Here is a 252,549-nt window from a genome sequence, read left to right on the forward strand (position 1 = left end):
ACCCGTCACTGGATCAGGGTGGCCTCATCACAAGTAATCCTGTCTGCACAGACCCCACTTCCAAATACCGCCCCTTCCCAAGGTTCCAGGTGGATATGAATCTGGGGGGCACCATTCAGCCCAGCACAGTGGGGGCACTTGCCAGATACCTACCATTATTTATTAAGTTACTTAATATCAGTTCAGGTATTTCAGTTTCTGCCCTACCTGAAAGTACAGGCATGTTACCAGCCGAGCACCAAAATGGTTTAACTTTACAATTGGCAGTTGCATGCCAGGGTCAGGGTCCTTGCAGTCACCCTGTGCCAGGGAACCCGGCTCCCGAGGGACAGGCTCTCAGGAAGAGTCGGGAGCAGGAATGTCTGTGGAGTCACAGGTTTGAACGTTGGCTCTGGGCTGCTGTGCTGTGAGCAAGCCCGGAGGCCTGGCACAACTGCAGGGGGCGCCATCCGCCCTCGGCTCTCAGGTGTCTGGCCCAAGGTCTCAGAGTCATCCTGTCCTGTGCACCCCTCGGACTTGTGGCCATGACTCTTCTCTGTGGCTCCTGAGGAGACGGGGCACCAGGGAGCCAGCAGGAAGCCAGCTGGGGTTCCCGTTGGGGTCAGTCGTTAAGAAGCAGTGATGGGGAGCTGACAACTGAGCCGTCACCGTGGCCTCACGGAGAGGACAGCGCGGCACCGTGGGTTCTTAGCAGCAGCCGGGCCTTTGAGCCTCAGCACAGAGACGAATCTTGACTTCTGGACGCCTCAGCAGGACTTGATTCTCGCAGCCTGTGCCTCACAGGCACCATGTCTCTGAAAGGACAGGACCGGCCATAAGCTGCCCACCCGAGGGCGTGCAGCCTCCATCCCCCAGCGCCCCTCCCTGTGGCGTCCCGGCACCCCCAGATCAGACCGGCTGTTCAGGTCTCATCCAGAGCCACGTTCTCTGGAAAGGGACGTTCCTGAGAATCTGGCCAGTGCCAGCAGTGACAATGCTGCCGACAAACTGAGCAGAAGCCACTGTGGGAAACAGCACGGCGGGTCCTCAGGAGATGTCTGCACCTCACGTTCCTGAGCAGCACTCACAGCAGCCACGGGTGGAGACAGCCAAGTACCCCTTTGTGTGGACACGAAGCCCACAGAGGGAGGGACCCTGACACCCTGCACCGCAGATGGCCCTGGAGGACATGGTGGTGAGATAAGCCGGCCACAACAGGACAGACACTGTGTGACTCCACCAACATGAGGTGCCTGGAGAAAAATCCATAGAGACAGGAAGTCGACAGCAGTGCCAGGGGCTGGGGGAGGGGTGGGGATCGGGTGTTCAATGGGAACAGTTCAGTTTGGGAAGACGAGAAAGTTCTGTGGGTGGGTGGTGGTGACAGCTGCACACACTGAGAATGTGCCTAAGGCCACTGAGCTGGCACTTACAAATCGCTAAGATGGTACATTTTTGTGAAGTGCATTTTACTTCAATTTCTAAAAGCACCACCATAATGGACTGTCACTGTCTGGGAAGCTGAGGCCCAGGTGGAGGGGAGCCGGTCCAGAGCCCACCGCCAGCATGTTTCTCAGAAGAAAAAAGGCTTCAGCGGGCTTGTAAAAGGCGGCCGTCTGCTCGGACATCAAACGGTTCTGACACAACCTCCTGGTGACTTAAGTGTAATGACTCAGAAGCGCATGGATTAAATTTCCCTTGAAATTCACTTGGGTTTAAAAATTAATGGAAAAAGTGCCTGGCCAAACTTGTTTAGAGCTTTATTGACCTAAACACACTTTGAAAATAGTTTGGGAAGCTGTGGAACCCAAGCCTGGGTCATTCCATCCTGTCCCCTGGTCCTGCGGGGAGGGGCCTCTCTAGGGCCCGCCCCTCCCGAAAACGGCGTCGTGGGTAAAAATGGAAGTCATTCAGGTCGAAAAAGGAAAAGGAGAAGCACAGCTTCCCTGTGTGAGGCTGGGGGTAAAGACAGCCCACCTTGGATTGCTGCTGAAACGCATTTAGGTGAAACCAGCTCGTCTAAGAAAAAGTTACAACGTTGCCATTAGAAAACTATCACTATTTTTATTTTGCAAAGGAAAACATTGTGACTTCACAGGTGCAAACCCCAAATCTTGCCAGAAACAAAAGATGTAATGTTTCCACCTGCCAGGGTGTGGGAGCAGAAGCCACAGCCTCAGGAAGCACTTCAGAGCCATGCCCACCTTGTCCCTGGACGTGGTGAGGCCGCTCTTGACCTGCGAGCTCGGGACTGAGATGGCGGAGACCCACTGAGCAAAGGGCCTTCCAGTGAACCAGCAGAGGGCCCAAGGTTGACCGGGCCCTTGGCGGCTGCATGACCCAAAGGGCACAGCACGGCCACTGCCTGCCCAGCCAGCCCTCACCTGCCACATCAGACCGGCTCAGCCTACTGGGTTTCCCTGGAGAATCCAGGTAAAGGTGGAGCCAGGCCCCACGGGCCAGCCTGCAGTGTGGCATTCCTCCTGCTCTTCCACCTCCCCCTTCCTCTCCGCCACATTGGGCATTTGTCATCTGCTCCCCAAGCTGGTCCCTCCCCATCCTCAGGGAGCAAAGGAGGGTCCTTTGGCCACATCTGTCTATGTGCTGTTTCTGTCTCTGCGCTTGTGGCTCTAGATTCCTGTAGTGGTGACAGAATCCCAAATCCGACCAATCCAAATGAAAAAGGGAAGTTGTCCCCTCCCAGGAGAAAAACTCAGAGGCGGGCTTTGCAGACCACTGGGTTCCGGTGCCCACGCAGCTGCGCCCCTGCCTCTGGGCCTGCGATCGTTCATGTGGGCTGGCCTCCACCCAAGAGGAGACACCCCTTCCCAGTAGCTGCAGGAAGCAGGCCTGCCCCACCAGCTGCCCCAGGGGGTTCACGTCCCTAGGGGAGTGAGGGCAGCTCCATGACCACATGAAGTGTGGCTGGGCCAGCGGGGGTCCAGTGCTGGACAGGACTGACCTGGGTGTGACACCCACGACGGTGGCTAGCCTGGACATAAGTGCCACGTGGGTGCAGACGGGCCTCGTGGGGCTGCCAGCCAGGCTCTCACGGGGCGTCCTTGGGAGGGACAGCTGGGAGGGGCAGTTCCTGAGCCACAAGCACTCCAGGGAGGGACACTGCATGGTGATACCAAGCATCCTGGGAGGAAAGAGAAGCACGGGTCATGTATGTATGTTCCCTGGGGCCCCTGGAACAAATCACCACAAACTAGGGAGCTCAGACCAACAGAAATGCACTCTCAGTGCCCGGCGCCAGTCGGGCTGTGCTCCCTGTGAAAGCAGCAGGGCATGGTCCTCCCTGCCTCTGCAGCTGCTGGTTGCAGGCGCTGCTCAGTGGTCCTGACCTGCAGGCGAGTCACTCCAGCCTCTGCCCTGTCACCACATGACCACCTCCTATGACTCTCCTCGTGAGGACACCGGTGACATTGTTCAGGGCCCACCCTAATGGCCGCCTCTTAATTAATCACATCTGCCAAGATCCCGTTTCCAAATGAGGCCACAGGGACTGGGGTCAGGGCCCCCACACATCTTTTTGGAGGACACGATTCAACCCACGACAGTATTGCTCTGAAATAATAATTAACATTTATTGAGCAATCAGTAGGGGGCAGCCACTCATTCAGGTGGTGTCACCTCATTTACCCTCCTGCAACCCTAAGAGATGAAGACCAGTACAACTGGCTCCCGTAGGTGCACGGTGGGACCAGGACTCATGTCAGGCTGTCAGAGACCACATTCGGAGGGAGCGCGTGTGGACTCCATGGCTGCACCATAGTGAAACTCATAAAAATTATTTAAAACAAAAACAGCCATTCAGAGCCTCTGGAAACAGTCCTGAGGGCAAGCAGCAAATGCAACATCAAGAGACTCTAAGAAAATTCCTGAAGGCCAGAGTCCACTCTTTGAACCAAGACCCCCCCACCCCAGCCCCAGCCCCTGCTCAGGGAGGAGACTCCGCTCCAGAGGCTGCAACTCCCTCCCAGCTGGGGCTTTGTCCCAGGAGGAGGGGGCTTCAATGTCTCTCCTCCGGCCCCCAGCTGAGTCCCAGGCGAGGGGGTTGAGAAGAGGGCCACCTCCTGCCCTGGCGCCACTCACGTGCCCGGAGAATACTGGGACCCCGGCACCTTGCCCTGGCTCAGGAGGGGGATTCATGCCAGGAGCGGCCAGCAGGGGGAACTCAGCCGCCCCCAGAGCACTAGTTCTGAGAATGGGGGTCACCAGAGAAAGCAGCTTGCCACTGTCCCCACCCAGGTCCAGAGCTCCCCATTTCTTCCCAAAGGATCTGACTTTGTTTGCAGCAGAGTGTGGAGAAGTTCAGGCCTAAAAGTGCCCTCGAGCAGTGGAGCTTGTGCTGAAGGAAAGTGGGTCCAGTGACAATGGGCCTGGGCTGCAGGGGAGAGCTGGGGTACAGGATGCAGAGGGGAGCCCGGCTGGGTCAGAACAAATGTCAAACATCAATAACAAGTCCCAGACAGGGGCAGGGGTACCAGTACCCAGAGTTGCTACAGTATATTTTCTAAAATGTACAGTTTCCAACAGAAAATTATGACGCATGCAAAAAAGCAGGAAAGCATGACCGATACATTCTTAAAAACAAAAACAAAGAACAGGCAACAGAAACTGCCTGTGAGAGGGAGCAGATATTGGATTTAACAGAAAAGTACTTCAAACTATCCACTACAAATGTGTTCACAAAACTAAAGGAAAGCTTGATTAAAGAAGTAAAGGGATGTATGATGATAATGTCACATCAAATAAGCGGTATTAATAAAGCTATATAAGCTATGAAAAAGAACCCAATGGAAACTCAGAGTTGGAAGGCACAACTGAAGTAAAATATTCACTGGAGGCATCAGCAATCAATGTGAACCAGCAAAAGAAAGACTGGTGAGCCTGAAGATGGTAAAGATCACGGAGGCAGAGTAGAGACTAGAATGAAGAAACATGAAGCTGGCCTCAGAGAAATGGGACACTGTCAAGTGCACAATGCATGATGGGACTACTAGAAGGAAATGGGAGAGAGAAAGGGGAAGGAGAAATGTTCAAAGAAACAATGCTTGAAAATGTCACAGATTTATTGAAAGCCAATAACCTGTAGGAAGCTCAATGAATCATAAATGCAGAGACCCACCAACCGACACCTCTTAGTAAAAATGCTGAAAATCAAAGATAAAGAGAATATCTTGAAAGCAGCAAAAGTAAAATGACGTGTCACTTACAAGGCAACCTCCAGAAGACTAGCAGTGACTTCCCAGCAGAGACAATGCAGGCCCAAAGGTGGTAGGTTATCAAGAGTGCTATACTCAGCAGAGCTCTTTCAAAAATGAGGGTGAAACAAAGACTTTCCCAGATCAACAAAAACTGGTAATTTGTTTCTAGCAGAACCATCTTGAAAGAAATACTAAGGAAGTTCTTTGGGCTGAAAGCAAGTGTCCCCAGACAAGTTGAAAACAGAGTTCCCAGTAAAGATAATTATATAATTTTATAAGACAGTACAAATGTATATTTTTTCTTCTCATAACTGGTTGAAAAACAATTATATTCAATAAAGTATATATAAAAACTATAATTAATAGTAATGTAATAGATGTGTAATATATTTGCCAATAACACAAAAGAAATGGGTGGAGCAAAGCTGTATTGGACTAAGGAAATGGCTACAGATGGCAAAGTAATAATTACTGTGTTTCCCCAAAAATAAGACCTACCCAGACAATTAGCTCTAATGCGTCTTTTGGAGCAAAAATTAACATAAGACCCCGTCTTATTTTACTACATTATAGTAAAATAAGACCAGGTCTTATAATACGATACGATACGATACCATACGATACTGGGTCTTATATTAATTTTTGCTCCAAAAGGCACAGTAGAGCTGATTGTCTGGCTAAGTCTTATTTTCAGGGAAACACAGTATTACAATGTATTACTGGGTTTGTAAGATTACTATTTGTAATATGTCTAACATAATAACATAAAAGGGGAGAAAGGGAATAGACCTATATAGGATTAATATTTATATATATCACTGGCATTAAGCTAGTACAGATCTGAAGCTGACTGTGATGTTAATGTACATGGTAAACCCTAGAACAACCACTAAGGAAATAACTAAAATGTAAAAAATCATTAAGAATTAAAATGCTACATTATAAAATATTCACTTAACATACGAGAAAGCAATAAAGTAGGAATAATGAAACAAAAGATATGAGAAAAATAGAAAACAAAAAAGTAAAATGGCAGATGTATAAGGTGTGATTACAAAATATGGTGAATGTTTAAATTAAAAAAATTATTACAGTAAAAGACACATTGCCATTAATGCCCCTCAAAATACTCCCCCTCACTTCAAACATACTTATCCCATCATTCTTGCCACTTTCTGAAGCAGCTCTGGAAGTCCTCTTTCCTGAGTGTCTTTAGTTGCACTGTCATGGCTGCCTCGATGTCCTGAATCATTTTGACTTTGGGGAAGAGCCAGAAGTCACACTGTGCCAGATCTAGTCAATAAGTTGGATGAGGACAGACCGTAATGTTTTTATTTGACAGAAATCACCGTACCAGAAGTGATATGTGACATGGAGCATTGTCATAATGGATGATGATTTACGGCACACTGTAAAACACACCTTCTCTCAACTGTAGCTTACACACCACTGAATGCACCAAGCAAGTTGAAACTTGTCACACACTGTTACTAAGGTTGGCTGTGCCACTTCCTATACTGAAGATCCCTGCCTTCCCGTTGGATGGCACTCGGCAGCAACATTTACTGTATTTTTTTAATCACACATCATATATACAACTATATCAAAAATAATAAGCCAAGCAAAGGCAGAGATTGTAAAATTGGACCCAGAAAAATCCAACTTTAAACTAGTTGCAGATGACACACTTTAGATTTAAAGGTACAAGTAAACTAAAAGGGTAGAAGAGATGTGCACAGAGAAACTGGGGGAAAGCTGAAGTGGCTGTACTGATGACTGACAAAATGGATTTTAACACAAAAAGTGTTATTAAAGACAAAGAGGGATATTTCATAATAAAAAGCGCAACCTTCAGGAAAACAACAATTATAAACATATGTGCACCTAACAACAGAGCTCTAAAATGTATAAAGCGAGAACTGATGGAATGAAGAGAGAAATAGGTCGCTGGAGACAATGATGGCTGGAGACTTCAATACCCCACTTTCAATAATGGACATTAACAACCAGACGGGAGATCGACAGGAAACAGAAAGCTTGAACAACACCTTAAACCCACTGGACCTGCCAGTTAGCCACAGGAAACTCGTCCCGTGCAGGATGCACGTTCTGTCCCAGTGTGCATGGAATATTGTCCACAGAGCCCCACACTAGGCTACAGAGGCCACCACACCAGGAGGCAGTGAGAGGGGACTAGGCAGGCAGGCAGACTTACCAGGAGGGGGGTGGATTGGAAGAGGCTCTGGTGACTGGCTACATGGAGGCACGGGGAGACTCCAGCCTCAGGTGGAGGGTAGTGGTTACTGGGACTGGTTTCCCAGTGAGGCGGTCCCTGCGTGACTGCTCCAGGCATGGAGGGTGCAGGCTGTCGGGCATCATGCTGAGCAGGGTGGCCTTCATTCTGGTGCCCTGGGCATGTGCCCAGGGAGGGACGTTGACTGGTCGGTTGATGACTGAGGTTTTGGATCTGCTGGTGAAGTTTGGAATGGCTGGTCGGCTGAGGTTAGGCAGGAGACAGATGAAGAAGGCCTCTGCATGGGTGGGGGTGCAGTAAAGAGATATTTCACAAGTAAAAGCACAGTGTAGACTCTCTGAACCCCAAATTCATGGATCTCTAAGAACGCCCAAATTTGAAAGTCTGAATGTGCTGGCACTGGACTGTCATCATAGGGGACCACTTCTTTCTCAACTCCAGCCACAGCTGTGAGGTTTACTTGCATTGGCTTTTTTAAAAAAACTCAGCAGGTTACTTCAAAGTAAACCTCTCCATAATTCTGATTTCTTAACTTAATGCCAATCTCCACACTCTGGCTAAATGCCGAGGTCCCCAAGCACACCTCCTAGCGCCTCTATTCAGACCGTGTGCTTCTTCCAGGCTGGGTAGCAGGTGCTGTCAGGCAGAAGAACTCAGCGCCTGCCTGAGAGGATGAGGAGCGCAAAGCGTTCCTAATGAGAAGCGGAGTAGTCGCTGCCCGGCTCGGAATGGGAACCAGCAAAGACGTTTAACTCCCAGACGTCTGCGGCGATTCTCCCGGGTGTGCCGACTGAGTTGAAGGAGGAAAGGGTGGGCCCTGGCTACCGCCCCTGCCCGGGAGCCCCTGCCAGTGCGGACGCCCGGGAGAGGGTGGGCAGCCGCTGGCCGGGTGCGCCTTGCCGTGGATCCCGCGGGGCTCCGAGGGCGGGAGGACAGAGCATGGCCCTGAAGGATGGGGTGTTCTCGGGTCCGCCTGACCCTGTCCCGACCGCCCACAGCACTGAGGACCGCGTCTCCATAGCAGTTGCGCTTAAACACAAAAAACCAAGCAACGTGACTGCCCGCGTCTCTAGAAAATACTGGGCAGGGTGGAATATCCCGAGCGCGCTCCAGGAGAAAAGATTTGGCACCCCAAGGGAGCTTGAAAATGGTAAGCTTCTCGGGTGTATTTGCCCCAATAATCCACAGAAACAACAGTAATCTAAAAATAGTCTTGTTTTCTGTCCTAAGCTCCTTTTAACTTCGTTAGTCATCACCAATTCTTAAAATAAAATCCGTGTAACGTCTCTCCTAGTAGCAGCTATAAACACACCTCGAGAGGAAGCCGGAGGACTGAGACAGGCGGAAGGGGAGCGCAGGGGCCTCGGCCGCGAGACGGAGGCCGGTGGCCCCGCGGTGGCCGCAGGGCCGGCCTGAGGTGGACACGGGGCGCGCTGGCCGCGGAGCTGCGCCACTGCCTCCGGAACTGCCTGCGCCCTGGCGCGCGGCCACCGTGGTCCCGGCAACGGCATTAAACAGAGGGAAACAGACGGGGATTCCGTCACCCAGGCGGGGGATAAGGCGGGCATTGAGAGCAGACAGGAAAAGAGCTTTTCTGGATGGAGTGAAAGTTATTTATTGAGGCAGAAGGAGCGCGACCGCGGCCAACAGCACCCCCAGTCCCGGCCTCTCCCCATCCAGGGGCGCCCCCGCCTCACGTGGGTCCCGTGGGCTCCAGTCCCGGAGGACCCACCGGCCTACGTGGAAGCGCGAGAGGGGCGGATGGGCGGGTGGGGGTCAGTCAGTCTTAATGCAACTTGTGGGACCTCCCTGCACGCCCCCGCAACGACTCAGCCCCCTCCCCCCTTAGCGTCCTGGGTAGGGGGAGGAAAGGGCCAGGAGGACGGCGGACGGTGGACGGAAACCCTCCAGGCAAAATCCTGGCACCCAGGTCTGGGGACACCATGACTTACTGCGGAAAGGTCTTGTGAAAGGGAGGGGTGAGGGCGGCGCGGCCCTGGCGCCCCCTGGCGGCCTCCGGCACTGGATGTGCGCCGCCTCCCTTCAGCATCCGGCATCCTTGCGCGGTCCCCCCCAACCTCAGTGGTCTCACGGGGAACCCCAGCTCCAGGGGCCTCGCGGGGACCCCACCCCCTACGGTATCCACGAGGGGTCCCTGCTCTCCATGCGCCTGGGGTACCGAGGCGTGCGTGCCAGGCCCTGCTGTCAGCGTGGGAGCAGAAGTACAGGTAGTGACACCTTAAAAGTGCTGTGACACCCACCAGGACACCCCAGGGGCGAGGCAACCTGGTGGGAGACCTGAGACAGAGAGGTTTCAGTTCTATCGCGTGGACGCCGCTGGGCACCTTCCTACTTAATATCACACTCGATTAGCTGGGGAGCCCCCCGTCTGGGTCACATGTTGTCCCCCCACGTCATTTCTCTGAGTCCCGACCCTGGAGTCATCTGGGGGACCCACTGGCGTCCCGCAGGCCTTCTGGGTCCTCGCGGCAGACACGGCTTTTGCTTTTGGGTTTATTTTAAACCACATAAGGGTGTCGTGCAATAGATTTATGATTTTATACACCAGACATTTTTACCGCCCTAACACTCCAATCCCTTCCATCCGAAGCCAACGAGAAAATATGGTCCGGCTTGGCAGCTGAGCTGCGCGGGAGGCCGAGGGTTTGAAAGAGGAAAGTGTAACGTGAACGGCGGCGTCGGAACTCTGGCTCTGGGAGCGGCCCCCGCCGGTCAGAATCCTGCCGTCGCGCCTAGGAAACGCCCGGGTCCTGCGGGGCGGCTGGGGGTTCGGCAAGGCTGCCCCGCTCCCCTCGCCCCCGCCCCAGCTCCTGCAACAGGCGATCGGGTGGCTCGGGTATTTGCAGAATAAAATGACAATAAGCCGAGGTCCCGGGACTGCCGTGCAATCTGTTAGTAATTTGGCGGGGTGGGAATTTCCTTTCTCGGGCCTGCCAGTGGGAGCGCTTTTCCAAATTTCCACAGCGGGGAAGCCTGCGATTTTACATAATGACTTCAGCATGCAGCGCTCTCTCGGCGCCCCCTCAGTCCTGCTCCCCCCGCCGCCCCTCATTAGGGCAGAATGTGACCCTCGGGACCCCCGCTGGACCCCCGCGTCCAGGCTGGCCCGTTCGTCCGCCGGGCCCCGCGTGCGCCCTGCCCGCCTCCCCCCTGCGCCCCGCGGGCCAAGCGAGGGGCAGCGGGGCGCGGGAAGGGGCGGGCGCTCGGCGACTAGTCCCCCGGGCCCCGCGCCGGCTCCGGCGGGCGGGCGGGCGGGGGCGTGATGTCACGGCAGGGAGGGGGCGCGGGAGCGGCCGGGCGGCGGGAGGCGGGGGAGGTGTTTTCCAGCTTTAAAAAGGCAGGAGGCAGAGCGCGGCCCTGCGTCAGAGCGAGACTTCGAGACTCCGGACTCGCCGGCACAGTCGCCGCGCGGGATCCGGCGGCCGGGCGCGGGCGCACACCTCCGAGCCCCGCCACGCGCCACCCCACTCAGGTCCCGGCCTCAGCCGGCCCCGCCACTCGCGCACACGCCCCTCGATGACATTTCTCCGGGGCGCGCGGCGCGGAGCCCGGGCAGCGCGCGTCCGCCGGGGATAGTCTGCTTTCCCCGGAGCCCGACCCGGGCGGCTGCGCCCGCTCGTCCCGCTCCTCCTCCTGCTCCGCGCCGCCGCCGCGTGGATGCCAAGTACCAGTTTTCCAGTCCCTTCCAAGTTTCCACTCGGCCCTCCGGCTGCAGTCTGCGGGAGCGGAGAAACTTTGGGGCCCGCGCCGCACGCCCGCGGCACCATGAAGTCGGCGGAGGAAGGTAAGCCCGCGCCACCACCTCCCCCCACGCGGCCCCCCGGGCCCCGGCGCCCCCCTGCCCCGAGCCCGCGCGCCTCCAGGGGTCCCGGCAGGGGGAGGGGAGAGCAGGCCAGCGTCTGCGTACCGGGAGGGGCGCCGGCGCGCGGCGGGCGCGCGGCACAGATTGGGCAGCGGTGTCCCCCTGGTGTTTCCCCGGAGCAGCCCAGATTTCGAGCGCGCCTTCTTGCCAATAGGTGTCTCCTCTTCTCTAGCGCTGAGTGCGCGCACTCGGCCTGGGCTGGTGCAGCCTCGCGACGGAGCCCGGTGGTAGGAACTCAGTTCAGATGCGGGCGGTATGGGGACGGGGCAAAGTTAGGGCCGTCAGAACGACGAACTTTGCGATGAAGTAAAGTTGTCGGGGTAACGAGGGATGGCCCGGTTTCTTCCCAGTGGGGCGGGGCCACCCTGTGGTTTCGAAGACCAGTCCGACTGCGCGAGGTGTGGGGGCCGCGCCCCTCCACCCGCGCGCTTTCGGAGCGCCTAGCTCCGCAAGCCGCCTCCAGGCTTCTGAGCCCGCTCCGCCGCGCGGCGCTGTCAGGTTGGAGGCTGGAGGCGCAGGACTGAAAGAGACCAAATGCGCTGTTCGCATACACCCTCTAATTCAAGCCATTTTGCAACCCTATAGACGTGAACGTCTGGGCCGTAGGAAACGTTTAGGACAATTTGAAAAGAGGGGCCGGCAAGTTTCCAGCCGCTTGTTTATAGTCACAGGATGGCATGAGTGTCTGCCCTGAAGCCTGGCGACGGCGAGTCCGCTGCTGACAGTGAGAGCGCGACCCTCCGCAGTGCAGTCTCACAGCGGGTCCTGCCCTTAAAAGAACCACCGCTGACCAAAAGCAGTGGGCCCTCCTACCGGGAGGCGCCCGCAGGTGTCTGGAAACAGGCTGGGAGGGGGTGACTAACACCCCAGTGAGGGATTACGATGGCAAGTGCAGAGAGCTGGCGACACCTTCCCAAACGCCTTCGTAGCAGTGAAGCAGTTTATTGAAATGACTCTAAGAAAGCTGGCAAGGCTGCGGATGGTAAGGAGTTCTCTTTTACAAGGGCAGGCCTTGTGAGGAGCACTGGGAAGGGCACGCGGCTGCTCGCGCCCCGGCCCGCTCAGCCAACGCGCGGCCGGCCGGCCTCGGAGCAGCAGTTTCCCGAGGCTGCCAGCTCCAGGGCCCCGCTTCACCTGCAACGTGGGCTCCAGCCCCCCGCCCAGGTCCAGGAGATCAGTGTTCTCCGTCCGATGCCTTGTTATTTCCTGCGCGTTTTGTGTCAAGGAAGGGAAAAGGGTCTTGTGTTCACCCTTTCACCCCAAGTTAGAAAATGTTTAAATGTAAACATCAGGTAATGCTTCCAGGACGAGCTATTTAAAAAGTTTAAACATTTTCTTTTGTTGAGGTTTTGATTGTAAAGCCTTAGACACTTGTTTCAAAGTTCACCCACGTATTTCTCATCACTGCTTTAGGGAAAAAACGCAGGCCTTTCAAAGTTTAGATTTTTTTACTTGAATAGTCAAGGGTCAGTCCTGCAGTAAAGACTCTTTTTTTTCTCTGACCTCAGGAAAAACCACCTATGGGGGCAGGGAGAGTTCCTGTTTCCTACCTGAGAAAATACATTTAGAATGCTTCTGCTAAAAGGCAGCACCAGATGCAATGTGCCCTTTGACTAAACAAATATTGGTGTATTTTATAAGGACAACAAAATGAGGCTCAGCAGAAAGTGTGATCTAATACGAGGTTTGAGGCAGGGTCGCTCCTGCCGACCAGCCTGGCCTGCTGAGGGCTGGGGGTGGTCGGGCCTCCCGCAGGCCCTACTGAGGCCTGAGAGCCCAGGTGAGAACCTGAGTGCTGCCGCCCCTGCCTCTAATGAGCATCTGGGTGGAAGCTCATTACCCACCTGAGGCCCCCTGCCTGCTTTCCCGGCAGAATGCAGAGCAGTGGAGGCCTGTAGGTAGCCACCTACCACCCATTCAGAGGTTGCTCCACACACAATGTCCCCAGGCTCCCAGAACAGAACAAAGCTTGCCCTGTTCTCCCAACACTTAACTTCCTAATCCAGATTAGAAAAGGTGCTGGCGCCCTGCTCTGTCACACCCAGGGCTGGACTGCTGCACCCGGGAACACCCACAGCCTCCCAGAGGAAGCGCCAAGCTAAACATTTCCATCAGGACAGGGGCGTCTGCTGAATTGGCAAATAGCTGGGCACCACTTACAAGATGGAAGTACTGGGGCGCTGGTAAGAGGAGCTTTAAAAAAACCTGCCATCCCATCTGGTCACCTGGGGGGGGGGGTTCTGAAACTGGGTGGGGACCAACTCTCTGCCTTAGGAAAGGCAGTCCTGGATCCTGCACCCGCAGGGCCAAGGGGGCACACCGAGGGTAAACCCACCCTCCCCAGGACAGTGGAACAAAAAGTTTTAGGCTAAACGGATGATAAGGGCTGTTACTTGTGTGTCAGTTTTTCACAGGGTTGAGAAGGTGGCTGAAGTTAAAAAAAAAAAAAAAAAACGGAAAAGAGAGAAAATGAGATGTTGTGGCTTCTCGACAGAAAACAGAACTTCCATTTGCCTGAAGGTCAGCAAAAAAAGCAAACTAAAACAAAACAACCCTCCAACATACATCTCAAAGTGAGAACTATTATTAGAAACTAAATCAGGCCAAAGTGAACTATAGTTTATCACTGGAGAAAGCCAGCCATTTGCAAAGGGTCATGGGAGAGAAGCGTCTGGGCTGGGGGTAGGGTCACGTGGTGAGCAGGGTCTCTGTTTCCGGAAAAAGCAATACCCGCAGGGCAAAGGGCCCGCAGGGCAGAAAGGAGGGCACAGCAGCAAACACAGACCTCGCGCCGCCTCACCCCCTTCCTGCTGCAGTCGCCTTGCCCCATCTTTCGCTGTTCCAGATGTTGGTTTTACGTGGTGCCAAGACCCTGAGGACAGTGGGCACAAACCGCTGGGGGAAAGAGAAAAGGGCGAGAGGTGTGCTCAGCGGGCCTAGCTTTTTATGTTACACTTGCTGCGGGCTCGCTGCCCCACGCCCTGGCCTTGGGCTTAAGCCCGGTGCACGCAACTCATCCATCTTTCCGAGCTTTGGAGCTGCTCTTGGCTGACTGCGAGGTCACTTATGCACGCACAGGAGTGTGTACGTGTGTTTTAGGAAGTTGGGGGCTAAAGGGAAGGTGTTACAGAAAAGCAAGGGTTGCCAGTGAGGCACCCGCCTGTGAGGAACGCAGGAGGCAAGGCAGGGCTGCAGTTGCCAGCGCGCGCAGACGTGGCGGGTGTGGGAGCAGCAGCCCCCGCTCCTCAAGCAGAGGGCGCGCTCGCAGCCCCACTGGAAGCCTCCCCCTTTCCTGGCACATTCGGTGGTGTCTTGAGCTGTGGGGCTGGCAGTGGCATTGCCTCAGCAGGCTGGAGAGAAGCTCCCTGCTCCGCCAGCTCCCCCGCCGTCCAGTGGGTTCCATCCGGAGGCTGGGGCCTCTGGCGGGACGTGCCCATCGTGGGTCGGACAGCGGCAGACACGCACTAAACCCTTTCTCCTAGGAGAGAGGACGAGCATTTTGGCAGCTTAAAAAGACATTAAGTTTCAGACAAATTCAGTCGGCCTGGGTGCAATGTCACCGTCGCTTTGGGAAGCAGTCACTAATTTTTGTGCCACTTGGTCTCGCGGAGACGTCGGCGGTGCGCGCTGCGCCCTCCTCCCACTGCGCCCGGTCGGGGAGAGTCTGAGGGGCAGCGGGCCCGCCCGGCTCGGGCAACAGGGGTGCTCGGCCGTTACCCCGCGCCCCCCCCCCACCGGCCCACGTGGACCCGGGCCTGGACCCCAGGGGGCACTTTGGGGGCTCGCCCGCGGGTGGGGCGCTGGGGGACACGCGCGAGAGGCGGGCTCACCGGGAGTTTATTTAAAACTCGGAAGCCGCGGCTGGCTAGCGCTTGTTTATGTAAACCCGGAAACGGCGGGGGGAGGGGCGCCGCGGGGGAGGGCGGGCGGGGGAGGGGCGGGCCGGAGTCACGTTACCCGGGGACGCGCCGCCGAGCGCAGGGCGCAGCCGAGCCGGGGCGGCGACCACAGGTGCCCGCGGCCGGGGATCTGACCCCGACCCGGACCCCGACCCCGGACCCTGACCCGGGACCCTAACCCAGGCCCGACGTGGCCCCAAACTCGACCCCAGTCCCCCACTTCAACCCCAACCCCGGACCCTGGCCTGACTCGGGACCTAGAACCGGGACCCGGGACCCGGGACCCCAGCTCTGGCCCAAACCCCGGCCCCTGACCCCGACCCCTGGCAGTGACCCCCGACCCCAACCCCTGGCAGTGACCCTCGACCCCGGCCTCTGACCCCGGCCCCCGGCCCGGCCCGGCCCGACATGACGGGGCTGGAGGAGGACCAGGAGTTCGACTTTGATTTTCTCTTCGAGTTTAACCAGAGCGACGAGGGCGCCGCTGCGGCCGCCCCAGGTGGGTCCGCGCGGGGCCGAGGAGAGGTCGGGGTGTAGGCGTCGAGGGTGGAGGGTCTGGGAATTCGCGCCAGGGGTACAGGGTTGGAGGTGCAGGGGGTGGGGGGGCCGGGTGAGGTCGGAAGGGACCCGCTGGGGGGCGCGCCGGGGCCAGCACCGCCCCTCCCCTCCTCTCCGCCCAGGGATGACCCCACCTCCAGCCCCCACCTCACCTCCTGCCCTACCCCCAGTCCCGCCCAGGTCAGGGGCAGCGCCCACGGTGTCCCCACTCCCCGCGTCTAGTGCCCGGGTCCACGGAGCGGTCAGAAAACAGGTCAAGTTTAATGGCGAGTGGGGGGTGGGCAGGGAGGCCCCGGTGAGGCCACTTGGATCCGGGTGCCCAGACGTGCTGAGCTCAGTGCCACCCTGCGGGTTTCTGGCGTCAGGGAGCATCAGGTCTGCTGCCGTGGGTCACACTTGTGCTGGTCTTCGTAGCTTTCCTGTGCAGGGGCCTCCTGCTCCTGGCGGCTGCTCACGCCAGGGGACACTAGCGTCCAAGGCCCCGACTTGGCCACTGTGCGGGGACAGGTGGTGAGTGGCCACTGCCAGAGAACCGGGGCCACAGAGCCCCCCGGTCTGTCCCTGACGCTCCCCTGCGCCTCAGGACTCCTAGCCCCTCCCAGAAGAAAGTTAAAGTGGAAGTCGCCCAACCGCCGGGGGAGGGGGGTTTTCTTTCTTTCATTTTCTCTCCTTTGTCGAAATAAAGGTTCCCTCAGCCCTCCAAAACGGGTGCTGTTGAATGAAAATAAGGCTATTGAAAAATCACAGTCAGCTTGGGTGCAACAGTGTGCCACTGGGTGGAGGGACCCAGGAGCCTCCCCATGCAGTGGCTCTCCCACCTGTCCCTTCTGTCCCATCTCTTCCTGTGGCGGCTTCAGGAGACTTCTGTTCCTGCCCACGTGGCAGTGGGGCAGTGAAGCTGCACGCTTGGCACAGACAGCCGCTCTTCTGCAATGATTGTATAACATTTTCCATACCATTCACCACCCCTCTCTTAAAACCTGTAACGCCCTGTTCATTTTTAAGCATAAATGTTCTGACCAGGCACAGGTTGCCTGACCCTAGTTACTGGCCCTCCCTGAGGGGCCCCTCATGTCATCTCCCTCAGCTGGGGGTTTCTAGGCCTTTGGGGTCCTGCGAGCCGAGCCAGCCAGCCAGCCGTTGTCTGGGAGAGATTTGGGGCTGGAAGCGAGTGTCCCAGAGGCCTTTCCTTTTCTGCTGTGTCTGGCTTTCTGGGTGCTCCTGCGTTCTCTCCATCAGAAAATGGTCTCCCTCGGTGTGCAACCCCTTTTCAGTTCATTTAGCAAATACCACAAACGAGGCCCAAGGTGCAGTGTGCACCCCCTCCTGACCTCTCTGTGGTGTGAAGGCCAGTCCTGGCTGGACAGCACTGCTCTCCTGGGCCATCTTGGGTCCCAGGGACAGACACATCCTGTGTCCTTAGGGGTCCATCCAGGGAGGTAGGAGGCCACAGCTGGCACAGGCTGTCATGGCGCCCTCCTCCTGGGCCTCTGCACGTCTGCCCTGCACTAGTAACTGACCAGGGCTGTGCAACCGTCTCAGGGCTGCTTTTAAGCACCTTTGCTGAGTAGGTGCCCCGCCCCCATCTCCCAAGGATTACAGTTAAGGACTGCTGAGGGAAGGCCTGCAGGTACAGGCACCTGGGGCCCAGCAGGCACCAGGCTTTGGGGGAGGGGAGGCCTCAGGCAGCTGGGCTAAGCTCTGGGCAGAGCAGGCCAGGAGGAGATGCAGAGAGCTCCCTTCCTGTGTCACCGTGTTGGAAACGAGTTACTGGAAAACATTCCTTTTTCAAATATTTTTGTGAGAGACACTCATGCTTTTCTCCTTTTTTATTAAGAGCAGCTTTTTTATATTTAGAGCAGTTTTAGGGTCATAACAAAATTGAGGGAAGGTACAGAGAGTTCCCATACACCCCCCTGCCCCACACACCACCGCCCCCCCCACCTACATTCCCCACCAGAGCTGGACATTTGTCACACTGTCACCCAGAGTCCATAGGCTCGCTCTTGGTGGTGTACAATCTGTGGGTTTGGACAAATGGATAATGACATGTATTTGCCATAATAGTGTCACACACAGGGGTTTCAGTACCCTAAAAATCTGTGCTCCCCCCGTCCACCCCTCCCTTTCCCCCAGCTCAGTGCAACCACTGATCCTGTTACTGTCTCCATAGTTTTGCCTTTTCTGGAATGTCATGTAGTTGGAATCAGACAGTATCTAACTTTTCAGTTTGGCTTCTCTCAGTGATGTGCATTTAAGTTTTCTCCTCATCTCTCTGTGTCTTGGAGCTCATTTCCTTTCAGTGCTGAATACGACCCCATTGTCTGGATGGCACAGTTTACCCATTTACCTACCGAAGGGCGTCTTGGGTGCTTGCAGGTTTGGGCGATTATGAACAAAGCCCTTTTTTCTTGTCCTTACTACTTTTTACATTGCATTATAATTATTACATTATTACATTAAGTTGTTACATTAAATTCTCCGACTCTTTAATGGGTGATAGAAGTGGCTTCACATGATTTCTGGACTGAGCGTGGATATAAATAAGAGAATGAATGACTAACACGGAGATCGGTTGTGAAGCTCAACACAGAGCTTCACAGATGGTGATGAACTCAAAAGCGGGCACTTTGTCCAAAGGACAGGCCAGCCCTGACGGCCGACAGCCCTGTCGCTCATCTCTGTCACGGTTCCTTCTGACTTGAGAGTGGTGGCCTACCGGGGTCAGTGGATGGGCTGGCCTTCTGTCCCCCTGTCGCTCAGGCCACCTCCTGCTAGGGCTCCTGTCATACCTGTTCCTTCAAGGGAGTGACTGGGTTTTGGGTTCTTTATTCTGAGTGCCCAGCAGGCGCAAGTTGACAGTCAGTGACCATTTGTTGGGAGAAAGAAAAGACAATTGTAAAAATAATTTGCCCTGGGCTGGGCAGGCATGTTATTTGCAATGGTCTTCATGTCTCCACTGCCCCCCACCCCCGGGACAGAAGGCTGGGTGCTGGGCTTCCCTCAGGGAGGGAGGCAGGGGAAGAGGCCTCCTACTCGCCTCAGGAAGTAGCTGCTGTGCTGTCAGCTGGGAGGCGGGCGTGGCCCTGCTTCCCGTGGGGCTCCTGTTTGCTCAGTTATTTTGGCCAGCCCCATGCTGCCAGGACTGTCACCCTGGCAACTCGGGAGGAACTTGGCCAGCCTCTGAGTCGGCTGGAGTCTCCCCAGCAGTCAGGCCACCTCACAGTCCCTCCACAGGCATCACTCTCGTCGAAAGGGACGTCTTTGGGGGCATTTTGAGTCTCAGGTTTAGTCTCAGCCTGGTGAGGGTGACATGAGGACGGGGCCCTGCCCTTCTGCCGGTCAGTCCTGCCCTGGGACTGTCGCCACCCAGCAGGGTTGCCTCTGGACTGCTGAACACAGCTGTGGAGCAGGATCTTTGGACATTTTAGGACAATCCCTGTATCTTTAATACACGGGCCCCCGCCGTCCTCTGTTTGCCCAAAGTTGCAGAGCTGTTTCCATCAAGGACAGTTAGGTGTGCAGAGGGTATTTGAACCCTGTGTCCGGCTTGTCAGAGGAAGACTGGGGCAAGTCACGACACCTCGCCTGCTTTCTGATCCCCTAAAAGCAGAGTGAGACATGGAGGCCTTAGAGGAGAGGTGTGCGGCCCAGGCAGGCGGGTCGGTGCCCGATTCCCTCGGCAGGGCTGCTGTGCTTGGTCACGGCCTGGTCCCCGTGTCAGCTGTGGTAACAAGGCCTCTTGGCATCAGCGTGCACCCTTCTCCCTGCAGGTTGTTGGGTGGACTGTGCCTTCGGAAGCTGTCTGTCACCCGGCTGCTCAGCACAGAGCTGCCAACAGTGGGGTGTAGGCGCTGAGCGTGTTTTGCTTTGCTTTGCTTTGCCATAGTTCCCACGACCTGCAAAATTATAATCTTGCCGTGTGGGTGCCGGCCCTGTTGTTCGGTGCACAGGGGTCTGGCCAGGCATTTGGAAGGACGAGACCTGGCTGTCAGATTCTTTCCAGCTCTATTTCTAGCTTCACGTCCTGCGTGCATTTCAACTCCAGCAAACGCTAAGGGGGATGTTCCTTAAAATGAAAACTCGAAGTCAGTGCATCTTGCAGAGTTTGTGAGAGATCAGAGGACGGACCGTGGGCAGAGGTGGTGGTTCTGTTCCAGACGGCCGCTTCGCGGACACAGGGCCTCCCTGCCGGCCGAACGCAAATGCTGCCAGTCTGGGCCGGCACCACACACAGCTGCCAAGGGCAGCGGCCCTGACATAGGAGCGCCCAGCCTGGGGGTCTGCAGGATGGCCAGATGCTCTGGGCCTAGCAGAAAGCACGTGGATGTACTTTTCTGGTGGTTCTTCAGAAATAATACAATTGCATGGTTTGAAACGAATTATGTCTCAGAATGAGACGAGGCAAGTCTGACAACGCTTACTTGCCGAATTTGCTGAGCACGGCGTTCGCAGTGGGCGCTGACCATTCTAGGAGCTGGGGGCACCCTGCTGGCTGCTGGGCTCCCGCCTGCGCCCAGAGCGCCCCACACGGCAGCGAGAATTAGAGAGGAAGGAGGGCAGTGCCATCTTCAGAGCCACTATTACCAGTGCTATTACAGTGCAGCTTTTGAATAGGCTCTCCATAATATTTGCTTAAACTCCTGCCGTTTCTTTGAGCTCACCTGCCCTGTCACAGTTTGTTAATGGGCCTCCTTGGCAGATGGCCAGGTGCCAAAAGCACCAGCAGAAAATGACTCTAATGGGTGATGAGCGAGCGCTTCAGTGGGTCCTGACGTGACAGGAATCGGCCTGAACATCTCAGGATTGTCAAGAAGGTTCCTGGGAATAGTTTCATTCCATGTAAATGTGATCCCTTTGAATAGTTAAATAATTCAGCTTTGAATACGGTTTAGGTTGGTAATAAAACCAAATGGCGGGAAGCGGTGGCAGGAGGGGACAGTACTTGCCGGGCCGCGGACTTGGCCCCGCCGGCTGGCACCGCTGCTTGTCATGCTTTTGTTCTAAAGAGAATCCATCCTCAGCTCCGCAGCACGTTCACAGTGAGGTTCGGGCTTCTGAGGCCTTCATTTCATAATTTGTCTACTTAGGGAGAAGCCGTGCTTAGGTGAGTCTTTTCTTGTTTCCTAACGAAGGCTTTGTGTTCTTTCTCTTCCTCATTGAATCATGGTTATTGACAGACTTTGGTTTAAATAAAGGCCTCTCCTTGGCTTGTTCTGGTTCTCGTCGGACGCTCTCCTCTTCGTCCCCTCCCGCGGCCAGGCCTTGTCCACAGGCCCCGTTTCTACTAGCTGCTCCAGGAAGACTCTTGTCAGACCCCTCCCCTGCCCACCCCTCCGCCACCTGGCATTTCCTCCAGAACCTTCCATGGGAGAGTCCTGTGGGCAGCAGGTGGGGGGCCCCAGACTTGCTCTGCTAATTGCTGGCATTTTTTTAAATTCTCAGAATTACCTTCCTGCCAACAAAGAGTGGTTCAACTGTGGGATGGGCTCTCTCTTCAAATGAGTCGTACCTACGCGTGGCGTTCTCACACCGTGTTTCCCCGAAAATAAGGCCTGGCCGGACCATCAGCTCTAATGTGTTGTTTGGAGCAAAAGTTAGTATAAGACCTGGTATTATATTATATTATATTATATTATATTATATTATATTATATTACATTACATTACATTACATTACATTACATTACATTATATTGTATTAGACTGGGTCTTACAGAAAAATAAGACCGGGTCTTGAATTAATTTTTGCTCCACAAGAGCTGATTGTCTGGCTAGGTCTTATTTTTGGGGAAACACGGTACCTGGGGCAGGAAGTGTGGGGATCCGTCCTCTCCAGGGCCCTGGGCTCTCGCGGGCAGGGAGGGCCGGAGGAGGAGGACACAGATCGCGCTTGGTGTCTGTCTGCTGCTCACACCCACCCCATGTTGGCATCAACCTCGTGCCTGGTGCTGCGTCTGCAGCAGTTGGTGATTTCTCTCTAAAGTGAAAATCCCCTTTTTATAGACTGAGATCATCCGTGCGCTCTGCACCGGCCACAGGGCTCTGGACACACAGTAGGCTCGCAGGTGGTGAGGGTGTGAGTGTGGGAGCCATTCACTCAGACTCGGGCGGCCAGGCCTGGGGGGGCTCTTCCATCTGGGGGTGTGGGGCACTTGTCCCTGTCGTGGGGACGGTGCCACCTTGAGGACAGACACTAGGGGACAGTTTGACCTGTGCAGGCTTTGTAGCAGCTGTCTGGAAAGCCCTGCCAGTGAGGGCAGGGCCCCCGTGCCCGCGGCTGGGGGTTCTGTGGGGGGGGCCCCCTGGGGTATTTCTTCCACCCCAGAAGCAGAAGGGGAGCAGAAGCGGCCCTGAGTGTGCCTCAGTGGGCCAGGAGTGCACATGTCAGCACTAGGGAAAGACCAGCGAGCTCCTGTGGGCGACCAGCCAATGCAACTGTGGCCGCAGGGCTGGCGGAGGCACCCCCAGGTGTGTGGGGCTGTGGAGGGGCCTGGGGGCGGGTCGCTGGGGCATCAGAAGAGCCACACTCAGGAGGAGCGGGACAGCCGGAAAGGGGGTGCGGCCGGGACAGTTGTGTGGAAGAAACGCACACTCCGGGCCGTTTCACGCATATGGGGGGCCAGGAGACAGTACTGGTCACTCGTGAAAACAACACCCGGGGAGAAGGTGGGCAAACACCGCTCTGACAGCACCTAGTTTCGGAAGAAGTCCCACGTAATGAAGCTATTGAAGTCTCATCGCTGAAATTCCTGCTCTGTAAACGTGTAATACGGTTTCACACTTGCTTTGTTACTGGTGTGTGTATTCACCTTGAATCGTCGTCAGAATCACACAATTCCACGGAGGTGCTTTGCACGCCCACCCGCCTCGGCCCTGCTCCTGTTCGGACTGGCTGGTGGCTGACTTACCTGCAGTCACGTGGGCCCTGCCGACACCTGCCAGCCTTGGGATCACTGGTGTTTCTTCTAACCAGTGGTTCTGGTCGGAAAGGTTTGGGAGGTGTTGGGCCAGCTTGGGGGGAGGACGTCTGCGTGGGACATAGGCAGATGGGTATATGTAACAATGCATAGTGGTACACACTACCTTGTATGTGGGTACAAAGAAACACTTTTTTGCCAAGGTGAATCTTTTAGAAGAAACACAAAGTAGCATTTAGTCTCACTGCTGCTGAGGGAATCGGAGATTCTGCGTTCACGTGGCCGCAGCCCCCTCGGTGGGCCTGCCGTGCTGGGTGACCCTCACAGGGCAGCGGTTTCCTGTCTGCAGGCCCTGGCCTGCCTTCTGTGGACCTCGCCCTGTCCCTCCCCGCTCCCTCTGGGCAGCGGCCCGGCCTCCTCCGTGTCCAGCTCAGGCGCCTGCTGTGGCGGTTTGTCACAGCCCGTGCTGTGGGAGGAGGGCCTGGCACCCACATGCCAGGCGGGGGGAGGGCTGAGGCATTGATGTCCACACTTGTCCCGAGAGGTCACTGCAGTGCTTGGGGCCTCCGCAGCCTGCTGTCCCCATGCCATCTCCTCCTCCAGGAAGTGCCTTTCCAGGGTTATTAGCTTCTGGTTAGATTTTTACAAAAATCGTAATCAAGTTTTTAATATCTGATTTCAGTTTTTGTGTCAAGTGTCAGTGAGGGTGTTGGTGTGAGCCGGCGTCCCAGTGAATGTTGGTGACACGGGCATGGCTGTCCCACCACCATGGACAGGTGTGGGAGGCCCAGCTGGACGTGAAGGCCTCTGCTTTCCTCACGTGTGTGTCCCCAGTGTCCTGCTGGTTTTCGGGGTGCATGCGGGCAGACCCAGAGATGGTGGGGCAGAGGTTGTCAGGACAGTGGGACCCTGGACGCTTGGCTGGAGGAGCCCGAGTGGGGCCATCCTGCCGCTGCTGCATCTGAACTTTCTCAGTCGCAGTTTCATTTCCTTGTCACGGCTCTGTGTCTCCCGGGGGCTTTTTGGAAGCTGGCACCGATTCTGAGCATCTGGAACGCTGTTGCTCTCTCTCGACAAGGCCTCCCGCGACAGCCGGCTTGGAGGGGGTTGTGCGCTGTCCCCAGGCTACCCGGAGGGGCCTGGCCTGCGTCTTGGGAACAGCAAACAGCAGTTTTATCAGGGGGATTTAGAGCCATAAAAGCGAGAGCAAGAGCTGCTTGAAAGCAAGGTTTATGAAAGGCTGGGTTACCGCACAGGGGGCTGATGGCTGCTCCTGGAAGTTACAGCAGAAGTAGGTCTCGCCTGCGTGGGGTGCTACACCGTTTCCGGCGATGAGTGCCGTGGGGTGTAAAACGTGTCTGGAGACCCTGGGTGTCCTGGTGTTGGCCCACGTGGGGTCCAAACCACAGCCCTGCCACCAAATGAGCGTCTCCCATCCAGCGCCCGTGCCTGGATCTGGGTCGAGTTTCCATGTGCACGTTTCCATTATTCAGAGGCCTGAGGTATCATCTCTACATGTGCCGCAGCGAGGAGCCGAGACGTTAGAAAAGTGCACAGTGGAGATCCAACGAGTGTGGCTTTCCTGACAAGAATTATTAAGTACACTAGTGATGAGTTTTAAAATTATTTCGTTTTATAATTAACGTATGATGATACTTAAACCTCGCTGTGCATCAGCACCACCGGCTTGTTTTTAAGGGCTTCCTAGGACGTGAGCCACCATCGCAGTTTGCGAGAGAGAAACCCCAGAATCTGTGTTTCCATTCAATCCTTGAGGTGGTTTCTTTGTAGCTGGTGATTTGGGCAGCGCAACAGTGATTAGCCTATTCAAGGCTGTTTAAATGTCCCGGTCTGTGTATCTAAAACTCACCTACTCACCTGTCCACTCACCCATCCATCCATCCATCCATCCTCCATCCATCTTTCATCCACCCACCCACCCATTCATCTGCTAAACAAACCGAGCACCTTTTCTGTGCCAGGCATAGTCCTAGGCTCTGAAGACAGCAGGAAACCAAAGTGGACTAAGGCAGGTGAAGGCTCTGTCCTCAGGGAACTTACTTTCTACTGGAGAAAAAGATGGTGCTGGCAATGGTGATAAATGTTAAGGAATAAAATGAACTGGGAGTGGCTGGCTGGCTCAGTTGGTTGGAGCGTGGTGCTGGTAGCACCAGGGTTGCTGGTTCGATGCCCACAGGGGCCACTGGGAGCTGCGCCCTCCTTAAAAAAAAAAAAAAAGACCTGGGTACAGTGACATAAGAATCGGGCTGGGGGTTGCCATTTTGACGGGTGTTTGGGAGGCAGCTTTTGAGGAGAGAGCAGACGAAAGCAAGGCAAGCAGCACACAGCTCTCGGAGGAGGGATGCTGGGCAGAGGGCAGCCAAAGGGGCAGCTGCAGGTGGGCACGCGAGTGGGCGCGTGAGGGGCAGTGTGCTGCAGTGGAGAGGGAGAGGGAGGGAGAGGCCACGGGGACCTCGCCGCCCGGCCGGGCTGCGCTGGTGCTCTGAGCCGTTTGGGAAGCGGGGGTGGCGGCCCCAGCTCCTGGGCACCTCGAGGCCGAGGGTCTGTCTGTCCGATGGCCACGCCTCACGCGTCCTCCTTTTTATTTTGCCTTGCAGAGCACTACAGCTATGGGGCCTCCAACGTCAGTGCTGGCCTGCCCCTCGCCACGGCGCACCCGTCCCTGCCCACTCCATGCCACGACCTGCAGACGTCGGCGCCGGCCGTGGTGGCAGCGGGCCACCCCTCGGGGTACGGAGCCGCTGTGGACGGTGGACCCTCGGGCTACTTTCTGTCTTCCGGCCACGTGAGGCCCAGCGCGGCCCCAGCCTTGGAGAGCCCACGCATCGAGATCACGTCATACCTGGGGCTGCAGCACGGCAGCAGCCAGTTTTTCCATGACGTGGAGGTGGAAGGCGTCCTTCCCAACTCCAAACGGTCCCCGTCCACAGCCACCTTGAGCCTGCCCAGCCTGGAGGCTTACCGCGACCCCTCCTGCCTGAGCCCGGCCAGCAGCCTGTCCTCGCGCAGCTGCAACTCCGAGGCCTCGTCCTACGAGTCCAACTACTCGTACCCGTACGCGTCCCCACAGACGTCCCCGTGGCAGTCCCCCTGCGTGTCCCCCAAGACCACGGACGCCGAGGAGGGCTTTCCCCGCGGCCTGGGGGCCTGCAGCCTGCTCGGCTCCCCGCGCCACTCGCCCTCCACCTCGCCCCGCACGAGCGTCACAGAGGAGACCTGGCTGGGGGCCCGCACCTCCAGGCCGTCATCCCCTTGCAACAAGCGGAAGTACGGCCTCAACGGCCGGCAGCTGTCCTGCTCCCCCCACCACTCGCCCACGCCGTCCCCGCACAGCTCGCCGCGGGTCAGCGTCACCGACGACACGTGGCTGGGCAACACCACGCAGTACACCAGCTCGGCCATCGTGGCCGCCATCAACGCCCTGAGCACCGACAGCAGCCTGGACCTGGGTGACGGCGTCCCCGTCAAAGCCCGCAAGACCGCCTTGGACCACTCACCCTCAGTGGCGCTCAAGGTGGAGCCGGTGGGCGAGGACCTGGGGACCACGCCGCCCTCGTCTGACTTCCCGCCAGAGGAGTTCCCCTCCTTCCAGCACATCCGGAAGGGCGGCTTCTGCGACCAGTACTTGGCGGTGCCACAGCACCCGTACCAGTGGGCCCGTCCCCGGTCCCCAACGTCCTACGCCAGGTGAGCCAGAAGCTGGGCGGGCAGGCAGGTCAGCTCCTTCCCCAGGCAGAGGGCAGGGCCCAGTGGCTCAGGGCTCCCGTCTGCGGCTCCCAGGCGGGTCCCCCGGCCTCTCCAGCTTCAGGGGTCTGCTGCCAGTGTTTGGCTCCCTTGTGTTTAGAAACGTCACCCCATCTCTGCCCTCGGGGTCATGTGGCGCTGCCGTGTGTGTCTCTGTGATACGCTTCCCTTTTTATGAGGGCACAGCCTTACTGCATGAGGCTCCGCCCTCAAGACCTCGTCCTCACTTAATTATGTCTTTAAAGAGCCCGTCTCTGAGTGAGGTCAGATTCTGAGGCGCTGGGGGTTAGGACCCCAGCCTGTGAGTCCTGGGGACACAAGTCCGTCCGGGACAAGCATTTGCAAACACATACACTCAGCATTCGTTGTGTCTTCATGAAACCGAACAGTCCCTCTCCTGTTTGTGTTTCGCCTCCCTGCTCACCCACGTCCCTTCTCTCGCCTAATTGCTGTCGCCGCGTTGGTGCAGATGGGACTCAGCTCAGCAGCTCCCTGGAGCAGCAGCCCCACTCCCACCGCAGCCCTGCCAGGGTTTGGAGAACAACACAGCCGTCTCCTCCCCGGAGACTCAGGTCCCTGCAGTCTGGTGACAGAGCGCTAGCCTGTTCCCTTCTCTGCGTCTCAGGTTGTTGGCTTTTCCTCTTCACGGTGTGTGGGGCTGCTGTGCTCCGTAGGGCCCAGTTACTCAGCCCCGTGTTTTTATTTTTAACTAAACAGCTTTCCCAACAGGTGGGCCACTAACGACCCCTGGCAGAGAGCTTCCTGCTGCAGGGCTCTGATCAGGTGTGGAGCGTCCACACGCCTCCAGTGTGTGGTGCCGTGTGGCCCAGGGCTGTGGCTGCCTCCCGGGCAGCGGTGCAGGCGTGTAGTTTTCTGGCCCTGGAGGCCGAGTGTTGGTTCCTCCTGGTCCTTCTTTTGTTAGGAGGCGAACCCACAGTTTCCAGCCAGTGAGATGGGAAGGGGGCCCGGGAGGTTGTTCTGCTCTGTCCCAGCCTCTCTCTGCCCACAGCTGACGCACAGCTGATGTTGTTCGAGCTGCAAGTGGGTAATTTAGTTCTAGGTGCTGAATGAAGCCAGCTACACCTCTGTACCCTTTGGAAAGTTTGTGGTGAAGAGACAGTAGAAGGGTGGACAGTTTTAAAGCCATCGGATGGTGACAGGCATCAATTAAGATTCAGAGAGAAAGCAAACAGGACCACGTGATTTTTCTTGACTTGCATCGGACGTGTCCACATTTCTGTCCCAACGTCTGCTTTCAATACGATAAAGTTGAAAAAGCCGGTATTTTCAAAGTTATCATGAAAACAAAGGTATCTCAGAGCCTGGATTTAATACATCAACATGGGAATTTTAAAAATCCATTTGGAGGCACTTAAAACATTTAAGCACTGTTTGTGCCTGCTGTACAATCTTTATAATTTTATGTAAATAAAGCAAGACTATTTAGAAACTCACCCCCTCAATCCCAGACTCACACACCTATGAGTTGATGACCTTCTGCGTTTCCGTGGACCGCGAAGGTCACAGTCACTCACAATGGGACTTCAGTCTCCACGTCGAGTGACGTCATCCGCATGGCACCGTCAGGAGCACGCAGACGACTGTAGTTCAGGGTTTTGGGTTTTTTTTTAATCTAAATACATGATGTCTTTCTACTTGTTCAAATTTTCCTTTAAGTCTTTGAGAAATTTTATATATATATATATTTTTTTTAATAGCTATTCTTTTTTTCTTTTTCTTTTTTTAAGAGGAACAGGACTTCATTGGGGAACAGTGTGTACTTCCAGGACTTTTTTTTTTCCTTTTTTTCCCCCAAGTCAAGTTGTCCTTTCAATCTTAGTTGTGGAGGGTGCCGTTCAGCTTCAAGTTGTCCTTTCAGTCTTAGTTGTGGAGGGCGCAGCTCAGCTCCAGGTCCAGTTGCCGTTGCTAGTTGCAGGGGGCACAGCTCACCATCCCTTGTGGGAGTCAAACCCGCAACCTTGTAGTTGAGAGCCCACTGGCCCATGTGGGAGTTGAACTGGCAGCCTTCGGAGTTAGGAGCATGGAGCTCTAACCACCTGAGCCACCGGGCCGGCCCAGTTCAGGGTTTTTAAAGAAGCTTTACATTTAGACAAAGCCTGTGTGTTTGTTTGCAAGGGGCTATTGTGACAAAACACCCTACGGGAGGACGTCTGAGCCCCGGGCCACTGTGAGTCTCCCCCAGTGTGTAGGTGGCTCCTGACTGTGTCTCCTCTGCTGTCTCCCTTCGGGGCCGTTCACAGCTGTTTGTGACAAGGACACGGTGCATTGACTCGCGGCCCAGCCAGCGACCTCATCTAACTCGATCACCCGGGGAGACCCTGTGTCCACACATGGTCACACACTGAGGTCCTGGGGTCAGGATGCCACCCTGTGAGTTTTGGAGGCACACAGTTCATCCCAAAACACCCAACCTCGCATCCTGGGGACAGTGGCAGGTGCCTGTGTCGGTGACCCCGTCGTCCCTCCCTACGAGGCTCACTTGGGTGTTTCTGGTGGGTGGTTGGTGGTCGTCTGTGTGACCAGTCCTGCGTTTGATATGTTGTCTTTGCGGGCAGTGGAGCAGCCATTTGGTGACACATGACTGCTCTTTATCTCTTGGTCACAGAGCCCGAGTGAGCTGTATGCTCCCGTGCGTTAATGCAAACAAACAAATCATGTGGACGGCACCAAACTGCTCCCCAAGGGTTTGGAGCTGACCTTTCCCACTGTCCTGGTTCCACAGCAAAATATGTTTCCTGGTCCTTGCCATGTGTTTCCATGTGATCCCGTCAGCTGGGCTCAGGGGCCGCTGGGGGCTGTGTGGGGGTCAGAGGTGAGGCTGTTTTGCCCGCAGGAGAGGGTGAGCAGACTTCCGGCCCGGGCAGCGCTGCCAGAGCAGGTGGACGTCAGCAGGTCCCAGCGACGCGGCCGACGCACACACTGTCTGCAGGGACCTCCAGAACCCGGGACAGAAAACTTGTCACAGCAAAGCCGCCCCGTCCCGGTGCTCAGTGCCTGTGTGCACTTCTAATTCTGTCCCACCAGGAAAAGGAACTTCAGCAAAAAGTGTGCCGTGCTGGTCTTTTCCCAAGGAATTTGCGTGCTGGGGCTCACTTCCCTTTGGGGGCTTTCTCATCTGCACAGCGTTCACGGACCCCCCCTCAGTGCAGGGTGTCTCGCAGGTCCAAGAGCAACGCTGATTTCTTGCTGCAACTAAGGAAGCTGTTTGTGAAGCTCACAACAGTGTCTGGATTTTGTTGCTCCAGAGTTCAGACTTCCTTTACAGTGTAACGGAATGATGCTTCTGTTCTTAAAGCTTGGAGATGTGCAGAAATCTAGGGGACTTGCCAGCCCCCGTGAACACTCCAGTTCTAGGTCCAGGTCAGGCCATGAGCCCCCCCAGGAGGGTGTGTTCCGGTGCTTCCTGGGTGGCATGCGGATGAGACAGCAGCTTCCAGAGGCCCGCCGGGCTGCAGGGCGGCGTGAACGGTCAGTGGGCACTGACAAGCATGTCTTCATTTCTAGATGGTAGTTTTGAGATGGTGGCTTTAAAGGGTTTCACCTGAACCCCCAGGAAGCGAGGTGTGCAGCTGAGTGTGTGTGTCACCTGGTCTTTCACGGGAGCGATGGCGCGGCGTCGTCCCGGGCGATGCAGTCGCTGCCCCCCACTCCCCGCACTGTTTCCCTTTCGCAATAGGCTCGTGGAAACTTCCAGCGTTTGACGCTTCACCGTCTTCAGCTGTCTGCGCCCAGTGTCATCTCTGAATTCGTGGAGACACATGAGGAGTATAGACTTAGAAACTGGGTTTAGATAGGCAGGGGCTTTTGATGTGAGCGTTTTCAATGACACGCTTAAAATCCCCGTGCACGCTAATGAAATTCCTGTACGTGAAGCTTGGCTTTGGATTTGCATCCTTACAAAGAAGTTGATTTTCTACGGGGCAAGATGAGTCTAATGAACAGTTTTTACTGAGGGACAATGGGTTCAGTGGCCCAAGCAACTAGCCACATGTCCATATCCGTGTATTTTAGGTTTTTGGCTATGAAGTTGATGATTTTAGTAATGTCCGTAACTTTTGTGCTATGCAGAAGTGTCAGCTTACAAAATCTGAAAAAACTCCTGCTGACCCCGACTGCATTTCATAAATGATCTGAATATTTCAGAGTTTATCCTAATTTGGAGTAAGATTAAACACCTACCTGCCACATGCCATTCCACAGGGGTCACCACCACTCCACTCTGCCGGGTGCCCTGGCTGGGGCCAGCTCACCTGGGGTCTTTTCTCGACTATGGGAGGGATGCCACCTGCACATCACGAGAGGACGTTTGCTCACAGTGAGCCTTACAACAGACAACAGTGCAGGGAGATGTCGTAGGGCCACAGTCGCTGTCTGCACAGCCCGAGCACTGACGGCTTGGCTCAGAGTTGGGGACGCTTGCTCAGGCCCCCGTTATTGACAGGCAGCTGGCACTCAAGCTTGTGAGTACCTGGCCCCAGAGCTGCCCCTTACTGGGTCCCTGCCACCGGGAGACCCGTCTAATTTTCTGAGGCTGTGGGATGGCATCAGGCAATGCCTGGAACCTGACAAAAGCACACATGTCCTGTTACCAGGACGCGAAGCACACTTCTGGGCAGGTGGGAACCCCACAGACACAGGTCCCCATGAAGCCCCGAGACTAACCTGAGCCACAGCCCCTTCTAGAGGCGTCTGCAGGTAAAGTCGGTGTTCAGGGGTCAGGAATGGCTGTTGTCTGTGGATGGCTCATTCACAAAGCGAGTGTCGCTTCTGCACGAGAACCTGCCATGGAGGGCTCGGCAGGTCGTCGTCTCCTGGGCTGTGTGTGGTACCAGCTGTGCAGAGCTCTGAACAGCCTTCCAGACCCAACGGCTCGCTTCTGGTTGTGCAGTTTCTTTCCGGCTCTAGAGTTCACAGCTGACGCTTGAAAAGTGTTTTGCCGACCTGACTTCTAACTGGCGAGCTTAGCCTGAGGTTTCCTGAGACGGTGACTGGGCAGCAGAGGCTGGGCTGGGTGCTCGCCTGCAGCCTCAGGCGTGTCCCAAGGTCAGTGTGCAGGGTGTGGGCCCCCCTTTCTCTCGCTGATGTGATTCTGTGAATGTCTGTTACTAGGGAAAGAGGAAGTACTGTTCCTGGACAGGACAGAAGAATTTGAATTTCTGTGGCTTTACACTCAGATTCTTAAATCGAGCCATCGAGGCCTGAAATGCTGGCTTATTTCCTAGAATAATGCAAATGCTAGAGCAGTCGCAGCCATGGGACTGAGCAGCCCCTGGTCTGGCCCTGCTTGTGTCCGTGCCCTGTGTGCTGGGGCGGTGACAGCACCACGGCCTCACGCCCCAGGAAGCCTCGTGTGTCTCCAATCCTGAGGTTTCCCAGGCTGCGGAGAGTGCTGACTGGGAGGGCGCGTCCAGTGACGATGTGTGTCAGTGACCGCAGACAAAGAGGCCATTTTTGCTGAGCCCTTTCTCTCGGGACAGCGCGTGGGAAGTGCCCCTGGAGCGGCGCCTGCGCCAGACCTGGGCTGGGCCACCTCGGGAACCAGATAGAGGGTCTGCCTGGGGGATAAAAATTTAATCAGGAGACCGCGGTTGTCCACATTAAAACTAGACCTTCCGTGCAATTAATGGGACTTATTTGCCAGTGTTCTTGGGTTCCTGAGCAAAAATGTTTTTATAGATCACGGTGGGGTTTGCTTTTTTCAATGTGCCCAAAGCGTTTTCTGGAGGCTGGGTGACACACAGCATTAAGTTGGTTGGTTTCCAATAAGGAAGCAACTTGTGAGATTTCCCATCCAGTACAGGCTGGTCTGTGCTTTGAGTGCCACCTACACGTGGGACAGACCTGTCCACAGTGAGGAAGCTGTGCAGACAGAGGAAGGTCCAACCGGCCATGTGGTTGCATTTGACTTAGTGCCACAAGGGCTCAGGTCAGGGCGCTCAAACCCTGAGGCCACCTTCAGACATGGCGGATGACAGCCAGGGACCTGCCAGTCTGGTGTAGGTACGGGCTCTGGGTTGTAGGGAGGAAGGGACGCTTGTCCCTGGGAACTGGGGACCGCAGGGGTTCAGAGGCAGCGCCCTGAGGGCAGCCGTCCAGGCCCTGGGCGTGGGCTCAGTGCCCCAGCCACATTGTCTGAAGCTGAGGTGGGCGGTCCAGCTGTTGCTGTGCGCGCAGGCTGCTTGTAGGTCTGAGTGGCTGTTTCAGATCTTCTGACTCACCCAGGCACCAGTGGCACGTGGTGTGGACCTGCGTTGGAAGGTCCTCAAGCTGTGTGCCTGATGCCCAGTTTCCCCTCGAGTCCGTGTCCATAGGTGAATACGGCACCTGTGGGGTAGGCACCCTGTGCCAGGGGCCGGTCCCGGTCCCCTGAACCCAGAGCTCTGCAGAGCTGTTGGGGACGAGCACGATGGCCTGAAAGCCTCGTGAATCCCTCCCCAGGGACCTGCACGCGGCTGAGCAGCTCATTGCTGTGGGAGGCAGTGCACGGACAAATCTCACTTCACAGAAGGGGAAACAGGCACACGGAAAGCGCTCCCCGCCCAATGAAAGGCCAAGAGCCGCACGGTCTCCAGGCCCCTGTCCTGGTCATGTGGGGTGTGTTCCCTGCAGGTCAGGGCCTGAGACCTGGCCTCTCGCTCCACTGGTGGCCTTGAGCTCCTGACCCACAGAAGGGCACGTGGTGCCACCCTGCAGGTGTGCAGGGACCAGAAGAGGAGGTGACGTGAGCTAGCACTGTTTTATTTAAGTTGGCATTGGCGCGAGTGGTGGGTCAGAGGCAGACGTGTGTGGAGTGTCACGGGGGCATGACGGTCACTCACTGGCCGTGTGGGAGACATGTGGTGAGGTGGCAGCGCCCAGTGGGGCCCTGCCTGTGGGGCACAGCATCTCCTGTCATCTGAGGTCCACTCCGAACACCAGGTGTCAGACGCACCCCTCTCTGTCAGCAGTGCCCACGGCCCTGAGGTGACCTGAGGACAGCTTATCATCACACCCTGAGCCACAGGGTTTGTTTAAACTTCGCATTTTAAAAAGAATGATGGCGTTTCCATGAATGTCTGGAACTAAGTGGACTCACCGTGACCTGGGGGCAGCGGTGACGTCCCAGCGTCACTGTACGGTGACGTCCCAGCAGCGGGCATGTCTGCTTCATGGTTTGTTCGTGCCTGTCCTCCACTCAGCGAGTGAGTCCGAGTGTAGTCTTTGTATGAGTGACCGCTGGAAGGCGCAGGCTGGACGCTGGTCCCAAAGCCTCACCTGTGTGCTGACTGGTTAGCGGCAGGCGTAGTGGAGAAACAGAGACGGCCAGAGTGCGGCTGCCTGTGGGGTTCTCGCCCAGGCAGAGCATCCCTCCCACCAGTCCGTCCGTCCGTCCGTCTGTCGGACGAGGATGGCCCCCTGAGCCTTTGCTGCTCTGTCTGAGCGTTAATACCGAGAGAATCAGCGTCCTCCCGGGGCTGGACAGTGTGGTCTGGAGGGACAGGACAGACGAGGAGGACGGAGGGCAGGCTCTGGGCACCTCCTTTTCCACGTGGGCGGGTTTCTGGACAAGAGCGCTTCCTGTCTCATGCAGCGCCCCGAGTTGCAGGGGTGTTCGAGGCGGCCGGACAGGCTTCTCCCGCCCGCGCAGCGGGAAGGCAGGGCTCCCCAGGGGGACGCTGAGCTGGGTGGTCCTGAGCACACCCGCTCACAGGCCGAGAGCTGTGCTGGTCACCTTTTAACCTTTTAAGTTAGAAAAAACAAAATAAGAAACAATTAGGAGGCCTCTGGCCGCAGAGCCTGAGAAACTGAGAAAGGTTTGGTTCCATCGTCCTTAAGCGGAGATTGTCTTTGCTTTGCCAGATTTGAGTCCTGCCAGGTGCACAGTCTGTAGCGTCAGCTACTTGAGGAGTATTGGCGTCCTAAAAAGCCTTTGCAGTTTTCTTCTGAGTGGTAGGTACACATGGGCTCTAACTCTTAGAAAACTCAGAATTGAAAAGGTTTCGCCCAAACCATTAGGAACTTACCCGAAACACTGATTCTGAGACTCCTGCACTCAGCGATGTGGGCGGTGGGTCCACAGTGAGAACGACCCTCGGATGATGAGCGGACACGGCCTTTAGGGGGCAGGCAGGTTTCTGAAGGGCCCTCACACGTGGGCGAAGCGGTGGCTTTTGTTCAGTGCTGTCCCCAGCGGGCGAGGGGCGAGGGAGGCTGGAACTTGAACAAAGTTATCAGCTGTGGTTCCACAAGGACGGCCTTGCACTGTCGAATTTTTTAAAATGCAGATAAACGAAAAGAGAAAGGGGTCGTTGAGAGCCCTCCCACCACCGGGGCCGTGGTGGTCGGTAAGCTCACGTCTCCTGTGGCCGTTTGCTCGGTGTTACAGAAAACGGCGCACGTGCGCATTGCAGACACAGCCCCGGGTCCTGTGGTTCCCCTGACGCTGGTGACAACTGGCTCACGGTGAGCTGGTCTCGCCCCCACCCCCCACCCAGCCAGTGTGCAGCATGTCCCAGACGTCACATTGGCTTGTCCTTCCAGGACAGGGACTCGTTTTTAGAACTGTGACCCGTCAGCTATCATAGTAGATGCTCATAAGCAATTTGGAATCACCAGCCTGCCATGTGCCGTCTTCAGGCGCCGTCCCTCAGTCGCTGACTGGCTGCCAGTTTTCCTTTCCTGCCGTCTCCCTCCCCAGCATTCAGCTTTCCCCAGCCCTGATGGCACAGACCTCCTCTGCGGTGTCACCTGGCGTGCTCATCTGTCCCCCGTATTCCTCGTGTTTTTCTCACATCAGAGCTGAATCTGGGGAAATTGCTGGGGTTGTGGCTTCGTGTTTTGGAAGTGGCGTGTGCACGTCCCTCGGGAGGCAGACGCCTGTGTCTCTCCCTGAGGTCACTGATGAAAGGGTCTAAAAGTGGTTTTCAGGTTCAAATGGAGAGACTAGGGTTGAAGGTCAGTCCTGCGCCTGTACTGCCCCCGTTAGTGCTGGGATCTCATGGGCGGTGGGGTCACCGCCTGCCTGTGGGCTGAGAGGAGATGGGACAGCCCTGTGAGCCTGAAGCACCATTGTCCACAGGGAACCACCGTCCAGAGAAGCCAGGGCTTGGATTGCGCTGTGGGCCGTCTGCCGGTCTCTGTGCTGCTTCCTGTGGTCAGCGGTGTGTCCACAGGGGGAGGGGGCATCGCAGGGAATGGTGGTGACGGTCGTCACCCACAGAGACCCTCAAGGCCGCACTTGGTCTGAGTCGAGGTGTCCAGTCACACAGAGGGGACAGCTGTGATGACAGGCACCTCACTGCGGACCTTCTGTGTGGCTGCAGGAAGGAAGCAGCTCTTTGTGAATCTTTTAAAAAGAGTCTCCGATTTTGGGTCACAGTGTGTAGGTGGCCCGAGGCTGTGAAATAAGCATTTAAAAAATTCCTTTGCACTTTTTCTCTGTGAAGGAAACAAAAACTCAATGAAAAATGAAAGGCTTTCTCGTGGGAAACGGGCGGCCACGGTGGCTCCGACAGTGGGGTGACTCAGACTGGGAATGCGGGGGTGCTCGTTGCCCACGGGGAGCCGCGTCCACACACAGCACAGCCAGCTGGGACAGCATGACTCGCCTCCCTGGTGGTGTCACCCGAGGTGTCCCCCAGCGAGGACGACATGGTTAGGGAGTCACCGGGAGACAGCCACGCCGGAGCCACACTGCTGTGTGACCACACCATCCGAGCTCCCAGCGGCTGGGGGGCTGGGGGCAGGGCACCATCCTTCTCCTAGTGCCACCTGTGCCTCGGGGGGTGGCAGTGACAGCAGTCACGTGATGGAAACACTCAGCAGTGAGGTGTGGAGCCACGTGTGACAGCAGCTTCCTGGCCTTTTCCAGGAGGTGACGATAATATTAATGGGTGACGTGACCTGGATTCTTACACACCAGGCACGGCAACAAGCATTTAAAAACTTTCTGTTTTGTAAGAATTCCGGATTCACAGAAGGTCACAGAGAGATCCGTGCCCGTCAGCCAGAGTCCCCAACAATGACACGTTCCGAGGGCCCAGGAGGAGAGCGAGCGTGTCGAGGCCTCAGGGAAGCGCGTGTCTGGGCCCCACACTCCTGGTGCCGACGCTGCCGTGTGGTCTGTGGGGAGGGCTGTGTCCCAGGCTCTTCAGACTAAAGGCAGCTTTCGCCAGCACTACACGCAAGACTGCTGGAGCGTGTCTCCCACGTGTGACTGTGTTGTGCTCTGTGAATTTACCCTTCACGTGACATTCGCAAGGCCACATCCCACGGTTTCTGATGGCCCTCACAGGCCCAGGGAGCTGTGAACGCAGTTGGCCATAGTTGGATGTTAATTAAGGACAGTGATTGTCCCTGCGTCTGTCCGCAGTGGCCTGTGCAGGCCCTGGAGAAGCAGGTTCTGTGTCGTGATGGGGGCCGGGGCCTGGGGGCCACACTGTGTTAGAAAAATGCGCGTAAGAAATTGGGACACATAGAGGCCTGGAGGGTCTCAGAGGTGTCACCACAATCAGTGTGGACGTGTTTATATTTGTCGTTAATGCATGATGGGTGGTTGTACTTCGTGTCACAGAATCACGTGACAACACAGCTCAGACCTCCTTGGTACACGGAGCATGACACGTGGTCCCCCCAGCAGCTGGGGGCGTCCGGAGGTGTGTCCCCACGTCAAACAGTCGCACTCTTTGCTGTGCCTGTGACTGTGCCAAGGAAACGAGCTCAAAGGAGCCCGGGTCTCACGCCTGGACGCTCACGTCTCTGGTATTCATAAAGCCGTGAGCCGTGCAGCTGTGATTGAACCACTTCTAAATATGCCAAAATGCTCAAAATGTGATCTTTAAATGTAAAAAAGCCAGCATATCACATATAATTTTTACTTTGTTAACACGTATCCCTTTTTATATAAAAAGACTGAACTCCACACCCAGCGGCCGGTGCTCGGGACAGGCAGGGCCGTCCGTCAGCACTTTGCTCCAGTCGTAGGTCTTTTTTCTGAATCAGACAAATTCTCACTTTTTGTGGAGCTGCCAAATCCATGCTGAAAATTTCCAACGAAAAACAATCATTTTAATTGTCTCTATTACAATGTTACGCAGTGAGCCAGTCTGACTCTTCAGTGTGTGGCTGAGGCTATCAGCGATTCAAGAGCAAATTATTTACACAGGTTATTTGTGACATTGAACTGCAAAGTGGTTTAGATGGTCCGTGTGGCCCTTAGCCCGGCTGTGAGGGGGGGACAGTCCTTCCTGCTCCCCCCCCCCCGCCTTCGCCCTCTCCCTCCCTCCCCCCCTCTCTGATTTCCTGGACATCAGGGGGACCTAACTTTTCATTTCTTTTTCTGTGTGTAGTGACAGGTAGCCTGTAGCTCAGGCCCACAGCTTGGGTAAGAGGACGTAGTGTAAGTGGCACACTGGGTTCTCTCCAGAGGGGCTGCCATGTGGGCCACGGTGCCCGGGGGTCTCGGGGGCACTGCCCGCACAGCGTCTGTCTGTCTGCGAGTGGGGGGGGCGGGGGACCCACTGTGAAATAGTCATTATGGATCCGGACCCTGTGGACCCGGCCGGCCAGACAGAGCAGGAAGCCTGCGCTCAGCGGCCTCCCCTTCTCCCGGCCGCGGCGCCGGAAACGGAGCGATGCTGCTGATAGGCTCGTCCAGGAAATGCCTCTGCCGGCCACAGCCCCTGAAACTGCCACGTGCACCGTGGCGCCTCCCCACCAGGAAAGCTGTCACTGGGCTGCTATGTAATGTCACTCAGAGGTGACACTGCGCTTGATGGCGGTTCCGCCGCGCCCAGCCCCGTGACTTCGCATTTTCTCATTCCTGTGCTCACGCGTGTTTATCCCATGCTTACTGGTCAAATTGGGGATGGCTCAGGTTGTGCTGGTGAGAAACATGGGCTGGCCCCCAGCGTCTTGTTGGATGCAGGAGCAGACAGGCGCAGAGGGCGGGCTCAAGCTGTGTCATCTCTGTCACCCTCACGTCCTCTGCAGAGTCCGGTTTGCAGGTGGCGGTGGCATAGGGGACTTTCAGAGGCCTGGTAGACATGCGGAGGGTCCCCCCCACACAGCCCTAAGAGCAAAGTGGCCGAGGGCCGAGGGCCAGCGTCCCCAGGGCTGCCCCCTGCCTGACTGCTGGGTGCTGCAGGCTGACATTCGCCCTGTTTGCGGAGATTCACTGAGGGCATCTGGCCGCATCTACACAGACTGGACACACATGGCTCCTCTCGTGCTGCACGAGTGGGATTTGCCAGGAGAAGGAGATGCCCAGCCAGCGTAGGCGCAGCCGGGCTGGGCTTCCCGTGGCCAGGATCCGACGCATGTTGTGTGGGAAGCACAGGGGCTTTGGCGTGAGCAGGTCTGGTAGCTCGTGGCAAATTGCCTCCCCCTGCAAAACCTCCGTCTCCTCGTCCGTGGAACGGGCCGTTCACGCCCATGTCCAGTGCCTTGGGCTGTGAAGACGTATGGCACACCTCCCCCTGCCCCAGCGCTGACTCCCCGCTGTCCCTGTTGGCTGCTGGGAGGGCTGTCCTGCTTGTTTGCATGAGTGACAGGCTGGGGTCACCAAGTCCCAGGGAGTGGTAGGAGGGAGTGGAGGCCAGGCCTGCAGGGTCTCAGTCCCAGGCGCACCCCTCTCGATTCTAGAAAGAGCTTCGATTAGTTCTGGAACCTGCCTGATTGGGGAGGTTAAATAAGTCACAGGGGCCTGTCGAGAAGGAAGGGAAACACCGTGAGGCCGTGGCAGCAAAGTGTGGCCGTCTTACTTAGGGACCGTGTGGGGAGCAGCGCATGGGCCCACCCCTCGCTGAGGTCACACGGGCAGACACTTAACTTCCTTGTGTCGGGACAGAGTCCTTTTCAATGGGAAGATGAAACGTCAGTCAGATGGTGAGGGACGCGGAGCCGCCCCCCCCCCACAGTGACACGCGGGACTCTGACCTCTGCTGTTCCCTTGCAGCCCGTCCCTGCCTGCCCTCGACTGGCAGCTGCCGTCACACTCGGGGCCCTACGAGCTGAGGATCGAGGTGCAGCCCAAGTCCCACCACAGAGCCCACTACGAGACGGAGGGCAGCCGGGGGGCCGTGAAGGCGTCGGCGGGAGGACACCCCAGCGTGCAGGTACCGCGTCTGCTCCCACACCGGGCACGCGCACCCGCTGCCCTGCGGTGACGCCTAACACTCTCCTGTGTCTCCCTTTTAAAACCCATTGTGACGTCCTGAGCAGGCGGGTGGCTTGTTTTCACACAGTTAGGTCCTGGTCTCCTGAGGACACGTCATGGCCAGTGTGGGACCCACACAGGCCCCGCTGCTGTGCTCAGAGATGCTTCCACTCCCACACACTGGGGCTCAGCGGCAGTGGCAGTCGTCGGGCCCATGTGGAAGTGGGAGCTTCTCTTCAGTGCGGTTCTGCTCTGGGGCACAGGTGGTAGGTACCCAGGAGCCTGGCTGTGGTTGGGGACTGAATGGCTGATGTCCCCACAGGTGGCTAAACGCCATGGCTTGCAGTTTGTAGGGGGAGGGTCACTTAGTGACTTCAGCCAACAGCCTCATTGTTCTCTGTCTAGATGGACACTGTCCACCCCCATGGTTTCCTGAGTGGGTGTATTTTGGTCAGAAAAGATAGGAAAGACAGAAACGAGAAGTCAGGGAGAGACATCTTGGCCAAGAAATCACCTGGGCCACCACAAGGACGTGACTCACTTCCTGGAGTCGCTGGTGGGCAGGGTGGGCTGGGTGTCTTCTGTGCTACGTGGGGGACTTGACCCTGGGTGCTATTTGATTTTCAAGGTTTCCTAGAATACAAAATTTAAAAGAAAATAAGAACAGTAATACCTCGGTTTTCGAAAGTCTTCGTTGACGAACATTTTGGTTTACGGACGCCATAAACCTGGAAGTAAATGCTTCGGTTTTCGAACACGTCTCAGAAGTTGAACATGTCACATGGTTTCTGCTGAGTGCAAGATCCAGAGGCCTAGCTGTCGGCTGTTTTCAAACTTTTCAGAACTCGAACAGTCTTCCGGAACAGATTACGTTAGAAAACCGAGGTACCACTGTATAACCTTGAAATAAGCATTTTTATTTCGAAGACCTTTTCTGTAACCAATCTGCAGAAAGATTTCTCAGAACCATGGGGAGAGCTTGTCCCATCGTTTCCTTTCCAGAAGTTGCAATGAGAAAGTTGGAGGCTCCCGACAGCCTTGCCTCCCATTTCAGTGCAGATGTAGGTATCACGTCCATGCCCGCCAAGCAGGTGGACGCAGGCCTGCTCATGTTGTCACCCCCACTCAGCGACAGACAGACGATGGGCACGCGAGTGTCCAATTCCGTGGTCAGGGCCACATAAAGAATTGAAACCAAGGGGTGGCCAGGCGCTGCGGGCCTGGGCTACGGGTGTCCTGGGGGAGGCCTCCCACCAGCCTCAGCTCACGGGCAGAGCCCAGCGGAGTGGGGCCCACGGCCGCTCTGCCCCACTGTGGCTCAGGTCCACCTCCAGTCCCGCCAGCTCCCAAGTTGGGTCAGCAGGGAGAGCCCTCGCTCTGTCTCTCTGTCCCTGGCCGTCTGCCCTTTAACCATTCATTTCCTGGCACTGTTTCCAGACCCTGCAGATGACTAACCTCCAGCTGTATCTGCTAATACAGCCTGCAGAGGTGTCCTTGGCCCAAAACAAGTTCCGTCGACACGGAGGCTGCCTTTGGTTTGGGCATTTTCAGTGGATGGTTTTAAAGATCTCATCTTTCGTCTCGAGGGCCTCATGTGCTTTAAGGCCATGGTTGTCAAAGGGTGGCCCGTGCCTGCCTCACCAGCCTCACTGGGAATATGTGAGAGATGCACTCTCTGGCCCATCCCAGAACACTGAGTGAGGCCCCAGCTCGGGGCGGGCGGGGGCCCTGCCATCCCCTCCACGTGGAGGACTGCCGTGAGGTGTCAGGCCGTGGGTGGCGGTGCTCTGGCTCCCAGTGGGGAGGCTGACACGCAGTGTGGCCACGCCACGAGTCCCTCTGCTAGTGGCGCCTGGGTGCCCGCCCCACCTCACAACACTGTGGGGTGAAATACGGTTTACTCGGCTTCAGACTTAGAGCGTTCGTCGGCTGGTGGCCAGGCGGTGTGTCTGTCATCAGGACAGGGACAGGTGTGGTCCACCATCCCACACTGGTCACCCTTCTCCACCCAGGATGTGAACTCCCACATGGGCTGTTTGGCGGGTGTCACTGTTTCCTTAGGTCACATGGTACCTAATCAGCTGGAATTCTCCCCAAGGAGACCTTGTGACAGTCACACACACTCCAGCCTCGCCCTGGAGCTCCACGCCGTGAGCGCTGACAAAGAACGTTTCTCCCCAGTCTATGCCCCACCAGACTGGGCGCCCCGACCCTGCTGTCTAGGGAAAGACGCGCGCTGGGAGGGGTGCTCAGCGGGAGCTTTACTTCTTTCAATTTAGATAAATAAAAAGCTTGCGAGGGAAAGCAGGCACAGAGACAAGTGGCTGTCTGCCAAGGCGACAATCAGCGCGGTGGGAAGGTGCTGCGGGGGCAGCGGCCAGCCAGACTCCGGGACGTTACTGGGGCCAGTTAATACCTGCTTAGTTAGCGGCTTGACTCTGTGCAGAGGCCGGCTGACATTTTAAGTTGCCACCTTCCCAGGTGGAGAAAAGTCAGCTAATGCCTGCGTTTAGCCGAGCTCCGTAACTACAGGCATTTAACTCCCTTTCTTGCTATGGTTTCCACGGAACGAAAGTGCGTGGTTGCTGAATGGGAGACGTATTACAGCAGCGAGGAAATAAAGAAGGAGAAATGAAAAGAAAGCAGCATAGAAATAATGGCCAAGGGCCCCCGTTGCTTATACATTACATCGGTAAGGGGCCCTGGTCCTGGAGGATGGAGAGTTTGTCCTTGAAATACAAAGTGCAGGGCTGGTGGTGGCTGTGCCTCCGCATGTGTGACTGAGAATTGTCCCAGGTGGAGGGTGAGTGGAAGGCGGGTGCAGAGCTGTGGGAGTCAGCGTGGCTGCTCCCAGCTCGGCTGTGGCCCCCAGTGAGGCACTGGCTGCTGCGTGCAGAGTGACACCCTCGCAGCCGTGCCCCACAGGACCGCACCGCGCTGGTGTCCATTCTGCCGGCCAAGTATCTTGGGCACTCGGTGGTGTTCACCAGTGTAGACAATGCTTAGAACACAGATCTTTTGGAGGAAGTAGGAAACTTAGAACAGTATTTAAAAATATCTTAAAACTGTATCCTCGGAAATTATTTCAAATTAAATGATGGCGAAATGGGAAAGGCTGGTTATGAGTTTAAACAGAATGAACGCCTGCCCTCCCCTCCCACCCACTGCCCCCTTACAACTGAAACCAAAAAGGAGAAGTGCCCTAAACACAAAATGTCAGGCTGCCTCTACTGGAAATCTTCATTTGTGAGAAATTACTAATTTAGGGTTTTCTCATCCATCTGTGGCAAAGTGACCTTATGTCTATGCAAGTGTGAGGTAAGCAGTTAAAAAGAGGGGATTTGGGGGGTTGTTTTCCTTTTGGGTTGGAGGACCACAAATTGGATACAAATAGAATTTGCACATAATTATAAAACAAATGAAAATAGAAAGCTCGCTTCGTCGCCGTGGAAGCTTGGTGACCACAAAGTCTTCCTCTGCGGTGAGTTATTTTAGGACAGCGGCTGACGCCAGCAGCCTGATGTCTGTACCCTCACCTCCCTCTTCACAAAAGGCTGTGGCCACAGTGCCTCAGGCAGGACACAGACTGACCGTCAGCTCCATCCCGAACCGCCTCTCCCGTGGAGCATTGAAGAGTCGCCGTGTCGGCGGAACCAAGGCACTTGCGCTGGATGGAAACGTGCTGTCCTCACATACGTCCAGCTCATCAGACTTCCTCTCCGTTTCCAAAGTTTGTCCGAGAAGCCAGAGCCCATGATCTTCTGCAGACAGCAAATGCCCATAGTGCCTGAGCGTGGGGACATGGCCATTCCCACAGCACCAATGACACAGGAGCTGCCACGAGCTCTGCATCTGAAGATGTTGATGAGCTGAAACGTGTAACCTTTTATACAGAATAGACAAACATTGGAGATTAGGGGAGACTGCAGCATCACGTGGTCTTGCTCCATTTTTATTTGGGGTCACGTGTGCATGTGGCATCGCCCGGCTACATCTAGGAACATTCAGGATGCCTCCTACCGCTTAGGGTCCTGCCTGAATTCCACGGCCCCGGGGGGTGTGTCCGGCAGTTTCTGTCTGGGACGCCCTCCGTGCCCTCCGCTCTGCTCCCCTGCTTGGCTGGGGTTGGGTGTCATGACGACCATCCTGAGCAAGTGCCTGCCCCCCGGGCAGCTAAGCGGCCAGGCCCCGGTCTGCCCAGAGCCCCGCCGCCGGCCTCTGCCGTCTTGTTATGTGAGACGAGCCAGGCAGAGAATGCTACAGCCTGCACTTCTCTCCTGTCGACGAATGACGTGGGCACGTGCACACGGGTGGCATCTGGCCGTGGGCACCACCAGTTCTCAGGGTGTCTGTCCATGTCTGTGGCCGCTGCTGCAGAGGCAAGAGAGGCCCAGGAATGTCACTTCCAAAGAAGACACAGCATCCTTTCTGTGCCCGTCGGTGCCCTTGACAGTGCTGCCAGCAGTGCTGGCAGAGCAGAGGGGACAGGAAGGACAGCAGGTGCTATTTTGCGTCCTGGTTCTGTTTCTCCTGAGCCCTGAGTTCACTCAGCCATCTTGGAAGACGGCAGCACCGAGCCCTCCTGGGCGTACTCAAGGTCGAGGGTCGCCAGGCTCAGGCAGCTTCTCTACCCCCGACGGCAAGTTCATGACCCAGTGACAGGCCAGCACCTCAGTGTGGGTTGGGCTGGGCATTCTGGGAGCCTGGGGGCTGCTTGCTGTCACCCAGTGTGGGACAGCAGGCTGGTACTGAGGTCCTGGCAGTGGCTCAGGGGAGGGACAGATTCTGTCACCTTCCCTGGGACAGGAACGCAGAGGGGCCATCAGCCTGCGTGGAAGATGCCTTTCCAGGGAGGTGTGTGAAGGCTGGTCCTCTTCTGACATTTTTACTGATAAACTAGAGAATTCTGTCTCTGAGCAGCCGCCCTTCTTCAGACAATAGTACAGCGGCTCCAGGAGGCTGAGGGACACCTGAGTCCCCACTGCTCATCTGGTCGCCTGTTCTCCGGGCGCCCGTCTCCCAGCATCCTTGTGGCCTCTGTCCAAGGCCACGCTCGTCCCTCTTCTCTGCTGTCGGCACGCATGCCATCCCCTCAGCCCACGTGAGCGTGTGATGGGTGAGTGTCCAGAGGCCCATCTGCAGTGTCCTGTGTCCCCACTCCCATGGGGGCGTGAGGAGCCACCTGGGGACGTTCGTCTCTGACCCAGGGGTCAAAGGCTTAAGCTCTGTTTACCAAGTCACGAAAATAAGTTTCTCGATAGTATCTAGCCCATCACACAGGAGGCCACCGGGTTTGTGTGAATAATTAATAGGTCCCTGAAACATGAAACACAGCAATGACTTTGTCAATTCCTAAACAGCATTTTAGGTTTGTAACTTGTTTTCTGGTTAGTTATGGCTGACCAGTGTAACCCCTGTCTGGCCGATAAAGGAGCTGAGTCCGGAGCTGAGGGCCAGGTGACCTGGCCCAGGACTCAGGGACCACCCTGGCCCAGGCAGTGGGAACGGGGGGAGGTTTCGGCTTCAGGCTCGGGCAGGGCAGGCAGGGCAGCTGGTGACCCGCTGGTTCCAAGGGATTCTCTTTAATTAGAGTGCTTGGCTTTCAGGCTTAACTTTGCCCCCCCTAGACCATGACAAATATTTTTCTGTCATTCAAGACATTTGAGAGCTGAAACCGTGAAATGCACACACAGGAAACAACTTGTTTTTTTCAGGTGGTTAAAACTGACATTCCAAGTCGAGCTGTTACAGCTCTCATTTTATGTGGGGCCTTCCCTCGGGCGTGGAGGGGCTGGCACAGGCCTCGGGTCTGCGAGCAGCGGGCTCTGGGAGGAGTTTGAACACTGTGGATAAATAGCGGCTCCCCGTTATCCGGTGCCCCCCATTATCCGGTGCCCCCTGTTATCCGATGTCCCCTGTTAGCCGATATCCCCTGTTATCCGGTGTCCACAGCATATTTTATTTTACATGAAGCTTCATTCCACTTTTTTTTGTTTCATTTCCCATCACTATCTCCTTCTACACTCAGGACAGGATTATTAACCTGGAAAGCCAGGGTTTTCACAAAAGCCAGAGAAAAAGGTGTCACTGAAACAAATCGTATTCGGTGCCAACCCTTAGGCCCGACTAGGAGCCGAGCATCCAGGGACCACAGAGCAGCAGCTGTGCCCAGGGCCCCACACGCAGAGCCGCACGCCGCCAGTGAGACGTAAAACGCAGGTCTGACCCCAGCCAGACCCCGCCTGCTGCGCACGGCCAACCTGCACGAGGCGCAGATTAATTTTTCATGGCGGCCTCAGCAGCAGACGTCTGCCCTCTGCTGTTTCCCGGGGTCCAGGCACTCCCTGGCCTCTCACGTCCGTGAGCTTGCGGGTGTCATGAGTGTGCCTTTACCGGTGTTCCCACCGACACAGGTGGCACCCACAGCAGTGCAAGGGCGCGTGCTCGGAGCCCTGAAATGTGTCGTCAGCTTTTCTGAGGAGCGAGGATTTGCCTGTTCTCCTCCCTCCAGCAAAGCCCCGGAGGCCGTGGGTGTGAGCAGGACGCCTCTGCACTGCACATTGTCGGTGGGGCGGTGGTGCTGGCCCGTAACGGCCGTGACTGTACCAGTAAGGAGTCAGGGCGACCAGTGCTGGGCAGCGACCATTACCCGGGTGCTCCTGGTTTTCTGCCTGTGTCTGTGGGGTGTTTTAAGACTGTTCTGCGTTTGAGAGAGAAGGCTCTGGATGGGTGGGACGTGACCTCCTGAATTGCTGTTACATAACTGTCTCCTGAACGGCCCTGCCCAGGCCCAGCTGTGGGCTGGGCGCCTCGAGCGCCCGTGGCCGCTCCCTCCCAGTCGGGGTGGGGGGGTGCGGTGTCCCTGTCCCGTGGGGCTGCTGCCGGACAACACTGGTCTCTTGTCTGTGGCCGGGGCACTTGGCTCTGTGTCAGCAGATGGCCTGCTCGGCCCTGCATGGGCCCAGCTGTGCCGAGGCGGGATACACAATCACCCCTTGACCAATTATGTGGTGGCCGTCCCTTCAGCAGCGCTTGTGCCAGGGAGGGGGCAGCTGGACAGCAGGCTACTGCCCGTCGTGTGGGCGTCTGGGCATCTGGCCGGCATTGCCCACGTGCCAATGCCGGGAGCTTTGTGAAGTCCCCAGGGCCAGGCCCTGCCCTCGGCTGTCCTTTGGGTGACTAACGGCAAACACCAAGGGCCGGGCATGGCTTCCAGAGGGTTTAGCTTTGTCCATCCCCTGTATACACTCAGGGAGTGGCCCACTAGCCCCTCGACCCACAGTAGGTAATTTACAGTTATTAATAAATTGGCCCAGTCCCACCCTACCAGGACTCGGGCCGTCTGAGGGGTTCAGGAGCACAGCGGGGCTGACCTCCAACCCTGGTGGTGGGGACGCAGGTGGAGATGACTGACACACAGCAACTCTTCCAGGGTTCCTTGGGCCACCTTCCTCCGAATGAGGGGACCGTGTGAGCGGGGCCCATGGGTGCCGTGAGCTCCAGCCTCCTACGCTGCCCCCTCAGGGCAGCGGCCTCGGCCCTTAGACAGACACGTAGTCTGCTGATGCCCGCAACACGCCTGCGGTTTGTAGGGCATGAGGATTTCCTCTCTTAGTTTATGTGTAAACCAACTCAAAATGGCTAGCTGTAAAGTAACTGGTTCTTTGTTCATACGTCACTACCTTCCCCTTTGTGTGCATGTGAGCCTGTATGAATGCATTTCAGCGTGTGTGTGAGCACATGCGGGCACATGTGAGTATGTGTGTGCACGTGTGTGCATGTATGAATGCATCTGAGCACACGTTTGGGCACTAGTGTGCATGTGTGAGTGCATGTGGGCACGTGTGTACATGTGAGCGTGAGTACGTGTGTGTGAGCGTGTGCATGCACGTGTGGGCACGTGAGTACTGCTTGAATTTCAGCGTTGAATAAATTTGGCTTCAGTCACTCCACTCACCTGTCATCCTGCCGTGTAAGTGCTGAGATAAGCACAGGAGCTAAAAACAAACTTTCTTAAGCGTAGAAAACTCGTAGTTCTTATACCTTGAAACGGAATAATGCATTTTGTTTAGCAAAGCGAGGTCACTGTTATGACAGGTATTTTTATAAGTATTATTTTGACAGATACTGTAATGTCCCAGAGGCAGGAAACCAGGCAGTGGAACATGTGAAGTATTTAAATTACTTTTCTTAAAATGAACTTCATGTTTTAAATAATAGATGTTTACCTCCCAGGTTAAACCTTAAATATTCCCATTTTCACTGAAATGGTGTGTTTTTAAAAGCATAAAGTTATACCCACAATCCGTTGCATTCTACTTACCACCAGATAAGTACCACAGCGTGAATCCTGGGGGAATTTTAAATTGACGTTTTCAAGTTGTCTGTCCGCAGCCCGGCTGCGTGGGGGCCGATGGGGCTGCTTCCGGACAGCGCGAGACGTGCCGCAGCCACACGTGGGATTCATGTATTCTCACACTGAATTTCACAAAAGGGAACACCGACTGGCAAAATGTGCCTCTTACTCTATGATTTTATTTTTTACATTTCCCGTTATAGAAATGTGCATTGAGTCCAGCCTGGAGTGAGGTCTCTTAGTAAAGGTCATTACATTGGCAGAAGACAAGAGTCTTGTTCCCCAGCAAGGAAAGGAGAGGCTGATGGGCAGGAGGGTCTGGGTCTGCGTCCTCACTGAACCCAGTTGGTGTGGAGACACTCAGTATTCATGAGGGAGAAACACGTTCAGTGCAAACAGCTCAGGCGTGTCCCCAGCAAGAACCCCCCCAGAGTGCCAGGTGCTGGCCGCTGGGAACTCAGGACATTCGTCTCGGGCTGGTCTTTGCCTCATCGTTTCTTGTGTCCGTGATGATGACGTCATAGACGGTGTTGGCTGGGGCCGATACTGAAAGATGCTGCTATCTCCATGGGTCCCGCCAGCTGCACAGCGGTGTGGGCTCTTCTGCTGGCCCGAGAGCGTGGCGGGCAGGCACTGGGCACGCTGACTGCGTGTGGACCTCTCGTGACGATGTCTGTGTGGGATTCTTTCCTGAGGACTCAAGGCTTACAAGTGACTTCATCTCTTAATTAAATGAAGCTGAAACAGTGAATGAGCTTTTGCCAGCACAGTCTGGTGGACGCTTGGCTGCTGTTTCAAGCTGCGTATTGTCAGACCGCAAGCGCTAGCTTCTCTGTGTGCGCGCCCCCATCTTTTCACTGTAAACATGACATTGTAAGTGTTTATGTTGGGGAGAAGATGTTACTGTACCGAGAACTGTCTCCCACTGCTCCAGATGGAGCTGGATGTGGAGGAAACAAACTCCTGAGCAAAATGCTCGTCTGCCGCCCTCAGCTGTCCCGCTCCTGGGATGAGCTGCTGGTCCCCCTCAGATGCCGACTCAGCCACAGTCTGGTCCAGGCCTCCTACCCCACAAGGGGGGGTTGCACGCACTTCCCCTCACATGGACACGGGAAGCCCCAGGACACCCTTTAGCTCACACCTCCCACCCACAGTCCCGGGAACAGCCCTTCTCAGCTTCTCAAGGCAGCAAGTGTGTAGCCTCCACTGGCTTGCCTCTGAGTGGTGCAGGGCACAATTTTCCCTCTGGGGTGGCCGGTAGTGATTGAGGGAGGACGCAGGCTGGTGCCTGTTTGAAGTGAGGGCTCGCTAGGCCTGCTGGGCCTTTTATCTTCTAATGTGTGAGCCGTGGGGCCCAGAGAGTTAATGCAAATCGGGTACTTTCGCCTCCTTATAATGAGGGACCCGCTTCATCCAACCGGCCCTAGGCCACGTCTGCACCTGGGACCGTGCGAGGGGCCAGCCAGCAGGAAGACCCACGTCCGCTGGCCACGTGGAGATCAGCTGCCACTGACGGCTGTGTCCCAGCGTCTGCTTCCCGTTTCTGAGGTTCATTTTTCTCAAATTGGCGTGTTAAAATGAAAGTTAAGATCTGTACACGCTCACTGGAATCGTGCTCAGAGGCTGCCTGTTCAGTGGCTGCAGAGACCTGGGCCCGGCCGGAGCCGGAAGCTTCCTCCTCCGTCATTTCCTACTGGAGAATTCACGGCTGGAGCCCCATTTCTCTCCAGGACACTCAGTTAACAGATTAGCAGTGGCATTCCCAGCGGTCTCCTGGAGTCTCACCGTCAGCTCCTGCTTCGTGTTCCTAAAACCAGCCTGCACCCGGTCCCCGCCTGCCCTGCTGGCTGTGTGTTGTGTTCCATCCCAGCTCCCTCCAGCCCCACCAGCACTGCCGGGAGGGTCTTTGTGACCTGGCTCCAGGCTCCTTCCAGGCAGGCTCAAGTGACTGTCAGGGCGGCCTTTTCACGGTCAGTGGGGACTGACCACCTCACGGGCACTCACCAAGCCATGGACCGTGGGACGTTCAGTGTCATGACTTTGTCAGTGGATGGACCCATGAGGTCTCCACTGCAGGGCGGATTCTTCCCACAGCTTCTGCTCATCGCTCCTCCACTCTGTTCTCTGAGAACCCTGCATGGTTCTGGGGCCCAGACCCACCTCAGAGCCCCGAGTGGTGTCAGGGTAGTGACGGGCTGACCGTGGGGCTCCTTGCTGCCCACCGGCCACCAGCCTGGCCAGGCGGTCCTGACTTCGCTGTGTATTTGAAGTCCTAGATAAGCGTTCTTACACAACTACCACTCGACTGCAAGAGGAAGTTTGGCTCATAGGATGGTCTCGTGTCAAAGCTGTTAAAATTAGTCCAGCAAGAAAAGAGCAGCGGTCTGAGTGGAGAGGGCGGGCAGGCTGCACTTGCTGAGCCTGTGGGCCGGTGCCACCGAGCCTTTCCAGGTTGGCTGTGGGACCCCCCGAACTCCGGGGGGCCGTTCCTCAGCAGGCGGGTGGGGCCTGTGTGCTCTTGAAGATGAACAGCTCCTGTTCCTGGTGCCGTTTGCCTCCTACACACGATCCAGACGTCATGTCACAGGGAAACCACTCTGTGGTTAAGCGTCACTTGTCTCTGCTGAGGCCCCGATGTGCGGTGCGGAGAAGGGGGTCCAGACGGAGCTGGGGCAGGTCCGTGGGCCCACTTTCCACCTCCTGACTCCACTTATGTGTCTGAGAGTGTCACGTGCACACCGGGCCGCGGTGTGTCCTGGAATGCAGGGGTGTGGCCAGGGCGCCCGGGGGAGGCAGCTGCCATGTCCCATGTCACTGGAGTTCCGTGAGGTTTGTGGCTGACACTGTCTTCTCACCAACATGGGCTTGGCTGCCCAGTGCACATTCCAGTGCCGTGTGACACAGACCTAACACCTGGAGCGTCCCCCATCGGGTGTGGGGCACGTGCCAGTGGGTACCGGGCAGCACTGAGCTGCCACCAGCCTCTGAAGAGGGCAGCCCGAGCCAGGCAGAAAAGGCCAATTTCATTCATGTCTGTTTGTGGATGAAGGTTGCACTGAATCCGAGAAGCGGATCCTGTCCTGTGGGGTGCACGTCCGAATCTACTGGGGGCAGGGGTTTCGGCAGATGGCTTTGTCTTCGCGTTGCCCTACCTTTCTGATGGGGTTGCCCAGCCGCACGTGGTCGTCACAGCAGTCCCTCGCCCAGGCGCATGCAGAGTGTCTTCACACACTGTGACACATGTGTGGGAGGGATGGGGCTGAACAACAGGCAGCCTCCGGCTGTGCCAGGACGGTCCATGCCGTCCTGTCCCAGCTGCTTGTCCTGCGGAAAAGAGCACAGCCTTGCATGTTGTCACTACTGTGGTCCTGGATGCTGGTCCCAGCGGAGGGCATGGCAGGCATGTATGTGCATGTACGCATGTGTGTGCGCGCCTGCACATGCATGCACATGTATGCCGGTGGGCACATGTGTGCATGCGCGTGTTGTGTGTGTGCACGTGTAGGCAGCCTGAGTTCAAAGCCAACACCTACCCAAGTGCCCCAGGACGCTGGGATAATGAGGCCTTTTGTAGGCTCGTTTGATTGTATTACAGAGAAACAGAGGGGCCGGGAGGGGACTAACACTTAGCACCTGTCACAGGCCTTCCTTTTGAATTAGCCTCTGCTTGTAAAAGTTTAATTGATTCCCAGCGGGCTGTGCGCAGGCGCTCAGGGCGTTTTGTTCTCCCGCCAGCTCCACGGCTACTTGGAGAACGAGCCGCTCACGCTGCAGCTGTTCATCGGGACGGCAGACGACCGCCTGCTGCGGCCACACGCCTTCTACCAGGTCCATCGCATCACGGGCAAGACCGTGTCCACCACCAGCCACGAGGCCGTCCTCTCCAACACCAAGGTCCTGGAAATTCCACTGCTGCCGGAGAACAACATGCGCGCAATGTAAGCCCCTGCCGGCCGCGTGGCCTCAGGGTGGCCGGGGCCTTGGCTGAGCGTTCTCCGCAGGCGTAGTCGCCCCCACAGTCCCTCAGCTCAGTGGCCCATCCTGCAAATAAACTTTACAAATGTTTGTGACAACACGTATTTTCTTCCTAGGGTTTTAGCCGCTGTGCATATTGCCACTTAAAGTAAACAGTTGCACAGCTGTCAGCACCTCCCCTGTGCCTGCATCCTAAACGTGACAGCATTTATTTCTGGATACAGTGGTGCAAATTAGAGGGACGGTTAAAATGCAGACACTGAACCATTAAAGAGAACAGTGTGTCTCTGCACGGCGTTCTCACGGGCCTCTGACAGTGTGGAATGAGGGCCTGTTGTGCAGGGTCGGCTCTGACTCAGTAGCGTGGAGGTGAACCCTCAATCAGCTGAGCCTTAATCTCATGTCCACATGGGGCCTGTACCCGCCTCTTCACTGAATCCTGCTAATGAGTGACTGTCGTGTGCCATGCACGTCACTCCCAAGCTGTGGAGGCTGCAGAGCAGGAGAGCAAGGTAGTCCCACGGGGTTAACATTCTGCTGGGGCCCTGGGGGCTGGGAGACAGTGTGGGGGCGTGTGTCAGGGCGCTCAGGGACCCGGGAGGTCAGAACTGTGTCTCTGGGGAGTTGTGCAGGTGGAGAGCTGAGTGTGCAGGGAGGGCCAGCCCTGCGGACGCGGAGGGAGGCCACAGGTGTGAAGGTCCTGGGGCAGCAGGGATTTGGGGTGTCTAGACGTAGGGAGAGATGGTGGGAGATGGGGTAAGTGGGATCTTGATAAGTTTTGTGACTGTTAAACCCTCTAAGTTGAAAACAAAGGCAAAGCTTTCTCTCCATGTTGGTGTTTCACGGATTTGGGGGAATCTGTGCACGTCAGAATCCTTTCTCGGTCCTTGGGTTAGCTGCAGGAGCTGTAATCACAATTTTCCAAGGACTGGGACAGTCAGGTGTTGGAGAGAACGCATGGGTTTTGTCAGCGGCAGCAGCTGTGGTTTCAGTGACCGCTGCATTTATGCCAATAAAAAACGCTTGAGTCTGAGAGCAGCTGGGATGCAGCAGGGGCCCACCAAGCACGGGGTGGGTGTCACAGCAGCTTCCCGAGAGGACAGTGTCGGTCTCCACCCGGCAACTTCCACATGGGCTGTTGTGCTGGAGTCTAGTGGCAGATGAAATAAGTGAAGTTAGACAAAATCACATGAAGGCGTAGAAAAGCTGGGATCTCAAGCTGAGTGATGGGGCTGCTGCCAGCGCCTTAAATAAATGGGGGGCCGGGCGCTGCACCGGGTGGGGGGGAGCGGGGAGCCACGGGGCCTGGCTCTGGGCTTCCTGCTCCAGTGCCCTTGCCTTGCAGAGGCCACCCTGGGCCTGCCGGCGTCTGGGTGGTGGACAAGGGACACCACGGCCACGGGCACGGGGTGGGTGGTCTGGTGGCTGCCCCTGCCCCACCCCACATTCCCATGCGGACGGTGGTGGGGCCGCCCTGGGTGCACGCCCCCGGTGGGACTGACGTGCGGGCCTTGCTTTGGGCAGCATTGACTGCGCCGGCATCCTGAAGCTGCGCAATTCGGACATAGAGCTGCGGAAGGGGGAGACGGACATCGGCAGGAAGAACACACGCGTCAGGCTGGTGTTCCGGGTGCACATTCCGCAGCCCAGCGGCCGCACACTGTCCCTGCAGGTCGCCTCCAATCCCATCGAGTGCTGTAAGTGGCCCCCGGGAATGCCAGCCGGCGTGTGCCAGGCACTTCCCTTGCTTTTTGTTTGTGTCGCCTGTGAGCTGTGCTTGCCTGTCAAACACTCACATTTGCCTTGGGACGCAGCCGCTGCTTCCGCAGGACAGTGGCTTCACTCAGTGGCTGCGAAGGACTCGGTTCAGTCAGCTGCCTCGGCGCAGCGCCTGGCCCTGCGTCCCAGCTCCTGGGGTGGGGTAATGAACAGGACAGAACGTTTGTCCCAGAACACAGAGCTCCACGTGGGCCACATCTGCGTCAGTCCCCTCCCACTTCAGAAAACTTGGGAAGGTGGCAGTGGCATCGCGGCCCACAGGGTGGGACGAGCCTGCTTGTCAGCTTTGTGGCCCGCCTTCCCCGGCAGCTGGCCTGATCCCTGCGCTCTGCAGCAGGGGCTTGATCGCCACAGTGTGGGGTCCACTCCATCTTGAAATGACTTTGCTAATTTTTGGTACCAAACTGGGTCACTGACGAAGCTCTGTGTGGAGCATTCTCCGGGATCCCAGGGAGGGTCTCTCGAGGAAGCATGGGCCAGCTTGGCCGTCCCCACTGGCCCCCTCAGAAGGGCCCCTTGTCCACTGCAGGCCTTCGCAGCTGCTCCTCCTCCACCCCTCCCCTCTGAATGAGCCCCAGGTGTGGGGGCTGTTTCAGGAAACTCACCTGGTCCACTTGTCTCAGTGGAAGCTGCTCTGTTTGGTTCCTTTGCTTCTTACCTGAATGGAGGTTGACCGGTGATGGGGGCTCCTCGTCCTGCAGACCCAGCCCTTTGTCTGCGATGGTGGCTGCCCTGCCTTGCTGTCCCCTCTGGCCCCTGCCCCTCCTGCTGGGCCCCCGGTTGTCTGGCAGATGCCTGCCCTGTGCCTGTGGTTCTGGGCAAGTTGCTCACCTTTCTGCACTGTGGCCTCCATGACATTGGGACCTCACTGGGGACTGAGAACCCCTGGCACGTGGCCCAGCCCAGCCTCTGCACAGACTCTGCCCTTCTGCCTTTTGGGACAGTGCACCCTCTCCCAGCATCGGGTGACGTGTGTGTACTTGGTCCACCGGAGGAGCCCTCTCGGGAGCGGTGTGGAGGCGTCTCACTCATACGCACTTTCCTGACCCCACGCAGCCCAGCGGTCGGCCCAGGAGCTGCCCCTCGTGGAGAAGCAGAGCGCAGCCAGCTGCCCGGTCCTTGGCGGGAAGAGGATGGTGCTGTCCGGCCATAACTTCCTGCAAGACTCCAAAGTCATTTTCGTGGAGAAAGCACCAGGTATGTTCCTTAGAAGCAGACGGGCGCAGTGTTTTCTGTTTGGGGCGCTGGTGGGGGTTGATCCTGGAGGCTGTCGCGCTCGTGTCCTGGGCACGGAGCTGGCTGTGACGGCGATGAGTGTGCCAACAGGAGGTTTATTTCTGGAGCCGTCGAGCACCCACCCTTGGACACATCACTGTTGGTGTTGCAGGGCTGCAGTGGGGCCGCCTCGAGGACCGGCACGCTGTCCCTCTAGGCCGTGTGGTGGCCTTTTGCCCGGACTGTGCGGGGTACCTCCAGTGTAGACAGGGGCCTCCCCGTTCTCAGACTCAGACTCTCAGAGGCAGGCGTCCAGGCAGTGAGTGGCCACAGGAGCCAGTGGGACCCGCACTTGGGCTCAGAGACCTTTCAGGCCCTGTCATCCTCTGTGTGGGTGCGCACCCGTGATGCCCACACAGTGTCTGTCCTTTCGTGACGGTAGCCGCTAGGGCTCCAGCCATTGTGTGAGGGGGTGTAGACCTCTGTTGGCGAGTGTAGACCTCATCTGTGTGGGTGAGTGTGGACCTCTGTGTGGATACTTGAAGAGGGAGCTGTGGGCAGAGCCTGCTGTGGGGTGAAGGGGAAGAGCCTCTTTCCTCTGGTATTTGGGGACCCGGGCAATGAGCCCCTGGATGCTGCAGGACAGGTGCCGGGGGTGGCACCGCTTCTGCCTGTGGAAAAGCCACTGGGCGCGTACGAGCGGGTGGGCCACCTCTCTGGCGCCCCCTGGCACTCTGGTCCGCGGAGCAGCCTGTGCCCTGCCGCCGGGCCACAGGCGTCTTCTGGGGGCCGTCGCTGGACCGCTTTTCTTCACATTTTCCAGTCGGAATTTTCTTGAGAGCTCAGGGCAGGACGCGTGCTAATCACTGAGAACTGCGGAGGCTTTCAGCCTCCATAATGGGCCTTGATTTTGTGCAGTTGGCAGGAAAGTGAAGTGCTTCAATCAGAGTGAGCTTAAAGGTGCTTCCCGGGTAACGTGGTCTGCCTATGTAATCACGCACATAATTGGAAAATATGTCTGAAATTATGGAGAAAACCCAACTAAGTGCGATGATAAGGAGAAGAATTTGCGTTACTGGAACGCCCTTCTTTGGAGGCCGTTAATTTTGAAATAATTGAAGCTTTGAGCTTTAAATGCGTGTATATGTGCGTGTTGGGGAGGAACATGGGACACGACTTTGCTCGCTTGCCGCGCGGTCAGACTCTGACCGGAGCTGTTTCACAAGGAGGGGTCCTGCAGCTTTCCTCACTGATTCCTTGACAATCATCGTCTTGCCACTAGGGTGGGCCTGGGGGGCATCAGCCTTTCGTGGGCACGAGAGGCTCCTGCTGTGGGAAGCTGCCCACGGCCTGGACTGTCCACTCAGTCACCGCGTCTTTGCTTTGTGGTCTCGTGGGCGCCATGTGGAGGTTGGCCGCCCGCCCACGGTGTGGGGTGTCCACCATCGTCCTCCCAGGGTCCCCGGGTGCAGGCAGGCCGAGTGCCAGGCTGTCCCTCGTGGTCGCAGAGAGGCTGTCCCCACCCCACTGTGTCCTGCAGCAGCTCAGCATCTGGTGCACAGAAGGCGAGACACAGATAAGCGACGTAGACACATCCTGCACCTGTGACAGTGACACATCTGACACTGCTGGTCGTTCCACGTTTGTGCTGCAGCTAGTTCGTCTGTGTGTGCACGTCGTGTGTTTCCAGGAGGGAGTACTGTCCACGCGCCCTCTTCCCGGGCGTTGCCTCCTTGGCAGAGGGCGCTCACCCTCCTGCAAGCTGACGTGCGCTGTGACAAACTGGGCTTTCCCCCGTTGGCTGTTTGGAGAAACTACTAAAGTCAGTTTAGATCAAGAACACGATTAGCCTCTGGGCTTCCAGTGAGGCCAAGGGTCTGCTGTCCAGTTCTGTGTAAGTGCTGCTGGTGGCACCCAGGCCGAGTGCCAGCGGGCAGATGTGGCTGCGGGACCTTGCCACAGGGTTCTTCCAGCGGTTGTGGGAGTGGCTGCCCTCCCCGCCCTGTGGGGAAGCCCTCAGGGCTCAGCCTTTTGTGCTGCAGGGAGTGACGGGCTGCCTGGCGCCTGGCCGCTCAGGAGTTCTGAGAAGGCTGTGCCTCTCACGGTGACGACACGGGCCCTGGTGGAGGACTGCAGTGATTGGCAAATGGGAGCAAGGCGTCCTCGACGGCCCCGCCAGTGGACACCAGCCAGGCCCTCCCGGTCAGTGAGGGGCCACAGGGACCGTGAGACAAGTGTCATGAAGGGGGTAGATGGCATGTGACACAGCTGCTGTCTGGAAGAGTTGTGTGATTTTTCTCAGGTCTTTTGCTGAGTTGTGCAAAAGGCCCCAGTGTGGAAACAGCCTTTCCTTCATGGACTCAGACAACATTTCCCAGGGTGAAAGTCCATGTGTGGAGACCAAAAGGGTCAGGTGCAGGACGCCCAGCATCCTGGGACCACCAGCTCAGACCCCGCAGACGTCCACTTGTGAGAAGTAGAATATTCACACACACCCCGCCCCCAGCCACTGAAGGTCACCACAGCTATCTTTTCAGATCTGTGAACTAAGGACATGTTTGCACATTTGCATGAAAATTTGAAACAGCCCAGGGGCACACGCAAGGCCAGTGTACCTGAAAACACCGGAAGACACCTCTGGAGACCATGAACTCACTCTTCTTTTAGAGATGGGCCTGAGAGAGAAGAGGAGGCAGAGATTTCGCAGGTTTAGCAGCAGTAAACATTGAGTTCTTGCTGCTCAAGCTAAAAATAGCTCCTTTTTGTAAAGTCACCTGTCTATTCTGTTGCAGTTATTGGGCACAATGAATGAAGCCTGTTTTGGCCTCTTTTGCTGCATAACGAACTTCACCAAAACAGAGGTGTTCAAGCAACAATCACATCGTGCGCTGGCAGTCGTGTGTGTGCTGGTCTCGGCCTGTGGGCATTTGTGTGGCCACCGCAAGCTGGCAGGTCAGCTAGGGGCCGGACAGTGGCCTTCTCTCTGAGTGCAGGCTCACGGCTGCCCTCAGGTCTCCTTGGCATCCTCGTGGCGCCACACCTTCTTACACCCAGAGCAGAATCAGTGCTGCCCACCAGGCCCGAGAGCAGCCAGGTCGCTGCCTGCCAGATTCGGGGTGAGGCTACCGACCTATAAGTATGGAGGCACAGTTCATCAGAGCCCCAGTGACCGCCCACCACAAAACCAGATCACGTCTTTTCCAAAAGCTCTTAAGTAGGTGCCCAAACTCCTTGCCAAAGTCCCAACCCCAACATGGCCAGACCCCCAACCCCAACACGGCCATACCCCAGCTCCAAACCTAACACAAGCAGATCCCAAGCCCAGCACAGCTGGACCGCAACTTTCCTGTGTCTCCCCTGTGGGGCCCTCCCCTCTCCTTTGCTCTGTCTTTGGGTCTGTACCAGCCCATCCCTTTCTGCCAGCCCTCCCCCGTGTCCTGGCATGGCGGGTTCCTTGCCTGCACTAATTCTGTGCCTCAGAGGCAGCCCCAGCCCACACTGTCCCCTGGACCCCGCATTCACCACACTGCGTTTACCTGTGTGGGTGGCACTCACCTGTCTCAGACCGTGACATCCGTGGGCAGTGCTCAGCAAATACTCCGTGAATGAAAGAAGGAATGCAGTCATTCCCGTGAAAGTGAAAACGTGAGGACATCTCCACGCAGGGAGTAAAGTGCATCCACAGTCCCCTAAATCCCTGAAAACGGAAGTAGGACTTGTTTCCTTCCGATGTGGCTTCCTACTCTGTCCAGAGAGCCGGTGTCCAGACGGAACCAAATGCAAGAGGGGTGGAGCTGTGGTCCCGGGTCCTGGCCCTGGGGGCCCAGCTGTCCTGCCAGCCTTTACCGGGGGTTTCGGCAGGTCCCCCCCAGCAGCCCCGCGCCGACCGGCTGCTGGGTGCGCAACTTTCCAAACCCTTGAAATGTAAGAAACTAAAGTGACCTGAAGCCCGCGTGTGCTCACCAAGCCCAGGGGAGAATGAGACGCTTTTGTTTTTGTTACGTGTGACCTTGTTCCCAGCGCAGACGTCACGTGTGGTGTCCCCACCGTGGAGGATGTGGTTCTGAGGCAGGCGAGGCCCTGAGGCCAGTGTAGTGTGTGTGTGTGTGTGTGTGTGTGTGTGTGTGTGTCAGGGTGTGTGTGTCAGGGTGTGTGTGTGTGTGTCAGGGTGTGTGTGTGGGGGTGTCAGGGTGTGAGCATGAGCAGGTATGTGTCAGTGTGTGAGCGTGACTAGGTGTGTATCTCGGTGTGAGCATGAGCAGGTGTGTGTCAGGGTGTATGTGTGAGCAGGTGTGTCACTGTGTGAGCAGGTATGTCAGGTGTGAGCGTGAGCAGGTGTGTGTTACCATGTGTGAGTGTGAGCAGGTGTGTGTGTCAGGGTGTGTGTGTGTGTGTGAGGGTGTGTGTGGGTGTGTGTCAGGGTGTGTGTGTCAGGGTGTGTGTGTGTCAGGGTGTGTGTGTGGGGGTGTCAGGGTGTGAGCATGAGCAGGTATGTGTCAGTGTGTGAGCGTGACTAGGTGTGTATCTCAGGGTGTGAGCGTGAGCAGGTGTGTGTGTCACAGTATGTGAGCATGAGCAGGTGTGTGTCAGGGTGTGTGAGTGTGAGCAGGTGTGTGTGTCACTGTGAGTGTGAGCAGGTGTATATGTCAGGTGTGAGCGTGAGCAGGTGTGTGTGTCACAGTATGTGAGCATGAGCAGGTGTGTGTCAGGGTGTGTGAGTGTGAGCAGGTGTGTGTGTCACTGTGAGTGTGAGCAGGTGTATATGTCAGGTGTGAGCGTGAGCAGGTGTGTGTGTCACAGTATGTGAGCATGAGCAGGTATGTGTCAGGGTGTGTGAGTGTGAGCAGGTGTGTGTCACTGTGAGTGTGAGCAGGTGTATGTCAGGTGTGAGCGTGAGCAGGTGTGTGTCACCATGTGTGAGTGTGAGCAGGTGTGTGTGTCACCATGTGTGAGTAGCTGTGTGTCAGGGTGTGTGAGTGTGAGCAGCTGTGTGTGAGGACCCCCACCCTCGCTGCCTTAGGGGCAGCAGCCCTGGCTGTGTTGTGTGTGGGCAGTGACACCTGGCAGCCTGGGTGCCCCACGCACTGACACGACAGCTGGCACAGGTCTCACATGGGCTGTATTTTGCTCACCAGGTCACCTACCTGGCGCTTATGCTGCAGAGACGCAGTGGCGGCACCAGCCAGTGGCCTGCACCTTCTCTCCTGGTCTGGTCCCAGGGCTGTGACCATGCGGGGACCTGGTTTGTGCCCTCGCGGTGCTGGTCTGTAGGGATTTCGGGAAATTGCCCAGAATCGGACACCACAGGCTTGTGGTGCAGCTCACACACCCGAAAGTCATGATTTGGCACAGAGGAAAAGGCCTCTCTGTTCAGATTTTCCTGGCACTGACATGGGCGAGGGGGTGTGACGACGGCGTCCATCCACATGGACTGCAATCGTCACCGCGCTCACCCACGTCACCCCGTGCAGTCGGCCGACCTCTGCTGCCAGCGCCCTGCAGACCTAGGGTGGCTCCCCGGGGGCAGCGTCCACAGCAGGAACAGCTGACCCCTCACATAGCTTCGCCCTGTGACCGCCCCAGAACGCGCTGTGCTGGAAGTCACACTGCTGTCCCGTGAGTGGAAGAGAAGCAGTGGGCCAGGCCACTGTGTCCTAGGAAGACTTTTTTGACCTCAGATTGAAAGGTGACCCCCCAGTTCTGAATTACACAACATTCTGAGTGGTCTCGGGGGGAGTGAGCTGCAAGAAGCCCCTGCAGTAGGAGGTGCCGCGGGGGGCTGGACCCTGGGGGCGCGTCTGCCCGGCCCGCGAGCCTGCAGGCTTCTGAGGCTGCAGTGGGGGGCTTCACCCCAAGTGCTGCCCTGTGGGGTCCCAGTCTGACCTCCGAGATCAGCATTCGAGGGACACAGGGGAAGCCGGGGCGGGAGAAAGGTGCGCCTCTGTGCCCTCCCGGGCCGGGCCCTTCATGGGGCCTGTGCCTCCCCCTGTGGGGTACAGTGTCGGGTGGGGAACGGGCACACGCGTGCTTGTGCTGCGGGCCCTGGTGTGGGCAGGAAACCTCTCCACAGGTGCCCGCAGGTCTCTGAGAGACCAGACACCCCGTCCCCTTCCTCACACGCCTGGCACCGAAACCCCCTCCCTGGGCAGAGTGGCCAGTCCCTGCTCTGATTTGTCCCCACCCACACAGCTCTCCAGGCCCCGCCCCAAGGCAGCTGCCAGAAGGTGGGCCCTGGGGCCTCCCAGCCCACATCCCGCTGTCCGTGTGCCTGGTGGGACGGGTGTGGGAGCCCAGCTCGGTGAGGGAGCACCCCGACCTTCGGCTCCCCCCTCCCTTGTGTTGTCACGACACGGTGACCCACACGCGGTTGTGTCGGGACGGTGTTTTCATGTCACCTTTGAGGTATAACTAAGTCACAGACCACACAGCTCCTGTGGAAGTTCAGTGGTTTGGTGTATTCAGAGCTGTGCAACCATCAGCTCTAATTCTAGAACGTTTTGTCACCCCCGGAAGACACTTCACCCGTCGGCCATCACCCTGTCCTCCCATGCCCCTCCCCCAGCCCAGCCCTCTGGAACCCGTGTCTGTGGGCCTGGATCGGCCTGTCCCGGGTGAGGCCGGACACGCAGTGTTTGTGCTTTCCCTCCACACAGCCTCTTCAGGGCTTGTCTGTGCAGGAACCTGTGTCACAGGTCCGTCCCTCTGAGGCGGTGATACTGTGGCTGGGCCACACGCTGCTTGCCCACTCGGGGGTGGACTGCGGGCTGTGCCCTCACTGTCTGCTGTGCAGATGCTCCGATGAGCGTTGCGTCCAGGGCTCTGTGTGGACGACCGTGTCCTTCCACGGGGCACGTACCTAAGAGTGGATCCCGTGCTGACCACCCGAGGACCCGCCAGGCTGTGACCCTCAGCAGGGAGTCACTTCCTTCCCACTCCAGTCTCTGCTGCGCCACGTGGCTCTGTGGGGCCACTGCCGTGTGCAGCCTGGGAGGGTTACCAGGACAAAGGCGGCAAATGAAGACTGGGGACAGCATCCGGATTCCCCTCCGTGACCTCCACTCGGCCAGGACCACACAAGGTGACTGGCGTGTCTCTGTGGGAAGTGGCCACCTGTTTACCACCACCTTCCCTGACAGCCAGCAGCCCGATGACAGGGCATTTTGCCCTCGGCCACCAGGCTTGGTGCTCGTGGGGTGTCCAGCCTGAGCAAGTGCACAGCCTGCTCCTACGGCCCAGCAGATGGAGGCCTGAGCACCTGGTCCCGGGAGCAGGCATCATGACACTTCACCTGCGGGCTTTCTGACCAGGTGTTTCGTTATTTCCTTGCTGGTTCTGCCCGTGGGCTGTGTGGCCGGCACAGCAGCGAGTCAACGCCCAGACGCTCCAGAGACCCAGTCACACCCGAGTCCCAGGACCCCGTGCGGGGGAGCCTCCCTGCTCGGGTGTGTCAGGAGCCTTTCTGATGACTCACGCTGCAGGGAATTCCCTAATGATTCGGAATGTTTTCACTTCTGGGCTTGAGCAGTTTCCTACTGAGCAGCCCGGCGAGGCCCTGATAAGGCAGGAACACAAAGGCCCATTCAGCCGACAGTTTCCCTTCCCAGTGGAGGCCGAGGGCCCGCAAAACACCCAGGCCGCCTCCACCCTCCCTCTGCCCGAAACAGGGCCCGGAGGCTGCACAGAGAGGCTGTGTGCTGGGAGCAGCAGTCAGTGGCCCTGCTGGTGCTGGCATAAGTGGGAGCCCAGCCCTGTTTGCAGTTTCCCACGAGTCTGCCATCGTCAGGCACCTTTACGCAGCCTCTGTCCCAGCTTGGCTGTACACAGGTGTTCCCACTGTACACACACACTGGCCTTTGCAAACTCGCTGAGTACCCCAGGCAGAAGCTGACGTGCTGAGCACCTGCCCCTGGGGCTGGGGCTGAGCCCGGGTGTAAAGACCTGGGGAAACGGGCGCAGGGGCCTGGCCTTTGAAAGGGCACGTGTGCCTTGGGGGTTCCAGAGCCCAATTCAGCCGGGGGCGGCTGCATGTGTAAGATGTGAACAGCGACTGTTAGCTTGTGTGGATGGGCAGAGACTGAGTAGCAGCGAGTTTTGTCCCCAGCAGTTCAGGTTATAAGACCTAACGCTGATTTTCTTGGGGGGCAAAATTGGGCTTTGTCATAGAAAATTTTAAAAGTTGTTTTTAAAAGGCATCAAGAGTGGGAGACCAGCTGGGTTATCTGAAGAGTGATTCTTATTTCCTTAAACAAGTAGGGTGGGTGGGATGGGGCCTCCACAGCGAGTCCAGACCCCGAGGTCTGGAGGACCCCGTGTTCCAAGTCCCCTTGCGGTCACCTGGAAGACCCGTCACATCTCAGCGTGTGTGGTTGGAGTTAAGGCTGCTGCTTACACCTGTGTCCTGAGCTTGCAGAACCCGGGAAAGTGTGCTGCTGTGACAGGCTCCCTAGGCCTGGAGTCTGTTTCTTGTCGTTTTTTCCCAGGAGGAGACGTGGCTGCTCCTTCCCGGGGGCTTCGGCGCCCCAGAGGCTGCTGGTGTGGCCTCCCCGTGACTCATCACATTTCCTCTCTGTCCCCACCCTCCACCCCTGCCCGGCAGGCACTTTGAGGGAAGAAAAGGAGAGTTTGTGTAATTTATTTATAATTTAGGATTTGTAACGCATACACATTTCTTCTGTGAAAATAGAGCATAAGCAAGAACTAAGTGTCTAGATCTACTTGTTCATTTGGGGAACAGACTTCGGAAAAGATCAGAGGAAAGAGGCTTCTGTGGGGGGCTGACGTCTGTTAACAAAATTACTACAAAGCCAGTCCCCAAACGGTGTGTCCTCCAGAGTGGGGCGTCCAGACAGCAGGGCTCTGGGTGAGTGGGGGCCTCAACCTCCCTCCCCAGGGCCTGGCCTGAGGGACAAGAGCCCTTTCATAGGCCCCTTCCGAGCCTTTTTTTTTTTTTTTAAACATGCAAATGGCCACGGGGGTAAGGTTAAAAATACCTTGTGTTTTGCATTTCTGGGTCCTGATGTGGAAGCAGTAGTCAAAGAAAGGACTTTCTTATTGCCCTGCAGCTCCTCTGAGCACAGCCCACCCGCTCCTGGGCCCTCACTCCCTAGGAGAACTCTGCCCAAACATACAAAGGGCTCCGGCCACCAGGTAGTCAGGCCGGTGCGTGCATCCACTGCTCGCGGCTGGAGCTGGCGGGCGTGAGAGCCGCCACCACTGAAGCCTGGTTCCAGGCCGAGGACGGCACACTTCCTGGGGTCACCTGAGCTCCTCCTGGGCCTCAGCTTCCTTGGGGACGGGCACACAGCATCCCTCCCCAGCTGATGGGGGGCTGGTGGCACTGGGAAGAGACAGTTTCTGTGGGCGCCCGCTGCCATGGCCGTCTCTAGAGCCAGGGGTCTGGGGCTCTGCCAGCTTCCCTGAGGCCGTTTGCGTACACCTCCCCTCCAGGCCCAGCGTCTGCTCCCCAGGCAGAAACACTTGTGATTTTGTGCCCTCACAAGTTAATAGCCAGGATGGCCAAGTCGGCAAGCGGTGGCACCTCTGCTTAGAGGACAACTGTTGCTGGGGCGCATTTGCCTGCACCAAGCTGCGTTTTCGGGGTGCACACTCAGGCACATGAGTAACAGCCATCTCGCTGCCTTTCTTCCAGATGGCCACCACATCTGGGAGATGGAGGCGAAAACTGACCGAGACCTGTGCAAGCCGGTAAGTGTCGCTCAGACATGCAGCCATGACTGTTCTGCGGGCTCGCCCGGCCAGAGTGGGGGTGCCAGCCAAAGGCACGTGGCTCCTGGTTTGTTAAGATGAACGACTTATCACGACAGAAAGAGTCAGGAATAGAAATGATTGAAAGCACTTTCGGGCGCTATGCTCTTAGGAGGCAGACAAGATGAGACGTTGGACAGCAGCATGCACACTGCAGGCTGGAGGCCTCACCCAGGAAAAGCCCCAGCGTGACAACTCCCAGCCACATGGGCCAGGACGTGGCTGCTTGCTCATGCTTGTGGCACAAGGCCTTTCTGTTGCCCTCCGGCTGTCATTGTCACCAGGGTGCCCACAGAGCCTGCTGCGCCGCAGGAAGACCGCTGCTCTGAGCCTGCTGGCTGGCACAGCCCCACCAGCGCCTCTGGCAGTGACTTATTACCCATCTTTCTCAGAGGACGCCCATCGTCAGCAGACGCTTGGTTTGAACGTGACCTAGGTGTGAGGTCAGGTCTGAGTGTGCCTCCCAGGCGCCCTCATTCCGTTTGCCAATCAGCTGGTGGACTGGTCGGGCCAGCATCTGGGGACACCCGCCCTGATGGTGTTTGCACCGTGCTGGGCCCACAGGTGGGCTGCATGCGTGCACCTCCCTTTCCCAGCTGGCTTGGTACCTAAGTAATAATTGCTGTTTCTTTGACGGGTGATTAAAGGAGAATGTCGCTTGTCTGAGATTCCCTAGCCTCCCCGCTTCTTTCAGTTAGCGTCAGCCTGCTGTACCCTTCTCCCCCCACTTGTGACTCGTGTCTTTGTGTTTAAAGTGACTTCTTGCAGACAGTAGCCAGGTCTTCACCCCTCTGATGGCCTCTGTCGTCCAGCTGATGTAACTGGACCACTGGTGCTCACAGAGGCCCCTGCAGTCAGATTATCTGCCAGTCAGCATGTGTTTTCTGCCTGGTCCTGGAACAGCCACGGGACGTGAAATACGCGTGGCGAGCCCGCGACCTTTGTGAGACAGCCACCGTTCTCCCCGCCCCATCGCTCACCCTGCTGAGGCCTGGAAGTGCAGAGACACACGGGGTGTCAGTCAGGCCAAGCACCTCATTTCGGGGGGGGTCCCGTGGGTCCAGAGGGTTGGGGGCGTGGGAGCAGGGCACCTTGGTGATGGGCTTGGCCGCAGCAACCTGGGTCACTCATCTCTGCCCTGTAGCTAGTAGGACCCCGTGTCGTGCCAGGGGCTCCCCGGCTGCCAGCCCAGGCCTGGCCTGCTCTTCACGCTGGCACCAGGAACAGCCTGTGACTGAAGCTCTGCTCCATTTAGCAGAAGCTATTCCAGATGGTGTCCCATGGCAAAGAGCCTGGCCTGGGTGACCCCATATTCAGGTGTGGTGCCCAGGCCCCTGCCGCTCGGAATGGCCATCCGATCCGCTCTTGGCCTCACTCCCTGAGAAGCCCCGCGGAAGTGTGGCAGCCTGGGCACTCCTGGCCCAGCAGGTCCACAAGGTGCAGAGGCATCAAAGCGCAAGGGCTCGTGATACACAAACCTGGCACCTGGCGGCAGCCGCCCAGCGCGTGCCCCTGTCCCAGTCCCGGCAGGCAGACCGCGTTTTCCCCTCTCCCCTCAGCATGCTCCCCCTGCTCCTTTCCCACACTGGCCACCGACACCTGGTTCCAGCAGCAGGTCCAGGGCAGGCCGGGCCTCCCCTGCTCTCGGCTGTGGCCGCGGCGTCTGCACCACCCCTGGGCAGGAGCAAGTGGCCTGCAGAAACAAGGCCTTTGTCTGTGTTGCAGTAGCTCCTGCCAAGTTCACTATTCAGGTTATTTTTTGTCATTGAGTTTTCTTTTTTACGTCAAATAGTTGCACGTTCTCAAGGAAGCGTAACAGTTATTGTATGTTTTAAAAGAAACGTAACAGTCATGTGAATACGGATCTACTTCACGTTTACAGCTTCGTCATTCTTATCTTTTAAGTGAGGTTTTCTTTTATATTTTGTCCTCATTACAAAAGGAATGTCACATTTGTTTTGGTCATTTGGAAATTGTAACACAGTATAAAAGAAAAACACCCAGTGTAATTTCGCCACTTAGATGTAGCCACTGTTAACATTTGGGCGCCTTTCCTTCCAGTCTTTTTCTGGTGTGGGTGTGGGGGCTAAAAAATGAATCCTTTGCCTTCCACCTTCTAAGTGCTTCCAGCTGGGCTAATGAGCAAATTAACAGAGACAGGTTTGCGGCAGAAAATCAGATTTTAATATGTGCACCCGGGGGGTTCACACAGGCTTGACAGTTCCCGGTGCTGAGGCAACATTGGTCTGTGACATTTTGGACAAAGGCAGGGAGTTGAGGCAGAGCAGACGGGACATGGTGGGAACATTCTTGCTGGCGGCTCACGGAGTGGGACACGGGGCGTCTCGCTAGCAGCCTGCAGTCTTCCTGGCTAACGCGGGTCGGACTGTTTGTAAGGTGGTGAAGCCCAGGCTCCCCTCCTGAAGCAATGTTTCTGTCTGAACCTCAGGCAGGAAAGGGGTGGGGCCAAGGTTCTTTCTGAGTCTTGTTTCTTAATAAACAGCTTAAATCCCAAAAAGCAGCTTGAGGGTAGCATTACATTGTATATGTTTTTTCAACAAAATGGGACTGTTCTGTACGTATAGTTTATTTACTTTCACGAGCAGTTTCGACAATGGGTTTTCTTGAAGCTTGTATCCTGCTCCGGTGACTGCATCTGCTATCTTACCTGTCCCTTGGCGCTGTAGTTCTGCACTCGTGCTTTCATGGGGCCAGCGTTGTGTCACATGATTTATCTGTTTAGGGAGTTGAAGCATTTCAGGCTGCACCCACATGAAAACATGCCCCTCGGTTACCTGGAACTTGCAGACGCTGACCCCCCAGAGCCGCCCCCCGGCCGCCTGGGCTCCGCCCACCTGCTGCGTGACGGGGCCTCCTGACGGTTCAGTGCGTCCCGTTTTTAGTTCTGATCTCAGCCTAAGCAGGACTTCTTGCTTTCTGTCCCTGCTCTGCATTTCTTCTGTAGAGATGACACTTCCTTAACTATTGAGTTAATGGCTTGCTGTCCTTGCATGTCAGCTGTGTACCAGGCCCCAGCGTCACCTGCAGCGTCTCCTTCCATATACGTGAACCCCTGAGGTAGCGTTTTTCTCTTTCTCTTCCCTGTACAAATGGGAAACTGAGACTTAGTGTCAGAGCCAGGGCGACACCCAGACCTGTGTGACCCCCTCGCTGCAGGGGACAGCACCGCACGGGGTGTGACGTGCTCAGGCCCACGCCACCCCCCCACCCCGGGGTTATTTTTGATAAGGAGACAACACACAGGCAGGAGGAGACATGTGTGCTTGTTGCTTCTCTTAAGTGAAATGAAGTTATTAAAATGAGAAACGTGTGGCCTGAAGCAAGTGTGGTCGCAGGGATGAGTCCCTGTGGCCCTGTCGTCCGTGTGCCTCAGTTTCTCCTGTAAAAGGAAGAGGTGTGGCCTCAGTTTTATGCTTTAACATTCTTAAGATTTCATTATTAACATGGTTCAATCAATTTTATTATTAATCTGGGTAACAATTACTTGAACGAAAAAAGTGATAAAATGGATTTTTCTTATACATTGTCCCTACTTGTTAAGTAAAATCATGACAGAAAAATTGAAGAAACCTTTTAGATGTAACCTTCTCCCCCCTCCGCCCCCCCACCCCCCCGCCGAAATCAAATGCTACTCTGCCTCCTCCTGAGGTCCTGGCTCAAGGGCAGACGTGTCACTGACATATTAGGACATCCACACAGCCCAGCGCTGGCCCCCTGAGCGGCCCCCTGAGATTCCGGAGTCCCACCCCACCCTGTTTGCTTCTCCCACGAAGCCTTGTTGCCCCACAGCAACTGCTTCCGTATCTGCTTGGGAGAACGTAATGTTGTAACACTGTCGCTGGTTTTTATTTTAAAGGATGCAAAGTAACAGCGACTACCTTAATCCATCCTGTTCTTTCTGAGCCTTCATGCTCGAGGTGCCCGTCACCTCCCGAATCCATTGCGGGTCTGGCTCTCCCAGCTTCTCCAATCTGGAAGTCCATGAGTTGGGCTTTGTCACAGAACCTGTCCCCAGAGACATGTTGTCATGCAGGGGTGTCATGCGGGGTCTCTGGTCCTGCTCCCCACATCAGAACACAGGACATGGTGAGGCCAAAAAGGAACACCCACGGAGCCATAGGTAGGGGAGTCATACCACTCTAGTCTCGCTGGCGGCTGGGTTGAAGACACAGGAGGCAGGAGCCACACGATCCGCAACCTGCCGTCCACTTCTCTGCCAACCAACCCCACTTGCTAACTGCAATCGCCTCTGTAATCCACAATCCACACATCGCACTTGCTAGCTCAGCCACAGCAGTTACATCAGTGGCTAATGGCTACTTGGTTACAGCTGATGGCCAACCAGCCACAGCGATGGCCATCTACTACCTGAGCCAGCACCTTTGCACGTGAGGCCGAGAGCCTGGAAACTGCTGTCTGGGGCTCTGTCCCCACACATGTCTCCAGGAAGTACCTGCCCTGGGTTTTCATGACAACTTACCTGAGCCGGTGCTCCCTGCACCATCCACAAGTCAGTGAATAGAGGGTCTTTTTTTCATTTTCAAAGCACACTGATGCTTTCTTTAGGGTAGACAGAAGCTTTGGGGTCTTCCGAAGGCCTCTCCTGCCCAGTAGCTGCTCTGCTCCCAGCATGTGCACTCGCAGCTTCTCTCTGAGCCGGTGGCATCTTAGCTGGAGTCCCCGTCCTGCGTCTCCCTCACACAGCACCTCAGACCACCTCTCAGCTCTGGGTGTGACCGGCATCAAGACCCTCTTCCCCGTTAGCCCAGCCGTGACTGGCACACCCGGCCCGCACACGCGTGTGTCCACGTCACGCGCAGGCTCTGGGGGCAGCTTTGGTGCAGCCTGGACAGTCGGGAGCTGTCGTCCTACAGGAACTTGGGGCCTGTGGGCAGCCGCTGTCGTGCAGGGTGCTCTGCTTGTGCCGGACACTAACTGTTTCTCCCACCTGCCACTTTCTCACCAGAATTCCTTGGTGGTCGAGATCCCCCCGTTTCGCAATCAGAGAATAACCAGCCCCGTCCAAGTGAGTTTCTACGTCTGCAACGGGAAGAGGAAGAGAAGCCAGTACCAGCACTTCACCTACCTTCCTGCCAATGGTAACGCTGTCTTTCTATCCTTAAGCGTTGCAAATGAACCAGTGGGGAGCTTTTTCTAAAAGATGCAGACACGATGGGCTGCTGTCGCTGTAAAGCACGGTTCCATTGCACCTTTAAGCTGTGTCGTGTTGTTATGCTGTTAGCAAGACATGTCAGCAGTTCCTTTAAAAAAAAAAAAAAGCAAAGCTTTGGGTGTATTTTCCTTCATTAATGTGGGGGGTGGGGCAGTGTATTGGGGTAATTACTGATCATGAGGCCAGCTGCTTGCAAATAGGTGACACCCCAGGGGGAGAAAAAGTGCGGCTGTTCTGTACTCAAAGCTGAGTGCGCTCGGTGTGGTTCCAATTCTATGGATGCGTAAGGCAGAAAGCAAACAGCTGTAATTATTTTGCAGGTGCCTTTAGAAGTAAACCCTTGCTACTAAGCCTAAAGGCCCCTGCCCGTTGTGGTCGTTAACGGACATTGGTGGTTTTCGCACTCGTGCGCGTATCCCACATGGCGTCCTAACTTGAATAATTGCATCTCCCTGTGACCATGTGGCCTTCAGGCCCAAGTACCGTTACTCAGCCAAGAAGTCTTCTGGTTTAGATTGCCTGTCTATACATTTGAAAGAAGACTTCTTATCACTTAAAAAACCCGTTTACGTTTGTGACTTTTTAGGGTGTTTTCTTAAAGGGAATACCGTGCCCCCCACCCCATGAGGGGTTTGGCACAGTGAGAGCTCACAGCCACTGAGTTTGCCGTGTGCCCACCCTCTCCTGGCAGCCAGGGTGTGTGCAGAGCACAGCAGGAGTTGTCCTAGACTTAACTGTCTCGCTGTGCCCTGCTACGCCAACCTTTTATACTGTAGTCTTTGTTCTAAACACGTGAAATTCCTGTAATGTAAGAGGTAGATTATACTCTAAAAACAATTGCAAAAGTAGCCATGTTGTTACCTTAGTGAAATGCAGATGTTTTTGAAGGCTTTTATTTTTCTGTAAATGTGAAATGTCATTTACAATAGACTAGGTAATAGAAAGCTCTAGAATATCTGTGCTGATATTAAACAGTTAGAATGAACTGTTTTTCAAGCAAATAGTAGCTATACCTTTGAAGATTTGAAAACTAAGGTTTTGTTGTCAAATTACCACATCGTGAGTGTGTACACGGAGCGGAGCGGTAGCGGCAGTGCGTGAGCCTGTCACCAGCTCACGGAGCAGCTCCAGGATACACGTGTTTGTAATCTGAGGCTCCTTCTGGGCTTCTGTGATCTGTATTGCACGTACTTCATGAATCCCGTCCGTTCTTGAAGAAGGTACAATGTATCATACAAAAGAAAATACTGAATCTCTTTTTGAAAATGTGATGATGATGTCCTAATTATACATCAAGCATGGTGGTTGACCAGATATTGAATGTTTTAAAGAAAACTTAGGTCTTATAAATTTCTTCCTAAAACAGTTTAGAAAGTTGCCCTAATATTGATGTCTCAGCAATCGTTCTCCAAGTTCACAGAGCGCCAAGTGTTAACACACTCACCCAGTGTCTGAGGGGGAAGAGGCCTGTGTGTCACCTGCACATACAGATGGGGTGACCGAGGCCTGCCAGGGCATGGACGATACCATGGGCTGCTGCAGGGTTGGCCATATGCCATTCCATGTCACCCACCCTGCAGCAGTCACTCGGTCTAGCAGTCACTCCCATGGGGATCGGGGCTGCCCTCTGCCGGACAATGACGACACCGTCTCTACATCTGCCCAGGTCCTCGTCACCACCTTGCACACCTGCCCAGGTCCTCCGTCACCACCTTGCACATCTGCCCGTGTTCTCCGTCACCACCTTGCACACCTGCCCAGGTCCTCCGTCACCACCTTGCACATCTGCCCGTGTTCTCCGTCACCACCTTGCACACCTGCCCGTGTTCTCCATCACCACCTTGCACACCTGCCCAGGTTCTCCGTCACCACCTTGCACACCTGCCCGTGTTCTCCGTCACCACCTTGCACACCTGCCCATGTTCTCCATCACCACCTTGCACACCTGCCCAGGTCCTCCATCACCACCTTGCACACCTGCCCGTGTTCTCCATCACCACCTTGCACATCTGCCCGTGTTCTCCGTCACCACCTTGCACACCTGCCCGTGTTCTCCATCACCACCTTGCACATCTGCCCGTGTTCTCCGTCACCATGCTTTATATGACCTCCTACCTGTACCCACTTGTTGAGCTGGCGCCTGAGCTTCACCCTTGTCCATCCCATCAGAACCCTGACTCCTCAGGCTCAGTATGGCCTGTACTTCCCATCTGTTTCAGGGTGTTTGAGGCCTGCTTTTTCAGGCCCTCGTCTCCCTCATCACTTGTGTCCTTGAAATTGGTCGAGTCCATGGAGCCCGAGGCGCCCAAACTGCCAGACCCTGGAGTGGCCGTGTCCTCCCTGCCCTCCCGGGTGACCTGCCAAGCCCTGTGACCCCTGAGCATGCCAGTAGTGTGTGAGCTCCCTGAGAGCAGGGACCTCGGCCGGCATCAACTCCGTGCCTGGATGTGGGCCTGTCCGTACGTGGTTTTCAAGATAAATAAATGAACGAACGTTGGAGAGCTCGAGCAGCCGTTTCGGTTTGGTGTTTTCCTCGCCGGTTGTGCCCGCCTCCTGGCTTTGGGCTGCGTCTGCTGATGGGACTACACAGGCATGAGCGGGCGCCAGGGCCTGTGTGCCCACAGCCGGTCGTTGCGTCTGTGAGGACTGCTAGCGCGTCTGCACCCGACTTCATAGGCCAGCACCCCCAGCGAGACACGACTCCAGCCCTGCGTTCCAGAGACACGTGTAGATGGGGTTGTGTGGATCGGGCAGCGCATGACGTGTTCATCAGAAACACTAGCCAGTTTTAAGTCACTTGGGTTTGCTTCCTTCTTCTGAGGCCTTAGTTGTGAAGTTGCTAAGGTCCCTCTAGGAACTGGGGCCATGTCCACTCACAGCGTGCTCGTGGCCACATGGTCACAGCTGAAACCTGCCTGGATGGTTGTTTTGCTTATGGAGACGGACAGATTCTTTTCAAGCTCATAAAATGTGCTGTTGAAATGTAAAGGACAATGGAAATAAATCCATTTAAATTCTGCCCGTGAAATTCATTTTCATGAGCACATATGTGAAGGCAAGTCTCGTTTTAGGTTTTCCTTCAAAATTAGGGGGAGCAGGATAATAGCATGGCGCCCGCTTTTCACTGGGGCAGGTGCCTCGTCTCGCAGAACATGACTCGGTGCCCTTGGGAAGGGCTGCACTCTCCCACAGAACTGCCCACACCCAGGCCGGGACCCTCACTGCCCTAGAGCAGGACGGGGAGGTGGTTTCAGGTGTCGGAAGTGACGGAAACATGCGTTCATTTCTCGGGAGAGGGCTGGGAACGGCCTGCACCTTTGTCATCTCTTGTCTCCTTCCCCACTTCCCATCTCAGCGTTACCTTCTGATGGATGGACAGCAGATAAACCCACAGACTGCAGCTCCCAGGGGGTGACACCCACCTCAGCCTCTACCCCCACAGCCCCTGTCGTCCGCAGCCGGCCTGGTCATGTGCCAAGTAGCGGTCAGACTGGAGGGTCACGGGGCAGACAGAAGCGGGCCTCTTGGTTCTGGTGAGGCTGTCGTCTTTGGCTCCTGGTCTGCATGGGCCCAGGGCAGCGTCTCCCTCACCCCTCGCTGAGGGCTGAGTGTTGCCTGGGGGAAGGCTTCCCACTGAACGGAGGGCTGTGAAAAGCGTGCACGGCCCATTGGAAACCCCTTGTGTCGCCCCTCAGCCATCGTGGGAACGCAGTCAAGGGCAGGACGGGAAGAGCATTTGCTGTGAGGCTGGAAGGGCTGCACACGCTCGTATCACAGCCAGAGAGGTGTTCTCAAGTGTCTTGTCTGTCACTGTTGTGTTTAACTGGCACAAACACAGTCTTCTAGAAGCAGTGTCCACTCTGGTTGTGCTGTGTGGGCGGAAGGTCCCTGGCACCCATCATGAGAGACGCTGCCAGAAGGGGTGACGGTTCTGCGAGTTCCAAAACGTTGGTTGAAATTAAAGGCAGCAAAGGGCCTGCCCTGTGGGGTGTGGGGGGAGGTGAAGGTCCAGCAGCTCATGTCCTCATTGGCTGCCCCCACCCTGGGGGCAAGCAGCAGCGGCGAGAGCTCAGTGACAAAAGAATTCCAAGTTGTGACCTCAAAATCACGTAAAATGAGAAAATCATGACAGATTATCAGGTCTTGGGGATTTTGTCTTTTCATGAGATGTTTTAGTTGGTTTCCTAGAAATGCCTGTGATGGCACCTGGACCCTCCGCCCCGTCACTCATGGCGGTGTGGGTGAGGGTCCCGGCAGTTTATCAGGAAGCCCAGACGCCCCTTCATTGGGGGTCCGCGGGCGGCCAGGACTCCCTGCTCGGGGATTTGCTTGTCCTTCACGTACAGTCCCAGAGGCCATGTGGTAACAACCGTTCAGCTTCAGGCACATCCCCGACAAAACTTGCTCAGGACTGTGGGAGAAACAGCTTGGACCCTGGGAAGGGCTGCCGACCAGGACAAAGGAGCCCCCGTGGCAGCCCCTGCCCGCCCGGGCTCTCACCCTACCTGGTGGGGAGGAGGGTCTGTGGGCCAGACGTCAGCAAGACGGAGATGGGACTCCAGCCAGAGGGGGACCTCACCTACTGCCCATCATTCGAGAGACAGGCCGGGGTGACCCTCAGAGGGTGAGGCCCTGAGTGGAAACGCTTTCCACCTCAAGAGGGAGAAAGGGGAAATAGATTACGTTTTCTCATTTGCATTGTCAAGAGCAGGTTCAGTACAGTGTGAGAGCAGCGTGAGAGGCCGGAAATGGCAGGAGCAGAGCCTGGGGGCCTGTGTGGCGGGCGGGGCCGGTCAGCCAGGAGGCGTCTTCAGCAGCCAGCCAGTCGGGGCTGTGGGGCTGTGTGGCCACACTAGCTCAGGTCTTTGCAGGTCCCAGAACTGTGGCTGCTCATGTGGGGGCCCCGCCCCACACATCCTGCAGACGTGGCCCCGAGGGCTCTGGGTCCCGATGCCCTTGGGCTGGACCCAGGCCTTGGGTGGCTGGAGTCTGTCTGCAGAACCTGGGAAAAGCAGCCCCCACCCACCAGCGTCCTCGTCCTCGTGCGAGCTCTGGGTCCGCCTTCTCCACCGAGCGTTTTGGCCCATCTTTTCCCAAATCCACTGCTTGAACGTTTAATCCTAGAGTGATTACCTTTGTGGATCAGCATACGTCTTAATAGTGGCATTTGGTGGCCGCGCGGCGTCATGGCTAGTTGGACGCAAGGCTGCGTGAACCTGGCCTTTGGGTCTCCCGCCCGCAGCCCCACACCTGGGGCCCCACCTGGGCCTCCACGCCTGAATGTCCCTTGTTTTATAGACAAAGAAATGAGGCTCCAGGAGCTTGAACCACTGGCCTGCAGTGGGGAGAGGTGTCTGACCACACGTCCTTTCCAGAACCGCTGGGGGCTGTTCCTCCAGGTTGCCCTGGCCCATCCTAGTCTTTGACATGAAGTCGTCCCTTCCCTGTCCCCTACGTGTGAGGGCTGCAGCTCTGTTCTCACAATAAATTAGCCCATCAATTTCCAGGAACGTCTGCCTCGTGTGCTCAGCATCTGCCAGGGGCAGGATTTCCGGACGCGATTGTCCCTGAGAGGCCCCAAAAGCCCATGGTCCTCACTTCCACCCCTGCGGGTGAGTGTCCTCACCTCCTCCATCTGACAGGAGCAGGGGACACAGGCAAAGGGGCCCCAGCTCCACCCACGGGATCTCCCAGGACCTGTGCCCCATCGCAGACTGCCTGCTTCCACATAAAGCAGGTTATGCGTACGCTTGTAACCTACACTGTTCTGGGAGCTCCCTTCTCAGCAAATGAAGCCGAGGAGGGACAGGGGGAAGCAGGAGGGCGTGGGGCGAGGAGGAGGAGAGCACGTCTGGCCGCCAGAGGGAGGCAGGGTCCCCGAGAACTCAGGACGCCCGCTGGCAGGCAGTTCAGTAGATAGCTGCTCCTGTGCACGTTCTGGAACCTTCTGAGTCAGCTCAGTTGTGTACTAACCAGTGGCCAAGGGAGGGAGTTGGTGTTGAGAGTGGGGCCAGTGGCCAGCTGTGAGTATGGGCACTGTGCACACCCTTTGATGTCCCGTCTCATTAGCGCTCACATAACCGAGGACGGCCGTTCTTATTGGAACCCCGTTTTACTGGCTCTCTTGCTACTCAAGCCAGAGAATGAGGGTCCAGTGTTTCAATTTCTCTTTCCAAATTTTAAACCCGCTGTGATGGAGGTGCAGTGAGTCAGCCGCCCACGTGTGGCAGGGTGCCGGCCCTCCCCAGCCCATGGACCAGATGCTGTCTTGGGAGGGCTGTGCGTCCCCCACGCCAGGCGCCCCAGGAGGAGTGAGGTGGCGTAATTGCTCAGGGTGTGACAGGAACGTGGGCGGGGCTTGGAGGCCGTTCCTGTGACAGGAAGCTGCTTTCTCGTGCACCCCTCCGTGCGTCTTAGCTTCGTGGGCCCGGCTGCCGGAGCATCGGTCTGGCCCGCACGTCGCTGACCTCCCGTCCGGTGGTCTGATTTGGGGGGCTCCCTGGATGTTAGAAGAGGGCTCCAGTTAGAGGAGACTTGAGATGCGTGTACCCTGAGGGCTAATTTGGGCCATACAGCCCAGCTTGGGGACCAGCACCCACCCTGACCCCTCTGACCTGCGTTCCAACCACAGGGAGCGCACTGGAAGTTGGGGTGGATTGCGCCTGAGGAGATGCGGGACAGATGGCGGATGGGAGGCGGGGCTCCGAACCTGCGGGAAGAACTTGACTTGCCTGTTCAGGAAGCATGTCAGGAGGCCCGTTCCCTCAGAGGGTGGGACTGGGTGAGGGCCTTTGGGGACCAGGGACTTGCAGGCAGCCACACCCACGGGCTCCTTCACAGAACCCAGGAGGGAGGGTGGTCTGCTTTAGAAACTCGAGAGCCACAGGCCACCAAAAACAAAGGGACGAGTGAGTCAGGAGGGAGGCTGGACACCCACTAAACGGGTACAGACACCGTGCAGAAGACCTGACGAGGCCCCGTGCAGCTCCAGACGGCAGCCTATGCCCAGGACACCTCTCCCAAGGGCCTCCCAGGCCTCCACTGTCTCCCTGGGCCTCAACACAGAATCTCGGCCCTGGATGCACAGCTGCTTGGAAGCTGCCCATTGCGGATGAATCATGTTTCTTTCCAGTGCAGTTCTGGCAATGATTGGGTGAAACCCGATCGATGTATTTTTTGGCTTGTGTGGTCTGTTTTGACCGTAGTCTGCCATCAGCCTAATTGGGTAGCAGGCAGGTCCCCACATCACTGAACCCGGAAAGACCAGATGGTGCACACCTGTAGCCACAGACCTGGCCCCATGGCCAGTGATGCGCTCACCACCTGTGAGCCTGGGCCAATCAGTGTCTCTGTGCCCGCTGCTTTACACTTCCACAAACGGGGTGAAGCCATTCCCCCCCGAGGCTGGATGTGAGGACCACGTGAGGTAGCGGCGGCCCCCGCCGTGAGCTGAGACCAGGCCTTCCTAGGAACCTGGGGCCACCCAGGCTGGGTAAGCTGCATGGGAACACTGAGCATGCTCCCGAAGAAAGAGGGTGCGTTCGAGCTGCAACACCTCGTCTCCTCCATCACACGGTCACGGGCCGGTGATCCACGCACCCAGTAACCCATCCATCCCCGGCCTGCCCAGCCCTCAGTGTTGGCTCTGGACCTGGGGAAATGGCGGGTCCTGCTCCTGGGAGCTGCGATTCAGGTGGTTCCAGGCACTGCTTTTCCTCTCTCGGTATTTAAAAAAGTCGTGCCCTGAAGTTACCATTGCTGGTGTTTATGTTGATGGTAAAACTGGGGCTTTAATGTCTTGCAACAAACAAAAGACAATGTGATCTTTGTTTTTTAGGGTTTAGAACAAAAGCTCTTTGTCCAGGCCTTAGACGGTACCTGGTAGAGTAATTCCAGCTGAAACAGTCGAGCTCACTTGAAAACGTGCTTCTGCAGTGAGGGGACATCATGGAGGAGGAACCGCTGCCTGTGTTCCTTCCTCATTCGGGTCATTTTAGCGAACGTCACGTCACTCGGTCCCGTTACTGCCTGGTGACCAGATGTTACTGCAGATGAAGAGAGGAATCTGTGACAGCATCGGGCCCCCATCACACAGACCGGGGCCTCACAGCACATTCACCGCGCTCTGTTCTGGAGGCTGGAAGTGCCGGCATGGCCAGGTCCTGGCGAAGACCCCTCCTGGTTGCAGAGCCACCTTCTCACTGTGCACGCACACTGGACAGAGCGAGATCTCCCTCTTCCTGTGGAGGCCACTCCCCATGGGCTCAGCGGCCCCCTTATGACCTTATTGAGCCCCAACCACCTTCCAAAGGCCCCGTCTCTAGATACCACGGCATCGGGGGTCAGGGCTCAACCCGTGAGGTTGAGGGACGTGCACCAGCCCACAGCAGCGTCCGGGCTTGTGCGAGCTCCAAGCGCTGCTCCCAGGCCCTGAGTCCTGGCCCCGCCGCCTAGAGCTGGCCAGAGCGGCTGTAGGACACAGGTGTGCAGGCGCCTCTGTGCCAGCTGCTTTGTTCCTGGGGGTGCAGTGTGTCCCTCTCGTCTTGTAGGTAGATGTTATCTCTGTGTTACAACTGGGAAACTCGGGCCCGAGGGAGTGACGTGACCAGCCCCAAGGCCACCAGCTGGCTGGTGACTGTAGGACTCACTCCAACCCAGGCTCATCCAGTGGGAAGCTGAGGGCACAGAGCTGGGCAGCCGATCCTGGGTCGGCCTCTGAGCAAGGTGTGGACACTGTGTGTCATTCCCTGATACGCTCAGTCAGTGCACGCGTGCGCGAGAAACAGCAGAGGCTGCTCAGAGGGACGGCTTGCAGAAAACACACAGCTCAAGTGTCTGCTCTGTCCTCGTGCAGGATCGGGTCGGGTCATTCACTCCTCCATTCACCAGGACCAGGTGCCGCCCTGGGGACGGGGCTGCAGAGGTCAGGAAAATCTGAACTCGGAGAACAAGACAGCAGGTTGCCATTCCACATTTATTTAAAGTCCCATCACACTATTCTGAATAAAACAGCTGGATTCACAAGGTGCTGGTACTTAGTGGGGCCCAGTCCCCAAACGACCCCTCACAAATGGAGAGAACACTGACCTTTCGTCATCTACCTCGGCCTCAGGCCGCCCCTGGGTTAGGCGATGGCCCAGCCGCAGTTTCACAACTGGGTTATTGGGGTTGCCTTTGAGTCGAGGGGACAGGGCTGCAGAGAAATTAAACAGCACACTAGTTCCTGCTTCCTGTGTGGGTCCCAGGCTGTGCACGAGCCCCAGACGGGCAGGTGTGACGGGCCGAGACCGCGTCACCTGCGTGTGCCACCTGCCGCCCAGCAAAGTGGTCGGTGCGTTCAGCATGTGACAGTGGAAGACAAATGAGGTCTCTGTAATGGCCCACAAGCTTTGGGATGGTCTGAACACCACTGCCTGGCAGGACTCATATCACATTGCCCCCAACCTGATCGTGGGGGCGAAGACTGCCCACTGTCTGTTCATCCAAGTGGAAGCCTGGGGTTCAAGGCCAATTGGGACCAAATTCGATTTTGACCTTTGATCTCGGCCGAGTCACCGTCAACTTAGCTTGCTGGCCGCTTCTGTTCTGTTCGCCAATTAAAACAGCCAGTGGTGGCCATTTGTAAATGCACCAAACCCCTGGGCGAAAGGCTGGGTGAAAATCAGCTCTTCACCTGCAGACCTGGACATCCTGGGGCGGGGGACCCAAGGCTTGTCTGGGTATGTGCTGCTCCACTGTAAGGGACAAGTTCCGAGGTTTCAGAAGGGCGTATGGCTGGGTGGGACGGGTGGCTGAGCCCCAGCAGCGACATGTGCACACTGAGCTCTGACCACCTGTGTGAGGCTCAGTGGCAGGGCCCTGTCTGTGGACCACAGGACGGGGCCAGAGCTCATGCAGACGAGGCACCGACCCAAGCAAAGCAGGAGGCAAAGAAAAAGTGTGGCCGGCATAGCCGGAGGGGCTGTGGGCAGCACACAGGCCTGTGCTCACAGAGTGGAAGGTGCCTCCCACCTGCCATGGCCATGTGGGGACCGCAGCCCATTTGCCACACTTGGGGCTTTCCAAATGAGTCCAAGAACATTCCGGAGTGCCCTTTGGCCACAGAGTGCCATTGCAGGGGCTGTAGGTGGGGTGGGGGTCCCAGGGGAGAGCCTGGCCCACTCTCATGGTCTGCGTTTACTCCAAAACCGTCGTGTGCATGTGCCAGGGTGGGAAGACGCCACAGTCTGGCTGTGGAGCCACGAGTCCCAGTGCTGGGATGGACCCTCCGCAGGCCTCGAGGACGTCCCTGATGTCACCATTCCCGGGCAGACACTGAGGCTCCTCAGTGAGACACTGGCAGGAGCTGAGGTGGTGGCTTCTCTGTCTCATCGGCGCCGGCTGTCTCCAGGCCAAGTGGGAGCCACTCGCGGCGGCCGCAGCCCCCTCCAGCACAGCACGCCTGTGAGCCACAGCCGACCCTCCACGCGGCGGCCAGCACAGATTGTAAACGCAGCATCAATAATGTGGCCCTGCTCGGCAGTTAGCGCCCCTGCCGCCCAGACCAGTGCGGTGGACACAGAGAAGGGAACCGGACGCTCACAGCGCATGTGAGGCCCCGAAGGAAACTGCTCTCTGCAGTGTGGCGACCGGGTGGCCCCAGTGCCATGTACCCTCTTCCCTCCCTCACTCGCGGAAGACAGCTCCTGGGTGGCTCAGATTTACAAAGGGGCTTGTTTCCGTAGAAACCCACACCAGAACTGTGTTTACATGCAAGCACAGTCGCAATGTGTTGGTACCTTTAAGCTTCTGTGGGTGCAATGGGAGCAACAGGTACTGTGGCTTCAGTCTCTGAAGCGTCACGTTTATTTTCCGTGCTGGCACATCCCCAGGACCGGGCTGGCAGAGAATGCATGTCTGTCTCTGAGCCTGCGGCCATGTGGTCCGGCTCTGACCTGGCGCTGCCCCCACCTGGCTCAGAACCGTCAGGGTGGCTCTGTCCCGGCCACTTCCCTGCTACTCTCTGTCCCTGGGCTTGCACGGAGCACCCCCAGCCGGCAGTTAAGTGCACACGTGTTTATGCCCAAAGGGAGTCTGTTGGGGTGGCTTCGTGTTGGGCGTGCAGACCCTGGCCATGTTGTAAGAAGGGGCAGCACGTTGCTGGTGAGGGTTAGGTGTGGAGCAGCTGCGGACGTAAGGGTGACGTCTGAGAGACAGGGCCCTGTCTGGCTGTGTCGCTGGAGAGACTGGCAGGGGTAGGGCCCAGTCCGATGGCTTTAGGCTGCGTCTACTGTCCACCCCCTTTTGGTGAGAATGTGGGTCCTGATGCTGCCATTAGGTGTCAGATATCGTGGTTCCTGTGTGCACCCCTGGTGCCCCCAGCACAGGTGGGGCTATGCAGACACTTTCCCAGAAGGAACCCTAGGGAGCAGACTCACGTGGGAGCTAATGCCAGTGCCAGGGGCTAGACAGGCCATCGATGGCAGACACCGATGGCCGAGCAGGCTGACAGCAGCTCTTCTTGCCCACCGATGGCGTCTGCTGGGCCTCTGGCCAGGGCCGCATGGCAGGTAGATGATGCTGCAGTGCTTCCCGGCAGCTTGTTTGGGCTGCGACACCTGTAGCGTCGCGAGGAGCAGACAGCGTAAGAGGACACGTTATGAAAGAGAGGAGTCGGGCCTTGTGCCTGGCTGAGACTCCAGCGCTACGCGTAGTCAGAACCCACGACGGCCTTAATTTAATCTGCCAATCACCAACTCTGAAAATGACCAAACTCATTTAGAATTTAACCTCTGCCGCTCTGGGCGCCTGCGTTTTACACGGGCGTCTCTCGGATGGGGAGGCTGTTGTTTCACCTGGGCCACCGTTGTTCGTTGGGTGGTTTAGTGACCGTTGTGCACCCCTCCCCTCAGGTCCAGGGTCTCAGGGGCTGACTTTGGCCATTTGCCATTTCTGGGTTTACACCGTGCTGGGAACAGGCGTCCGAGTCCGGCTGGGGCCGTGCCTGGGGCCCGCGAGCTGCCCCACAGAGCTAGCTGTGGGGACTGTCCTGAAGGCTGTCGCAGGCCACTCGGGACAGGCTGTCGTTCACGCTGCTGGAGTGGAGGCCGCCTCAGACGCTCGACTTGCCAGTGTGAAGTGAGAGGGCGGCAGCTCTGTTTTCTCTTAGACATGAGGACGTTGTCTGGGTCTTGGCAGCCCCAGGTCCAGAGTGTCACCTGCCGGTCTGTGGACCTAGAAACACGGGGTCGGGGGGGCTGCACCAGGGAGGTTGGACCCAGCAGGGCTGGCGACCCCGAGGCTGGGCTGCTCCCTGGCAGGGGTCCTGTCACTGGTGTGTCGATTGGGACGTCATGGAAAGATCCTGGGGCGGGGCCTTTCCCAGGTGCCACCTGACAAAGCCAAGTGCTTTTCCACACACTCTCAGACGTGGGGCCCACAGACACGCGGAGCCTTGGGCGCGCCCAGCAGTCCTGGGTGCCCGAGCCAAGTGTGTGCCACCCCCAGGGTCCTGGGCCTCTGCGACAAGGGACGAGCACGTGGAGAATCTACACACCCACCACGGGGGAGACAAGCTCTGCCAGACACAGTCGTACCCTCTAGAGCTGTGTGCTCCTCCCAGGGAAGCACAACCGCTGGGCTGGACCGCCATGTGACCGCCATGGGACAGAAAATCCACCCCTGGGAACAGCCAGCTCCTGACTCTTCTGCCCCCAGTGGCACTTGTCTCTGGACCACAGTTCCACCGGGACGCTAGCCCCTTGTCCTGCACCCTGACCAGCAGCGCTCACTCGAAACAGAGAGCGCCCTTCCCCAGCAGCGAGCGTGACCGTGGCACGGGGCAGGCCAGGCGCCCGGCCCCTCTTGGCAGCGAGCAGAGCCCTACAGGGTGTCAGGGTGGCTGATGAGAAGCTGCCCAGCTCCCCACGGCCAGCCGGTGGGAAGGCTGCCTCGGCTTGCTGCTCTCCCCTGGGCACTCCCACCCCCGCCAGCACTGCCAGGTCAGAGGCGCTGGACTCCGCCCGTCCCAGAACGCTGGGGACGCCGGGCCCCAGGGCAGAGGCCGTGTGTCCTCCTTGCAACCTGAAGACCTCACAGACCCACCATGGTTCTGCCTGCAGGTCAGGGTGGAGGCCTCTTAACTACTTCTGCGGTCAGCACCTCCCAGGATCCAGTCACCCTGAAACACGCACCCCCTACTTGGTGCACGAGAACACCTCAGAGATGGGCCAAGCCAGGAGAGTACTGGCTGGGAGCAACCAGCAAGCCAAGCCAGCCAAGAGAGCGCAGTCCCGCTGGGAATCCCCACAACGGAAAGCTCAGGCTGGAGATTCTGAGTTACACGCCTGGAACCGTTCTCACCATCGAGCCTGGTGTCGTCTTCAAGTGAGAGACGAGGCACTCGGCCCAGAGCAGTGGCCACGCAAAGCCGTCTTCACCCAGCCGCTGGGGGACCAGACACCTGCCATACTGGAGAGCCGGCGAGCACACTTGCTGCTCAAGACCTTCCTTAAATGTTTTCTCCCCAAACGTAGACAGGCTTTCGTTTACTTAAGGAGGAGGCTGGGCCTAGGCTGCGGTCTCGTGTCTGTGCTGGGGCCACACACAGGCCCAAAGGCCTTGACTGCAGGGGCGTCCCCGCCGCCAGCACCCTCCCCCCCAGCACACAGGATTAGCGGGCCTGATGACAGCTCGTCCACACTGCACTCACCAGAAGCAGAGTGGGCATCTGTGTGAATTTAAGTGTGCTGCTACTCCTGTCACTCTCAGCAGTGGCCACTGAGAGGTCTTGTCTGTCAATGGGCGCATGAGGCATGAAACCAGAGAGGAAACGGGGCCACAGGAAGTGAGCGAGGGCCGGTGGGCCCAGGGTCAAGATGGAGCCGGGCTGAGGCTGACAGCCGGCTGTCTTCCCCACGCGCCCTGCAGGCACGGAGGTGCCCGGTCCGTCCGCCTGCGCCCACAGCAGCGTTCTCCATCTGCCTGGCCTCCCGAGCCGGCCTGACTCCGCCTGCTCTGTCCGCGTCCCCGCGAGGACAGACGGGACATTCCAGAAGCTGGATCCCTGGCTGGCTGCTGTTTCCACACAACTCCTCCTTTGGGAGCGGAAACCAGGGGGCGGGACGGGGAGGTGGCATCTCGCCCGCGTGAAAGCGGTTTCCGTTCCTCGTGGTTAAAGGCTTCTCTCCGGCCGCGCAGCCACTTACGTTTCCATTGGATCTTTACCGACCCCTCAACGCCATCTTACTGTGTGTTCAACTGCACCGAATGTGCAGACGTTTGTCAGACGGGGTGTCAGTAGCAGCAGAAATGCACTAGTACATCCAAGTTAAAATTTTCGCTTTGATTACTACAAATCCATGGGCCCTTGGGTCCAGAGCTTCCACTGCAGTTTGCAAATGGATTTTTATAGCACATTAGTGCTGGGGGAGAGTCCAAGGAAAATAGTCTCTCAGTATTAGAACCAGCTGCAGTTTTCCGGAGCCCATGACTCACGCCCTTTTCTTTAATTGGGTGGGAGGACCAGGCTGGAGACAGACACAGGGACTCAGTCAGGACGCTGTTTGTTTTCGGAGGGTGTTCTGCCACAGCCCGCCCGTCGCACCCATGGGCAGCCTGTGTTTATTTAACTTTTTTTCCTTCTCACAGTTCCAATCATAAAAACAGAGCCCACTGATGACTACGAACCTGCCCTGACCTGTGGACCAATGAGCCAGGGCCTGAGCCCACTCCCCACGCCGTGCTACGGCCAGCAGCTCACCGTGCCGCCCGACCCGGGGTCCTGCCTCGTGGCTGGCTTCCCGCCCTGTCCGCAGACAAGCGTCATGATGTCGCCGCCACCCAGTGCCAGCCCGAAGCTCCACAGTCTTTCTTCCGCGCCCCACAGCAAGGGCATGGCCAGCCCCAGCCTCAGTCCCCTCGGACTTCAGCGGCCAGCCGGAGGGGTCCTCGCTGGTCAGGAGGCGCCAAGACCCGTGGGGGCGCACCCCGGCTCCCCCCAGCAGCCGCCCCCTGCTCTGCTGCAGCCACAGGTGAGTCCACAGCTGAGCAGTAGCTGTTCCCCGGGTCGCCAGCCAGCAGTCTGTCCCAACAGCCCCTCCTCTCCACTACCGTCCGGTACCCAAGAGCCGACCTGTTTGCAGTCCTGCAGCCCAACCCGCCCACCCGGGATGGGCCACCAGCAGCACCAACTGCCGAAAGTTCCGGAAAAAGAGTCTGCAGCCACCGGGCCTCTGCCGCTGCCCGAGGCGCGTGAGGACAGTAATCATAGTCTGGCCCCCATCCCCGTATCGGTCAAGCGAGAGCCTCAAGACTTGGACCAGCTGTACCTGGACGACGGTAAGTGCCCGCGGCCACAGGTGCGCTCAGCCTGGCGCCGTGTGGAGTGCGCGACGGAGGGGTGTGCGAGCTCCCGCCAGGCGGAGGAGAGCACCCTGTGGTGTCTGTAGGGGCGCCGCTGCTGCTGTTGGCGGCTCCTTCACGGTGGGCAGTGTCAGCCACACGCCGCGTGGCTCTCTCTGCTCCGTCACCTCAGCCACCGGTCCCGGCGGGTGCCTGTGACTGTAGACCTTCAGGGAACATTGTCCTGGCCACACCAGCCAAAACCTCAGGATGCCCAGGTGTGCGGGCCAGACCCCACTAAGCGCTGCCTAACGCGAGCGGAGACGTCCCCTTAGGAGACCAGCCGCCTGGGAGCCTGGCTTCAGGACCAGCGAGCTGAGAGCTCCCTTAGTTGAGTGAACAATTCTAAGCAAAATGGCTTAGCTGATAGTGGTGAACATTCTGCTTGTACCGCTGTGTGAAGTCCTTAAGTGCTGTAACGGTCTTGTCAGGAGCTCGATGAAAAGACAAGAACAGGGTGGCTTCTGCACCCCCATGTGTGGGGTCTTCTCCCCAGCACAGCACATGGTGCTCTCTGTGCAGAGACGTCACCGGACATGGTACGTTTAGTGTGATTGGGAAGGGACACCTGTCAGCGGCAGGCTAAGAGGTGTAAGGATTTGAATACCAAGGTCTTTCTGTAAAATGAGAACACAGATGCCTGTTGTTACTCTCAGCGTGTTTATGGTAACGAGTCGCCCTTTCCGTGGGGACGAGGCGCGGCTCCCCTGAGTGACAGCCGGCTGCTGCCTGCACCTGGATTACTGGACTCGGTGGCACCTGCTCACAGTGGGTGCTTCCTGGGCCACATGTGGACTGTTGGTGTGGGAGCCAGACCACCTTCCCCACGTGCGAGTTGTTTCCCAGACCGAGGTACAAACATGCCGGGAGCAGATGCCACCGGACTCAGGGGCCCTAGACCCTGGGCCTCCAGGTAGAGGCCTCGGAGCCTCTGTTAGCCGTTTTCCCCAAAAATAACAGCCGAAAGTCACAGGCCTTTTTCTGCCCACGACAGGTGTGTCAGTAAATGTCATGGTTTCTCCACCTTTGCGTCTGTGAGTTTCTCAGCGGCCCTTTTAGTCCCAGGGATCCTTTCAGAGAGCAGTCACTTCTGCAGCTGCTGTCCCACAGTGGGGGACATGACCCTGTGCACTCCAGGTGGGGGCAGGCCAGCCTGGAAACAGGTGCCTTTAGGGCTGAAATCCTGGCCGCAGCCACTAAACACCAGTGTCGCCCTAGGCTGGACAAACGTCCCAAGGTTCCGGGTTTCACAGATTCCCATCTGCTCGGGCAAGAACGGCCCCAAACGCTCCTGCTCATTCCTCGTGCCACCTTTGCGCTTTCAGATAACTCTGCTCCGTAGCTGTTGAGCCCTTCAGGCCCTTTGTAGTTTGGCTCTGGGCTTGCCTTCCTCCCACCCTCGGAGCACAGGCCCCAAGGCCACTTCCAGGATTCAGGGCCTCTTCCCTCAGGGCCACACTGCGTCCACAGCTGCCTTTGGCACCTGAGGAGGGTGTCACGACCCAGGAGGTGGTGCCACGTTCCTGTGGACATTCCATTCTAGGGTCAGGTTTCATCGAACCTGTCCCCCTGAGCTCACGTTAGGTCCACGGCCACGGTCAGGACGAGGAGGCCATGTTTCTGGGCGCCTGCTGGGCGCACGTGGAGCCAGTGGGCCATGCCTCCCTCCCAGCTTCCGGCCAAGGCTGGACGCTCCTGTTGTCTGCCCCTCACTTGTCTCAGAGATTCTGGTACAGTCCAGCTGGAGGCTGGGAGACAGGAGGCCACTCACCTCCTCCCTGTCCTGCACAAGCCTCCCTGCTTCCAGGCCAGGCTGGACGAGTGGGCAGTGTGTCCCGTGGCCAGTGTGGCCTGTTGGGGGTGGAGGGTGTGCAGGGAGTGTGCTCCCAGTGGACTCGAGTGCTGCTGTTGCCCCTCGAGAGGTGCCAGTGTGGGGGGTGTGGGGGCACTCGGTGCCTGGTTCCGTGCCAGCATCTGGGCCCCTGTGGACTTGGTTCACTTAGGTCAAAGCTGAGTAAGACGGTCCAGGCTGAAGCCTCTTGTGTAGGGGGCGGGAGGGGGATTGTCACATGTGCTGAGCTCATGGCCCAGCCCCCACGGTGCAGCCTCTGCCGGCTGTCCCTGCCCCGTCAGCCTGGCGGGCGCCCCGAACAGCCAAAGCTCAGGACTCTCTCCCTGCGAGACAGTGGCACCCGTCCTGCTTCTCTGGGTGCCACACCCTCCTGGCACCTCCGATAGGCGCGCGGCCCTGCCCCTCCCTGTCACGCTCCCCCGCTGACACCAGGCTCCAGTCCTGGAGGTCCTACCTGAAAGCACCTGTGTCCTCTACTTCGGGGTCCCCACGTCTCTCACCTACATTGTACGGTTGCTTTCTGACAGGACGTCACTTCTTCATGTTTCCCCCAGAATATTCTGCCTCGCTCTCCCTGTGACCAGAGTTTTCTCTCCTAAACACGGAAGTAATTGCGTCACTTCCTGTCCTAACCCCCTGCCCTGGCTTCGACATGCCCTCCCCTGGCAGCAGCCGTCGTCATTTGTCGCCAGGTCCTACCCGTGGTCCTGTGGCCCAGCCCAGGGGGCTCCATCCTAGGCCAAATTTAGGGGCCTTATTCCCACTAAGTCTCCACGGAGCCAGGCCAGTTATAAACACAGCTGTTCAGTTTCCACCATGAGAGCACAGCGATGTTCATTTTGGGGGTCAGGTAAGTGGGCCAGAGGCCTCCCTAGAAAGCATTCAGTGCGTTTGTATAAATATGCACATTTTTCGTGCACCCACCCCCATACGTGACACTTGGTTGCTGGTCCTCAGCTAAAACTACACTGGGAAAGCCTGGGGCTCCTTAAGAGCGTTGGACTTGGGCCCCTTCCAGACAAACCCTGATCTGCCCCCTTGGCCCTTCCAGAGCTGACCCCACCTGGGCGCCCGGCTGAGGGCTGGAGCGTGTCCCCACACACAGGCCTGTGACCTGTGGGAGGTCGCTGCTGACAGTGAGGCCGTGGGTTCTGTCCGGTCTGGGTGCCCATCTCTGTCAGGAAAGCCCGTGGAGTGTTTATTGCTCTGTCTGGAGGCTGATGTCTCCCAGAGTCCACAGGCGCTTGGAGTACGGGATGGACCTGCCTCTTCCCAGAAGTCTCGGGATGGTCTCGGCTGTGTGGTGGGCATGAGGGCAAATCACCCGTGTCTTGCGAGAGTGCAGGCGAACCGTCCGCCAGGAGTCAGGGCTGCTGGAAGGGTCTTTGTACCAAACTCGAGTCCTCAGAGCCTGAACCCACTCTCGTAAGAGCAGCCACGGCTGTGCTGCTCACACACCCCCACCCCTACTGCTGGTGCAGAATCCAGGCCGCGTCCCAAGCACAGAGCCCCCAGCCTCCATTCCAAGTCCTGAGGGTGTTTAGTGCACTGGTGCCTCCTTGGCGGGGAGGGTGGGAGAGAGTGAGGTGGGTGTGGGTCTCGGTCGGATGCTTCCGTATCGCTTGGAGGACCAGTCAGCACACGAAACCTGACACTTTGCTGCCCCCATTTTAATATCCGACATAACTGAAGTTTTGAAGAGGAATTTGTCCGACAGGGGCACCGTGAGAACTCCTTGTTGTGGGTAGAGGAAGGTTGTGGAGGATGCCCGTCCACTGTTGTGTGCCTGGTGTGTTGGAGCTCAGCCCCGGGCCAGGCGGGGTGCTGCCTCGGTGGGGCTGCGCTCGGGCGCTGAGGGGACTCGGACAGCGTGGCCGCCTTTGCCAGGACGGGGTCTGAAGCAGATCTCCTGCTGGTGCTACTGCTGAGGGCACCTCGGAGAACAGTGCTTACGTAACCTTTGGAGTTGTAACACCTTATTGTGCTCTGATTTCTCAACCCAGTTATATTCCGTCTTCCCTCACCCGCACCCGGCTTAGTTTTAATTAAGTGAGCTCAGAGGAGTTTCCTTTCAGTATGCATTTTGCTTCATGTCACCGTGTCTCTTGCCACAGTGCAAGGCAGTGCAGAATTCCCGGCCTCTGCAGGGTCACAAGTTTGGACCCGGGCCCTGGTGGCGTGGGGTGGTGGTCAGGACTCGCTCCAGGGCCTCCGGGCCCCTGCGTGTCTGGGTTGGAATGTACAGCCAAACCCAGGAAGGCGCATGGCAGAGAAAATGGAAACAACAGCAAGAAAACTAAGTCAGACAATTAAATGCCATTCATTGCAGGCGGCCTTGCATTAAGAGGCAGGCACTGAATCGTCACTGCTTCACAGACAGGGAGAGGTGGGCAGCTGAACCGACCGGCTCATCAAGGGGAGCGCGTTAGGCGGTGGGGTCGGTGGGGTCATGTTCCCTCCATCACATCCCGGGGTCGGCACCTCTGCTTCCTGAATGTCTGTGGCAGGGTCTGCACTCCAGGTGTCCCCCTGCTTTCTTCTCCTCGCGTGTTTCCCTCTCTTATGCCCATGGCCAGGCCCTCACTGTCCTCCAGGTGGGCCCAAGTGCTGCGATTTATAGCACTGAACCCAACCACATGTCACTTAGGGGAGTGCAGAGACAGTTGAGTGTGGGGTGGGCCGTTCCCAGGGTGACAGATAAGTCAGGAAGCCCAGTCATGTCCCCCTGGCCTGACCCTCCAACTGTGTTTCTCAACCACCAGGAAGCCAGCAGCTCGGTGTGGGGTCCTCACAGCCGCTCCTGACGCTCAGGGAGGAATTACAAGAAGCTCATCTCACATGCGAACCGGTGTTTTACCGTGTTTCCCCAAAAATAAGAGCAGGTCTTATATTAAGTTTTGCTCCAAAAGACGCATTAGGGTTTATGTTCAGGGGATGTCATCCTGAGAAATCATGCTAGGGCTTCTTTTCTACTAGGTCTTATTTTCGGGGAAACACAGTATTTGGGCTTTGTTTCCGTTTCTAGGAACGTGGAATTAAGAAGGCGATAATCGGATACTAGGGCACGTGCCAGTGATTTGGGGCATTGGGGGACATAAACGGTCATTACCTGCATTATTTAGAGACCAACAAGGGGGTTTCTGCCTGCTGGGTGACACTCCAGGACCTGAAAGGTTAATGCACTTTCCACATTTCCCCCTGTGAACTGGCCCCAAAGGGAATCCCAGCTTGTTTAGGATTTCTTTGTGTTTTGCTTGTTTCTCAGGTTTTGTTTCAAAGGTAATTGGCCCACAAGTAAATTTCAATTATAGTCTATTCTTGGTTCAACAATATTCATAAGATTTAGGCCATCGATTTAGACCTCAATCATGGTAGAACAACAAGAGTACCTTTTTCAAAGATTAGTTTTACGAACCTCATGTTATTTTAAATGTAGGTTTAATAAAACACTCACAAAGGCTTTTCATGAGCCATGTCTCTGATAGGCCTTCTGCGAACTGCCCTGTAGAGAGCTGTCTGTGCGGCCACACTTCTCTGGGAGGGGACTGTCCTTGGGCTGACGGACGTGTAAAAGTGGGCAGCTCGCCCGCCACACGCATGCACATGCATAACTGTTTATGTGTCAGGGGATGCGCTCCCATTTACATGCACTTGCCGGGAGCGTGTTTGCAATATCCCTGAACCCACAGCGTGTGCTCCAGCGTGTGTGAAGGGGACCTGCACCAACACAACTGTTCTGACACTGAGCGCCTCCTTCGAGCTTGCAGCTGAAGCCCTTGCCCCCAAGGCCTTGGCTTGTCTGCCGCTGTAGCCCCCTGTTGTCACCTCGCCCTCCCTGAGGCCTCCGCCACAATCGGCCCTTTCAGGTCCCCCCAGGAGGTCTCGGGTTTCCAGAGCTCTAGATGTCATTAAAACAACAAGCAGGTGGACCAGGCAGCCAGGACCCCGTCCGCCCCAGTCTGGGCCGAGCCCCCTCTCCCCTCCCCTTTTTTCCTGAGCTTAAGCTGCTTGGGGAGACAACAAAAGGCTTTCCTCATGGAAAGTTTTACGAACCTGGCACATGCCCAAGTCTGAGGCCTTCCCCAGCCCAACGCTGATTGAAAGGGTCTGTATGACGGCGATCAAACACGCGGCCTCGTTAATACTGCGGACTGAGGCTCCCATGTGACGCGTCGGGTGATGGAGTCCGCCATGAAATAGTCCATTAGGGTCTTTCCTTAATGCACGTGGACTCTGCATGGCAGTGTCGAGGCATGAAAATTACACCACGCCCCCCAGCATGGGGACTGCCGTGAGTGTCTGGACCAGCGGTTTACATGCAAGTTGCCCCACACTCTGCGGGGGGTCTGCTGGGGGCAGACGCGAGCGGTGCGGGTGCAGGCCAGGCCAGCAGCTGCTGCCCTCTAACCGCTGCCTCCCGCGCTGGGACCTCGAGGGGCTGCAGCAGCCTTTCCACAGGCTGTGCCCCACTGGAATGCCAGCATCGACACCGGACGCAGAGCCAAGCTTCTGGGGACTCTGAGCCTCCCACGGGTCAGACAGACGTGCGGACATCAGCCTTCAGTTCTTAGTCTTTGTCTCGATGAGGCTGACTGTCAGCTGGCAGCCACTGGGGCAGTTGATGGGTGTGAGCGGTGTCCTGTGAGTTGCTGGAGGCAGTGACAGGCAGCAGGCTTCTGTGTGTCTCGGACGGCCTCTGACGTCCAGGGTGGCAGCAGGTGCAGATCTGCCCCTGTGTGAAGGAGGAGGTGGGCGGCAGGATGGCTCTAGGTGCCTGCTGAGGCGGCTTCTCTGTAAATAGGGCACTGCAACACCATGGTGGACCCAGCGGGTGCTGGCCGGGCTCTGTAGCTTGTCATGCTGTGACATGAGAGGATCCCCTGTCCCTTCCTTTAGGTGGGGGCTGCTTCTGCTCATAGGACACTGCAGCTTGGGCGTCTGTGGGGTTCTGGCACTTTTCTCAGGTGCTTGGTGTGGGCATTAACTATAAGTGAGGAATGCTTTGAATTGCCCTGAGTTTCTAATCAAAGTCTCGTTCTACAGCACAATTATTTTCTGTGCACTTGAAAGGGAGTTTGCTGGTGTTGCTTTCAGCAAATATTAACCTTCTGCCTTTCTCCCTTAATCATGTGTCTTAATTTATTTCCTTCTTCAGATGGAGACTTGTTTGACATTATTCATTTGAGGGAAAGAAACGGGGGCGGAACAGAAAGAAAGCAAAAGGGGAGGGCAAGAGGTTTTGTGGAACTTGAACAGCCAGTGCCAGTTAGAGCTACTTAGTGCTGAGAAACACTTGTCACCGAGAGGCAAGAGGGAGTGAGAGCTGATGTTCAGATACGAGTGCACGTGTGGGCAACGTGGGGCATGTCTGTGACATGCCATCCCTCGTCACAGGCAAGCTCTGAACAGGAAGGTGCTGGTGTGCGAGCATTTCATGATTGCGACGCGGGGCTTTCTGTGCAGACTCACTGCTTTCCTCCTGCAAAGAGGAGAATGCCGTTCCAGAAGTTCCGAGCGGCTTTTCCTCGTTTCAGACCAGTACACAGTGCTGGCCCTCGCCCTGCGTGTTCTTTCTTTCTTTGACGCTTGTTCGTTTCACTTTTCTTACTCCAGAGTGAGTTCTCTTCACAGACACTTTCATATCTGTGAGCCAGCAAGTAGCATACCGCTGTGCTGTGTCACCAGAGCGTGAAGCCATAAAGCAGTATTTAGAAGCATAATAGCTGCCATCACAGAGCTCAACTGTTGATAGGCCATCAGGGCTTGGCGTCTCTTTGGGGAGAGTGGTGACCAGGGCATGGAGGGCTCTGTCTACATCTGTCAGACGACTGCGTTTGCCCAAGAGCAGCCAGGGCCCTGTAAGTCAAGCCAGGCCCTTGGCTCTGTGCCCCTGGAGCTCCAGGCAGAGAGCCAGCCAGGCACAGACACTTCTGAGTGGGTTCCCGACACATAGTGGATGCACGCACACGTGTGCCTGAGGAGCAGTGAGTGATGGGCCACCGAGGCCATCAGGTCCAGGCAGAGAAGAACATGGGCACCTGTATGTACATACACTGTCTTCCTGCCATCGGAGGTGAAGAAGTTCCCAGTCCAACATGACGCGTCGTTGCCCACAAACAGAAAACGCAGACGGCAGGAAGAGTTGTTGGTGCTGGATGCATGGCCGTCGGCTCTTCCCAAGGTGATCTTTCAAACATGTTCTCTCAGTTCACGTAGAACAGTGCTGTGGGGTAGACTGTCAGTGTGAACCCCACCTGCCAGAAAAGGAAACTGAGACTGAGAGCGATGTGCCCTGACTTGCTCAGAATCACAATTAATGAGTGACAGAAGCAGGAACACGACCTTGACCTCACAGTCTGTCTACTCGACTAGGTTCGGCTATTTTGAATGTTTTCCCCCCTAGAGATAAGATGAGCAAAGACGCCTCACAAGTCTAGCTTTCCAGCATGAGGTGACCTTATAAGCTCAGGAGGGATGTAGTATATATTTTTACTTTGTCAGAAGATGTCTGGTTACTAACTGAGGCACTTTCTGATAAGAAGGGCTAGAGGTAGGTGGGACTTCCAGAAAGCTGGCGAGAGAACCTTGGTGAATTACTTCCCCCAAAAGTAGTAAAGATACTGACAAAACTATCAAATCAATGATTTTACAATCTGGAAATTAACCAAAGAGGAGCAACAAGTGAAAAGCATTTATTCACGAAAAGTGGACCTTGGTAAGAACAGTGGGATCTGTGGTGTTTTAACCTGGGGCCCATCCTGTTGCTTCCCCCTCCCCCGCCCTCACCCCAACGGATCCATGGAGCATAGTGTGCAAAGCCAGCAGCTTCACAGACAGTGAAGGAGACTGGCCTCTCTGGGGCTCCGTTCAAACCCCCTCCCCACAGCACAGTCAGAATTTTGACTGGTCATGAAGCTCCCTGGAAAAGCCACATTCTGTGGCATCATCAAAAATGACAGATGCTGGAATCAGGCCCATTGGAGCTGCCAACACTGTGGTCTCCACTGAAGCAAACTGACCAGACAACTAGATGAGCACAGCAGAGTTTGAAAAGCACTGACATGTTCCTGGAGTTCTAGAAGATGTGCTCAGGAAAGACCTGTAGAAAAGGAGGGTCCCAGTGATTCACCTCTGGCTCCCTTGAGACCCTGCACAAGCAAAAGGGAGATCCAAGGCCGAGTTGTGAATTGCCTACGTACACAGGTCTCCTTGACAAAAGGCGGGAGACTTAACGGCTCAAGGCACTTACAGAAACCTCCCAACTGGCAATCGACTGACTGTTAAACTATGCTAACCTGAGGACAACCCCTAGGAAGCCACGTGGAAGAATATAAACATGAATTCTTTTTAAGGGGAGACAGAGAATTTAGTGGCCACACACCGCAGAGAATACAGAATCTTCAAAATTAGTACAGGAAAGTCGCTCATCAAATAAGCAGCAACAGGGAGGAAAAAAAGAGACCATAGTAACAGCAAATCATGGGGTGGGGGGGCTGATTCTGCTATAATGTATTATCTGTCATGTTCAGTTTCAACCAAAAAATCATCAGACATGCAGAGAAACATGAAAATATGCCCCGTACATCAGGATAAAAACCAACCCACAGGCAACAGACAATGTCCCAAGAGGGCTCAGGTATTAGACTTAGTAGCAAAAGCTTTACATCAGCTAGTATAGATACTTTCAAAGAACTAAAGGAAACCATGTTTAAAGAATTAAAGGAAAGTATGACAACTGTCTCACCAAATAGAGAATTTCAGTAATGAGATAGAAATATTTTTTTTTTTTTTTAAAGAGCCAAGTAGAAATTCTAGAGTTGAAAAGTACAGTAACTGAAATGAAAAATTCATTAGAGGGTGTGAACAACAAATTAAAAGAATCAACAGGAAAAAAAAAACAGTTTGAAGGAAGATCAATAGATTATCCAGTCTGAGAGTAGAAAGAAAAGAAAAGGGAAGATGAACATGGGGACATCACAAAGTACACAAACATACATGATGGGAATCCAGAAAGAGAGGCGAGAGAAAAGGGCAGGAAAAAATATTTGAAAAAGTAATGGCTGAAGTCTTCCCAATTAGATGAAAAACATTATTCTACACATCCAAAAAGTTAACAAATTCCAAGTAGGAAAGATTCACACCTAGACACACCATAACCAAACTGTCAAAAGTCAAAGAAAATGAGACAGTTCTGAAAGCAGCGAGAGAAAAACAAGTGACCAGGTACATGGATACCTCAGTAAGATTAACAGCTAACTTCCGAGCGATCTTGGAGGCCAGAAGGCAGTGGGATAAAGTTTTCAAAGTGCTGAAACAAAAAGACTGCTGACCAAGAAGTCCGCATGGAGCAAAACTGGCCTTAGGAATAAGGAGACATAAAGCCATTCCCAGAAAAGCAAAGATGCAGAGAACATGTTGCCAGCAGACCTGACCTACAATAAGAACTAAAGAGAGTCCTTCAGGCTGATGGTAACTCAGAGCCACATGAAGAAATAAAAAGCACTGGTAACAAGAATTACGTAGGTAAATAAAAAGAGAGCATAAGCATGTTTCTTCTTCTAATTGATGTAAAAGAAAATATATGACAATAATTACAAAACTGTGCTGATGGGCTTATGATATATAAATATGTCATTTGTATGACAATAATAGCACAAAAGAAGGGATAGGGAAGGAAGCTATAGCAGAACAAAGTTTCTATATATTATTAGAAATAAGTTAGTATTAATCTGAAATTGTTTTAAGTTAAAATGCATATTGTAATCTCTAGAGGAACCACTAAAAAAATAACTAGAATACATACAGTAAATAAAACAAGACCAAGAAGGCATATAAATGATAACGCCAGAAAAATATATATTTAACACAAAAGCAGGTGTTAATGAAAGCTCATAGGACCAACCACAACAGCAAAAAGTCAAAACAAATAGCAAAATGGCAAATGTAAATCCTGCCAGTCAAATTACATTAAATGTAAATGAACTAAACACTCCAATAAAAAGGTGGAGTTTGTGAGACTAGATTCGGGGGGGCAGGAACCCATAGGATCCAAGTCTATGCTGTCTACAAAAGACATACTTTAGATTTAAAAACACAAATAGGTTGAAAGTAAAAGTATGGAAAAGATATGTCACTGCAAATAGTGACCAAAAGAGATCTGGGGTAGCTATACTAATATCAGACAAAATAGTTTTAGGACCCCCCACCCCCTGAAAAAATGTTACTAGAGACAGATGACATTTTGTAATGAGTAGAACAAATTGAGCAGGAAGATATAACAATTATAAATATATTTGCACCTAACAACAAAGCCCCATAATACATGAAACAAAAACTGGCAGAATTAAAGTGATAAATTGAAAAACAATTAAAAAATAAGAGCTGGAGACTTCAATATCTCACTCTCAATAATGGTTAGGACAACTAACAGAATATCAGCAAGGATATGAAACAATTCAGCAACACCGTAAGCCAGCTTGACTTCAAAGGTGTCTGTAAAACACTCCACAAGTTGCGTGTGTATGGGACGCTCTCCAGGACAGATTTCCTGCCAGGCCATGAAATGAGCCTGGATAAATTTTGAAAGATTAATTCTGGTCACATTTGGAATTAACCTATAGAATCAGCACAAGCCCTACCAAAATTATTCTACACATCCAGAAAGTTCAGATTTTCTTTTTTCCCCAAAACTGACAAAATGATCCAAAAATTTATGTGGAATTTCAAAGATCCAGAAGAGCCAAAACAATTTTGAAAACAAAGAACAAAGTTGGGAGACTCCTACTTCTCGATTTCGAAACTTATGCAAAGCTGCCGTAACCAAGACAGCGTGGTACTGATGTAAGACATCCAGACCCATGGAACAGAATGGAGAGCCCAGAGATACATCCCTATGCTTATGGCCAAGTGATTGTCAACAAAAGTGACAAGTCATTTAATTGAGGCAAAGGATAGATAGCCTTTTAATAAATGGTACTGGAACGATTGGATATCCGCGTGCCAAAAAAAAATAAATGAACTTAGATCCTTACCTCACACCATACAAAAAAAATTAACTGAAATTTGATCATGGAGTTAAATGTAAGAGTTAAAACAGTAAAAGTTAGGAGATAATATATGAGAAAATCCTTAAAACCTTGGATTAGGCGAAGATTTTTTTTAGATGGGACACCAGAAACACAGTCCATAAAATTAAAAATTGGTAATTTAGACCACATCAAAATTCAATATTATTATGCTTCAGAAGATACCGTTAAGAAAAGAAAACAAGCAAGAGACCAGATGGATGTATTTGCAAAACTCATATCTGATAAAGGGTTTGTATCCAGAATATACAAAGAATGTTGTATATCAACAATAATGGCACAGCCTAGTCAGAAATTGGTAAAGGATTTAAATAGACCTTTCTCCAAAGAAGAAATATTAATGGCTGATAAGTACATGAAAAGATACTCAACATTGTTAGTCATAGGAAATGCAAATGAAACACCAATGCAAATGAGAACATTGTGTACCCATTATAGTGATTATGATAGTAAGAGTCAAGAACAGATTTTGGAGAGGATGTGGAGAAATTGGGACCCTTACACATTACTAGTGGGGATGTAAAAGGGTGCAGCCACTTTGGCAATGTCTCAAAAGTTGAACAAAAATTTACCGCAGGACCCGTCGTTCCACTCTTTAGGTGTCTACCCAAGAGAAATGAACACGTGTCCATACAAAAATGCACGCAGATGTGCTCAGCAGCGTTATTCACAACAGCCAAACATTCGAAACAACCTTAACATCCAGCAGCTGGTGATCAGATAGGAAAACTGTGACCTGTTTATGCCACAGGAAGGAATGAGTAAGTCACGCTACGACAGGGACAAACCTGGAAAACGTTACTCTAAGTCAAAAGAGCCAGACACAGGCCACACAGCATATGGTTCCATTTATATGAAAATGTCCAGAAAAAGCCAATCTGCAGAGGCAGTGACTGGCCTGGCATGGGGACATTTCCGAGGACGGCCTGGGCCTGCGTCTCCGGTGCAGCTGAGGGAACCCCCTCCCAGGAGTGCCGAGGGCTGTGCACTCTGTGAGCCTCTGCACGTGCTCCACGCCAGCGGGCAGATGGCGCCTGGAAGCTGGGGGCCGTGTGTGGCACGTACAGTGTCCTCTGCTTGTGGTCCTTGGGGTCCATTCTTAGGGAGTGTCAGGAGAAAATTCTAATTCTGTTTTTGTGTGACACAAGCACCGCACCAGTGATAGCCATTCTCTTAGGGAATGAAAACTGTGTCCTCTTTCCTTCTTGTTTAGCTAAATTCAGGCCATCTTTACGGCATGAGCAGCAGGGAGGTGAACGTGGTGGCCACTGTCTCCACCAGGCAGGGAGGGCACCGTCTGTTGTGACTGTGTCCGTGGGGGTTCTCTGTTACATTAATGCAGGTGGGGCACAAGGAATTTTGAGTCCCTTTACCTTTTTCAGTTTGAATTTTGAAATCAGGTTCTTCTTTCCTTGCAGATTATAAAGTAGACAGTTACACTTAGTAAAGAACAAAGCCAGCCTGCCTCCTTCTGAAACATCCGCCCTTATCAGGCCCTGGGACCCCAACTAATCAGAGCCTGATACTTGGGACAATAGGCCACGTGGGCCAGGCCACTCCCTCCAGCCTGCTCAGCACTGGCTCCCAGAGCCCAGGGGCTACTTTTCTTTTGTTCCAAACAGGGCAGACAGTGCAGGATGCGTCATGGGGCCTGGGGGCCATTATCAGCCCCCAGCCCATCCTCTCTCCCACCCAAGGCGAAGGCTTGCCCAGGACACGGCCCTATCAGGCCCTCACAGCTGCTGATTGTAGAATTTTAGATATGGCAGGAAGCAGGGCCTGGAGGGCAGGGAGCTCAGCCCTCAGCAACATCTCCAAGCGGCTGTGATTTACCCGAGGCCCTGGCTGCAGTCCAGCCCGGTGGGAGGGGGAAGGGAAAGAGCACAGCAGAGACAGTGTCTGGCCTCGCAGACGTAGGGGGGGTTTGCCATCACACCACCACCACCACCACCGTGTAAGCCAGCAGCCTCCTTGCCGCGCTGTGAGGCGGGACCCACAATGGTCAGCGAGCACCCCTTTAGTCTCTGTTTGGCGGCCTTCTCCATCCATCTCCCCATAAAGGGGTGGGTTTTCACTTTCATCCTATGGGTCCCTGCACATGATTTTAACGGGGCTGAGCTTTGTTTGCCCCAGCAGAAGTGAGGTCGGACGTTTTGCATCAAGATGCGTTTGAGGCTGTAGCAGGTCTGTGGGGGACGCGTGCAGCGTCCCCTCATGCTCAGTTCAGTGTATCTGGGAGACGTGCTCTGGGCTGCCCTGTTCCCAGGCGAGGGGCTGCCTGCCGCCTGGACCTGCCCGCTGAGCATTTGTTTTGGATCTGGTTATAGAAAGGGGCACAGATATGACAGTTGCTGCATTAGTGGGCTTGCTGGCATCTACAAGTGTTTAGTGCAAGAAATTACATTTTAGGACATTTCCTCTTAATTAAGGCCCCAGATGAGATTGGTCAGGGAGGGAAATGTACTGAGTCACGTGTCGGGGCGCCGCCGGCCTGGTGGGGAAAGCCTTGCTGTTTGCTGCTCTTGGCGCAGGTCCCCGCTGTCACGGTGTCAAACTTAGAATCGCCTTTTTACGCACTTTCCTTTTTTTTCCACAGTAGCTATTGCCAGCAAGCTGCAAACTACCGTATATCACTCAGATTTAAGAACCTAAACTTTAAAACAAATTAAACTCTTGTTGACATTGTAATAAAAATCAGAATGGAACTGAGCAGCTCAGTAGGAGTGAACTTCAATTATTTTTGTGGATTTAAGATTATTTTCTGGGATTCCCAGACTCTCAGCACAGCACAGTTATTTCCTGTTGGCAGATGGCTGGAGAGAGAAGGTGGTGGATGGATGAAGTGAGGCGGCCGCGGGGCTGGCTGGAGGGAGCTGGCCCTCCGTCACCTGAGTGTTTGCTCTGGCCTCAGCAGGAGCGTCTGCGGCACAGTTGAAAAAGCAGCAACAGGACAGCTAGCCGTGTTGGGGGGCGGGGAGCCATGTGTAGGTATTTTTATGCATCTCAATTTAAGAAAAAAAGCTCCCAAAATGTGTGTCCAAGTCTGTCTGTTAATTGGGTGTTTACGCTGCATTACAAGAATGACAAGTCCGAGTCTGGCCCCCTCCCCGCCCTGCCCCGCCCCCTCCCAGGGACCCCTCCCCTCCCAGCGACCCCGCCATGTCCCCTTCTCCACCTTATCTTCCTGGCACAGTAACTGTGATGTTCGATGGTCTTCACAATCACTCCCACTCCCTAAGGTGGAAACGGGGGTTTCCACTGGCCCGAGTGAATGCCAGCTTTCCACCCTGCGTGCAGTTTCCTGTTGTGATAATGGAGCAGAAAGCACTGAGGAGCAAACGTGGAAAGTGGGTGCCTGGTGCGCTGGCCGCGCTCTCCTCTCCGGAGGCACGGCGGGCATGGCCGGCCCCGGGAGCTCTGTCTCAACCTGGGCTCCAAAGGAGCCTCTCGCCAGAATCACCGGCCTCGCCCGCCTGCCACTCCCTCCTGCGGCTGCTTCCTCTTGATGTTAGGACCAGGCCAGCCACAGGCTTCATGACGTGCTGGTGTCCACTGTGCACCCAAGGGACCAGACCTCCCCATGTTGTCGCTGAGTCTTCAGAGCTGGGCATGGGGTGCACACAGGCCTCCTGGGGGTGGTGAGAGTGGCTGAGAGGCAGGTGGCCGGACCAGCGGGGAGGAGGCTCTGGTGCGAGCAGGAGACAGGGCCTCGCTCAGCAGACGGCATCCCACGTGCTTACTAAGCGGCAGGAAGGTGAGCGGAGAAGCACCTAAAGTCTGGGTGACCCCTCAGTTTCACTCGCCTGTTAGAGGGATGCTGGGTGCAGACGTACTTGCACCCCCGCTCCCTGGGGCCTTCACAGACACTGGGGACCCTTAAAGCAGTTCTGGTCACTTCGATTAGGTCAGCGAGCTGCTTTTGACCAGGGTTCAGTGAGTTCAGAGTGTTGTGGTCAGTGTGCCCCTGTGCTCTGTGTGTGGAGGGATTACAAATGACCCACAGCTGGTGGAGGCGTGTCGGACGGCGCTGCACTTCAGCCCCAGCCCGCGCTGCGCCTGGGGACCGCTTCCATGCCCTCTGGGGGGTGTGGCTTTGTTACAGAAGCGGGCCACAGCCACGTCCAGGGGTCCAGGGAGGCCCCGTCAGGCCCGCTCTGCTTCAGTGCAGGTGTGACGACGGCCTCAGTCACCTCGTCTGAATGAACGTTGGCTGTGAACAAGGATCCACATGGATGGTTTTCTGCACAGTCTTTCTTCTGAGAATATATTTTAAGGTTATTTTGAAAACCAAATTTAGACAAACAGAGACGGAATTAAAACTAAATTTTCCAAGCAGACAGCTTGTAGCTCCATGGAAAGAAAGAAATGCAGCAAACACACTATGCAGGCAGCTTCCCGGCTCTGCTCAGGCCAGGGCTTCTGTAAACGCGTGGAAGGGATCCATTCACTTTTCTCGGGTGGACAGGAAGCAGCCTGTATTTGCACTTAGTTCTGGCCTGGCAGGGCTGCAAGCACACAGTGGTCAGAGGACCGACCCCTTGAAACGGAGCAGCTTAGGCACTTATCTACTGTTTGTAATTTAGATAACAATTCACGATGACAGCGTGGTGCCACCAAATGGTGCCTGGTGGGTGCAGGGAATTACACGGTGATGGTTACAGTTGACCCTGAGGGCGCAGAGATGGCATGAGGAGGGCTAGGAGAGAAACAGGTCGCAAAGGCGCACGGGCTGTCCGCTCTGTACCTGAACTGGTGGCCCTGTTCAGGTGGGTAACCAGCAAGTGTGACACTAGTGAGAGTTCCACGGCTGTCCCGTCTGGTAGCCCTGGCTGAGAATTCCCCCAGAAAGCGACTTGTGAGAAGGCCCTGGACCCTTCCTGTGGGAGGTGTGCCCTGCGCACCCTGGCCCCGGGTCCTGGCCATGCCTGTTGCCTGGGCTCAGGGCAGAGTGAAGGTGAGTTCTGCCTGTCCCGCCAGTGCCATTAGCAACGCTGTCCCTCCACCCGGGCTGAGACGTGGCCTTGGGGACCACAGGGTTGAGGAGGCTGCTCATTTTGGTGACCAGCAGGGCATATCCTTATTACATAGTCAATTAGAGCATGCATGCCGGTCCCGTTGATTTGATTAAAACAGCGAAAGCTCCAGCAATGTGCAATTACAAGAAGCGTAATGGCCCTTTGTACTGACGGCAACTGCCATGACATCTAATATGCTTTGATGAATTGCTCATTATGTGCAGAGCTAGAGCAGCCGCTATAAAGATTAATAATTGGATAATCAATACAAAAATCCAATCGTGTGTGTTTTTTTCCACTCCAGGGTCAATATGTCCTAAAGATCATGGACCTGTCTCATTTGCCCATGTTTTTCGGACTTTTTGCTTCTCCCTCTTTCCGACTGTTTTCCAATTAGGAATTTTTAAGTGTGGTTATTGTACACATTTTTCTTCACGCCTTCTCTGATTTTTCTGTTCATATCTTTACAGAATAAAGAAATAGGCTCAACACCTATAGGTGTGGTTTTTACCCTCAAGGTGGGCTCAGTCTAATGGGGGGAGCACACAAGACATTTGAAGAATCGTGTTGCAAGAGTGGGGCCTCAAAGATGCCTCTGGGCATAGAGGGGGTACCAGGTGGCCTTTGCTAGGGTGGCCGGGAGAGGCCGAGAGCAGGATGGGTGTCCTGGCGGCAGCGTCACGGCCAGGCTCTTGGGAGAAGGTTGCCGTGCACCTGGACGCAGCCGGGAGGGGCGTGAAGAGATGGGCCTCCCATGGGCGCACGGCAGATCTCTTAAAGCCTGATTTCCATCTTGGAGATGCCCCTCTGTCTAGGGTGGAATGTGCTTTCGTGGCCCCGTGACAGCTGGGGAAACGTGGATGGACGCAGCTGTATTCAGGACCTACATGGGGACAGCATGACTTGGGCCCTGGTGTGAGAGGTTGGAAGCAAAGGCAGCCTCGGGCAGTCGGTGGTGGGGGTGGGGGGTGTGGAGCCAAGAGAAGGTGTGGCTGGGACTCTTGCCTGAGCTGCAGCAGCTGTGGCCGAGTCTGTGGCAGGGAGGCAGGCACTGAGGACTGAAGGGCTGTGGGGAGGTGACACAGCATTGGGTCCTTCAGCTCAGGCCGCCCAAGACTGGGCTGTGGCTGGATACTGAGTCGAAGAGGATGCCACCCTCAGTGCTACGTGACAGGACACTGAAGAAGCCAGAGCTTGGCGTGACAGGACATAAGCACGGCCCAAACCGCCGTGGTGACAGGGTGACAGGCACTACTGTGAAGTGAAAGAAGGACATCTGTGCGGGTCCTGTGTTCCCCACCACCCGCGAATGAGACAGAGCCAGCCCAGACTCAGCACACGCGTCCCAGCCATGCCCTGAGCTCCCAGTTTACTCCCAGACTTTTCTCAACAGCCAATCATGGAGGAAAACTGCCCTTTATGCTGGGATTGGGTGGCCGTGTGTCTGCGAGCCCCCAGACCAGGCACGGCATGTGCAGAGCAGCACTGCCCTGGCTGGTCCACGAGCAGCAGGAGGACCAGCTGGCGGGAGGAGAATCCTGCTCTGCGCCCTTTGCGGTGACAAGTGACACTGGTGTTCTCTGCCTCTGGGCTGTGGCTGCAGCAGTCCCTGGAGCTCTGTGATGGCAGGCGGTGGCTGGCGGTGGCAGGTGATGGCGGGGGCAGGGGTGAGGCCGTGGTGGGGAGACGTGAGAACCACCCCTGGCTCGCTGACTTCTCCATCACGGAGACATGGGAGCTGCTGAGACAGAGGCCGGTGTGCTGAGGGGACAGACCAGGACACAGTCGTTGGCTGCCACTGACATAACGGACTTGCTGGCACAGACGGGGCGCCCGCATCGTGGACCTGTCCCTGCATAGTTTCTGCACCTGGGAACAGAGGTGGCCTCACAGGAATTCAGTATCACAAGCGTGAAGTTGCATCAGTAACTTTAAAAAGCACTTTTAAAACAGTGTCACTTGCAAACTCTTTAACGATGAAAGTGAAAATCTGTGCAAATCATCCTAATTCCTTTCTCGAACCCAAATCCCTGGCTGCCATGTAGATGCCCGTTGGCTCCGAGCAGCTGGGCGTAGCTGTCACCCTGTCTCAGTCCTGCTGTGCCAGCTGCCACAGGAGAGCCACCAGGTAACGACCCAGGTGGCTGCCTCAGAGCTGCAGGTGTCCCCAGACATCCGGGTGAGGGTCCAGCCTCTCCAAGACAGGCTCTCAGCGGGCACTTCCCTGCCCGCCTTTCCGTGAGCACTGCAGCCACGTGCCACATCGGTCCCAGTACCCATGTCATTCTGCACTGCACTCCTCAGAACTTTTAGACGATCCTCAAAGCTCAAGCAAAATGTCACTTGTCGTATTATTTTTCAATTTTTGAACACCTAGTACAGAATTTCTTCTTCAAGGTTTGGATGAGGTTTGGGATACTTTGAGGGTGAGCAGATGAGAGAAGTATCTTTAAGGGCTGGTTTCTCCTGAGGCACCGGAAGTTCTCTCCTCTGTGTCTCCTGGTGCCTCCCGCCCGCACCCGGCATCGCAGACATTCACGTAGGTGCGAGTTGAGTCCTGGGATCTTGTAAAAGGTTCCCACTGAGTGGGTCTGGTGGGGCCCAAGACCCTGCGTCCTTCCCAACTCCAGGTGACATAAGCGCGTGTCCCCAGAGGCTGAAGGAACAGGGGCTGGCCCAGTGTGCTCACGGGTGTGGTGTGGGGCCAGGCCCAGCAGGGCCCGCATGGCGTGGGGGACCCTGGCATCCCTGCCTTGCCCCTCCCAGTGGATGCCCGGAGCGCAGGCTGGACGTGGGACGCTGAGCTTTAGCTGTTGCTGCTGAGACGTCCTACGTCCCTTGCGTGCATACATGTTCTAAGGGTCTCTTTCTTCCACGATCACAGTGCGATGACCACCCCTAACAAAATGACTGGTAATTCTTTGGTAAAGTGAGGATTTCGTTCCAAGCCACGTTTAACAACTACAAAGTATGGTTTCGCTTCCCGTGAACCCAGGAACGGTGGGCTTGAGCCGTCTCCTGTGCTTCCTTGACGAGCAGGATATTCTAACCAACACCTGGCAGCTGGTGGATGGTTCCCAGGGTGCCAGGCTGCCGGCCTGGTCAGTGCCGAGGCTGGCGTCAGGCTGATGGGCCATTTTGGCCATCTCACACCCCAGACTCGGACTGTCTCCTCCGTTGCCCCACAAAGAAGGAAGTGCCGCTTTGTTCATGCCTCTGACTTTGAGTCCCCTAGTCTCATGCACACACAGCCAGAGAGAGAATTGGGCATTTCCACAGCAGTGACTGGGGGAGGCGAACCTGAGCAAACCCGCAGCGGCCACTCTCTGGGCCCATTTGTTTATTTATTTTAATGAAAGGGAGCTTGTGAAATTGTTATTATTTTCAATTGTTACTTCTGTTCAAATAGGAGGGCGGGCTGGGGGGGCGGGGGATGTGTTTTCTAGTGACACAAAGAAAGCCCCGGACAAGGGCTTGTTGGAGTTCAGTGATCCCAGTGAGTGAGTGAGGGTGCACTTGGCACCGACAAAGCAAGAGGCAGGTGGTGTGGAAAGCGCGCCCTGCCATCCAGGAACAGGAGGTGAGGAGGATGAGCCTGTGGAACCTCCCGGTCACGTGGCTGCCGGTCCCCACGGGTCCTGGAGTTTCCACACGGGGCGTTTGCATTATTTGGAGATTCAGGCTAAATAAGGAAGCCGCACGAATGTAGGAAAATTATTCTGTTTTAATGGCTGGCAGCGCCGTGTAGCAACAGTGCCCATCAGCCAGCCCCACAGCCAATTGGGAGGGTCATGTTTTATTAAATCCGTGACTTGTTGTCAGTCAGTCCCACCGCTGTCCCATTCTCTCCTTCCAAAAATAGCAGGCCCCGTGGCAGTGGCTGATTAGGGTTAAAAAGATAAAAATAAGTGAAGGCTGAAATAGGACCCGGATACCCGAGGTAACACGAGAACTTACTTTTTAATGAAACTTGAGAAACTGTATTATTTTCCACTGCTTCACAAAGCATCTTTGAAAAAAATCAGAAAGTAAAACAGGAGTTGAGTGATGTTGCAACTCTGCACTTTCCGAATAGCAGTGGCTGTGAGGGGCTCCTGGCGGACACCCTGCTTCTACCCCAGTCTCACAGAGGCCCAGCGGGCGCTCAGGGGGCCCTGGGGGCCGCGCACGGGCCAGGGGGGCCGCGGTGGGCACAGCGGGTCCATAGGAGGGCACAGTGCCCTCCTGCGAAGGAGTGAGTGTTTATGACAGACTTTCTAAGAGGTCGCCTTGTCTCAAGAAATTTAAAAACGCACACGAGAGACAGCACTTGACTTTCCTCAGGCCCCCACCTAGGTCCTCTCCTAGCAGGGCCAGCTAAGCCCTCACGGGCGAAAGCATGTTCTCTGCCTCCTACTTTCTCATCTCTAAATCGTGGCTTCAGTCACGCTGTTTCCAGGTACTGTAATTCCTTCGTAAGAGCCAGCACGTTTACTGGACACGGCCAGTGGAAAACAGAGTGCTGGGCATTCAGAACCCACTGAAACCACACCTGTGGGGCGCGTGGCTCCCACATCCCCTTGCAGGGAAAGTCACAGCAGTGAAAATCTGTCCGCTCAGTGGGGTGTGAAGCGCCAGCAAGTGGCTTGCTTGTCCAGGAATCGGCAGGTGCTGTGAAGTGTGAGACAGCAAGCCGTCTGGACACTTCCTAGGGGCTGTTCTTCCAGGATACAGCGGCCGGAGATATTTCTGGTTTACTTGTGTCCACCTAAATGATATGCTCCTAGGTTACAGTCCTAACTTTAGCTAAAGGTGTACTTTCTGGGAAAGTTACTGGATGCTTTTTAAAATTATCTTCTAGTTATAGGAATGGAAAAGAATGTCCTTCCTGTTTTCTTTAAGTCTTCAAAAACTATTTTGGCTTTCCCTTAAAAACAAAACCTTTTTGGTGACTCGTCCCTGCAAAGATTAGCATTTTTCTGACCCTTGGAGGAAAATGGAGTAAAAAGTTGCAGTTGTTGTGCTGTCAGTTTACTCATGTGCAGTGTTTGATTTGATCGTGAGCTTTGGTGGAGTAAATGCCATAGGGTTGTTGCCGTGGGAACTGGCCTTGGGACCTCACGTCTCTGTGGACCCCACAGTGGGGTCATTAAGCGCGTCGTTGTTTCCTACGTGGCTTTTGTTTAAGGGACAATGATGGCTTTAAAGAAAAGTTCTTTCCATGAACAGCAACCGTTTAGCATGTTACAACACCAAGAACAGGAAAAGTGACAGTGTCCCTTCCGGGCACTTAGCAAGTTCTTAGCTTGTTGAGTAGCCGTAGCTAATAATAAACACTGTTAAGTTTTTAAACTTCCTAGTACAGTTGGTTTCCTTATTGGAACTAATATCGCTATTGAAAATGAGGGACATGCTTTAAAAAATATTTTATGTAATTAAGCTAATATGTATGTAGAGCAACAAATATGTTTTGCAAAGTATGGTCCTTACCCGTCTTAACCTTTTTTTTTTTTAAAGTGAGAATTAAAACAGTGTGGCTGGGTTAACATTGCTGACTGGAGTTCTTATTCTCTAAGCCCAAATCCCGCTCGTAAGGAACCAGGATCACTGTCTGTGTAAACACCCCTCATCTGCTTCTCCTAGCTCCCTTTTCCAGAGCTCACACGCAGGGCCCACGGCTCGAGTGGGTTCCCAACACCGCCGGCCATGGTGTTGCCTGGTTGCCACTCAGAGATGCGTCCAAGGAGGAGGGACCGACCGTGCTGTTGATTCTGTGACAAAAACGAAGACACAGCTCATCTTTGCATTAACCTAAAACCTACACTGTTCTGACAATGAAAGGGATGCAGGCGCATGTCAGAAGCATGGAAACCGGAAGTGTAGCAGCATGAACCCCGTCTTGTTCACCATTTGTGTCTTTGCGAGAATATGTGTGTCTTGTGGTTGAACTCAGACTTTGCGTTAACTTCAGATCACTGTGACTTTCACTCACTTGTGCGATCATTTTCTTTTTTTTCTGACGATCAGTAAACTGAAAGTTCACCAGAAAGTGCTAGTACGTGCTCACATCTATCTTTCATCAAAGCAGATGGTTAGAGCCTCTGACGGGGCATTGGAGCAGTTGTGCCATTTAGAAAACAAGCTGGAGGCCGTTGTGCTGTGTGAGGGTGGAGGCTGCTGCCCCCTCCTCTGCCGACAGTCCTGGAATTCCACCAACAGGAGGCCCCACCCACTCCTGACTCTGTTTACCTGCTGTGTGAAGACTGGCTGTCTCCTACCCTCTCTGGTCCTGTCTTCAAAATAAGAACAAGAATCCCACCCCAGAGAGCTGGGAAAGAGGCCATGAGGGGCCTGCGTTTTGTATTCCCTGGCACACAGAACTCGAACCTGTTTCTCCGTGTGCAATGACCGAAGAGATCCCGATTCATAGAGCAGAAAGGACCTTGGCCAGGCCTCCTGTTTTCACAGATGAGACCCTGCGGCCCCCACCGGTGCAGGCAGCCCCATTCTGACAGCACAAGCTCAGGACGCGTGGAGCTCAGAGCAGGTCTTCTAAAGGCAGGTCGCAGGCCTTCAGTGCTGGCAGGTGGCTCCCACATCTCTGAGTGATGGTTTGAAAGATGTGCGATGAGCACAGAGAGAATGTAGGTCTGGGAAAAGCAGGCATGTCCCAGGGTCCTTGGGAGTGGTTGGTCTCGAAGTTGGATCATTGCCACTCAAGACAGCGTCACATGGCCCAGGCGCCCCCCGGACAAGAGAAGGTCAGGCCATCTTCAAGGACAAACACTGCCTGGGTGTTCCCTTTGTACTTGGTCACTTTTTAGGGGTTGCTTTTCCTCGGGGTTTATCTATATTTTGACTCTGATCACATAGCATCTTCTGCTCCCGAGGACCTACGGGCCACACCCACAAATGTCAGGACACTGCGTTTCCTCCGTGGCCGTTCTTTCCTCTTGCAGTTTAAGGTGATACTGTTATCACTTCAGTCAAGTTGCATGCACTATCATTTCTTCACCTAGAGTAGGAAGCGGGGCAGAGAGTGGGTGATAAAGCCTTGGGACTGGTGACATAAATGGCACTGGCAGAACCCTGTCCAGATGCTGCCAGCTGCCTGGAGGCCAAGTGTAGTGTGGTCCCAACAAGCCCTGAGAGGCCTGCTCGGAAGGCGGCTGCCAGTCAGGGGTTGACTCTGAAAAACGAGCCAACACTGGTGGAAATCCACCTGACCCGTGTCAGGCCTGTTTCATGTGAAACAGTGTGAGTTGGGAGCCACGCTGCTGATATTTCTGAATGAAGGTTCTGGTAGCATGTCAGCGGTCTCTGGGCACCGATGTCTACACAAGGATCTGTGAGGAGGTCGGTCACTTCGCTGTTTGTTTCAGAGCAAAGGAAATGCTGACACGTTGTGTACGTTCTTACAGTGCAGCGGAAAATAGGTGACAGCACAGACCCTGTGAGGTTCCTTTGGTCGCTTCCTTCTTTTTCTTTTTAACAAAAGATAAAGCACATAAAAGCTAGTGCAGGAGAATGACTAAAAAAATGTTTTTTAGCTCCAACAGAATGCTTTGTGTGCATGGTGGTAGCAGGTGGGTGTGTGTGATGTTTAGGTTTTTTGAGAGAAGCTGCCTCAGAAAAGGACGCACTAGCTGTGCCCCTCAGCCTTCCTCACCTTGGAGACCCCACGTCTGAGTGCTGAGCAGGGGTGCCGGTGAGAACAGACAAAGGGACAGTGGTGGTGGAATGAGCAAGAGTGGGACTGGAAGGCCTGCGGCCGCCCGCCCACTACCACAGCATCAGCCAGGGGACCCCAGCTAAGCATCTGGGTCCCTCACAGCCTTCCTAGTAAGCTCTAGAACAGAATAAGGCACGAGTCCCCTGGACCTGCCGGCGCAATCTGGAAGTTCACAGGTGGTGGCTGAGGTGCTGTGGGCCTCAGCGACCTCACCTGTCCGCAACAGGGCCAAGGCCTGCATTTCCGCTGGCTGAGCCTTTTGCGGCCTCGCCATGTCCCACCGTCAGGATGACGATACCCGCCTTTCCTTCCTCACAGGGCCAGCGCCAGGTCGCAAAGTCCATCTGTGAAAGTGCTGAGACGCCAGGCGGGTCGCATGGGCATCGGGAGAATAAGGGGCTCGGCCACCCTTAGAACTGGACCTCACATCCTTAGGTGTCCTCAGAAATGTGGGACCTTTGCCTGCAAGCCGGCACTGAGAGGGCGACTGTGTCAAACAGTATTCAGACTCCAAGTCCTTTCTGGGTGGTGCTGTCCTGAACAGTCACACACAGCCCCTGAGGGAAACCCAGGAAGGGGGCGGTGGGTATGTGGCTGCATCGCACCTCGAGGCTTTAATGTCAGGTCTTCAAAATAGGGGTCCACAGAAGCTCATCATATGAAAGGCCAAACCTTTTACTTTAAAAAGGATGCTTCACCTTAATTTGCACAGCGATTTATGAGTAGCCGAGAGAGCTTCCTGTTGAGTTAGGAAGAATATAGTTAATATTTACAGGTGAGGTAAGCACAGCGGGAAAGCTATGCCTGTTCTTTGTACATTTTAGTTTTTGTATTTTAAAAAATACTAATTTCCCTTCCACTCAATTCCAGATATGGAGACAGAGGTGGATCTGGGTGTGTGTATGTGATACACGTACATCCTGCGTACACATCCCAGATTAGAACAAGAGTTCAAACTGCCACATAAGTTTTAGAAAAAAACAATAGTTTCCACCTTAGGAGCATTTTAGAGAAAAATCAAATATAAGGGAAAAAACCCTTCTTATTAAATTAAATTGTGGTATAACAGCTCACCACATCCTGTTACAGGGACATCTGACGTGAAGCAAAGTAAAGGTTCCTCTTTCAGGTCTCTGACGAGCCGTGAGGGTCACATGTTACCTGCAGTTCAAAATACTTCTATAAAGAGAAAAACCTTGGTGTCGGTGGAAAAGCTGAATAAGAAATGGAAACTATCAGCACAGAGAAGTTATTGTGGGAAAGCGTAGGTGTCATCGACACGACCATATCAAAGAGAGAAAGCCACCCCCAAAATAACCCGTGCAGCCCCCCCACACACACACACACACACACACTGGCTGTGGACTGATATGGACTCGGAACCATGACCTCATGGAAGAGAGATAGGAAGTCGTGGCCAGGAGAGGAGCCGGGCAAGAGGGTCCAATGCTTTCGCTCTCAGCCAAGCCATCAAAGAAACACTTGACCTTAGTCAGCCCTTCCGTGATGTGTTCATCCATCTATGAAATGGGAACCATCTTTGCTTTCATTACTGGATTACAGCACAGACTATATTTATGGAAGAGAGTGTAGCATTATGGTTGTCCAGCCTGAGTTGTGTAGACAGTTGTGTGGGACGTTGTCCACTCTGCAGTGTGTGGTTGTACATCTTGGCTTCTGTCAGCCGCTGCCTGACCCACTCACTCCCACAGTACTTAGGGAAGATGCTAGAGGATGTTTGTGCATGTGTGATGGTTCTTGAGTGAGTTCTCAAGATTTCTGAAATGTTGTGACCCCAACTGACGTTGCCGGGCTTGGACAACAGTGTAATCTGATTACCCAGCACTTCTATCCAACACATTGTTGGGAGAGAAGCAAGGCCAGTTGTGCATCAGAAACCCCAGACCACAATGATGGACTGGGGTTTTGCTCACTCAGTGGCCCCTTCCAGCTCTTCTGTCCAACAGCCCCAATGGGGTCAGAAAGCAGGGTCGGGCACCAGTGCAAAGGAGCCATGTGGTGGGGCCTCACGGCCCTGGATTACTCAGGACACACTGAGTGATTTCCCCACTCCCCCCCACTGCAGGCACTCCCGCCAGGTTCAGGTGCCCCCGTGGGCAGTAGGGGAAGCCCACTTCTGAAGTTTCTTCCCCTTTTAGCTTGGTCAAACAGATGTTATTTTCCTGTGGTCTGTATAACCTTGAGGAACTAGAAGATTCTCAGCTGCTTTGCTTAATGCCTCCCCCAATCATTGCCCATCGTGTAAACTCAGACCTGCGCTCAATCCCCATCACTGTTCCCCCGCAGGCCTCCCTCCTAGTCTTCGTCATGATTCCCTCTCAAACTTTTCAGTCACCCAGTCTCTGATCTTAGGATCAGATTTCTAGTCTGGGACTTCAGTTGTTCTTGGTCATAGAATGAGAAGTAAAACCCATGCCTGCGTGTAGTGTAGCTGAAGGTTTCATCGCTTCAGGTGGGATCCTGTTCGTGACTGTCCCTGTCTAGGGCTCTCCTCTGCTATGGAGGCAACACGGCTGATTCTGCACCTGGTTTAACCTTCCTAACAGCGCCTGCTGCCCAGCAGCCCAGACATTGCCGGCTGGCCCAGATCTGTGTGCCCGTTTTCAGATTTGGACCAGCCATGGCAAAGAAAGGCCTGCTGTGCCCACGTCCCACCATCAGTTCTGAGAACAAATGACATGGTGACTGATGTCAGTGAAATGTCATCAGGACAGTGCTCTGCAGTGTGGGTGCTGTTCCCACGTGTCTGTCACCTCACCAGGGCACCATCTTTCTGCACACAAGCTCTGTCTTTCTGTGTGTTCCACCTGCTTTGCTTGGTGTCAGCCAGCCTCACTGCAGCAAGCTTTTCCTTACCAAGACAATACCCTGAAGAAACTCAGAATTTGTGATTGTTCTTTGTCCAAGTGTTCTTTAATGTGGCAGTGTTCTGTAGAATGTGAATTAGACGCGTGCCTCTTAAGAAAGAAAGTGTGTAAACAAGTGGATTGGGAAGAAGGGTGACATTGCCTCTTGTGTCCTGCACCCGTCTGCCGCCAGGAAGCAGAGCATGATGGGAGGCCTTGGAGTCCCTGGGGCAGATGCAAGGTGGAATGACGGTGAAAGCGTGGGGCCGGTGGGGACAGCGACCTGTGCGCCACACAGACAGGAGAGCCTTCCCGCCTTCAGCGGTACCCAGGAGTACCTAGGAAAGCTGCCTACAGAACCGCCTGGCACACTAGCGGACAGGTGGCATCCTGCGAGCCAGACTGAGCCCTGTGCCTCCCGATAGCCCCATTGGTGGCTGTGGAGAGTTGCTAGGTGAGGTTGAGTCCCTGTGCCCCAGTGTTTCTCAGCAACTCTTTGCCATCTTCAGAGACACGTGGCTGCCTGTCAGGTGGCCCTACGTCACGTACATGTGTCAGGCAATGTCCATATGGGTCCTCTGCTGGCAGGCTGGCTGGAACCTGCCTCGCCCAGGCAGCAGGTGGGCTCGGGCAGAGGGTGGACGCCATTGCCCTGGGCCCAGGGCCAGGCAGCCGCTTTGGGAAGAGCCAGGGGTTGGGGTTTACTCTCTGGGCTCCTGACTAAACCCGTGCCAGGGCATTCTATTATCAGTTCCCATGACACAATTCCTGGTTCCCCCAACTGTGTTTTATTATTGTTATTCTGAAAAATCGTGGGGGGATGTTGAAAGGGAATTTAGGGAAGGGAGTGGGGGTGATGAATTGTGCGCCAACTAATTGCTCAGGAAGCCACCCTCGGACAGGCCGGGGCCTTTGCAGAAACACATGGAGTTTATCTGGGCAGCCAAGGGAGACCCGGGCCGTTCCATGACGTGAGCACATGTTCCCAACCTCCAGATTCTGTTAGGAAAGTGACCGTGGTGACAGCCTCCCTGGTGACATTTCCCCTATCTGGGTGCCCATCGGGGGGTGGAGGGAGGGGGTGTTGTGCAGCTCAGTCACAATGGCCTTTGCTCATTTCCTCTCTGGCTGCCAAAAATCACAGGCTGATAGTGGCGGTGGACAAGGAAACAGAGATGAAGGAAGAACCCCCCCAGGGGCTCGGACCGCCCAGTGGTCGCCCCCGTCCAGCGTGATGATGAGGCCAGGGCTGGTCACTGAGCATGGACTCCCACAGCTGTTTCCACTGTGGGTGCCACTGGGTGGTTCTGTACGCCCATGACCTCCCCTCCCACCCCGCCCCTGGCGGTGTCTCCTGCCTGGAGAAGATGCACGCAGGACCCGGGGCGTGCACCTGGCGCTCTGTGGGTGTCAGAGCCGCTTCCCAACCGTGTTTCTGGCCTAGAGCAGTTACCACAGGTTCTGGACGGCTGTGCGCTGGCTCGGGACACGAGGGTATGGTGGGAGGCGGGAAGAAGCCTTTCCCCCAGCACAATCCTTTCGCAGGCCGTCCTGAAAGCATGGCTGACGGGGTTCTGGCTATTTTCATACAGTTCTTTGCAGTAGTGTCTCCCTCACGCTTTCTCTGTTTTTGTTTTCTTGCAGTAAATGAAATCATACGAAACGACCTCTCCAGCACCAACGTCCATTCATAGCTGGCAACATCAGGGCTCACTCAGAAGCTGCATGGTGTCGACTCAACGGGTGACAGTGGAGGTCAGCATACAGACTTCGGACTAAATCAACTGAACACACACCTGGTACCACTCAGAAGTTCCAACTTACTGAAGATCTATTATACGTAAAAGACGTAGCTCTTTAGCACAAAGGAATGAAGGAAGGAAAGACCACTCCATCTGCTGAAGGAAAAGTCATCTCAAGAAGAAAATAAAGGGGGTGGGGTGGGGCGAGTGGAGGAGACAGACTGATGGCGCCCACATGGGAATGACCCCACTGGCAGCCTGACCTGCCGTCCCCTCGGGCACCCCTGGATTTCAGTACTGGAAGTGCCTTATTTAACCCGACCACAGTATCAGGGCATCGTACAATTCAGCTAGCAGTAGAGTATTTGTAGGAGTAAAGCTATAAAACCATTTCATCATGAGGCTTTATCCTTTGTATAAATTAAGAGAATACTGGTAAGCTAGGCGTTGTGAGAAAAACCTAACAAAGTTCCTACTTTTTTTCAACTTTCCTGGGCTGTAATATACAATTTTGTTGCCTTATTCAGTACATTTTAGAAATCTTCCAATTGTCATCTCAGCTCTTCCGTATTACCCTTCCCTCCCCTGTGTTACTAAAACCATAGGATTGTTAATTGTAGCATGCTAGGGTTTTGTTTTTAATCTGGCTTCGAACATAGCACAAGTAGGTTATTGGACAAGAAAAGGGACCTGTCCCTCACAGGACAGGTCTTGCATCTGTATGCATGTACATACATAGGCATGTGTTTGTGTAGAAATAATAAGTAACAGGTGGTGACAGTCAGTCTTCGTCCAGCACAGGCTTCCGCACCAGCAATAACCAGGATGCATTTGGGGACATCATCGACTCCACACCTGGCTTCTCAGCTACTTCCACTGGGGTCTGGCACCCCCCACAGGCTGTGCAGTTAACAGAGCACTTTCCAAGCCAGGGGAGGTACGCTCAGAATACCCTGTGTCACCAAATGGCAAAATTGGAAAGGAGCTGTAAATAACGTTGCAAAGGGAGTGTAATATATTTGTTCAGCTATAAGATTATTATTTCACAGAAGCCTTATCACTCTGCTTCATCTAAGAACCCGATTACCAAAAACACTGTTTTGATAGGCAGCGACTGTGGTAGGTTTCAGGTGAGTTACTGTTAATGGATAGGCTAGTGTAAGCTTTACAGCATTTTGTACAATGAACAGCTTATTACACATTATTACTAGTAATGATCTGTCGTTTCACATAACCAAAAAAGCATGGATTAATTAAAACATGTTTAACCTAATAATTGTGCCTTAGGAAGTCACGCCCCATCATGGGCCCTGCCTGGTGCGCCCACGGGGCAGGTTGTAACTTATCAGTCATTAAACATGAAGTGATGGTGGGGGGAGAGCCCTCCCACAGAAAGAACTATTTTTAAAATGTTCTCCTGTATGATTATATCTTGCTTTTTTAATTCACAGAAAGAAACAAAAGTCTGAAAGCCATATTTGTAACATTTGCACATAACTGTGAAGAACCGAAGACATGGCCCCGTGTGTACATGACCTGCCCCTCGCAGGTGTCACTCCTGCCTGTCAGCCCAGGCCTTAGCGTCTAGCATCGTAGCGTTGCATGGAACATTCTTAGTAGACAGTCATACGGAAAGGAAGCGTTTGATATTTGTGTCAGCTAGCTTTGTAGTTAGAAAATAGATCCAATAAAGCGATATTTTTTTGCTGGACAATCTACGTCTGTGGGTGATTCATTACATGTGTGGGATTCCTGCTGCGTTGCCCAGCGTGTGCCCTGCTCCAGGGTCTCACACGCCTGTGACAAGCGCTCAGAGGGCGAGCTGCGCTGAGACAATCAGTAAGCCGGGAGGTACATCTCGCCAGGGGGCTCTTCTCTCTCCTTGTACGTTACCTGTCGTGGGCGTGGACAGGATGGAGTCCCAGATGCTGTGACCATACGTGAGGGTGAGGAGGGAGCTCGCACAGAAAGACGAGGTCTCCAGAGCTCCGCCAGGCTGTGTGGAGACGCAGCCAAACCACCTGGGCAGGCTTCTGCCACACTCATACTCGCAATCTGACCATCGGTTTAGCGAGATGACGTGGTGGATAAACTCATCTCTGCTGCCCCCCATCTCGGTCTGCCTGCTCCCGAAAGCTGCTCCCCGCCCCAAACCTTCCACTTCAGCTCAGGTGGGAAAACGTTATGTAGTCATTCGTGAGTCAGGTATGAAGTCTGGAACTTCTCCAGTAATTGTCGTGAATTGTCAGGAACAATATTTTCCTTTGGGACCCTTAAAATGCAAGCTCTCCTGTTTGCTTTGCTAAGCAGTTTACAGATGGCGGTCTGGTGCTAGGGAGACCCGATCCCCTAAGCCAGCAAGCGTCCATCCCACCACAGGTACAAGGAGCCCCAGGGGGTGAAGGGGACAAAGGGGATGGTGTGGTGGCTGTGGAAGAAAGGACCCAGCGATGTCCCCATTTGGGCCCGTCACAGACTTGGAATGCTGGCCCCAAATAGTCCCCCACACAGAGGGGACTGGAGCCCCCGCTGCCCCTCCTGAGAGCAGGCTGGCAGGGCTGGGAGAACGAGGCTTGTCACTGAAGAACACACTGGACTTTTTTATAAACCCACTTCCCCCATTCCCAATACAATTTTATACTCCAGAAATAAAACATAAATTATAAAATGGTAGGTGGTTTCTGCAAGTTTGGGCTTCTGTGAATATCCCTGTTTACTTGTTTTTTGTTTTTTTTTTAGGTTGACTTTGAGTAATAATGAAATATACCACGAGCTTGTTTCCAGCAATGTGTTTCTAGCAACTTTGCACAGCCTCCCACCCCTGCTTCCAGGAGGTACCCCCAAATTACCAGCTGCTCTGCTAATGAGGTAATGCGTTTTGCCCTCACATATGTGGACCAGAACTGAGACTGCGTTCGGGGGAGGGGGTGGGCAGGAAGCTGAGAAAGATGTGTGGAGCGTTGGGGTCACTTGCCTCTCATGGCCTGTGATCACGCAGAAACCCGGAGGACAGGTCTGTCCCCCAGAACTGCCTGAGACGGAGCAGGGAGCGCGGGAAAGTCTGAGCTGCTGACCCCAGCCCACCCTCACTACTGGGGTGCCCCTCATCCCAGCCTTTCACAAGTCGCAGATTTGGGTTATGAAAACTTTCTGATAAACACCAACTTTTTCCTTGTAACCAAGTGCAGCCTCGGCAAAAGTCTGAGCATCTGAGCATCCCCTCCATCTCAAGGGGGTCTCTTCTGAGCCGTCAAAGTCCCCAGCTGGTTGGACAACTTCGCACAGCCCCCACCCTGCCCCATAATAAGCAGCTGCTTCTGCCAATCCTGTGACATTCCCCGCAGTGTCCCGGCCAACGATGTCACAAAGACGGTGTCTGTGCAGCTCTAATCCAGTATTTCTTTAGAAGTGAGTTCCGTGTTAGAATAAACACGTTTGGTTGGTGTATTTGGAGAGGAGATATTGCAGGAAGAAAGAGGAGAGCGGCGGAAGCTGAGATTACACTCCTCTGTGTAAGAGGGGTCCTTGCTCCGGTTGTTTTAAAATTGAGGTAAAACGCACAGAAGATGAAAGGAACCACTTTAAAGTGGACAGTTCAGTCCATTTAAGACATTCACAGTGTTGGACAACCACCACCTCTATCTTGTTCCAGACTGTTTTCATTCCCCGAAAGGAAACCCTGCACGGTTAGCAGTCCCTCCCGCTGCCCCTCCCCCAGCCCCTGCTGACCACTGTTAATTGGGTGTCTGCGGATTTGTCTGTTCTGCGTGTTTTGTGTGCATGGAATCCTACAACACGTGGCCTTTGTGACTGGCTCCTTTCACTGAGCACCATTATTTCAAGGTCCGTCCCCTGGACAGCATTTCTCAGAACTTCAGTCCTTCTTACGGCTGAGCCCCTCCTGTTGTGCGATCGGCCAGTTTGTCCACTTCTGCATTGTGTCCCCTCTCGGCTCTCGTGACCGGGGCTACTGTGAACACTGGTGTACAAGTCTTTGTGACATCTGAGGTGGAAGTTGCTGGGAGATACAGCCATTATGTGTTTTACTTTTTGAAGAACTGTTTCCCCGGCTCAGTCTTTAAATTAGCCTCCCCCAAGACAGACACTGGATCACTAACCTAATTTGGAACCACATACGTGAAGTACGTCATATTTATAATCCTTTATGCCAAAAAAATTAAGTTAGTTACGAGATGACTAAACGTTCACTTGCGCCCAAGCAGAAGCCCCGTCCCCCGTCCCCCGCCCCCCCCCGCCGGCCGCGCCCCTGCTGCTGCTAGAGCACCTGCCCTAGGCTTCTGCCAGGGTGCTGGGCCTCGACCCCAGGCCCTGCCTCACTCCTGTGCTGCCCACAGAGCCCAGGTTGCACACTTTTGCTTCACACGTACAAATGCAAGTAGCGGAGGATAGAGCCTGGTTGCATGAGAGGCAGGCCCTGGGTGAAAGCCGGACCTCTTACCCAGGTCGGCGTGTGTCCACGGCTCCCCGCTCACGGTGCAGACTGCGGCCTCTGGCCCTTCCACAGATGAAGCCGCAGTCACACTGCAGAGTCTCAGACAGTGGCCAGGTTTACTTGACCAGCCTGTGTGTGATGACAGGTTTCCCAATGGTGGTGCCACTTCTGCACAGAGTTCCCTGTCCCCCCAACCCCCATAGTGGTGTAGGAGGGGCTGCAGCTCCCTGGTCGTCTCCTCCCTTCTCCAAAAAGAAGGAGGGAAATGCTAATGAGACTGTGGGTCCAGCTGTCCTGTCCTCAGTCTCTTCTGGCCTGGCCTATTCTGGAGCCTGACCTGGCATGGGGACTGTCCCCACTTCCCTGTCACCCTACTGCTCCGCTAGACGCTCTGGAATGCTGCGTTTTCCAGATGTGCTCCCACACACAGAGCCTAGTGCTGTCTTTCCCTTCTGGAAGCATCTCTCTGCTCACTCTGCAGGCCCAGGTGTGGAAGCAGGGCCTGCCTGAGGCAGAGCATGGCCCTGGGTGCAGCTTAGTGCTGCGAAGTCCTAGGTCCCAGCTAAGAATGACTCACAGACCCATTCCTGGGGTGTGACCCTGCCCAGCATTTGAAAGTGAATGCCCTGGGCTGCAGGGCAGGAGAAGCACCACGGACCCTTAGGCCTTGGCTGCCTGCCCTGTTGTGAGGGATGCCCATGTTTTCCTGAAAGCTGGCTTTCGGGGAGACAGAGGGAACTCGGAGCCTCTGAGGGAGGAAAGGTGCCAGGACTGCCCTGAAAACAGTAGCCGAGACCCACGAGGCCATGTCGCCCACCAGCCTCTGGGCGCTGATGTCACCAGAATGGCCGGAGTGGAAAGCAGCCCCGTGGGAGCGCCGGGCCCAGCCCCATCTCAGCGCCTGCTTGGCTGCGGGGCAGTTCCTCCCTCCCCTTCTCCCAGCCTCCATTTCCACCTGTGTAGAAACTGAGGTTCGTACAGTGGAGTCAGCAACCCTCCACGCACCTCCTGGGCCCACCTTGTGCCAGGCACGTTCTAGAAGCTTGTGGGTAGTAGCCGAGACCGCCTCCCAAGGAAAGTGAACAGCCAGCTGAGCAGGCTGGTGGAGGCGGTGGCCTCGGTGCCGCGGAGGTGGGAGCAGGGAGGGCAGGGGTGCTGCGGGCTGCGTGGAGGTGGGAGCAGGGAGGGCAGGGGCGCTGCGGGCTGCGCGGAGGTGGGAGCAGGGAGGGCAGGGGTGCTGCGGGCTGCGCTGGGGTGGGAGCAGGGAGGGCAGGGGTGCTGCGGGCTGCGCGGAGGTGGGAGCAGGGAGGGCAGGGGTGCTGCGGGCTGCGCGGAGGTGGGAGCAGGGAGGGCAGGGGTGCTGCGGGCTGCGCGGAGGTGGGAGCAGGGAGGGCAGGGGTGCTGCGGGCTGCGTGGAGGTGGGAGCAGGGAGGGCAGGGGCGCTGCGGGCTGCGCTGGGGTGGGAGCAGGGAGGGCAGGGGTGCTGCGGGCTGCGCGGAGGTGGGAGCAGAGAGGGCAGGGGTGCTGCGGGCTGCGCGGAGGTGGGAGCAGGGAGGGCAGGGGTGCTGCGGGCTGCGCTGGGGTGGGAGCAGGGAGGGCAGGGGTGCTGCGGGCTGCGCTGGGGAGACCACACCCCATTTACTCCATCACTTTTGCCGCATGTATTTTGAAGCCGTTATGTGTTTAGTCATCGAGAACTACATGCTCCAAAGTAATGGGCCCCTTGATGAGGAAATCACCTTCTTTACCTTGTAATGCCCTTTTCTCTGAAGTCCACCCCGTCTGATACTCACCTCTGCGAGGACGCGTTTGCTTAGTCTCTAACCCCAGCCCCGCCATGACTCCACATAGAACTTGGGTTTCTTGTCGGCGTATGGTCTGCTTGCTTTTTACAGGTGCAGCATCTCTGCCTCTTTCTTCATCAGGGTGTCTCAGACCATCACATTTCATGGAATTTCTGATGTGGTTGGATTTGAATCCACCGTCTTGTGATTTGTTTCCTATTCAACCGTCTACCCCACAGCCCTCTCCTGTCTTCTTTGGGACGAAATTGAGTATTAGTTGTGATCTCCTTTTTCTCCTGTTAGCGACAGTTTCCGTTGTGTCACTAGTGGGCGCTTGGGGCCTACAGGTGACATCTGGAGCCTGCCCTCCAGCGACAGGAAATCACAGGTGACAGCAGGCCCTGCCCAGGGCAGGTGTGCTGCCGCCTCTGCTGCCGCCTCCAGGCCGCCTGTCAAACATCCTCCTTCCAGTGTGTTACAAGCCCCGCAGCACATGGTCATGACTTTGCTTTAAAGAACAAGTGTCTTCTAAGAGATTTAAGTGATAACACATTATAAATATGTCATACTTCCCTGTGTGGCCCCACTGTGCGCAGGTCGAGATTTCCATCTGGCGTCCTGCACAACTCTCTTTAACATCCGGTGCAGTGCGGGTCTGGTGGTGGTGAGTTATTTCAGCTTCTGTATGTATGGAAAAGCCTCTGTCTTGTCTGGGTGTTTTTCCCTTTTATTTTAAAATAATTGTAGATTCATAGGAAGTTGCAAACAAATGTGCAGGAAGTCCCCCTGGACCTTCACCACGTTTCAGGAAGTGGACACTGGTAGGGTTTATAGGTGTCACCCAGGTTTCACAGGCTCCACATGCACGTGCGGGCATATGTGCACGAGTGTGTGTAGTCCTATCGTAGGTTCAGGGAACTACCACCAAAATCCAGAGACACAACTGTCCCATCACAAGGAGGCCCCACAGCCACGACCTGCTCCCCACAGGTTCATTGCTCCCTGTGAGTGGAACCACAGCACACAGCCTCCGAGACGGGCTTCATTCACGCAGTGCGTTTCTCCTGAGACTCCCAGGTGTTGGGGGCCCCACAGCCTAACCCTGCTGACGGCTCAGTAGTGCCCCATCGGAACCTACCGTCCACCCACTGAAGGAATCTGGGGGTTCCTCCAGTTTTGGGGCTACTGTGAATAAAGCTGTTGTGAATATTGGTATATATAAGTTTGCATTTTGGGTTCTGACAACCATGTTTCCTTTTGTCTGGGATAATGACCCAAGCACGCATTGCTGGGTCATACAGTAAATGAATGTTTTGTTTTCTGAAATAGTCAACTATTTTCCTGAGTTGCTCTACCGTTTTACATTTCTGCTAACGATGGAGGAATGGTTACCTTTTTATTTTAGCCTCTGATACGGGTGCAGCGGCTGGAGTTACACCCCCTGATGGCTAATGGTGCTGACCATTCTGATGGGCTTGTCTGCTACCCTTGCATCCTCTTTGGTGAAATGCTTCTGCCTGTCTTTTGCCCATTTTCTAATGGGACTATTTTGTCTTGTTTTTTCACAGTCAAGTTTCAAGAGTTCTTTGTATATTCTTGAAGTTCTCCGTCAGATGTGTGGTTTGCAAATATTTCTTCCTCTTAAGAGGATGTTTGGGAAAAAGAAACTGGTGAGGCCCGATTTATTGATTTTTCCTTTGATAAGTTGTGCTTTGGGGGTCAAGGTTAAGAAGTTTTTACCTAGCCCTAGGCCTGAAGAGTTCCTTCCATGGTTTTTCCTAAATATTTTATAGGTCTGTGTTTTACACTTAAGCCATGATGCATTTTGTTTTCATTTTTTTATAAGATGTGAAACTGAGGTCTACCTTCATTTCCCACCTTGCGTGTCCAGTTGCTCCAGCATCACCTGCTGGAGAGGCACGTTTCTGCTTTTGAACATATTGGCGGGGGTTCTGTCTGGTCCTCCATTCCGATCCCTTGGTCTTTGTGTCCGCCCTCCACGCTGTCCACACTGCTGTGCTGGAAATCTGGAACTCTCTCGTGTTCCTCCCAGTGTGCCCATCTTTTCCAAAATTGTGGTAGCTGTTCCAGGTCCTGTGTCTTTCCATGTACATTTAGAATAAACTTGTGTACATCTACAGGAAGCCTTGCTCGGCTTTTTATAGGAATTCTGGTGAAACTGTAGATCAATTTGGGGAGAACTGACTTGTTGATTATGTTGAATCTTCCAATCAATCCACAAACATGGTGTGTCTTTTAGGTCTTTTTAAATTCTTAATAAGATTTTTTTATTTCTGTCACCTGCACTTTTGATTGTCAGCCTATAGATACTGTGCATGCTTTATGAGGTTTATAGCTTAGTATTCAGTTCTCTCTGCACCCATTAGGGATGGCGTTGGGCTGGAATCTAGATTCCCGTGTGTTTGTTGGTGGTGCACAGAGATGTGACCGGTTGTGTGTGTGTCAGCCTTTATCCTGTCACCTTGCCAATCTCACTTGTTAGTTCTAGGACTTTGGTTGTAGATTCCGCGGGATTTTCTATGTAGATAATCGCGCAAATAGGGATGTTTTTATTTCTTCCTTGTCAGTACGTTTGCCTTTTATTCCTTTTTCCCCCCTTTCTTCCACCTCCCCCCACACACTCCGGTTCAAGCCGTTGTTTCTCAGCCTAGTTGTCTGGGACACAGCTCCCTGGCCCATGCTGGTGTTATGAGCCTTGCGCTCCCCCAGCTGAGGCAGTCGGTCGCCAATCATTGGTCAGCCACTCACGGCGGCTCACACCAACCTCCTCACACCAACCTCCTCACACCAACCTCCTCACACCAACCTCCCGCTGCTCAGGGCCTCCCAGCTCCAGGGAGAACTGTTGTTCACAATCTTAGCTGTAGCGGGCGCAGCTCACTGGCCCATGTGGGAATGGAACCAGCGACCTCTGCGTTAGGAGCACGGCGCTCCAACCGCCTGAGCCACCGGGCCGGCCTGCCTTTTATTTCTTTTTCTTGCTTTATTGCACTGGTGAGAACTTCATTGCTATGTTGAATACGAATGGTGAGTGTGGGTATCCTTGTCTTAGGGGGAAAGCATTCAGTCCGCCCCCAGGGAGTGTGATGTGAGCTGTGGGACTCTGTACCTGTGCTTTATCAAGTTGAGGCAGCTCCTCTCTAGTCCTGCTTTGCTGAGAGGTTTTCTCACATACACGTGAGAGGTTTTGTCAGTGCTTTTCTCCATGAATTGGTAGGATTTTTCTTGTTCAGCCGGGTTTATATTCACTTTCATTTTTGAAAGATACTTTCATGGCTATAGAATTCTCAGTTCACATTTTTTTAGGTACTTTAAAGATGTCCCACTATCTTCTGGTTTGCGTTACTTTTGATAAGAAGCCTGCTGTCATCCTGACCTTTGTTCTGCTATAGATAATGTGTGCTTTTTCTGACTGCTTTTAAGATCTTTCTCTTTATCACTTGTCTTAAGCAATTTGATTATGTAATTTGGTGTCATTTTCTTCATGTCTCTGTGGTTGGGGTTTGTTGAGCTTCACGGGTCTGTGGGGTTGTTGTTTTCATCAAATGTGGAAAACTTCAGCCATTGTGTCTCCCAGTGTTGCTGTCCTTTCTTCAGTGACTCCAAGTTGTGGCATGGACAGCTAATGCTGTTTTTTCCTGTCAGGTTTTCTGTGTCTTATTTTACGTAGTTTCTAGTGCTGTGTATTCAAGTTTACAGTTTTCTCTTCTGCAACATGTAATCTGCTGTTAATCTTGTTAGCTCCAACACTGTAGTTTTCAACTCTAGAAGTTTGGTTGGGGTATTTTTTTAAAATATCTTTTGTTCAATCTTTCCTCTGAGTTCTTAAATGTGTGGAAGGTAAGTATAGTAACTGTTACTATCCATGGTTATTTTTCTATCATATGTTTAATTTTGGTTGAGTTCGATTGATTTGTCATCGTTGTGGGGTGTGCTCCTTTGGAGGCCTATTAATTTTTGATCAGATATCAAATATTGAGTGCTGGATTTGTTTTGTGTTCTTATACATGCTAGGGCATTGTTCTGGGGTGCAGTTAACTCACTTGGAAAGTGTTGGATTCTTTGGGTCTTCCCAGCCTTTAAGCTTCTTAGGGAGAACCTCAGCAGCACTTGGTCTCAGACTGTCGTCCCACTGCTAAGGACAGCCTTCCAAGGAAGCTCCCGATGCCTGTGAGCTCAGAGGCTTTCCACTCTGGGTGGGCCTTGCGCCCTCTAACCCTTTCTGCTGGTGCTTTGCTGGCCTGGAGGGATTCCCGCCAAGCACACATTGATGATTGTTGTTCAGCAGAAGACTCAGGAGGAGCCCGCTGCCGTAATCTGTAGTGATCCTGACACTTCCTGTTGCCTCTGTCGCCCTGCACTCCTAGCCGTCTCCTCAACGCTGCTTGGCCCTGCCTGGGGTCTGGCCCTCTGCACCAGGGCCTGGAAACCCTCTCCAGGCTGGAAGCTGGGGCAGCCACAGCGCTCACCTTGTTTGTTTCCCTCCTGGGGAATCACTGTTCTTTGTTGGCTGATGTCTAATGTCTAACACATGTTTCATATATTTTTAACATTTTTTTACTTGTTTTGGTGGGAGGGTAAATCTGGTCCCTGTTAGTCCATTTTGGCTGAAAGCAGTAGTTGTGGTGCTAGATTTTTCAAAGTTTCATTGCTAGGCCAAATTTTAGTCAGAGCAGTAGTCAATCTTCCATTTTCCCTGCATTTTATATCATGTAACAATAATGCTATTCACAGAAAAACCACATGTCTAGCCAAGAGAGTGGCTCGTGATCACTAGATATGCCTTGGGGCCCCATATAATTTTAATCGGAAGGGAAAGCGTCAAACAGAGGCTGAAAAACAGCTTTAGCTGCCAAATATGCTTTTTTTACCTGGAGGAAGAACAAAAGAATCTGGGGAAGAGACAGAGGTTTTCATTTTTTTAATTTTTTTTTTTTAAAGCAACAGAGAAGCAACAAATGTGTCTGTTCAGGTGGTGTGGGAAACCTCCCCACATGGCTATGGTGTCACGTTGTCACTGGGACAGGAAATGTGTGCTGAGCTCCTGGCTGCATTGTCCACTGGCTTCTGTCCTGCTGACCCACCAAGCTGTTCTCCTCTGGAACGGGCTCAGAGAGGCAGGCTCATGGCCATGGCCCCTCAAAGGTCAGGCTGCTTCACGGACTCTCAAGCTCATCCCAGATGACACGGACCTGGAGACGAACATTGGACTCTGGCACATCTAGTTTTGTACCCAGAAACTGAAGACAGCTGAATTTCAAGGCTGTTTCTGCCTTTTGTGGTTTCATGTACTGTATGTAGAAATACGTACTAACCAAGACTACCTTAACTTGGAATTTGAAATGATTGGACATTAATATTTGGCTGGTTCAAGTTCACTTCTAGACTTTGTCGTGAGAAAGGGGTTTGCCAAACAAACACAAGAATGTGGCCCTAATCTTGCAGGAACAGTTCTAAGCACTTAGGAACATTCATCACTGGCATGCAAATAAGGCTGCTATTTATGAGATTTTTTTCCCTGCTTATTGAAGTAGGCCCAGTGGGACTTCAACACGAAAATACACTATTAGCAATTAGTCCTGTGACTACATATACTTGAAAGGAACAAAGCAATTTTTAAAAAGCATACCGTCTAATCCAAAGTTTTCATGAATGTCTACTCTACTTGATCTAGATAATAACAGTACGTAGCTCAGCTACAGTTTTCACAGTGGTTTTCAAATGTGCTCCCTCATTTGGTCCTCATACCATCCTGTGAGTCCAAAAGGCAAATGAAACCCCCGAGCTGCAGGGGACATCACTAGTCTTCAGGGGCACAGGTGTCTCAGGGGTAACTTGTGGGGCTACAGGGCTTCCTCACTATGTTCGTGCTATGAGACAGAACCTGACATCCATTCACTGACCCATCCACCCACCCACCCAGAAATGCAGCCATCAACCACCTCTCCATCCATCATCCATCATCCGTCCCTCCATCATCCCGAGTGAGATGGCATGTTTTGCACACATGGCTGACGCTGTGATTCTGCCACCATTGTACAGCAGAGTGTGTGGCCCAGTGAGACCTCGGTGCACAGGGTTTGGGCAGGCGGGGCCCGGAGAGCAGCTCTGCTCAGTGCTCAGGCCTGCCCTGACACCGCCATTAATTTGATCCGTCCAGGCTTTGCCTGGGGCAGTCAGTGAACTGAAGCAGCGCTGAATGTGGGGCCCGGTGTGAGCAGTGAGATCTAAGTCTCGGAGGAGGCGGGATCCAGGACCGCCTAGGATGAAGGGTCAGCGCTTGGCTACCTCAGGAGCCCTCCTCTCTCTCCCTGTCCCCACAGGCTGGCCTGGCTGCAGGGCCCCCCGAGTTCGCCCTGCACTCCCCACCCCCCACACACACACACACCTCACTGCCTCTTGGGCTCCATGGCCTCCTCTGCTGGGGTCAGGGTCCCCTCCTCTGTCCTCCTGTGGGGCCGAGATTCAGGTTTCTTTGCATCTGTTGGTTGTAGTTTCCTGGCAAATGTGACTCCTCGCAGAGGGAAGCCGCAGGCTGGACCCATTTCTGCCCCCCTGTCCCTCGGCCACATTCCTTTCATCAGGTCTCCTCGGTAGGCCGTCCCCGCCCATCCTGGCTGAGGTGATGGATGGCCTGGTGTTCCCCTGGGCACGGATTTCCTAATTGCTGTTGGAGTCGGAGCAAAGCAGAGAATGGAGGCAACACCTGTGGGTCCCGCTGGCCTCACGCCCCTACCTGGAACTTCTGTGCCACCAGAGCTGGCGGGCGGTGCGGCCGGGGCGGAGGGGTGCACGGCATGTCACTGGGTGATTCCATCAAGCTGCACGCAGAGGACACGTGCTCCGTTTGTGCAGGGGGCCTGGACTACAGGGGCTGGGGTGAGAAGGGAGGGAACTGAGTGAATCAAAGCCCGTGTTATCTACACTTGGCCCTTTCAGCCTGCGGTACCAGCTGGGGCACCTTAATTATTTTCTGAGTGTCCGTGTTACCCTTTTGGCATCACAGTGACCTGGAAGCTGTTTGTGTGTGGGCCTCAAAGCTGACAGACAGTGGTGTGACACGTTAGAGGGGCTGGGGAGCGTTCTCAGCACTGACCCCTCTGCCCGTGTGCCTTTTACGTCTCTCTTTCCAGACTCGTTGGCCTGTGATTCTCCCGTCACCTCCCAGGGCTGGGATTGCGGTGAGGTGAGTGGGGGAGGGGTGTGCCCTTCTCATCCTCCCCTGCCTCAGCCAGGCCAGCCGTGAGGAGGTGGTGAACAAGTAGCCACTGCCTCTACCCTTGACTTGGGGGTGAGGACAAGGTCAGTCCCGAGACCACGGCAGCATGCAGCCCAGGTTTGAACACAGCACAGCCCCTGCCCGCAGCCAGCTGGGCACACCCGGCCTCACCACAGCCACAGGCAGCTCCCAGCGCCGGGAGCCGGCCCCACGCACCTGTGTTCTATTACTTTCCCAAGTGTCCTGCAGAGACTCAGCTCCCGCTCCCTGCACAAGAACACAGGATAAGGTGAGGCCAAAAAGGAACACCAACGGAGCCGTAGAAAGGGAAGTCATATCACTATATTCTTGCTGGCGCTGGATTGGAGACACAGGAAGCAGGAGACACATGATCCACAGACTGCTGTCCGCTTCTCTGTCAACCGAACCCACTTGCCAGCTGCAATCCCCGCTTGCTAGCTTAACCACGGCAGTTATATCAGTGGCTAATGGCTAACCAGTAACAGCTCATGGCCAGCTAGTCACAGCTGATTGCTATCTACTACCCGAGCCAGCACCGTTCCACGTGAGGCCGAGAGCCTGGAAACTGCTCTCTGGGGCACTGTCCCCACACCAAGCCACTCAGGTAACTGCACTCACTGAGTCCAGGCGGAGCCCAGTTGACCTCAATGGAGGTCAGCCACCCGCCTCCCCTGCATCCAGACAGACATGGCACACAGACTAGGTGGCCCCAGTGACCAATGCGGAAAGGACTCCTCGGGTGACCTCCACCCTGGCTTTCTGGCCATGTGGACGCATCTCCCTGCTCCCTAGGGTCTCTCTTGTGCAACAGGGAGGGTGAACAGGGCACCCCAGTTGCCTGGGGCCTGATGCTCTGTGAGCGCTGTGGTTCTGCTCTTCCCTGAGCCCCCATCTGTGGCCCAGGTAACCCTGCCTTGGAGGAGGGGCGCACCCTTTCCTCTCCAAGCACACTCCGGCCTCCCGCATGGAAACTTGTACCATCAATGGGATGTTCTCCAACAAACTGCAGTCCATAAGACTGAGCCCCGGGACTGACCCCCAGGGACTGACCCCCAGGGACTGAGCCCCAGGGACTGACCCCCAGGGACTGAGCCCTGGGACTGACCCCCAGGGACTGACCCCCAGGGACTGAGCCCCAGGACTGACCCCCAGGGACTGAGCCCCAGGACTGACCCCCAGGGACTGACCCCCAGGGACTGACCCCAAGGGCTGAGCCCCCAGGATAGAGCCTCAGGATTGAGCCCCTGCCCTGAGCTCTGCTGTAGAACAAAACATGCAGCCTTGGGACAGCCTGGTGTCTCAGGCGGTTGGAGCTCCGTGCTCCCAGCTCCGAAGGCTGCCAGTTCAATTCCCACATGGGCCAGTGGGCTCTCAACCACAAGGTTGCGGGTTCGACTCCTCGACTCCCGCAAGGGATGGTGGGCTGTGCCCCCTGCGACTAACAACGGCAACTGGACCTGGAGCTGAGCTGCGCCCTCCACAACTAAGACTGAAAGGACAACAACTTGACTTGGAAAAAAAGTCCTGGAAGTACACACTGTTCCCCAATAAAATCTTTAAAAAATAGAAAAACAGAAAGAAAACATGCAGCCTTGTTAAAGGCCTGAGAAAGGCCTGCCCACGTCCTCCTCAGGGCCGGGTTAACTCAAGAACTTAGGAGAGGAAAATGGCGGTCAGCATTTAAGGTTAGTCGTGCACTTGAGAAAAACTTCCAACGAAAGAGCTTTGAAGTCCACTGACTAGGAAACCATCAAGCAGACCCTCTAATTCCTCATTGTTAACCAAACCTCTCTGGCTTGTGATGGGATAGGCCTGCGTTTCTTTAGTGGGGGTGGGGCCTGTTCCCTGAGAGCCCTGGGCCCCCCACCTGGTGGGCTGAGCTGGGGGGCTGGGGACAGTGCCTGGCAGGATGAGTGACGCTGGAGCACGGCCGATCAGGTGGGGTCCAGGCAGAAAGTGTGGCGGCAGGAGCTGAGCTGGGCAGGGAGAAGCACTCAGCAGAGGGAAGCCAGCATTTAGACGGGCGCCCCACACCTCAGCCGGGGTCAAAGGGCATTCTCATTGGAAACACCTGTGTTTGTGAGGAGAGCACCTTGGCTCCAGGAGAGAAGCCGGTTTTGCTCAACCTGTAGGATGCCCTCCACCCCCTTCAGTAAGAAAGTGTCGCTGCACTGGGGCCTGGAGGCCTGGCCCAGGGCCTGCAGCTGGACCCAGAGGATGCACAAGGGGTCAGAGGGACTGACCCAACGTCACTGCAGACTGAACATCGGATGCAGTGTCCCACTAGGCCTTGGGTCCATTTGGGCCGGCGTTGGCGCCAGACTTATCTGAAGCCACAGGTGGAGAAAGCCGGGATCTGGGATCAGGGCACTTCGGGCCACACAGTGGGTGTGGGGACAGAGCCCCTGAAAGTAGTTTCCAGGCTCTCGGCCTCACATAGACAGGTGTTGGCTCAGGTAGTAAATGGCCATCAACTGTGATTGGATGGCCATCAGCTGTGGCTAGTTGGCCGTCAGCTGTAACCAGTGAGCCATTGGCCAATAATATAACTGCTGTGGCTACGCTAGCAGGAAAATGGAGGCTGGCAAGAAGATGGTGGCTGAGCCTGCAAACAGCGCAGTGAGGGTTGCGAACAGTGTGGCTCCTGCTTCCTGTGTCTCCAACCCAGCCGCCAGCGAGAATATAGTGGTATGACTCCCCTACCTATGGCTTCGTGGATGTTCCCTTTTGGCCTCACCATATCCTGTGTTCTTATGTGGGGAGCGGGACCAGAGACCCCGCATAACTCCTCGCAGGCCGCCCCGCACGACAAATGGCGCAGCGAGGAGGGTACGGTGCCGGCCAAAGCTCTTCGAAGGGCGGTGGAGCAATTTGTGTGTATGAACACTCAGTCTCAGGAAGACCAGGAGGAGCAGCTGCCGGAGAGCTGGACCCCCGTGGAGGGGTGGGAAGACGTGGACCGTTCCCCAACCAGCAGAGGCCAGAGAAAGTGAAGGTTTTTGCGGCCCTGTGAGCTGGGAAGTGCTTGCTGAGGCAGCCTGGATGCAGGACTTGTAGTCCCAGGAGGAAACACTGCTGAGTCCTCGGTGAGAGCTGAGGGTGAGGTCAAGGTTGTCCCTCACCCCCAGGACAGCCCTGGTGAATGACTATGGACTATGGGGAATTGCCTTCTATCCCTAATTTAATGGACAGCTTGACTGTTTCTTGGGAACGTACCACCATGTGGTGGAACTGGCAGATGTTTGCTTTTGTGTCTTGACCGCCGCCATCGAGAATATGTAAGCACCTTGACTGTGAGCCGCTGTTGTTCCAGTACAGTGCCCTGCGAGCCATGGCTGAGTCCAGGAAGTCTGGCTGTGTCCAGAGAGAGTGGCAGTGCCCTGAGAGCCCTGGCTGTGCCCAGGAAGTCTGGCTGTGCCCAGAGAGAATGGCAGTGCCCTGAGAGCCCTGGCTATGTCCGGGGAGACTGGTGATACCCTAAGAAGCCCAGGAAGTCTGGCTGTGCCCACAAGCACTGGTGGTGCCCTGAGAAACCCTGGCTGTGTCCAGGAAGACAGGTGGTACCCTAAGAAGCCCAGGAAGTCTGGCTGTGACCAGAAGTACTGGTGGTGCCCTGAGAAACCCTGGCTATGTCCGGGAAGACTGGTGATACCCTAAGAAGCCTAGGAAGTCTGGCTGTGCCCAGAAGGACAGGTAGTGCCCTGAGAAACCCTGGCTGTGCCCAGAGAGCCTGGCTGTGTCCAGGATATTGCATTCACCTCCAGGCTCCTCGCACAGGGCCCCTCGCGGAAGACGCTTGTCGCGTAGATTGTGAGGCGAGAGCCTGTAGGGGTGGAATGTGGGGACAGAGCCCCAGAAAGCAGTTTCCAGGCTCTCGGCCTCACATAGAAAGGTGTTGGCTCAGGTAGTAAATGGCCATCAACTGTGATTGGATGGCCATCAGCTGTGCCTAGTTGGCCGTCAGCTGTAACCAGTGAGCCATTGGGCACTAATATAACTGCTGTGGCTACGCTAGCAGAAAATGGGGGCGAGCAAGAAGATGGTGGCTGAGCCTGCAAACAGCGCAGTGAGGGTTGCGAACAGTGTGGCTCCTGCTTCCTGTGTCTCCCACCAAGCCTCCAGCGAGACTGTAGTGGTGTGACTCCCCTACCTATGGCTCCGTGGGTGTTCCCTTTTGGCCTCACCATATCCTGTGTTCTTATGTGGGGAGCAGGGCCAGAGACCCCACGTAACTCCCTGCAGGCCGCCCCCACAACAAATGGCACAGCGAGCAGGGTCTCCCACACAACAGTGGGGCTATGTGTGAGGACGGGGAGCGGCTCTTGACCAGACGGTCTGAGACCCCAGGCCCGGTCCTGACCAACCTCATCGGTCACCTCCCGAAAGGCAGCTGGAGGCTGTATGTGACCCAGTGTGGTCCCCTCAGGACAGTGGGGGACTCGCGAGGCCAGCCTGGAAGCTCAGCCCAGCCGAGTCCCACACCTGCAGACGGCGTCATAAGTAGGGAAACATGGCTCATATTGACCAACCAGGCTTAGCGAATGCTAGCGTTTGCTCAGACGCGCTTAGCAGTCGATCAGGGAGAGCTAAACACGCTGCGGGCCTGTCCTGCCTGGAGGCCAGCAGCCTGCCGTCCCTCCTGCCCACACCCCCAGCTCCGTCACCCTGGACCATGGTCGCTGACAACAATGGCATCCCTCTGCTCTAAATTCACGGAAAGGAAACCGAGCTCCATGTCTCAACTGCAACCTGGTATTTGCGCTGCTCCTACGTTGTTTTTCCCCCCTTCTTCCGCCTCCCCTCCCCCACTCCGGTTCAAGCCGCTGTTTCTCAGTCTGGTTGTGTAGGACACAGCTCCCTGGTCCATGCGGGTATTATGAGCTGGTATTATGCCCCGGCTGAGGCAGGCAGTCGCTGGACGTCGGTCAGCCGCTCACAGCAGTCGTCCTATGTTATTAAGATTGATCGATCCCTGTGAACGATTTTCTGGAATTCCATCGTGTGGTAATGTCACCTCCCACCCCTGGGCTCGCAGGTGGTGCCGCTCTTTGCGTGTTTGAGTGCAGGTCACTGGCTGTGACGCTGTTCACGTCACTCAGGCTGCAAACGGCTCCCCAGCGTGCAGGGCTCCATTGTCTCATGCCCTCGCCGACACACGGCTTCTGCCACGCTGACATGTGAAGCCGTTCAGTAATAGTCAGCAGTTTGGGCTGACAGATCTCACCGGAGGGCTGGGGGATAAAGGTCTGAGTTGGTGAAAACATGGGTGGGGGACAAAAGGTGCGAGAATGTGGGGACATAAGTGCTCACAAGGACAGTTTACTTACAGCCCAGCTAAGGGACAGCAGCTTCCTCAGGAGGCTGAGACGGGCTGCAGAGGCACTGAGGGTCATGGGGAGGGTCCTGGCTGTGGGGACAGAGGGAGACGGGGTGGGGCAGTCCTCACAGAGCTCGGCCTGGCTTGGACTTGGGGCGCTGACGCAGCCCCCTTCCCCCATGTGAAAGCGATGGAGCTGGCCTCAGCAGGGCCCTTGTGGGACCTAACAGAACTGCTCAGCCACTCAGCCCGGCCTCTGGTCCCCCTGGCATTGGGCTCGAATTCCCCCACCTTGTCCCTCGCCCGCCCATGCCCTGACCTGGGCTCTGCGTGCGTGGGCTGTGGTGCCCTCCTCGACCCTGGGGGCCTCCCTCCAGCTTGGTGCCCCTGCAGGTCCTCCCCACTTCTGACAGCAGTCCTGGCCCCCACCTGGAGGAGGGGGCATCATTTATTCGACTGACTTTTGTTCTGCTCTGCCTGTTGGTGGTCGTCTGAATTTCCTGCCTATTCCTCCAGCACCTCCTGTTGGGACCTGCCCAGGAACTTTGGCAAATTGGTTCCAATTAGCACGACTGTAACCCCTGTGGGCACCGGGGGGCCCCCATTTCCCTATCTTACCTCACAGCCAGGTGCCTTGTTGGGCTGTGAAGGGCAGTAGGAAAAAAACGGAAGTAGCAGAAAAGAGGCAGGGAGATGGGGGATCTGCTGGCGGCTGCGAGTGCCCTGGGGTGCCGCAGCCCAGTGCCACGCTGGCAACTTGAGCAACACCGGGGATTGCAGGCAACACAGCTCTGGGCTGGAAGTCAGGGTGAAGGGGGCAGCTGCTTCCTTCAGAGCATGCGGGAGAAACAGTGCGGGCCTCCCCCAGCTTCGGGGGCTGCCGTGAGTCTGTGGGGTTCCCTGACTTCTGATTTCACCTTCACGTGGCCTCTCCCTGGGTGTCTGTCTGCAAACTTCCCCTTTTCGGAAGGACAACACCGACTCCAGCATGACCTAACCAGTTACATCTGCAACAACCTTCTGCAGATGCCGCTGCGGCTCTGGGGTAGAGAGCGTCAGCGTCTGTGCCTTGGGGGACGCACTTCAACCCCTGACAGAGGTCTGAAGTCAGCCTGCTCCCCACATTGATGACCACTCAGCGAAACACAAGACCGCAGACTGCCCCCCATTGCACCTCCCGCTGGATCTGGCCCGCTGCCGGCTCCCCTCCCTCCTGGCCAGGAACTCTCGTGTCTGCCCAGGCCTGTGTGGCACTGTCCAGCCAGGATGGGCTCAGCTTCCTCACTGCCTTCTTTCCCAGCGGGCTTCCTTCTCTCCTTGTCATAGACACAGAACATATTTACACCTTTCATGGTAACAAGACTTAATTCACAATAATGCAGACTGAAACTTGTCCAGTTTACATGGCACGATCTTCCTTTCAAATCCTCATTTAATCTTAGAAAAGTGAACAGCTGGGCAGACTGCTCTTGAAAATTACAGAAACAAAAGCGAGCCTCCTGTTGGCTTCTCAGATCCGGTGCCCCAAATTCCACCCTAAGCATCCCGTCCTCATCCTCATGGGGCCAGGGCATCTGGAGGCCTGGCCTGTCGGGCCAGTGTGTATGCACTGGCACCCGGCCGCTCTGTGCCGGAAGCTGAAGGAGCCCTAAGCCTCAGCCCTGTTCCTGGGAGCTGGCCCCTCCTTGGCGGCCTGCATCGCAGCCCACTGGATCCGCTGCGGGCGTTTCGTCCAAATCCTTGGTGCTTCTCCCTGGAGGACGCAGTCAGTGTGCCCAGCAGACCCTGTGCGGCCCTGTTTGCCCTCACCCACCAGTGGCCCTGGAGACATGGCCTGTGTGGAGCGGAACCTGGGGAGAACAGGCTGCTGGCCCCGTGGCCAGTGTTCCCACAGCCGGGACCTCAAACAACTTCAGACTGACTTCACATGCAATGCTGACCAGTAGCTACGGAGCAGGTAATTCTATCTTCCAGAGCCCCCCAAGCCTGGGACCACAGCCCCTTAGCACCCACCGCAGATCACAAGGCCGTGAGAGTAGCGCCGTGATTCAGCGGGGGAATGTGTTCTCTGGCACTGGCCGAGAGCTGGCAGAGCGTCTGCAAGGCCTGTCTGCACACGTGTGCGCGGGGGGCCAGGCTGCACCACGCTGCTGTCCTCCTGCCACTGCCGGTGACCACGACGCAGGGATCTCCGCTGAGGAGCTAAGACGAGCAGGTCGGGGTGGCAGGCGAGCCGCACACCGGGGACCTGATCCTCAAGGGCCGCAGATGAGTTGCTTTTATAGGATAAATAGCAACACCTGGGAAGTGGGAGTCGTAGAAATTCACTGTCAATTTGCCAAAGGCCGTTAGGCTTTGTCTTGTGGACTTGAAGTTAGGCCAGCAAAGCGCTCACTCTGCCTCGGCTGGTGCGGCCGCGTGTCAGCGGGTCACACACCTGGGGAGACACCTTTGGCCGGTGACTCACGCGAACGGCGCCACCCACTGAGTCACCCTGTCTGCGGCCCATGCTTGCCCAGCCTGGGAACCCACTCTCTCGAGGCCCACCCAACCTGACCCAGTGTCCCACGCGCAAAAAGCAGAGACGTTGGTGGCACCGCTGCTCGCCCTCCCTGCCGAGGGCTCCACAGGGAAACAGCCGCCGAAAGGCTACTGAGGGCAGAGAACAGAGGCGAACTTCCCAGCTGCCCCAGAGGAGGGGCCCTGCGTGGGCCCTGCGTGGGCCCGGGGACCACGGTCTGCGAGGCCACTGGCGGCGATCCCTCCCTTCGCGGCATCGCTGGAAGGGCTGACATCCCGGAGTCCGGCCGTGGCCTGAGCCAGACACGGCCGAGCGCGCGGACGCCCAGGCCACTTCCCGTCCCTCTCGGTCTGGCCCACGGCCCCTCCCGCGCCCTCCCAGCTCCCAGCCCCTGGGGCCACAGCCGGGCTGCGCGACACGGACGTGGACCTCACGTGGCCCAGACCCCAGCGCGCCTGTGCACCCAGGGCTCCCACGCAGACGGCGCCGATCCATCGCCCGGGGCGCGCGGAGCCCAGACGTTGCGGATCCACTGCCGAGGTCAGACGCGCGGACCCCTCGTAGCATCGTCCCGAGAGGCGCTGCTTTGGGGCTAACCCCGGCCTGGGAGCGCCGCGGACACCAGCCACTGGCCACCTTGCTGCCCACACGGCGCTGCCCAGACTACAGGCGAGCTCATGCCGGGCGCGGCCGCCCTGACTCCGGGCTTGGCGAGGAGGTCGCGCCTGGGGACAGGGGCCGCACGGTTGTCAGAGGACGCGGGAAACCGCAGGCCGTTGCCCCCAGCGGCCCGGAGGCCCTCGTGTGCCTGTGCAGTTCGGCCGTGAGATACCTGGGGACGAGCCATGCTGAACCCCACGCAGGGCGTGGTCCTACGCAACTTCTGGATCCCGGTGGACGGCCAGGGGGGGGTTGAAGTCCTCGGGACACTTTTGGAAGGCGATTGGGTTAACCTTGGAAGGCTGGCCAGTGTTTTCCCTGTAAAGGGCCTAATTCGGGGACAGCTTTGCCAAGACCGCCCCTCCCGAGCAGGTACTGGCCGCCGGTATCCAACCCAACCCTTTGTGAGATTCTTTTGAGATTCCCAGGAGTATTAAAAATTGCTGTTTAAACCGCACCTTGTTTACCTTCCTAAACGCTAAGCCTTAGATGGAAAGCACGTTTGGACACTTGCTGTTCATACGAACACAGCTAAGCTTCTTGTCTTGTTCCCAGCCTTTGAATCAACGGCTCCTTTGGAATTGCTGAGATGGGGTGTGGGGGGGTGGCGGAGGCTTGCACACCCGAGTCCTGCCGGCCTGCACCTTGACACCAGCCCTGAGCAAATGACTGCCTCCCCCTCCCTCTGCTTACTCCCCCTCCTCCCTATTCTTTTTTTGCTGGAAAGAAAGAAAGAAAGAAGCCTGTATTGTTCCCACTTGGTCCATGACTTGGGCGAGGCCCAGGCCGAGGTGAGGCCCTGGGCTGGGACGGCTGCTGGTTGGCTTGAGAACGTCACCCAGACCGCTCATCAGAGCCTGGTCTTCTTGGTGAGTCTCACCTCCTGGGTCAGGAGGGCAGAGCGATGGGCTGTGCAGGCAGGACCCGGGGCTGCAGACCAGCAGGGCCTGACTCGGGGTCTCCCAGGCCAGGGTGACCCCTGCCCCCATGAGAGCCCTGCACCTGGTGGGAGAGGTGCTGCCAGGCAGGTGTTGCGTCTCTAGGAGCTGCTTGGTGGCCTTGCTCTTCTGGGCCATCTCGTGGGAGAATTGGCTCACACCCCACACGGCCCATTGTCACAGTGAAAACAGGCCCAGAGGAAGGTGGGTGAAGAGGCCACAGATGCAGGCTGACCAGGCAGCAGACGGTGGCCTCTGGCCCTGCAGAGGATACGTCTGGGGGCTCACAGGTGGTGGCAACAAGCTGCTAACCACACAAACGTTGTCAGCTGCTCCTAGAAGCAGGGGCAGCTGAGACAACGTCCCAGAGCTGTGACTGGAGAGGAGGTTGGCAGGTTCCTTGGGTCTGTTCCTCCCAACACTGTACAAGCAGGAGACAGGCCAATGTGACTCTCACGCACTGTGGCAAGTGACTTCTGGACGCTTTTTCTCTGCCAGGTGGAACTTGAGGCCACAGCTCTTCCCTGCTGCCTGTTTCTGTAGGGCTGATGTGGCTCCCACTTGACCTTGTCTGACCTTGGTGTTCCGTTCTCGCTCCAGCCTTCACTGTCCCCAGCTGTACAGTCAGGTCAGATAATGCCCTTGCTCAGGTTCTTCTGAATTCGGTGACGGTCAGGTCCTTTCCTACACATCATAACGGAGGGCCAATTTAAAGTTAGAGACTTTATTTCACATGGAAAAAAGTTGTAAATGTCTTAGAGCTTCCTGAGAGTTGACTAAAGTTACTTGGAGAATCCAGAAGTGCAATCAGAAGTACAGCATGACCTTGATTCAAATGAGTGTCCACGGTCGGTGTTCAGTTTAATTGAATTTTATGGTTAGCTCATGATTGACTGGAAAACCCTTTTTCTTTTAAATCTTGCTTTAAAAATCTTACTAAAATTATAGCTATTGTCCTTAGTGAGTAGACAAAAGCAAAAGACCAAAAATGCCAACTTCTCTGATTGCTAGAGCAGAGCTGGGATGAAGGTGCCTGGAGGTGGTTTAGTAGGATTGTGAAGCAGGGAGCGGGAGCCGTGTTCTGGGGGCTAAACCAGCAGGGAGGGGAGCCGTGCGCAGACTCCTCAGTGCAGGAGTCAGTCAGTCAGGGCTGTACTTCCTACTTTTCCTGGACCGCAACATCCTATCAGACGACTCTGGCTCTGCCTGCAGCATCCCTCTCTCTCCTCCACCCCATCCCATGGCCCTTTGCAGGACCCTCACCTGGCCGCTCAATGCTGCTCCTCCCACATCACCTGTCTTTGTGCCCTCGTCCCTTCCAGATGGCACTCCGGGCAGCACCACCGACCCCAGGACACCTGACCTCCCAGGGCCCCTCCTGCCGTTCTCAGATGGCCACACAGCGCCACAGACATGTGACCGTGCCTTTAAGGGGGTTTGTGCCAGCAGTCAGGATGCTGGATGGGGAAGGTGCCCCAACATCGGAAGGCCCCATGTACCCTATGCCTGAACATCTAAGGGTGCAACCAAGCTAACAAATTGTACACAGTGCCTTCCCCCAAACTTGACCAACGTGCCTTCAGAACCACCTGACCTCTCCTGGGTGTTCCTTCTTGCCGAACCATGGCAGCTAGGAAGCGCCAGTGCCCAGCTCTCGGTCTGCTTTCCTCGTCCTCCCTCACTCACTCTGTCCCAGGCCATGTGCCCAGGCCAGTCACTGCCCTGGCTGTGTTTTCCCTCAGCTCCTGGGAGGAAGGCCCTTGGGACAGGTGTTCTGGGGTCAATTTAAGAGGAATTGCAAGGTCTGCAAGGGGTGTGGCTGGCTCTGGGCAGGCCTGTCCCCATAGGTGGAGCCCTCCTGCTGAGGCCAGGGTGGTCCCAGCATAGACACGCCAGGGTCCCCTGCTCTTGGTGGCAGATGAGAGTGTGGTGCCCTCAGTGTCATGGGCAGACTGAGTGTCCAGAGTGCTTGCCATGGCCCCCTGCACCCGTAGGCTCCCAGGCATAGTGAGAACTTGGGTACACCCCACAGGGTCAGGGGCTATGGTGTCCAAGCAGGATTGAGAGGTAGGGTTGCCGGCAGGCATAGAGAGGCACTTGGGGGACAGCTGGCGCTCACTTGGCGAATTCTTGCCCATCTTACTCCTCCCTCTGCCTTCCCTCTTGCAGAAAAGGCTCTTCATCCTGTCAGGTCAATGCATCAAGACATCTCTGACTCAGTTCCCCAAATGCAGTAAAACCTCTGGCAGCTGTCCTGCCTCCTGTCCACCTGTCACCGCAGCCACTTGTCACCTCAGGCCATCAGCAGACCATCACATCCACACCCCAGGCCTCGCTGGACCCACCACCTCCCAGCCACCTGCTGTCCACTCATCCCACCCAAACGCCAGTCCACTTGTCTGCAGACGGCTGCCTACAGCGCACGGCAACTCCACAGCCGGGCACCAGGTTGGAGGGAGCAGCATCTGGACGTTCGTGCAGCTGATGCTTGGAGTATGGGCTCAGTCCATCACCCATCTGCCGTGTCACAAATGAGAACTGGGCTTGAGAAGGGGGGCAGGTTCAGTTCCCAGCACCGCACAGCCCCTCCCACCGGCCTCTGCGCCTGTGGGCCCAGGGCTGGCCGGCTTAGATGCCGGCCACGAGATGATTAAACAGCAGTCTGGGAGCTCTAAGCGGGCACCCGGGATGTTTAATGGTGCTCGACAGGAAGTCCCCAATCATCTGTGAAATTGAGGCTCTATTTTGAGACAAGACTCCGAGAAGTGAGACCACCTTTCCTCCTCCTTCCCAGGGCGGGGCTCAGCCTGCCCTGATCACGGACCCTGTCCACCTGCACGGGCAGCGCTGAGGGACTGGCCACCCCTAGCTAGCCAGTAGGGATGCCACAGACATGGACCTCGAAGCTCTGCTTTGTCAGGACTGATGCTGCAGCCACGTGCCCAGGCCTGAGGGCACAAAGCCCGGGCTGCACAGCAGCAGGGGACTGCTGCATCAGGGTGCCCTCTTGGGGACCTGCCCAGTGTCCCCAGCGTTTGGGGTGCAGAAGGAACTGCGTGCTCCCCCCCATCTGTACTATACTGTCCCCTGTCCTAGAGAGGAGTTGAGAGGCCCGAGTGCAGCAGGTGCAGAGCGAGACCTGAATGTGGAAGGTGAGGAGAGGGAGCAGGAAGAGAAGAAAGAGCAGGAGAAGCCTTGTGCGCTGGAGGGGTGGGGCAGAGTCCTTACCCAAGACACAAAAACTAACAGTAAAGAAAAGGTCTCTTTGGGCAGACTGGTGGCTCAGTTGGTTAGAAGGCGATCTCTGGGCAACGGGGCTGCCGCTTCAATTCCCACACGGGCCAGCGAGCTGCACCCTCCACAACTAGAATGAAGTCAATGAGCTGCCCCTGATGGCTCGGTTGGTTGGAGCGCGTCCTCTCAACCACAAGGTTGCTGTTTCGACTCCCGCAAGGGATGGTGGGCTGCGCCCCCTGCAACTAACGGCAACTGGACCTGGAGCTGAGCTGCGCCCTCCACAACTATGATCGAAAGGACAACAACTTGACTTGGAAAAGTCCCGGAAGTACACACTGTTCCCCAATAAAGTCCTGTTCCCCTTCCCCAAATAAAAAATCTTAGAAAAGAAAAGGTTGCTTTGATCTGAGGCCACTAAAATTAAGAACTTTTGTCCATCAAAAGACACCATTCAGAAAGAGAGGAGCCAGAGGCTCAGAGGAGATTTGCAGTCATGGAGCCAACAAATATCAGAGGTCGAGAACTCTCACAAATAACAAGGAAATGCTAACAGTCCCGCTTTACAATGGCCAGAAGACTCGAACGGCATGCCACAAGCACAGACATCCCAACGTCAGATCTGTGTCTGAAAAGGCGCTCAGCCTCGTCATTCAGGAAAAAACACAACGGATGTCACAGCGCCCAGCTCCAGAACACCTGACGTCAAAAGGATTGGTAACACCAAGTGTTGGGGCTGTGAAGGCCAGCGGCCCCTGGTCCCGGGCGGAAGGGCACAGAGGCTTCACAAGGATGAGGGCACCGCCTTCCGGGGGTGCCAAGCAGCGGAGGACGGCGTCCTGTCGGTGTGGGTTCTTGGCCATGGGAAGGCTTCCTGGAAACAGGCAGGAGTTAGTCATTCCAGCTAGCTGTCTGCAGCGTGGTGTGACACCTGACAGAGGCGTTCCTTATTTCAGAAACCCACTTGCCACAGGCTCGCGCTTCGACTACTGTGATTCCCTCATAATTAAATTAGGTTTGACTCAGAGAGAACACGCAATTTTGAGCACCCCCAAGAATGACCCACCAGAGCCCTGTCTGGATTCTGCACTGTGAGAGCCTGTCCCCCCCATGATGACTCGCTGCCTGCCTTCCCGCTCCCGTCTTCTCTGTCACTTGCATCTTCCCGTCTCGCTCCGACTGTCTAAACGAGACCCACTGCCTCCCACGTTGCCTCTGCAGCCTCCTCCTCAGTGAGACCCGCAAATACGTCTGAGGAGAAAGGGGGACAGGGGCAGCCTCACAAAGCAAGAAGGTGTCCCTGAGCTCCGAGTGTGGAGGCGCCGTGTCTGCAAAAGAGGCTGAGATGTCAGAAAAGTCCAGGAGAAATGGTGGAGCAGTTCCATTCAGCTGTTGTCTCTGCCACCAACACAGTGACAGGCTCGAAAGGGTCAGTGCCTTAAGAATTGTTGTGGGACACAAATATTCTTTTTCACTTCGCCCCTTAAACTCCACTAAAATAACAGTAAAGGGGGAGGCAAAACCGCACCAGGACAAAGAAAACAGGGCAGGAAGTGACGGTGGACAAGGAATGGCCAAAACGTTGGCAGCAGGTGGGTGAGTGGGAGCTGTGGGGAGGCGGCTGCTGTGCCCCCAGGAGCCCCCGGGGCCTGATGAGCTGGACATGACGAGAGGCAGCAGCTCCAGAAGAAGCAGTGACACCCTTCCCGACACGCTCACCACCAACCAGCAGGACACACGCCCTCCGTCGGCTCCCGCACCGCTGACAGAAACACGTAAGATCAAGTGACGGGCACGTACTGAGCAATGAGACCGCTACCCCCTCCCTCTGCCCCTAAGAGCTTCCAGAGAGAAAACAGGCAACTTACAGAGGTTCCAGAATACAAATAACATTGGGGTTCCAACAAGCAACGTGGGACCTGCAGAACCGAGAGCGATGCCTTCCTGTTTTTAGTAAAACGATTCCCCACCTAAAGTCTAACCCTACCACCTTATCAATCAAGCATGAGAGAGAAGATATTTTCCTAAAAGACATCATGGAGGCTCCTAGGGGTTGTGTCCCCCACACACACACACACACACACGAGTGCAAATCTCAGGAGAAGAGGCTGGGAGCCCCGTCACCTAGGCCCCCAGCACAGGAGAGAGTCTGGGGCTTTGGGGGCCACAGGAAAGGACCTCCTGGGTGACAGCTTTGCAGTGGCCAGATTAGCATGTGAGAGCACAGGGCCTCAGAGAGGTGTCCACCCAGGGCCTGGAGTGCCCCCCCCCCCAGTGTTGAGATGAGTGCCAGGGCCCCGCCCTTCTCTCGGTGTTCTGCCATCTCAGCATGTGGCACTCCTCTCGAGGCCCAATACAGCTGCTTCAATTCCTGCCACCAAGCCCACATTCCCCTCTCACGGGGGCCACCAGGAGGTTGCATGAATCATGCACGAGGAGGAGAAACGAATAAAAACCAGGGACGGTGAGCACCTCAGCACCACGCCCACGTGTCCCCCGTCCCCCGCCGTACCCTGCCACACACACACACACACCACCAGAGGGGAGGGGAGGGTTGTCAGTGCCAAGAGTCAGTGCAAAGACCTCCCCCCGCCAGGGCATGGGCACCAACGCTGGGTTTTGCCAAAGACGTGGCTGGTGCCTGGAGAGCGGGGCGCCCTTGGGTGAGGCTGCCAGGCCTCCCCGCCGCCCCCCAGCTCCCAGGCAGCCTGCGGCCCACTCTGTTCTTGCAGCCCCACCCTGCTGGGCACCAGAGTTCCTGGACCCCGTCAGCGCTGAGCTCCTGCCATGTTCTAGGAGTGGGAAGGAGGCTGAAAGCTTTAACCCCTCAATGGTTACGATTTTAAAATGGGATCTGGCAAATGATTAAACTAAATTGCAGACCTAATTGCTTTCACTTAAAATAATATTAAAGCAAATGTGATATTGTGTTTAAGTTGGAGGAACAGTACCTTTGGCAACATACTTCTGTTCTGATTTTTCACAAGGGAGGGCTCGGCGCTACAGACTGCTTATGCGAAAATAGTCCAAAGTCAGGTCCTCAGTGTCTGTGAAGTTAAGACGTATTTTTAAGTGGAGCAAATGGCTGCTTTGGGGAACTGCTCACCCCTATTTCTGCCTTCAGCCCCGAAAGCAAACAACCCTCACCGATGGAGGGAAGGGGGGGGCGCCCACACTTTCCTGCTGTGGCCAAATGCCATGTGGGCTGTTGAAACCAGGTCTTTGGAGGACTGCAGCCGACGTCGCCGTGGGGCACGGGAACCATGACTCAGAGGGGCCTCGAGCTCCTGGGCCCTGTTCCTGGTGCCGGCAGCGGGGCTGACCCTGCTCGGAGCCTGGGGCAGCGGCCGCCAGTGTGGCTGCGTCTGTGCACAGACCTGCTCCCTGCCGGGAGGGCACCAGGCACCCTTGGCAGGCAGCAGGCACAGTGCCCACGGGGACATCTGGAAAGCAGTGGCTGTGACGGGGCCAGCAGTGGAGAAGGAAAAGCCTGGATGGACCCAAAGGCCACGGCTGAGAGCGGCCAGCTGCGTGCTGAGTGCAGACACAGTACAGGACCCAGCTCTTAACACCCGCACCAGCCTCCAGCTTCTGAGTTCACACTCAAGTTGATCTTTACTCAGAGTTGCCAGAACAGCTGTTCACACGGCAAGGGTGGGACTCCAGGGGCCAGGACGCCCTCCTGGCCGACCACCCGCCCAAGGCCAGACAGCAGGGGGCCCTGGCCAAGGCTGGGCTCTGCTGAGGGAGGGGACAAGGGACAAAGGGACAGCTCCCCACTCAGCACCTCAGCTCACAAAGCACTCCTTCACTTTTTCTTCAAGAATCCCAAGTTAACTGGAAGGAAAAAAACATGGGAGAGAGAGAGAAAGAGAGAGAGAAAAAACATGGTCATAAATCTGGGATCTGTTTTTATTGGTGCTTCTATTTCAGATTTTCAGTTTGGAAAAATACTTTCTTATGCATTCCCGGCACCTCAGTGATGGCCCAGAGATAATGGTGAATGCAAAAAGCTTTAAAAAAAAATTGAAAAACGAAAGTCCTTTTTGGATCCAGAACAAACCCAAGTAAACGCCACCCCCCCCAACCCTGTCACATTTAAATCCTTTCCGCGCTGCCACTTTCATGGGCATCAATGTTCCAGGAGCCCCCTTGGCTCCCAGGTGCCCCCGCAGCTCTGTTCTCAGAAACCCCTGCCCGGGCCTCTGCTGGGGTTCCCACCAGGAAAGCTGCCCTCGCAAGGAACAACCGGGGCGTAGGTTTCCTGTGAGCACAAGAATACGACAGACGAGAGGGTGCCCTTGGGCAGATGAGAAGGGTATGTGGGTGCACGTCTGTCTGGTTGTGGCTCCGTGTTCTCCCGCGTGACACACGCTGTGCGGGGCACACTGTGTGCGTGTTAGGTTCACACGGATCCCGCCTAAAACAGCAGCCTTTTGCATTCGGCTGCGGTTTCCTTTTTGCCTGGCCAAGAAAAGACTGTTCCTGCCGAGCCATGTGCGTCTGCGTGTACGGTGGGTCTGTCCCGCCGAGGGATGCCAAGCTGAGTAGGTGGGTTAATCTGGTCCAGCTGTGCTGGCCAGGCCCCTCCCCCACTGTGATATGGGGGGAGGTACCCTGTGAAGCAGCTGCAAGCCATTCAGAGTATAAACTGAACTGAGACAAGGGTGAAAGACCAAACCTGCAGTTTTGCCTTATTCCACAGCTGTGCTCACAGCTCCACGAGACAGCCGCCCAAACACAGCCACCTCCCTGGGCCTGGCCCGCTGACAGGAGGGAAGAAAGGAGATTACTATGAGCCCCAGGTATTTTGGTGAGCGGGAGGCCGGCTGGGAGGGCGGGCGCCAGCGACACCTCCAGCTGGCAGGCACTCCTGGCAGCCACGTCCCCAGAACTGCGTCCTGGTGGGTGAGCTGCATCCACAGCCCTGGGCCGTCCAGCTGCCCTGGAGGAAAATATGGCCAGGGAGGGAGGCTTGGTTGTGGGGAAGCCCAGCCCCAACGCCAGGCTGACTGGCCACCACAGACCCAGGGTGGCAGAGCCTGCAGCCCAGACCCAACACCGGCAGGACGGCACTCTCACAGAGGGACCGAGAGCGTCTGCCACTCAGAATGCCTGCTGAGACCAGAGGCGCCGGCAGAGTGGGGGAGGGGAGAGAACGGGCACTGGGGAGACTGTCCAGGCAAAGCGGCGCCCCAGGACGTCCCTGGGCAGATGCAGCAGGAGGAATTCTGCGGCCACCAATCTGTTCCCTGTTTTCAATCTCTCTGCTGAAAATCGTTAGTGATGATTGCTTCTGAAACTCAGCCACAGGCCACCAGGCTCGTTGGGGACAGGGCAGCGGGGGAACCAGACTGGAAGCTGGGGCTACGGTTGCTCTTGTTCACTGTAGGCACCGAGGATGCTGCTGGGCACGTAGTAGGTGCTCAATACGCATTTGGTGAAAGACAAAGACGGACACTGTCCGCCTGTGGCCGCGTGAGGATGGGCCAGGACAGGGCGGCCCCCAGAAACTGGCAGGAAGAGGAGCAGGGCCCGCCCCCTGCTGTGGGGCTGGGGTGGGGGCAGCTGACTGGGAGACCAGTTGGCTGAGATGAAAAGAAGGGGAGGGGGGCCGCTCCCAGTCAGGCCTGAGACAGGCCCTGGCGGTGCCGCTGCTCAGGGGAAGGTGGGCAGATGCCTGGCCTGCTGGTCTGGGGCACAGCCCCCTACCCTCCAGGGGTTCAGACTATTACACAAGGAGGGGAGTGGACAGAGGCCTGCAGGCCAAGAAAGGCAGCAGGAGCTGTGGGGATGAGCGTGCTCAGCATCCCCTTCGAAGGGCGCCTCGCGCCTCGCGTGGTCCCAGCCACCCTGCAGGTTGGCGACTGAGGCCCAGAGACGTTCAGTATGTTGTGCGTGGCAGCACAGCCCAACTGCCCCGACCTTCTTCAGAGCCTCTGGCTCCCGACCTGCAGCTGTGCTGTCTGTGTGAGAAACAGGACCCAAGATGAAAATCTGTCCTCTCAACCTCGTGGGTCGGATCCACGCTGACGTGGCCGGGCCTCATTCAGGCCCTCACACCTGCACCAGGGCAGAACTGCGTTCCATCGCGGAGGCTCCAGAGGTGCTGCGGCAGCACGAAGCCCCCAGCCCTCTGCTCCTGGCCTCCTGCTTCCTCCCATGTGGTCCCTCTCATGCTCATGGCCACAGTCGCCACCGGCTAGAGGGACGCTGGCTTTCAAGGGCTCCTGTGACGGCAAAGGGCCAGCCGAGCAGTCAGGGTAACTCCTACCCTCAGCAGGCACAGGTGACGTCAAACCCACGCCCTCTCCCGGCACTTCAGAGCCACCCACTAAGTTTCTCACCAGAATGACCCTTGGCCGACGCCGTGCACTGGGGTCCTACCTGAAACAGGGAGAGACGTGGAGTGTCACACACCTGTCCTTCCACAGTGACAGGTCACCCACCACCAGGGTGTCTGCTGTGCGGTGTGACGTGGGCCGTGCATGTGACGTGTGCACCAGGTTTTGAAGAGTTTCTGTGAAAAGAAGAATGTGACATACTCACTAATCTCTTACACTGATTACAGATTGAAATGATCCTATTTCGGACAGACTGGGTTAAATAAATATAATATTCAAACTGTTCCTACTTATCTTTACTTTTTTTAATGTGACCACCAGAAAACTTGAAGTGACACATGTGGTTCCCATTAGGTTTCTGTCAGACAGCGTATGTCTAGAAAATCGCTATAAGATTTTCCACCTCCTGCCGATTTTATTAGAATCATGCACAATCCACACACGTGGACACGTGGGCAAGGGAACTCTCAATAGCTGACACAATTACGATTTGGGGGAAGTGGGTTTGATTTTTGTTTCCTATTTTTCTTTTGTTTTCCTACTAAAAAATAATTTTGTAGAGGGAGGCTTTGAGGTGGTCCAGGGTCTAAAAATGATTTTTCTGCCCAGATTCAGGACTGAATGGTCAGTGTCCGTCTGAGTGACCAGGGCACACGGTGGCAACACCAGCAGAGCTGAGCCCAGCGTAACCAGCCGGCGTCTGTGTGAAGCGTGGGGGCGTCGCGGGTTCAGGGAGGGACACTGCGCTAGGTGTCATTTGTCAGGGGATGAAGTCATGCAAATCAGCCAGGAGCACAGAGAGACGTCAGACATGGAGAGAGGACCCAGAGGTGACGGAGGTGAGGACGCCCTTGGTTTGCAGCTGGAGCCACGTGTAAGCCTCCAGCCAGTGGGCTGGCACTGCCTGATAAGCCACCCGGGCCCAGTGGCGTCTCACCTCCATGCCCAGCTTGCTGTCCCCTCACCTCTGACCCCACGCCCCAGCCTAGGGCCCACACAGCACAGTTAAAGCCTCTGTTCCATCCCTCCATTCCTCCTGTCGACCAGAAAGGGCGCGGTGGCCAAGCTCAGGCTCACGGGAGGGGCGGGAGGGCAGTGGCGTGTGGAAGGGGTCACTGGTGAGCAAAGCACCGGCTCCCTCCTGGTCACAAAGCAGCACAGCAGCCAACACGGCCACATCCACAAACCCTGCTGGCTCCCAAGGGCCCAACACAGAACCTCGGAGAACTCGGCACTGCAGCAGGTCAGCCAGCGCTCTGTGAACAGGGCCCTGCTGCCCCGAGGACAGACGTCCAGGCTGCGGGTCCTGTACTCAGTCCTTTCAGGAGGGGTTCATGCCTTCAACCTGTACACGTCTCCACAGCCTGCGCCGTGCATGTGGCCCCACAGGGAGATCCAGGCCACGCAGCCCCAAAGCACGTGGGGGGAGAGGGAGGCAGCCCCCAGTTTCTGTCCAGGCCTGTGCTGGTGGTGACGGGAAGCGAAGGCTCTTTGCTGTGCACCTGGCCCCGAGCAGATGCTAAAGAACTGGGTGCCCAACGCCTGCTGGCCAGAGGCGTAGGGGGGTCTTGGGAGGCCCTCGTCCCTTTCTCACCTGACCCCATCTGTCCCTTCACTGACGCCCCCACGGCCTACTGGAGAGTGATATTTCTGGCCTGAGCCAGCAGTGGTGGACACACTGGTATTAGGGGTGACCAGCCCTGGCTCCTGCCCAGCCTTGGTCCTGTCACGGGCAACGCAGTCCCACCTCGGTGACCCTCCGAGGAGGACCCTCCTCCAGCTCTCCAAACTGAGGGCAAACAGACCATGAGCACGTGCCCTGAGCCCCAAATGGCCACCCTGGATGGTGTCCTGGCCTCACTGCAGCCCGGGGCTTTCAGGCAGTGATGGGAGGTGTGACACAGCCAGGCTGGACACACGCACATCTCTCAGAGCCCCACCCCGCTGTCCCTTGGCCGGGCACATGCAGCCAGCACAGGATGTACCTGCTGGGAGCCAGAGACGCGGGCTAGGAAAGGGACATCGGCTGGGAAAGGGCCTCCCGAGGTCCCGTGGGACATAGCGGGGTGACCGCATTCCAGCTGCACTGATCCCCTCTCCCGGGAAGCTGGTCCCTCTCCCCAGTTCCAGAATGTCCTGTTTCTTGTGTCTTCTCTCTCAGGTCCTGCCGGCGGCCATATGTGCGTCCACCGATGAATAAGGAGAGGCCCCAGGTCCCCGCGGCCAGAAGCAGAGGTCAGAACAGCTAAGGACCCTCAGAAACGGAGGCTTTGCCAAATGCCAGGCAGTGATGGGGGCAAACAGCCCTCAGACGCAAAGGCCAGCATCTGGGGCGTTTCCCAGACTCTCGGGGCCTGCCTAGTGGCTCCTGCCCCCCAGGCCGGCCAGGGGTGCCCTATGCCCCACAAGCCCATGGTCAACACGAGCCAGTGCCACCCGCTGGACGGGACACGTCCAGTCAGTTCCCTGGGGGGACGGCTCAGAACACACGTCGGTGGTAGACTTCCCTTCCGGGGACACGGCAATGGCACCGCACAATTGCCACGCCCCCCGCATGCCCACAGCCCACACCACCAAGTCGGATGCCGGTAGCTCCAGACTGGCCATGGCAGTGACGTGTGGCCACCATGCAATAACCAGACCACCAGTCAGGTCTTCCTGTATTTCCAACGCTTGAAATTCATCCAGTCGCCCTTGAAACCAAGTCCACAGGCAACTGCTGTGGTGACGTCCCTGCCCGGTGACATCAGAGCACCTCCCACCTGAGCAGCCCCGTGTCACCGTGGGCCCTCGCTGGAGACCAGGCTGGGACGTGAGGGAGTGTCAGTGGAGTTTCAGAGGCCAGTCCCACAGCCTGTGAAAAATTCAAACAAAACTACCACTTTTCGTCCTTGGTGACACTGAAGCACTGCCAAGCTGTGCCCGTGAAGCTCGCCTTGGTCAGGGGACTCGCTCTGCCTCTGGATGTCCACACGCTGTGCTGTGAAAGTGCCTGGAACATGCTATGGCCACGAGATCCTGCACATCCTTGAGCTCCACACGCAGCCCCCGCTGGTCCCAGGTGAGGCTCCGGGACATGCTCACTCCTCTCGGCCTGAGTGATGCTGTCAGGTGGGGCTGCGTCCTTCTCTTCAGACCGTCCACAACATCTGTCCAGTGGGCTCCAGCACAAAGGCACAGGGGCCCCTCTCTACACAGCACCAACACTGACCAGGCAAAGGGGCCTCTTTCCCAATAAAACAAGTCCTGTCTTACTCCGGTCTCTGTTTTTAAAACCACAGATGTGTCCCCATGAAACAGCCGCCAATCACAGCGTCTCACACGTTTGTGGTCCTCACAGGCTTCACGTCTACGTCCACATCCACGGCGGGGAGACTTGGCCCCCACATGGCCCCAGTCCCGCTCCTCCCTGCTGTCCATGGCTCCTGGCCCCCCCACTCGCGTCCATGGGGTGTGGTCGTCCCCCACCCACGGGAGCTGCGGTGCCCCCCGCATTCACAGGCCCCACGTTCCTGACACTTACGGACGGCATCAGGTGCAGGACAACAAAAGTCAGTCCCCAGATCTACAAAGCCCAGCGTTCGCATGCTGAGTTTGTTCAGAACCGAGATGTCGCTCCTGCATCCGAGCCACCTGCACAGGCCACTTGCGGGCTGACGGGGTCAAGGAGAAGGGCGTCTGCGTGGGGCCCCGAGCGTCGCTCCCTGTGGCACAGCCAGCACGTCCACTGAGCCCTCCCAGGCCTTCAGGAGAGCCTGTCGGGCGCCCCTCACCCCGCCGCCTGTTGCCACCTTCGGTTTCACGTTTCCTGTCAACGCTGCTCCTGCTGACTGGAAGTGAGCTCTGCTTTTCGGCTGCCCCGTGGCTTCTGGACTTAGCAGACTTGAAATGAGCTCATAACGATTCAGACACACATCGCGGCTCAGAAGCCACACGAGACCGTGCTGGTGAGGGGAGCTGCGCGTCACCAGTACAGACAGACTGAAATTTACAGCCATGACCTGGGCCTCGTCGGGCCCCTGTGACAGGGTGTCGGGTGGATCGCTGCTTAGTCACCAGTTTGCTTGGCGAGGCTGCGTGGATGAGGAAATGCATAAAAGGTCAGACAGTAGGAGTTTGTCTAGACATTCTATTTTGGATTCTACACTCGGTGTTTCTGTAGCAACCCTTGCAAACACCAGTATTTTAGCGATATCATAAAGGCATCGCTGTCTTCTGTAATCAGGTGGAGCTGTTCAGCACAGCGTGCCCCCGCCCTGCGTTCAGCCGTGCTGTTGCCACGGCCTCGATTTAGGAGCTGGAGGGAGAGCCGTCAGAGGCCCCGTCCGGTCCAGGGCCTCCGCTGGCAGCGCCCAGCTCCTGGGAAGGACGCAGCGTGTGGGCGGAGACCAGGCCTCTGGACACTCGTCCAACGCTCACAGCAAACGTGCCACGCAGTCCAAGTGGATCATTTCCCTCGGGGCCTGGTGGGAAGGCTGGTTGTCGCCCTCCCTCACTCATCTCTCAAGGATTTGAGGCAGGCCTTCGGAGCACCAAGGAGTAGATGTCACACATGTGACTGAGGTGCCAAAGCTTGTCGTGCACTGGAGACGGGAGGGTGCAGAGAATTTGGGGAAGACAGCAGGGTGCTGTGAGGTCCCTCCAGCCCCCTCCCACTCCCGTCTGAGATGACCACTCATCTAAAAATACCCTTCCCCGTGGCTCCTAGCGGCTGGGGGCACTCGCATCGAGAGTCTCGCATCGAGACGGCAGAGGTCGGGGTGCCGCTCAGCACCCACCGAGCACAGGACGCCCACCGCTGAGCCATCCAACCCCAGGGTCAGTGAGACAGGGTGAGACCTGCTCTGGAGAATCCGCCATAAAAGAGAAAAACAATCTGCTGCGTGAAACGGTCCTGAAGGGCTGGCTTCGTTTCTGACGTTTTCATTATTATTGTTTTTACTGCTACCAGACTCCCTCCTCTACTCACCCACCCGGACGCCCTCCAAGTCGGCCTGCTCTGGACGCCTGCCCGCGTGCGGCCGACAGAGGGCTGGCAGGGCAGCCCACACCTGCCAACTTGAGGGCCGACGGCGGCGTGTGTTGCCCACTGCACTGACGTCGACACAGCCTGTCGACACGCATGCCGGGCGTCGGGAGCGAGTGCAAGAGGACGTGGGCTCCGGCGCGCAGGCTCCACAGCCGTGCAGGCAGCACTCAGCCTGTTTCCCTCAGTCACTCCTGCTCCTCACAGCGCAGCGCTGTCTGAACAGCTGGACCTGGGCACGCAGACCTTCCCTCTGGAAGCACGTCGGCCCCATCCCACTGCGGGTGCCATCCCAACGCACTGCCTTCCCGCCCTCAGACCAGCTCTTGAGACACTTTCAAGACGTGAGGATAGAACAAGGAGACAGAAGTCCTTATCGCTGTGGAAACCAAGAGGGCGTGTGGAGCCGTGACCCCCGCTGCATGTGAACCTAGGTGTACAGGCGCACGCTGCCAGCCTTGGGGGGTGCAGGGGGCGCGGTCGTCTCCGCCCTGGCCGTGGGAGCTGAGTCCCAGCTCGCGGCCGTGCGGTTTCTGAGCAATGCCAGCAGGCACACACAGCCGAGGCCACCCAAGCAGATGGCCCCACTCAGAGCCCCGCTTTCCAGGACGGGTCTTTCCTTTGGCTGCTGTGTTTGCACCTGGACTGGGGTCTGCACATGTCAGAGGGGGTGAAACCACAGCATGCCTGTCTGAGTCTGAACCCCAAAGAAGGGACCCCTGAGACCAAAGTTTGAGTCAAAGTGCATTTGGGAGATGACCCCACAAAACACCGTCGGGGTGAGGAAGTGAGCTGACAAGGACAGGAAGGCCAGCTTCTCAAGTAGGGGACTAGGGGACTGCCCTGGGGAGGGGTGCTTGGCTCAGACAGCAGCTCGGGGAGACAATACAGAAACAGTGCTGACTCAGTCCTCTCAGGGGGAGGGTGGGGGTGACGCCACCCCTTCGTGGTGATGTCAGAGCCCCCCAGCCTCTGCTGTCACACCCAGACAGGTCTTCCCACACCAGCATTTCATAAAGACCACGCAACTTCTGTTGACAACCACTAAACCCATACCATAGATGAATTAGATATAATCTGATAAATGTTGGAAAACATGTATTGTAGACTTTGAGCTTAAAATAGAGCATAAATGTCTCTTCTTTGTCTTCACTGAAATCATTTGGGGACAACCAGGAGACAGAGAAGCCAAAATACAAACATCATTTCTGACCAAAGTAGGAGACTCTGGGAACCCTAAATCATTCTACGTGTAGACGTGTCCACACTATTCCAGGACCGGGAATGGGTCAGCCAGAGCAGGACACTGCGCTCTGGGCTGGGAGACAGGGTCAGGGCCATGCGCTGGCTATGGGTGTCACAGGTAACAAGGACAGCCCTGCAGTGGCCTGCTGGTGAGGTGAGGTGAGGCGGGGAGGGCTCCCATTGTGACCCCACCCCCTGCAGGGCTGAGCTCTGGGGCTGGGGAGACGTCCCACTGAACCCCAGTGAGCAGCCCCAGCGTGAGTAGAGGCGCATATGTGGGGCTTTGCTGGGAACCAGGAAACTCCACCAGCTCTGGGCACTGTTTTGACCATCTCCTGTGTGAATTCTTGCAGATGGAAGATCTACAGAGAAGTCACCATGTTCAGTGATGACTCATAATCAAAAGGGACCTATGCAAAGATACCACAAGAAACAAAGACGGAGGAAATAGGAAGAACAAATGGCAGACAAAGGACACACGCCATCAAAGAATTACCCAGAACAGATGAAACTGTATTGACACATAGTGTCATGAATGCAAAGAAACAAAGGGGGAAAACCACGTCTCTTAAACAAGAGCTCAAGCAGAGATGTAAGAGCTCACGGAAGAGGCCAGCATTACTCGGTATCAAAACCACACATGGATGCCACAAGAAAAGAGAATGACAGGCCAATATCCATGATGAACACAGATGCAAAAATTCTCAACAAAATATGAGCAAACCAAATTCTGCAGCAGAGGACACGGATCGTGCACCACGGTCAAATGGGACTCACTCCAGGGATGCAAGGACGGTTTGACATCCACCAGCCGGTCGGTGTGACACCACGTAAACCAAACGAAGGATGAAAATCACATGAGCACCTCAATAGAAGCAGAAAAAGCATGTGACAAAATCCAACATCCATCTATGACAAAAACTCTCAACAAAGTGGGTGTAGAGGAAACGTATCTCAACATAATAAAGGTTGTGATGTGGAAAGAGCTAGAATTAACAGACTGATTCTGTTTACTCCTGTTTATCTCGTCAAAGTGATCACTTGAAGAAATTTCTCCCAGATTAAATTCTAGAAATAGTTGAGCTAATTTTGAACACTGGCTTGTTTTACTTTAGACATTATGAACGACATTATGTTTCTTTCCTTTGTTGTGTTTGCTGCTGGAAAGCACAGCACTCAGTTGACCAGAGTAGTGGGTTGAATGGTGGCCCCCCAAAGAAATGTTCCCTGGGAACCTTAGAACATGACCTGATGTGGAATAAGCATCTTTACGGATGTGATTAAGGTCCAGATCTCAAGAGGAGCCCCTCCTGAGTTATCTGGGTCGGCACTAAGTCCAAAGATGGGTGTCCTATGAGAACAGAAAGGAGACATGGAGAATCCCCATGGAGACAGAAGCAGAGCTTGGAGCCATTCAGCTATGAGCCAAGCGACGCCCGGCAGTGTTGGAACTTCTGGAAGTCAGGGGAGGGCTGAACAGATTCTCTTCAGGCTCCCAGGAGAACAACCCTACCTACACCTTCCTCTCAAACTCTGGCATCCAGGACGGGGAGAAAACACATTCCTGTTGTTTTCAGCACCCCTGGTCTGTGGGATTTTGTGACGGTGGCCCCAGAACAGTAAACAACCTGCCACGTCCACCAGGTGCTAGCACACCATGCTCCATCTCCATCCTCATTCCCTTCACCCTGGTTTCTCTACCTGGTTTGCTGTAACCTGCCATGTGGTCTGCATTCTGGGCACCCCCTGGATTTATGAACTGTGGCCCTGAGTGCACCACCTGAGGTGGCTTTGTTATGATTGTCCTGGGCACTGCCAGCTGCACACATGGCTTCCAGCCGACTGGCGCCAACACTTCCCCACCCGCCTCACCTCCGTACAGCTCCTTCACCTTCCTCACTTCCAAAGGCCACTGTCTTGAGTATCAAATGGTGTTATAATTTTGCATCAAACATCAAATGTGACTTAGAAAGTGTGTGGGGAAGGACAATGTGTGCCCATATTTATGCTGCTCTTTTTTTTTTTTTTTCTGTTTGAAAAGCTTCCTTCACCCATTTTTGGAGGGTAGGTTTGTTAGTGACAAATCCTTTTAGTGTGTGGATTCTGTTTTTGTTTTTGCCTGAGAAGTGTCATTTATTTTCCCTTCATTTCCAGTGGATAATTTGAGGTTGATCATGCTTTTGAAAAATGCTGTGCCTCTTCCTTCTGGCCCCAGGATTTCAGATGAGAAAACGGCATTCTCATCTGAGGAGGGGAGTTGGTGTTCTCCCACCAGGAATGTGTTTCTTTCTGGGTGTTGTCAGGATTTTTTCTTTGTCTTCAGTTATCAAAAATTTAATGGTGTATCTTCGTGTGGGTTTTGAGAGTTTCTGCTATTTGGGATTTCTCAGCCATCATTTACTTTAATAGTCTTTTAGCTGCACTCTCTTCTCATCTCCCTCTGAGACTGATGACATACAGATTTTTGTTATTGTCCTTTAAGTCCGTGAGGCTTGTTGATATAGTTTTCAGTCTGTTTCTCTGTTGCTCAGGCTGGATGAATTCTGATACATTCTCATGTTCACTGATTCTCTCCACTGCCACCCCTACTTCACTGTGAGCCCAAGTATTTATTTCTGTTATTGAACATTTTGTTCTATAATTTCCATTCAAATCTTTCTAATCCCTTTGTTTCCTTTGCTGAGAGTGTTTGTTTTCCCTCGTTCCAGGAGTGTTTCGAAGTCCCAGCTGAACCACTTCTGTGATGCTGCGTCGAAGGCCCTGGGGGACACTTCCCGCACTGGGGGCATCCGTGTCGGTGACAATCATCTCAGTCAAGTTGTGACTTTCCTCATTTTCCATTTTATCCTGAAAATTTTGTCTGCTTTGATAGGAGACCATGGGTTCTATCTGAATCTTTCATTTTAACCCACAGTCACCTATACGTGCCTGGCAGCCGGTCCTGGCCATGCTGTGGCTGCGGTCCTGATGACCGTCACATTTCAGAGCCCCGGCAGCACTGTCTGGGCAGCATGGTGTCTTTGGTGCCATGAAAGTTCCCACTGGTCCTGCCAGTGCCACCTGAAAGGCACGAGGGGCTTCCCCAAGCCAGACCCCTGGGTGGGGAGGGGCTCTCTGGCCTATGAGGAGGAAGGGGCTACCAACGCAGACCCCACACTGCTGCAGTGAGCCCCCACCCCACCTGCAAATGGGCCCCTGTGGCCGGGTCCCTTTCCTGGCCTGGCTCCCAGTATCTCTCGGCACGTAAGTCGGTCAGGGAGGAGTGAACCTACCCAGGCTGGGCCACGGTCTACGGCTATACTGGAGCTGGTGGCCGTCCTCGGGCACATGTGGGTTGTACAATGCCCTGCTGCTGCATTGCTCCCCGGGTCCTGGGCCCACCTCTCGCCCGCCTCTCGCCCCTCACACAGCTCTGATCCCAGGGCCCATAGCCTTGCTGAGCCACGTGGTCAGGCCACTATCAGCTCTGCATTTTTTAGAACAATTTCCAGCCCCATCTGGGACAGGCAGGGCACATACAAGGACAGCAGTGGGCAGACAGAGAAGGGCCCTTGGGAACCCACTGCTCCACCTCCGGCTGCAGGAGGTCAGAGCCCAGGACCCCAGATGGCTCTGAAGTCCGACCACCCTTGAGGGGAAGAAGCCAGGTCACCCGTGGAATCCTTCCTGAGAGGTGTCTGCCGCCCACGGAGCCGCCCCGCTCCCCAGCCTCACTCCCGGTAAATCTCCGGCAGGTTTAATCCCGTCTCCACTGCAAGGCCTGGGCCGTCCTGTGCTGCCGACTGTCAGGACAAAGGGGACAGGGCTGTTTTCACAAGCTCGCAGCCGAGCCCGGACAGGTCCTTCCTCCCTCCTCCACTGTCCTGGTGGACGCTGGGCTGTCCTTGGGCCATCGCCCCCCCTCGGGGGCCAGGAGTCCATGCTTCCTGTGATGCCGCTTCCTCCGACTGGTTTTCCCACCCCCCACGTCCACTCAGGAAGGACCCCCCACACACACAAGCCTGTCCTCCCTACTCGGCTGACAGCCAGGAGCGACCCTGACAAAGCTGGGCGTCTGGTGAAGGAGTACAGGTTTTCACTTCCAACCATTTCCTGAAGAAATGGGGTGGGAGACGTGGGAAGGGCTGAGGAGGTGGGAGGGAGTGGGCACAGCACAGAAACACCCCAGACTGCACACGGGCAGCAGGGCTCCTGACCCGCTGCCCCTCAGGCAGGATGGCAGCCACCACCAGGAGAGCAGCCAGCATCCCCGTGAGGCCACCTCCATGTCCCCCACACAAAGGCCGCTCTGTAGGCTGCTGGCTCCGGAGGGGTTGGGCCCACTCGGCCGGGCAGCCGCCCCCTCCCTTGCAGGTGCCCTCAGTTGGTCGGCTTCACCCCACCGAGGCCCCACCTCTCTGACTGGCGAGAAGCAGCTGGCATCACTGAGGCTCAGAACTGCAGCCCAGGCATCCTATGGCCTCCATCCAGCTGCCACCAATGAGCTTCTTGCAGTCACACGCCCCTTCCTCTGGGAGCCCTGAGACCCTCACACCCATGGGCTCCTCTGCCAGGAGAGGGGGTACGTCTACAAGTCTCCACCCATCCCCCCTGAGAGGCTGGTCAGGCAGGGGAGCAGCTTTGATTGCAGCTGCCCTACAAGGGCTCCAACACCCTGGCTGCGGGGGGTCGGTGAGGTGAGGGCTGTTGCTCAGACGTCAGCAGGGCCCTCGGCACACGTCCAGTCGCACCTCGGTGCTGCCTCTGCCGTGGGAGGCAGTGTCGTAATGGAACAGCTCAGCCACTAATTAGCAGTGACCTTGGCAAGGTCCCTGGGCCTCAGTTTCCTTCCATAAAAGGAGGGGCCGGGGGAGGTGAGGACTGGCTCAGGTTGAAGCCAAGGCGTGGGGTGGCCCCGGGGCCCCAGGAATCACCACCCAGAGAAACAGAAACCTGAGAACAGCGACACACTGCTCAACAAACCCCAGACAGGCCTCAGGCTCGTCAGCCAAGCGTGGCCTCGAGGGCCGGTGAGGAACGCCACCCCCTGCATTGGAACAGGCCCCGGGCACTGCCGCAGTCACATGGGGAGCCCTGGTGCAGACGCTTACCCAGGCCCGGTCCCAGCCAGATTGTCACCCGCAGTCCCCTACCCGCCTGGAGGCGGCCCAGCCCAGAGCTGCCCGTGGACGCCCCTCCCTTGCCTCAGGCTTCGGCTGCAGGAGATGGCGCTTCTGCCTGTCCTTGTCCAAACTCAGCCAGACAGGGGCTGTGGCCGCGTGAACACCACCCTGCAGGCCCACCCTGCTGCCAAAGATACATCAGGAGTCTGTTTGGGACAGCACAGCCCACAAACATGGCATGTCGCCGTCACTGGGCCCGGAGCTGGGTCACACAAGCTCTCGAGTGTTCCTCCCACTCGGTGGGGTCACTGCCTGCCATCCGCCCACAGACGGGCGTTGAGATCCGAGCCGTCCCCACGAGGGCACAGTGAGCACAAGGAGAGTCGACGTGGCTCCGACACACTCACTCCTGTTCACGCAGGAAGAATATTCAGGGGAGTGAGTGGCCCCAAATGTTCTTCCAGGAAACTTACTAGACATGAACTATACACCGGCCTCTGACAGCGTGGGGTGCAGGGGGTCAGCAGGCCCTGCCTTGACAGTGGAAAAAGTCCTGCTGATAAGGCCCACACTCCACGCGGGTCAGGGATGGAACGGCATTCCCACTGATACCTCGTCCCTCATACATGACATCAACTAAACTCACCGGGGCACCGCTCTGGGCCACCTTGTCTAACCCAGTTGTTCCACAGAAAGAAAAGATTGCCGGAACCTGCCTCAGACGTCACTATTAACCTGTGTCAGAGCCAGGACTGAGCAGACGTCACCACTACATTGAGTAGAACCAGGAGTGACCAGATGTCACCACGAACTGGAGGCAGGTCCAGACCTGACCCGACACCCCCATCCCTAGTGTCCTGACCAGGTGCTACCCCAGCCCCAGGCCCCTCCTGCCACCTCCCTGCCTCGTCCTCCTGCCCCCAGGATGTGTGCAGCCTGGAGGGGCCCCAGGTGAGTAAGCAGGTAGCTGTGGAGTATCCTCAGCCTGATCTCAGCAGGATCACCTTTCCTGGTGTTGTCACTATGACTCCGACCAGGTCCCACTCTTGTCAGCTCCCTACTTACCCTCCCCGCCTCCTTAGAAAGAGCTCACCCTGTGCAGCTGGGGAGGTCACCTCTGCAGCTCACATCCTACAAGGAACCTCTGTGGGGTCACGCCCTTGGGACTCTGAGCTGTGTGTCTCTCTGTGACATACAGGTAGGAGTTTTGTGTGAACTTCAGAAGTTTCACACTGTCCTGTGATAAGAAGGCTGGGCCCAGGTGACTTTGGGGCTGTCACTGTGGGCAGAAGTGGCCGAGCTTCCCTGGGTGCCTGGCTTCAATGAGCGCTCTGTGGGACCCCAAAGAGGCAGGCGTGGGGTTTGGGGACAGCTGTTGGAACCTCCCTGGCAAGACCTAAGCTCGATGGCTAGATGCGCATTCCAGTGCCATGTGCTTAAATGCCATGACTCACCTTGGAGCACGAGCATCATGTCACAGCGTCCTGCGAGGAGGCATGGAGACATCAGGGGACCGGCCAGGGGGGCCTTGGAGGGCGAGGTGGCCCGATAAAGAGGGACATGTGCAGAGAGACACAGGGCCTCGCCCCAGCCCCTCAGTCATTGGAAAAGCCACAGGGCCCACCCTGAGGGCGTCCTGGCCAGCCCAACCACTGGCCTCACCCCAGAAAGCACAGCTGAGACCCCAGCTCTGCCACCTGCCAGCTGTCTGGCCTCCGATAAGATTCAGATCATCGGGAGATGGTCACAGTCTAACGTCTCACCTCAGGGGTGAACAGAGCTGAAGAAAGTGTGTCAGGGCCTGGCAGACACACAGCCACCATCACCAACATACGTCTCCCTCCTGCCCTGTGATGCATGCGGCCTGTCACCGAGGAGAGTGGGGACCTGCCTAGTGGGTGTGCACGGTGCCTGGTGAATGGACGGATGGGTGACTGGTCTGCTTTTTGAGTTCCACAGGGACGGATGGCCTGGGGACACAAGACATGCGAGGTGGCTGGAACGGGGGCAAAGGATGATCCGCCCATTTGCCAAATCGTTTGAATCAGATTTTTTAAACTGGGAAACGTGTCACAGCAAATGTGTCAAATTTGTTCGAGCAAGGAGGAGGGGAGGGGAGAGCAACTAAGCCCAGCCCACGTGACGTGTCTTTACAGACGGGTAAACTGAGTTCTGGAGAAGTCAAGAACCTTGCTTGTGGCAAGAATAGGGCGCCCTCCTGGTGTGGAAGGTTGATTTTAACACCATGCAGCTGCCCAGCTCATTTCTCATTAACTTGCTTAAAAGGGGCCACTGGTGAGTGAAGGCCGCGGCTCTCAGCAGCACCGCAAACCAGCACCCTGAGGTGCAGAGCTTCTGGTCTGCTCAGGCCACGGCGCCCGCGGGGCCGCGACTACCGTGCGTTCCCGAAAAGACCTCACCAGACCATCAGCTCTAATGCATCTTTTGGAGCAAAAATTAATATAAGACCTGGTATTATATATTTGTATTATATTATATTTATTATACTATTTATATTATATTTATTATTTATATTATATTACATTATATTAAATACCTGGTCTTATATTATAGTAAAATAAGACTGGGTCTTATATATAAATTTTTGCTCCAAAAGATGCATTAGAGCTGATGGTCCAGCTGGGTCTTATTTTCGGGGAAACCCAGTAGGTCCCAGCTACCCTTCCCTGTCACCCACCCACTCTAATCGCTAGCGGAGCAGCCCCAGTTCCTGCCTCCAGGGGGTGCGGGAGAGCCACTGGGGTTTGTGTGACTTGTTTGTGTGACTTGTGTTTTTTTAACCACTGGAGAGTTTCTCAGGTGAACCAGGGAGTTTCCAACAGCCCGAGTGAGTCTGAGCAGTTCCTGAATGTCCCTCCAACAAAGGTGCCAGGAGAAGCCCATGGAAGGTTCCACACTCATCTGTAACTGGCAGAAGAACCAGCCCTTAGGAGGACAATGTTCCGTATGAACGATGCCTTATTCTGTAAGAATTTCATTAGAGCAATTATCTCTTAACATGTGGCTGAGCTTACAGACGGTGCTGCGTTTCGTAACAGGACCATCCACCACAGCATTCACAGCCGACACGAGCCCCACGGCCGACCCTGTACGTGCGTAACGCACTCATTAAGCAGTTACAAATCACCTATTAATCCTCCAAACGCCCAGCAACATGTATGCATTCCTCACCTCACAGTCGGTGCTATGAAATCGATTTGAGTAAACAAGATGCAATGCAGGAGGTAGCATGTCAGTGTACAACTTAGGGCATGAATTGAACGCCTCTGTGCAATTCAAGTCATAATTAACCCCCGGGAGCAAAGTGTCACAATAGCAGCAGCCCCACTCAAGGCTGGGCCTGCACAGCCAGCCCACGCGGCCCGCACGGACAGTCTGTGCATCCAGGACGGTCTGTGTGTCCAGGGCCTGCCTTCCATGGGGACCTTAGCCCTGGTTTGCCCTAACCCTGCAGCCACCAGCACGTCCATCCTGGGACCCAGCAGAGAATGGGAAGGGGCTCCGCAGGGAGCACATCAGGGTAGAACGCCGACTGCATGGATCCTTCCCAAATGCAGGTAAAACTGAGTAATTAAAATCTAACACAGCACCGCACCCTAATCTAACCGGCCCTTTCTCTTCTTCAGCAGAAGGTCTCACTCACATGTGGAATCTAAAATAACCAAATCACAGACGCAGAGAGCAGACTGGTGGCGGCCAGAGGCAGGGTTAGGGTGCTGAACTGGGCAAAGGTGGTCAAACAGTACAAACTTCCGGAAGAGAGAGAGCAAATACAAGTGGCTGTCCCTGCGCAGCCACGGGTCTGTCTGGCTGACCGAGTCAGTCAATGGGTGTCCCTGGGACTCTGCTTTGCTCCCATTACTTTGTACTGGAAAAATACTTCGGCCCAAATGTGATTATTTTAAGATACATAAATTTATAGTTTTTTTCAATGCGAAAGTTTACAAAATTGGCTTGAGGCTGAAAGCTAGGGCTGAGGGGTAGAGGGAGAGCTGCGGGTGGCAGGCAGGGCTGCCCTGGACCCTCCTCAGTGAGAGGCGGTGTTTCTGGGGGGAGACACTGGGGAGAACAATGTCAATGGCACCGGGGCGGGGCGGGGGGCACCCAGCCAGACGACAGGAGGGACGTTCTCCGGCTGAAGTCAGAGAGGCTCCTGCAGACCCACCTGTGCTGTAAGCAGCAGACCCCAGGCTCACTGCCTCCTTTCAAGGCGTACAGTCGGTTTGCTGTCTGCTCGGAAGCACAGCATCAAAGGCCCAGTTACCCGCCCTCTGAACTACATGACACCTGCTCTTTGCCACTTTGTCACCCTACCACTGACTGTATTTTCTTCAATGTAGAAGCCTCAGCTCCCTTTGGGAAACAGGTGGACTTGCCCCTCCCCGCACACCCCCTCCTTCCCCCTCTGCTCAACAGGCCTGCTGCCCCTCCCAGGGAAACGAATGCGAGGGGTAAAGTCAGACACACAGACTGTGGCCCAGGTGTGCAGCTATGTCTTTAAAATGTAACCATGAGGTAGTGACTGTCCTTCCACAGTCACACATGAAATGGCAACATCTAGTGGCAATTCTAACGAGCGGCATCTGACATAGTGACGTGTGTACACAGGATCCAGGATGTCTGCACAGGCGCGGCGTGATGTGAAACCACAATTTCTAATGAGAAGCCTCACATGACCTCAATTCACAGTGTTAGGAAGTGTCAAGCTCCTTTCCCACCTGACCTACTGCTCTGCGCCCCGTCCTGCCAGGCCTCCCCCAGTGGAGACCCTGCTACCGGGGCCTCACACACGGGACCAGACGCTCAGCGGGGGCTCCATGGCCTCGGGACCCCCGGCCGCAGTCACGTGCTTCCTGCCCAGCCCCGAGCAGCTGGATGGCGGGTCCTCCCAGGCCAGGGCATCTTGAGGGACCCCTAACCCCAGCCCCCCCAACCTTCCCAGCCGCACCCCCACTCAGGGACAGAGAGGAACTTCAGCAGGAGCTTTGGTGCTGAGACAAAGTTCCTGAGGTGCCCAGGCCCAGCCACCATCCTGCAGGAAGGAGGAGGGCTGCCTCTGCACGGAGAGCAGACCTGATGTCTCAACACGTCACCATGCCGGCCACCCTGACTGTCTGGCCCAATTCCCACAGCCCTGCGGCCCCGCCAGGTGGCGGGCTGTCCTCCAGGTGCCCAGGCCTGGGCCTGTGAGCTCGGGGCCTCCCCCATACCCGCTCCATCTCATCTCAGCACAGGCTCCACCGAAGCAGCAGCCCAAGGCCCCCGAGATAGTAAGTAATGGGGGCCGGTCCCGTCCCTACAGGCTGCCCCCTCCTTGCAGCCCCCAGGAGGGTGACTTGGCTGGTTTAGGTGCTGAGGTCCCCACACCCCCAGAGCTCTGTCTCTGCGTCTGGAGCGCGAGGTCTGGGGTCAGCTGTCCCAGGGCCGTGCTATTGCAGAGGGTCCTGCAGTTAAAGCCACTGGCACACAAGACGCATAAACACCCAAGACGCCTCTTGCTCTGTTTGGACGTCTCCTCCAGCAGCACTGACCACATTGCTGATTCCACAGGTGTTGGCTTCTAGAGCTGACGTGTGTGCCAGGACCCTGGGCCCATGTGGCCACCGGGCACTCCAGTCCTAAGTGCCCACCCACCCCACCCAGCCAGCAGCGCCCCCGCCTGCCTGTCCTGAGCCTGGGCTCTACCAGACTCTCGACTCTGGGGGAGAGGACATCTGGCCTCAGGTCGTGGCAGCCACTGCCCAGGTCCATAATGTCCCCACCCAAGCCCCTCGGAGGCCGGGACCCAAGGGGCATGGGCACCACTGTCCAGCAAGCTCCTGACCACACCAGGCACTCTGAGGTGACAAAGGCCCCTTCCCCACTCGGGGACCTTCCCACAGCTCGCTCCAGCACCCCTCCTGGGGCACAAGTGTGAGTCCATGTGCATGGTCTCTGCTGTCCTGCCGGCAGTGGGGGGAGCAGACTGCATGGCCCTGGGTTAGGAGGCCCCCCACCCCTGCACTTGGGGAATTCTCTAAAAGGGCTCTTCTACCCTCCAAAGAGATGGGAGGTGAGACCCATGCATCCCTGGGCGACGGGGGGGCTGTGCTCGTGCTCCAGGTGGGGTCAGCAGGGAGCCCCCAGCCATGAGGTTTTGGGCCTCAGGCAGGAGAGCCCCCATGGCAATCAAGCACCCTCCTTGCTGACGCAAACCTGCAGCTCCTGCCACGAGACCTGCAGGGCGGTGCTCAGCGACAAAGGAGGGTATTTTCTTTTTAAATCCTGAATTTTATTCTCTCCTCATACCATTGTTATTCTCCTTCACTTCTAAATGGTTTAATCAACTTTTACAGTCGAGTCCCCAGGCCCCACAGGCAGTGGCCCCAGCTAATGTCTCAGGTTCTGACGGTATTAACACTCCACGCTATTAACTGAACCCCGTCACTCCTCAGGTTCCCGCAGTGTGCCCCTGCTATGAGGACCCCACGTGACAGTTAGCGTCAGGTGTGACAATTTCTCAGACTCTTCTTTTGACGACCTGGCAGCTTTGAGGACAGTCACGCATCCAGGCCACATGTCACCACAACTCATCACTGCTGCCCTTCACCCTGAGTACCTGGTGACCCCAGAGGGGGGCCTCAGTCACAAGACTCCTAGGAGCCCAGGGACTCCTTCCAGTGCCCCCCCCCAGGGCTCGTGGGGGCCCCTGGCAGACATTCACTTCAGGACCTGGGGCCCACGGAGCCACGAGGGGTCACCAGGGGTCAGTGCACGTCCCCTCGAGTCCAGGAGCAGCTGTGGGTGGGAGGGGCCGCTGTAATCTAATATTTCCCTCTGACTGCAGCCATCGCACGCTAAGAGCCGCTCTCCCTTAATTAAGCTCAGCTCCCAGATCCTTTCAACCACGCAACTTTAAAGAACCATGGATCTTTCCAAATTAGCTTTGAATCTAAGAACAATAAGACAGCAAGGGCTGAATTAACTTACAGTGAGCTGTGAGAACTCGTCTGCGGCTTGTTTTATGAACCAACAGTTAGTCACCGTGAGGTCGTCCCAGGCCCTGAAGTGGGGGCGACTGGAGGCTTGGGCACGTGGGGGGGGTGACACGGGCCCACAGTGTCTGCTCCAAAGCCCATTCCATAGTCCAGAACGAGATAGTTTTTTCTCCCGCACATCAGCTCCCAACATGTGTTAAACTATCAAAACGAACAAATAAATAATAAAAATGGAGCTGCTTTAAAATGGAGCAGGTGCTGCCCTCCTAGAGGGACTGCCTGCTATGTCTAAGGCCTCAGACCTCTGGGATGTTAACACCGCAAAGCAACCTTTGGACCGGACCTAAGCAACATTGTGTCCCAAAGAACTGTTTGCAAAGATACAAGAAAGCAGACATCAGGACTACAGAACTGATGACTGCCGGACTGAAAATTAAAAACACCATTTAGAATTAACGTCACTATGTTATCCCCACCAATAGCAACACCTTCCTTCCGTGGATGTAATTGTCCCCCTTCCTGTTCTCATAAATACCCTCTGCCTTGGTCTCCTCATGGGAACATTGCTGGGGCACCTGCCGGAGTCAGTGCTGCCCGAACAGCTGTTCTTCGACCTCAAATAAAGCCGCGTTGCCTCTGACTTCGAAAGGCCTTTGTCCTTAGGTGAACATATTGCAGACTACGAAGGGGCCCGAAGTGGCCTCACCTTCTTGGACCAGCGTCCCCTGGAACGGGGTTTGGTACCTACAGGGCCCCCTGTGCTCTCTGCTTCCACGGACCACTGTCACCATGACCGAGAAGTCTTCTCAGGTTCCCAGACCCCTAGTTTGGTTGAAGTCAGAATTGCTTTCTCTGAGATCTGGAGGGGATGATGGCTGGGTGCTGGCGGATGCCACAGGGGTGTGGGCGGCCCTCTTCCAATGGGTAAACACCCCTTTAACTGTGCTCCTATAAAATCCTTTCTTTAATTGATAAATAGAAGTTTCTAAAAGACAAAATAATTCTAAATGAATCCTAAAAGAAACTTTGGCCATCTGAGCAGGTACTTTAAAATTTCTGTTTGTTTTAGCTAAAACCTGATAAGCTATTTCAAAGACGCCAACAACTCTATGTTCAGAAATTTGACAGAATTAGAAGTCTAATAGGATTTTTTTAAAGTCCTCTCAGCAGCTTTCAAGGTCTTTCTACTGATAACCAGAAATGTAAACACACCCCCCAGCTGCCTAAGACTAAACAAACCAAAGGGAAAAAAGGGAGAAAGGCCTTTTTATTTTTAACGTATGAAGGCACGGAGTCACATGTCCGTAGGCTGTGAGGTGGTCACCTGCGCCCACCCAGGTCTACAGTCATTTCGTCCATCAGGGAAGCTGGTGCTGGTACAGGGCCTGACGTGGGCACAGCAGGGATGGGGCTCCGGGGGATGGCAGGGGCACTGAGGGCAGGGGTCCTGTTGGCACAGGGCTCACCCGCAAGAAAGAGGTGACGAGCGTCAGGACAGTGGACGGCCAAGGACGGGTGTAAGAGGCTGCCGTGAGCAGAGGCCCACGCCCGGCCGTCCAGCCTGTGGGGGCAGTGTGTTCTTGTCGTGGGATGGGTGTCTGCAGGGTCGGGTGGAGGCCTTCCCCAGGAGCCCTGGCCACTCACGCCCACAGGCTCTGAGAAGGTGGCCAGGCCTGTGAGGCAGAATTGCCAAGATGCCCTCTCTGTGGGCTGACCCCTTGAAGGTCATGCTCAGGTCCCAGGAACGATGGTCAATGGAGACAGATGGCCCGACGGGGAGAGGACGGAGGGGCGGCGCCTGCTCCCAGTTGGCAAGACTTCCTCGGGATGTGAGGGTGTGTGTGTGGTGCCCAGAAAGCTGGGCCAAAGCATCCAGTTCTCCAGAAACGGCCAAGGCCCCAGTGCCCAGAGCCAGCAAGGGGACAGCAGCGCTTCCTGTCCCTCAGCCGCCACACAACAGGAAAACCATCTACGGTGGGCTCTCCAGGCACCACCGAGGCCACCTGGAGTGGAGAGGGACTCTCCGGGAACAGCAGGCAGCACTGCCCTCATGGGTGGGCTCTGAGAGGGGAATTTAACTTGACGGAAAGAAAAAGATAATTTGCTATTTTGCGTGCGCCCAGGTCAGCAGAGGAAGACTCACGAGTGCTGCGTGTAAACCTGGGACCAAAGAGATGGAGTCAGCCATGAGGCCTGGGAGGGGAGGAGACCCTGGGATCCCCAGCAGGAGCTGGCAGCCCTCACCCCTGACGCCTCGACCCCACGCAGGGTGCACGTTTTAGTTACATGTATTTATATCACTATGTAACATACGTAACGACATACGAGTCTATTACGTGCACACGTTTAGGAAGTAACTGCGCTGTCACATTCAGGACAGGCCTCCAGCCAATCACCAGCATCAGGGAAGTTCAGTCTAACGTCCCCACGAGCCCTGAATTAGCAAACCCCGACCCGCGGCTCTGGTTCCGGAGGAAATCCGGGTTAGGGCCCTTTGAGCCCTGGTCACGTTTGCACCAGCCCAGCCCACAGGCTGTATGTGTGCTTCTTTTTAAGGTCTCCTGACTCAATACGTACGCGGCTTTGTTAACTTTAAACTCTAACCCCTGCCTGGACGAGGCTCATCTGACACACGTTTCCTCCGCGAGGCACCTGGCAGCCCCCGGAGCTCGGGGACACAGACAGCACTCCAGCATTGCCCTTGGGGCCACTTCAGCAGCGAGCTCGCCCTCAAAACCACAGAGGTGGGACGAGCGTGGCAGAATGGCAGACGATGGCCCTCAGCCTGCACGGCGTCTTGGCCCCTCCTGGGAGCGCACGGCTGTCTGGGTTTGCACCTGCCGACTGATTTCTCTGGGGTTGTGACGATTCCAGCGTGCCACATGTTCTCACATGAAGGGTGTACAATTGACAGAATATCCACTCAGAATTTCTTTCTTTTTAAGAATCTAGAGTTGGAATACTTTTACTGCATTGCCAAAATTTTCCACAATGAAAATGTGTTGCCACAAAAGTCAAAACACATTTTTTTAAAGGAAGAACAAGAAGCCATACTCCAGACACAGTGCCCGGAGCTGACGTGGCTGCCACACCATCATCACCTGGGCAGGAGACTGTCCCCGAGGGCCTGCAGGGCGACCCTGGCGGCCACCAAGCCGACAGGAGGCCGGGAAGAACGGGTGTCTGTGGGTGTCTGTTCGTTGTGTTCTCACTCACCGTGGGGAAAGGGGAGGAGGGAAGAAGACCCTCCCGCGCTGGGGTCCCCAGGGGGCAGCCGTGCTGTGCGCAGCTTGCGAGAAGGGCTCTGGTCCAGCATGGTCTGCGTCTGAGTGGGAGTCGAGTGACCTTGAATCTGGAAGGCTAACACTGACAGCCCTGGCAGAATGTGGCTAGAAATCCCAAGGTTGCCGCTTCTCCTGTCCTGGGCTCAGGGCTCCTCAGGATGCGTCTTTTCCGAGGGAAGGTTATGGCTACAGGCCTTTCACTCAGGATGAGAGTTCTAAACACAGAGAAGTGTGGCTGGAGCCAGTACCCCTCGTTTCTTCCTGTACTTGTTAATATACCTCATGTCGCACACCAAATGTGTCCTCACGTCGCATATCAAACGTGTGTCCTTCTCAATGGGACCCAGACAGAGTGACAAGAAACAGACGACATACCCACGCCAATCACTAGGCCTGTGGGTGATCAGGTTCTCTCGTCTGCCAGCTCCTGTCTCTTGTGGGGTCTCCTGTGCCACCACAGGTGACAGCAGCACCTGATGTCACACAGACTGCAGGGGAGCAGGGGGTCAGCATCTCTTCTCGGTGACCCAGGCCCCCAGTATGCCCCCATCACAGCACTGTGGTGGTATTTTTAAATGCATGAATGAATGATTTGACCCAAGGACGGCGCGTTTGCAAACTAATGAAGGCACGTCTAACATGAAGCTTGGTGTCACTGACGTGGAAGTAGGCAGGGACATTTGCATTAAGTTTTGGTGGTGGAGACAAGGCCATGGGAGGTTGCTTGGTCTTACTGAGAGAGGAATAATTTCCTAAATAGAAATTGTAACATTAAGATGACGCATCACAGGGGACCAAGGATACAAGGAAAACTGGCTTCAATTCCATGAGTGCAGACCGTGTCAGGAAGCCACGGGCCACAGCAGCTGACTCCCAGAGCCCCCAGTGTAATCGAAGCCCAGCCCCACCCAGCCGTCCTGCCGCCACATACAGGGGTCAACTTGTTCTTTAAAAGGGTGGCCTGGCTTGGGACAGTGGTTACAAAGGGCTCATGTCACCGAGTAGAGCAGAGAGGGCACAGCGGGGATTAGCTCTGGGTCCTGTCACCTTTGTCACGCAGACACCACGATGGCGTGGGAGCCGGTGCAGGTTGGATCTGGGCTTAACGTGGAAAATCTCATTTGGATCAACGCAAGGAGGAGGGCAGACACCAGCATGGTCCCCGCCAGCTGCCAGCAAGGTTTTGATGACATTGCAGCTGACAAGACCTCTTTGGAACCCGAATCATGTGGTGACATGTCAGAACATTTTTCCATAACTCTGGAAAATAATCTTAACTTTTGTAGACGCAATCTCATTGAGCAGTGTCAGGAGTGGAGGGGCAGAGTCACAGAGCAGAGTTGGGGACAAGCGGGAATTTCAGGGTCAGAGAGGGGCAGTACTGCTCTCCTGTCAGATCCTTCTTCAAGAAAGGCGCTGTACAAAATTCTTCCTTTGTGATTAAAAAAATCCATCTATAACCCGTCATTCAGATGACTGAGCTGTATGCCCATTGGGACTTCCCGGTGACATTCCGCAGAAGGGGGGACCCCAACTCCCTGAAGCGAGTCAGAGTCCAAGTGTTAATAACCAAGTGCTGACAAAGGGAAGGACTTGGCTTCTAGAGTTCTCGAGAATTTTCTAGAATTACCTGAATAGCGAGGACAAAGGGCTTTCCTCTGCCCTGGCCCTTTGTCACAATGTGCTGGCTCTGAGGGTGACCCCTGCCCAAGGCTGAGGGACTCGGAAGCGGGTGTGAGGCCCCTCTGGCAGCAGCTGCTTCAGCACCGTCATGTCACACACCAAAAACCAGGGATTCTATACCCAGGTCCTATGCTCACAGGACAGGCTGGTCCCTGTGACACGCGGCCTTGGGAAGGCTGAGTCCGCCCTGCCCAACCTAGGGCTGCCCCCATACCCCCACCCCCCGCCATCAGCTTGTCAACTCAGTGTGAGCCTCCTGACCTGGCCTGCGACAGCAGGACAGGGACACACTCACAGGCAGGCGCCATCAGAAATCCCCTTGGACGAGGTAGGACAGAGATTTAAGACACAGCGTTTGGTGACATCACTGATCTGCTGGATCAAGCCACCCCTGCAGCCTGCCCCTGGGTCTGTCAGCTAGAGGGGCCACGAGATGTCCCTTATCACATTACTATGTGAGCGAGCTCGGACGCACAGCAGCCCGACTGATACGGGGGGCGGGGGGGGTGAGTTGACAGGCGAACTTTAATTCCTAGCAGCCAAACGAAGCCAAGTGGTAGCTTGTGAGGAACACTCTCCACGGCCACCCAGGACGTGGGGCCTTGGGTGGCCTTTACCTGGGGCCACCGCTGCAGTCCTCACCTATGTCCTGGGCACAGCCTGCTAGCTTCAGGACTAGATACCTGCCACAGGGAAGTCGGTTTCATGGGATTTCTTCCTGAAGCCCAACTCGGTGCTAGAATTTTACAATGACAGACACACAATGCGTCTGGCAGCAAATAGCTGCCCCAGCTCCTGTTCCACAGGCCGACCACCCGACCATTCCACAGGACTCTTAAACAGGAATGAAGGTCTAAAGGGAGCCGGGTGAGTGGGGCTTTCCGGTGTGACTGTCCCGTCAGCAGCACTGGCATGGCTCACCAGCACAGAGCTATTTCTGGGGAAAGCAGAAACAATACACTAACTGAAAACACTCATGATCGATCCAAGCTTCCTCTTTTGGAGAAAACCCGGAAGTTTCCCCTTCCGTATTCTTGTGGAAACCCTCCCAGGTGCTGGGACACAAGGCCAGTTGTCTGGACAGTGAATGCCCCCCCAGGACCTGCTGTCCATTGACTCACAGGCCAGGTCCCACTAACCAGTGGTTCCAGTCACATTTCAGTTACTCAGGACAGACTGGGTACTGAGCAGTCAGACGGGAGACGATGATTGAAACAAGTGCATTCATTCCTTGGCAAGGAACTTGACAAAATTAATTTTTCCTCTGGAAAAGTACAAGAAAAGAAAAGCAAGATAAAACAAAACCCTCCAGTTATAGGAAGGATCTGTGCTACCCACACATTTAAAGATTTGCAAAAACGCAGCCATTAAAACAGTGAGGGACAAGAACAGGGCGGACGGAGGAAGACGGGGGAGGGGCGGCCCAAGTCAGACCTCAGGGTTGCTACAAATGTGTAAACACTGCTCAGGCCACGCTCCAAATCATCCACAAGAGGGGCTTCAATGAGCAAGAGAGAAACCATTCTGAAAACTTAATTTAGAAAGCTGTGCTGGTCCAAAGAAACCCCAACCAGATTCAAGCTCAGCATGGTGGGGCTCTCCTCACAGACTGGGTCCACCACTCCAGGTGGCTTTGTTCCTGACTCAAACTCCAGGCTCCTCGTGACAACCTGGAACGCTTCCCAGGTGCCAACACTGAGCCGACGGTCCCTGTCTCTGCAGGTCACTTCGCAGCACCCCGTACACAGCGCAGGGCTCGGCCTCCTAGAAAGCTCTCATCCTTCTGGCTGGGCTACAGGGACCCACTCTCAAGCCAGTGGCCCTGGGCACTGCAGGAGCTGCTACCTGCCCAGAGTCCCCTGCCCCTGCCCTGGGGTTCTGCCTGGTTCTGCCCATCCCTGACTGGGGGGCCCAGCCCCATCTGCTGGGTGTCTGTGAGGGGGTCTGCCCTGCCTGTGGGCTGTCAGTGAAACCTAGACGAGGACAGAGGGTATCTTCCCTTGAGTGGACACTGTGGGCTGCAAACCCCTCCTGGCCAGTCTCAGCCGGCCACACACACCTGGGCTGCAGGTCTCCATGCCACCTCCTACATTCCCTGTCACGATTTGGGGGTTGCATTCATTCCATGCATTTTGTTTTGTATTCTTTTTAAATTTTTTGTTGTTGTTTTCTCGTATCCTTTTTTTTTAACTTTCATTTATTTAAGTGTGTTTTTCCAGGACCCATCAGCTCCAAGTAAAGTCGTCGTTTTCAGTCTAGTTGTGGAGGGCACAGCTCACAGTGGCCCATGTGGGGATCGAACCGGTGACCCGTTGTTAAGAGCACAGGGCTCTAACCAACTGAGCTAATCGGCCGCATTTTGTTTCATACAATCTATTTCTAACCCTTTCCGGAATCTGGCCAGGTTGAAACCTATTCACAAGCTAACCCATCAAGCCTGGTAGTTCCACCTTCCTAAAGTCCGCCCAGGTGGGTCAGCCTCAAGCGCAAGGTGGGGAGAGACCCTGTGAAGTTCCTTATGAGCAGTGGGTGGCTTTCTATTTGTTTGTTGCTCGCAGGACATATGCACAGTCTCGGGAAAGGATCAATGGACCAGAGGTTCCAATGCAACAGCTGGTACCTATTAGCAGCTACAGTGTCCCCCGGGAGGGAGTTGTCACCCCACGCTAAGTCTAAGCAGCTACATCACTTTGTGGCCACAGCCATCGGGAAGGCGCTGCAGTTTCCCACCCACTTGGAATCCATACTTGGGAGAAGCCTATGTTTAAAGGCTCCTAACAGACAGATGGCAGCGTGATGTCCAGTTGGCCAGAGACTGCCTGACGTGAAGCCAGCTTGACAGGCCATCGTGTCCGGCACTGGCCCTCTAGCACTGGGGACATGATGCGCGAGGAGTGGGTGCAGTGGCCACCCAGCTGACACTCATTCCTAACCCAAATAAGCAGGTGTCAGTCTCTCCAACGGATTCTAAATCCAGCTGCAACTGTCCCTCTGCTCAGAGTGCACCAGCCAGGGGAGGGGCGCACGGTTCAGGTGAGGTGCTGACGACAGACAAGCTAACAAAACCGGGGGTCTGAGTTGTCAGTGACTTGTCTGGGAAAGGGGTCCAGTGAGACCTGGCAGAGCAGAGGACACACACGTGGCTGAATGATGGCTGGTCAGCCAGGGGACAGCGAGATTTCCAGTGCTGTCTCGGAAAACCTGCTCCGAAGCAGGCAATTCAGTGCTGTCACTCAAATGCCTCAAAGATGGTTATGAGGCCCCTGGACCTCGGAAACAAACTCCCAGTGAAGGCTGAACAAACATAGAGACCACCTTGAGCCAGGCCAGAAGTCAACCTGGACCTGGGGTCACAGCAAACCTGGGTTCAGCCTGGAGCCGGGGTCACACCTGGACCTGGGGTCATGCTGGATCACAGTGGAACCCAGGATAGTAAGGACGAGCTGTGTCAGAGACATCCTGAAACTACCATCCAGATTGGAAAAAGCGCTGCGGTCCAGCACTCTGCGATTCCCCTCTACGAGCCTGGACAAAACAGCGTCTTGGATGGCCTTCCTGTGGGTAATGCAGAGAAAGAGCCTGGGACGGGGGCTATGCTCTTAGAAGACTTAATCATTGACTGGAGAAGCCAGGGGAGGGGCTGGGCCAGGCAGTCTGACAGTCAGTTAGGAGGAGCTGCCAGCCCAGGCCACTGGCCAGGCCGAGGACTGGACACAGGCCCTCCGGCTTCTGGACGGTCTGTTCTGCCACGAGCCTGCGGGCTCAGGAAGCAACACCTGGCTCTGTGTGGGTGCCTTGGCCAAGGAGCTGAGGCTGCCACGTCCTCAGGCAGGACCATGGCCCACCCTAGTCGCTGTGACGTTGCCAGGTGCCAGGGACAGGCTCAGAGAGAGGGTCCCCCAGAAGACATCAGGGGACCCCAGGCTCCCATCCCCAATTAGCATGAACTGCGGTGACATTACACCCCAGAATCTGGAGAGGTGCTTGGATGAAAAGCCTAACTTGTGGGCGATAGTTTCAAAGACTCTGAAATTTGGGGTGGGAGTCAGGTTTCTCTCACGAGGTTCTGGGGGTGGCCTCTCCAAAGGCCCCCTTCTTCTCTCTGGGCCAGAACCAGGGACATGCCTAGAAGGGATGTGGGCTGGGAATTGTCACCAGACTTGTTTAAAATGTTAGTGTCTGTTTAAAATGAGCCATTGGGCTCAGCTCTGACCCCACTTGGCGGCATGTGTGCCGAGGCAGAGCTTGCTAGCGTCTGGACTCTGTAAGTAAGGGACTCTGATCGAAAAGATTTACAAGCTCAAAGGTGTCAGTGGAAACACTTGGGCAGCAGTGTTAGCGTCTCCTGAGGTCTTTGGCAGGACGGAAAGGCATTTCTTTTGCTTAAAAGGCCGCTGGCCCTCCTCTGCTGCTATGCCCTCTGACCTCGGACCCAGTGAGCGGGGCCAGTGAGGGACCTGCACCCCCAAGGAGGGCACCCTGTCTGAAGGCCAGTGCCCTTGGAGCAGCCGGTCTGTGAGGACAGGTGCCCTCACGGACGCTCCAGCTGGTGGGGACTCTCCACTGCGGGTCTGAGTGGGAGGAAAAGGCCTTGGGTCACAAGAGTAGGTTGGATTGGTTCTGAAAAAACAGGTGACATCCACTTAGCACATGTCCTAAATTGCTCTCGTGGGATGAATGGAATATGGTCGCCACACCAGAACAGAAAAGGGCCACAGAGCATGTGATGCCCCAAAGGACGTCCGTGGGCCATGCGCGGGTATGCAGTTTATTCAGGAGATCCCGTCTGCGGGCACCGCACCGTGAGGACAGCTGTGTCCCCACCATGTCTGCAAGCACCAGCTCTGTCCAACATGCCCTCAGTCATCCTCAGCGTGAGTCTGGGACTCCTCCTGGCCACTTAAAAGAAGAATCCAGGGCCGGCCCGGTGGCTCAGGCAGTTAGAGCTCCGTGCTCCTAACTTGAAGGCTGCTGGTTCGATTCCCACATGGGCCAGCGGGCTCTCAACCACAAGGTTGCCTGTTCGACTCCCACAAGGGATGGTGGGCTGTGCCCCCTGCAACTAGCAACGGCAACTGGACCTGGAGCTGAGCTGCGCCCTCCACAACTAAGATTGAAAGGACAACAACTTGACTTGGGGAAAAAAGTTCTGGAAGTACATACACACTGTTCCCTAATAAAGTCCTGTTCCCCTTCCCCAATAAAATCTTTTTTAAAAAAAATCATTTAGTGCTTAAAAAAAAAAATTAATAATCCAAACAAAACCCACACATTTTGTCTTTTCAACTGTGGAGCAATCACTGTGCCTCAGGAGACACTGGGCGTCCCGTCACCGGGCTCCCCAGGAGAACAGCCACAGGACACCCAGAATTCCCACATGCAGCCTCAGTGCAGGCAAGTCCTTCCTGGGTGGGGCGTCCCTCCATTGGGGGAGCGGTGGTAAGATTCTCCCCCTTAGCCATGTTTCCCTGTGTAGTGCAACAGGTGCACGCGCGTGGAACTCACACTCTGCCCCCACCCAACCACGGCTGCCTGTCCCCGCCCCCAGCCCTACTTCCTGTCTCTGAATCTGACCCCCCAGGCACCTCGAAGCATATGTCTTTGGTGCCTGGCTTACTTCATGAAGCACAACGTCCCCCAGGTCCATCCACGTTGTGGCATGTGTCGGCACATCTGTCCTTTGCAGACTGAGTAGCACAGCATCGTGCGGAGAGACCACGGTTTGCTGCTCTGTCCACCCACCGGTGGACACGGGGCGCAGCCACCTCCAGCCATTGTAGCTCATGCTGAGCCTGGTGCGCCAGCATCTCTGTGAGATCCTGCTGCTGAGTCCTGTGGGCGTACACCCAGCCTCACTGTGTTTTATGACTGCATCTCTCTGAGCCACTTTTTACATAAGTTTGTAAAATTTAACTCATCCATTTGAGATACACCTGTAATTACCCGTTTTGACACTGATGACTAATGTCATTTCCAAATAAGTTTTGTGCTAATGAACGTCTGTGACTGGAGACAGAGAGATACAGGGACAGAGAGAAGAGAAAGGCAGAGCTGGGCAGGCCGGGCAGCATCAACCACGCTCTCCAGCTCCGCAGGCCCACGCTGCCAGTGGGTCTTGCTTGTCCCGGCCTGGTGACGGTCTCTCCCCTGTCTGCTCCGTCCCGCACGACCCACCCACCACCCAGGCGGGAAGTGCCTCTGCCCTGAGCTGCAGACTCTCCCTGAGTCTCACTGACGCCCCTGAGCTTGGGCTCCAGGTTTTCGTCCGTAAGGACTGATTATAACCCTGTTCCTATGAGATCTGTAAACAACAGACTTCGTAGGAGCCTCATTCAGGGCACCTTTTAATTGCTTGGCAGCTGTAACCCTTTGGGACACCTTCTAAAATCTCCACCTTGTGCCCCCCAGCTTGGCTGTCACCCCAGGCCCTGCCACCGTCAGTTCTGATGCTTTGCCCGCTTCTCACCGATTTGGCAGACCTCAGTCAGGCCCCCGGGATCCTCACCTGCAGACCCCACGCCCGCCACGTCTTCCACCTTAGAACCTTCTGCGTCCTTAGAACCAGGGGCCTCGTGAGCTCTGTGTGAATGAACCCGGGCACATCGGGTGAAAGGGCCCGTCCTAAGCACACGGCTGCCGTCCCTCATGTCTGCTTCCCAGTCCCACAAAGGACACCAGCTCCTCACGCTGCCAAACTCTCTGGGTTCCAGCGACAGCGCCCCTTGCCAAAGCTTGCCCCCTCCTTTCCCTGCTCACTACACTGGCTTTCGCCATTTTTGTTTGGAGGATGCTATAAATGCTGAAAAATCAATTTCATCTTGTGCACGTAATTTTTAGAGGTCCAGTTGTGCCCCAGTGTGGTGACAGAAAGGACTGCAAACCAGAGGCCCCATCTGACAGGCTCGCTCAGGAACCTGCCCAGGGGCGACTGGAGATGGGCGACGGCCCTCCAGCTTCTCTGCAGGACGCTGCTTCTTGTAATGCTTGATAGAAGGTTCTAACCGCTTGTTAATGCTTGAAGGCAGGTACTATGTCATTATCTAATTTAGTCATTCATTTATTTCCTCAACAGATATGTCTTAACACCTTTTATATCCCCCAAGCGTTTGAAGCAGATGCTTAATAACAGGAAATGACACCCTTTCTGCAACGTGGTTGTGCAAAGACACTCTGTCCCACAAAGCCGATCAGCACACGAATTCCCTCCCCAAATTGCAACTCTGTGTGATATGAAGAAATCCTATGTCTTGGGTTTCTTTGTCCCAATCTTTTCCCCCGGGAAAGCTGGAGTTACTGTATCAGAAGCAGGCTCAGTGTATTTGTACAGGTGAGTGCACTGTCTTGCTGGGGTGAAAATTATTCTGAGAAAGTGTAATATAAAGAAAACCTATAGTTAGAGGACCAAAATTCAAATGCCATCCCTCCAACAGCCAGTTAAGTTACTCAGTTAACTGACTTCCCTGCTCTGAATGTCAGTTTCCTCCTCGAGAACACGGGAGAGTACGACATCTTTCCTCATAGGACTGTCACTAGAATACAGTAAGAGAGCTGAGAGCTCCCTGGGGGGGGGGGGGGGGAGGCGGGCATGGAAGACCAGACAGGCGCAGAAAGAGGTTGGGGACACTGGGTGACAGCCTGCTGAAGTTTTCTTCCAAAATCATAACCTTCATGATTCAGAAGTGTCAGCTAGGCCTCACTAATTGCTACTGGCACCCATGGATTCTCCCCTGTCCCTTCTGTGTGCACAGTGACAGATGAAACTCCAAGCCCACGGACCACTGATTCTACACAGGCCACTTCCTGACTGCGTTATCAACACAAGGAAGCTGAACTGTTTGTTTGGGGCTGTTCTCCCAAGGGCACCAAATAAACCACAGGCCTCTCGCTCTAAGCAACTGAGTCGGGACTGTTCCCTCCTGGTCACCAAGTGTGTGGTGGCAGCTTCTGTGTCTGGAGTGGAGTCGTCACCTCGCTGAGGCGGTGGGACTTTTCCTGGACCCTCCTGCGTCATTCTCAGCAGAGCTCCAGAACTCAGAGGCTGACCTACCCCGCACGACCCTTGCCATATCTACAGCACTTGTGCAGTAGCCACCTAATGTTTTTCTTTAAATTACTTTTAAATTTAATCCTTTTTAACTTCGTCTCACTCCAAGGGCTTAGTGTATGTGCTATACTTGTTTTATTCTGCATTCAAACACACCCATAACTATATAATGAGTAAAACAATATTTGTCCACATGCTACCTAAAAGTCTCTCTTATACCAAAGGATTCAGTGCAGCATTTTGGGAAATTGTCAAAGAACGTTTGCCTTTGAGAAGCACCAGCTTGAGGGAGCTACACAGCTCTGACATGTGCCAGCACAGAGCCCTCTGTGGGCCAGCCCGCCACGGCTCAGGGCGTCCACGCCTGGCATGACAGGACCAGGCAATGCAGCAAATTCACTGACGGAATGTCTCCATCTAGTGGCTGACACTTGGTACATGGAGAAGCAAGCTCCTGCTCCGGTGATGGGTGTGGGTTTCCTTTTAGGGGATGGAATGTTCTGGAAGACAGTGGTGATGGTGGCATGACTCTGTGAATGTACTAAAAACCACCCAGTTGTACACTTTAAAGGAATAAATTACATGGTAGAAGCTGTATCTCAATTTTTAAAAAGAACTATTGAGAAAAGATTCAAAATGAACAGAAAGCGAGCACACTCACACCCTCTTATGGCGACACTGAACCATCTAAGCATAGTGGGTGTCCTTCTGTTTGCTTTGTCTTTGGGGGCATGAAGTTTACATGCAGGAACCAGAAGTCTTAAAACAGAAACTCTCATTCGTGGGTTTGTAAACCAAGCTACAGTTCCCCTTAAGCAGTTTCCCCAGGATTCATTTATCTGGTATTCTTTACAGTTGCTGCTCTTTAAGGCCCGTTCTCCCTGAAAAGTGCTTTCAAGCTGCAATTACAGCATCTGTGCAAGCGGCATGTGCCTGCGCTCGCCTCTCCGAGGCTGTGGGTGTGGCCAGACTATGATGCGTGATTCCAGGGGAGGCCGGGGACATCTGCTGCTTGATGGAAACCATGTGTTATTACAAGACACTACGTCAGGCATGTTAACACGATCTATTCCTCACAATTACACTCACTAACAGAACACATTACAGAATCCCACAATGTTCCCATCACACACCAACTCGGCTCTTCCCCTGGAACTCAGAGGGGATTGATCAGTGCAATTATTTCGTAACGGTCTTTGTCAGTGGATGCACAATCACCAGAAACAGTAATTACGATGATTTAGGGTTCGAGCATTCGTTTTCCAGCAGAGACGCGGCCTTCGCACACACACCCACAGGTGTGGGCGACGTGCTGAACAAGCTGTGTGCACAGCACAGAGCCCACAAGGAGTGTGCTCCCTTGCAGCGCACTGGAAACGTGGCCCCGAGACCTGCAGAGAATCTGGATGACGCTTAGGCCTGCCCCTGCCACCGCCCGTATCGCCAAAGCACTAAACTCGCCTCCCTGTCTGTGAGCTTCAGGGGACGCACCTTCCTTCATGGGGGGAAGCGGGGGCACAAGCGCCAGCCCCCGCCCTCGGCTGCAGGGGCCACACCCCAGTCTGGGGGGGCAGCCCCACAGCGCTACTCCCCTGTCCAGCCTACGTTCTCTGCTCTCCTCTCACAGCACTTGGGCCGGGACTCCCCTCACACCTCACACCTCAAAATCCACCTGCATGTCAGCCCCAGTCCACAACGCACTGCGCAGCCCACCACACAATTTCTGAGCCCCAAACGTCAACAGTGCTGAGCCTGAGGGACCCTGAGATTGACTAACTGAGGAAGCTAAAGTAGGGTTTTCAGGCAGGAATTCCCGTCCGTTTTCAGGAATTTTTTTCGCTTCCCCATCCCTGAATCCCAAGAAAAGTTGGTTGGGAAATGGGGGAAATCGGTGAAATCGGTTCCTTGAACCCAGGTGGTTGGTTGGTAGTATCCAGCGTCACTTTGTGGAAACGATTCATCGTGGAGAACAGAAAAGTTTATATCTCGGGATTCAGGAATCGGAAAGCGAAAAAAATTCCTGAGAACGGGCAGGAATTCCTGCTTGGAAACCTTAGGCTAAAGAATTAGCCACATCGGCAATGAGAGAGGGCCTACCCACCACCACAGTGAAAATAAAAGGATTAGAGGGGAATATTATGAACAACTGTATGCCAATGAAGAGGAAAGGAACAAATTCCTAGAAAGATGCAAATGATCAAAACTGACTCAAGAAGAAATAGAAAATCTGAACGGACCTATAACAAGTAAAGAAATTCAACTGGTGATTTAAAATCATCTCTCAAAGAGAAGCGGAGTCCCAGCTGGCTTCACGGGTGAATTCCATCGAATGATTTAAAGAAAAAGTGATACCAATCCAAACAACTTTCAGAAAAAAAGGTGGTAACACTTTCCAACTCATTCTGTGAGGCCAGATCACAGATGCCAAAGCCAGACAAAGAATTACAAGAAAACTTCACACCAACCTCTCTCATGAACATCGACACAAAACATTAGCAAACCAGATCCAACAGCATATTAAAAGGATCATAAACCATGACCAATGGAATTTACCCCAGGAGTGCAGGTTAAGTGACATCTGAAAATCAGTCAATGATACATGTGGAAAAATATAATTGGCAAAATCCAACCCCTATTCGTGATTTTAAAAACTCTCAATAAACAAGAAATAGAAATGAACAAGAAACGTGTGAGTGGACATGTCAACACCCCGCAGCCCATGTCACAGCCAGTGGGGCCTGAGAGCCCAGCGCCTGTACACAAGGCGGACGTCTGCTCCCACTTCGTTGGCTCCACACCGTGCTGGGGGCGCCACCGTCCAGAAAGAGAAGCAAGGAAAAGAATGAGAGAAAGGAAAACAAATTAAACCATCAACATTGAAAAGCAGAAATCTAACTATTTACAGATGGCCTGATCCTGTATGTAGAAAATTCTAAGAAATCTGCAAACAAATAACCTACTAGAACTAATAAACAAATTTATCAAGATTGCAGGATACAAGATCATTACGCAAAAATCAATTCTATTTTCATACACTATCAATAAACAACCTGAAAATGAAATAAAAAACAATTACATTTACAATAGCATCAAAGAGAATAAAATGCTTAGTATTAAATGTAACAAAAAAAATGCAAGAATTTTTCCCTGAAAACTATAAAATATTTTGAGGGAAATTATAGAAGATCTAAATAAATGGAGAGACATTCCATGCTCATAGGTTGAAAGATTCAGTACGTGTCAGTTCTCCACAAATTGCAATAGATTCAATGCGATCACTATTGGAATCCCAGCATATTTTTGTAGAAATTGACAAACTGATCCTATTATTTATATGGACATGAAACGGACCTAAAATAGCCTAAACAATTTTCAGAAAAACACAAAGTTGGAGAATTGACACTGGGATTTCAAACTTCCTATAAGCCACCGTAACCAAGATTGCGGGTGTTAGCAGAAGGACAGACATAAAGATCAATGGAATGGAACTTGAAATTCTAAAACATTCTTGTCTATATTGTAAACTGTAACACAAAGTAACAATTTAAAGAGTCACTGGAGAGGGATTTCTTTCTATTAAGGACTCTTAAACCCCATGGTATATTCTCATGTCTATTTTGTGCTGGATTCAAAACAGAGAAGGAATTGACAGGCAATCACTCCAACCCATTCTCTGTTTTGAATTACACAAAGATGGTCATCTTGGGACTTGCTTTTTGTAAACTCTCTCTCCAGTGGCTGTAATGGAAACTTGGCAGCCATGAGACGAGAAGCAAATTAGAAGGTAATTCATACATAAATTACACGTGGAATTTACACAAATTATTTCCTCTCACACAACATTTAAAATGTTTTTACTATGAAAGTTTTTAAATACATGCAAAAATGCTGATGTTCCTATGACCCCTCTCCAACCATTACCAGTACAGAACCTACCTTGCTTCAATCATACCCACGATTCCCTAAACCAGACTATTGAGAAATAAATCCCAGGTGTCCTATCATTTCATCTGTAAATACTTCAGTGTACATATCTGAATGGCCGGCAGCCTGCTGCGTTCTTGTGCCGGTGTGAGCACACCAGACGAAATCCGTGCGTGAGAGCTGACCGTTTGCTCATGCCGGTGAAATGGGTTCAGTGTGTCTTAGGTGCTAGAAAAGCTGCCAGGGGCCCAGAAGCTCTCAGTCAAGGACAAAGGCTTACGCTCTAGTTCTGAACTTGATCAAGTGAGTTTGAAGTGCAAAAAGATGGTCTGGAGACGCGAGTCAGGTTCACTCTGAAATAGTCTCTTAACACCTGACTTGAAATAATAGAACTGAACCCGAGCCACGTGGGACTTCTCAAACAGTAAGACGTTTCAATGCCATCTCTACTCTGCTATTATTAACAATATGCCTGGGGAAAATTCTGGGACAAGATTGCATCTTCCTAACTCCGTGGGCTGCCCGAGAATTATAATCCCATGGGATATTCCAGTAGGAGAACTAACCACGAATTTTATAGCATTTACCTTTACTAGGAAGTACAGCAATAAAAAGAAAGAGGAGGAGAATTACAGCCTGTCTATCCTCCTCTCATGATTACCTAGTGGGTTCAAAGGACCAGGAAATCTTCCTGGGAAAGTCACTGTCAGGATAGCATGCCTCCTACAGGGCTCTAAGGTGGCGGAGGGAGGGTTCTGCTGTGGACTCCATCCTGGCCCACTTGTGGGATGATTTAAAGGGAATGTTTCTGACGATGGTTAGAAATCAGCACATTCTATCCTTTACTCCAATCAGCCCGCACAGCACGCCAGTTGCTCTCGTGAATAACAAACCGCAGACGCAGACGGACCACTTCAGTGCTCCCAGGCGTCTCTCCCTTTCCACATCCACACAGTGTACTGCTGCCTCCTTTGAAAAGAAAGTAGCGTGTTCCTTTTAGCCAAAATACCTTTGTTTTCATCACTCCTATCTTCTCTAAGAGCCATTTTACTGAAAGCACAGTGCTGTGCAGCCAAGCCCATGGGGCTGAAAACAGGCAGTGAGTAGCTCATTAAGCTAGAATGGCCCTGGAGCTGCACGCGTGTAGAACAGCTGTGATTGGTGTGTCTGGTGGTGTTCAGTGCAGCTGTTGTACAGTTAGCCTATCATGAAATGACATCCTCTACACACACGTATTATGTGTTTGCAGACACCCCGTCTCAGGGAGCCCTCTCCTCCAAGTGACTTGAAATTCTTATGTCAGAAGTATCTCTTTCTCCCAGACACGGCAATGGGGCCCTTTCCCTACAGGACTTTCTCTATTTCCACCGTTCCCTCGCCCCACGCATCAGAATAAAAAGGACTGTGAGCACATCAGTCCTCTAAGATCAGTGCTGTATCCTGAAACACAGGCCCAAAGAAAAGAAGAGAGAGGAGAAGGGGGCTGGCGGGAGAGGGGACGGGGGAGGGGAGGAGAATGGTTTCTCCTTTGGTCTATTTGACCCACTTAAAAACAGACAAGAAAGTCAAAGAGAAGAACCTCCACTTTGGGCAACATGGCAGCCTAGATACTCTGAAGAGCCTTCCCACTGCAAAAGAAGTCGGCTCTCAGACTTCCCTTTCCACGCCAGTGTGGGCTTGAAGGAAGGCTCCCAAACCAAGGAAACCCTTGAGCTGAATCTGGGGCAGGAAACTCCCATCAGCAAGTCCAAAAGCGGGGCTGTCTCAGAGAACGTTCCCATAGCTGAGGGCTGGCAAGGCAGGAGGGAAGCCTCGGGCTCCCGGCTCGGCAGCAGAGGCGAGTGCCAGGCTCCTACCCTGGAAGGATTCACAAGTGCCCCACCTCAGGCCACACAAAGGACACCAGGATGCCCACAGATTAACATCAAGCAAATACAATCTCACAGTCCAAGGCACCAGCCAGGAAGGGGGGTGTCAGAGGCATATGGGGGGGCAGGGGGCAGACTGATGAGTGGCTTCAGAGTGTAGACTGGAAGACACTCACACTGTCCCTGTGAAGGGTCCTTCTCCACTGCAGCCAGCAGGTGGACGCCTTCTTTCCTGCGTTGAGCCCTTCCCCCGTGGCAATGGCCAAATCTGAATCTGATTGGCCTGGTAAGCTCCGCAGGTCTGCCCTGCTGACTCCCTGGGACCCCACCAGCCAACTCCATACTGCAGGAGACTCCATCAGCAGCTGAACCCTATGAAAGCCTGCAGGTGGCAGCAGGCCTCCAGGTCCCCTGGCATTTTGCGGAGCTACCCCAGGCCCAGTACTGGTGGCAGCCGGCTTCAGTTCACAGCATGGCCTCTCCCACATGCCTCCAGGTTTAGCACAGGAGCAACCAACCTCAGATTGCTTTGTAGCTCCTACCAAGTAGTCCCCGGCCAGTCACAGGCAGTGGGTGATCTTGGCCTGCACTAGAGCCCCTTGCAAGAGGCCCCAGAACCAACATACTTGGAGGTTGGCTTCAGACCACAGCACCACCCAATTAGCCCCACAAGTGGCACACAAAAGGTGGTCTCAACAGGCACCAGAGCCCACTGGGGTGAATCCCACTCAGTGGAGTAAACACCCCCCACAGCAGCCTGTAAGCTGTGGACGTGGCCAAACCCCACAGCCAGTCAGCCTGAGGGTCATGCCCACTTTCTGATGTGCCAATAGCAATCAAAGATCAACTATAACAGGAGGGCACACACAGGGGACACTCCTGGAGCACCCAGCACAGGTGACATGACAGATTGTGCCACTGGGCCCCACAGGCACCTGCTACACACGAGGTCAGACAATTAAGTCCACAAACTCATCCTAGAAAGAGTGCTACACACCTCACTGCTGAATATCACTGTGGTCACCTTTGAAGTACTCCCCTTGGGAAGCTATGCACTGATGCCAGTGCCTAGTCCACCCTTCAAAGCAATTTTGGAACTCTTTTTCTGGAATGGCCATCAGAGCTGTCGTCATATTACCCTTGATGTCCTGAATGTCATCAAAATGTCTTCCTTTCAATATTTCCTTTATCTTTGGGTAAAGAAAGAAGTCACTGGGGGCTAGATCGGGTGAGAAGGGAGGGTGTTCCAATACAGTTATTTGTTTATTGGCTAAAAACTCCCTCACAGACAGTGCAGTGTGAGGTGGTGCATTGTCGTGATGTAAGAGCCAGGAATTGTTGATGAAAAGGTCAGGGACTCTAACTTTTTCTTGTCACCTTTTCAGTACTTCCAAATAGTAAACTTGGTTAACCGTTTGTCCAGTAGGTACAAATTCATGATAATCCCTCTGATGTCAAAAAAGGTTAGCAACATCATTGCAACAAGTTAACAAACTAATTGTTAGACCTCATAAGGCAACCTGGCCAAGACTAGGAGAGGTAGAGATCTCCCTAGTCCATAGAAACAAACACAGGGAGGCATCCAAAATGAGGCAACAAAGAAATACACCCCAATTAAAGAACAGGAGAAAACTCCAGAAAAAGAACTAAATGAAATGGATGCAAGCAACCTACCAGAGACAGACTTCAGAACAATGGTTATAACGATGCTCAAGGAACTTAGTGAGAACTTCAACAAAAAGATAGAAAGCATAAAAAAAAAAACAAAAAAACAAAACAAAAAAAAAAACACACATACAATCCATAAAAAAGAACCAGCCAGAAGTGAGGAATACAATAGCTGAAATGAAGATGCACTAGAAGGAATCACCAGAAGACTAGATAAAGCAGAGGATCGAATCAGCAATTTGGAAGACAAGGTAGCAGAAACCACCCAATCGGAACAGCAAAAGGAAAAAGGAATTTTAAAAGATGAGGATAGTTTAAGAGACTCTGGGACAACATCAAGTGTAACAACATTCGCATCATAGATGTACCAGCAGGAGAGAAAGCAAGAGATTGAGAACCTTTTGAAGAAATAATGACTGAAAACTTTCCTACCCTGGCAAAGGAAACAGACATACAAGGCCAGAAAGTGCAGAGAGTCCCAAACAAAATGACTCAAACAGGCCCACACCAGGACACATTATAATTAAAATGGCAAAGGTTAAAGACAAAGAGAGAATCCTAAAGGCAGCAAGAGAAAGGCAGCTAGTAACTTATATGGGAGCCCCCATAAAACTGTCAGCTGATTTCTCAACAGAAACTTTGCAGGCCTGAAAAAACTGGCAGGAAATATTCAATGTGATGAAAAGCTGGGACCTACAACCAAGGATACTGTACCCAGCAAGGCTAACATTTAAAAACAAAGGACAGATAAAGAGCTTCCCAGACAAGAAAAAGCTAAAGGAGTTCATCACCACCAAACCAGTATTACAAGGAATCTTAGAGGGACTTCAAGATGGAAAAAAAATCAAAATTATGAATAATAAAATGAATAGCTAGATATCTATCAACAATTACTTTCAATAGATTAAATACTCTGATCAAAAACATAGGGTGGCTGAATGGATAAGAAAACAAGACCCTTACATATGCTGCCTACAAGAGACTCACTTCAGATCAAAAGATACATACAGACAAAGTAAAGGAATGGTAAAAGTTATTTCACGAAAATGGAAATGGAAAAAAAAAGCTGGGGCAACAATACTTATTCCAAATAAAATAAACTTCAAACAAAAGCTGTAACAAGAGACAAAGAAGGACCCAGTAATCCCATTTCAGGGTATTTATCTGAAGACACCCAAAAACACTGTATTGAAGGGACATGTGCAAATATGTTCATTGCAGCACCGTTTACAACGGCCAAGATGTGGAGGCAGCCTGGGTGTCCATCGATGGATGAATGGAGAAAGAGGAGGTGGTACATATATGTGTACAATGGAATATTGCTCAGCCATGGAAGGGAATGGGTTCTTGGCATCTGTGACGGCATGAATGGATCTGGAAGGTGTTGTACTGAGTGGAGTGTCTCAGACAGAGAAAGACAGATGCAATGTGATTTCACTTACTCGTATATGTGGAATCTAAAGAACAAAATAAACAAACAAAGAAAACAGAGACAAGCTCATAGATACAGAGAACATTTTGATGGTTGCCAGACTGGAGGGGGTTGGAGATGTGTGAAAAGGGGGAAGGGATTAAGAAGTACAAATTGATTGTTACACAGTGATCATGGGGATGCAGGGTTTAGCATAAGGAATATGGCCCATAATACTGCAATAACTATGTGTGGTGTCAGATGGGAGATAGATGGGAGGGGTCTTGGGGGCAGGGTGAAAAAGGTGAAGGGATTAAGTATAAATTGGCAGTTATAAAATGGGGATGTAAAGCACAGGGAACATAGTCAATAATATGGTAATAACTATGTATCGTGCCAGGAGGGTACAAGGCCAGTCAGGGGGATCACTTCTGAAATTATACAAGTGTCTATAAACTATATTGTAAATCTGAAAGTAATGTAAAATAATATTGAATCTTAACTGTAATTGAAAATTTTTAAAAGGGGAAGCAAGTTGAAGGGGAATAAGAAGTTCAAATTTCCAGGCCTAAAACAAGTAAGTCCTGGGGGTGTGATGTGCAGCATAGGAACAGAGTCAATAGCATTGTGACACCTGGTACGGTGTCAGAGGGTTGCTGGACTTACAGTGATCACTTCCCTAAGTTTATAAATGTTGAGTAACTATGGTGTAACCCTGAAACTGGTATAATGTTGTATGTTAACTATGGTTTTAAATAAAAACCTTTAAAAATTAAAATAAAATTGTAATCTAAATAACTCATTTTTCAAAGAAAAAGATCATAGTGGATTCAAATAATTGAATGATTGATAATGAAAAGACTACACATCAAAATAAGTGAGACGAAGTCAAAGCGATACTTCGTAGCACACTTACAGCATTGAAGTTTTACTTTAAAAGAAGAAGGATGTATTACGCATCCAATTTACGATGGTACAAAGAAACAGAAATGGATCCAAAGAAACTGACAAATTCCTAGAAAATGGTTTCCAAAAATGACTCAAGATGAAATAGAAGGTCTGGAAAGATCTATAACTGGGAAATAAATCCAACCGCGATGGTAAAATCCTCCCACAAAGAAATATCAAGACTGAAAGGTTATAAAGGCCAGTTACACCAAATTTTCAAGAAATAGATCATTCCACTCTTAAAAACCTTTCCAAAAATCAAACTAGAAACAGAACAAAGGGAAAGCTCCCCAGCTCATCCCATGAGCCTAACATGGCCTTGGTGCCAAATTCAGCAAAGATGACAGAAGCTACTTATCTCTCATGAACATGGATGTAAAAATATTAAGTAAAATATTAGCTAAGTAAAACCTAGTGACTTAATTGGGTTTATCCCACGAATGCATAATTTAAATTAGTTTTATAAACAGAATTCATATGTATGTCTGTATGTATAATGTGTATATACATTTTTCACTATGTTAACAAAAGAGGAAAACCCTATGATTACCTCAGTAGATGCAGATAAACATTTGATAATATCCTAAAATAGTCATAAAAATCTTTTAAGAGACTAAAAATACATTGAAATTGCTTTAACCTGATAAAGCACATACCAAAAAACAAAACAAACAAAACAACGTAGTAAACATCTTCCCTAATGGGAAATGTTAGAAACGGTCCCCGTAGAAGGAAACAGGCAATCAGAGCCATGGAGACTGGTCCTGCCCATCACTGCAGCGTAGGGATAAACGAGCACAAAGGCAAGGAAAGAAATGAAACTGGAAAGGAAGTAATAAAATAGTCATTGTTTGTACATGGTATGACTTCTACATAGAAAATACCAAAGAATCTACTGACATGCCATTCAAAACAAAAGAACTTGGTAAGGTAAATGGGTATAACATCAGTTCACAAAAACCTATTGCATTTTTATATACCAGCATCAATTAGAAATGTTATTTTTTTTAAATTATCAAGTACAACAGCAACAGAAAATATAAGGTAACCAGGAATAAATCTAGCAAAAAATGTGTAAGTCCTACATCGAGAAAATTATAGCATCTTACTGGAGGCCTTGAAAGAGGACGTAACTGGATGGTTGACTTGCGGTGTTTACAGACGGGAAGATTCAGGTCACAAGATGTCACTTCTTGCCAAACTGACCTACAGATGCCACACAGTTCTGATCAAAACTCTAACAGCTTTTATCAATAAACTTGACACTCTAATTTTAACATTGATGAAACAACAAAGGCCAAGAATACCCACACGAAACTGCTCGCGGAGCTGCTAGAGGAGGAGCCATTGTGGGCACCGGCCCTCCCAGATACGTGACCCATTATGAAGCCATAGTAGCTGAGACAACTCGAGAGTAAACCAGATTAGAAAGTCCAAAACAGGCTCATAGGCTTATGGCGACTTAATGTGTATCAGACACTGCATCCCAGACCTATGAGGACAGGATAGGCTGTTCAATACATAGCACTGGGGCCACTGGTCACCCCCACGGGCAAGTTCCCTGCCTGTACCACATACAAGACACCCATTTCCTGTTATTCAAAGACTTACCTGTGAAAGGCAAACTTTCGCAAATTTTAGAAGTGAAAAAAGAAGCTATCTGTATGACCTTAGGTTAGGGAATGCATGCCTAAATTTAAGAACTTCTGTTCATCAAAAGATGTCATAAGAAAATGCGAAAGACAAACCAAAGCTTGGCCAATGAGGGGGTAACATATCAACAACAAAGGGTTTGGATTCCGTAACCATAAGGAACTACTACAAACCAATAATTTGTATCACAAATCAATCCAATAGAAAAATGATCAACACGCATGAGCTGTCATTTCACAGAAAACACAAAAGGGAAGAAAAAAAAAAGGAAAAGATACTGAGCCAAATGGTTATTGGAAGAATACAAATTAAAACCACGAATTTTGATTTTAACACATTTTCACCTCCATTGGCAGATTAAGAAGGCCTGATACCAAGTTGTTGAGAATGTGCTGTGAGTATAAATTGAGATGACCATTCTGGAAAATAAAGTGACATCACCTCGTAAATCTGCACATCTGCATTCTCTATGATTCATCAACTCTGCACCTAGGCACGTGTCCTCCATACCTGAACACGTGTGCACCTGTGCCCCGAAACTCGAGCCAAGGGGACTCCCTGCAACCCTTTGCATGTGCCAAAAAGCAGAAAACATCCAGGGTGCACCTACAAGACAATGGACAGATGGCATCCCGTTACGTTGTTCACACAAGGGGCTACCACACAGCAGTCACAGTAAATAGACCATCACCACATAAAACAATAAGAATTTTGGATCCATAGCGATGAACAAAAAAGCCATTCACAGATTTAACAAAACAACAACACATGTGATGCATTTTTATAAACCTTGAAAACAAGCAAAACTAAGCAATTTATCTGTGTCAACAGCAGGTCCTCAATAGCATCATTTCACTCCACGTCATCTCCTTATAACACTGAACCAGATGCCGGAAGAACCTAACTCCTGTTTGTATCAATTAGCCTGTGGTAAAATTGGTTTAATTATATGTCATGTCACTCAGTCGCAGAACCCATCGACGACACTGAAAACTTACGTGGATACATACACATGCAGGAGAGCACAACGTGAATGGAGCATGACCAATGTGAAACTGAGGATGGCGGACCCCTCTGCTGGGGAGCCCAGGGACGGGTGGGGTGGTGGGGAGCGCACAGCAGCTGTAAGGACACTGGTAACATTCTAGATTTTAGGTTGGCTGAGGGATTACAAATACTCATAGCCTTTGGTATGTATATAATTTTCATAAGTTTTAAATGGGGGACAGAAGGAAAACAGGAGACAGATCGAGACCCAGCTAAAGGCAGTTAGGTGTCACTACTGGGTGGCGATGTGTCTGTGGTCCTCATTTGTGCTCCCCACACTTGTGTTTCACACAAAAAATGGCCCCAACTCCCTCCAAGACAAGCCTTGCTCTTGCCAGTGTTCCCACCCAGCCTGGACCTCCCATTACAGCTCCATCACGACTGGGAATCAGCCCTTGGCCCTACTTGAGCTCTCCACAGTGGCTGACACCACTGACCCCTCCCTGCTCACTCACTGCCTAGGAGATCCCTGGAGGCCCCTTTCCCACACGAGATGCTCCCATCACTTAATGTTATTTACACAGGAATCTGCGACATTGGTCCTGCTTTCCCACCCACTGGTGATTCACAGGAGAGTTAGCATGTCCCTAGGTAGACAGGGAGGTCCCTGGTGGAATAAACAAACACAGCCATACTCTAAAACTCCAGGTTTTGAAATCACTCTCTTGCTCCAGGACGAAATATAACAAGGCCTTGAGGTTAATCATAAAATTCCTTTTGGCCTGACAAACGGAGCAGATCTGATACATAAGAGTGGGTTACTTTGCTAATTCCTTCAGGATGGGCAAGCGGAACAAACCTGGTAGACGAATTTCATTAGAAGGCGCCAGTTCACTTCTTCAAACAGTTCCCCTTCCCAAAGCAGGCAAAGGAAGGTATAAAAATAAGAGCTTTTGCCTCAGTCACAGGGCACCCCCATTCGAGAGCCCCTCCCGCTCGGGGAGCTCTAACTTTCTGCTTTCAATAAACTACCCTGTTTTTAAAACTCTTTGGGGGCCCGGCCGGGTGGCTCAGGCGGTTGGAGCTCCGTGCTCCTAACTCTGAAGGCTGCCGGTTCGATTCGGTTCGATTCGGTTCGATTCCCACATGGGCCAGTGGGCTCTCAACCACAAGGTTGCCGGTTCGACTCCCGCAAGGAATGGTGGGCTGCACCCCCTGCAACTAGCAACTAGCAACGGCAACTGGACCTGGAGCTGAGCTGCGCCCTCCTCCACGACTAAGACTGAAAGGACAACAACTTGACTTGGAAAAAAGTCCTGGAAGTACACACTGTTCCCCAATAAAGTCCTGTTCCCCTTCCCCCAATAAAAAAAATAATTAAAAAAAAAATCTCTTTACCTCTCCTGGGTCCGTGTTTCCATTCTTCGGTCTCACGAGACACGATCCTGGCCCACACCCAGAAACTGCCTGCAGATCCAACATCATCTACATTCCTCCATCAATTCTATCACAGGCTCAGGAAACTCAGACGTAAGGACCCCAAGGGCACTCACAAGCTTTCTTCCCAACATGCCGTTCCCCGCTGTTTCTCCTCTGTTAATCCTCCAGAGCCATTTTTCATTCCTTCTCACTAACCTGCCAAACAAGTGACAAAACCTGGTGGCTGTAACTCAGAACTTTCCCTGCAAACACTCCCCTCTGATCAGACAACCTCAGAAGTGGGGTCTTTATCTCCAGGTTCTCTCAGCCCTCAGCTGCCAGCATTTTCTTAAGCACAGATCAGATAAACTCATACATCTGCTCAAAACTTTTCATGACTACCCACTGCCTACCTTGCTACACATTCAAATAACCCAGTAAGCAAAACTCCCGATACTCAGATCCCATCCCAAACTAATTAAGTCAGAATTTTGAGGGATGGGACGGTGGTATGTGTCCTTTTGCAAACATCCCACTACTGTTCGTTGGGTTTTTTCCACAAAGGACTCTTATTAAGGGAACCCCCAGAACCTCAACCATGATGGTCCTTATGCCGGAATGCCCATTTCCTCTTTACCTCGTGTCAAAAACCCACTCACTGTCTTGTTCCTCAGGTAGTTACTGCTGCAATAACACGGGAAAATGAATAATTGCAGATATCATGTTTTAGATGACATCAAGGCGCTCTGGAGAATAAGAGGATGAAAAGAAAGAAAATCCCAGAGAGAGAAGAGCTGTCCCCAGGTAAACTGCCACCAGTGGCCCTTTTCTTCTCTCAGCCATTCACTGAGTATGGGCAGAGTCTGAGCTCGAACTTGACACAGATGGAGAGATTTGGCCAAAGGGGAGATAAGTCCTTTGTGTTGGCTTGTGTGATGGGCTGGAGACAAAATTTTAAAGGAGCCCCACATACACAGCTGGTTTCCCTCCCAGGACATTTGCTTAGTGCTGGGGAAGCATGGAGGGTGGGGTTGTGGCCAGGCTTTCGAGGCAGTGTGAAAGGTACAGTTTGAGGTAACTATGAATGAGTAAATTCCCACCAGCAAGAGGGCCTGCTATCGCACACAGAAAGTCTTGCGTTTGAGATATTTGAAGCCAAAAGTGGACTGAGCCAAACCTAAGACTCCAGCACAGCCCTGACAAAATCAATTCTTGATTGTATTGAAGTGATGAGCCCTTCAACGTGTGTGCCCACAGGAGAAAGGTTGAGGTGTTCTCTGTCTATGCTTCTTCTATGCACAAGGTCTGGCATACTAATACAAACAATCCTGATAGCTGCCTTTTGTGTTTTTGTGTAAGTTCTGGTGAGGGCACTGGGCCTGGCGGGCCTGTGCGGGAGGGAGGGAGACCAAGGAGAGAGTCCTGAGATGCTCGTTGGCACAGCACTCGAGAGGCAGCAAGAAGGTTTTTTGGAGCACAGCAGAATAGCCTCCTGAGGCTTCCATGACTGTTCAGGGTAAGTTTCGGGAGGGTAGCAGCTGAGAACTTTCAACTGCCACTAAATCTGAAAAAAGCATGTTTTTATGACAGCTCGAGTGACCTGGGGGTGGTGACAGGGACTGATGTCACCTCCTTTTGTCAGGAAAAGGATTCAAGCATCACAAAAAAATGAAATGCCACCACTGCAAGGTAGGTAAGATAGGACATTACAGTCACCGTGTGGCTCAAGTATACAGGGGTAGGGAAGTGCCAACCACCTCATGGCAAAAACATGAAAATTGTGGTGCTGTTTTCTAAGGAACAGAGTCAAAATCACTTTAACACAAAATATGCTTTCACCAGAAGGGCTAGACTGTATTAATTCCAGAGAAACGAAGCTCCTTTAAGCGAAGTGGACTTGCTTCTTGGATAACCAGAGAGAAAATCAGCAATAGCTCCATCTAGCTGGGGAGTGTGCCTTCCTTTAGCACCTGCCGGGCCTGAAAACCTGGGCTTGGAAAGGAGCTTCTGGAGAAGACTGCATGGGAGGGCCAGAGGTAAAGCCCCATGCAACGCAGACGGGGAGAAAACAGTACTGACATTGAACATCCTCTCCGGAAGCTCTTAAATCCATGAGGACTTTTTTTAACACTCAGAGAAAATAAGTGAGATTAGTTCTATTTACGTGTTGTAGGCCTACTCCTATTTTCTATTTCTTCAATTTCTGTATGTTTGTTTTTCTAGGAATTTTTTATGCATTTCACCTAAGTTATCTAACTTGTTGGCATACAGTTGTTCATATTATTCCCTTAGAATCTTTATTTTTTGTGACATCGGTAGTGCTATTTTCTTTCATTCCTAATTTTAGTAATTCCCTTTTTTATTCCTGATCAATCCAGCTAAAATTTTGTCAATTTTTTTAAATCTTTTCAAAGAACCAACTTTTGGTTTTGTAGATTTCCTCTACCGTTTTTCTATTTATTTTATTTCTGCTTTAATCATTTCTTGTCTGTTTTGGGTTTCGCTTGTTCTTTTTCTGATTTCTTATGGACAAAGGCTAGATTATTAATATTTGTTCTTTTTAATATATTAGATATTTTAGCCACGTATTTCTAAGCACTGCATTAGCTGCAGCACACAAGTTGTAGCATATTTGTTTACTTTCAATCATAAACATTTTGCGGCTCTGATTTCCTGACACATTGGTTACTCAGGACTACTGCTCCCCATGTGGGTTTCTCACTTAATTTCATGGTGCTGAGAACAAGCCTGGTGTGGTTCCAGCCCTTTTACTCTTTCTGAGGATTGTTTTACGTCCCAGCAGGCAGCCTATCGCGGAGAGTCCCACACGGAGGCAAAGAGAAGGTGCATCTGCCGTTTTGAGGACCTGCTGTCTTGGTTCATGCTGTGGTTCCAGTCCGCTCTGTCCTTTCTGATCTTTCACCCAGTTGTTCTACCCGACGTTGACGCTGGGTCTCGAAGAGCACAACTACCACTGTGCCTTGTCGCCTCCCTGTCACTGCCGGTTTCTGCTTTCTGCGTCTGAGGCTCTGTCGCTGGGGCAGGTGCTCGGTCCACAGTTCCCGGCGGCGGAGGCAAGAGGGGAACTGCAGGCCTTTAATGGTTGTGAAGAACGCCCTTCAAGGAACCAAGAACGAGCACGTCCATGAATTATCCCGCACTCAGAAGCGGCGACAGCCGAGGTCCCCCACGCGCGGCCTCCGCAGGAGTGCGGCTCGGAGGGCGAGAGGCAGGGCCCGAGGCCGAGAACAGCGCCAAACACACAGCCTGGCGCGAGCGCAGCGCCGGGCGCCCATCGCCCTCTGACCCCTGCCCGGGCCCTGGCAGGCCGGGGCCGCAGCCCCGCCACGCCCGCTCCGCAAACCGAGACTCAGACTAACGACCCCGGGTCTCAACACGTGACGGACTGCCGGTCAGCGCCCCGAGTTGCATGCCGGGACTCGTAGTTCTCACGACGACCGCCTTAGCGCGCGAGCGGAATGTCGGACGGCGGCCCGCGCTGTATGCCGGGACTCGCAGAGCCTGACGGGGAACCGTGCTATGGCAGCGCGCGGTGCATGGCGGGACTCATAATTTAACAGCGCCGGGCCTCAGCGCATACACGGAGTTGTGGGACATTAGCGAGCGCTGCCTGCCGGTAACCTGTACTCCTAGGGTAAACGGCGTAGGGACACTGTTTCCGCCGGACCCAGCCCCACGGGTTTGGTACTATGGCGCCTACGGTTCCTGCGGCGGGCGCAGCGCCTCTCGAGCACAGTGCGGGCTTGTTTACTCGCGGGCCGCACGGCGCACGCACGCACGCGACGTCACGTGACGTCACGCGTTGTCCCGGAAGTCGGCGCGGACCAGGGCGGCGGGTGGAAGCCGGTGTAGGAGTGGGAATCGTAGTGCAGCCACCGCCTCCGCCTGGGCCGGGGTCGCCCGCCCGCCGGCGATGGGCAGCGGTGCCTGAGCACCCGTCTGCCGCGTTTCCACAGCGACTCCGCTGGCCGGGATGGAGGCGCCGCCCGCCGGCCGCGTTCCCGCCGAGGGCGTCCTGCCGGCGGCCGTGGCCGAGGTGCGCTGCCCGGGCCCCGGGCCGCTGCGTCTGCTCGAATGGAGGGTGGCGGCGGGCGCAACCGTGCGCATTGGCTCGGTGCTGGCCGTGTGCGAGGCCGCCGCCTCCGCGCAGCCCTCCGGACCAGCCCCTGCTCGCTCCGGCTCGGGTGGCTGCGTGCGCGCCGAGCGCAGGCTGAGGTCGGAGCGCGCCGGCGTCGTGCGGGAGCTGTGCGCGCACCCGGGCCAGGTGGTGGCTCCTGGGTGAGTAGGTCGGGGGCGAGGGGAGCGAGAGGGCGGGAGGGTTGTCTGGGCCAGGAAAGGGGCTCGGCCCGGGGCACTAGGCAGGAAGGGGCTCGGGCTGCGGCCGAAGGGGCTGCGCGCGGGGAGCACCCCACCCCCCGCAGCGGCGCGTCTGCGAGCTTTTCTAAGGCTGCACAAGTCGCTGCTTGTGATTTGTGTGTAGGAAATGGTTGTGTTCGTTTCTCTTGTGTAATTGCTGTCTCTCCCCAAGACACTTGTAAGTTAGGAAAACTCGGTGCGACAGCAAGTACTGGAAGAAGAGCCCGCCCCGCGCTTGTCACCGCCGTGTGAACTGTCGGGGCTGTCTGTCCTCTTCCTCAGATGTCGTAAACCTCGGGAGACGCGGTCGTAAGACCTGGCGGTGTGTGCATCGCAGTTCGGGAAGGGGGTGCAGCCGGTGACGGTGGTAGTACCCCTCCTACCATAGGCTCTAGCTGTGGGTCCTTAATGTGTGTGTTTTTAATTTATTTTTTAAATTTATTGGGGTGACAATTGTTAGTAAAATTACATAGATTTCAGGTGTACAATTCTGTATTACGTCTCATAAAGGACTTTTTTTCCTTTTCTGAAGTGTGTGAACCTGTCTCAGTGCATACTTTCAGAGTTTCCCGGGGTGGTGCTCTTGAGATTGGGTTGAAGTGTGGCCACAGGTGTGTGCACGAGACTCGTGGTTGTTTCATTGTCGGGAACAGGAAGCCAGGGCAGGAGAGCATTCCTGCGCCCTGCTGTAGTGGCTGGCGCGCAGCTTCCCTCCGTGGCGACCAGAGTATGCCAGGTGCTCAGGCCCCTCTGTCCACCCTGGCGTTCCTCTGGTGGTGCTGCCTGCTCTGTCTCGGCTCCTCTCCGTGTGGCCTGCTCTCACCCTCCATCTGTTGAGCATCTCCTCCCTCCCGGAAGCTGATGACCAGGGCAGGATGGGATGGGACCGTCCTCCATCCCAGCCCGGGGAGCCTCACCCTGCGTCCACTCTCCCACTCATCCCTTGGAGGAAGGTCCCTGGCCGTCAGCTCAGGCGCCCACGCCTGCCCAGTGGATGCCGGTGGGTGGGATGGATGCCACCTGGGTACTGCACCCCTCACTGGAGCTGCCTGCCTGGCTTCCTTTAGAAGGGAGAGGCACTGTGCTCTGGGTGACACACTGGCATGCTGTCATCATTACTTTGAAGTCACATCTTACCTGACCTTCGCTTGGGCACTAATGAGCCTGTAAACCCGCCAGCCTGTGGATGATGGAGATGAAGCCCAGTGCTGGTGTATAACCGTGTAGAAAACCCCAGAAGTGAAGAGGCCCCTCTGTGCCACTCTGTCCCCCTGGTTGTACAGAGAAGGCCGCCGGGGCCCAGACAAGCTCGTCCGTGGGAAGCCCCACATGTAGTGCTGCGAGCACATCCAAGTGACCAGTCAGTCCATTGTCTCCCAGTCCGCTGCGTACCCAGTGTAATGACAGGTTCCCAGCTGTGAGTCGCTGCTGCTTTCAGTGTTTGAGCTTTGGGGTGCCCCACTGCGGGGGCCCATCGCAGGCTCTTTGAGAATTTGGTGACTGACAGCGTTTCTCCTGGAACGTAGGTGTGAGCGAGCATGTGCAGCTCCCGCGCAGAGCCCAGCACCCCTGGCGGAGTTGTTCGTCGTCACTGCCATCATCGGGAGGCATCCTGGCCACAGCGGGCGGGACTCAGTCTCAGCAGTGGACAGTTCTAGGAACTTAGGAATGCTGGCTTTGTACTGTACAAACAGTTTCTCAGTGAGGACTCATGTTATTTGACTTAATGTTCAGATTATCCCACCGTTGGTCAGTGGGAGCCCCTTCAAGCTGCCTCCTCCGACAGGGCCCGTGTCGGAGCACCACCCTGCTTTCTGGTGCAGTAGTATTTAGGCTCTAGCTCTCGCAGTCCCCACCCTGGAACCAGCCATTAGACCAAGAAGTGCTGTTTCTTTGTGATGGAGAATGGCATTTAGAGACAAAGAGCCGTGTGCGCTGAGTTCCTTTTCCCAGTACGCCCCTATCCTCACACTTCACGGTCAGCACAGGTCCCTGATATGTTCGAGGAAGAGGGAGGTGGGGCCCACCCGGCCTAGTGTTCAGCAGTGACCGCTCCCCAGCAGGGTTCAGGGCGCCCAGCCCCAACACTTCCCTTACTGCTGTGGACCCTCTGACGTCCCCATTACCGCAGACACGAAAGCTAGTGAAGACAGACATAGCAGGACAGTTTGGTACTTGTGTATTTGGGGGGAAATAACTTGTTTGGAAAGCTCGTTTCATGATTTGCCTATGGGTTTTCTTCAAGGACCAAGCAGAAAAGTTAACATTTATTGGTGACTGACTCGACGTCCGGGCTGGTCTCCTTGGCTAAAGCGAGGTATTTTTGGACTCGGGGCACCACTCCCTTTCAGGTGTGGTGACGCTGTCTGGTGGGTTGACAGAAGAGGTACTGAGATCCTCTGGGGACCTGAACCCGTCTGTCAGTATCTGCAGAGATGAAGCGGAAACAGCACACTCAGAAAGGACATCGCTCTGATGTGTTTTCTGCTTACCTTTTCTGTCTTGGCCATTCCAGCTTTTTTCTTTTTGAGAATGTTTTTAGCCTGTGTGAAGCTGCAGAAGAAGTGTGCTGGGATCGTGTGGCACTCAGCTCTGACCTTGCAAGGCATTCTGAATGATACTTGAATTGAGACAGAAAATACAACCTCTTTCCCCCTTTTTAAACATGGTCTGGATAGTTCAGGGATGCTGTGCCCAGGGCCTTAACACAAGTGTCAGTGAGTGGGGGGTGGGGGGGCACACACGGCTGAGTCTGGTGACGTCACAACGTCACTGCTGTGCTTGGGCAGGGCCGTCTGTGTGCCTGCGCGTCCCAATCCAGCTCTGGGCCCCAGGTCCCTCCTGCCATCCTCCCCGAGCTGCTCCGGGAACTGGCTCAATGGGCTGTGGGGCGTGCAGAAAAGGCCCCTCTGGTTCTTTTGCTAACAGCCCACGTATTCGCAATTTCGCCTTTCTGTGCGGGAGGGCAAGACAGGCAAGGGAGGGACCCCAGTGCCGATGGAGGCTGAGTGACACAGTGTCCGTAAGGGGCTCTGGGAAGGCAGGTGGGGCCCATGGACGGTGAGTTGTGCACAGAGCTGTGGGAGGGCCAGCTGCAGGGCCTGCGGCGTGGGGGTGGCGTGGGGTTGGAGGAGCGGGTGCAGGCGTTCCTGTGGGTTGGGCGAGCATGAGTGACTGGGAGGACGGCACTGCGTGGAGAGGTCCCAGTGCCCCGTGGCTTTAGCGTGGAGCCACGCGAGAGGAGAGGGCAGCTGGGCCAGGGTCCCAAAGCCGGACCCAAGCGCCAGCTCTGGAAAGCAAAGGCACAGGACTCGCAATGAGGAGCTGGAGCGATGCCGGGTGCCCGGGTGGGCAGCAAACCGGGGCAGGCGGGAGCCCAAGCAAGACGGTGTCCTTGGCCAGGCTTCACGGGCAGGTCGTTCCGAGCAGCCATGCGGGGTCCAGTGCAGGCTGGGCCGTTCCTCTTGTTGTTTACTTAAGAGGGGAAATTGGGGCAGACTTCTGGGTGGAGGTTTGGGGCTGCAGACATACAGTGGGTCGTTAGGCCTGGGCCCAGTCAGGGCGCCCCGAGTGACTGGTTGTGAGAGTGAGGACAGAAGGGAGGGGAAGAGAGGGCCCTTGTGAGACGGGGCCTGTTGCCCCTCCCCGGTTTGGGGTACCCAGTTGGTAGCTCTGGCCACCGTGAAAGTCAGTTGCCGTCCAGAAGCCTCTAGGATAGAAATGGGTAAGGAAGGGGGTGCGAGACCACCCCTGTGTATGGGGCACTGACTGGTGGGCTGACTCTCTGACCTCAGGGAGGGTCCCTGTGTTTCGCGCCTTACGTTGTGAGGAGGGGCCCCAGCTCACAGACACTGGGGCGCTGACTCATGGCGCTCTGATCGCCAGCCGGCAGTTCACACGCTGATCGGCCCCCTTCCCAGGCTGCTGCCAGGCGACCAGGCTTTGATGCAAATGCGCAAAAAGAGCAATAATTTCTATGTTTATAAAACTTGAACGTTCACAACATTCTGTCGGGAAAATTGAGATGAATCGTAGTGTCTCCCTGGACTGGAACTGGGGGCAGATGCTCACTCGTCACCTGTTGGGGTTACACCAGTCCTTCCTCAGCGTATGAGCTAAGTTTCCATTTTTATGTGTACATTGTTTATCTGGAATTTGAGACAGTTTCCGTTACCCCCGTTATCTCCACTCCTGACCACATCCTCAGTTCTCTCAGCTGACCCGCGTGGAGTGGGGTGTGTTTTACGGGAGGGGCCATAGGTGAGGCAGCCCTTTGTTCACTTGCTACCAAAGAGATGGAGCCCTGGAGGGGTGCTGTGACCTGCCTGACGTTAGGCAGGGTGCCTGGGGGGAGTGATACAGAAGTCGGGAGTCTTCACCCCCACACACGGGCTCTTCCTAGGGCGCTGTGACCAGCCCAGAGGTTTCATGCCCCTCCTAATTTGTGACTCTTTGATCCCCTTTCTAGAGCGGTCCTGGTACGGCTGGAAGGATGTAGCCACCCTGTTGTCATGAAAGGTTTGTGCGCTGAGTGTGGCCAAGACCTAACCCAGTAAGTACCAGAGCTCGGGAGTGAAAATGGTGCCTCTGGGTTTGAGGAGTGACCGGTGGGGACAGAGACGTGAGATGCTGAGGGGCACGGGGGCAAGAGGGGGACCTGACTGCAATTGCAGGTGGCAGACAGCCTTCCCCAGACCCGGCCATTCTTGGGTCAGCTCGCCTGCCTGGGAGGCCGCCCGCCTGGCTTTAGTGCTTTAACTTCTGCAAGCACTGACTTCTGCCTGACGCTCACCCCAGCGAGGGGAGGAAAGTGCTGGCAGGCTGAGATGGATTTCTCGCTCCGCCCAGCGGACTCGCGTCCGTACACCCGCCTGGACGTACGTGTCAGCCCCAGTGCCCTGCGTCACCCTGGGCCAGCACCCCACCCGCAGCAAGTGGCCACCCGACGGGATATGTGCAGAGCCCTGTGCACTATTCTGTGTTGTCACGTTCGAGGGGCAGTTTCTGTGTGGCCGTCCATTTGTTGTCAGCGAGAGCTTTGAGCATGACAGCATTTGACTTTTTTCACCAGTTTTTCCTGTCTGTTTCCAGCACTTTTCAACAGCCTGAGATTCTGCACAGGCGGCAGCAGCAGCACACCCAGCACAGATCCCGCTGACCGTGCTTTCTGTGTGTGGTGCGCTCAGCAGCCCTTTTGCCTCCGCAGGTTGCAGAGCAAGAATGGGAAGCAGCAGGTGCCACTGTCCACGGCCACCGTGTCCATGGTGCACAGCGTCCCAGAGCTGATGGTCAGCTCCGAGGTGAGTCCGCCACGGGGCCGAGCGGCTGGGAAACACCCGCTGAGAGCAGTGTGCAGGGCACGGGGACATGCCCGCTCTGTGGTCGCTGTTGCTTCTGAAGTAACCACTGGTGGGATGACACTGGTGCGGAGCATGTGCCTGTCCTGTCCCAGCGTCCCCCTGGCCTGTGCTCCATGGGGTGCTGTGTCTGCCGCCCTGGCCCCTGGAGCAACACAGACATGGGCTGGGACCCCACGAGCAGTGGTCTGTGAAGAGCAGATCTGGTCTGGGGACAGGGATGGGCAGCTGTAGGGCGCGTGAGCTGCTGCTGGCGGTGTGGACGTGGGTGCAGGGAGGGCTGTCGCTGCGTGGGGACTCGGGGACCCGGACGGTGGCTGAGCGGGGGACAGGCTTGGCCTTCCACCTACCCGTGCGCGCCTGCTCCTTCTCCTAAGCACCAGGAGTCCCCGGGCAGTGCCATCAGAGGCTCCCTGACCTTGCCGGCTTGCACGGGTCGGGGCCCAGGTGGGGGGGAGAGCGAGGCTAGAGCCCGGAGGCAAAAGCTGTCTCAGCTGTGCGTTGTTGTAAGCCGGTGATACACGGGCAGCGTTACCGTTTTGTTAGAGTTGTGCCTGTAAGTCATAGGTGTCTACTTGCCTTTTCGTGAAAAAGACGAGATACCAAATATGTGATTCTGATTTTTCTGAATTACTGGGCTATAAACAGATGTAAATACTTGCGAAAGATAACTAGGACTTTTGAGGATAAAAAAGGAAGTCCGTGTCCCCTCTCCCACTGCCCCCGCCATGACAGGGTAACTATTGGCCTTGGTCCCTTTCAGGAATAGACAGTAGACTTCTCCCATCCAACCTGATCAGGCCAGGAGTTTGTTCACAGTAGTGAGTGATGACAGTTCAGTGAGACATCACAGGATGCAGGCTCCCGAGCCTTTGTACCAGCTGAGTGTGGGAGGGCCAGGCGCTCCCTGGAAGGGCGTTCCCGCTGCCCCTGCCTGCCCAGCAGCGTCTCCCGGCTGTCCTGCTCCAGGAACCTTGCAGCTCACTGGGGTGGAGTTGCTGTGTCGCAGTCGGCTGACTTTGCACCCTCTTTTTCATTGCTTTACATACTGGACTGCACTGCGGAATCAGGATGACGAGGCAGCGCCCTGGGGCGGGCGGGCCTGTGGCCCATGCGCGCTGCACAGCAGTGGGTGGGGGATGGAGAGCATCGCTCAGCTTCCTCCGTGTCTGTTTCTCAATAAAACCAAGGTTTGTTTTGGATGCAGATGCATGTGTGTTGTGGCCTTTCCTTTTGTCTTTCCAACCTCAGCAAGCTGAGCTGCTCGGAAGGGAAGACCAGCACCGGCTGCATCGGAACCGAAAGCTGGTCCTCATGGTCGACTTGGACCAGACTCTGATCCACACCACGGAGCAGCACTGCCAGCAGATGTCCAACCGGGTGAGTGCAGCAGCTGCCCCGTCAGACACCAGCGCATGTGCCTCGCCCTCCGAGCCCATGCTGTGCCAGGCCCCGCCCTGGCCGTGCTAGTTACTTAGCAGGGCCTAGGGTTCAGAACTGGGAAGGCCCTGGGGCCAGCAGTGGCGTGCATGGCAAAGCAGGGGCAGTCGGGGGTTGGGAGGGATGAGCAGCTTGGCATGTCCTCTGGAGTGTCTGGAATCCTGGGGCAGTACAGGCCAGAGGGGACCTGGGCTGCAGATAAAGGCTGGGCGCCCCCACGTGAGTTCTCTGGGAAATACAGAAGACGGAACCCTACTTCAACTCAGTCCGCAGTTTGGAGCCCGGCAAGTTGAATTTCTGGCCCTTCCAGAAGGCTTTTAATGCCGGCTCCATGCAGATGGCTCTCCAAAGGCTGGTGCCAGCCTATGCTGTCGTTACCTGTCGAGGCCTCAGCAACACTGAGCTTATCCCCTCTGAACTTCCTTGCTGTTAGACGGGCTGTGGGCTCCTGTGGGAGCTCGGGGTCTCGGCGTCTGCAGCTCCCATCACCCCTGGTTGGGACAGTACGCAGAGAGACGCTGCTCAGAGGCAGCGTGGGTGCTGGTGTGCCTGTGGGGGTGGGGGGCGAGTCCCTTCACAGGGCAGTTGGACTGGGTGCAGTGAGCCTGTCTCAGCCTGTGTGGTCTGGAAGGCGAGGGCGTCCTCGTGTCTGCACGGCCAGTCCTCAGCACCTGCTGGTGGCTTCCCTGTACCTCCACCCACTGGCCCCGTTCCTGGCCTGGGCTTGGGGACAGCGTGACAAGCCAGCTCCGCCCGACTCAAGGAGCGACACCCACGGCTGAGCCTGGGCACCGCTGGCAGCTTCAGGAAGGTGCACTTCATTCTGAACTTTGCAGATGTGGGCGGGTGTTTTTAAGGATGTTTATATCACAGTTCACAGACTGTTTAACTGTTGAGTGGGCAGAATGTTGTTTATACAACTTGACACTTCTAAATCTTTTGCCACGAGAGCCTCATCCTGAGGGTTTTGACTAATTCAGAGCGAGTGAAAAATTAGCTACGCCTGAGGTTGTTTGCCTTTCTTTGTTGGTAGTCGTTTAGAGTACATTTACTGAGAAAATTGATAATAAACAGGATTAAAGGGATCCAAGTTTAACTTCCTGAGGGAACTACGTGCGTCTCACTCACGCATCAGCAGGCGGTGCTACTTCTTCAGCTTCTGGGCTGTGTGTGTAAGTGACGAAAGCCGTCTGAAAATGGCCTGTGAGTTCGGCTGAGTTATGTCGGGACGTCCAGTTTCCTTTCATCGATAGCTGAGGGGGACACTGCCACCTGGCAGGTGACTGCAGTCTGTCCAAAGCCACCGACTGGCTCTGCTGTTGACAGACACTAGTGTTTGAAGAAACAAAGATGCGGGTGACATGCTTGGGGACACACCTTTGTGTCCATGATCAGAAGTAGGGACGAAACAGGAAGTACGAGGCTCTGCTGACGTCTTCATAGCCCTTTCCTGACGCCCTTAGTAACCAGTAGTTATCTTAGTTGCCATAGGTGGGGACGTGGTTGTCATCGCTAGTTCCCTGCTGTCGTTGCTATTGGCCACAACAGGGAAGGCCGAGCTCACGCCCATCGAGCTCAGCTGCACAAAGCATTTGTGCCAAGTAGGGCTGCCCACCACGGGCTGCAATGCTGACTGCAGAGCATGCGTGCCGCCCAGGTCTCCCCTGACGGCACTCGTTCTGTGCAGGGCGTCCTCCACTTCCAGCTGGGCCGCGGCGAGCCAATGCTCCACACACGCCTGCGCCCGCACTGCAGGGACTTCCTGGAGAAGGTCTCCCGGCTGTACGAGCTGCACGTCTTCACCTTCGGGAGCCGGCTCTACGCACACACTATCGCAGGTGAGCGGGAGGCTCTAACCGGGCCCAGCATGCTCTGGGCCTGAAACACTCACACTGGTTTGGTTCTCATTTCCTTGACTTTTTCTTGAAGATGAAGGAAGCTCAGTGCCAGCCTTACTTAGAACCGGCTTCCTGCAGCGGCCAGGCAGTAGCGTTGAGTAAGTCTGCGGGTTCAGCGCCTTGTCTGCTGGAGGCACAGGAGGGGCTCCCTGCTCTGCTGGGACCCCACGAGCCAGTCCAGATGGGCCAGCCACGCAGCACCGCAGGCCAGTTTGGAAGTCGGTCAGGACCACAGCCACGTGGGAAGGAAACTGTCTGTGTACGCTGACTGAAGACAGTGCGTGTGGGTGGTTAGGAAACAGCCCTGGAGCCACACTGCTTCTGTGGGTCGCACTCACACTGCAGGTGCAGACGCAGAACATTCTCTCCCTTGGAAACAAACACCGTGACAGTTGTCCTGGTGCAGACGCCGAGGCTGTGCCAGCCCAGCTCATATGGTGCATGGAGGCAGAAGCACACGATTGGCAGCCCCGCTGGGGACAAAGTGTAGGGTGTGTCACCAGCTAGGGACAGCTGGGCTCCGGCCCCTCTGACCCATTGGTGGACGTTGGTACCTGCAGTGTAACATGGTCACAGCTCCGTTATGTTAGACACTGGTCGTTAAATTCAGTTCGTCCTTACAACCTGGTCTTGGTCATTGGTGGTTGGTGGAGACGTGATTTCACGTCCCCCATTAACACTGCCTGTTAGTACCTGGGTGGGAAGTTTTAACCACGACCACGGAAGTGACATACTCAGGTTAATTCATCTTGTAACTAAAATTCAGCATATTTGCCTTGAGCGTGTGGCTGCCTGCGAGACAGGATTACACTGAACGAATGTGACTACTTTGGGATTCTCACACCCCAGGTGAAAAGAGTGTGTCCAGTCCTTCAGGTGCAGACCTCGGGGACTTGTGGCTTCCCCTGTGGACCCTTGGCAGCTCTCGGTGTCAACATGTAAGGCACTAAAGGAACAATACCAGCTTCAGCAAGCGCCTGCGGGCGTCCTGGTCAGCGCCTCTGCAGGGCTGTCTTCTGGTCCTGAGGTCCTCGACAGCGAGGCCCGCAGGCAGCCTGAGCCTTCTCCGTTCCAAGCTCTGCCTTGTACCTTAGAATTCCCACATTCCAACACATGCAAAGACGCCACAAGGAGGCCAGTGTCCCAGTGGAGGTGGGTGCAGCGACCCTCAGCTCAGCAGAGGGCCACGGGCTGCTGTGTGGCTGGGGTGGTGAGGCTGATGACATTGCACACCCTGCGAGGACACGGGAGGAAGCCCATCGCCCACAGATACCCATGTGGCTTTGAGTGAGGGCTGGGGCTGGGCCCGAGGGGTCCCGCAGCCTGGGCTTCGAGGAGGTGGAGCTTGAAGGCTACCCATGACCCTAGAGTTGTGGCTGGAAGGAACCAGTAGGTTATCCAGGCAATTCTGTTGTTCACGGACGACACCGGAGGCCGACTTTCAATCTGATAATCTGGTCGTGCTTTTTAACAGTGGTGGCTTCTGTAGCTTCCTCTTTTACCAACCTTTAGTCTTAAGTCACCGTTTTCGTAGAATGTGCGTTTTTAGTATAGTTAGGGTAGAAATATTTTTGTTTGGCCTTTTCATTTTACTGCAGAAATGCTGTGAATCTTAATGAGTTTTAGGGTCAGCCATCGAATGGCTGCAGTGTGCGCACGGAATTGACATGGTCTTTGTCTAGTGAAAACACTGCAACGGTTCTGCGAGAGCACGTCGTTTCTGTTCATGGGATGCTCGTGACTCAGTGGGCCCAAGGGTTTGCCCTCTACAGTGTGGCACACGCAGGCAGCCTGCAGAGCTGAGATGCCCAAAGTGCTGTGTGCCTGTGGGGGGTGTGTTTCGGCCGACTGGGGAACGGTGAGCCACATGGCGAGTTCGTGACTTCGGGGTGTCTAGCAGGCTGTGGCGGGCTTAGCTGATGAGCCAGTCAGAGAAATGGTGCCCAGTGACGACGGCATGGGCAGTGCTGCTAGGGTGGAACCTGAAGCTCTTCAGATCACCTGGGCTGTGTTGGCAGAGGGGATTCAAGGTGCTGCTGAGGTGTCAGCTCACCCCTTTGCTGTAGAAATAATGGGGTTGCAGGAGACAATGCCTCGGGACCACCACTCATCCGTAGCGTGGCGGGTGGAAATGACCTGGTCACGTGTTTATGCTTCCTGGGGGCTCACTGAGCTTTGTTCATCCCGCGTCGTCTGTCCCTCACAAAATTCCAGGTGGTGTGAAATTCAGTGAACATGTCGTGAACACCGTGAAATAAGAAGAAAGGAACCATAGCGATGGCAGTCTTCAGTGAGGAGAGTGTGTGCGGCCGCTGTGGGATGCTGTGTGTGACGCCCTGAGGAGATGGGCTTCACCGTGTGTGGCCAGGCCTCAGTGGATCTTGCACGCATGACCTTTGTCCTGTTTTCTTTTTCAAAGGCTTTTTAGATCCTGAGAAGAAGCTTTTTTCTCATCGAATATTATCGAGGGACGAATGTATCGACCCGTTTTCCAAAACTGGGAACCTTAGGTACGTACCCGGCTGTTTTCTTCCCTGGTACCTCCTGTTCCGTTCTCATTGGAAAGGCTGTGTTTTGAGCATCAGAGCAGAGATTCTGTGTTTATTCTCCATTTCTGCCGCCACTGTCATCACAGCGGTCTTCTTACCACACACTCTCCTCCTGCTTCTCCCTGGGTGTCCAGACAGTGGGGGACTCAAGGCCAGAGCCCAGGAGGACAAGGGTGTGGGGGCGGGGGCTGAGAGCAGGCCGTGGGGACGGACGCAGGAGATGAAGGTGGCAGAAGAGCGCCCAGAGCTTCCCCGAGAGCAAGGCAGGCTGGGCATCGAGTCACGCGCTTAAAGAAGGGGTTTTGGCCTTAGCGCTGGCGTGTAGGTTTGTATTTCCTTGGAGCTTCCTGCTGTTGGTCCTGCAGGTTAGGAGGTGTGTGTGGGTCATGTCCCCATCGGCCTGCTCGCCGTGCCCACGCCTCCCGTCACCACGCTCCCTTCCTGTCTGTGCTTTGCGACAGGGCTGTGCCACCCTCACGACAGGCTGCTCTCTATTCTCGGAAACGTTTTGCTCCCTCCAAGTCAGGAAGTCCCCATTTCTACCCCAAAAACCACGGCCCCATTATGACCCTGGATCCGGTAGAACCTGTTCTCACTGATGGTGACTCTCAACCAGCCTGGACAGTGACAGCTGTGGCATCCCGGCTGGTGTCGACCACCTCATCTAACAGTTCGTGTTCAGATCTGGTTGTCCACACAGACTGAGACCTGTTCCAGTGAGTAGGAACTGAAAGGAGAGTCTGCAAGTAGTTGTTTCAGAAACAGACCTTGTGTGTGCCAGTTAGTGTCAATGAGCAGAGGGTTGAGGACAAAAGAACATGAGAGCATGTCAGTGACTTCCCAAGGGGCAGAGCCACCCCAAAAGAGCATGTTGGAGAAGCCCTGGCACCAGCGACAGGCACTGGCAGTGCCTCCTGGAGTGAGACAGGCCGCAAAGCAGCAGCCACAGGGTCTGTCTTAGCTCCCTTATGTCTTCCCTCCGGAAAACAGACTTGGAAGACAGTGTTAATTGTGCACGCGTGAACATTTTCTTCTGGGTAGCGGTAGCCTCTTAGCGGCTTGAGAGCCTGAGCAATGGTGGGCATTTCTCCTGGGTGTATGTCCCGGTCCTGGAAGGCAGGCGAGAAGCAGTCGTCCTGAATTTTGAGTGCTGCCAGCCTGCCTGTGAGAGTCTGAGGTGTGGACAGGACCACGTGAGAGCAGCAAGCAGGATGCCTGTAGCCAGCAGTCACTTTTTGGTCCCTTGCTAACATTTCTACTCGCCCTATCTCCTACTAGCTTTGGGGGATACAGGAGTCACCTTTTTGGACTTGAAAATCGACATCATGCAGGCACACTGCACGAAACGGTTATTTATTTCAAACAGCTGAGGTTGGAGCAAGGCTGTGCCCTTACTGGAAGCCCTCACCTGTGGAAGCCGGTGTCAGCGGACTCTGGTTGCAGTTTCATAACCTGTGTTTGTAAATACAGCTGTGCTGGGACATGGCCACGCCCCTCCATTTAGTATTGTCTCTGCTGCTTTGCTGGGACCAGCGTGTGGGGGCCACACGCTATTCTTTACTCTCTGGCTCTTGAAGGAAAGGGTACTGACTCCTGCTTTAAGAAGTATCAGTGGAGAGAACTGTAACTGTTTAAATGTTACTTTCTCTGGAAACAGTTTAAATATGAGGTAGACAAAAGTCCTTCAAGCGTTTGCATCTGTTTCTGATTAGTCTTCTGTGTACTGGTTACATATAAAATAGTATCGTAACTGTTTTTTGTAAGTGGTGCTAGTAGATCTGATACATTTTTACTTCTAGAAATCTCTTTCCTTGTGGAGATTCAATGGTTTGCATTATCGATGATCGAGAAGATGTCTGGAAGTTTGCCCCCAATCTGATCACCGTGAAGAAATACGTCTACTTCCAGGGCACAGGGGACATCAATGCCCCCCCTGGGTCCCGGGAGTTGCCGGCGAGAAGGAAAGGTGGGTGACGCCTTCTGGTGCTCAGAGACGTTCGCGTTTGCTCTCCTGTCTGTTTCCTTTTCTTGTTTCTGTCGTGACTGCTCTAAATTCAAGGTCGACTTTGTTTCTATTTGTTCATATTTCAGTAGTTAGGTTGTTGGCTTTCTTTGTGTTTCACTGAAAAGCATGCTATTTGGTCTCAGTTTGGGCTTGTTTTTATGGTACTGACACGAACGTTTTTCCAGTGGAATAAGGAGTAAAGAAATCTGCTTAAGTTAGTACATCTGAACACTGCCTTTCATCCCGGTTCTCCTTAAAATAAAGCGTGATCCTGGGAGGTGGCCGCATGTGGCATCCCTTGCAGAGAGGACACTGGCCTGTGGGTCGTGGCCCCAGCCCGTCGGTGGTGACATTGCACCCGCAGGACCAGCCCAGCAGTGTGGCTAAGCCTGTCGGGCAGCGTGAAGCCCACGTCTCTCAGAAGAAAATTTAGTTTGGGTTTAAAGTGATTGTCGTGACCTTTAATTTTTAAATAAAATATTTCGAGGCACACAATTATCGCAGCCACTGATCTAGAACTAGAGGTCTGGGCAGAAAGTGGGGCCTGAGGGCATGGCCTGTGGACTGAGCCTTTTGTGCGTCTGAGTATTGTGAGAACCAAAGCAAAGTGAGCACGTGTGGCCCATGCACCCACACTCTCCGCCTCCACCATGCAGTGTGGTCGGAGCCAGTAGTGGGTGCGTTTTTCGTGGACTTTAGCCAGCGGTTTCCCATTTCGGAAGAAGCCACAGTGACCTCTTGTGTACACATGCAGGGGGTCATCCACCTAAAGGTGCCGACATCGTAGAGCAGGCCCCGTCTGCCAAGGAGCCAGAGGAAAGCAGGCAGGTGGCCGGGGTTGAGCAGAGCAACGGCCTCAGCAAGCCGGCGAGGGAGCTCAACGGGGATGGGCCGCCGCCTGGCCAGGCGGAGGAGAGGGCCGCCCGGCCTGCCGCCCGAATTCCTCTGGCCGATGGTAGAGGGCCCACAGTGTGTGCGCGGCAACATGGTCGGACATCAGCAGAAAAGCGGCCAGTTCTGAGCTCGGTGGGCAGCGACCTGGACTTTGAGTTGTCCAGTGATAGCGAGAGCAGCAGCGACTCAGAGGGTCGGTCCTCTGATGGCGAAAGCGGAGGGAAGAAGGGCCAGAAAAAGCCCCAGGCTGCTCAGGACCCCGGGAAGGTGGTGCCGCAGGGCGGGCCCCCCGGCCCAGGTGGGGAGAGGCCGGCGGGGGCAAATCACTCTTCAGAGCCCGTGCCCAGTGTCCAGCTGGAGCCGCAGGAGGACAGTGAGCGGGACGGCCTGTGCGGGCTGGGGAGCAATTGTGCCGACAGGAAGGAGGCCGAGACCGAGTCCCAGAACAGCGAGCAGTCGGGCATCACGGTGGGCGAGTCTCTGGACCAGAGTGTGGAGGAGGAGGAGGAAGAGGAGGACGCAGACGCCGACGACCACCTGGTCCACCTGGAGGAAATCCTGGCCCGCGTGCACTCCGACTACTACGCCAGGTACGACCGCTACCTGCGTGGGGAGGCCCAGGAAGCCCCCGACATCCGGAAAGTCGTCCCCGAGCTCAAGAGCAGGGTGCTGGCAGATGTGGCCGTAATATTCAGCGGCCTGCACCCCACCAACTTCCCGGTGGAGAAGACACGGGAGCACTACCACGCCACGGCCCTCGGAGCGAAGGTCCTCACGCAGCTGGTGCTGGACCCTGACGCCCCCGACAGGGCCACCCACCTGATCGCGGCGCGCACCGGTAAGCGGCCGGCCCACCTTCGGGCCTGCCTGGGTCCTGCCTGTGGGGCGGGGGCCAGGGAGACCCGGGGGTTCCTGGGACAGAGTATCCCCGTTGACTCCTGAAAAAGGAGCATGTTTCAGGAGCCTCTTCCTGAGGGTTCACCTGTTGAGAGTATCTTGCTAATTATGGGCCTCCACATGGCGTGTGGGGTGTCTTGTGCATGTCACACTGTCGGTACGGGGTCCCATCCACAGCAGTGCATGGAGCTGAGAGCTGCTGTTCCATCGCAGGCACGGAGAAGGTGCGCCAGGCCCAGGAGTGCGGACGACCACACGTGGTGAATCCTGACTGGCTGTGGAGCTGCCTGGAGCGCTGGGAAAAGGTGGACGAGCAGTTGTTCCCGCTGAGTGATGATTGCGGCAAGGCGCAGAGGTGAGCACGGCCACAGGTGCCCTGGGGCCTCCCGAGCGAGCACGCTGGTCAGAGGCCAAAGTCCTGGAGAGCTCACCTCGGCCGCCAGCCCCCGCTTGGAGCTGCATGCACGGCGTTTCGCAGGCCAGGCTCATTGTCCCTGGTGTGCAGGCAAGGGGGGGAGGCTGGGGCGCAGGGCGCCGCTTCCCCTCAGCCCGCCCACCTGTGCCCTGGCCGCCCCGCCGCCGCTCCTCCAGGCCAGGCCCCCACACTCAGGCCGTCTTAAATAGGTGACCGTGACCACCTAAGGAAGAAATCAGCTGGTGTTTCTTCTACACGGGATGGCTTTTAGCAGCAAATCCTGGTTTGTGTGTTTGTTTTACGGCTGCAGGTAGTGAGCCGCACAACATTGTATGGAGTCGTGTGCCAGGGGGACGGTGACCAGAGCCAGGGGCTGGGGGGTGGCCACCCTGCAGGTTGTAAATACTCAGAGGCGGCGGGTGCGGGAAAGAGGCAAGAAATACGTGCGGGGGCCTGTTTGTGTTGAGAAAGTCTTTGGACGTACTTCCTGTTCTTGGTCGGTACGGACGTGTTCAGAGGGCGTCTGAGACGGACGCAGCAGCAGGCTCAGCAGATGTAGATGCAGACTTGGCGCTGCCGTCCTCGCCGGGGCACGCGCTCCTGGTGCCTGGGGCCGGTCGGTGTCACTTCGTGCCCAGTGCTTGTGCCCTAGGATTTAAGAAGCCGTGTCATGAGTTCATCCACATGGCTCTCAGCTCGGGTGGAGGGAGACCTCAGTCCCTGGGCCTGAGTGGTGGGCGTCCTGTGTGGCAGCACTTTCTCACGGGCCCTGCTCTCACCGCAGGGAGGACGGCCCGATGGCTTTTCCCGACAGGCAGGGTGCACTTCCCACCACCTTGTTCCACCCGACGCCCGTCCATCCCAGGGCCCAGCCTGGCCCCGAAGCCCGGATCTACGACGCCAACACGGGCAAGCTCATCCGGAAGGGCTCTGTGGGCCCCGGGCCCCCTGGCTGCCTGCCGGTCCACACGGAGCACTCCTCTTTCAGGTACGTGCACGCGCGCCTGGGCTGCCGCTGACTCGCAGGGTCATCCTCACCGTGTCCTGTGCAGTTAGGGGTGTGCCCAGTCCTGGCTGAGGGCTCTGGCTCCCATCTCGTGAAAACGCCTCCCCCACGCAGACATCAGGCCTTTCTGCATATTCTTCTGTCCTGTCTTGGGTCCCGAAGCTGGAACGCACAAGTCCATGGTCTATCCTGTGAAATGTTGTACAGGTGTGTAGGTGGGCACGTGTCACTCGTGGGCTCAGTGCTGCCCGCCATGAGCAGTTTCCTTTGCTGATAAGACACGTGCTCTGACACAGGCCCACGTTCTCCCAGCAGAGCACGGGCCTGGGAGGGGCTGGACCTAACCCCTGACTATCTGGGCCTCTGTACCTGTGCAGGGAGCTGGCCTCCCCGGCCATCCTGCCCGCTCCACACTCAGACCAGACAAGGGAGCTGGTGGCAATGGCAGCTTGTAAATAGGGATATAAAGGAGAGAAACCTAGTGGATTCGGCCCACTGAGTGGGGAGAGGAGTGGAGGAGAGGGGCTCTGCGGCCAGGGAGAGGCAGGGAGGGGAGGGCGGGGCACGTCTGCCATCGTGTGTCCCTTCCCTTCCCGTGTTGACTGCACATCCTTCTCATACAGCACTTGGTGACAACTGTAGGACCGTGTCTGAGATTTAAATGAGGGCTCTGAGGTTCTGTTTTCTGAAGAGTGGCCATTGGTTTGAAATTCCTGTGGTCCTCCACACATGTCCCTGCTCCTGTCTGGAGAGCACCACGCACACTGTGAGCAGCCCACTGGTGGTGGTGGCATCCCTCCCCCCCCTTCTCCCAGCGGGCCCCACCCGGGTGCTCTTCAGGGATGGGCAGTGACTGACCTGGAGTCACTTTTCTGGCCTCCCCCAGCCATGGCGACACCTCAGAACCTGACAGAAGCCAGGAATCCCTCAGAGTGGACGTGGAGTTGCCCCCAAAGGCTGGGTGAGCTGTCGCTGAACCCGCTGCTGGGCTTCGGCAGGAGGGACACACACGCCCTGGGTTAAGGCAGTGTGAGTTGGGCTTCCCCTTGGTGGTTTGTTACTGTAACTAAAAGCAGCATCACTAATTGCGCTCAACCCTTTGAAGAGTTACAGTGTGACCTCTGTGTGCTGCAGCTTACATTCCTCCCTTTCCTCCCAAGTGGCAGTGCTGAGTTAAAGGTCCTGCGTATCTAGTAAATGCTGTCCAGTAGTTGCCAGAAGTTTGCTGGGATTCACAGCCCCTTTCAGTGGGACGCACCCCACCCTTTCCTTAAGTCCAGCTCGGGCGTCACGTGTGTCATGGCCCATCTGTCGTGTTGCCAGGCTGGTTTCCTCACTGTCACCCCACTGGCGGCCAGCGAGGGTGAGTGACCACACGTGGTAACTGGCACTGTGTTCTTCACCCGCCTCACGGTGTCTTTGTGATGTTTTTGCCTTGTCCATTCTGGGAAACGTTTAGGTTAGAGAAAGGTTCTGACGGTGGTGGTGCCTGTTTGTGTGAAGGGGGACTGTACCCACGGCCACAGTGTCCCCCGAGGTTTTTACTGAGCTGTACCCCATTCTTCACCCTCGTTCAGTACGTGGGTGCTGGGTGTTTCCCTTTGTGGGCAGCGTTTATAGCTGCATCGTTTATAGTGTGTAGTATTCACTCGGAGACCTCGTGCAGGGTCTCTGGTCTCGACCTCACATAACGCAGGACATGGTGAGGCCAAAAGGAACACCCACGGAGCCATAGATAGGGGAGTCAGACCACTCTAGTCTCGCTGGCGGCTGGGTTGGAGACACAGGGAGCAAACATCTGCCAGCACCCCACCAAGGGGTCTTTCTGCACCCCAGTCTCGGTGGCGGCCGGGCGAGACACAGGAAGTAGGGTCCACATGATGCGCAACCCGCCGTCCGGTTCTCTGCCTGCCACCCAGCCAACCAACCAGTGTAGCCATGGCAGTCATATCAGTGGCCAATTGGCCAACCAGTCACAGCGATGGCCATCCACTGCCCGAGCCAGCACCTTTCCACATGAGGCCGAGAGCCCGGAAACTGCTCTCTGGGACTCTGTCCCCACAGACCTTTCTTGAAGTATTTCTCGCAGTGGACCCCTTCTGTAGTCTATCCACCCTCTTTAAGAGTTCGGTGGTGACGTGTTAGTTCAGGTGAATATTTTTCAGGTGCAGCCTTCTCTTGGAATGCGAGCACAGCAGGTGTCTGGCAGTCGCTCTTGCCAAAGTGGCAGCTAACCAGCTTGCTGGTCGTTGAAGGTTCTCCCAAAGCATGTGATGGACTTGACCGTCATGTTTGTGGAGGTCGTGCAGTCAGGACAGAAATGCTTCCTCAGTATCTGAGAATAACTTCTCCCGATTACCCTGCAGAAACTTGGCTTTGGTCCGTAGGCGTCACTGTCCCAGAGAGTTTCGGAGGCCGGTGGCCTCCCACTGGGCCTCCGTCCCCTTCCCTGGGCTCCGGATGTGCATGGGCTTCAGTTTTCCAGAATGGGCTGTGTTAACCTGCCCCAAGTAGAGTGTGGCCTGGGCTCCTTTTCATGGCTGCAGTGCTCTTTAGGTGGTGAGGTCGTCGTTTCTGAGTTTCCTATGTTTGAAAGTAGACCCAGGGAGATATATGTGCAGGGAGCAACTCGACTGTGTGTCTCGAGCCCCTTTTGGGTGCCCGGCTCGGCTTTGCCCTGGGATGTGGGGTGCTGCGGTCCTGCCCATCGTGGCTTCATGGGTCCCAAGAGGGATGTTGAAGGTTGGGGGCCAGAGGCAGTTGAGAAGGGGCTTTGCCAGGAGAGGCTTTTGGAGCAGTGCACATGGCGGGGGAGCGGGGAGCAGCTTGGCAACAGTGGGTCCTCCATGAGATGTCCTCTGATATGTCCTGATTTCTCCTGTACTTTCACAACAAGAGGGGGTGACCCTCCATGTTGATTGGGCCACTGTTGTGATGGGCCAGCCAGAGCCCAGGGGCCATGGTGGCCAATCCCCTCAGCAGCCAGGAGCGAGGTGCCGTGTGCTCCCTTGCAGAGTCCCCTGGACCCAGTGGGGACTTCACAGCACCATGGGGGGGGGGGGGTGCCGAGTGAGGAGGGAGACTAAAGCCCCAGCTGGTTAGACACTGGGCCATGGGACCAGAGCGGGGAGGGGCCCAGGATGAATCGGGGGGTTTTTTGTTGGGTAACAGGAATGATGACAGCCACAGAGGTGAGAGCGTTCCAGTTTTTAGGAAGTTGTCCTTGATGGAGTGAACCTTTCAGTATTAATACACGTGACCCTTGAGCAACAGGGGGGTTACAGGTGCTGACTCCCGCTGCACAGTCGAAAATCCATGTATAGCTTGACTCCCCAAAAACTTAAGTTGTCCCCGGGCACCCACGGGGTTGGGTTCCAGGACCCCCCGCAGGAACCAACATCCAGGTGCTCAAGTCCCCACACCCAGTGGCGAGATCAGTGCACTGTCGGGCCCCCGTCCACGGACTCCCAACCACGGACTCCCAACCACGGATCAAAACCGGAACATTCGTGTCCAGGTGGACCCGCGTGGGTCCAGCCCATGTTCAGGGGTCCACTGTACCTTTCTACATTTGACTCAGTGCCCGCCTTGTGGTTGGCAGCCCTCCCAAGATCACCCTGACTGAGATGGTCACTGCCGAGATTAACTGGGGTGGCTTATCGCGAGAGTAACGCTGATGCATTACATTTAGCAGTGAGGGGACACGAAGCCAGGATCCCTCTTCAGTGTTGCATTTCGCACATGTGCCCCCATTTCTGTTGGAGGCTACGTCCCGCAGTGTGTGGTAGTTGGAGTTGGTGGAAGTGTGATGCCATATCAGGTGTGTGCTGAAGTGAGGCACGGGGTGAAGGCTTCAGCTGCAGCTCACGGGAAGGGCTGCGCCTACCAGGACCGGGGTGGGCACAAAGCCCCAGCGCTGTTCCCTGGAGGGGCGTGAGGGCAGGTGTGCGGGGCAAATAATTATAAGCTGTTGTCACCCCCGGCCTGTAGTTTCTTTGGCGACACAATTCTGTGAAGAAGCTAGACGTTCCTGGTCTCTTGGCTTCTAATCAGTTATGATCCAGCCTACACACACCTTAGCTCTTAAGTCTGGCTTGTTTGATCTTTCATTTGGTGGCCTGTGTGATTCTTACGTGGTAACGTCTGCTTTTTACACTGTCAGAAGTAAAATGACTTGTTTCCCTTAAGTGTAAAGAACAAAGGCATATTGTCTGAAGTGTCGGGGATGTTTAACAATTAGATACAAAGATGGTGGGGGGTTACTCAGCCTTGCTGACACACCGGGCAGGCGGCTAGGGGTTTCGGAGATAAGTGAGGAGCAGTCACGGATCATCTGAAGACAGGCTTACAGGTGATGAGTTGAACTTCAGTCAAGCTGAGCTCTTCCTTTTTACTTGAATAACACAACACTTTTGTCCTGGAATGTGTCTCATTTCTGTGAAGAGCAGTAAGCCAGTTTCAGGTGATACTCGAAAGACAGGTATTTCACCTCTGCCTTCTTTTCTAAGGGAAACACACTAGGTGTTAGTTTTTTATGAGTTCACTTCTGATGACATTTTCTTCTTTTTTGAACTGGGAAGTGTGATTTCCACCAAAATAATAATTTTCTTACGTTATTGCCAACCCATTTAGACATACAGAAGGGTGTTAGCAGAATTCATTAAGTCGTGCGCGTCATATAAACTGGGCAGCAGAACCAGCACGTTACCTGGTCTAGTTCATCATGTCAGGGGAGACCTATGACTTGTTTCCAAAATAACCTTTGTCATAGGCCTCACTTGTAGATCCTGGAAACTGTATGTTCCCCTTAAATTAACGAATGTCTGTACAGCTTGTTGAGAGTTCTGTTTTTAAAGTTGATGAAATGGCCAATTTTATATAAGAAAAAGGGGTTCTGTCTTAACACCACCTACCACCCCCACCACCACCGTCTCCACAGCACGAGGACGCAGGAAATGGCTCGGGGTGTTCTCATGGGCCTTTGTGTCTGCGTGGGTTTGGTTACGTTCCTGGTAAAATCAGGGATGGTCGAGCTGTCGTATATTTTACCTTTGCGGCAGGGGGGTGGGGGGGGAGAGTGAGATCCCACGTCTTTCTCATCTCCACAGCATAGAGGAAGTGGGGTTTCCAGGTGGCCAGCCCTGGGCTGTCTGAGCGAAAAGGACCCAGAGAGGGTCACTGCTGTGCCGTTCATGGCCCCGGGGTCCCAGGCAGGCTGTGTTCTCTCCACCGTCCAGCCCTCTGTGTGTCTGTCAGGGTCTCAGGTTCTGCCAGGGATGGGGGTGGGGAGGAGGCATTTCCTCCCCAGAAGCACAATGAGCACAGGTCCTACTTATGATGTGAGAAATTAGAAGTGAGACATCTTTAAAATACTCATTCACTCATTTTTTGGTTTTGTTTTTTTTTAATTTATTGGGGTGACAATTGTTAGTAAAATTATTCACTGATTTTTAAATAATAGTGAAATGTTACATGTTAATACAATAACACTTTTTTAATGAAAAATAATTGTCCTAAATCAAAAAGAAACACAGAAGAGTGGCTTGTTTGCACTTTGCAAACCTCTGCAGCTTAGAACAGCGGTCCCACCGCCTGTGGCAGGTGCTCTGCCAGCACGGCATGGGCTACGGGGCGACTTGCAGGTGCCCTGAGGGGTCTTGGGAACCCTCGGTTTGGTGACCGATTCACAGGGTCTCACAAGGCGAAGGGCGTTGTGCCTTTCCCAGCGCTCGTGCCTGTGGAGCCAGCCCAGCTACGGTCACTGGATCCGGGACACAGGTCGGGCTCCATGCAGCCTGAGGTCCCAGGGCCTCCTGGGCAGCTTCTGAAGACGGGTGTGCTTGGCCTCACGTCTCGGGTTTTTGTTAGAACTAGGAAACCGCTCTTCTGATGGGGGAAAATATATTTGTCTTTGCCGCTTTTCCATATTCATTTTCAAACGCCTGGTCAGTGGGTGTGAACTGAAATGTGTCCTGTATCCACGCCGGAAAATGGAAAGTGCGGCGCTGGAGCTGTTAGCACTTCGGAGCACTGACCCTTGAACAACATGGTGTGAGGGACATGCAGTTGAACATCCGCATATAACTTGACTCCCCAAAAAACTTAAGTTGTCCCTGGGCACTCCTGGGGGTGGATTCTAGGACCCCCGGCACGTACCCAAATCCGGGTGCTCAAGTCCCCACATAGAGTGGCGAGATCAGTGCAGCCCCCCAGGTCTGCAGACTCAGAAACAGAAAGTTCACATACAGATGGAACCATGCAGTTCCGACCCGTGTTGTTCAGGGGTCCACTGTAGTCTGACTTGTGAATAAGCGGAGATCAACACTTTTTAGGTAGTCCTTAATGTTTCCGGGTTAAAAAAAACTTCCCTTATTTGGATATATGGTTAGCTTAACGTATTTGCTAGTTTTTCATTTTTCATTAGATATATGGTTAGCTTAATACAATTGCTACTTTTTAATTTTGTGGTTTAGACTTAATCGCCTTATTTTTCTTCAAAATACGAGTGTTTATTTTGACATGGTCAGTGTCTCAGTGAGGGGACTCCTGGTGGGTGACAGCAGTGGGGCTTTGCCTGGTTCCTGGTTCCCTACCCCACAGAGCAACCAACTCCAGGAACAGACACTCAGAGGGGAGTGTACCAAGCAGCTTGCGCGAGTCTTTATAATTCTGATGGTGGTAACATCCGTGAAAGTGTATGCATGGGATCTGACAGGTTGAGGTGAGACTGTTCGTACAGGGATCCTTAAGAAACTGTTTCAAATGGAACTGTAATTAATATAAATCGACAAATGGGATGTGAGTGCAGTTGGCTCTAGGGCGCAAGCATCCTGGGTCTTGCCTGGTTGGCTTGTTGGGTTCCTGTTTCATAGTTGGACCAAACAGTGGACACAGCGCAGAATGGCCTGCCCCTGCCCTTCGTGGACAGGGGACTAACTTCCGCTCAGGTCAGTCTGTTCCTTAAATTCACCATCACATTTCTTGTTTTTATAGCCTGGATAGTATAGAAATAGTTCTCTTTTTCTAATCGTGTGGCTTGCTCAACCTGATTTTGAGGATCTGTCACCCTTCCTGCCAGTTTCTAGGAAACTTTTCCTCATCTCTCTTCACACATCACCCTTTGTTCTAGAACAAGCAAAGCCACACGGATGTCTGTGAACGGTGCTGGTTTGTCAGCAGCAGCCAGGTGTTGGCTTTGAACAGGAGGAAACCAGCATGCTCTGCCCCTCAGCCCGGCTCAGCCGGCAGACCCGAGTTAGCTACCAGATGAGCCCAGTGTTTCTGGAACTGAGATATTCTCTGGTTGTGTGTATGTGTTTGTTTGCCTGTTCCAAGAGTCAGGAGTCTGATTCAGGGCTGGAAAGGCGAATGCAAACTGACCTTCCTCATGTGGGACCTGAAATGTTCATTTCAGAGCCGTTCCGCCACATCAGCAGCAGTTTGGTGAAGAGTGGCCAGATAACCCCGATGGAGAGCAGCCTGGGCCTGCTAGAAGAAAGCGACAGCCCAGCATGTCAGAGACGCTGCCGCTGTACACGCTGTGTAAGGAGGACTTAGAGAGTATGGACAAAGAGGTGAGCCCCCGGCCGCGGGGCCGCGCCCCTGGCGCGTCGTCCTGCTGGCCCGCCCCGCCGCCCGCCGCGCAGCAGGCCTGAGCGTGCCCGTGCGCCTGCGTGTTTGGGACTAGCACTTTCGTTTCTATTAAAGGAGACTGCCAGCAATACCAAGCGATGTAGCAGGGTGTCGCCACACTTGGCATTAAGTCAGCTTTGTGACTCTCGGCGGGGCCCTCCCGCCTCTCCCACTCCCTACCTTACCCCACAGGTGCCTGATGGCGTCTGGGGTGGTCATTAAAAGGGGGTGCTCCTGGCATCACACAGGCGGGGCTCAGGGAGGCTGCTAAGCAGCCGGCAGAGCCCAGGGCGGCCCAGCACTGGCCGCGCAGGGTGGCCGTCCGGTGCCCCCTGCTCGGGGCAGCATGGAGTTTAAACACACGATGACAGCGTGGTTTCCCATGGTCTCAAGGCCGCACCAGTTGTAGGCAGCGTACGTGGGGCTTGTTTTCCGGTGATTGACGGTGGGGATGACGACGGTGGGGCCTGCATCCACTTTGAATTAGATTAAATACAGGGGGTGCTTCCCTCAGGACCCAGACTGACTACAGAGAATTGGATAGTCTTGTTGTCTGTCTCCTGGCTCCCCTTTAAAACAACAGAAGCTCTCACCCCAGCCTGTCCTCAGCCCTGTGTGCCCTGTGTCCCAGCCCCCCAGCCCGTACGCCCCACCTCCTGCCACAGGCCAGGCCCCTTGGTCTGTAGGTTGTTTGTACGCTGTCATTCTCGGGTGGCTGCTGACTGAAGGGCTGACGCAGAGAACGGTGCTTAGGCCCCACCAGACTCCTGGCTGAGACGGGAGCTCCTCCCCTCATCTTAGAAACAGACCACCGGCCGCAGTGCGCACCCGTTCGGCACACGGGCCTGCAGACCGGCACTCGGTTCTCACTGGGAGCGTTGGGAGGGCGCTTAGGAGGAAGGCAGGGTTTCAGTTTATTTTCAACAACAGCAGGAAAGTGTCAATGGCTGGATTCAGTGTAGTCTTACCCTAACCTCAGATTAGCAGCAGACGATAGTTTGTCTTATGATGGCAGAACCCTGTTTTCGGATGAGCTGGATTCCTCTGGTGGCCTGACAGATGCTTAGCTAGTTAGTACATGAGCTCTTTCCATTTCATGAAAATGTCTTCTCTATGCCCAGACCTGGGTAGGAGGTCCCATGTGGGGGACCCCCCCCCAGAAGGGCCTGGGAGGAAGGACCCCTGGGGCCCTCACTGCTCTCCTGGCCGCCGTCCGTCCTCCAGGTCCATTGTGGGGTGACTGCTGCTGTGAGCAGTGCAGACACCCTGTCCTGTTTGTCAGGTAGTGATGACATTTTGGGCTCTTGTTTGTTCCCTATCAGAGAGATTGAAATCCTAATGTCAAATAAGAGTGTGAAATGTCACTCTCACTCTGAAATCTAATTTTCTTACAGAAATAAAAATTGGCCTAAAACTTTAGGTACTGCTTTTGGGAACAAGAGGAATTGAAGGCGACAGCCGTCCCGGGCTCCACCCCAGGGAACCTCGGGCCGTTGTGTTACAAATGGGAGAGGGACTGGGGGTGTCGGGAGACTCGGCTTCTGTTTGAGTCCCAGTGAGAACCTACTCGCGTGCGTGTGGGCAGCAGGTGACCCAGGAAGTGGGGTTGTGGTCAGTGTGTGCCGCCTTAGCGGAGCCGACCGGCCCTCCCCTCCTGGGCTGCTGGGGTCTGGGGGGTGTCCGCACCTTTTCTCCGTGGCGTGATGTGTAGTGGTGGCCTGGCTGCCATTCCCACAGCTTCATGACATAGGGCAGGGTCCCCATGGAGACGCCCCAAGCAGCTGAAAGAAGAGATGTTCGTTCTCCCTTAAAATTGAGTGAAGTACGCTGGCCCCATGTCCCTGGCTGCTAGAGGCACCGCTTCTGGGCTGGCGGCCTCCTGGCATCACTGAAGGGACACTTGGCTGCTCGTGGTACAGGGGCAGTGAGGGGCGCAGCTGCTGGCTCTCCTGGTCCTCTGGGCCCGCCTCGTCGGAGCCCATCCCTTAGTGTGCCCCAGCGAGGGGGAGCACGGCAGGTTTGTCACCCCTTCCTGACGCCCCAGCCTCAGGCCACTGCACAGCACAGCTCCAGCCTGACCGGAGGAGACGCACGTGGCCCCGGGCATAGCCTCCACAGCAGCTCACTGCTGTCTGTGTCGTGTTGTGTCGGTGCTGCTGGTCTTGCAGCCCTTGCTCTGCGAGACCTTGAGAGGAAGCGCCATCTCCTTCCACTTCCTGAGTCCACAAGGAGCTCTGCACTCACGCCAGGAGCGGGCTCAGAAAGGGGGCTGTACAGAGGGAAAATGCAGAGAGGTCAGCTGTCCCCCCCACTCGCCTGTCACAACACAGCCTCTCTAGGCGGGCTCAGTTCTGCTCGCCACTGAGCAGGGAGAGGAAAGTGTGACACTCGGGGGAAGTGTTGAAGTAGGTTCTGGGAGACCAGCCCCAGGTTTCTTGGAAACTGGGACCCACTGTCAGAGAGCTGTTGAGTCCGCTGGAGTGTCCGGGTTCTTGTGTCTGCTGCGTAGAGGTGGTTCTTCCCCCTTCACGGTGATTCAGGATAGAACCCTGAAGAATCCCATCACTGCTCTCCCAGCTTCGTTCTGCTTTCCGTGGTGCATCCACTGGAGACTTCGCTCAGGTAGGCTGCTCCGGCACCTTCAGGCTTGATTTATCCGCCAGTGGTTGTTTAGTCTTCTGCATGAGTCCCTGCAGTGGGCTGTCTGCTAAAAACATGTATTTCAAGTATACTTACGCTCTAGGCATTGTGGACTGTAGCCTGGTCCCTGGGCTGGTTTTGTGGTGCCTGGCAGTGCTCTTCACTCACTGCAGGGACCGGAAGCTCCCGGGAGATACGACTGTGACATGAGAGCTCGCCCACCTCGGCTGTGCCCCAGGCCCTGCGCTCGCCTGTGCCGTGACTCCAAGCCTGTTGTAGTTGCATTTTAATCCACCAGAGGGGGCTCTTCAGATGTGCTGTGACCAGTGTTGACAGGGGATGGGTTTACTGTGTCCTCACCTGCTGGAAACTGTCAAAACCACATCTGGTGTCTCCAGGGCCAGGGTGTCCTAGCCCAGACACCTCTCCCAGCCCCCCAGCAGCCCTGGTCCCACCATTTCCGTCCCCGCTTTGTTCTGTTGCCAGAGCTCTCTCGAAACGCAGCTCAGCTGCTCTCAGCCAGGCAGCGCAGCTCACGGTGACAGTATTGTTCTGGGGCTTCCATGGCTCCCCAAGCGCGTGTTTATTAAGACACTTGTCCGTGTGCACCAGGCGGCGCGCCAGCTTTTAGACCCTCAGACCCGGTGTCTGAGACGGAGCTCCGTTTGCATTTGGCAAAGAATTACAAAAGTACGTGCATGTAGTGTGATTACCTGTTTGGTGCAAATGGTTACACTTCGTGTATTGTGGTTCATACAGAAACAGCTTTTTGCCGAGCCTGGTAGTGCCATCAGTGTTTGCAGGGCTCAGACGGCAGTGGTGAGGGCACTGCCCAGCTCACGTGTCACACGCGGTGGCAGCCGTCTGTCCAGCAGGATGGACTCCCGCTGTCCTGTGTGACTGGACTGTTTCATAGTGCCGATATTTGTTGCATCTGTAAGTGTGTCTCTGAGCATAGAGAGGTCACGCCTCATTTCCTGTCTGCACATGTTAACAAGTGTCGTTAGTGAAAGGGGGGCGTAGATTTGCTACCTGTTGGGTGAAAGGGCGTTTGGTGCAAGTCAGGAAGTGCCCTGAGGGACCCCGAGAGGCCACAAAACACCTGCACTGGTGTCTGCCCGTGGACTCGCTCTCGCTGTTTTATCAGCACTCCAGGCAGTCTCGCGGTGCTGGGGACCCAGAGGGTGACTTCAGCCGGCGGCCGTCACACTGCACCCCGGTGCTGGCGTACGCGGGGGTCTTCAGAGCTGCCTTTCCAGCCCTGCTGGTGGGTCTGTGGTGCATGGCGGCCGGTTCCGCCTGCCATGATTGTGTCCTGAACACTGCAGCACAGTCCCCACCGGCCCCTAAACGTTGACATGAAGCAGGTTTTATGCGGGGTCTCAGCTCCCGTTCCCTGCGCAAGAACGCAGGACATGGTGAGGCCAAAAAGGAACACCCACGGAGCCATAGGTAGGGGAGACATACCACTATATTCTCACTGGCAGCTGGGTTGGAGACACAGGAGGCAGGAGCTACACTATCCACAACCTGCCATCCACTTGTCTCTGCCGAACAACTAACCACCTGGTGTAGCCACGGCAGTTGTATCAGTGGCTACTGGCTAACCGGTAACAGCTGGTGGCCGAGTCACAGCTGATGGCCATCTGATTACAGCTGGTGGCCACCTAATAACCGAGCCAGCACCTTTCCATGTGAGGCCGAGAGCCTGGAAACTGCTCTCTGGGACTGTCCCCACACAGATTCTTCTGGCAGCTGCTCAGCAAGCAGCTTTGGGGATGCTGGGAGGCAGATGCCACGTGTCCATGCGGGTGTGTGTTTGTGTTTGTACCGCGTTTCCCCAAAAATAAGACCAGGTCTTATATTAAGTTTTGCTCTGAAAGACGCATTAGAGCTTATGTTCAGGGGATGTCATCCTGAGAAATCTGCTAGGGTTTATTTTCCGGCTGGGTCTTATTTTCAGGGAAACACGGTAGGACTATTGTTAGTGCGGCCCTCACACTCCTTCACCCCAGCCTCACTGAGGATGAAAGCCGTCTTCCGTTCCACGTGTGACTTCTCTGGAGGTGCCGTTCCCAGGGGCGGGTGAGCATACGGGGCTCCTACACAAGAAACGCACGGGAAGGAGCCGCAAGGCTTGCTCGAAGGCTGAAAAGCAGGTTTGGGGGCAGGACGTGTGTGGTGGAGGGTACAGCTGGCGGGGGACCTGCTCAGGGCTGCAGGGCCGGCCCAGTGCGCTGAATGGGGTGAGAGGAACGAACTGCAGACAGTGCGCCCTCCCCTCAGGGGCACACTGAAATTTTGTCCTTAGCGTGTTCCCCGCTCCTAGGGAGCACACTGCGTGGCTGCGGGTGCCTGCCCCGCCTGGCCCCTCTGGTCTGTTTGCACGTGTGCACACATGCTCGCGTGTCCCGGGTGCGTGCCCCGCCTGGCCCCTCTGGTCTGTCTGCACGTGTGCACACATGCTCGCGTGTCCCGGGCGCGTGCCCCGCCTGGCCCCTCTGGTCTTTGCACGTGTGCACACATGCTCGCGTGTCCCGGGCGCGTGCCCCGCCTGGCCCCTCTGGTCTGTCTGCACGTGTGCACACGTGCTCGCGTGTCCCGGGTGCCTGCCCCGCCTGGCCCCTCTGGTCTGTCTGCACGTGTGCACACATGCTCGCGTGTCCCGGGCGCGTGCCCGTGGGCCGCCACAGTTGGCCTCCTCTCCTCCCCCACACCGTGTCTTCTTTTACTGGCTGTTGTTAGAAATTGATGCCACTTTTGTTCCTTCTCGTTCTCTTTGTTGACCCACCTTGAACTGGCCACGGACTTGAACTTGATTGATTGTGTCATTTTCTGAGGTTGATGAGAAGTTTTTATAGTAGGACGTATGGGTTACAGGCTCTAAAATCGAAGAAAAGTTCCACTTGGAGTAGCAATTACGAGAAGTAGGAATTAAACATGAAAGGTTTAATTGCATATGAAACATGAGGTTTGCCCTTAGGACCAGATCACGAGGCATCAGCCCTACATACTCAGAGAACCAGTCGCTTCTTTAAGAAGAGACTTGACAAAGGGAAGGACAGCACGCCGTTGTGTGGGGGGAACGGAAGCAGAGCAGGCTGTGCTGGGCCGTGTGGGGGCCAGTCTCAGAGAGCAGGAGCCGCAGTACTCTGGGGGTCCCCACATGGGGCGGTGGGGTGCATGGGAAGAGCCAGTGTGGTAGTGGGCTTCCTGGCATTTTTCTCCTGTGTCTGGGTCTGACCCCCATTTTTGTTTGGGGTGAGTTTCTCTTTCTCTCCCAGCTCATGGAGCGGTCCTGCCACGGTGGGCAGGTGCCTGAAACACAGGGTCCGGGGAGCGGAGCCTGAGGGCGAAGAGGGTGAGGGCACCCTGTCATTTATTTCTGCTGTCTGTTTGCCCCGGGGCCACACGACCTGTACAATAGCTCTATCTCACCCTTCGTTCTGCGTACTGGCTGGCCCAAGCCCCAGGCTCACCATCGAGCACACAGATGTGAAACAGAACCAAAGAAATGAGTCACAGACAGTGAGACCTGACCTGCTGTGGAAACCAAGGGCGTGGGACGGACAGAAGGCAGGACAGAACTTTCCATAGTAACCTAACCAGGCTGGTCACACACTAAAGCACAAAAGCCGTGTTCTCCATTTCTAATGGGATGTAATATTCGACATGTCCAGGGCTAATAATCTGAACGTTACTCTATGGTCAAAAACAGGAAACAGGCAGATTCCCAAGAGAAGGACAGCAGTTGTCCCCGGTCAGCCCAGACGTGGGATTGTCAGACAAACCCTGGAGGCAGGGGGCAGCCTTGGCGTGAACGCAGACTGGAGACACACTCAGTTAAGCAAACTCTGAAGGTCACTGAGAGGATGCCAGTGGGATGGAGATGAGGAGACGCACTGACCTTGAAGATGGCACCGAAATTGCAGCTCAGTGAGGACGCAGGTTGGGGAGAAGTGAGCCTCGAGGGCACCGGGTCAGGGTCAGCAGTTCTGCGTTGGTGTCATCGGAACCCCAGAAGCAGGGACAGAGGTTGGGCGGGAAAAACACTTGGAGAAGTGATGGATGACGACCTCTCACACCTGGTGAAGGGCGTAACGTGGCTGCATCCTGCTGCTCCACGCTGGTTGGCCAGTTACAGAATTTCGTGAAACCAGGGTCACGTGGTCCGCACTCTGTGTCACTCCTTTTGGCTCCTTTGTCCCCTGGGGCCAGAGCAGGCTCTGGGGAAAGTGCCACAGTGGAGAAGGGCCCTGAGGAACATTTCAGATAAGTCAGGAGTGCAAACACAAGGTCACACCCAGTCTTCACACCACAGTGGGTCTTGTGAGTCTGACCCTGTGTGTCTTGTGCATGTTTCACGAGCACTCGCTGTTTGCAAAGGTTTGCTGTTTGTTTCCTCGCCGACCTTCACTTTGGTTGACCAGGCTCAGTGTGCATGGCCATAGCCGCCTCACCGTCAGTGAGGACGGCACTTTACCTGGCAGTGACCGAGCTCTGAGATGGGGCAGGGACACCAGGTGACTTGCCAAGGGCCCCTTCTGTTAGCCTGCTTCCGTTTGGGCAGGTGTTCGTGGACCAGCTAATCGAGTTGTGAGACTCAGCCGTCTGTGGGTGATTCTCCCCCTCCCCCAAAAAAGAAAAAAAGAATTCTCTGTCTTAACATGTTGTGTTTTAGGACGCAGGCGGCCACTCCTTTGTGTAAGTAACTGTCACTGACCTTTATGAGACAGTTGGCTAAAGATGATACTTTAATATTATGGATAGTTTAATATGATGATAACGGGACGGGGACACATGTCATCATTACTCCTCATTTTCCAGAGTGCCTGTCCCTGTGGGTGCTGCCAGGTCGGCCAGCGGACAAGCTGGGGCCGCAGCCACAGTTCCGGGAAGGAATTGCTGGGAGCGGACAGCTCAGCTGAGACCCGGCCTCCCAGGCTGTCTTCTGAGGATCAGCGTGGGCCGAGGGTGAGGGCGAGGGCGGGCCTCGTCCCACTGCCACCTCCCAGGCCCACGGCAGCCCTGTGAGCAGGCCTGTGGTGGTGGTGGCATGCTTGCTTTAAAGACTGAGATGGACCTGGGCAGACCGCACAGGCTGCTCACCACCACCTCCTGTTCCCTGGTCTGCACGTCTCGAGGGAGGTAACTGCCATGTATCCAGACGCTTCCAGTTTTATTAACCGAGTGCAGCATATTAGAGAGAAGGGCGAGGGTGTTTGTTCTTCTGACCAAAGAGAGAACTACATCTGTGTTGGGTCCAGATGCCTTTCATAAAGCTGGTGTCATTGGAGGCGTACTAGTCCATTCTGAGGCTGGAGCATGCAATTCATGTACTTGGCATCGGGATGGTGGCCTGTGTGAGGAAGCTCCGTATGGCGGGCCGTTCACCTGTGTCTGTGTTTATATCGCTCTCCCCCCCCCCCACAGTTATACCAGAGTCACTGAGATTTAGGGTTTTTCCCTCTCTAATCTCAACCAGTGTTTATTACCACATATTAATAATGTCTGCGAGGCTGGCAGGGACTCTGCCCACATATGTCGGATCCCCTCTCCTACAGGTTCCTATAAAGTAAGGGAATGGCGGCAAGAGGAAAGTGCGAGAACCGGGGCTACAGTGGGGCCCGGAGGGGGGGGTGGTACCCGCACGTCCAGCCCTTCCTCCCTGCTGGGTCTGCCCTGTGCTGTTGCCACGTCATCTCATTGATTCTCTCAGCTGCCCTGTGTCACCGCAGAGTGTCACCGATTGTCTGTGCGTCTGCACCTTCTAGGTAGAGGGTGAGAATATCCAGCAGCATCTGTTGTTTGGGAGATTCGGCACTTACCTCAGTAATAGGTGAATTTTGTTTTTCTCTTCACATGCTTGGTTTTAAGTTTCTCCTTAAGATTTAAAACCATTTGCCTTAGGTTTTGTGAAGAGAGCCCTGGCGCACTTACGTGAGTGACGCAGGCTGAGGGAGGCAGATGGCGGCACGAGCCCGCATGTCACGGTGCGGCCCTGGCTTGAGTGTGGCTGCACAGCTCGCTTGTCGGCATCTAGCCTGCAGTTGGCAGAGCCGCCCGCGGGCACGGTAGCTGTCTACTAGATGCCGGGTGCTGGCAGCCAGGCACCCGTTCTGGTTGGGGGCACATTACTGATGGGGGTGAGGGGGGCGCGTCCTGACCTCTGAGCCGCCGAGAGTGTGCACTTGGCAGTCACAGTTAAAACACCTGGTGTTTAAATTCCTTTTTCCTCTTGGAAAGGCATGGTGCAGAGTTGAAGGCCGTAAGTGTCCCAGGCAGGATTTAATAGGGGTTCTGATAGGAGGGTTGCTCGTCAAAGTAGAATAAATCAGTTCACTAACTGTGCCAGTGACTTCTCAGAGCTAACCAGCTGCCTTTAGCTGAAGAGCAAGCCGATGACGCTGTGTGGCATTGAAAGTGGTGACCTGAGGAGAAAGCCACCACTTGGTGTAATTACTTGGCGGTCAGAGTGTTTCTCCATTGTAACGTGTGCGCTCAGGCTTTGCTGTCTGTGTCTGCTTGACGCTGGAGGCCCAAAAGCTGAAGGAGTTGACATCGGCACGAGCTCCTTCGTGTGCCCGATGGTTTCTGGTCGGAGCTGCTCTGTTCTGGGAGCCTCAGTGGTGTCACTGTGTCCTTGCAGCCTGTCACAGCCCCACAGCACCCACGGAAGCTTCTAGGCCCACTGCGGGCGGTGGCCTGGGCGCCCAGAGAGCCCCCGGGGCGGGCGGGAAGGACTGCAGGGTCCAGCTTGGCGAGGAGGTCCTGGGCCTCCCTGGCTGGGGGCTCCGCTGGAGGTGGGTGATTGCGCTGCAAGAAGGCAGGGTTCTCATGAGCTGAGCACACGCCCGAGCCTTCCCCAGGGTCGAGCAGGTGAAGGGCAGGACCCAGCTGAGACCCTGCTCCTGTCTCGGCGCTCTCCCCAGTCACGGAGTTGGAAGCAGGACTGTGCTGGAGGCGGGCACCGCGGCTGAGGGGGCCTCGCTCCTCGTCTCCCGTGCGTGTACGTGTGCAGTGCAGGGGCCTGGCTCACCCTCCCTGCTCTGCCCTCCGAGTCCCCAACTTCGTCCTCTGGGGACACGACAGCCCGCTGCCGCGTTGCTCAAGCGGATGGCCTGGCAGAGAGAGCTGAGGGAGTGCCACCCCACCAGCCTCTGCCCTGTCCCTCCTGCTGTCCTGCTGGCTGCCTCCCCAACTGTGCTCCCAGCGCCCTGACTGGGCAGATCCTTAAATGATCAGGCCTAAGGTTTTCAGGGAAAACAAGCACAGGCGCCCTCTGGTGGGCACCCCTCCCAGACTCGGGGGTGACGCAGTGGCCTGGCGCGTTCTACAACGATGCCCCGCCATTCACTATAAAGTGTGCTCCCGGCGAGAGCTGAATCCCCGTTAGAGGTTGTCCCCTCGGAGGATGGGACGGCCAGGGTGCCTCTCCCTCCCGTTACCCACCCCACGAGCCTCAGCGCTGTTGTACGTTGGTCCAGCTCTAGTCCTGTGTTGGACATGAAGCGGGTTGAACACACGTCCCCGCGGAAGCTGTGCTGGAACGTGTGTGTGCTCACGGGAGTGGGGTCTGTGCATCACTCATGTTGGCGATGTTTTCACTCCCCCAGGAGGGACCATGCCTGGACGCTTAGAGAGCTGATGTGTGAGCCCTGACTCTTACCCTTTCTCAGGTGGATGACATCCTAGGAGAAGGCAGTGACGACAGCGACAGTGAAAAGAAGAAGCCGGAAGAGCAGGAGGAGGAGCGGGGCAAGGGGCCTCAGCCCAGGGAGCCCAGGACCCCAAGGGCCCAGAGGGAGCACACGCTCGACTTGAAGCCACCCAGCGAAAGGAGCACGTTGGATGGCCGGGGCCCCAGGTGAGGGCGTGCAAGGGCCCGGGGGAGGGGGAGCGACGTGAGGGTGGGCAGATGAGTGCCCATGGAAGGCGGCCAGGCCCACAGCCTGCCCTGGGGTGGCGGGCAGCTTCCGTCCTCAGTTCTCAGACGTTGCGCTCGCTCGCACCCCCAGCCCTGTCTCCACAGGGCTCACAGCACACTGTGCTGCTGGATCGTTGGCAGCAGCAGTGGCAGCCAGGAGCGACCCGAAGACGTCTGTGTGGGTGGTGCTGAGGACTCAGCTCACTCTTTTCTGCTTTGAGACATTGAAATCACATGAGAGTCTTCCAACTTGAACATTTTCAGAATATTATGTTCATGGTGGCAGGTTTTTATCACGATTCATACGAGTTCAGATGTTTATCTTTCACAGGTGCTTTGTATGTGTGTTGTGAGTGGTGATGTGTTTACACGTGTGACCCAAACAGCCCCCCAGGCTGCGCAGTGAGCTCCCCCCCTCAGTCCGGGCCTGTGTGGGTGGCTCCTGGTTCCCGGGTGTCAGCAGTGGGCACAGGCACGTGCAGGAGCCCCTGGGCTAAGGCTCAACCCCGGCTGACTCCTCGCGCTTCCACGGCAGCCCCACGGTGACACGTGTTCCCCCAGAACCGGGTCTGAATGCGTTTGGGGCTCTGCGTGCGCTGAGGCCTCCATGGCCCATCTGGTCTGACTTGTGAGCTGGGGGTGAGCAGATGAGAGTGGCTTACGCTTCCTCTGACAAAACAGGGCTGGGCCTGAAATTCCAACAACAGATGCAGACATAGATGGCCCCTGTTCCATGTGCAAGAATTTCTCAGAGAAAAGTTGGTTTGCTGCTGTGCAGGAAACACACAGTCTCTGGGGCAGCCACTGTATTGAGCTGTCAGGAAGCAGAGCTGCAGCCTTAGGGGGACACTCACTGTCAGGACGCAACTTGCACTCTGTGTTGGGTGGTGACAGGCCACACACGATCACTCTGCTCACCCTGTCTTGGTCTCTGAGGGAGGGAGCTAAGGAGCGGGTGCCTCTCAGGCCTGACCCCGCGGCTCCGAGCCTCTGGATTGCTTTACTGTCAGTGCCCCCAACATGAGGTGCCGGCTCCCTGGTTTCTAGCGTGCTCTGGTTAAGCGTTTCTTAATCTCGAAGTGTTTTCTTAAAAAGAAACTTAAAGCATTTTTCAAAGACTCAGAAAGGACTGGCTGGACCCGCGGGGTCCATCCTCTCCTGCAGGCAGCGGTGGGAGTGGGGCTGGGACTGAGCAGCGCGCGGGGGCTGGCGTCCTCTGTTTCTGTTCTATGAGAGTTTCTGCACACAAATGAAACAAGTCAGGACTGCGCTGGGATGGCACCTCTGCTTGGATGAGGTCGGGGTGGAGGCAGCAGCATCTGGGTTCAGTCCCATGTCGCTTGGTTGCCCTGCGTGTCTGTTGTCACCCCAGCCCCAGCGGTGACGTTTCCCCAGCGTCTTCCCCCAGCATCGTAGAGGCCGTTCTCTAAGTGCCAGTGTGGCAGCCGGACACGTCCGTGGGCTGCGCTGGGCTCCTGAGCCTCAGAGCCCGGGGTGGGGGTGGGGGTGGGGAGGGAGCCGGACGTTGGAAAGAGCCCCCATCCTTCCTCTGTCGTCCTCGTCCTGCAGCCACTGTTTATTGGTCTGAGAATCAAGGGATCACTGGAGCGTCCTCGGCCTTCCACCCTCTCCGAGCTCCCTTTTGCTGGTCACCATGAGCAGCTTTCCCCGCCTTTCTGTGCCACTGACCTCTGACCTGGGCTCCACATGGGCTGGGACAACACGGGTTTGGCCACTGCACTTTCCTGGTGAGAGTCTATTCTAGTAGAACCAGAAGTGTGGATTTTTAAACATTTTAACCAATAATGTTTTTATTGGAAATTAAGTGAAACATGCTTTGGGTTCTGTTTTATGCTTGTGGCTCATTTCAGTCCATGGTGGTTTTTCCCTGGGGGGTGACACGCGTGTCCGTGGGCAGCACATCTTGCCGAGCCAAGCCACATCATCCAGGCCACACTGGCCACATCGTCCTGAGGAATCTGAGTGTCACTGAGCTTGACAGCGAGTTTTCGTGGATGGCGGAAAGGGTCCTTTTCTTTGCCAAGAACAGACTTGTTCTTTCAGATCAGCCGGCCGCAGTAAACGCCTGTCCTGTCCGTGTGCATTGCTCAGGCGACCACAGAAGAGAGCTGCATGTGTGGAATGTGTGGACACAGCACAGTAGCCCCACATGCAGCAGCCTGAGGGCACCTGCTGCGTCCCTGGAGCGCCGGCTGCTGAAACGACCTTGACGTGACAGTCAGCGGGCAACTGAAAACAGCGGTGTCTCGTTGCCTGCCAAGGCTGTGACGTAGAGGTCAGGGAGTGACAGTTCTCCATTGTCTGTGGACGCTCGTGGCACCAGGGTTCCTCACCGATGACTGCTCTGAGAGCAAGACAGTTATAGCTGTGGCCCTTCCCATCCACAAGGAGACCACGCCCACAAACAGGGAGACCAGGCCACTTCTAGAGGCCGAGGTCCTCACATGTGGGTCATGCACAGAGCACGTTTCAGTGAGGGGTGACAGCCGAGCACGTTTCAGACACGGGGGACAGTGTCATTTCTAAAGTTGACGAAACGTAAAACTCTGTATAGTGTGTTACCCGGGAAAGCCATGGCTCCTCGCGCAGCAAGGCAGTTGTGGGCTTCTGGGATGCCTCCACTGTCACCCAGCTCACACTTCACTGTGACAGCGGGAAGGTGGACATTGAATGTGTCCCCTGGGCACTGGCAGCGCTGCGACTGAGGGCCCGCACCCAGGAGGGTGCGTCGCCTCTGCTGCCCCACGAGGGCTGTGCTCGCGGCCTGACCTGCGGCTTCTCTTCCACGCTCTTGTGGCCGTCTGTCATTTTTGTGTGTACAGTTTAGTCAGCCTGCTTCTACGTCAGCGTGTTTCAGTCTCCTGCTGTCACAAACAGTGCTGCGATGGGTGTCCTGTGCACCGATCATTTGCTTGTGTGACTTTATCAAATAAATTGCTAAACGCAGGACGCCAGGCCAGAGGTGGGGGCGCCTGTAACCTGACAGCTGCGCCCCCGTCAGAACGGCCGACAGTGCTCGTTTCCACACCTTCCACAGCACAGGACAAATACAAAGTGGTGTCGTTTTCATGTGGAGACAACAACTTCACCAAAACAGTCCAGCCAGTCACTAAACAGCAATGGTTGACAAGCCCCAGGGAGCAGGGAGACCAGGACCAGAGTTGGTACATCATAGAAACTAAAATGTCCATCTTCCAGCGAAAAAGAAATTGTGAGACGTGCAAAGAGACAGAAGAGTGTGACCCACACACGGGGGGGAAGCCGACGAGCAAAGCTGTGGTGTGACGGCAAGCAGGTGACAGGGCTCACAGGACCGCAGAGGAGGAAGTGCATGGATAAGGCCTCTTCAGGGAGACGGTACGAAACGAATCCTGGATAGAAAGGCATAATGACTAACTGAAAAATTCACCAGCGGGGCCCAGAAGGAGATTGGAACCAGCAGGAGAATTAGCAAGCGTGGAGCCCGAGGAGCAGCGGGCATGTGGTAAAAAGAGTGGAGAGGAAGGCAGTGTCAGCTGTGGTCACCATTAGACCCCAGCGCGTGGCTGGGGCGCTGAGGACAGCAGAGAGGAAGGGGGCCGGGAAAGACGGTGGCCGGAAACCTCCCAAATCTGAGGGGAAAATCTAACACATCCGGAAGCTCAGCGAACTCCGAGTAAGCTCACACGCCCGGCAGAAGTGCGGGGAGCCAAAGACAAGGAGAAAACGCCGTGGGTTTCCAGAGGAACCTGGAGGAGGAACAGGCTTCTCACCGGCAGCGGGAGCACAAATGTTCAAGGAAGCCGTCAGCCGAGAGTCCAGCAAAGCTGCCAAAATGACATTCCGGCTAAACGGTTTGCTGCGGTCGGCACGCCTTACAGGAAACGCTAAAGGAAGCTCTTCCACAGACATCAGAACCCATGCCAAGAACACGGCCCCGGTGTGGGGGTGCACACGCGTGGTTAGCTGACGGTGTGATTGCATGTTTTTCTCCACTTGCCACGTCCTGGATTCAAAAGCAGGTGTGTACGGTTACATGTAGAGTGGTGCTGGGCCTAGAGCGTGCGGAGGGCCCAGGGGACCGGGTGTGGGGAAGGCGGTGAGGAGAAGGCTGACGTGACGAGCCCTGCTGTCCTCCCTCACTTCTCTTATAAAGGAACAGTTGTGACCTGGGACCCAGACACACACAGTCTGCGGAAGAGTCACAACACAGAAAAGCGGGCAGGGGCCAGAGCTGTGGCAGTGACGTCTCTGCCTGCGGTCGACTGGTGACGTGCCGTCTGTGTGGCCGTGCGCCATGGACGTGATGGAGCGGTGTCCCATCAGGGTTCACTGAACGCATGGGAAAGCGGGAAAGGGGTGGAGGGGCCGCTCCGCGAGGGCCAAGAAACAGTGAAATGCTAAGAAATCAGGGCAGCCGCTGTCAGACTGCTTAGACATGAGCCAACTCTGCCGCCTACAAGAGACACGTTCAGTTCAGATACACAGACACTAAAAGTGAGATGATGACATGCAGACAGCGCCCCAGGCAAGCAGGGCACTTAGGCGGACAGCAGACAGCGGACTGGGAAACAGTGTCACGAGAGGAGCGGTGGAGGTGCAACAAGTGTGAACAGTGTGCGCTTGAGAAAAACGGCGCCGAAACCCGTGGAGCAGAGCTGGGCAGACTGGAAGGGACCAGCGACCGTTGGCCGTCGCGTGTGGCAGGACCGGCAGGGACGTGGAGGGTGTGAGCGGCACGACAGGCAGCTCGACCCCGACGACTCACAGACCGGCCTCCAGTCCCTGGGAAACGCAGCAGTGGCCGAAGCCGTCCTGGGAGCGGCGGGTCAGGACGCGGTGGTGCAGTGGACCCGAGAGCCCATGAGCCCACACGTGCATGGCCCGCTGGTGTCTGGCGGGCGCCAACTTCCTGGGAAGAGCCGAGCACGCCGAGCGGTCAGGACCTGCAGGAGCGGACACACTGCCCAGGAGCAGCCGCCTGTGGGGTCTTCCCTCGGCCACCAGATGCACGGATGTGTGTCCCTGCTGTGGTCACTTCCGTGAGAAATCTCTGCTCAGAAGCCCCTTTACACCAGTTTTTATTGGGACGTTAAATTCTGCTTTCGTCACTTCAGAAGTATAACTGAGCATTCTTTAAACCTTAATTTCAGATATTAATAGCAGAAAGCTCACTTTTCACATCAGTTTTAAGCCCAACTCCTCAGTTTTCTGCAACAAAACTCAGACTGTTTCTTTAGTAGAAAATACTATGTATTCCCATTACCGTGAAATGCTCTATTCTGAGTCACCACCTGCAGGTGACGCTCAGAGGGGACCTGCTGTGACAAGGATGATCTGGGGCTCAGATGTGGAGGGAACACTCAGCATCTCTGGCCTCGCTGCTGGCATCTCTCATCTCACAAATAAGTTACGTTGTTTTGCTAAGAGCAGCATTCACGTTTCAGATTCTTGGTGTGCTGTAGTGTGTGCATGTGTGTTACATATATGTGCTGTGTCTACTCACGTGTGTGTAGATTTATACACATTACGTGCATCACGTCCCGTGTATGCATTGTTACACCTGCAGCACTCACGTCTCGCATGTGCCGTCTACGCCTGGTTCTGTGTAATACATGTCCCAGGTAATGGCCACCATCACCACACATGTGAGGCCGACACTACCCAGCTCTTCCGTATCGGGAAGCTCAGGACGGGTTCGGTTGGGCACCATTTCTAGCGTGTGGCTGAGCCCCCTCGGCACATGGGACACCTAGCAGCCTGTGAGGGCCTTGAAGAGAGCCGGGAGCCAGTTGGACTCGCTGCTTCGGCAGTTTCATGGGCTCATTCTGGTCAACGTTGCTGTGTCACCACTGGGACTGAGCCGTCTGCAGTGGCTCGTAGCACACGGTGACCACTGCGCTGGCTACGTAACGTGCTGCCCTGGACTTCGTGCTTCATGGAGACATTAGCTGTGACGATTGTCTGAGCGAGTGGCCACTGTGAGTCCGTGGAACAGCACCAGGACTGAGACCGTGACCATGAGCACAACGGTGACCCCGGCAGACGGCCTGTGTCATAGGCTCCACACGGCCCCCTCACACTCGCTGGTCCTTCCTGCTGCGTCCGCAGCTGTGCTGGAAGGATGGTGTTTGTATGGGCTCTTACATGGAAGAGTCATCGTGGGAGCTGTGACCCTGCACGACAGCTGTCTGCCGTGTGTGGACAGGATGCTGCTTTCAGTGGGAAGTACAAGAGCGGTTCTGGGCCTGGACAAGTGTGTTCCCTGCTAGCCCATTGCCGGCCTCTCGTCTGCCTGACAGGTGACGTCCACCTTCTTTGTGGGTGGCCTCGCGGCCTTGTGCCGTGCGGGTTCTGGCCTGTCTCCGGGAGGCCGGGCCAGCTCTGGCCAAGGCCTGGGTGCTCAGCGGCCCTGGGGCCTCCTGCTCCTCTGCCCTCCTCCTCTCTCTTGTCGCCTGGTGACAGGTGGTGTCCTGTCTGTCCACTGCAGGTCCTCTGTTGTGGCTTCGTGATTTCCTGTTACATCACCGACTGCCACTGTTGTTTTCTCCAGTAGCATTGCTGGACTTCTGTCGTCCCCACATCTCGGTGCTTTGAAATGCAGAGCCTGGCAGTGAAGGAAGCAGAGGGAGCTTGTGTGTCCTGGTCCCAGACCGAGTGGCCCCACATGTGTCCTTGACCATGGAAGCCCCGTTGCGAGTGGCTGAATGACATGCGTGTGTGTGCTTGTCTTCCAGAGGCCACAAGAGAAAGCTGAACGAGGAGGACGCTGCCAGCGAGTCCAGCAGGGGCTCCAGCTGTGAGGACGAGGGGAGCAGCTCAGAGGCGGACGAGATGGCCGCGGCGCTCGAGGCGGAGCTCGACCTCATGTGATGTGCACGGCACCACCTCCCTCCCGTGCTGGCCCGCGATGGGTTTTCTTTTCTCCAGAAGGACATGTATATTTGCAGAGCTCCACATACAGAAACATTATTTTGCAGAAGTAGGTGTTTTTAGAAGTTTTACACAGGAAAGCTGGGGAAGCGGTGCCCCCTGCCCAAGACCTGCAACGCCCCGCAGAGCTCGGCTGGGGCTGGGCGCTCCGCCATGGATGTGGGGCGCCCTCTGGTGGCCCAGTGCAGCACGGGGTGAAGGCTGCAGCTCCTGGCGTCGCCCAGAGCCCTATAGGGATGGCCGGGTATCTTGTGCTCTCTCAGAGCCGAAGCTGCCGGGATGCGAGAGCATCTCCAGGTGAGGCAGGGCACTGTGTGGGCGGGCCCGCGAGCTCTGCTGTCCTCGGGTCCCTGGAGCTCTGCTGGTGACCAGATTCCAGCATAGGGTCCACTTCACACAGCCTGGCCATCTGCTCCGTAGACAGAGCTGATGTAAAGTTTTGTATATCTGTTTCGTATTTGACCCACCAACAGCTTTTTCTTTCATTTAATAAAAATCCTTTTTGTAAGCTCTCCTGTCTGGTACATCCCTCCTTGGGGGACCCAGCTTACGCCCTGAGCTCTCACGTGTGCTGGGCGAGCCCCCCCAAGCACATCCCTGTCACAGAGATTGTAGAGCAGGGAACTCAATGTGCCGGAAGGTTCCAGGTGAGCTGCCCGGCCTCGGGGGCTTAAGTAGGGAGGTAGGTGCCTGCCTCGTGCTTATCAGGGGTCCCGTGGCTGTCGGTCTGGTCGCTACAGCGCTAGGAATGCAGAACCTCGTTGTTGTTTCTAATTGTTGGATTTATGAGAACTAGCTCTCGGGAGCTGCGGGCGCAGGGCTGGGCCAACTGTCGACACTCCTCACTGGCACGTTGCAGAATAGGGTTCGTCACATGCGGCACGAGACTAGCATGAGGTTGGTCTCATGCTGTCCCGTTGTCCAGGTCCTGTTGTCCCGAGACCTCTGGGCTGGCGGCGGGGAACCTCTTCCTCCGTGATCCCTGCTGGGCTTCGAGCCGGGTGGAGAAACCCAGCAGCCAGGGCATGCCCGGCAGGGTGTCGGTGCCCGGGGCAACCACCAGGCCATGCTCTGCCGTGGCCGCCGCAGGAGGCCACTTCTCCAAGCAGTGTGGGCTGCTCTCCTGCCCAGTGGCATTTGTCGCTGAACATCGTGCGCCCTGGGACAGGAGAGGAACTCGCCTTGACGTACAACTGAAGCCGCCCAGAGTGTCATCGTTCAGGGAACTCCTCTGACTTGGGGGAAAGAGGTGGCGGGCCTGGCGCTGGCGGTTCCAGTGCCGTTCTGCATGGCCAGGTGTGGGGTTCATCGTGGCAGGTCCCAGGCACCTGGCCGGCCCCAAGCTGTCCTTGCCCCTGGCCTTCTGGGCCTCTCCTGGAGAAGCTCCTTTCTGGGAGGGGCTCAGGCAAACCCATTGGCACACAGGGTGAGGGTGCAAGCTGCTTTAAGGTGATTTTAGGAACTGCACGCGTCTAGTGAGCCCAGCTCCAGGAGTTAACGATTCTGCAGCAAACAAATTGACGCTCCTCCAGGAGTTTTTGCATTGGTGATGCCTGTGCCCAACCTGCCGGTGAAGTCTGTTTTGGTTTCAGCTTGTGTTTGGCGAGTTAAACCTCAGGGTCACCACGAGTGACGGAGGCAGTCCGCCCGACAGCAGGCCGGTCCAGGCACTGAGCCTCGCTCGTCACGGTCCTCCCACCTGTCACTCGGTTCCCCTGGGGGTAGGCTTTCCTGTCACTGAAGGAGAGGGGACGCGACCCCGCCATGCTGGGCAGAGTGGCTGCTTTCAGCATTAACTCTGGGTGCCCCCGAGGGCATCGGCCATGCAAGTACCACCAGAGGCGACACCGCGGCAAGGTTGGAACGGAGGCGGTTCAGGTCCCAGCTCAGCCACTTGCAGTGCGTTCCTCACCCCTGGCGCCTAAGTTCCCTGGTCCGCACAATGGACACAGTAACGGACGTGTAAGGATTGAAACGTGAAGCGCGGCCGTGTGCGGAGCAGGTATGGGAGCCGCTCGGGGGCAACACTGACCCAGCGGCTGCCCCAGTTCTGTGCGTCTCGCTCCTCACAAAACAAGGCAGATGTGAGGTTGTAACGGTTCAAGCACTGTCGCTGTCACTGTCATCACTATAACAACTGTGGCATTGGATCGGCCATCAGGCTCCACCAGCACACACGCACACACCTCTGCACACTCACGCACACGCGTGTGCACGCAGGCGCGCACACGGGAGCACACCAGCACATGTACACACAGCACCACTCTGGGATTGATGGGTTCCTGACTCAGAATTTCCTGAGGCCCCTGACCTGTAACGTGCTGAGCCCTGGCCGTCCCCGCCCCAGCCGGATGGAATGACCCGCATGGAAACGAGCTTCTGAGGGTCTGGCCTTTGATTTTGAGTGGGCCCAGCAGCGTGGCTGACATGGCACATTCTCTCAGGTGGGGCAAGGTTCTAAGGTGACGTGTCACTTCAGGGGTTGAATGTGTTCCAGAACTCTTTCAGGACAACGGCCTCCTGACTCCCATCTACCCGGAGATGACGGTGCCTCAGAAAAATCAGTCAGACTTGAGATACGAGAACTCAGAAAGGGGGCGTCCTGGCCTCTTGCTTGTGTTGTGGGGAGGGCCACCTGGGGATCAAGGTCAGGACCCACCCAGCTCATGCCATGGACGAGGTGCCTCAGGAAGCCCGTGTCCTGATGGTCACCTGATGTGCCCCGTCAGCCCTGCAGAGGGGGCGGGCACCCCAGAAGTCTGAGCATGGTGGGTGAGGGTATGTGCCACCCAGCGCATGTCAGGACTCCTTGGCCTGGCAGACCCGCCACGCCCCTTCTCTACGGATGGTCTCAATTCCAAACAATATGCCCAGTTCACCTCACACTCAGCGTTGGGCCAGGCGCTGGGTCCCTGGGCAGACACATCCCCACCCAGCACAGGCCAGTGGAGAGACACTCGGAGGCAGGTCCTGTCCAGTTGCATTTCTTTGGCCTCTGCCCAGCTCTGCCCACAAGCATCATTGCTAAGAAGGGAAATGGAGACTCGAGGCCAGCTGGTGCTGTCCTCTGGGGGTAAGGGGACAGCAAGTGGCCCCCTGGAGGCTCTGCCCAGCTGGGCTTGGCCCTGCAGAAAGCCATGGGGCAGCACAGTACGCAGCAGATCCCCCTCAGAAGAGAGGCAGGTGAGGGCAGCAGCCAGAGGAGAGTGCCTTGCTCCATGGGCCCCTCCCAGGCGATGCCAGGTGCTGGGCAAAGGGCAGGCTGGACGGCTGTGATGAGCACCCGTAAGCAGGACTGTAAAGGTCCCCAGGGATGTCAACGTGCCCAGATGTGCCCAGCCCCGCCCCCACACCGGCATGCGGTGTGGGGAACGCCCTGTGTGATGAGATGCCCAGAGAGCCCTGCTGTCCGGAAACGGCCCGGCGGCTGCGGTGCTCAGGTCGTCTGTCTTTACGTGGACGTACACCCACTGGGGGGTGGCCTTGGGTGACAAAGTGCAGCCGCATTCAGGGGACAAACTGATGGTACCATTAGGCAGCTCTGACTTCCAATTAATTACTGGATTGTGATGTGACTGTGGGCAGCAGTGAGTCCCCCAGCCAGCGGTGGCTGGGGGTTGGGAGGGCCATGCACTCCCTCACTCTGGCCGAGACTGCTTCCTGCGCGTGAGGACCTGACCCTCGCCTGTGCCCCCTGCCATCTTGCTTTGGGGGAGGGGGCCCTGTGTGGACACTCATTACACATCCCACGTCTTAAACGGCTGTAAGTTCAGGCTTCACATTTGATGTTTGCAGCGACTAAGGAAGATTGCTTGCTTGTTCATACGGTTAACGAATGTTTATTTCGTGCCGCCATGAGCTGGGCCGACCTGCCTGAGAAGGTGTTCTGTGGGGGAGAGAGATGTGTCATTGCACAGCAGGCCCTGGTGGCCGCAGTCCTGCAGCTCCGTGGTTTCTGGGGGACATGTATCCTCCACATCCAAGTGAGAAAGAGGCCCCACACGCACACGGCCACCAAGGTACGTCCTGTAATTCTGATCACAGGCTGGGGGCTGCAGATGGACCTGATGACGGGTGAATTTTGAGTCTGGTTTTAAACGTAAAAATTGAGCTGCCACGTGGATGTGCTCAGAACGGGGACAGAGCCCAGGAGACGGTGTGGACTCTGTGCAGCGTCAGCGAGTGGGGGAGGCACTGGGGAACTCGGGGCTGGTGGGGTGCACACGCCCAAGACAAAGCAGCCGGGCTGACACACGGGAGGACCAGCTGCCCTCCACCTAAGACACATGCTAGTCCTGCGGGAGGGCCCCACTGCCCTGCATGGCAGCCCAGGGGCCGGGCTGTGGCCCTTTCGGGGCCTGGGAGCCACCCTGCTTTCTGCCCCACGCCACCTTCCTCGGGAGTCTGTGAAAGCTGGTCTCTTTCCAGAAAGTTCCCTCGTGTTCACTGTGGCCAGGCCACATGTGGAAACCAGCAGGAGGGCTGGGAGGGCTGGCTGCTGTGAACCAGTCGGGGCGGGGGTGGGGGGCTCAGGGCTCCGGTCAGCCTCCCTGAGAAACGCGGGTCTGCAGCCCACACCAATCACCACGCCCAAGGGGAACGGGAACACCTTGCACGGCCCAGCCATAGGTGAGACCTCGCGCTTGAGGTCTGGGTTGGAACACACTCAGCCACCGCGGGGGAGGGGGCAGGGCTGGTGTGTAGCGTACGCTGACAGGCGTTAACCTCCCTCCTGCGCTGGTCGCAGGCCCTCACGGTCACCTGTGTTGAGCAAAGATAACGAGAAAAGCAGGACTGATGAGCTTTGTTCGTTAATATGTTTTTGCCAGGAAGTTTATGAGAGGCAGTCTGCAGTGCTGGCTGTTTAACGTGGCCGGTAAAGTGGTCCCCCGACACCCCCGCCTGCACTGGCCCCGACACGCCTGTGATGAGCAAAGGTGCTCAATCAACGCTCGTGACACACACGCTTGCTCGGCTGGTCCCTTTATAGCCTCCTAAGAGCCTCTCTTCATAGAATCAAATAAATGTAGAGCTGGAAAGACTGGAGGTGGGGGGGCCAAGCTTCTGGAACTTTCTCACGTTGGATCCTGGGCGTCTTGTAAAAGGGTTGGGGTGGGGCCTGAGAGTCCATGCTGGCAGCAGGCCCCACTGGGCAGCACAGCCCATCCACCTCCTGTCATTTGAGATGAGGGACCAGGGCGCCAGAGCCCCCAGAACTCCCCAAACCATGTCGCTCACTAGTTACACGAACAAATTGTCCCCGTTTCTGTCCCCTTGCCTTCGTCTGCCTGTCTTCTTACTGAGCTTGTTACAGACTCTCAGCTATTTTCAGTGCACTCGTGTGCATACACACAGACAGACACCCCTACAGAACACTCACCACACACACACGCACACACACACCTATTCACACACACGTACTGGGCAAACCATGAGACTGGTGAGAAATCCCTGTGTGAACAAAATGGTGCCCAGAATATGTGATGACATAATGACAGGACATGAAGGCCCAGAACTCGGTGCCGGTCTCAGGAGGCACATGTGCTCAGGGTTTGGGGTTCGGGTGCGGCTACACTCGGGCCTGAAGCTGTGGGCTGCTCTGGAACCATCCCTCACAGCCCCACAGGCAGTGCCCGGCCAGCCGGTTGTCAAATTAGCAAACATCCCAGGTTCCAGACTGAGCAAACACCCGCCTTGAGGAACATGGCACAGCACACGTGTGAGCACAAGAGCCACGTCCCCTGCATCCTGCGCTCAGCGGTGGTCCTGCCACGTCCTGGCCTGTCCTGGCCCCAGCCCCGGCCCATGAGCACCCCGTGTGTGTCCCTGAGTGCCACTCCTTTGCTGCAGCACACACCTGCCTTTTCTGGGCACTGGCAGGTGTACCCTGCCAGTGGACGGAAGCCGAGACGTCCCTCCCTCTGTGGGGACACTGGAGCAAACTGGTCACATTCAGTGTCCGTTTGAGAGGCTGCAGCTGAGGATGTTTATCCTTAGAGGTGACTGGGTGCACAGGATGACCCCACCAAGTCCTGCCTTGCGGGCGGGGGCAGCGCTGGCAGGGAGCAGGGAGCTGACTCTCCGGGAGGTTTCTCCCCTCTGTTTCATAACAACATCCATCTCCTGCAAGACCTGCTGCTACTCCCGAACCAGTGGGCTGTTGCCTTTCCTTCTAAAACCCTGATTTTCAGTTGTATAACTTGGCCTAAGTCCAACATGACAAAAAAGAAAAATGTAAATCTAGCAGCATTTGGTGCTTTTTCCCAGCAGCACCTGGTCTACTAATTGCTTTGGCTGCCCTGGCATCCCCGGGAGCCGCGTCGGAGCAGAGTCTGGGGCCTGATCTCTGTGCCGTTAAAAGCGCGGGTGTCTCTTTATTTTTGGTTCTGGTAATTCTACTTCGTGGGTGTTGAGTGACGGGGAATTTTCCAGTCGTTCAACAGCAGATATAGAAAAATAAGTGAACGGGACAACGGCTCCAATCCAGGCCTCTGCCTGTCAGGCCTCTGCGCCGTGACGGACCAAGGGATGTGTTCCTGTGAGCCGCGGGCATCTGGCTGCCACAGGCCCTGGAGGGCGATGGCCTATGTTTAACCGGCTGACCTGTTCCGGCACTTGGCCAGTGCCCGGCACGGGGTGGGTCCTTGAAGACGACCTGCTAGAGAATCAATGAGCAGACAGGTCACCTGAACAAAACGGCGTTTTCCTAGATGTCTCCCTTTGACAACACTGTCATATGTTGGGTGACTGAGCTTCAGTCACCCTGGCGCTGGCTGCTGGCGCTGGGAGCAGACCCGCCTGCCGCCTCTCACCTTGGCTTGGCTTGTCCAATCAAGAGCTGATGGCACCCTGGTGATGTCATAGGAGACATTGCACAGGCTGGAGCCCATAGCCCGTCCCTGTGGTCACCCATCCAGAAGTCCCCAGATTGCTGCAGGAGATGTAGTCTCTGTATGTGAGTCACGCAAGTCTCAGAGCATTCCTACAAGGGCCACCACCCCACTGCTCTGTCCTACAAACACGGCTCCCCCTGTGGACTTGGCACTCCCGACACCAGGGGCCCCTCGGGCTCTCCTGCCGTTTGAAAGGACCCTTCTCATTTTTCATCCTCATACAGAGTCCACCCAGGGGGGCCCTACAGGAAGGGCTGGGGCAAAACAAAGAGAGAATGAGACAAGATGTGTGCAGGGCCAGCAGATGGCAGGGAACCCAGCAGAGCCTGTCACCCTCTGACAAGTCTGCACAGCTCTGTCCCAGCCGAGAACCTGGACAGCACCATCCATGTAAGACCACTCTCACTTCTGAACCATTTGCAAGCTCGGAGTCCCACGGCTACCCTCAGATTGGATGCAAGCTCACAGAAAGCAGTCCCACACAGGGTTACAGTTTGTCGATCTGTCGTAGGGAAAGGGCGCAGATGGACAGCAGCCCAGGGACAGCACATGCAGAACTGGGAGGTACCACACTCGGGGACTCCATGGTCCCTCCATGGAGTCCATCAACGTTACTGTCCTGTGTCGGCGTGTGGCTCTGGGGGCCTGATCTCTGCACCATCACACTATCCACCTGCACCGTCACACCTGACACCTGTCTAAGGTCTGTCTCCCCGAAAATAGCAACTTCTTCCTGTGACGTTGCCAGGGTCACATTCTCTTCCTTGCAATGGCTAGTCAGCCCTGAGACAATGATAGTGAACCAGGGTCCCGACTTTTCTGTCCTCCAAGGTGGACAGACAGGCTGGCTGTCACCTTGTACCTGCTGGGGAGTCCCCTGGGAAGCCAGACTCCCTTCTTTCCCCCGACAGCATTTTGGTGTCTCTGTGGTCTTGGTGTTTTTCTAGTTGCACTTGGTCTCTATGGTCTCTGGTGGCAGCGACGGGACGGGCGGATGTTAGGACACGAGGAGAGGACTTCAAAAGTCCAGGGAGATAGAACGGCCAGGAGAGCTCCAGGAGGTTTTCATTCACCTGACAGAAAAAGGGCTTCGGCAGAAATACCACATGAAAGACAGCGGATGACAGCAGATGAGCCTGTGTGTCACCTGGCCAGGGAGTGTATGGCACACCTGCCCCACGCCGTCCACTGACTTCCAGACACTGGTGGCTCCTAACTGTGTGTTTGTCGCTCACTGTCCCGCCCATCAGAGCCGACGTGACTGCCCTGCAGAAGCACAGCCGGAATGCGAGTTCCCGGGCACCAGCGGTCATGCTCTGCGGCTGATGGGAGCCGTGAGTCTTACGTTCTGCACACGCATGTAAGAGGTGAGAAAAGCAGCAGTGGCTGAACATGTCGGGGTGCTCAGGTACTGGACAGCATGAGTGGACAGCTTGGTCAGGCTGAACCTAGGACAGCTGCTTGCCGTGTGGTATCACTTAACTGGGGCCGGTCACATCCAGTCCCGACCTGACTCAAGCAGTGCTGTCCCACAGAGGCCCTGCCAAGGAGTTCCCAGTGTCCCCGTCACCATGCTGTCTGCAGCCCAGGGCTCCCGATGCCGTTTTGTCCAGGGGCCTCATCTTGTGACCGGAGCCCTTCTAGTGCTGTAGGAAGGACGAAAAACCCTAAATTGCTCAGATGTGTCCCCTGTGCTGGGAAAGGAGTCCATCCCAGCCTGTCCGCCGAGGCTGGCTCACAGGAAGTCACGTGGGGAGTTATGTTCTCTTTGTGGCAGATGCTAGCAGGATGGCCACAGATTGAAATGTTGTCAGAACTACGGGAACGCCTTGTAATTAAAATCAGGCCTTGAGGGTTGTTAACGTTATTCCTCAGAAAGAACCAGAGCCGGCATGTGGTGCCTGGAGCTCACGCCCACCCAAGGGCGCCCGTCGCCAGTGCTATAATTAAAGACCAGCGTCTCTGGACACAGTGAAGTTGGACTTGTGCAAGGGTACGGTCAGCCAAGGTGCGCAGCTAAACATTCATCCCAGGAGAAAGTCAAACAAAAGGACACTTCTACCTGGAATACCACACATGTGTCTAAGCAGTGGTCTTGCTGTTTATTTGGGGAGATGGGACATATTTTTTTTAAGGTAAATACAGGAATAATGGCGCCAAGTGCAAAATGAATGGCAGGGCCAGGTGACAGTCAGTCGTCTGAAGGAGGGAACAAGCACTGTGGGTGAGGCCCATGGGCCTGAGCGAAGGGGCGGCTGGGCCTGGGGGTGACTTCAGGAGACACCCCCCCCCCGAGGTCGAAGGAGCAGCCAGCCAGGGTCAGAATGCCACCGACTTGTCATGTCCGGCCGTTACTACGTTGAGGTGTGTTCCCTCTACACCCTCTTTGTTGAAAGTTGTTATCATAAGTAGATACTGAATTTTGTCAAATGCTTCTTCTGCATCTATTGAGATGATTGTGTGATTTTCATTAGTGTGTCACATTTGTTAGTGTGTCACATTTGTTAGTGTGTCACATTGGCTGCCTTGTGGATATTGAACCATCCTTGCATCTGTGGACTGCATCCCACTTGATCACGGTGTGTGTACCCACTCTGTGAACCTTCTTTGCATGTCTCCTGCACCATTGTTGTTATTACTTGCAGGAAATGCTTGGCCTTTCCATACAATTACTCTGATTCTTTGTTTTTGGGGGAAGGTGGCCACCATTTGTCACCTACTAATCCTACAATGGCTCTGTGTTCTATTTGGGTTTGTTGTGTGTGGGAGAAGACTGTGGCTTTCTGTCCGTGTCTCTCTGTCTTTTTCTCACTCCTGCCTCTATGATTGGAGCCACCAGTTTTCTGTGGAGATTGAAGTGGAGATGGAGAATGGGGGTGTGGGGTGACTCATGTTTTAGAAGGAAGAATTTAAGGCTCATTCAGAGGCTGAGCTGAGACGGATAAGCCATCAGCCTTCGCGTGTAACATCTCAGCTTTGCTGTTGAACTGCCCCCGGGTTTGATGGCTAGTGGTGCTAACTGCACAGGCCGTTTTCTTCTTCAGCACACTTTCCAGGCCCTGAGGGCAGCTCTGGGTCTGATGCATCTCTTAGGCTGGGAGGCCCAGCTGGGGGGCCCCAAGTGGGTGCTCAACTGACATGTGAACAAATACTGACTGAGCTGCATAGAGGGAAGTGGTCTGTTCCCCGGCACTTGAACAGCTGAGGACCCCACTCTGTCCACAGCACCAAGAGAAATATTGCTTCAGCATGCTCTTGACGCCAAATAACTCAGGAAACAAAGCAAGTCCCAACACCCAAAATCGTGTTCCAGAATGCCAGACAGAATGAGGCAATTCCATTAATTTAAATGTTGTCACATCGAATTTGAGATTGTTGCTGAGAAGCATGACACAAGCAAAAGTGAGTGTTAAACTCATAAGCACAAAATTGATAGCGTAAGTAGAAGGTTCTTGCGTTCCACTGAAGATTTAAATTAAATGATAAGTGACACTCCTGAAACCACAGTGGTGCTTACTGGATCCGGACATTCACAGCAACAGGAGCAATACTGAGAAGTGTTCTGTCAATTGCCCACGAAGACACCGATTGTGAACGTTTCCAGATGTGAAGCAACACCGCCGACTCGCTGGCCACAGCCACACGGTCAGTCAGTCTATTGGTCAGGAAGAGATGGACCTGGTTGCAGAAGCTGTGCCTCAGTGCGCATACACTCCTGGGTTAGGAGAGTCCAAGTGTGGAGCGGCTCCCTGCCAGCAGCTAACGAAGAAGCAGCTTTTCACACTACCCAGCCCCGAGGACCTCTAGTCACAGTTACCCTCCAGGACCCACATACGAAAACTTCACATGCACAAAACCTCTGCACCTCGGCAGGCATCATACTCTCTCCTGGAGCCACAAAGCTACGCGGTGAAGACCAGAGTGAGTTTGCTCCGGCAGGGACGCGTGTGGCAGCCTGGAAGACACACTCAAGGACCCGTGTCTACGTTTGGGCAGACTGCTTCCCTATTTGGAGCTCAAATGAAGATGAGGAACTGGAAGAACAGAAATGTAGGGCGGGGGAACTTAGGGCAGAGGATGAAAAGTATGAACAAAGGGGGAGCTCTGAGGAGGCTCAACGGAGCCGTACGTGCCTGTGACGGGAAATGTTTGATCTGTCAAAGCAGAATGACAAAGCAGATGAGAAAGAAACCGGTAAGGAATGGCTTACCACTCTCGGGGAGAGATACAGATCACTGAGCGTTTGGGGACTTCCAAATGACCTGGAGACATAAAATGCTGCACCCACTCGAGAGAAAGAACAACCATAGAACAGAAACGCAGGAGGAAAATGTTTCCAGGTACAGCTGAAGGAAGCAGTGGACAGGGAGCTAGTGATCGGTGGAATAAGCCCCCTGAGGAGCAGAGTCTCGGCTGGCCTCCCCGTGCAGAGAGCGTGGGTGACAGAACTCAGAAACAGATACCTTTTTCCTTGAATAATAAGAAAAAGAAAGCTATGCAAATCAAAACCACAATGAGATATCACCTCACCCCAGTCAGAATGGCTATCATCAACAAGACAAATAGTAACAAGTGCTGGAGAGGCTGTGGAGAAAAAGGAACCCTCATACACTGTTGGTGGGAATGCAGACTGGTGCAGCCATTATGGAAGGCAGTGTGGAGGTTCCTCAAAGAATTATGAATAGAATTGCCATATGACCCAGCAATCCCTCTCCTGGGTATCTACCCAAAAAATCTGAAAACATTTAGAGATACAGACACGTGTGCTCCAATGTTCATTGCAGCTTTGTTTACAGTGGCCAAGACATGGAAACAACCAAAATGTCCTTTGATAGATGAATGGATAAAGAAGTTGTGGTATATATACACAATGGAATACTATTCGGCGGTAAGAAAAGATGATATAGGAACATTTGTGACAACATGGATGGATCTTGAGAGAGTAATGCTGAGCGAAACAAGTCAGACAGAAAAAGCAGAGAACCGTGTGATTTCACTGATATGTGGTATATAAACCAAAGGCAGCAAGGGAACAGGACAAACAAATGGGAAACAGAAACTCGTGGACACGGACAATAGTTTGGTGGTTGCCAGAGGGTAACGGGGGTGGGGGGTGGGGGGTGGGAGATGAGGGTGGGGGGGATCGAATATATGGTGATGGAAGGAGAACTGAATCTGGGTGAAGAACACACAATGGGATTTATAGATGATGTGATGCAGAATTGTGCACCTGAAATCTATGTAATTTTACTGACAATTGTCACCGCAATAAATTTAATTAAAAAAAAAAAAAAACTTAAAAAAAAAAAGAAAAAGAAAAAGAAAGCTAAGAACCAGGCAGATAAACAAACAAAAGAATGAACGTGTCTGAAGGGCCCAGGGAGCCATGAGCAGAGTCTGTGGGAACTAGAAGTGTTGCCCATGTGGGAGAGGAAACCCAGACGTTCCTCCCAGCTCCAAAGTACCAATGAACCAAGAGGGGGACAGACAGACAGAGATGGGTCCATGTTGCAGGGGCTGGCGGCTGGGGGCAGCTGGGCAGTGATAAAGAGCCCAGGGGTTCTTTTCAGGTGAAATGGTCTAGAATCGATTGTGGTGATAGCTGCACAAGTCTGGGAACAGCCAAAAAATCACCAAACTGCACACTTGAAATGGGTGAATTGTATGTTGTATGAATTCTATCTCAATAAAGCTGTGATCACAAAAAAAGAAGTGAATTATCATCTGGTTTTGAAAAGCAGCCAAGAAATGAAAATTATAGTTAAATATCGAGAAGAAAAGTACTACTTTGGAAAACGTTGATAAAAACAGTGATCAGACATCTGTGTTTGTGACTGCGTCCATTCCCTTCCCCACTTGCACAGGCTCAGTAAACACCTGCTAACACACGCAGGTGCCAGGCCCTATGCTAGGGACCAGGAAGCAAAGGTGGCCTGGGGGCAGGAGCCTGACCCAAGAAAGAAGACACACAACGTGCACATGCACAGCTAGGACGAGAGTCTAGTATTGTGAGAAAAAGCAATAGTCCACCAGGAACGACGAATGTCATCTGCCATCCTGTCCCTGGGTTGCCCTGTCCTTGTGACCAGGGCTGAGATCCCAGGACACGAAGCTGCCAGAAGGTCCCTACTGATGCCACCTAACTGGGATTTCAGAAACGATCAGAAATGCACAGTGAAACGTCCAGATGTCCAGAAACAAAGCAATAAAAATAATAGAAAGGAACGAGATGCACACGAGGGACAGTAAGGGGCTTAGAGATGAGAAATGCACAGATACACAGAGTAACGTGAGAGGAAGTGCACACAGGGCCTGTGTGTCCCCCAAGACACTGGACATACATACTTGGTTATGGGGGAGCGCTCACTGGATTACCGTTTTCCCCCAAATATAAGACCGGGTCTTATATTAATTTTTGCTCCAAAAAACGCATTAGGGCATATTTTCAGGGGACGACTTATTTTTTCATGTACAAAAATCTACATGTATTCAGATACAGTTATGTCTTCTTTTGGAACTCGCCGTAACGTACTAAATAGTTCCGTCTGGCTGACGATCTTAACTGGGGCTTATTTTCGGGGAAACAGTATGTGGAAAAGGCCGTCGCGTGACCGTTTTGTCAGCGTCCTCCGCAAGTACCCGGCAGAGCCCTTGGATGGGAAGCTGGAGTGTGTGACCTCAGCAAGGGCCTCCTGGGTCCCATATTTCAAAACTCCTCAGTTTGCAGAGATGTTCAGTATTTCATTTCAACATTCCTGAAACATTCTCGATCATTGCAAGTGCCTAAAATTATCATGATAATTCGTTTGTTTACCATGGGCCACATGTGTCCTGGTAGTAACTCAATTAGGAAAACAAACAGTGAAGTAGGTTCTGCTATGATTCCTACTTTATAGACGAGAAAACAGGCACAGACAAGTCAGGGCTTTGGTCAGCACACCAGCCCCTAAGTGATGGCCCTGACGGTGTGCTGCCAGGGCAATGGCTCATCCAGCACTGCTCCAGAAAGAAAGGGGGACTGCTAGTCCAGTGCTACAAAAAGTTATTAAACAGACCATGTCTGTTGTCCTTTTTATTTGGTTCTGTTGGTGGATTTGCCGTTCAGACGCCTGGTTGGTTATATTTGGCTTCAGAAAGGCCTTTCACTGTCTCCATCAACACTGCCCCCCCAAAAGTGTAAAATGTGCGCTGTCAGAACCTTCTAGATGAGGACAGAGATCAGGCCAGAGGCAAGCTAGTGGTCAGCACCAGAGCAGCGGAGAGCCCCGCCCATTCTCCAGGCCGCCCTTTGAGGACACTGCATCCATGACCTTGGCTTAAGGACGATGTCATGGCCTGCTGAGAAGGCACT

The 252,549-nt window shown here is 55.0% G+C and overlaps 2 protein-coding genes and 2 long non-coding RNA genes across 20 annotated transcripts; 2 read left to right on the plus strand and 2 right to left on the minus strand.

The window, feature by feature from the left end:
* Positions 1–597: 597 nt before the first annotated feature.
* Positions 598–9,489, minus strand: LOC109436847 (uncharacterized). 2 transcript variants are annotated; one of them, XR_016021216.1, is made up of 3 exons: positions 7,408–9,489; positions 2,942–3,121; positions 598–794 (listed from the first exon to the last, which is right to left on the minus strand). It is a non-coding gene; the product is annotated as an uncharacterized LOC109436847 (long non-coding RNA). The 2 variants fall into 2 exon arrangements; XR_016021215.1 differs by lacking the exon at positions 598–794 and having other exon boundaries at positions 2,022–3,121.
* A 1,629-nt stretch (positions 9,490–11,118) lies between these two features.
* On the plus strand, positions 11,119–116,277 carry NFATC1 (nuclear factor of activated T cells 1). Of its 11 annotated transcripts, XM_074339800.2 has the most exons (11): positions 11,119–11,251; positions 25,324–26,413; positions 39,426–39,585; positions 51,718–51,920; positions 53,482–53,654; positions 54,793–54,933; positions 64,601–64,656; positions 69,704–69,836; positions 84,539–84,921; positions 85,033–85,228; positions 114,466–116,277. In XM_074339800.2, exons 1-11 carry the CDS (start codon positions 11,125–11,127, stop codon positions 114,513–114,515), a joined length of 2,712 nt encoding a protein of 903 aa, XP_074195901.1. In that variant the 5' UTR covers positions 11,119–11,124; the 3' UTR covers positions 114,516–116,277. The 11 variants fall into 11 exon arrangements, with proteins under 11 accessions (XP_074195901.1, XP_074195899.1, XP_074195902.1 ...); XM_074339798.2 differs by having other exon boundaries at positions 84,539–85,228; XM_074339801.2 differs by lacking the exon at positions 85,033–85,228.
* Positions 116,278–131,719: 15,442 nt separating this feature from the next.
* On the minus strand, positions 131,720–165,952 carry LOC141573120 (uncharacterized). 3 transcript variants are annotated; one of them, XR_016021218.1, is made up of 4 exons: positions 149,061–151,061; positions 147,119–147,251; positions 143,683–144,568; positions 131,720–138,181 (listed from the first exon to the last, which is right to left on the minus strand). It is a non-coding gene; the product is annotated as an uncharacterized LOC141573120 (long non-coding RNA). The 3 variants fall into 3 exon arrangements; XR_016021219.1 differs by lacking the exon at positions 149,061–151,061 and adding an exon at positions 165,439–165,952 and having other exon boundaries at positions 131,720–144,568; XR_016021217.1 differs by having other exon boundaries at positions 131,720–144,568.
* A 29,900-nt stretch (positions 165,953–195,852) lies between these two features.
* Positions 195,853–238,813, plus strand: CTDP1 (CTD phosphatase 1). 4 transcript variants are annotated; one of them, XM_074339797.2, is made up of 13 exons: positions 195,853–195,972; positions 201,181–201,264; positions 201,919–202,012; positions 203,321–203,449; positions 205,197–205,347; positions 207,827–207,917; positions 209,756–209,922; positions 210,716–211,693; positions 211,966–212,107; positions 212,952–213,155; positions 220,588–220,747; positions 231,125–231,312; positions 238,110–238,813. In XM_074339797.2, the coding sequence occupies exons 2-13, from the start codon at positions 201,224–201,226 to the stop codon at positions 238,243–238,245; spliced, it is 2,481 nt and encodes an 826-aa protein (XP_074195898.1). In that variant the 5' UTR covers positions 195,853–195,972; positions 201,181–201,223; the 3' UTR covers positions 238,246–238,813. The 4 variants fall into 4 exon arrangements, 3 of the variants coding, with proteins under 3 accessions (XP_074195898.1, XP_019571274.2, XP_019571282.2); XM_019715715.3 differs by lacking the exon at positions 195,853–195,972 and adding an exon at positions 196,120–196,392; XM_019715723.3 differs by lacking the exon at positions 195,853–195,972 and adding an exon at positions 196,167–196,634.
* Positions 238,814–252,549: the final 13,736 nt, after the last annotated feature.

This window comes from Rhinolophus sinicus, chromosome 4 (assembly GCF_057876585.1).
Source record: "Rhinolophus sinicus isolate RSI-liver-muscle chromosome 4, RSI-T2T, whole genome shotgun sequence".
In the NCBI taxonomy this organism is placed as follows: domain Eukaryota; kingdom Metazoa; phylum Chordata; class Mammalia; order Chiroptera; family Rhinolophidae; genus Rhinolophus; species Rhinolophus sinicus.

Coding starts and splice junctions, on each gene's coding strand:
- NFATC1 (XM_074339798.2), top strand. CDS start 11,125: ATGCCAAGTACCAGTTTTCCAGTCCCTTCCAAGTTTCCACTCGGCCCT. Junction 26,414..39,425: donor TCCCCAACGTCCTACGCCAG/GTGAGCCAGAAG, acceptor GTTCCCTTGCAG/CCCGTCCCTGCCTGCCCTCG. Junction 64,657..69,703: donor ACCGAGACCTGTGCAAGCCG/GTAAGTGTCGCT, acceptor CTTTCTCACCAG/AATTCCTTGGTGGTCGAGAT.
- CTDP1 (XM_019715723.3), top strand. CDS start 196,330: ATGGAGGCGCCGCCCGCCGGCCGCGTTCCCGCCGAGGGCGTCCTGCCG. Junction 212,108..212,951: donor GATTGCGGCAAGGCGCAGAG/GTGAGCACGGCC, acceptor CTCTCACCGCAG/GGAGGACGGCCCGATGGCTT. Junction 213,156..220,587: donor ACGGAGCACTCCTCTTTCAG/GTACGTGCACGC, acceptor TGTTCATTTCAG/AGCCGTTCCGCCACATCAGC.